This window comes from Caloenas nicobarica, chromosome 1 (genome assembly GCF_036013445.1).
Source record: "Caloenas nicobarica isolate bCalNic1 chromosome 1, bCalNic1.hap1, whole genome shotgun sequence".
In the NCBI taxonomy this organism is placed as follows: Eukaryota; Metazoa; Chordata; class Aves; order Columbiformes; family Columbidae; genus Caloenas; species Caloenas nicobarica.
This window is the reverse complement of record NC_088245.1, coordinates 78,640,357-78,928,714: the sequence shown is the minus strand read 5'-3', so window position 1 is coordinate 78,928,714 and position 288,358 is coordinate 78,640,357. Positions and strand designations below refer to the sequence as shown.

At 41.0% G+C, this 288,358-nt stretch overlaps 8 protein-coding genes across 15 annotated transcripts; 5 read left to right on the top strand and 3 right to left on the bottom strand.

Annotated features, from left to right (window-relative positions):
- Positions 1-55,312: 55,312 nt before the first annotated feature.
- LOC136000812 (L-lactate dehydrogenase B chain) lies at positions 55,313-66,022 on the top strand. 2 transcript variants are annotated; one of them, XM_065654811.1, is made up of 8 exons: positions 55,313-55,464; positions 56,727-56,858; positions 60,322-60,439; positions 60,884-61,057; positions 63,157-63,330; positions 63,927-64,044; positions 64,795-64,918; positions 65,673-66,022. In XM_065654811.1, the coding sequence occupies exons 2-8, from the start codon at positions 56,733-56,735 to the stop codon at positions 65,838-65,840; spliced, it is 1,002 nt and encodes a 333-aa protein (XP_065510883.1). In that variant the 5' UTR covers positions 55,313-55,464; positions 56,727-56,732; the 3' UTR covers positions 65,841-66,022. The 2 variants fall into 2 exon arrangements, with proteins under 2 accessions (XP_065510883.1, XP_065510875.1); XM_065654803.1 differs by lacking the exon at positions 55,313-55,464 and adding an exon at positions 55,649-55,759.
- Positions 66,023-67,653: 1,631 nt separating this feature from the next.
- LOC136003213 (L-lactate dehydrogenase B chain-like) lies at positions 67,654-106,048 on the top strand. Of its 2 annotated transcripts, XR_010608043.1 has the most exons (10): positions 67,654-68,315; positions 69,817-69,948; positions 71,275-71,392; positions 71,826-71,999; positions 73,747-73,920; positions 74,633-74,750; positions 75,604-75,727; positions 76,385-76,579; positions 78,863-79,010; positions 105,984-106,048. XR_010608043.1 is itself a non-coding variant. In XM_065658610.1 (8 exons), the coding sequence occupies exons 1-8, from the start codon at positions 68,187-68,189 to the stop codon at positions 76,550-76,552; spliced, it is 1,137 nt and encodes a 378-aa protein (XP_065514682.1). In that variant the 5' UTR covers positions 67,655-68,186; the 3' UTR covers positions 76,553-76,673. The 2 variants fall into 2 exon arrangements, 1 of the variants encoding a protein (XP_065514682.1); XM_065658610.1 differs by lacking the exons at positions 78,863-79,010; positions 105,984-106,048 and having other exon boundaries at positions 67,655-68,315; positions 76,385-76,673.
- GYS2 (glycogen synthase 2) lies at positions 96,494-140,871 on the top strand. Its single transcript, XM_065658597.1, has 16 exons — positions 96,494-96,614; positions 105,984-106,165; positions 108,967-109,158; positions 109,989-110,174; positions 120,647-120,791; positions 125,858-125,975; positions 126,387-126,507; positions 127,004-127,110; positions 130,159-130,218; positions 130,872-130,950; positions 131,633-131,746; positions 134,672-134,798; positions 136,588-136,683; positions 138,154-138,317; positions 139,498-139,578; positions 140,656-140,871. Exons 1-16 carry the CDS (start codon positions 96,494-96,496, stop codon positions 140,869-140,871), a joined length of 2,109 nt encoding a protein of 702 aa, XP_065514669.1.
- Positions 140,872-145,138: 4,267 nt separating this feature from the next.
- SPX (spexin hormone) lies at positions 145,139-150,032 on the bottom strand (the record flags this gene model as incomplete). Its single annotated transcript, XM_065634707.1, is given in 6 exon segments — positions 145,139-145,197; positions 147,471-147,557; positions 148,197-148,259; positions 149,321-149,378; positions 149,521-149,601; positions 149,973-150,032. Coding segments are annotated over 6 exon segments (408 nt in total), but the record flags the coding sequence as incomplete, so codon positions are not given.
- An 11,310-nt stretch (positions 150,033-161,342) lies between these two features.
- On the top strand, positions 161,343-200,186 carry IRAG2 (inositol 1,4,5-triphosphate receptor associated 2). The gene is made up of 39 exons (XM_065651954.1): positions 161,343-161,934; positions 162,914-163,024; positions 163,766-163,946; positions 164,167-164,243; positions 164,324-164,402; positions 165,433-165,591; positions 166,751-166,868; positions 168,501-168,551; positions 169,682-169,759; positions 170,354-170,410; positions 172,463-172,522; positions 172,632-172,696; positions 172,792-172,891; positions 174,463-174,586; positions 174,941-175,050; positions 178,378-178,541; positions 180,150-180,264; positions 180,701-180,860; positions 182,048-182,109; positions 182,973-183,038; positions 184,269-184,377; positions 185,536-185,683; positions 186,482-186,563; positions 190,069-190,115; positions 190,203-190,267; positions 190,396-190,485; positions 192,648-192,730; positions 192,871-192,943; positions 193,756-193,810; positions 193,897-193,924; positions 194,489-194,629; positions 195,062-195,196; positions 195,942-196,089; positions 196,806-196,849; positions 197,515-197,592; positions 197,699-197,763; positions 198,208-198,309; positions 198,476-198,580; positions 199,628-200,186. The coding sequence occupies exons 1-39, from the start codon at positions 161,343-161,345 to the stop codon at positions 199,869-199,871; spliced, it is 4,371 nt and encodes a 1,456-aa protein (XP_065508026.1). The 3' UTR covers positions 199,872-200,186.
- A 148-nt stretch (positions 200,187-200,334) lies between these two features.
- DNAI7 (dynein axonemal intermediate chain 7) lies at positions 200,335-224,106 on the bottom strand. Of its 4 annotated transcripts, XM_065632605.1 has the most exons (17): positions 223,609-223,682; positions 222,278-222,298; positions 220,861-220,942; positions 220,305-220,738; positions 219,522-219,613; positions 218,195-218,296; positions 214,908-215,045; positions 212,858-213,004; positions 210,795-210,898; positions 209,087-209,366; positions 207,424-207,529; positions 204,911-205,113; positions 203,821-203,965; positions 202,799-203,013; positions 201,926-202,093; positions 201,553-201,666; positions 200,335-200,616 (listed from the first exon to the last, which is right to left on the bottom strand). In XM_065632605.1, exons 4-17 carry the CDS (start codon positions 220,321-220,323, stop codon positions 200,341-200,343), a joined length of 2,109 nt encoding a protein of 702 aa, XP_065488677.1. In that variant the 5' UTR covers positions 220,324-220,738; positions 220,861-220,942; positions 222,278-222,298; positions 223,609-223,682; the 3' UTR covers positions 200,335-200,340. The 4 variants fall into 4 exon arrangements, with proteins under 4 accessions (XP_065488677.1, XP_065488669.1, XP_065488693.1 ...); XM_065632597.1 differs by lacking the exons at positions 220,305-220,738; positions 223,609-223,682 and adding an exon at positions 224,071-224,106; XM_065632621.1 differs by lacking the exons at positions 210,795-210,898; positions 220,305-220,738; positions 223,609-223,682 and adding an exon at positions 224,071-224,106 and having other exon boundaries at positions 209,087-209,239.
- A 70-nt stretch (positions 224,107-224,176) lies between these two features.
- Positions 224,177-227,600, top strand: ETFRF1 (electron transfer flavoprotein regulatory factor 1). 2 transcript variants are annotated; one of them, XM_065653152.1, is made up of 3 exons: positions 224,177-224,229; positions 225,391-225,486; positions 225,596-227,600. In XM_065653152.1, the coding sequence occupies exons 2-3, from the start codon at positions 225,442-225,444 to the stop codon at positions 225,809-225,811; spliced, it is 261 nt and encodes an 86-aa protein (XP_065509224.1). In that variant the 5' UTR covers positions 224,177-224,229; positions 225,391-225,441; the 3' UTR covers positions 225,812-227,600. The 2 variants fall into 2 exon arrangements, with proteins under 2 accessions (XP_065509224.1, XP_065509292.1); XM_065653220.1 differs by lacking the exon at positions 224,177-224,229 and adding an exon at positions 224,283-224,301.
- KRAS (KRAS proto-oncogene, GTPase) lies at positions 227,514-254,225 on the bottom strand. 2 transcript variants are annotated; one of them, XM_065652977.1, is made up of 5 exons: positions 254,113-254,222; positions 252,826-252,948; positions 246,467-246,645; positions 244,287-244,446; positions 227,514-231,064 (listed from the first exon to the last, which is right to left on the bottom strand). In XM_065652977.1, exons 2-5 carry the CDS (start codon positions 252,934-252,936, stop codon positions 230,948-230,950), a joined length of 567 nt encoding a protein of 188 aa, XP_065509049.1. In that variant the 5' UTR covers positions 252,937-252,948; positions 254,113-254,222; the 3' UTR covers positions 227,514-230,947. The 2 variants fall into 2 exon arrangements, with proteins under 2 accessions (XP_065509049.1, XP_065509127.1); XM_065653055.1 differs by lacking the exon at positions 227,514-231,064 and adding an exon at positions 242,347-242,592 and having other exon boundaries at positions 254,113-254,225.
- Positions 254,226-288,358: the final 34,133 nt, after the last annotated feature.

The following is a 288,358-nucleotide window of genomic DNA, read 5'->3' as shown; positions in this document are numbered from 1 at the left end:
TATTATATGAAATGAATTGGAAAACATGATAAGACTGTAACAAATCACAGGAGCTGATTTACTGCTGAATTCTCCTCTAGAACATGTCCCAGAGTGCAGGAGAGAGAAGCCCTGTCTAGTCTTTCACACATCAGCCAAAACTAAATTTGTCACAAAAATGGATAAACACCTAGATACCCAAAATAAATGCCTTGTTTTGATATAAACTTTCCTTACTGAGTGCTGGACCTCAAAATTCTAAGGAGAAAGATAATTCTTTCCCTTGTATAATAAAATGAAGGCCTGAGAAATGACTAATCTCCTAAGTAAGCCACTTTTATTTCCTCAGTCTAGTCCTGGGTTTTGGTTACCCCACATACATACACATGAACACCCTCTCTTTTACTCTGACTGTAGTCAGCCCTGTCCTTTCCTACTTCTTGTTCCTATAGGGGCAGCTCAGTGTCAGCACAGGGCTCCTGGTCTGGAGCCACAGCCAGGCTCAGGTCACCCTTTTCCTGGAGGCAACAGGACCATGGTGCCACATGGTGACCCAGCACGGACAGTCTTCTCTGGTGATCAGCCTGGTAAAAAAAACCAAAACAAAACACAAAAACAAACAAACAAAAAACCCCCAAACCAAAACAAACAAACAAAAACCAAAACAACAACAAAAAAACAAACAAAAAGACAAAAAAAACCCAAAACAAAGACGTAATCGAATTCCAAGAAACAATAAAAAAAAATTATATTGAAAAGTCACAGATTGTGACACAGGGGCCGCTTAAGGTTTAAATTCCATGTCTTAGCTCTTTCACTGTGCAGGTTTCCAGGATCAAGGCTTTTGGGGTTTATTTCTCTGGGGTAAGAATATCTGGTCACTCACAGAATACTATTTATTTTTAAATGTTTGTGGCCCGAAATTTGACTGAATATGGTAGACTTTTTTTTTTTTAATCTGAAGACTTAACCCAGATTTTAATGTTATGGTAAGAGACTACTATGACATTTTTCATAGTTTTGTTTTGATCTGAACTCAAGGGATCACAGAAGTTGAGGCAAAGATACTTTACATTTGGCTTTCTCTTAATGGCATCTTCCATTGGATTAATGACAAATCTTGCTGGAAATGTGTTTATCACACCAACTGAAACAGTGGAACTATTTCCGACAGACTATAGGACAGGATGAAATTACAGCCATAAGAATCAATTCTTACTAGTGATGAAGCCTGGTGGCTGTTTATCACGCTGGCTTTACAGGAAACCAAACCATAGAAATCCCCAGACAACCATTCCTTTCCACAAAATACAAAGCTGGGGGGGAGTGGAAAATTAGAATAAACAGTCTTTACACTGTGTGTATATATCTATATAAACACATGCATATATTTAGCTAAAGGAACAATTTAAGCATTGAAGATTAACAGATATGCTACATTAGTCCTGTATGTTGATCTTCTAAAAACTGCAAAGGATTTCTTCTGAAAGCCTTTAAAAATGGATCCTGATCTCTGCTGTAGCCTTGACTGGATGAAAGAGAGTGCAGAGCAGATTGAGACTTCTGTAAGAAACACAACATATTCTGTTTGATAGAACGGTATTAAGAAATAAGCCATTGAGACAGTATGTCATCCTTCCATGATAAGGAACTATTAGATCACGCTTCATTCAGGAGAAAAGGCATATTGCGGCATATTTCTTGTTGCACTCATCAGTAAGAAGGGCCAAATATTCACCAAGTATTTTCACAATCCATTTGCTGAATTTCCCAGCAGAATGTATTGTTCCATAACCTAGCAATGTCCTACACTAATGGTCATTTCTCTTACTGAAAGATATGGAAAAGCGTTCAATGAAAGTCACCTTCCTCATGCTTTTGTTCCTGTTTTGGCTGAGGCAGACAGAGCTACAGGGGCAAATAGAGCTATTCAATAAACACGCCCATCATTTTGTTTGTTGAAGGGAAAAATGGTGGATGGATGAACAACCTTCCCTGACTGTTAAGGGTGGCTGGGAGCATTGCATTTTTCAGTATCACTGGCTTGTCACCTTGGGGAGTTCGTTTCCACATAACTCAAATATTAACCAGACTAAAACTGTTCTCACTGTTACAAAGAAGGCAGCTGGCCAGCTCAAAAGGACTAAATCTCTGTTCTCCTGGGACATATGGAAATGGTCATTACAAGACAATATTTATTTATAAACACACTTGGCCCTGTCAATTGGGCTTGAATATATAGAGGAATGGAGCTTATTAGTAAGATAAAGCTTTCCCATGACCTATAGAGGACACGGCATAGAGACCACAGATGTTCTGTATTAGAAAAGCTGGAAAATTTTTGTCAATGGCCATGAAAAGCTCAGTTTGAAAATAAGTAAATAAATAAATAAGGAGGTCACCAGCAAAGACAAGGTTAAGGACACCGGAAAATGGATCTTCCAGGATATTTAACCTTTAGTTATTTAATTAAGCGGAACAGATCCTGGCTTCAGCTGCATGTGTCTCTCCTGAGCGATCTGCTGAAGTTACCAAAATTATTCTGGATTTTCACCCATGCAGAGCCAGGCAGAGAGCAGACACTGTGGCAGCTGGTCCGTCATACAGGTGAACACACACACACACACACACAGGTTTGCCTTGGCAGTGGGATTCACACAAGTCATGCCAGGAAAAGGCCAGGGAATAATTGCTCTGAAGTCAATCCATGCCACTTTCTGACACAGGTATGGAAAAACCTCTGTCCCCCTCAGATAGACTTGTAAGGCCTCAGCTTCAGCTGCATATAAATCACGGAGCTTCTTAACACAGAATTTGTAGCTTATTTTAAGATGGAAAGCCAGGAAAAGCTACACAAAAACATCAAAAGACCTGATTCGATTTTTATTTAGCAGGGTCTAGTTCTTCAGATCATGCAAGCTGGCCTAAGCCCATGGATCATTTCTGCATACACCAGCTCTGAATCTGACCCTGATCAAATGCAAACCATATCACATCCTGGCTGGCCTGAAGTCTTGCATCAAAGGTTTTGTGTATCTATGCAGGCTGTGCTCATGAAAGTCAGGGAACACAAGTTGATGTTGTTTGCACAGCTGTAGGCTCACTCTACACCAGTGGTCTGGCTCGCAGCCGCCTTCTGCATCTCAGCTGTTTCTTCCCCCGGCATGACATGGAGTAATCAGACCAGCATCTCCCCACCAATCTGTATGGCAAGGGACTTTTCTGTCACACGCTAGCTCCTTGAGCAGTTTTGGTGCCCCTGTCTTCCAGGGGGTACTGGCTAGTTACCTTCCAGTAGAGCCTTTTGGGGAGCTACCAGAATGGGCTACTGTTTTCCCCAACCTTTAAAATGGCCACTCGCCAGTACAGGAGAAACTAGAAAAAAAATCCCTGCTCTCTCTAGCTAGGACTGAGAGAAGCCACACTACCCTGCAGGGATGGGAGCAAGGCCACAGAATGGTTGGGTTAGTGAGACATCTTCCTTACCACAGTTTTGCCATGAAGATGCTACAGCTGTATCACAGCTGAGAGCACCACAGATCTGTGGATGACTGACCGACCGCCATCAGGCAACTGAAGTCTGAGTTTTTCTAAGTCCTTATGATGTTTTAAGAGCTTTCCAGCTTGCCGTGAGTTCAGAAGGCCAGGCAAGCACTCACCAAGTACAAAAGCTGCTCTCAGTTCGCCTCACTTTCTATTTTTCCCTAAGCACTGGGTCTCACAGATAGTCCACTTTCAGCTCACTGTAGTCCAGAGCTGCTCAGCTTTCTCCCAGGCACAGAGAAGGCAGTATGTCCTCAGCCAGGTGCCTACAGAGGCATGGGCCCAGGCCAATGTGCTCCCATTCCCCTGGGATCCACTGCTGTGGACCTTCCCGGCAGCATGGAACTACCCGGTTTGCACCGTGATGGATTTTCCAACAGGCAAGAGGCAGAAAGTGCCCAGAGCGGGGCAGTCATCCTGCCCCTCTGGGCACAGCAACTGGTGAGGCTATGGAGGAGCACAAGACTATGAGCACCCCAAAACTGGAGCAGGTGGACACCTAGGAAAGATCTCAAGTTTTTGTGCTGGAAAAACAAACACTGCAGTTCAACATATTTTAGCATTGTTTCCCATGGTAGTGCAGATTATCAGTGTGATTACTGCAGCCCAGGCTGGGTTTAGTGCAAAGGCAATTACTGTGGAATTTTTTTCTTTTCCTGTCAGCTTGGTATAGTTTACACTGAGAGAAAAAATCCCACAGTGCTGTTTTGCAGAGTAATTTTCCTTACGTTTGTTCTGTTTCAACTTTTCTACAAGTTTTTTAGAGTGGCTAAGAAGAAACAAAATGATTGGAGTACATATAATGCTCTGGCTGATGAGAATTCAAGCAATTCCCACTACTTTTCAATGACAATCGGATAATTTTCGTCTGGAGTGTAACAGTATCTGCAATATGGACTTTGTCGGATATGGTATGTGCAGTGCAGTCTTTGATCCATTGAATCTTCATGGGGACTTTCGCAACTGAAAGTAAAACAGAGTCCATGATCATTTATTATTTCCAATATAAATATAAGAAGGAAATAAAAATTATCAGCACTTTTATAACACATAATTCCTGAGGATTACCAAATGTATCACAAATGAGAACTGCGAACATTTCTGTAGAACAAGTGATACTTTTGTCAGTTCTTCAACTCTCCTTTGCCATCCTTCTTCCCCTCAAACTTATTTGGAATTTTCTCAATGGTCAATGAAAAACAAAACACTTGCATTATATCATGACCCTCTCAAAATCATACAATATACGAAAATATTCAGAATCACTGAAGGATTGATGTTGGAAGTCACCTCTGGAGATCACCTATTCTAAACTCTTTGTTTAAAGCAGGGTGAACTACAGTAGGTTGCCCAAGAGCATGTCCAGTTTGGTTTTAAATACCTCCAAGGATGCAGGATCCACAATGTCTGTAGGCAACCTGTTTCAGTATTTGGTCACTGTCACAGTAAAAAAAAAAAAAAAAAAAAAAAAAAAACCCACACAAAAACAAAACAAAAAAAAAAAAGCAAAAAAAAAGCTTTTTCTTAGGAAGAATTTCTTGCATTTCAGTTTGTGTCCATTGCCTCTTGTCCTGCCACACTGAAAAGAGTCTGGATCCCACTTCTTCATCCCCTTCCATCAGGTATTTATATTACCCATCTTATACATATGGATAAGATCCTCCAAGCCTTCTCTTTTCCAGGCTGACCAGTCCCAGCTTTCTCAACCTTTCCTCATCTGAAAGATGCTCCAATCTGATACCTATCTTCATGCCCCTTCGCTGGACTTGCTTGAGTATTCGCAGGTCTCCCTTGTACTGGGGAGCACAGATCTGGACCCAGCACTCAAGATGTGTCTCACCACATACTTTATCAGTGTGTCTATGCAGATGTTCTGGGAGACAGTGTCAAATGCTTTGGTGAAGTTAAGATAAACAATATCCACAGATCTTTCCTCATCTACCAAGCTGGTCATTTCATCACAAAAGGTTATGAGGTTGGTCAGGCATGACTTCCTCTTTGTAAATTTGTGCTGACAATTCCTAATCACCTTCTTGTCCTCAGTATGTTTGGAAACTATTTCCAGGATTAGTTGCTCCATCACCTCCCCAGGGATGCAGGTGGAGCTGCCTGGTCTGTACTTCGCCAGATAGTTCTTCTTGCCCTTCCTGAAGATAAAAGTGACTTTTGCTTTCTTCCAATTCTCAGGAACCTCTGCTGATTGCCACATTTTTTTCAAAGATAATTAAGAGTGGCCTCAAAATGACATTGGCCAGCTCTCATGGCAGCAACCCATCAGGCCCTGTGGACTTGTCTATGCCCAGTTTGTTTAAATACAAGTATTTCTCCTCGGGTAAGGAAAATACTGACATTTAGTCATTTGATTCCATTGTTTTTGACTCATTTCTTTGTTTTACTTCTAGAAACACTGGTGCTGAACTTGTCTTCTCACATTTTGCAAATTTTTAAGTCCACCCATCATCCCATTAATGGAGTCAGAAGTCAGAGACTTCACTTCTTCCACAGTGCAGTCTTCACTCTTTGCTTCATCCCTCAAGGTATTCTAGTTTATAAAACATGAAGAACAGGAGAATAAACCATTTTCATGTTGTTCTTTGTGCTTTTTCTTGTAATGACATCCCAGAGCCTGTTTGTGTGCATTATTTACCCTTACTCCTCTTGAAACGACCGGTAATGTTTCTAAAACCAGTGCTACCTGTTTTGATGCTCACCTCTCCAGTTCTCACAGAGACTATTCTATGTGGAATTAGAAACACTGATTCATCCCAATTAGTCCATGAACAGAGCTGTTCCTCATCTTCCCATGTGAGATTCTGAGTAACCCATAAAGGAAAAAACACTATCACGATGTAAACTTTCTTTCCAAATCCTCTGCTGTCCCTGAATGCCATGGGAGCCCATTTCAGTTACAGTAGGGAAAAAGATATTTATTTTGATTTATGCTTTCCTATCTGCTCCTCCTTAACCACAATAAGCTGATCTCTAAGCAAACACATCATCTCTGCGTATCTCTGCTTCCCAACCAGACAGCAACCTATTTCAGAAGTCAAACTGAGATCAAATGTTACTCTTTGGTTCATGGGTAAAAAAACTTTAAATCACAAGAGGAACTAGAGTAAAAAGAGGTCCATCCTGGACACTGCTGTGTTCACAGTGAGTACGGTTGGTTCCTTTCCCACACATCTTTGCTGTTTATTTGTTTTTTGATTAAGCTAACATGCATTTCAACAGCTGGATCCTTGAGAGTTTTAAAACATATCAAGGAGTAGACTAACCCATTAACAAGAAAATAGGACTGGGAGAAATAAAAATTGTAACCTGGCAGATACTTAAGCTTGTTTTTCTCCTAGTGGCTCCATGTACTCAAGGACGTGTTGAGGTAAATGCATGTGGGAAGATTTCACAAAGCACACAAATGACAACACAATGTGTGCTGACGTGGTTAAAAAATTGTTAAATAAGAGAAGGAGAAGGAGGAGGAAGAGGAGGAGGAGAAGGAGAACGAGAAGGAGGAGGAGGAGGAGGAGGAGAAGGAGAAGGAGAAGGAGAAGGAGGAGAAGGAGGAAAAGGAGGAGAAGGAGGAGAAGGAGGAAAGAAAAAAGATACAAAAGGCCCCAGCCAATAGTCCTTGTTTCAGCAAATTAAAGCTGGAGCCATTGGCTATAAACAAGCCAGTTATAAGGTTAGGTCTTAGTCCCAGAGTTCCTGCTCATGAACTGGTAGGTCATGGTCAGACACAGCAATAGATCCTCCCTATATTTAAGAGTATTTAGACCTGAATTCTATAACCTCAGCTTCTTGCCACATCTCCCTTGCTGCTTCTGTTGCACCACTGAAATTTCAAATTTTTCATGGGCTTTGCTGTGTACAACGTCTATGAACAAAAATGATTCTCTGAACTCCAAAGCCACTGGCTGAAGTGATTGAGCCATAAATTTGTCTTTGTTCATTATGTCATCAAAACATCTATTAGATAAACTTTGTTTCTTTATGCATTCCTTAAAGAAATAAAGCAGAAATATGCCTTAACAAGGATAGATTAAATGCAACATTTCTATATGGTTTTGTTCGGATCACTTGTCTTTCTAAACCAGTTCTGCCAGTTATCTGTCTTAAATGGAAACCAGTGAATCTTTAAAAAATGGATGAAAAAAGGATGGATCTGGCTGAGAATTAAGCGACTTCCTAGTACCTTCCCTAAGCTTGATAAACTCAAATCTGTGTTATTTTTTATAGCTACTCATATTCCTGGTACTGGAGGTATGAAGTCACTTAGTAATAGGGGCTCAATCTGATTCCAAAAGAAATAAAAGAAAAGGAGTGATTTCTCACGTGTTGCCCTAGAAATAGCCAACACCATGTAAAAGGCTCTGCTTTGTTATAAAACACTACACTAGCACAATAATTTGGCCACAGTTTGTTTAAAGAGCGGTGGAGACAGAGGGAACATAAAAGAAAACACAGTTTTACATCTGTTCAGGATGGAGGCACAGTTATTTCCAAATAACAGAAAGATAACGTTGCTAAGTGCAGTTTCAAAGTTGACTTGCCTGTTAAACACATGAGGAGAGGAGAGGAGAGGAGAGGAGAGGAGAGGAGAGGAGAGGAGAGGAGAGGAGAGGAGAGGGAGAGGAGAGGGAGAGGAGAGGGAGAGGAGAAGGAGAGGAGAGGGAGAGGAGAGGGAGAGGAGAGGAGAGGAGAGGAGAGGAGAGGAGAGGAGAGGAGAGGAGAGGAGAGGAGAGGCATCTTTAAAATTTTAAGAAGCAGTGGTAATCACAAGCAAATGTTCCAAAAGCAATTTATGTGCCAACTTTAACTAATTCACGATATATACACAAATATTTTCTTCCAGGATGTACCATGATACAGATACTTTTTGTGGTATGTTTTAACTGCTGTATTCAGATTCTATTAAAAAGGGTTAAGTCTGCACAGCCTTGTCAACTTCTTTGATCTTGTAAGTGCAGATTTCCATTATTAAGAAAAAGATCCCCAGTTTAGTCTAAGCTATGCAAGGGTTCAGTAGCTGACCTTCCCACAGGCACCAGGGCCTGAACTGGTACAACTGGCAAAATGTACATGCTGGTAAGAGTCTTGTCTCCTGCACCAAATAAAACCCAGTACAGGTGGTTCTGGGACTCTGAGGATACTTTTGCACTGCTTGAGTCCTTTGCCACAAGGAAAGGGGACTAGAAAGCTTGTTGTTCTAGTTGGGAAGCAGAAAACTTTGCAAAAGTTCTCATCAACAAATCTGCTTATAAAGGCATGGAGTTCAGAATAAAGTATGTAAAAACTCACACTTGATTAGAAAGCCATGCTCTCTAGCACTTCACGGAAGAGCGATTTTCCTATACGCATCAAATATAAATGAGTATGTAGAACAAGATTTCTTGACAAGATCAAATTTTATAACAATAATCTAGATTATTGCCATTTTTGAGAGACTTGATTTTGAAGAGTAACAAGCAGTTCCCTGAGCAGCCAGACTAACGACACCTCCTTTCATAAGGATTTTATGTTGTAGTTACTTGACTTTGGTGTCCAAGAATGTAAGATATCCAGGGGATATTGGGGATTGGGCCTTTATTTATAAAGGCACCCTCTTATACAGATTCTGTACTGACTAAAAAGATGTAGGCTTAAACTACCACTCTTTCCTCAGTAAAAATACTAATAAAGTATCTCTTTTCTGCTTGGATACTTATTTTCACAAAACTTGTAGTGTCTCAATTCTCCTTGAGACCTCTACCCTTTGTGGTTGATGGTAGCCAAAGGATTAAAAAATCACTAAGGAGAGAGGAGGGAGAAAGGGACATGTATGCACACAGGCAGAGTGGCTGCATTCACCTTATTTTCCTCTGTATAAACTCCATAACACAGTTTCAAGGCGTGAAAAGCTGTAAGATTTGCACTTTTTTTTTTAATTTATTTTTTGGTGGGGGGGAGCAAGGAGAAAAAGTGATAGAAAGTATAACAATTACCCTCATCTTTAGGAAGACCAAGTGATCTTGGACTAAAGTAACACAAACAAAAATATGAGTTACAAGTAACAGAAACAATATACCTGGGAAGAAGCAAATGTGTCAGGCCATACTAAGACTGAAGGTCTCCCTAGCCTGCTTTCCCAAACTTCCAAAGAGGGTCCCTTGCATAGACGAAGTGGAGGAATGCTGGGACCTCCAGTCTACAGGTGCAAGTACTTTGGCTGTTGAGAGAGTTTTCTTCTGTGGATAATCACTGTTATCATCAGGCATTCTGGTTCTATTTCTCACTTGAATGTGTGTTTCTTTAGTGCTGGCTACTGGCTCTTGATCTGACTTTGTCAGATTAAGGAGTATGTTAGTGTAATCTTTGACTACTTTTCTCTCAGAAACTACTTGTATATCTTTTAAAGTCACACCTCGATAAACTGAAGAGATTTAAGTTTTCCTTGGGCTCATAATTTTCTTTAGCACTGCATCAGTTTCTGTGACCCTGATTCAAGCACCCCAGTTTTTCAGCTTTCTTTCTAAAGGCCAAGCACTACAGATCTCAGACTTATTCCAATGTCAAGCTCACAACTGTCACGTAACAATACAACTGTAGGTCTCACTTCTTTTTCTTCTTTGGTCTTTTTGTCAGAGCTGGGGGAGTTCTGTTTGGAACTTTTGTTAGTTCGGCCTTTCGCCATCCTGCCATTTGCAGAGGCCTCTGGGCCTTTCTGCCTTTTTTCTCTCTCTGGGATCGGCTGTTCAGGACCAGGTGCTGCTGCCTGGGACTGGTTGCTCGGTGTGGATGCAGTTTGTGAGGAATTGCATTGAGTATCTTTATTTTATAGTCAATTTCTATTATATATATATTTACTAGTAGCGTATTCATATTTTGTTATTTTATTAAACTGTGTTTATCTCAATCCAAGTTTCTCCCTTCCCTTTCCATTCTCTCCTCTATTTGGGGGTGGGGAGAGGGTAAGTGAGCAGCTGTTGTGGTTGTATTGCTAGCTTGGGTTAAAACTCGACAGGCTCATGCCCTGCATCCATATTCCTACACCTGTGGATGATTGTTTGTCCTTTTACTGTGGTGCTAGATGGCATTCAGGTTTTGTCCTCACTGACCTCAGTGTTTGGTAAGGGCTTGCAGCGTCTCCTCAATCTGCTTTTCTGTTTATCCTTTCCTGCTGTGAGTTCAGGCATAACTTGGGCAGCCAGGAGCTTTAAGTAACGAAACATAAGGGCCCTATATAAGAACAAAAGGGCATATGTACTCAGATCAAATGTTCCTCTAACTTGGTATTTTAGAGGTGGTTTAGTTACAATCAAATGTGGTATCTCTTCTTAATGGCTTAACACAACAAATGCTCACTCTGAGGGCTTGCCATTAAAAGGTTTTGTTGAGCTGGGAGATGGATACACACTCTGCCTATTTATTACTCAGTGGTACACTGGCCCTTTTCCACAGAAAAATGTCCTGAAGTGGACAATAAAGGGTGTGTAGGGAATGGGTAACGGCCCACTCCCCCGGGAAACTCTAATAGCATCTACATTTTGCTTTCCATAGGCCTTCTGAGGCAGAGGTGTGGTCTCACAATCCCAGCCTTTGAGGGATTTTTGTTCTCTGAATTTGTCAAATCACATTTTGAATATGTGTACATTGACAGCATCCACCAGAAGCTACAGCGAGAAACAAGACCTTAAGTATATTTTTTGTGAAGGATCACATAATTACAGAATGGTTGAGGTTGGAAGTGACCTTTGGAAGTCATTTTGCACAACCCCACTGCTCAAGCAGAACCACTTAGAGCCAGATGCCCAGAGTCGTGTCCATACGGCTTTTGAATGTCTCCAAGGATGCCTTCTTGGGCAACCTGTTCTAGCACTTAGTGACCCGTTCATTCCTTATGTGCAAAGAAAACCTCCTGCATTTCAGTTTGGGTTCATTGCCCCTGGTCCTGTCACTGGGCACCACTGAAAAGAGCCTGGCTCCATCCTCTTTGTACCCTCCCTTCAGTTATTTATGTACCTTGATAAGATTCCCCCGCACTGAGCCTTCTCTGGACTGAAGAGTTCCAGCTCTCTCAGCCTTTTTCACACGTTTGTTCTGAACCTCCTCTAACAGTTTGAGGTGATGCCCATTAGTCTGCATTAGAGACAGTGAGAAGCAGTTTCTTATCCAGCCAACACACATATTTAAATCTCTGTCATATGCTCCCTTCAGACAATGCTTTTCCAGGCTCAGGGGTCCTACTTCATTTATTCCTTCCATTTTATTGGTCATCCTTATTGTGTTTCTGACCCTTTTGGTTCTACCATGCCTTTTGTGAACTGAGACAACCAGACCTGTACACAGTATTCAAGGTAACCATGGACCGATACAGGGACATCGTGATGCCCTCTGTTTTCTCCAGTTTTCCTTTCCTAATGTTTCCCAACATCTAGGTGCCATGGAGCATCTGAAGCAGAGGTCTCCAGGAAGGGTGCTGCAATCCATGCCCCTGAAATGTCAGATCAAGGGGTGAGAATTTTGCCTTTTCCATCAACAGTTTGAGTGGCAGCTGTGTGAACTCTCTTTTATCATTGAAAACCTGAGTTCAGGTTCAGATTCCCTCAAAAAGGAGTGAGACAGATTTGGGGTTTACAAACCCTCACTACTTGCCCACCAACATCATTAGGTGCTCAAAGAGTTAAAGCCTGGATCTGAGGGTTTTGAATAAAATCTACAGAGATAACGTAATTAAACCCACGCTTTCTATTTCCCATGTTAGTTGGAGTCAGGGCAAAGTGGCTCACGGTGGTTTGAGCTGAATGAATCGCTTTCTGCATCAGTTCATCCAACAGCACAGCAAGGACTTTCTCAAAATGAGCAGGAGAGGGGGAAATTCTGCCCAGCTTATCAGCCTGAGAAGCTCCAGGGTGGGCACAACAGAGCAGGATTGACATAAGCAAGCAGGCACCGGCCCAGCTGCGTGGCTCGACTTGATCCCGAAAGGGGTGCAGGGACCTCGCTAAGGGGTCCTATACTGCCAACCCATACTCAGGTGCTGTGACCCAACGAACTCTCATTTCCCATGGACTTGCTGCATGTGGATAGTCCTCCATGGCTGTTGAACCTGCAAACTCTCTGTCAGCTTGTAGAACGGCTGTTACTGAGCACAACTCAAATTTACCTGGCAAATGCAATGACAAATGATAAAGCTTCAGTGTACTCTGGCTTATTGGTTACTAGCTGTGGTGTAAATGTTCTAGGAAAACAATGTGTAATACCACCATCAGCTAATAAGATGGCTTTTTCGGCGGTATTTACAGGAAGGGCTTGTTTCCTTTGAGTAAGTTTGCTTTGACGTTATTGGGAGATGTTTTGTGGCAGATATTTACACTCAGCTGAATTCCTGTGGCATCCTCCAAGCACATTTGACAGAGGCTTGGAGCCCAGACTGCCAGAAGATGAAAGAGCACTTTGCACAGCACCTTATCAATTTGTTGTGCTGACTGAGTGACGTGATTACTTTTCCATGGCCAGGAAGGCTGGCTAACCCTCCCTGAACTATTAATCTTAGGACAGTTTGAACTAAGAGAGATTTCTGTAAAAATAGACCACAAAGAATGCATCAGAGAGGAGAAGCTTTGCAGCTTTTACAGCTTCTTGACCTCTTCTAGGTGGATTTTTTTACTAATGGGAAGGATTAAACGGAATATCCTGGTGCCTCAGCGCAACGCAGTGACCGATTTGCACAGCTGTTCTTAGTCATGTCTCCAAATGGCGTGGCTGCTTGGGCTTTACTGTTGAGCACACAAAATAAGGGCCTGACTTACTGCTGCTTCAACTCGCTTTCTGACCAGTAGCTTAGATTTTTCGGGTCTCAAACTCAGCCCTGACTTAGGCTCATATTTTTGAAGCTTGGGTTCACTGCAAACAGGCCGGAGAAAAATGGGGTAAAACAGCAAGAAGGAGCACCTAGGAAGACTGCTGTTTTCCAAGTGTATCACTTTTGTCTTGTTGATGACTAGTTGTGATGGCAGGCCACCTGGGTCCAATAAATCACAACAGCGAGTAATCATTGCATACACAGTAATATAAGATTCATTATAATAAAAGAACTGAACACTAATGCAATATATCCTATGATCACAAAAATATGAAGTTCATGGGGCATGGAACAATTTGCTTCAAACTGGAAAACAAACCCTCCTCCTTTTTAAACTTTGTTATATACTGTTATTTCTTTTGTCAGATATTTTGTCTGATATCATGAAATAGATGTCACTTTTATTTCATGGGAGAAGTGCACTCACTTTACCAACTGAAACTTGGAAGACTTGATAAATTTAAAAACTGGAGTGGCAAAGATTGCAGATATGGAAGTGGTTCTTTAACAGGGATTTATTTTGTAAGTGCAATAATCAAGTAAGTCTTCATCGCAGATTACAGTCAAGCATATATCAGTGAAATTCCCTTTATTTTCATGTATTTTTAGCTACAACATCAAATTTCACTTTTAAGTGTAAAGAAAATAATAAGTAGTCACACCAGCTGAAGTGCTTACACCAGCAGATATATATGCTAATTTAGGCACAAAAGGATTTAAAATTTTACATTCCACTATGATTTTTTGTTTATATAAACCTCGGCTGCTCCATGGTTGTTAGCGTGGTGCCTAAGCAAGGACTTGACTGCAAAGGTGAAGAAAATACTTGTGCAGTACAATGTTTGGACATCATTCTAATGAACACAGATTCATTTACTTGGTCTGGTGCATTTCTGTTGGAACAACCTTAGCTATTGGGGAGTGCAAGAACAAGGGATTGGTCAAGATCGATTTGAACATAAATTAGCTTAAATTCTGTTCCACTGGAACTGAACCAGTTCCTATCAGTAGTCTTACGGCCCAAAGCTGCAAAGAAATACTCAAGCAAACAGTAAGGGAGATCCTTATCTTATTCTCTATAATATTTTTATTTAATTTAATTTTTTTAATGGAATTTGGTTAGGCTTTCAGATTTAAAACCTTACACCAGCTGAAGCTGCTACACCATGAATCTTGCAACACAGCAGCCCAGTGCTATTGTGAAAATGGGTGCTAGTGCAGAAGTGGGAATTTAACCATGAATCAAAATCTTCCAGCCTTTCCATATGGAAGTCATGTAACAAGAAAACTGTGGAGAGCAAGGAAAACAACCCCTTCCCTTTACAGTCAACTGCTTTTTAGTTAGCACTATCTACTCATGTCTCCAGTTTCTGTAACCAAGCTGTTTGTAGCTGTTTCTGAGGGAGCCGCATTCTTTCCCACTGCGTGGTTTCCATTTCACATCTGAAGCCTGATGGATGTTTTGTCGTATTCTAACAAACTGTTCACGCACTGTAATGAACACACAAAATTGCGAATCTTTTTTTCAAAGAAAAAAAAAAAAACGAAACAAACCACACCACCAATCAACCAAGTAATTGCGTTGTTATCTCCACCTAGTGGTGATATTGGTAGACTTGCAGCAAACACTTCGCTGACATAAAAACTACTTTAGAAAATGGCTATGTGCACATGATTTATACGATCTTTCTTTAGGTTCATGGCTCTGTGGTGTGGATACAAAAGGTTCACTCATTTTCCACTTATGTGGCTTTGAATTTGTTCTTCGTGAATCAGGATGCTGACGAGTTCTTAGTAAATTATTTAAAAGTATCTTTTGAGTAATTTAAAGTTGAAGCTGTTAAGAAGTCGACTGATAATGCACGAACTTCCACAGCCATTAACACATACTTTAATGTCTATCCCCTCACAGTGATTTTCAGTAGCCAGCACACCCTTGATGAAAATGAATGGAGTCTCAAAGACTAAGAGCCAACTCATCTGTAAACCCCAGGAAAGAGAAATAATTTTCTCCATATGGAGGAAGCTGGACAGAGTTCTGGCTCTCCTAGAAACTCTTCTGACCTAATTTATTATCAGCATCCTTCCAGTACTCCCTGTAACTTCTAGGAGAGCAAGCACAGCATAGCCTGTCCACCAGGCTGGGATACAGCGGGACTCCAGAATAGGAGTCAGGAGTAAAAAGCATGCAGTATGCAGCCAAATAATAGGTTTGTAAGAAATGTTTAGTTTTCGGTCTTCCAGAAGACTCCTCAGATCCCTTCCAGGCAGGTGTTAAGCCCACATTTTGTTTAGAGCACAGTTTCAAACACAGGGCAACGAATATAGGCAGATAACTGGGAATTTTGAGAAAAAGGTATAAAAAAATAATGAAGTCCATTAAATAAGCACAGTCAGTGGTCCTAATACCATGGTCAGCTTTCAGCAGCACAGAAACTGCCAGCCTTCCTAGGGTCTAGGACCTCAAGATCTGGAGGAAGACCACTGACATCTCACCAACATGACTGAAGCCAACAGGAACAAGCTCTCAGAAGAAGAACGATACCAGTTGAGACTGACTTTAAGATGTACCCATGGACAAGATGAGCTAATATATCTGTGGACAAAATGAATAGAACATGGCTAAGGTACACTAGGCAATACCTGCATATTGCCTATATATACTATGCAATGATCCACAACATTAAATGTTATCCCAGATCATTCTGCATCTGGATTAGCCATATTATTGCAGTCAATTTTGCACAGATTTGTGCAGATCTGTGGTAGAGCAGGGTCTGGTCATTCACTGAAGGAGACCTACACCTAGCAGGAGTGCTTCTGCAGAAGCTCTCACACCTGCAGCTAAAAAGTGAGTGCCTATAGTGCCATGTGAAGTGTAGTGACCTGGTGCCAAGGACTCTAAAGGACGGCATTTGATATCATGTGTACCATCGTCACACACTGGTAAAACCTGGTCACACTCATTACCCAGATCAGAGCTGGGACAGACATCCCACCTAGTCTGTGGTTTATACAGTCCATTTACTCTGACTTCTCCCTACGGGCTCAGCTTCTGCAAAGACCTGGGAAAATGGGCAGAGGTTGCGGTGCTGCTCCCTGTGATGTCCTGTCATCAGCACTGACGTGCTTGGACCTTGTCTCCTGGCGGCCCTTGACCCCCACAGCAGCTCCTGGAGCAAAGGGCAGGCTGAGGTGTGAGCTGCCCCTGTACCATGTCCTCTCCCAGCACAGCCCGCAGCAGAAGAGCCCGCTCCTCTAACTGGAAACTTGGTACCAGGTAATCCCAGAGGAAGCGCTTCCATCTCTCCTGTTCCACGAACCTGCTCACGCCCCCGTTTCTTTATAATATTAAATATTAAATTAATAAAATTTTATAACAAATGGACTAATGTGATTATGTAATTTAAATACAACCTCCACATACCTACATATAAGTAAATAAAAATTCAGATATGGAGACCTGAAGTCAGGTTCACACCGAACAGGACAAGGACTCTTCGGCGAGCGGGATAGTGGATGCACACCAGGGGATGAGCACTAGTGCAGAGCACAAGATGGATGTGTTGTCAGGGTACACACACTTGCTTCCTTGTAGCCCAGTTCTTTCACATGCGGTTGTGCTGTGTCATAGCAGACATGCATAGAACCACAGCAGTCCCTCTGTGAAAGACACTGTCTCGCAGTCAAGCTTTTCAGCAGGGGATAATGAACCAGCACCCACTTCTGATGATGATGAGAGTATTGTTCAAGAGCTCTTGTAATTAAATATCTCCAATAATTACATCCACAGTTGTATTTTAATGTAGGTGACATCATTATAATGCATCACTCTCAGTGTAAGGACAAGCAAAATAAAAGTTTGGCAGGGTAATCAGTACATCTAGAACTGCTCATTGTACTTTTCTTCATAGTGGCTGGCCAGCCTTCCACAAACAAATTATCAGATCCACTTTTTAGGGACTGTTTGCAGCAGAAATTTCTGCCCAGCCCTCTGCTCCCTGTCTTGCTGATTTGCTGTCACCTCCATGTAAGAGAAAAGCTTAAGTTTCTAACCGGTAGTGAACTGTATGTAGGTTTCTGTGGAGATTTTTGCCACCAGAGGTCAGCGTACAACTCATTAAGTAGCAGCTATGCCTAGCTACTATAAATTAAAGGGGGAAGTCTTGGGCATCCCCGGACCCCAATGGCCACTCTTCAAGGACGCAAATTAGTCGTGGTGAGCACAGACGGCGTTGAAAACCTTTTAAATGGGGGGAGAAGATCTTCCGTTCAATTCAGACAGGTCAGCCAGGGACTGGGATCACTCACCACTGTGCAAGAACCTCTCCCTTTCTCACCGGTATAATGACACAGAGGATGCAAACCATACTTTTATTGTGCAAATTATATGAGAAACACAGGTCTGGAGTTTAAGATGGCCATATTGATCCGGACTTCACTGACAAGAGGGTTTCTCATCCCTGCCTGGAGCCATTCTCCCAGGCATGGTGGTTTCCTTATTACTTTCTGGAAGCCATGTTCAAAATGTTTAATCCTGTTTCCCTCTTCCGCAAGAAAACCCCAAACCCAGCCTCAACACACTGTGCAATGACAGTCGTAAAAGGAAAATGAGATTATACAGATTGTGTCTAGAAGCAGTTTTGAAAATATGATACTTCATAATGGACAAACCTTTTTCTAGTCTTTACAGATGTATTTGTTCTGATGATCTTACCTCTAAATATTAAAAGGAGTCAAAGAAAAAGTGTCATGGGAGTTGTGGAGGAGTTTTTTTGCTGGGGTAGTGTGCTGGTTTCACTGAAAGCGAGTTAATTTTCTTCATGCAGTTAGAAACCTTTCTTTTTTGTAGCTATCACGGTCATTGTTTGGATTTAGTTTGAGAACAAGAAAAAAACATCCCAGGACAGAATAAATGTCTTTCTTCAAATGACTTTCCAGTGTTTTTGAGTGGGAACAAAGAGAATATAAAAGCTTATTATCTTAGTTGTTGTCTGGGAACCAATGTCTCTGAACACTCTGCCCACAGGTGTGAGGCATCAAGGAAGGGGGGCATGGATGGGGCAGAGCTTGGCTGACACCCAGACTGATCAATGAGAGTATTCCATCCCATTGGCATCATGCTTCATATTTAAATCAGATTTTCTGTCTAGGAAGAAGAGAGGCAGATGGAGACAGAGACCTGTTCTGGCTTCTGCTCCATTTCAGAGGAGTTCCATTTGGGACTTCATTCCATTTGGCCTTTTGCCACCCTGCCATTCCACAGAGGCCTCTGGGCCTTTTTGCCTTTTTCTCATCATAGGATCAGCTGTTCAGGACCAGGGTGCTCCCTCTCTTCCCGGGACTGGCTGCTCGGACACGTCAGCACAAGCTGCAGAGCAGCTCTCTGCCTCTGCAGCAAGGACAACCCGCAGCAAACAGGACAGCTCTTCTGTGCTCTGTACCTAGGGATGGGTCTTTATTGCTTACAGTCTTTGTGCTTTGGAAAGTGCCTTGGCTGAGCCTGGCATAAGCATATCTGTCCATTGATTTTTAACAAGGACTATAATTTATTTATTTATTACTCCAGGACTTGCCTTGATGAAATAAAAATGATAAATGAATAGCAAGCAATAGCAATGAATAGAGCGAGGTGTGGCAGACTCCTGACAGAAAGAGGAATCAGACAATTCAAGTTACTCAAAATAACAGATGGTATAGAAAAGGTGAGTTTGATTCTTGTTTTTCTCATTTCTTATAGTGCAATGAAGTGACAGGCAGTAGACTTAAAATGATAAAAAGAAAAAGATGTTTCTAGAGGTGCCTAGCGCTTTGTTTAAATACCTACTCAGCAGATAAATAAAGAAGATATTAGACACTGGTAGGAACTTCCACAACTTCCAGTGAGGCTTCAAAAGAAAGAATTTAAGCATTTGTGCTTTGGAACAGGTAAGACCCATTCACAAATAGTCATGTTACATGCCCACTGGCTTACAACATGTTTTCTTAACTCTTCTTCTGAAAAATTTTGTACAATCTACAGTCAGAGAAGGGTTAATGGGTCTTCTGAAATGTTTTGTACAATCTACAGTAGTAGAAGGGTTAATGGGCTTTGATGACCAATGTTGTGTTTATTGTTGACTTTCACAGATCTTTAACCAGGGAGCCTGGGAGAGAGCTTTGTTACCTGCATATCCAACTTCCTCAACAGCCTATTTATTTACCAACACACAAGAATGAGTGATGTGTATCTGGCTAAAACTGCATCAGGTGCTTAGCCTGCAGGTATCAGCTCATACAATTTTGCTCAGGCAAGTTTTTCCAGCCTGGCCTTGGGGCTGAAGTTACTCCCAGGTCATGCCTGCTGCCACACAGCTCTCTGCAGGGGCACAGGGTGGCTTTCCCTGCTGTCCCTGCCACTAACTTGCACCCCCACAGTGTGCACAGCCCCTCTACAGGGACCTGTAGCCTCAAAGGTCTGGAGAATAAAGCACATATGTACTGGGATGAATGCGGTGAATGAGGCAGCAACACCTGGGCAACACTGGCGGTGGAGTTTCTGCCTGGCTTTCTTGGGAGAAATGCCCTAACACCACACTACGGGTCTGGATTCAGGATCCCTGAACAATAGGAAGCTCCAAATTCTGCAATCGACTGTTGCATTTGGTATTCAAACACCCAGCTGAACACAGTTGCCCTCTGAAAACAGTGTGGTTTTTAACTTGGTCGGTAGATGTCAGTGGTACACATGTACACTCACGTACAGTCACATTTTGAAACAAAGGCTTAAAGAAATAGAGAGAGAACGTTTTTTTTCTCCCTGGCATCAAGATGCAGTGGGTGGAAAAGGAGAGGAGTGAATATATTCCAGAGGAAAAATGTTCGCGAGAAACATTTGAGATTCCCGTGTCCCACTTGTGAACCTGATGAAACACCAAAACTGGGCAGTGACAGTTCCGGGACTGACAGATATAGTTTCAATCTAAATTCTAGAAAGCTTTCATTTGTTCTTTGTGAAAACACACATTATCACCTTCCTTTTTCAGGCTAGAGCCTCCCACATAGCTATACAGTTAAAAAGTATATTACGTTTAAATCATTTGGCTAATCCTAAACCTTTCTCTACTGAAAACTATTTTAAAAGACTGACTCATTATATTTCAGCCCAGTTTATAGTACAGTTTATTAATAGTATGATTTATTTTTCTATAATAGCACAGTAACCAGGCAGGCAAAACTGAGCATCTCATTTAGGAACAAATACAAAGTTGCTGTTTAAGCCTCTGCAGCCTTCATAGCTCCACAGCTTGCTGAACTGCTACACGGTACTGCAAAATTCTCCAAAAATCAGCAGGCCAGCCCAAGAAGTCCTACATGAATCGCTTGACATCCTATTTTGTGCAAAGTGAAGCGCTAGATATCAATGAATTGCCAAGTGCTAAAGTGTGACATCTTGACAAATCCCTGGGAGCCCTTACCTCCCTGATGACCACAGCTGCAAGCCCATCAGATCTGAATCTCTCCCCTGCACCCAAACACGCTCCCCTCTTGTGCTTCCAAGAAATGGAGGTAGAAGTGTTTAGAGCTAAATCTGGGAGAGACCCAGGCCCACGATTGGGAACTCTTGGGCAAAGGTTTCCAGCAAATGAAGATAACGAAGGGGAAATGATGCATTATGAATAAAAGTATAGATCAAAGAGGGAATTACTGAACTTTTTTTTCGTTGGTTGTTTGAGTTTTGGTTGGTTGGTTTGTTGGTTTTTTGTTTGTTTGTTGTTGTTTGGTTTTTGTTTATAATTTGGTCAATGCAAAGGAAGTTTGTGAGATAATCACTATTTAAACTATTCCAGGGACCTTTCCATAAATGAATTGTCTTTCCAATTTTTTTTCAAAAATCCTGGCCCATCTGGGAACACCAGTGGAAGCTCAGATTGGCTTAGAGCTCTTGCAATTTCCAAACTTTTTCAATTTGCAAACCAGTAAAAAGGGTCAGTGAAAGTATTGACTCTTTTCTGTGAATAAGCCAACAAAACAGCCTTCCTGAGCTTGCTTTTTTAATCGTTGACACACCCACATACATATGTGCACACCCAGACCTAAAGCCACAGATTCCAGACTGAAAACCCGTTTTCCTGAAGGCAGTCATTGCCAAGCATTTCAGAAGCATAAAAAAAGGTAATTTTGAAGACATATGTCAATTGAGGAAACTTCTTACTAATCCAAGGCAGTTAGAAAATTACTCATTCTTATGAATAAGAACATGTATTTCTCATAACCCTTTATCTGGTATAGTGTAAAGGTGGGTATCCATCAAGTATACCAAGTCTTTTTCAATCTCCTCTTGCATCCTGAGCTTGTTTAAACCTGGTAGTATCAAAAAGCAGCGTCTCACAGACCCAGCCTTAGTCGTTTCTGTGAGATTTCATTTGCTGCTGCTTCTTTAGAACACCTAAGGCAGAAAGACCTTGGGAATGCTTTCTTTAGAAGAAAGAAAATAAATCTGCTAAACTGTGAAAGGAATATACAGAGATGGGGAATAAGGGAGATGGCAGCGCACCTGCAACACTCATGCCACAAGCTCTCTGCAGAGCTGTGCAGTCAGACAAGGTGCAAACCCATTCTCCTGCCTATTTTTAAGAGCTAAAACCTATCTTCCTTTCTAACTAAACCACAGACCAAGAAGGTGAAGCACTTATGAGTCAAGCTTTTATACCCTTGCTTTTTTTTCTAACCACTTGTTTTATGGGATTTTTTTTCTTTTGAAAGGGATTTCTTCTCATGGCACCCAAATTTAAGCAGCAGCCTTGCAGAACTGCAGGTAGCTGAGTCACACCAGAGGATGCGGAGGCTTGGTATAGAAGTAGGTTTTGTTTTTAAGGAAAACAAGGGTTGGGAGTGTTTTTAGCAGGGTTATGGAACAACTGGTGTATGAGCAGGGAAGATGATGCAAGTTGGGGTGTAAAAACCCAGAGTGACTTTTTATTTTTAATCTTCTGGTAGTGTGATCAGCTCCTGGTGTTTGCAGTAATTAAGCAGTCTGCTGTTCTTGAAATAGTGCAATTTTGTTAAGGCTGTTTTCTGTTGTCTACCTTGGTTTGCCTCTTGATAAGATCTATCTGGGCATATGTTAGTTTTGTTTGCTTTCCCTTGCAGAGTGACGGAGTGACCCTGAAGCTAGAAACTGCCTCTTCAGACTGAAAGCTGGGTTTGTCCCTTATTTGGATAATTTAAAAGAAAGGTAAAAAAAGCGGGGTTCTACAAAAATCCTTATCCCATTGTGTGGATTGGCAATGGCTTGCTCTTAAGTAGATTCCCTTTTCCTCTTCCTTCTCTATCATTTTATAACTCCAGGACAGTAGCCTGAGTTTCATGTAAGTCATATATTTTTGCTTAGCTCATGCAGGTTGGGGGGGGGGGGGGGCGGGGCACAAGACAAGGTCATTGCTTAGTGTTGGGTGTTTAAAATATGTGACTGAATTACTGCTGCACTTCCCTTCTCAGTATATTTACATGATCACTTGAGGTGTTGAGAGAGCATTTTCTTCTTGTTTCTGAGTAACTCTTCTGCAACTGAGGGTACAGAAAGGAGGACGAAACAGAAAAGCAAACCAAAAAATAAAACTAGAAACCTTTTCTGAAAACTGCTTATTCTACTAATACATATTTTCTGCCTTTCTTGAGTATTTTTGCATATATTCCCTATCAACTGTATGCTGTTAAACGGAAGATCTGTAAGGGATCAGGATTGTTGCTGTTAGCAAAATAGACCCATCAAATTGAAAGGCACAGATTTTTTTCCCCCAATTTTTTTTTACTCCTGCAGTGCTTTATCTTTATGATTAATGTTGCATTTGCCTGATGTGGCTAACTGCAGCAGCAATTAATCCAAATCTTTTGTCCTTAACTCTGTTTGTAAGCTAACTTTGTAAGCATTTCTATGCTGATAGTACCATACCATTGGTACATTTCTTCAGCATATTTTTTACAACATTTGTCCTTTGGTATTTATGCTGTGCAATCAGCCATGTGGATAATTAATTTTGTTTTCTTTCTGCACGTGCGTGACTGAATTGTTGTAAAGAACATGTGTTCCTCAGGTTTGAGCAGCTACATTTGCTATGAATGCCCCAGTCCACTTGTGATTATGGTATTCAGACCAAGCAGAGCCATTCCCCATGTTCACAGGAGCCATTACCTGCTTGTGTGAAGGACTGAGAGACTGAATAGAGGACAACCCAAAGAAGTTTAGAAATATTGTGTTATCTTCTGGGATGTTTTGTCGGGAATCTTCCTCCTCCTCCCCCCCCCAAAAAAAAAAGGCAGAATGAGCAAACAGAGTAAAAAATCTGCAGCTTGTCACTTTTTTAATAGGTAAATATCTTGCCCTCTGGGAGATGAATAGATTGTGACAGTGAGAAGAACTATGCTTTGCCAAATCCTCATCTGAATATTGTATTGCAAAGCCTTACACCGTCTTCCAAAATTACCACCTTTGAAGTCAGAGTTAGTAGCAGTCAGTTTCAACTCATGACCGCTTCTGGGCTGGAGTTTTCTTGTGTTCGCTACAGAGGAGATAGGGCTGCAAACAGCTGTACTTGTGCTTATCCGATGTTCCTCTCCCCACTCCAGGGTATGGTGGGACATCTCCAGGCTTTGCAGTTGTAGGCTGTGAACCTCTAGGGTGCTGTGTGAGGCAAGACTGGTCCAAATTTTTCTTGGGAGAGAGTGTTATTTACGTTACATTTGCTGAACCCTTCTTGCAATATATGCCCAGGTGTAGGAGGAAGGGGATGACTTGCTGGGGCATGAAAAAGGGGATGGTGAAGGGACAGGAGCATCTGGCATGACCACGGGTGGGGCTGCCCTCCCTGGGGGAGCAAGTTGTCCTGCTCCATTCAGACCCACGAAACCTGCTCTAAACAGGACTGTCCCAGACACCAACCCAGGCACCAAGTGGCATCAAGGGAAAACAAAAATGGAAACATCAAATCCTGCTGTAAATATCATGAGATAAAGGTCGTCCAGCTTTGGCTTATATATAATTCTCCAAGTAACTATGAACGTTACCTTGTGTTCACTCCATTGTTTTCACTTTCCAGACAAGCTTTCAGCCCATCACCTTTCTCATCTGAGTCCTTCCTTATCTATTGCTGTCACCCAAAATCTTAATTGAAATTTTCCTGTAAATGAATGTAAGTTATATGTATCTTATTATCTTTTGACAGTTACCCTACAAGTTTAAAAGAGATTTTTTTTTTCCTTTTTCTTGTTTGCTGGAAATTTCCCTAACTTTGTTGCTACAGAAATAAATTGTACCCGATGTCTCAGTACCCACACAGAGCTATGAGAACATCATATCCAGGCACAGTCCAGAAGCTCAGTGGGGGCTTGCAGAAACAGCTGATTATTGGTAGTGCCTCTGTTTGGGGATACCGTAGATGTGTTGAACAGCCCCAATCCTAACAAATTCAGCACAGCATTGAAAACTAGACTTTTCCTAATGTGGGTTGGGCAGCTGATAGCACCAGCTTTTTTTTTTTTTTTTTTTTTTTGACTTTTTGTGTCATTGCTTATCTGGCAATAGGTAATATTATGTGTCTCAGGAGGTGCTGTGAGGCACATAATCTCTGTTTGCAAAGCACTCCAAGGCACTTGACTGAAAGCCGGTAGGTAAGTGTCACCCCTGACTACCAGCAGAGCTAGGATCTACACAACAGCTTGGCTCTGGAAGCAGTAATTTCTGTATAATAACATGCCAATAGTGACTTCTTATATGTCAAAGCTGCTAGCTTTATAAAGCACATTCTGTCTTTGGAGTAGCAATCTTGTATCTGTGCACAGAGGCTTTATCAGCCCTAATGGGCTGTACATAGCAGCAGGTGCCCAAATAAGAGAGGAACCTTCCACTCTGAAAATGTCACAAGTGGCCACTTTTGACAGCTCACCTGAACTAAAGTGGATCTTAAATACCGCACTGTTATTTCCATGTATGCCCAGAGCACCTATGAGCCCCCATGTGGATGAGGACCCAGTTGCCTCAGGAGCCGTCTGCAGGCAGAACAAAGGCGGCGGTGGCCCAGGCAGCTTGTTATCTCAGACAGAAGGCGACAGATGGATGCAGGTCAAATGGAAAACAAAAGGAAACAAGGAGACAGCATCAGACAGTATAAGTTTTGGAGAGGAAACCTTATGAGGAGCGGCTGAAGTCACTGGGTCTGTTCAGCCTGGAGAAGAGGAGACTGAGGGGAGACCTCATGGCGGCTACAGCTTCCTCACAAGGGGAGGAGGAGGGGCAGGCGCTGAGCTCTTCTCTCTGGTGACCAGTGACAGAACCCAAGGGAATGTCAGGAAGATGTGCCAGGGGAGGTTTAGGTTGGACGTGAGGAGAAGGTTCTTCCCCCAGAGGGTGGTGGAGCACTGGAACAGGCTCCCCAGGGAGGTGTCACGGCCCCAGGCCTGACAGTGTTCCAGAAGAGACTGGACAAGGCCCTCAGACACATGGTGTGAACTGTGGGGTTGTTCTGTGCAGGGACAGGAGCTGGACTCGATGATCCTTGTGGGTCCCTTCCAACTCAGGACATATGATTCTGCAAATTATGTTACCCTGTGGTCTTAACCATTTTCCAAGCTTTTGCTGGCATCTCTGCAAGAAAGTACTGCTGAGGTCAGATACAACAAGGGAATGGGAAGAGCGGAATGACGTGTTTCTCTGAATGCTTCTCAGTGAGTTGGGCATCTCACGTTGAAGCTGGGGGGCATAATGCATGGCTGCTGTTCAGGGTGAAAGAAACTACAAGCAGCTAGACAGTCGTTGACCAACAGAGAGGAAATAATAGAAAAGACACAGGACACAGCAAAAATACTAGGCGAACACTTGCTGGGTGACTCTGGGAGAATTTCAAACTAAGGTTCATAACAATAAGGGAAAAAAATGGTGCCTTCTCCCCAGTTTCTCCCATTCCCAGGCAAACAGCCCTTTGCTATATGATCTCTATAAATGAACTGAAGTGTATCAAAGAAATATTTGAGTCTGTCACCTGTTTTCCCTCAAAAGGAGACAAAGCACGATTGCTGAATACAGGCTGCCTGCTTGAGCTGCAGAATGGTGTATAGTCCGGTACAGGCAGGATGCACAGGGGCTTCTCTTCAACATGAGCCAGGTAGAGCTGATACTATTAACCTTTCCTTCGATGTTTGACACTTTCTGGGGGAAATTTAAAAAAATAATAATTCTGCTTTCTCGCTCTTGGTCTGAGCTTGGGCATTTTTGGAAGCAGATGCAAAATTAAGTTCACTTAACTTTTGAATGAAAGCATTTCTTTGTGTCCTGTTGAGCAGTCCCCTGAGAACAGCATCTTTTTAAGAAGTACCACATATTACATTAGAACGACTCATCAGAAAGAGTTCTTCAGTTTATCCCAACACACAGTGTCTCCTCCTTCTGTTTTTTTTCTCCTCCACAAATGAGATCTTAAAGTAGGCACAAAGGCCATCCGAATCCACATCAAGACTCTTCAAGCAAGCAAATTCACTGCCACTGGCCTTGTTATGAGTGTCTGGACGACTGGCTCCCCCCTTTCCCTATGTTGGACCAATGACAGAAATCAGGGATGTGTCTCAAAGATCTTGAGTGCAAGGCTGTGCTCAGCAAGCAGCACCTGGGTCAGGCAGAGCCTCCTTCACATATCGACATGTCGTTCTAATAACACCAAGAGACTGCAGAAGGTTAACTTGCTATTTAATTTAGCACACCTTTATTGTAAGTAGCTGGCATACAGAAGATCAGAATTAGCTTTTCTTTGTATGATAAAATGATGATAAAATTCGCTAGGACTCAAATGAGTTTCTGCATCAGACTAAAACATGACAGATAAGAGACAATGTGCCATATTCCTGTACATACACTTCTCTCTGTGCTCTTTAAATGTGTTGCATGTGTACAAACACTTGTTACTTCATAAAGAAAACATACTTTAAAAGAAAATACACTTTAAAAGAAAATACATACATATATATGGACCGGTGGGTGAGTGAAGTAAAACTTATCACATTTCACAAAATATTCTTTTTGAGTAACTATGCAAAGCCATTCACTGTTTAGTAGGTTGGTTTTGTAACAGGAGACTTCTACTCCAGTGGGTTAGAACATGCCAATTAAGAAGACAAAAAACATAATTCTGCTTCATAAATTGGCTAATTACCATGAAAACTTTGCAACTTGGAAAGTCTGGACTGTTCTGCAATGGACAGTATGTGAGAAATGCAATGTCTTGATTTAAACAGAAGCAAGCCTCCCACACCACTGGCAGGAAAGTGCCTATATTAACTGCAGCTCTGTTTTGAGTTTGTTACAAATACCAGCTATATATTTATCAAAATTTTTAAAGTAGGAGCACATGAGCTGTGGTCTGAGAGTCTGAATGAAATTTGAGTCATGCTGTATCTCTGGTATTTTAGAGAGAGAGAGAGAGAAAGGAGAGAGGGAGAAAGACTGGTGTTGTAGACTGCTGATAAAGGCACTGGCCTGATATAGGAAGGAGGAAGCAAGATTCAAAAAAAAGTGCAAGTTATTTTATCTTAAAAGTTAACTGAAATAATGTTTGGCATCTTCATCTTCCATAACTTACAGAGGGATTTAAACCCTTGCACAAAGACCAAAATTCGCATCAGGCTGAGAGCCCTGTTTGAAAGCAAGGGTCCATGAAAAAGTATAAGAAATCCCAAGGAGCTGGGGCGTTTGGCACACCACAGAAATTAGTTACTCCCATCGACTTCTCATCCTGATTGCTGGCACTCATGGATCCACTGAAGTCTTTCCTTGAAGTCCTACAGGCAGTCCCAGAGACAAGCTTAAGGCTGCAAATTCTTTAACCAGGCCAGGTTCAATATCCACAAGCACCATCACACTGAGCCTGCCAGCAGTCAAATGACACACTTCTGAAGATGTTGCTCTCATCTTTATCCACAGGCGGTTTTCTTTGCCTGTCTCTTGCTCTCTGGCTTGTCATACTGCCCCTGCAGCCTGCTCCTCAGATCCTGTGTGATTGCCTTCTGGCTTGGCTCCTTTAGAGTACAGCTGGATTATTCTCTTTCCTCAAACTTTAAGTTAGAAGATTATTTTCTCATAAAGTCACACAATCTCAGGTGTGGACTTTAAAAGAAATTATGTATATACCTATTTATATCCTGAAACTTGTGGTAAAATCACAAGTGTTGGCATCATTAGCTGTTGGAGTACTTGGACTCTTTTTCATGTGAGGACAAAGTTTTATGCACCTCGTCTTTGATTTCACTCCAAACACAATTACTCCCTTCCTTGTTGGTCATGTAAGTGAATAATAATAGCTCCATAGAGTTCAGCATGTCCTTATTTTCACTGAATGGAGCTGGGTCTGTTCACAAATGAGATCTTGGCTTTTAAAATCAGTTCACCAAAGGCTTAAATACAGTCTGTGCCATGGGAAAAATACTGGAAAAGACTGGAGACCTCTGCTCTACTTATGTCTGGATACCTGCTGCCAGATCTCATCATCTTTAGGACAGAAAGCATAATAGGAAGGCTAAGCATGTATTTTCCATCGCAAATGCTATTAGGAACATCAGAATAGAGCCTTTGATAACAAACACAACGGCAATACTCTGAGTCACAACAGCTAAAAGGAAAAGACTATTAGAGAAATTTATTCAGAAAAGCACTTAATTAAAAAGAGCTGAAAGTGGCTACTGCTCCCTAAGGAGAACCAAAAGTACTTTGTTGGAGGCAAATTGTTACAGAAGGCTCAAGGTACATCAAGAATAAGAAGACAGATAATTGTTTGGGGGAAAAAAGACCCAGATTTGTGTCCCCAGAATTGGGATGCCCAATTAAGAGCACAGGCAATGAAGAGAGAGAAGCTCCTCCAAGGAATAAATCATAACTCAGATGGGATGATCTGGGTCCAACAGACTCATAAGGGACATATTCCTAGTGTCTGCCTCTCTGGCTCAGTGAGGGAACTTCACATAAGGCCCTAGTTAATTCTTTCAGTTAGAGATACCACACAGTTAAAGCCATTGCAGTCACACCTGTAAAGAGGTACTTGCCATGGTATCACAGAATCATAGAATATTTCAAGTTTGAAGGGACCATAAGGTCTTCTTTGCATCTTACAGACCCAGCTAATATAACAGCTTTATATTACAACACCTGCTCTTCCTGTACCAATGGAATTATATGTTGCTATAGGTTCATCATGCCATAAAAATGTATGACATTCATATGATGATATAATGAGACAAACTCAGTGTAAGTTGGCTGGTTAGAATAAAAGTATTCCTCTCTTCAATCTTTTAAATTCTTACCACTTGACCTGTTGTACTTTTGCTGACATGAGTAACACTGCGCTGATGTTTTGATAACAACTCAGATCTTTCCTGGAGCTAATTTCAGAGCGCATGGTTGAAGCTAAAGGAGTTTGTGGAAGGAAAAATGCTTTGCTGATTGCTTTTAAAACTCCCACGGAACTGAGGATAGTCACATCCAAAACAGTTCTTACTGGGCCAGAAAGGCTGAGCTGGCACCTGCCCCGCTCCAGCGGCTCTTGGGAGGACATGGTGGTGTCCCCACAGTAGCCAGCAGCAGCAGGTCCGTGGTTGACACATCTCCTGAATCTGCTTGCAAAGTGCTGATAAGGGAACGCACAGTGCCCTGGCAGGAAGCCCAGGCTGGGCTGACTTTGGCAGGCCACTGGAGTTACTTCCTTGCGATTTTATACCGTCAAGACCAACATGCCATGGAGGAGGAAACACAAAGACAAGCTTCCAAGGACAAGGTCACTGTACTCGCCAGTAGCAAAGGCAGAACTAGGAACAACACTCCCTTCTGTCCCAATGGCTTTATTATTTTGAAAAGTTTTGTATTATGAGTGTCACTAGGACACTGGTGGGAAAAAAATGATGAAAATTAAAAGACAACAACTACTGGAATATAAAGTGGAGAAGTTATGGAACAAGGTTTTCAGAAAATGACAAGGAAATGACACGATTGTTTAATCGTGAGTGAAAGAGGGGCCTGGGCAGGAACTGGTCATACTTCTGAGAACAGCATCACTATGAAAGAAAAACTTGCAAGAGAGGAAATTTTAGATGAATGACTCATTTGGTACTCATTTCAAGCAAGGGAAATGACAGCCCGAAGAGCGAATCAGTCAGTCACTTCTCCAGCTGCACAGCAGCCTGAAACGTGAATGCCAAGACTGCAGCTCATCAGGAGAGCCCAGGCCTCCAGAGAGACATGGTTGTCCTGAAGATCCTGCATTTGAGGGCCTCTGAATGAAGGAGTTCCTCCTGCTAACTCATGCACGACAGAGGCCAAAATGCTTGGCATAACCTATGGTATCTGTCTTGAGTATCACCAAGTCAAAGTCAAGAGTGATTAGTATGTGCAGCCACGAATGCACAACTGAAATATGCCAGCCTACGGCAGTAAATCTGCAGTAAATAAAAAAAACAGAGCCAAGAGGCAGGGAAAGGGGTACTCCTGTCCTCCCCTTCCCTCAGGAGGAGGCTGAAGGCTAGTGACAAGTCTCTTGGAGGCAAAGGGGAACAGCTGCCTGTTGTTAGTGAGACCTTCTAACTCCTTTATCTCTAACTCAGCTCTTAATAACATAGTAGCAGTGCAATTTAAGGGACAATGGAAGGCACATAAAGAAACTAAAGGAGGACTTTTCAGGAGCTTGGGGTTTTGGGTGGTTTTTGTTTCGTTTTGGGTTTTTTGTGTGTTTGTTCATTTTGGTTTTGTTTTCTGCAGAAACTAGGAGAATGGCAACCACTCACAGAGAATGAAAACGCTAATGGCAGCAGCAAATACTATTTTAACGAATGCAAAATGTCCATGTAACTGGAAAGTCCTTAAGTGTAAAGAGTTAGTAATTACCAATAAGTAAGTAATAAGAGGTAAAACCTCTATGGTGAGTGTTCAGGTCTCTCCTCTCAACCATCCTTCATGTATTTAAAACTAAACTGAGTGATCGCTATTTTCTCTGTTAAGAAACTGGGAGTAAGGGAAAGGCAGGATAGGACATAAACCTTCAAGTCAGTAGAAAATTAGCCCAATCAGACAACAGACAACTGTTCTTCATCTCATGCCATGTTGCTAACCCTGGGATTTGAAGTCTTACAGCATATGCTGTCAGATATAATGTACATTCGCTCTGCTGGAAGAGTCTCCTGTATCGAGTCTCTTCTGTCCCAGCATACACCCTGCAGTCTCCTCACCCAGAAGTAGCTGCAGCTGACAACCTACAACCCTTCCCACGAGTTTCTTCCCTTGATGTCAGCCAAAGCGATAGTGGGGTGAAACAGTCGCCAGAATTTTCCTTGGCTGCCTGGGCAGAGAGGGAAGGTTCAAAGGGGACAAGAGTCTGGACCAAGGATTGCTGGTCTAGACAGTCACTCTTTCCTATCTGTAGTTTAGCTAATATTCAACTGTTGAATAAACAAAGCCATGCGACTGATACGGCCTTTTATTTGATGAGGGAATCATTAGCAAGTGTATGTCTTTCCAAGGCCTCTCTCACCTGCAAAACCACTTGCAGATTGTGAGAAGGATGCATTTGTGTGTCATCTTACTTAACAAAGTGCCTCCCACACCTCTTGGGTAGTCCAGGGTACTAAACAGCCGCCAGGTTAGCAGTGCTTTAATTATCAATTTCTGAAGAAGAAAACAATCTACCACTAGTAGATACAAGAGGTTTTGATAAACAGCCTGTTTCCCTGTCTTCTCACCTTTGCAGGAGGACATACAGAGAAATGGTAGGTTTCTCTTTGGTGCATTGACAGAAAAACGGTTTGGTTTTGTGAAGGCTTCATTCACTGATGCACTCCCTGTTGCTTTGCTAACACCTTTTTGTTTCAAAAGTACCCACCCCCCAGGAGCAGAGGAGAGTGAGAGGTTGGCAGAGGGACTGAGGAGCTGAGAGCTTTTCTGGGCAGGGCTATCCCACCCTGCCACTGAATTGAACTTGCAGCACGATGACCCTAGGCTTGAAAAGCCTCAAACCCCATCATTATGCCACAGGGTCCACATAAAAACAGTCTCCTCATTATGAAGTGACTTACCCCTTTCTTTACCTGCTGAAGCCTGGCCTACCTCCTGGTGCCCTCCAACAGCCTGGTTTCCTACTCCGTAATTTGAATTTTTTTACCAACTCCTTAAACTGAAATTTCCTTTCTTGTGGTTTTCTTGTCTTTGTACATGGAAGCCAAAAACCAAACACACTTCGTCTTAAGTAAGGTACAAAAATTCTCAGTAACAGTTAGGATATTCTGCAACATGCAATGGTCTTCCAGGAATAGTAAGTTAAACACAGGGACATGTTTATCACTCTCTAACAGCATATAAACTATTTAAAGTGACATAATACTTTACAGAAATTGGCAACTGTTGCTAATATACTGGGGAGGGGGCCTTTAAGAAGGAAGGTCCTATGGATTTTGTCCCAACTCGGAGAGTTGCTTCTAGTTCCACCCAACAAATGTCAACTATTAAAACCACCAGAGCAACAGCTTAGTTTACAGTTCATTGTCTGCACTTTGAGCAAAAGTTTTGTGTAGTCTATAATCGAAGTAAGCTTCATACTCTACGAAACACTTATGGTCACAAGCAGAATTTTCAGGAACATTTTCTAAGATATATTCTAAGGTGAGTAAAACATATGGCCATTTTATAGATAAACTATTCATTTATGTAGAAAGTTGCAGGAATAGGAATCAAAATGACACACTATGAACACAAATGATCTCTGAGAAACTTCAGCAAGGGGCTGTCTAGACATATCTGTGCTGTAGGCAAAGATTGCCTTTACTATCTACTTCCCGCCTTGGCTCTCAAACTATCACATTGCGTCTTCCCATTTGGAAAAAAAAGAGTAGCATGCTAATCTGTTCCTTTGATAAGAACCTAATTCTGCACTGTCTGCCTAGTATGCAAATATTCTAGGAATTTAGTCCAAAATCTGCTGAAACCAAGCTACACGACTTAAGTGGTAATTTATTAAGGTCTTGGTGTAAGGGGCAACATGGCATGAATACAGATGACAGAGTTAAGTCTTAAACGAAGGCTGTAGAAATGCAAGACTTCATGAAGGCTAAAGGAAAAAAAAAAAAAAAAGAAAAGATGAGACAAAATTGGATCTTCGCTTTTGGAACCTGAAAATTAAAAAATACTCCAAAAAGCTTAAAAACATATGGAAAAATATTAGCACTTTACACTATGCATTTTTTTCCTGAAATGACCAAGTAAATTGAGTGTTTTCAGTAAAGAGTAAGAACCATTCATGGTCTCCTACAATTCCTTTTTGTACCATCTGTGCTTGAGCCTTTATAATGCATGAATAGGAGACTGAAGTGCTAAACTAATTCTTCACTGAGAAAAAAAGAAGCATGTTAGCCTAAACAAGGCTTTTTTCCTATTTAAGGTGTGCATGCCAATTATCTGCAAAATAGGACTTTCGCTCTGTTAATTACCTGTGCAATAACAATTCAGGTTATTGACATGAAGAGTAAATTAAAATCGCACAGCAAACTCAAGAGAGTGCTTTCCAACCTTCTCCCAGAAACTTATAATACAGATTTCTAAATTGCTTACATCTCTATTGTTAAAGTTGTACACTTGCATTATAAAAATATGCCTGTTTTCTTGTTTTGCTGTAGGTTTTTTTGGTTTGGTTTTGGTGTGGTTGGTTGGTTTGATGGCTTTTTGGTGTTTTTTAGTTTGAGTTTGTTTGGTGGGGGGCGGGTTTTGTGGGGTTTTTTTTTGTTGTTGTTTGATTGGTTTTGGTTTTGGTTTTTTTTCCATTTTACTTGCCTGGTGTGCAACTTGGTATGGAAATACTACATTTCTTGTAGAAGTTTGCAAAACACAAGCACCACTTTTGCCTCTCAGAACAGTCTGCTTTTGTTCCCAGATAACAGTATAGCTCTTTTTTTAGCTCAGATACTAGATAACCAGAGGGTGAGAAAAGAAATCCTCAGACATCCTACCAAAGTCTCTGCTGTACTTTGATTCTGCACAGCATCAGAGCACAAAAACTTGTAGGAGAATGAGCATCTATAGCTGCTTCAGTACATGGAGTGAAACATTTTTTAAAAGCCAAGAATGTAACTTCTGGAGTTATTGTCATTTCAGCTTCTGACATACCCTTGCACACCATTACAAAGCAGAAATAAAATTTGAGGTTCGTGTCCGGAGGTTCAGCCTAGCATTAGCTCTGTGATTTGAAACAGCCACAACTCACACCACAACAAAGCTGAAGTGGAAGCTGCCAAAGGTAAATCGTTCCTACAGGACATCTACCCCAGCTTTCCTCAGCCCAGAATTGCCCTTTCACTGCATGTGAGCAGGACAATAAGACTATTAAGCAGTTCGGCTTTGTTTTGCACGCTGTGGAAACCCTAATTCCCTCCTGGGAGAGGATCTCTGTAGGACAAGAAGCTCCTATCAGCATCTGTAATCAAGCAGTACAGCCAGAGAAACAACCCGCCTGTTCAAAGAAAAGCCTTGTATCTTGTGTTTTACACCGCTCAGTCCAAGCAGCTCCTTGCTGGTGAGGCCCCCCAATTGCCCCTGGTAATGCTGGAGAAGCTGGAGTCCTTAAATTAAGTTTGGTTGAGTTTAAATGAGGAAAGCCTCCTCTATCTGTATGCACAGAAAATATTTTACTTACTAACAGAACCAGTCATACTGTCCATATTTTCTTTTTTCCTTCCTGCCCTCACTCTAAGAAAAATTGTCGTGAAATACATTTTAAGAAAAAAATGAATCAAAAAGGCTAGAACATGAAAAACATGCCCTGCTGTGAAATCAAAGGACACTACTTGCAGACTGTATAACAAATGTTTTGAAAAACACTGAGTCAGCCTTAGTGGCCAGTGCAAACAAGGCCCGGGCAATACCTCCAGTGTTGCTCCATCTGGCATTCAAACCCCATGCTGCTCGCAGCCCAGCTCTGGCTTCAGACAGAGCACTGATCCGCTGCCTGCCAGGGACTAACAAAAAGTATTCCTTCCCAAAATGCCTGGCTTCAATAATATTGGATATTAAGTGGTTTCTTTCTTTGTTTCTTGTTTGCTTGCTCGCTTGTTTGTTTTTATGCCAAAGCGTCAAACATTTAACTTCAAACATTGTCTACTAAGGAATGCTGAACAACAGCCTGGCTGGAATAATGCAATTTAGAGGGTTGAATCCTCTGCACGTCTCAGAGGAGAAGCATTCCTGCACAAATGCATTTGAAAGCTCACAGGGAAACAACAGATGTGCCACGAAGGGGGACAGCCCTGCCAGATAATATAGCCACCTGCTCAAGCCACAGCAAGAGGTGACCAGAAGCCACCACTTGATTACAGAACTTTTCATTCATCGCCAAGCATGGTTGCATCTCCAGGGCTCGTCTTGTATCATCCGGCCTACAGTCCCCTTATTTGGAAAAAAGGTGACTCCTAACCCCATATTCTTTCTCCTGTGTTAAAGATAGGTGTCACAGGGCTGATGGTGGGACAGTTCATACTAGGAGGTTTTCTGGTCCTGACTCCTAAACTGCTCTGCATGTAGGCCTGATCACAGGCGTACACTGTCCCCTGGGGCAGCTCGGGTGGCTTGTGGAGCCAAGTACATGCAAGAGCTTTGCCAAGTCCATCTTCTTTATCTCCAAGCTCTGTCAGGTGCACAGTCTGGCCTTACGCAACCCCTCCTCTCAGATCTAGCCCAAATTATAACTACAGAGCCAACTACCTTCAAATGCTGCAAAGAGGGAACTGAGGGAAGGCATCAGTACCAACTGGACTTCAAAAGTGTCATCAGTCCACAGACCAAAGCAAATCTACCTCACTGGTTGACCGCACGGGAATCCTAGATCTACACCTCCCGCAGCACTGCCCGCATCTGAACTTACAGCTTTGCCCCTCATCTTAGCCCACATCCGCCTCCAAAATAGATTCTCACTCATTCCTCCTGCTACTGGTATCAATCTAGTGTCTAAAATAATCTTCCCTAGTGGAAGGCAAGTCTTCTATTCCTAACAATGCTAAATGGTATCATCTGTTGCCGCTGTGATGCAAACCAGGCTGCTATGGTCTTGATCCTCCCAATTATATTTTTTGAACTTGTCAGGCTTAACCATCTACCTGGAATTGGCACAGTAGCACCAAAACCAAAGGCAGTAACGAAAAAAACATTAAAGGACAAATAAAAAGTATTAATAAGCTTTTTGCAATGCCAGCATGTAGCAGTCAGATATATTGAATAAAAAGCTCAAGTTGATTCAGCTTAAAACCAGTGGGGTTTTGGCTTGGGTTTTTTTGGCCAGTGTTATTACAAACATCATAGGATAAACAACGAAGCACTGGAAAATAAATTCTAAAATGCTAATCAGAATATCCAGCTTTAAATTCCACTGATGAGGTTTTTCAGTTTGCTTCTTTGGGGAAGGAAGGCTAAGGAGGATCATGCTGTCTGTCCCATCCTGTCTTAATCTTTTCCTTCTTCCTCCTTCCACAATGTTGAACCACTTGGCCAATTTCAACCAACTTGGCAGAAGACAGAGAGATGAGGTTCCCAGAAGTTTCATGAGAGAAGGACTGGGTAAAGGAGAGAACTTGTAATGGCCCAAGTAATGGAAAGGCTGATTAACCCACCCTGTGCTAGACCTCAGAGAATCTACAGATGACAGAGCCATTAGAAGAGAAATTTCTTACTTCTCCCATACGTGGAACAACTTGGATTTTTCTTGAAGCAGTCCCCATCATGTGGATCTTCATAAATGCTTTTATTAACATATTTTAACTGGAGCTGTCAACTGGCTACAGATTTCTAAGCTGTGCATCCCTGTGCAGTGGAGCCATCTCAGTATGCAGTAGTCCACCCCAATGGCTGATCCCACAGATCACTTAAAATTATTTTTCTAGGCCGTTAGGGCTACAAAAGTGAAACACACATGATGTGATGTTACCAAGTAATGGACTTAATTCTGTCTCTTGCTACTTAGATTTTATTCTGCTTTCCCACGCTGGCTTCTTTATCATCTTTGTGCACTGCACAAACCAGAACAAGCCCCTGACTGCTGAACACTGATCTCACGTTTGGTAACTTGGGCAGGGACCACCTATTCTTATGGAAAAGGACAGACATAGGTTTGGGATAGTAACTAACTGAATTTACTTGCAACTGAAGCAAGATTCCAGCTGATTTAAAGACAACAGTCTCTGCATCTCATTTACCAGACTCTCCAAGCCATCTGGCTTTCTGATCAGGAACTAGGTGACAGAAATAAACAGTCAGAAATTCAAATGCACTCTTACACTATTAGCGCTTTCATTTAATCCACATTAAGATGAAGAAGAATTCATTTTGAAAATCCATAATGCAAAACTTCACACAATTTCCTGGAGAGGTATAGATGTCTGAAAAAAAACTTTCTAATTAAAGTGCTCAAATAACACAGGGCATCTTTCACATTTGATTTGTACATCCATCATAGATGCACAATTACTGAGCATAAAGTTGATGAATGAAAAATTGTGTCTACCACTAATTACTTGGATTTGCAGATTAGCAGTATCAGAATTTTTCCAGTATCTCTGTCACAGCACACATATTCGCTGGAGTTCACATACTCCTAGGAAAGACACTGATTTTGTGAAATGTGTTACTACAACTAGAGGACCAAGTAGGCTTATCTTTGTTTGCTGGCTGCCTCTCTTGTTCTTTGGGTACCCAGCACCTTGTGTATGCCTCAATTATTAGAAGACCCTCTCCTTACACTGACCATTTTGTGGTTCCTTATTTGTCAGACTGGATCCTTTTGTTTTAAATGTGTTCTGTGGAAAACCTTGCACTAGATGGTTTGGTTTGGAGGCATACGTTTTCCTAAGTGCTTTTTGCAGGTGTATATTCTGTGCTTTGCAGCTGCTGGAGTACAAGCGAGCACCACTCATCCCAGTTTCTCCAAAATCCCATCTCCCAGCCCAAGTGCTACAAAGTCCTTATCCCCTTCCATGGGGGATCCTAGAAGAGAGTACTCAGCCAAGCTCCCATACTCATTCCCTGGGGCATGTTGCACCAGGCAGGGCAGATGGCAGGACAGAGGTCAGTACTACTCAGCCCTGGCAACTATTTTTTTCCAATTTACTTCTGGAAGCCAATTCATCTTAGAGCTGAATGAGGGGTAGCAAATCTCCTCACCCACTGCACGCAGATGGATCACATATCAGTGTGAAAACATGAAGCAAGGATGTTGGTGAGTATTCACCTTCGGGGGTGCTTACATCCTAAAAAGGGGTTAGGTGGTGTGAATGTTAAAAATCTCCAAGTGCTGCCTCCTCCATACAGCAAACCGCAGTGCACTGCAAGTGCTAGATCTCCATATGAGGTTATCTCTCACAGACCAGTGTTACAGCCTACATGCCACTATGTGACCACCTGCCTCCATCCATACATGCACATACACACCCTGCATGGAAAAAACTAGATGTTCTGGCACAGGGAGCCACAGAAAAGCTGAGATTGCTGCTGTCACTGGGGTCGTGCTGCAAGGGACTCCGTCCTGGCTCCCTTAGGCAGCTCCAGGAGCCAGATGTGCACCCCAGCACTTCCCCAGAACAGCCCTGTCTCACATGCTGAGAAAGAAGATGCTTGAGAGGGCTCAGTGAAATGCAAATTTAGCTGGTTCAAAAAGAAAACAAAAGTCAGAGGGTTTGCACAGGAAACAGTCTGGGGGTGGGGAAAGGAGACTGAATGCCTTTCATTGAAATGCAAAGTGGAAATTTTCCTTCTCAGGAAGAGGAAAAAAACTCCACAGGGGGATGATTTTTCTAAGTGAGCATAAGAGTAACTGGTAGCAAAACCTACGCTAGGTTGGTCCTGAGAAACAGTGTGAGTTAGATCATCCCTTGTGTGTTCTTGCAAATGGAGCCCTGCTGCACTATACTTTTTGGTTTTGTCATCACTGACACTGCTGTTTTTGAATACATGAGGGTAGAAAAAGCCTATCGAGATTTAATGAGAGTAGAAATGATGCAAACAGGAATCCATCCAGACTGATACCAGCATATCCCAAGCACATCTAGTAGTTACCATCTGCCCTGGTTCTCCATTAGCTTTAGTCATTCGTCTCTTCAGATGCCTGTGCTGTGCCGCTTCTTGGTGGCTGAACCTCTTGCATACAAAGTAGACAAATGCAGAGGCCCCTACTGCAGAATGCGTGGGTGGCTGCTTCACAAACAACCATTTCACCAGCCTTAGAAGCTTTTTAACTTCATCAGGCTGTGTTTGAGTGGATTCACCTTATCTAGCAGATGAGAAAAAAAGTGGGAATGGGTTTGACAGGCAGAAACAAAAGATGATTTAGCTTAGTCTGAAAAAGAGAGATGCGCTGGTTCAACCAGTGGAGAGTGTTAGCTGGCAGAGGGAGCAGCTGAGAGGAAAGAGGCTTGGAGGGGGCACTGAATTCAGCAGGAACTGAGCCCAGTGAGCAATTATCTGTATCAGCACTTGTGCCAGTGATGAAGGCACAACCCCTATTGCTGGCTCTTTCAGCCTCATTTTTTGGTAGAGCACTTGTATTTCTCTTTCAGACTCACTTGGTCTCCAGCCACCACTGCTGGTGGGCTAATTGGTGACACATATTCACAAATCAGCCTTGCCTCCTGGTTCTTGTCCTCAAGCTTTTGTTTTACCATTGCCCTGACCACCCCTCTGTGCAGCACTGACGTTACACAATTGCCTGTCCTGTCTCATCAGAGCCCTGCTTTGGCTAAATCACACAGAATGGTTTGTGTTGGAAGGGACCTCTGGAGCTCACCTAGTCCAACCCACCTGCTGAAGCAGCTTTACCTAGAGCAGATTGCACAGGAATGTGTCCAGGCGGATTTTGAGTGTCTCCAGAGAAGGAGACTCCACAACCTCTCTGGGCAGCCTGTTCCAGTGCTCTGGCACCCTCAGAGTAAAGAAGTTTCTCTTTGTATTCAGATGGAACCTCCTGTGCTTCAGTCTGTGCCTGTTACCTCTCATCCTATTGCTGGGCACCACTGAAAGGAGTCTGGTCCCATCCTCTTGACACCCACCCTTGAGATATTTATAAGCATAAATAAGGTCCCTTCTCAGCCTTCTCCAGGCTGAACAGACCCAGCTCTCTCTGTCTTTCTTCATAAGAAAGATGCTCCAGATACTTAATCATCTTCATACCCCTCTGCTGGACTCCCTCCAATAATTCCTTGTCCTTCTTTAACTGGGAACTGGACGCAGTACTCCAGATGTGGCCTCACCAGAGCAGAGTAGAAGGGGAGGACAACCTCCCTCAACCTGCTGGTCACACTCCTCCTAATGTACCCCAGAATACTACCCCAGCGTACCCACCTCATTAAGCAGCAGATTTACATTTTCCCTAATCTTCCTTTTGCTGATGATGGATTTGAAGAAGCCCTTCTTGTTGTCCTTGACATCCCTGGCCAGATTTAACTCCAAGTGGAGCTTGGTCTTCCTCACCGCATCCCTGCATACTCTAACAGTGACCTTATATTCCCGCCAGGTGGTCTGTCCCTTTTTCCACATTACATCCTTCTTCTACCTGAATTTTGACAGGAGCTCCTTATTCATCCATGCTGGCCTTCTACTCCCTCGACTTGATTTCTTGCTTATAGGGATGCATCAATCTTGAGCTTGGAGGAAGTGACGTTTGAATATTAGCCAGATCTCTGGGACCCCCCTACCTTCTAGAGTCCTATCCCATGGAACTCTTCCAAGTAGGACCTTGAAGGGACCAAAGTTAGCCCTGCTGAAATCCATGGTTGTGATACTATTTATTGCCCTGCTTCCTCCATGCAGGATCCTCTATCATCTCATGGTCGCTGCAGCCAAGGCTGCCCCCAGCCTTCACATCTCCAACCAGTCCTTCTTGGTTCATTAGGACAAGGTCCAGCAGCACACCTCTCCTCATTGGCACCTCCACCACCTCTGTCAAGAAGTTATCATCAATGATCTGGAGGAACCTCCTAGACTGTGTGTACTTAGCTGTGTTGTCTTCCCAGCAGATGTCAGGGTGATTAAAGTCTCACATGAGAATCAGGGCATGTGATTGTGAGGCTACTTCCAGCTGTCTGTAGAAGGCCTCATCAACTTCCTAATCAGGTGGCCTGTAGTAAACACCCATGACAGTGTCACCCTGGTTAGCCTGTCCCTTAATTTTTACCCATAAGGACTCAACTTGTTCTTCATCCCTCCACTAAGCAGAAGTTTGATACATTCAAGTTGCTCTCACATAAAGTGCAACTCCACCTCGCCTTGCTGGCCTGTCTTTCCTAAAAAGTGCATAGCCTTCCATGACAGCACTCCAGTCATGTGAGCTGTTCCACCATATCTCTGTAATTGCGGTGAGATCATGGCCATGCGATAAGGAACAAAGAAAACAACCTATGTGGACAATGCTTTTTTGACTATTTAACAAACTAGTATTTTTTTCCACAGTCCCCTTTGTATTTCCCAGCCACCCAGTTTCTGTTTCCACTGCATGCTTTTGCCTGTGTGTGTGTGTGCTGACCAACACCTATTCTGTGCCATTCCTGTGATGGCACCATTGCTGTCCTGAGGTGATAGAAGTGACAAAATCTGCCGATTCTTTCATTCCAGATTGTTCTGATGATGGTACATGTAAAACAATGCTACAGGCTGCAGAAGGAATAAATTCAGTTTTCCAAAACGTCTCTATTGTATGGATTCCTTAACATCTAAGAAAAAAGTAAGCTCATTACCTTTCAACTTAGCAAGAAAGCATGAAAAAATTCTCTCCTCTCCTGGTCTTTTTTTGCTGAGTGTATAGAAAGTTATATAGAAAGTTAGTGGTTTTGAGAACCCATCTCCTCTTTCATGTGATACTGAAGTTGCCCAGGAGTTGCTCAGGAGTTCTCAGGAGACAACAGAACAGAGCCTGAAAAAATGATGAGGTTTGTGCTGTGTTACGTTTTGGAAGGCAGTGTGGAAAATAAACCAAGCATCCTAAGAGAGGAGGAAGAAAGTACCGGAGCTTTGTGTCTCCCCAGCTCCAACCCAGAGGGCTGGTGGGAGAAGGCTGGTACCCTATTCTGTTTGCTGGAGGAGAGAGGGCTTTGGTCAAACAGCTTCAGTACTGTCTTTTTGTTCACTTCAATAAGTACAGCAGTCACAGCCATCCTCTTAAGCACTGGAGATAAAGATTATCTCCAGTATAACTGGTGTCAACAAGAATAAAGAGTGCTGATGTTTCTAGGTAGGAGCCCTTGTTCACAAAGCAGAGAGGAACAGCTAAACAAACTCACTTCAGACTTTGGGGAAATAAAAGCACTTCAGATTTTGTGTGCTCAGTTAAGGCTTCTGGTAAAATTTTAACCTAACCTTTCTCCAACTGTTTGCTTTCAGAGAAAAATCTGTGTGTTTCTATGTGAAGAAGGAAACAGAGATTTCAATAAGAAAAATTAAAATACACATAATTTTTTTACCCAGCTTTCTACAGGAGAAAAAACAAATCCAACTCCAGCAGGTCTAACTGGGAGACAGTTTATGTGTACAAGGAAAGTAAAAACTGATCAAATTCCATGCTTTATCTTTTTGCCTCTACTACTGTCTTTCATTTATATTTTAGGCCCTCATTCTGCCCTGAAAAAGATGCAGTTATAAAAGGCTGAGTCTATGTAAGGTTCCTGTATGGCTGTGTACATGGAACAACGAAGTAAAATGAAATGTCAATTGGAAGCTCTTAATAATAGGGTTACATATTTCTGGATTACTGATTCTTTGTAGACATTTAGTTTTACTAACACAATACATAGATAGTGGCCTCTTCTAAACACTGTTGATCATTTCTATTCCTTGGGTTGCTGCTTTGAAACCCTTTCACAGGATTCAGCTAATCCATACTCTGAAGAGGAAAAGCACTGCTTTGTGCAGTTACTTTTTCTTTTGAATTTACTTGCTTGGAGCTTACTTCTGCCTGACTGGCAGAATAACTACAGGAATGGCCCCCGGCAAAATTTAAACACCTGACAGTCTGCTCGAGGGACAAGGTATTTTAACAGTGAAAACAAGCAAATATCTGTCTAAACAATACTGTAACTGCTTTAAAGAAGAAAATACAAGCGTGTTAAAGTAATTTGTTTTCATTTTAAGGAAAAACTATAAGAAGCACTGCCAACATTAATATTTCCTCTCCACATTGTCAGCTTCCATGGAGAGTCAAAAGACTCTTGTGTTTCAGCCAGCTTACAGTGACCATATCAGCCCTGACTACTTTGCAAGCAATCCTGTTGAGGTAAACGGAACTAAATATAGAGCTGGATGCTGCTCCAAGTGGAGAAGTTTACAAGCTCTTGAGACAACAAGGTTGCAGAAATGGGATCTTTGTCCTTACAAGGGGTCACGTGAGCCGAGGAAGATGGATTTACCTTCCAGAAGTGCTCATTTCTTGCTGTTAGCGAGAACTTGAAAATGCCTGAAGAATACCTCCCTTCATTATAGTATCACAGTGGGGCTTTTGGCTTTGCCTAATGGTTACTTCCAAATGTGCATTACTGGAGATGCCTTGTTAAGGAAAGTTAAAACAAACTTGGTTTATACAACTCTTTTTACCTGTAATGTAAAATTATTACAAAGCAGATACAGACATGAGCTTAAAATTTTTCTACTGAGGAATAAGCTTGGATTGAATGTTCCAGATGCTTTTCATGCTAGGACTCCAGAACTGAAATGCTCTAAATGTGTCTGGTTTAGATCTGGGGTTTTGTACTGGAGCTCATTCTGAAACAGCTGTGGCCAGATGTGCCCAGGGTTTAACCACTGTTGTCTCCTACTGCTGGTGTTGCTCTGGAGACTCCTTGCCAGGGAGTTGTTAGGACATTACCATTGTGAATTCCGATAAATGACAGATCCAGCAGCAACCTCCATCCTTAAACCACTTATTGCTGGAAGTTAGGAGGACGTACCCAAACAACTTCTGACAGTATTATGACATGGTTCTTGTATTCCTTTTTCACTACAACAGGCATCAGGATACTGGATTAAATGACCCATTGCTCCGACCCAATACAGTAGTCCTCAAAAACCTGTTCAGTGCAGCAGCCTACTTGTTTTCTGTGAGCCTCAAAGTGCTTTACAAGGAGCGCAGATGCAGAAGTGTGTCTCAGAGAAGCAAAGGGATTTGCCAGCAATCTCTGAGCAGACAAGCTCCTAGCACTCAGGAAAAATGCACAGATCTCTTTAGCTCATTTGTGGTGTTTTTTTCTCTTTCTTTTCTGTGACTATTCCTAATTTGGCTCTCACGAAGCCCCTAGTTTATTGTTTTGTTTGTGGTGTTTATAAGCTGCTGTTTCAGTTGGTCTGGTAAATTTGACACCCCTATAATCTCTAGCATGCTCTCTCGGCTTTATTTGTGCTCTGATTCTATGATTACTGTCCTTCCCTTTTTTTTATTTGTCTGTCTTGCTATGACATGAAATGCAGTGGAAATAAATAATAACAGACACTGTCGCTCACAGTGCAAATAATGCATTAAGTTCTTTAGAGGTCCTGGAGTTTTGCTTCATGATAACAGTCTCACTGTCATCTTCCTCATTTGGCAGCAAATCCAATTACATATAAATTATAAACCCCTGGACCTTGACATAACTTTTACAGCCCCTTTGATTTTGTCTCTTGATACTGCTGTCTCCCAGATCATAGAATCATAGAATCACAGAATCACAGAATCATGGAATAGTTTGGGTTTGAAGGGACCTTCAAAGCTCATCTAGTCCAACCCCCCTGCAATGAGCAGGGACATCTTCAACTAGATCAGGTTGCTCAGAGCCCCGTCCAGCATGGCCTTCAATGTCTCCAGGGATGGGGCATCTACCACCTCTCTGGGCAACATGGGCCAGTGTTTCACCACCCTCACTGTAAAAAAAATCTTCACATTTAGCCTGAATACCCCTTCCTTCAGTTTAAAGCCATTACCCCTTGTCCTATCACAACATACCCTGCTAAAAAGTCTGTCCCCATCTTTCTTACAGGCCCCTTTTAAGTACTGAAAGGCCACAATAAAGTCTCACCAGAGCCTTCTCTTCTCCAGGCTGAACAACCCCAACTCTCTCAGACTGTCCTGATAGGAGAGGTGTTTGGTTCCTCTGATCACCTTGGTGGCCTCCTCTGGACCCTCTCCAACAGGTACATGGCATGCCAAGGAGCGTCCAGCAAAGCACCACAAAGATGTTCAAGGGCCTGGAGGAGAGGCTGAGATAACTGGGATTGTTAAGTCCAGAGAATACCAGACGGAGGAGGGATTTTAGCAATGTATATAGATAAATTCCTGGTGAGGGAAATAAAAAGACTGAGCTGGACTCTTCTCAGTGGTACCCAGTAACAGGAAAGGAGGCAACAGGCACAAGTGGAAATACATGAAATGCTGTTTAAATCCAAGAAATAACTTCTTTATCTGTGAGAGTGATCAGGCACTGGAACGGGTTGCCCAGTAAAGCCTCTATCCTTGGAGGTCCTCAAAAGTCACCGGGACAAAGCCCTGAGCAACCTGCTCCAGTGGACCCCGCTTTGAGGAGGAGGTTGGACTAGCTGATCTCCAGAGAAGACTTCCAACCTCAACTCTTCTGTGAGCTGGTGAAGTCCTAGATCCCAGAACAGCCCAGCGAACTGTATTTGCATACAGATGGCTAACCATATCTGGAGCTGTCTGTTTGCTGTTGGCTTACAAGTTTGCTGTAAAATGCTGTATTCCCTCTGTAAGAGATCTCAGGCTCCAACTGTAAGTTTGTGCTTTCAGACTACAGGGTCTGTAAGACGATTTTTTTCTGGGTTTATATTTTTCTGCACCTAGTGGATGGACATAATTTTAAAAAAATGCATTTTCAGAGAGTATCTATATATGTCAAGAGGAAAATGAAAGATAGTCAGTGCTTGGGTAACATTTCCTAAGGTTTCTCAGGCTAAGAAGCAATGATCTTGAAGGCAGGACCAAAGGGAACTTAAGTCTGGATTCCTACAAGTATCATTAAAGACAATGGAGCTTTCATATAGATTACTGACACCATGATTGAAAGAAAAAGCAGCTCCATGGTCAAAAGAGTAACTGGAAAATAGAAAAGAACATGAAAAGAAATTATCATCTGAGATGTGATCATTACAAATACTTTGGAGCTGGGTGTATGGAGCACACAAATATTACACTGATGCAGAATTCAGGACAGGTAGATTTCACTGAGAACAGGGCTGAAATATAACTCCAGACTAGGCAACAGTGCTGAAGCAAAGGGGTAGCCAAGACAGGCAGGGTAGAGATAGATGCAACACACTGTGAGACACTGTGAGTGCTCTGTGTTATGATTGTGCCTGGAACTCTGAATCAGATTGTGTGATCCTAGAGCATAAAATGCCACAACAACTACTCAAAGGCATCCCCTCCCTGCCCCCAACCTTTAAACCTTCATAAAAGCAGCAACACTTTTTGTTCCAGCTGGAGTTTCCACCAACTTTTAGGCTGAAGCTTCAAGTAGAGCATCAGGAGAATAAACATCACGCTGGCATTCCCCGAGCTGGCTAGCTAAGAAATTTATCCTTCCAGAGCACAAATCAGAAAGTTGTCATCAAAGACAGATGCAAAGAAAGCCACCAGTACGGCTCTGATCTTCATTTTCCACCTGAAGGAAACCATAGATCAGTACAATCTGGGCCATCTCCACTGTGGTTTTGAATCTTCAGGCCAGCTGGAAAGGGATCAGAGTAATCAGGAGACTATACGCACTCAGCGTGGGAGTGGCAGCAATAAAGGGCTTACATAAAACTCAGTAGGAAAGCACCCTTTATTTCCTGACCCAGATACCTGAAATAGGTGAGGGTTATACTAGTAGCAGTGAGGGCAGCACAATGTAAACATGAGAGATACAGGTGTGACTAGTTACATAATTAGACAACCTCAGTGACTCCTGACACATGTACTTCACAACTGCTTAGTTTAAGAGATGTTGCTATTACCTTGCTGCTTGAGATAGAAATACCCATAATTTTTTGCAATACCAAATGGTACCTTGTAAGACATTTTATCAGTGAAGAAGCACACCAACACCTCTGAGGTCCTTAACAGCCAGGACCTCTTTTGATTTTCTCTTTTTCTATTTCTGTGATGATAGCACTAGTGTCATTTTGCATCCTGAAGTGCCATCGGTTCCCTAAGGACTGGCCCACACTAGTTTTACAGAGCACTCTTTGCTGGAGTCCACTGTGTCTCATTCATACAGTAATCCCATCTGATTTCATTTTTTTACATCCATTAACAAGATCATGACAGAATTCATTACAGCTGTAAGCCAGGCTTCCAGCACACGAGCAGCAGAGGGAACCTGAGCTGGAGATGATGTTCCTAGACCTATTCGTTTTCCTTTGTTATTCTGGGCACTGAACACTGCTTAATGGACGCTGCCCTGCTCCTATAAATACACAGGCAGTCACTTGACCTTGGCAGTCACTTTGGCTAAAATAATTCTCCTTTGAAACTGGCAGGGGCACAATAGGAGCATGTGCCCTCCACCCACTGCAGTCTGGCACTCAGCTGGCACAGATGTCCTTCGCCTTGCTCTGAAGGTGCAGCTTCATGACGGGCTTATGCTGAGCTAAGAAGGGCTAGTACCAAAACGGTGACCCCCAACTCCTCCTTTTCCCCTGCTACACGTCCCTACTGCTTTTCTTCTGTCACTGATCAGACTGAAAATTAATCTTTTTCTTTTCCCTCTACTGATTCAGCTCGCTTTTAGAGTGAAGGCAAAATGCATTTCTAGGATTCAATGCATTTTCCCCCGTAACAGACGTCTGAATCAGAACAGGTGAATCAAAACACCTTCACTTTTTCCTTTCACTGTAAGGTGACTAAACAACTATAAAACTATGACCTGTTTATCTAAAGGTAGATGAGAAAAATCCCATCATTAAAGTTTGTAGTCATCTCTCTCATGTTTCACCATCGAGAAGTTTTCTAAGCTGGCTGACCAGAACCCTTTATAATCCTAGTGAGAGGTACACACCCCTACAGCCATTTCATCCTCTTAGCCTGCATTTTAGGATTAGTCAAATTGCCCTCATGATCAAGTGTCAGATGCTGATATTCTGCCATTAACGTCTGTAAGGATCTGTGTTTTGTCCAATCAAATTCCCTAGGTCAACATTTAACTACTGAGTAATCCCAGGATGGCCTCTGTCACGTCAGATTTCAGAATCACAGCGTCAGCCTCATGCCAGATGGATCCTTCAATGACCTGCTTTCCTTTGCCAATCAGCCAGCCATGGAAGCAAATATTGCCCAATCCCAGTGCCCACAGGAATTTTTCATAACAAAAACAAGTGGAAGAGAGATGGTATCTTTCTGCATATTTTTTCTGCATTCCTTTAATAGCTAACATCTCACAAATAGTACATTAAATGCAACTGGGAAGTTGCCCAGAAGTCACAACTATATTTTTTGTCATTTACTACACCAAAAATAAAGCAGACCCCTGGTCTATTCTTAGAAGTGTTACTGAAACAGTAACATCAATTCGAAGCTTGTCAGAGTACTACACCGTACCAGTAGCATACACTATATGGAATAATGTAAATATGCTATATTATAACTATTCTCTAACTACACATATCTACACACACACTAGATATCAAAGGTGGTTTGGTTGATACAGCATGTTTTATATGCAGAGGTGACATAAACTGTCCCAGAAACATGATCTTGCTCTACAGGATGACCCTCCGCCAAGAGAACTGGCTGGCATACTTTTGCAGTCTAATTGCACTGCCAAATCCTTTCTATTGTTGATAAAGTCAACTAGAAGAAAAGAGTTAGTGCAAAGAGTAACAGCAATAGCCAATGGATGAAGATAATCATCCATGCTCATGCCACTCACCTAGTTACTATTTAGAACTCGTGATGGCAAACAGTTACCTTGTACGAAGAGGGACAGATATTGAATTCCTTTATTACATGCAGCAATGATCAGGGACATAGGACTGCAAGTGTCCTTATATTATACATCCCATCACATGGCAAGACAATTTAATTATGTTTTCTATGATCATGAAACAACTAAAGTGAAAGTGGAATGTAATCACTTTTGTGTATGTGCTTGATTTGAAAGGTAAGCACCATGCTCTCAAGTACATAAAACAGATGCAATGCTAATGGTTATCATTTGTGAAATAATATAGGCAGATACAATACAATTTGAAATGCATTAAGCAGCATCATAGATTCAACAATTTCAAATGGGAATAGGTTTGCAGAAGTGACTACAAGGTGCATCAGCGGTACTGAGGAAAAGTAAACAATAAGTTTGGGACATCACATAGTTTTAATGGCTTTCAATCAACTCACTGATGTAGAAATAAATAAATATGACTAAAGACAGCAATGATTAGAGTGCCAATCTGTGACTAAAGGGATGATTTGGAAAAAATGGGAGGTTGATATCTAACACATAGTGTTAATTAATTCTTTTGTCTTCAGTTCTATGAACTTTTCAAAACAGTCAGGGTAAGGATGTCCATCTTTCAGGCATAGAACCAGCCCAAGCAGGAAGAACAGTCACAGTAAAGTTATAAAAGGATAAGACAATTCATAGTCACACAAAATACAGTTTTTATTGTCTTTCAGAATGGCCTTCATGCAAAATGCTTCCCTGTTTTTTTAAATTTTCAAAATAAACCACTTCTAGTTGCACCTTTACGAGTCAAAAGCCCCTGCCATCTAACATGCACCCTTTTAAATCTATTGTTTTCAATTACTATTGAAACTCCTGTTCAGTAAAACCAAAATCCAGGCAGGGTAAATTTCTACCTGCTGTACTTACTGTGCTAAAAAGCAAATCAACAAATCACAGGGAGCTTGGGACTTTCTGAACCTAGCAAAGCTCATGCTGCCCACACACGTCTCAGCATTAGCTAGTAAGTTTACAACAGAGATTTCAAGACTACAAGCTAAATGCGCATAGTACATCTCTGGCACATGCCAAGCAAAAAAATGAACTGCTTATCTAGCCAGTGTTAGCTGATATAGGTGCTGGGGCTGATTATGCTACTCAAGACAATTTACAACAGTTAATGTACATGAGTCATTATTAAGCAGTGTTAGAATTACAACACGGGATACAGGAAGAGGTATTCACATAGACTAAATTTAGCTGAGTGAAGCTAATTCCCATCCCTAGGCTCTTCTGTAGTCTGCGAAAGTGTAAGCTGCTCTAGAAGGCAGCTCAGAGGACCACTTTGATTTAGGCTGAAGCTGCAGAAGAGGCAGAGAGCTGATTTAATGTTTCTCAGCCACAACCAAAGGAAGGGACTCTCATTGCGCCTGCTCATCATGACCTTTCTTGAGCTGTATTTGGTATTTGCTGGGCACATCACTGGACCTAGTCAGTTGGCTAATGAACAGAAAACTACTTCAAGGAAAGAAAAGTGATAGTCTTCAGCTGATTTAATGAGCTGAACTGGCTCAGGAAGGGATTAGAGAAGCATCAAAGCTGGTGGGTACGACAGATGAGCAGGGATGGAAGGCAGTGCTTTGAGACTTGCCCATTCCTACAGTGCTGAGTTGATCCTTTGACTCAGCTCTGCTGGGTAACTTCACCCTTGGCTGCTCTGTAAATGGATAGCTTTAACAGAAGTGGCTTAAAGGAGTCCCTGTACCCACACCGTAATTTCTCACTCCCAGAAGAGTCAAGGGGCACTCTGGACTCACAACATAGTCTTTCTTTTCAGCATGCCACTGTGTGTGACTTTAAAGGCAATGAGATTTATTTTCAGATTTTGAAAACTCCTTAGTTTGAAATACAAAAAAATGTTCCAATGAGATTGACCTGGCTTAGATACTTGCACGCCTTCATGACCCAGTCCTCCCGGACTGACCGAGTGCTGAACTATTGTGCCTCCTCCGAGGAGCAGCCTCTGTGTTGTTGGCACTTGTGACCTCTCAGGACATACACTGGTCAGGTGAAATAGGCTGTGACTGAGGAGGCTCCAGGAGTCTCCCTGGCATTCTGATACGCACTGACTCATTTTATCTGCCAACAGCCCTCTTCCCCCTTCCCATGAAGCCAATACCATTAGGGGCAGGATGCTCCCCCACATCACCTGGTTGCTTTCTACTAATATCCGTCAACAAATCTCTACCACCACAAGTCCCCAGTGGGTTCAGGGCAGTGTCCTTCCCAGCCTTCACACAGGAATCTGCTGTAGCAATGGAGCCAAACATGCCTCAGTACTGGGAAATCTGTTAAATAATGCTCACTGGAAACTCATTGTGTTACCAGTATTTCCACAAAGCTTGCTCTGTGAACTGCGGTATGGGTCCAGAGTGCAGTATGGCAAAGGTGAGTTAAGATATCAGTGAACACTTCCCAAAAAGGAGGGTGGACGATCAGCCTTGACCCTTAACATCGGCAATCTGCTTCAGAGGCAGCAGCTGGAAGCCTGTGACTGTACTGGAGAGTATGGGCAGAAGTGTGTGTCTGTGAACAGGCAAAAATGCATTTAGTCTGTCTTTAGAATTATGACGTATATTTGTGGGGTTTTTTAATGTTTTTTTTTATTACCTACATTATAAAGCACTTAACTATTATGAATATGTTATCTGTATTATCTTTAAACAAAAAGTAAACAGAAACTAGGCCCAATGCCAAAAATAAGGAATCATTCCTTCCAAGTGAAACTGGAGTAAAAGAAGCTCCCAGAAGTGTCACTCCAAGATCATTTTTCTTTATTGTGTCATGTATTTTCCCTTTGAATGGCAATTCCAGATAAATAAGCACAGAATTAAAGTATAGGTGGGCCAGCATTTACCTCAGCATCTGCAATGACTGTGTGCGCATCAGCACTGCATGATTTCCAGCAGATTAATTCAGCTCTCTGTATTTTGCAAAACTGGACAACTATTTATTCTGTCTCCATTACAGCCATGTGAAATAATGAGCATATCCATCCTGCAGTTGATGACCTGATCTCTCAGGTCTGACCCAGTGACAGAAGATCATCACCTTTTGCCTTCTGTTCTCTTGCCACCAGGCCTCTGTCCCATGTTCTTGTGGCCTAGTGGGCTCCTTCCCTTCCTAGGTTATCTTTTTCATGATCTTTTTCATGATCTCTACTACTTCAGCACCAGGGCCATCATCGGACCATCAACATTTTGCTGTGGGAAGGAGCCCCATTCATAGAGGTTTTCAAGTGAGCTCTCTGTTTCTAAGCAGGTTTAATTGCTGCTCTGAAAAAAAAAAAAAAAAGCAGCAGCAGGGAAATCCTGTCTGCTTTCATGTGGTTTGGGAAGATGATGGGACAGACACAAGTAGTGGAGAATCTCAGACTTCTCAGAAACTTTCTAGACTCAGGGGCCACTGTGGTCATGCACTCGTCCCTTGGTCAACTGATAGGGCCTTTGACCAATGAGGCACCTCAAGTGAGGGAAGTTTCTGGACCACTACCATAACTGGCCAGAGCTCAAGTCACCGAGGCTATAAATGGAGCCCGTTGCCATTGGCGAGTCTCCTTATTAGTGCTCACTTTGAAACAGAGTGTGAAGATGCACATTTTGAATCATCGCTCTAGAGTTTTGGGATCTGATCCCCTTGAGCTTGAGTCAGTTGTGTAGTAATTGAACTCCTAACCAGTATCTGAACCTGTGTTTTATAATGTTGTCAGAGTGCTGAATAATTTTGGATAAACCCCTGTTGTAGTTGGTTTTTTGCTAAACAGTTCTGGCTAGAATAAAGTCTGGAGCTTTTTGCTCACCTAAACTGACTTTTGGGGTGCCTCCATGACATAACAAACCAAAAGTTAAATGTGATTAAAATGTACACACAAAAAATGTTGTAATTGTATGAAGGTTATCAGGCAAATTTATTTAGGCTGTGCCCCTTAACACTAGGGTTTGTTTTTCTGGAAAACTGCGCTTCATCAAAAATGCCAATGTTGCCAAACTGGAGGTGAACTTTGAAACTGTGACCTGTCACCAGGAGGCTTTCCGTGTGACCTTGGAGAGATCTTTTCACCTCTCTGGGCCTCCTTCCCCACGGGCTTGAACAATAACTAAGTAACTAAGAGCAGGAAGAAGTTATAATCTTGTTTCTTCTGCTGTCCTGCATCTGCCATGTCTATTCAGATCACCAGTGCTTCAGGGAGGGGATTAAATACCCTGTGCATCTAACACTGAGAGCAAAATGATGCCTGATCTAAAGGAGGGCCTAGCAGAGCTGTTGTAAGATATGGTACATGTTCCTGTCTGCCTTTAAAGCTTTAAGATCTTGCAAATAGGAAAGTGGCATTTCCCCCTCCATTTAATTACAAATGCTACTACGCTAATTGATTGTTGAATGCTTATAAGGAGAGAGAAGGATCCTGTCCAAAGAAGACACTGCACCGGTGAACATTCCTCACAACAGGTGCTGGTGGGACAAGCACAGCCCCTTGCTTCTGGTTCAGGAATCGAAATACCTTGCTCAGATCCTTCGCTAACCTCTCTCGTACCTTTTCTCTCCTTTCCCTCTTATTTTCTTAAAGTTCAACTGTGCCTGTTCCCATTTCGATTATGGAGGATAGACTTTCTTACCTTTCATTGGGTGATTACTATTTATCTCCAGCTCTCATTTCAGCTGTAGTGACCAAAATCTTGAAATTATTTTCTCACAGTGAGCCGCTACCTGAAGCATCATGTGGGTGGCTTAACTCCTTTCTCTCCAGGAGACCCTTTGCGATGTCAAACGGTGTAAAGAAGCAAAGCAGGTCATGGTTAGATAGCCATTCAAAGCCAGCACGAATCTGTAGTGCTGCCCAGAAATAAAAAAATGCAGGTGTCAGCCTTTCCTCGCCACCTGTGCTCACCACCTCTCTCGTGCTGGCACCAGCATTTGTTTGGCTGCTTGGTGAGCCAGAGGGAACTAATCCAGTTATTACTAACCTGGCAAAAAGATCAATAAAACCTTAAACTGGCCACAACAACAGGAAAAAAAAAAAAGAGGTAACCAAAGTCTTAGGCAGGGCCAGGCTCTCTGCCTAGTCACATTTAACCCAGTGACTTATTTGGGAGGACTCTGGAATCTACCATTCTGTTTTCCCTCTTGAGAGGGAGTCACATGTGACAAGGAACCTAAGGCTTTTTTTCCCCAGTGAAACTAAATGTGTACCATTCAGTATTTTGCCTGTACTTTCTCCTTTTATGGCTAGAAATAAGTAATGTTACAGCATTAGGAAAAACTATTCTTTGTTATTTCCTATTTCACATGCATTGTTCCTGCAGGAATTTCAACAAATCTCTTCTCTGCTGAGCAACACTGTCAAATCGTATACCCGAATTTTCAGTTAATCTGTTCCATAGGTTAGTGGAAAGACATGTCATATTATCTGCTTTTTACCGTTACTTACAGTGATGCATGTACTTATTACTTTAACAAGGCACAAAACTCCATTCATGCTCCAGGGGCTCAGTCTGCAGGTCCTACATATTAGAATTTTAAAGTGATGCTCTACTGGTATACGGCGAAATAGAGTGTGATATGGATAGGGCCGAAGCAGAGGGAGAGGAGGAGGAGCGGCTGTGGCACTGGGTCAGGTTACATTCCTTGTTCCTGCCAAGGCATTTGTGTCTGACTCCAGGCATGCCGTTGTCCCGTAGGGATTCGTTCAACCACAAACAATTCAACCGAAGTCATCTGCAGGGCAAAAATCAGCATAAAAATCAGATGCCACCAACTTGGGCGACTTTACCCCTGAAGATGATGTAAAATGCTTTATTTTCGCACAGCTTCTTGCTTGCAGTGATTCCTCTGCACGTTGCTTCTGGCCCTGTGACACGGAGACAACGTTTCCCCACCCCGTTAGCTAATCGAGAGGCAAACTCAGAGACGCTTCTCTGAGATCATCAGTCCCTGTGCCGGCCACCACAAGAGCAGTGCCAGGCTCAAGGCGCGGATGCCTCCAGCGCCCACCTACGGCCACTGAGCCGCGCCCTGGTCGGGGCTGCACGGCCGCTGCCGGCCCCGCCGGCTGATCGCGGACCGGCTCCCGACGGCTTCTCTTCGCCCGCCTGCCCGCCGTGAGCACGGCCACGCCAAGGGTCAGCGATGCCGGCGGGAGCAGCCGCGGGGACCGGGGGGGACGAGGAGGGCTGAGAGGGGGAAGGGGAGTGGCGGGCGCCTGTACTCGTGGGTCTCCGCCCTTGGCGGGGATCGAGCGCAGTGACCGCCGCCAGCTCCGTGGGGCCGGGGAACGCCCAGGAGGACGCGGCGGGGGGCAGCCAGGCCCGGCCCTGCCCGCGGGGCCCGCCCCTTCCGCTGCGCAGCCCTCATTGCTGGAGTCCCGGACGGTATCTGCTGTCCTTCACTCGCCTCTCTCCGCTTTCAACCTAACTGGTGGGTAGAGGGAGAGCGGGGCTGGCGGCGGCGGGGGGATTCGGGTCTCATCTGCGGCATGGCGGATGCTGCAGGGTCGCCCAACCCATCCTTCCCCGGGCGGCTCCGTCCTCCCGGGGCCAGACGCCATCCCCCGGGGCCGAGCATCCCTGCGTGGCGGTCGGATGGTGTCTGGGGTGGGAGGCGTTGGAGGTCGGTCCCAGCAGCGGTGGGATGCGCAGGCCGGAGCCGGGATGCGGTTCCCGCGGGTTGGGCTGGGATGGCGGCTCCTGGCTCTGCCCCCGGCCCTGCGCAAAAACCCGCTGCGGGACCTCGTGCTCCGTGTGGCGGCTCCGTCCCGTCTGCGGCTGGCGCGGTGGGGGCGGACCTCCTGGTTTGAGGGGGAGGGAGGGATGTGCGGGAAGGGGAAGGTCGGGGGCAGCGCGCAGGGTTCCGTGGGGTGAGCGAGGGGAGCTTCGAGGCACGAGCCAGGGAAGTCCCAGCAGGCTCACTGCTCCCAAACTGGTTGGTGTCTTGACTACCAGTTCCGCAGCCCGGAGGCCTGATGGGCGCTCGGAAAGACGGTGAATGCCAAAGAGCCATTAACACAGAAAGTGTTTCTGCCTTCTGCAGAGAGGCTCTGGAAGCTGTGAACGGAAGGGTGTTCAGTTATGTGCTCCCAAAATAATCTCTGCGCCCGTTCAGCCCCTCGCTGGGCACCAGCGAATGCCAGGAGGGGTGGGAGGCAGAGCCCTGTGGCCGAGGAGGGGTGTGTGGGTGGGCGGGCTAGTAACCGGTGGGGTGGAAGGAGCCCTGCGAGCAAGGGCAGCGTGCCCCTGTGCTGCAGTCCGTAAACTGCCCTCAGCAGCAACTGCAGCCCTTCCATCAGCAAGTTTCCATCTGTAGTAGGTGACCTCTGAGTTTCAGTTTGTGTGTTTTGATTCACACTAGCCTGATTTCAACCAAATCATTCTGTCTATCTTTGCAGAACACGATGGCTACTCTCAAGGAGAAGCTGATGACCCCCATTGCTGCAGGAATCACAGTCCCAAACAACAAGATAACTATTGTGGGGGTTGGACAGGTTGGGATGGCCTGTGCTATCAGCGTCCTTGGAAAGGTATGGCTCAAGGACATGGCATTAATATTCCCACTGCAGTTATTTACTGCACAGCCTGTTAGCCTCTTAGCAAATGGTGGGAACTTCAGTAGGTTAGTACAGGAATGCACAGATGAATCATTTGCATTCTGTGCAAGCAAGCAATGACCTACACTGTTCATGCAAGGCTGGCTTCCTCATTCAGTTTCTCCTTGTTCTCTCACCTTTCCATCCGTGCTTAGCGATAAATCTCTCTTTAATTAGAACTATTTTGCAGGCTGCTGCGAAAATGTCATAAGCAATGGCTCTGCTGCCACTGCCAGGCTCTTCTTGGTCTTGTTAATTTTTTTATTCTTCCACAACAAAGCTGGAGTCTGCTTGGTAGGAGAGGTCTGATGGGCAAAGAGTTCAAACAGCAGAAATCCATGTGAAATGTAGGGTAGGAATCAGAACTGTGCATGTTTGCATTTGACTCTTATAATGCATGTGTGCTGTAATAAGTGAAAATACTGCTATCCCCTTTAGCAGGCTTTTTTCTCTTAAGTCCTTATTGCTTGGTTATATGACTTCATTGTTTCCAGACAAGTTTTAGCTAGCTTTCTAAAAACTAAAAATACAGGGCTGGACTTAGAGGTTATTTTGACTTTTCCTGTTACTGGTTTCTGGGTTATTTTGGAAAATCTTGTGTTGCAGTCTTTGAGCAAAGCAAAGGCTTATTATGCAATCAGGAGCTCTTGTACTTTGCACTTTGCTTTGAGAGACTATTGTGAATGAGTTAAATTTGATTCCTCTCATGCTGTTTTTGAAAAGACAATTGGGAGTTGCAGATCTTCTTTAAAAAAGGCATAAACAGATAACACCTTATCCACTTGCAGGGGCAGATCTTAAGTAGGTCATAGTGAGATCAAAAAATCTTGCTTTTGGAGATGATCGTTCCTCTGCCTGTTGCCTTGAGGATGCATGTTTGAAAGTACTGGAGTTTTTAATATTTAAAAAAATTAAGAGTTTTCCCTTGATGATATTCATAAGCCTTGTGAGCAAGGAAAAACTTAGTTTCATTGGGGCCTTTTCTTACTATTAAGTACTGATGTGAAAGTAACAAATAGTTCTTAAAGCTATATAACTAAAGAAGAGATTTAATGGCAAAACAATGACAGTTCACTGTGGGGTTGTATATTTGTGTGGGTGTTTTTGGTTTTTTTTTTAAGCAAATGTTTGCTTCTCCTGGTCCCAACTGATGTGTTTTTTAAAGGAGTTCTGTAACCTGTAAGGTTGGCAGTAGGAAGCCAGGTGAAGTTAGCACGAGCCTCTCTACAGTCCAGCATTCATCAGTGTTTAATATGCTGCTCTGTGGAGGATCAAATTCTGATTTCAGAAATAATGAGTTGTATGCGCTAAACACAGAGTAAAAACTGGTTTTAAATTTTTAAAGTTTGGATTATGGCATGATTGAGTTTAATTCAAAAAAGCTTCTGCTTTCTTACTCTCCCACAAGTATAAGCTGCAGTATAAAAAACGTTTTTATAACAAAACATCTGATTCTTGTCACTGAATTAGATACAGCTTTGACTTGTGCAAGATGGTTGGCTCCCTAAGATGTCTTTTTGTTAAACTATGGCCTAAAATTTTTGTACTTAACTTACTATACTTTAATATGTAGATGCAGTTGAGTTTTAGGTAAGCCAATGGCGCTTTTTTTTTGCTTTAAATGTTTTACAAAATTAAACAGTGTGATAATACTAACCTTAGTTTACTGGTGTAGTATGCAATATATAAATTGGAATGACACTAAAACTTACATGTTGGTTAATCTTTGCTCCCTGTCAGTCAGAAACAAGTCACTGATGTTGCCCTGTTTTAAAATGGAAACATGTCCACAGTTAGAAGTCAGCTGGTATCAGTGACAATAAGTTCCATTTGGTGACCATGTAGACTTCGTTGCTGCGTAGGCAAATAATGAGATGAATTCTTATCTAGGCAACACAGATGCAGCTCAGGATCATTGAGTCCAACCATAACCTAACCTAACTCTAGCACTAAGCCATGTCCCTAAGAACGTTATCTAAATGCCTTTTAAATACCTCCAGGGATGGTGACTCAACCACTTCCCTGGGCAGCCTGTTCCAATGCTTGACAACCCTTTCCTTGAAGAATTTTTTCCTAATATCCAATGTAAACCTCCCCTGGTGCAACTTGAGGCCATTTCCTCTCACCCTATCTCTTGCTACTTGGGAGAAGAGATCAATGCCCTCCATGCTACAACCTCCTTTCAGGTAGTTGTAGACAGCGATAAGGTCTCCCCTCAGCCTCCTTTTCTCCAGGCTAAACAGCCCCAGTTCCCTCAGCTGCTCCTCATCAGACTTGTGCTCCAGACCTCTCACCAGCTTCCTCACCCTCCTCTGTACTCTAGTACTTCAATGTCATTCTTGTGATGAGGGGCCCAAAACTGAACACAGCGTTCAAGGTGGGGCCTCACCAGAGCAGAATACAGTGGCACAATCACTTCTCTAGTCCTGCTGGCCACACTATTCCTGATACAAGGCAGGATGCTGTTGGCCTTTTTGGCCACCTGGGCACACTGCTGGCTCATGTTCAGCTGGCTGTCAATCGACACCCCCAGATCCTTTTCCCCCAGGCAGCTTTCCAGCCCTTCTTCCCTGAGCCTGTAGCGCTGCCTGGGGTTGTTGTGACCCAAGTGCAGGACCTGGCACTTGGCCCTGTGGAACCTCATACAATTGGACTCAGCCCAATGATCCAGCTGGTCCAGATCCCTCTGTATAGCCTTCCTACCCTCCAGCAGATCAACACTCCCACCCAATTTGGTGTCATCTGCAAGCTTACTAAGGGTGCACTCAGTCCCCTCATATCATTGCTAAAGACTGGCCCCAATACTGAGGCCTGGGGAACACCACTCGTGACTGGCTACCAACTGGATTTGGCTCCATTCGCCACAATTTTTTGGGCCTGACCGTCCAGCCAGTTCTTTATCCACTGAAGAGTCCAGCCAGTTCTTTATCCACTGAAGAGTACACCCACCCAGGCCATGAGCTGCCAGCTTCTCCAGGAGAATACTGTGGGATACAGTGTCAAAGGCTTTACTGAAGTCTACATGGCTAAATCTGTTCTGCGAAGTAAACATGATGTAGTTGCCCCAGTAGTGAAGAGTTGAGTAAAGAATTTGTTTTCTCTTGCTACTATTTTAGTATTGAGGAAAAACAGTCTGTTCCCATTCTGAGGGTTTTTTTGTGAAGTGAACAAGTCTATGAACCTGTGCTGAAGTCACCTCTGACTTTATTACTCCAAGATACTTCAGAACACCAAGACAGCCATGTCCTACTGGTTAACCTTTGGAGAAGAGATACTTTCAGATGTGTAACATATTCCTTCAAAATGCAGTACAGCTCAACTCGGGTACCTCTAAAATTCAAGTTAACTGCTACTAATAGTGTACTCCATTGAAAACTCAAAATTTTATTTTCTTCAGGGTCTTTGTGATGAGCTTGCTCTGGTTGATGTTTTGGAAGACAAACTGAAAGGCGAAATGATGGATCTACAGCATGGGAGCTTGTTCCTTCATACTCACAAGATTGTGGCAGACAAAGGTGACCCTCTTTTTTCTTTATTTAGTCCTGGTATTCTGAATTTGCATAACAGGAGAGTTCTTAGTTGGGTAATCACAAAAACTCCAAGGATTTGGCATTGAAAAGCTAAATTCGATGAACTGGGGTGAGAGTTCAGATGAAGACCATAACAATGGGAGTGACTCTTAACTGATCTGAATGAAACTCTAGCATGTCTTTGTAGCCAGAATGTTATTTTATGGGTAGTAGAAATGAGATTCAGAGGGGTTGAATGCACTCTCAAGACCCACATCTTGATATATCAGGACAATGTGAGAGATGGTGCTGGCTTTAATCTTGATGTCTCCATGTATTTTGGTTTGAATGTATGCACAGTGGAGAAGCTACCCATAATAGCTGTATGAACACAATGCTATTGAAATGAGTGGCGTCTATTTTAAAAACATTCCCTATCTTGTGTTGCAGACTATGCTGTCACAGCCAACTCCAAGATTGTGGTAGTAACTGCAGGAGTTCGTCAGCAAGAGGGGGAGAGTCGTCTCAACCTGGTTCAGAGGAATGTGAATGTCTTCAAATTCATCATTCCTCAGATTGTGAAATACAGCCCCAACTGCACGATCCTGGTGGTTTCCAATCCAGGTAAGGCAGTCTTTGATTTACAACTCCTATTTGTTAGAGAACTAGTGTTTTGGTTTAGAAATCTCAAATACCAATGGAATATTGAAAGCGAATAGCTTTGTCTGTGTGGACATCTGCCATCTAGCTGCTAGCAAACATTCTGTATTTTCTGCTGCTGTCTTTATTCAGAACTTCTTATGGTGTCCATATTACAATAGCATGCCTCGTGGTAAATATTTCACTTCTTCACATATCTTGGCTTAAGCAGTGGTGGGTACCTCAAAACTTTTACCTCTAAAGGAGACATCTACTTTGCTCTGAAGTTGTTTGTAAATCCTGACTCTTGTGTTTAGATGTGATGTGGCCATTTTTTGGAATGCAGAACTTGCCCTATAGTCTTGGCTATATCTTCAGGAAAAAGTATTTGCATGCTGAAGCTTGTGGTGGCAGGGAAGGCTAACTGTGCTACACAGTTCACTTAGATCACAAAAAACTTTGTCATAACTGATGACACATTTGTGTGCTCCCCTGCAAGCATCTCATTGCATGGAACAGCTTGGATATGTGGACGCTTATGCTGATATGCTCTGTAGGATGTCTCTGTAGGGCTGTCTTTGCCTGATTCAGCATCTGAGCAAAGCCATTACTATAGAACACTGGCAACAAAGCGACAGTGCTATTTTTTTTTTTAAAGGTAACTTGACAGAGTCAAAATGGCGCAAATAAAGCTGTCAACTTGGCTGGTGGTTGAGTAGTTAGGTGTACAATTAGTACTACTGAATATTAGTATAGTGAGCAAGTGGCGACTGTGCAAGTACAATAACTTAGAGGAATTTTAAACGCTTACCAAAAAATGCAAGTCAAAGATGAAATTGTTCCTGTTCTAGCAGGGCTGAATTCAAACTGTAGACTTCTCTCTGGTAGAGCAGCTGCAGGAGGAGAATTGCATGTTGCTTTTTCGGAAGTACTTTTATAATGCTTTGTTTTCTCAATGTGTGCAATTTTGTCCAATAGTCTTAGATAGTGGAAGTTACTGTGAGCCCTTTAGAAGAGACCTCATGGTGTTTGCTGCATATGTGTTGGTTTGTGACCTTGATGTCCTTCCCTGTGACACTTCCCTGGATCTTTCTGGGCTCTATCTCAAATTGCACTGTCTGCAGCCTGTCCTGAGTGGAAGGCCCTGCTGTAGGAAGACAATGAGATGAGAAAGCACCACTCGGAAGACGTGGGTGTGTGTCTCAGGCTCTGACTAGAAAGCCAGATTATCCAGAGAAGACGTAGCTGTTTGATAGGGAGCTGCTCTGTAGTCTATACAGATCACACTGGTCCTGGCAGGAACTCCTCACCTGAAGCTGTAGGGTAACTGTGCCTGACGAACATGCCACTTGTAACAGCAGGATGTGACCTGTACTGGGGTGACATGTTTTTGGTGCCTGAGCAGAGCAAATGGTGTGTTTCAGATCTGCAGAGAGAAATATATTCCCTCCGGAGAGCTGACTGGCTTTTGAGAGTTTTGGAGCCATAATTAATTATTGCAGCCTTTTTATTATTGTTCCTTTGCATGGGAGTTGTTCTGTCTGTCACGTACTTCTCTCTCTGCCCCAACCTGGGTTTGATTTTTAATAAAACTGTATTTTTAGAGCCACATGCCGCCAAAGCATAGAGCTTATCTGACTTTTGATGCTGCAAAGTTAACTAGTACAGAAACTGCTTAATGCACAAATCTCTTTAGGAAATGAAGCTGAAGTAGTTAACAAGTAGAAACAGTATGTAAATCTCAAAACATGTTTTGTTTTCAATTGCTTTACCTCTTACAGTGAAGATGAAGTAGAAGGTAACATGACTTAAGGAAACTGCTTGAACACTTTAGCTATATGAAGCGTTTGGTCCCAATTCTGGATGCTCTAGGGATTTAGCTGGTAGGATCCCAATCTCCAGAGACCTTCCTCATTTTTTTTTTTAATAGTAGCTAGATATGTGCTAAATTTGAAGCAGTCAGACCGAAATTACTGTGACCAATGAGCCCATCTGTGTTGAGTCCTCTGACAGATGACAGCCTTGTTGGAGCATTCTTGGGTGATGTGAATGGTTTCATTTCCTCTGCACGTTCTTCTTTGCAGTGGATATATTAACCTATGTCACATGGAAGCTGAGTGGCCTGCCAAAACACCGTGTGATTGGAAGCGGCTGCAATCTCGACACAGCCAGATTTCGCTACCTGATGTCTGAGAGACTTGGTATCCACCCAGATAGCTGCCATGGCTGGATCCTGGGAGAACATGGTGATTCTAGTGGTAAGGAGCAGTTCTGACCTTCTTGGGAATAAGCAGTACAGTGTTGGAGGTTGAGGCCTAAGGGGTGTTACAAAATTCTGAAAAAACAGATGCAGCTGAGCTTGACTAACTAGCACCTTTCTGTATTTTTATGGAGATTGAAGTTGAGGCAAATCCAGGAAATCTAGCTATACATTTTTAATAGAAGTGATTATGGCTGTGTGATTAAATCCTGGACTGAAAAGGCCAATTTTTTTAGCTAGAGTTGTGTCCTGAAGGCTATGGTATGATACTTCTGTTTTTTCTCATTTTTTTGAAGTACCATAACATAGTCTCTAGCATAGTTCTCCTCTGAAAGCAGTGTTAGCTCTTGTTAGGTCAATGGTAGAGCTTGTTGCAAGTAGTAGGAAAAAGCTAGTGATAAGTTTTGGGCTAATAAAATCATACTGTACCTTTATTTTGTGACTTTCCTCATGATATTTAAGAGAAGATGGTCTTAAAAGCTTCCGACATCAATGATGATTATTTGTCTTAATTATGTTTAGGTATTTCCAGTTAGACATAAAGAGTTGTCGTCAGTAAGTGATAGTGAACCTGAAGTTCTCACTCTGTTACAGTGGCTGTCTGGAGTGGAGTTAATGTGGCAGGTGTTCCTCTCAAGGAGCTGAATCCTGCCATGGGAACTGACAAAGACAGCGAGAACTGGAAGGAGGTCCACAAGCAAGTGGTTGACAGGTACAGTGAATAAGGTGGATATATGTGATGCTGAAAATAGCCAGTCTGCACACTGCAGTTCCACCTTGAGTAAGTGCCGATAGTGGTTTAAACACAAAATGCAGGATTTTATGTCATAAGCAGTGAGCTGCAGCTCGTAAGCTGTCGTAATCCTGCAGTAAGACAACTTACTGTGTAACATACACACTTCAGTACTGCAGCGTTAGAGCTGTGTGCACTTGTTTTCTCACAGGTAGCTTCTTAAGTGGTTAACTTAGTTCAGAGGGCACAAGACTCTAGAAAAAGGTAGTAGGTTTCTGTGAGCAGAGTGGTGGAGCTGACTTGCGGAAAACTTTGTTCATGGATTGAGGAAAATTTGTGTAGAGGTAACCATACATGTCCCTAAATCACTTGTCTCCCTTATGAAATAAGGACTACAGTGGTACAAAGTGTATGCAGATTTGTGTGTAGGTAGTGCATGGTTTTCATTCTGTTTACCTATTCCAAATGTACTCAGAACTGTTCTTAGGAAGCTATTTTTCAAGTACTAGGGCTTCTTTATTATAGGTATGGGACAATGTAGATTTTAATCTTTATCCTTTAATGGTGAAATACATAACTCTTACTTTGTTTTAATTCCAAAACTTGTAGTGTAGCACAGGAGTTTCAGATTTTTTTTTCCATGGGGAAACATTCATTCATCTTAAGACTTGGCATTCACACAGTGTCTTGAAGATATCTTAATGCAAATGTATTTCACTATTTCCCTAGTGCCTACGAGGTAATCAAACTTAAGGGCTACACAAACTGGGCTATTGGCCTTAGTGTTGCTGACCTTTGTGAGACCATGCTGAAGAACTTATACCGGGTTCACTCCGTCTCAACACTCTTAAAGGTAGGAAGTGGTGGCTAATTGGATGCTCTGGTTCATTTTGCTGTTATTGAAAAACTAAGTAGTGTCAATTAGCAAGGTGCTGAACAAACAAAGCTTTGTAAAATACTACTTTGAATTTAAAATGGGGGGGGTTACTATTGCAATTTTTTCTAGTCTGACCTCTTGGCTTACCCTTCTCACAAGTATGGAGCTGAAAATTTTTCTCTGTACCCAATGTTGTAGTACCCTTGTGTGAAGTTTGCTATGTGTGGCATGCAGATACATTAAAAAGAAGCTTCAGTGCAAAAATGGCAAGTTTCATGAAGGCCCAGCTGCAATTCCATGAACTGCTGGCTAGCAAAGGTGCTGGGAAGTGAGTTGTGTCCTTTGTATAGCTAGTGTAAATGACTACATCCAGCCTGTGCCAGCTGTATCACCTCTGGTGCAGCAAGGACTATAAGCAGCCTGAACTTCCTGTTCCCTTTAGTAGGAAAAATTTGCCATAATCCTGTGTCTTTGAATTTTGTCAGCTACTTGCTGTATATAAATAAAAGTGATGGGTTTGGGGGTGGGGTTTTTGAAATCAGCTGTCTTAGTATTGCCAATCACTAGGTCTGAAACAGCTCTGTACTCCTTGTTTTCCAAATACATAGTGACTGAAAAGTTTCTGCAGGTTGCAAAATGCTTCTGCTCTCAGAAGGTTCCTGGTGCACAAACTAAAAGCAGATGTAGGGTGACGGGTTCATGTCTGAATGATCTCTCTTGTTTGTGGCAGGGCATGTATGGTGTTGAGAATGACGTCTTCTTGAGCCTTCCTTCCGTCTTAAGTGCTGCTGGATTGACCAGTGTCATCAACCCAAAGCTGAAGGATGATGAGGTGGCTCAGCTGAAGAAGAGTGCAGAGACACTGTGGAACATCCAGAAAGATCTCCAAGATCTGTAACTCACAAATGTTAGATTCCAGCAATAGGTAAAAAAGTGTTGTATGCAAATGTGGGGTTTATTCACTATACATCTCTATGGTTAACATTAATGCTCTTCCAGGCTGAGCTTTGTCCACACTAGCTAAACTTACGCTTACTGTAACGCATAGACCTAATGAACAAATAAAGCAACCTTCAGGCATGTTTTGTTGTTCTAGTGACTTATTTTCAGTATTTAAATGAGCTTACTCTAGCATTTTATTTTAATGTTTGCCACAGACTACATGGAAGTGTGGACACACCTGTGCTTTTAAATGTTTAGAAACAATGTAGTAATGGCCTGTGGTGGGATTTCACTAACACAGTCTTACTGAAAGCGTTTTCTGTAGGATAGATTAATTTTCAATCCAGAAGTTGACTAAGTGTAGTTCATTCCCAGACTTGTTTCTGATATAGTACTTTGTATTTTTATACTGATGTGTAGAGGAAATTGAATGGGGATTTACCTCTGGGTCACCTGTCAAATATGCCAGTGTTTAGATTCTGTAAACCTAGCCTAGAAGAATGGTCCTGTGGACCCTTCTCTCCCCTGGATTCAATTCTGACCGTTACCGGTGATAAGAGGAACAAATCTAGAAACCTCTAGGCCTAATGTAGCAAGACTAGGCGTAATGTAACAGAAACCTAATAGAGAAACAATAGCTCTATAGAGACTGGACATGAGGCAAAGCGGGATGTCTTTGGCTTGCAAACTGGGAAAGCGGAATGTTCCACTAAATGAAGAAAGAGCTACATGACTTTGGCTAAGTAGCAGCACAAAATGACAATATACATGCTTAAGAAATTAGGTCAAGGTGCTGATGCTGGGCAGGGCACCAGGCTACAAAGGTCACCAGGGACCACTAGAGACCCCTGATGAAGACTCTCAAATACCAAAGATGGACTTCTGGCAAAGGGTGGGGTTAAGTAAATAATTTATCTTTAATGCATCAACTAAGCAGTAGAAACAAAGGAATATGCAATAGGTATATGTAGTAATAAAGGTGAGTCATGCGCACGCTTGATTAGAGGAATGATCCTCTGAGCACCTGGTGTACTGCCATAAAAATGACTGCTTTTTGACATTTGCAAAACAGTGTTAAGGAGACTTTTTGATGACTTTTTGGTATCAGTGCAGGCAGTTGAAGATGTTGGGGGAACCTGCTCACACAAGAGCCCTAAAATAAAGGGTATATCAAGATTACTTCAAAAATGTGGGCTATTATGATGAGTTAATAATAAAGTTTCATTTGAAAAAGAATTGGTTTCCATCCTGTTACCTCTTCCACCAGCACTAGGAACTTCAACTGCAGGCGATCACTGTGCAAACTTGGGCACAGATGCCTGTGACGTATATTTGTGTGGTTTAATTTTTTTAAAATTATTTTTTATTACCTACATTATAAAGCACTTAACTATTATGAATGTGTTATCTGTATTATCTTTAAACAAAAAGTAAACAGAAACTAGGCCCAATGCCAAAAATAAGGAATCATTCCTTCCAAGTGAAACTGGGGTAAAAGAAGCTCCCAAAGTGTCACTCCAAGATAATTTTTCTTTATTGTGTCATGTATTTTCTCTTTGAGTGGCAATTCCAGATAAATAAGCACAGAATTAAAGTATAGGTGGGCCAGCATTTACCTCAGCATCTGCAAGCACTGTGTGCGCATCAGCACTGCATGATTTCCAGCAGATTAATTCAGCTCTCTGTATTTTGCAAAACTGGACAAATAATTATTCTGTCTCCATTACAGCCATGTGAAATAATGAGCATATCCACCCTGCAGCTGATGACCTGATCTCCAAGGTCTGACCCAGTGACAGAAGATCATCACCTTTTGCCTTCTGTTCTCTTGCCACCAGGCCTCTGTCCCATGTTTTTGCGGCCTAGTGGGCTCCTTCCCTTCCTAGGTTAAATTTTTTTATGATCTATACTGCCTTAGGTCTATGGCCATCATCAGACCATCAATGTTTTGCTGTGGGGAGGAGCCCCATTCATAGAGGTTTTCAAGTGAGCTTTCTTGTTTCTAAGCAGGTTTAATTGCTGTTCTGAAAAAAAAGCAGCAGCAGGGAAATCCTGTCTGCTTTCATGTGGCTTGGGAAGATGATGGGACAGACGCAAGTAGTGGAGTTATCTCAGACTTCTCTAATGACACACTGTGCACTGCGGCAGAAGCATTATTCCCACCTCACTCTCTTCCCCGCTTCCCCCACTCCCCCCGCCCAAAAGCAACAGAAACTTCCAGACTCAGGGGCTGCTATGGTCATGCACTCGCCCCTTGGTTGACTGACAGGGCCTTTGACCAATGAGATGCCTCAGTTGAGAGATGTTTCTGGACCACTACCATAAATGGCCAGAGCTCGGAGTCACCGAGGCTATAAATAGAGCACGCTGCTGCTCACAATCGTCCTTGTTGCTGAACATCCATGGGGGGCTGAGGTATCTGGCCAAGCAGGTAAGTGATCCTCTGGGTACTGCAGGGAGCCCTGCCTGTGAAACAGAGTGTGGTGATCCGTAAAATGTTAAACTGACCACAACAACAGAAAAGAAGAAGTAACTATAGTCTCAGGCAGGGCCAGACTCTCTGCCTTGTCACATTTGGCCCAGTGACTTACTTGGGAGGACTCTGGAATCCAACATCCTGTTCTCAAGAGGGAATCACGTGTGACAAGGAACTTAAGATTTTCTTTTTTATTTTTTTTTTCCCCAGTGAAATTAAATGTGTACCATTAATTATTTTGCCTCTGCTTTCTTTTGACTGCTTTAGGAAAAAATTACCCTTTATTTAATATTTCACATGCATTGCTCCTGCAGGAATTTCAACAAATCACTGCTGAGCAACACAGGCAAATCGTATACCCAAATTTTCAGTTAATCTGTTCCATAGGTTAGCCGAAAGAGGTGTGATATATTCTGATTCTGTTACTTACAGCGGTGGATGTACTTACTACTTTTGACAAGGCACAAAACTCCACTCACTCTCCAGGGGCTCAGTCTGAAGGTCCTACACAGTAGAATTTTAAAGTGGTGCTGGCGCGGTCTCATCTGCGGCATGGCGGATGCTGGAGGGTCGCCCAACCCATCCTTCCCCAGGCGGCTTCGTCTTCCTGGGGCTGGACACCATCTGCCAGGGCCGAGCATCCCTGTGTGGCGGTCGGATGGTGTCTGGGGTGGGAGGCGTTGGAGGTCGGTCCCGGCAGCGGTGGGATGCGCAGGCCGGAGCCGGGATGCGGTTCCCGCGGGTTGGGCTGGGATGGCGGCTCCTGGCTCTGCCCCCGGCCCTGCGCAAAAACCCGATGTGGGACCTCGTGCTCCATGTGGTGGCTCCTTCCCATCTGCGGCTGGCGCGGTGGGGGCGGACCTCCTGGTTTGAGGGGGAGGGAGGGATGTGCGGGAAGGGGAAGGTTGGGGCCAGCGTGCAGGGTTCAATGGGGTGAGCGAGGGGAGCTTCGAGGCACGAGCCAGGGAAGTCCCAGCAGGCTCACTGCTCCCAAACTGGTTGGTGTCTTGACTACCAGTTCCGCAGCCCGGAGGCCTGATGGGCGCTCGGAAAGACGGTGAATGCCAAAGAGCCATTAACACAGAAAGTGTTTCTGCCTTCTGCAGAGAGGCTCTGGAAGCTGTGAACGGAAGGGTGTTCAGTTATGTGCTCCCAAAATAATCTCTGCGCCCATTCAGCCCCTCGCTGGGCACCAGCGAATGCCAGGAGGGGTGGGAGGCAGAGCCCTGTGGCCGAGGAGGGGTGTGTGGGTGGGCGGGCTAGTAACCGGTGGGGTGGAAGGAGCCCTGCGAGCAAGGGCAGCATCCCCCTGTGCTGCAGTCCGTGAACTGTCCTCAGCAGCAACTGCAGCCCTTCCATCAGTAAGTTTCCATCCATGGTAGGTGACCTGAGTTTCAGAATGTGCGTCTTGATTCACAGTAGCACAGATTTCAAGTGAATCTATTTGTCTGTGCAGAACACGATGGCTACTGTCAAGGAGAAGCTGATGACCCCCCTTACTGCAGGAATCACAGTCCCAAACAACAAGATATCTATTGTGGGGAGTGGACAGGTTGGGATGGCCTCTGCTATCAGCATCCTTGGAAAGGTATGGCTCAAGGACATGGCATTAATATTCCCCCTGCTGTAATTTGCTGCATGGCCTGTTTGTCCTAGCAAATGGTGGGAAATTTGCTAAAAATACAGGGCTGGACTTAGTGGTTATTTTGACTTTTCCTGTTACTGGTTTCTGGGTTATTTTGGAAAATCTGATGTTGCAGTCTTCGAGCAAAGCAAAGGCTTATTATGCAATCAGGAACTCTTGTACTTTGTTCTCAGAGACTATCATGAATGAGTTAAATTTGATTCTTCTCATGCTGTTTTTGAAAAGACAATTGGGAGTTGCAGATTTTTTTTTTTTTGGTAAAGAGGCATGAACAGATTATACCCTACCTGCTTGCAGGGGCAGATGATAAGTAGCTCATAGGGAGATCGGAAGTCTTGCATGTTCTACTAAACCAACTACCTTTTATTTGGAGGTGATCCTTCCTCTACCTATTACCTCGAGGATGCATGCTTTAAAGTACTGGAGTTTTAATCATTAAAACAATAAGGCTTTTCCCTTGCTGATATTCATGAGCCTTATAAGCAAGGAAAAAATAGCAAGAAAAAACCCCAATGAAACTAAGTACTGATGTCAAAGTAACAAATAGTTTTTAAAGCTATATAACTAAAGGAGTTTTACCTTTTTTCATAAAAGCAAACAAAGCAGCTTGCGTGCAGTAGTATTTTCAATAGCATAAAAATGGCTGAACTGCTTTCAAATGGGGTGCAGATACCTGGGAAAATACAGAGAAGTAGTAATTTGATTAATTTACTAAATGATAGGCTGTTCAGTGGAGTAGAATTTACAAGGGTAGTAAACACTTCTGTCAAAAGGCAGTAAAGGTTTGTGTGATAGCAGAAGGCCTTTTTCTTCTACCCCATATTTCACTGTTTTCCTGTTCTGAGACTATATGACACATTATCTCCCAAATTAACCTTGCTGGAAAACAGGAATACATGGCTAAATCTGTTCTGCAAAGTAAATATACTGTAGTCCTTCCAGTACTGAAGAATTGGGTAAAGAATTTGTTTCTCTTGCTACTATTTTAGTATTGAGGAAAACCAGTCTGTTCCCATTCTGGGTTTTGTTGGTGAAGTGAATTGGTTGAAGTCATGTTAGAGGAGAATACTTCCTTGATAGTTATGTGTTGTATTAGGTATTTAAATATTTAAATGAGGCCTATTTTTTGCTGGATATATTTAGGGAGTTTGTTACAACTCTGAAGTAGTTCAAGACAGAGCTCAACTCAGTGGTAGCGCTAAAATGCAAATTAACTGCTACTAATTAATTGTGTACTCTATTGAAAACTCAAAATTTTATTTTCTTCAGGGTCTTTGTGATGAGCTTGCTCTGGTTGATGTTATGGAAGACAGACTGAAAGGAGAAATGATGGATCTACAGCATGGGAGCGTGTTCCTTCACACTCACAAGATTGTGGCAGGCAAAGGTGACCCTCAGTTTAGTCCTGGTATTCTGAATTTGCATAACAGTAGTGTTCTTTGTTGCTTAATAAAAAACTCTAGGGATTTGGCATTGAAAGGCTAAATTTGATGAACTGGGGTGAGAGTTCAGATGAAGACCATAAAAATTGGAGTGACTCTTAACTGGTTTGAATGAAACTCTAGCATCTCTTTGTAGACAGAATGTTATTTTACGGATAGTGGAAATGAGATTCAGAGAGATTGAATGTACACTTAAGACCCACATTTTGATATATCAGGACAATGTGAGAGATGGTGCTGGCTTTAATCTTGATGTCTCCATGTATTTTGGTTTGAATGTATGCACAGTGGAGAAGCTACCCATAATAGCTGTATGAACACAATGCTATTGAAATGAGTGGCGTCTATTTTAAAAACATTCCCTATCTTGTGTTGCAGACTATGCTGTCACAGCCAACTCCAAGATTGTGGTAGTAACTGCAGGAGTTCGTCAGCAAGAGGGGGAGAGTCGTCTCAACCTGGTTCAGAGGAATGTGGATGTCTTCAAATCGATCATTCCTCAGATTGTGAAACATAGCCCCAACTGCATCTTCCTGGTGGTTTCCAATCCAGGTAAGGCAGTCTTTGATTTACAACTCCTATTTGTTAGAGAACTAGTGTTTTGGTTTAGAAATCTCAAATACCAATGGAATATTGAAAGCGAATAGCTTTGTCTGTGTGGACATCTGCCATCTAGCTGCTAGCAAACGTTCTGTATTTTCTGCTGCTGTCTTTATTCAGAACTTCTTATGGTGTCCATATTACAAAAGCATGCCTCGTGGTAAATATTTCACTTCTTCACATATCTTGGCTTAAGCGGTGGTGGGTACCTTAAAACTTTTACCTCTAAAGGAGACATCTACTTTGCTCTGAAGTTGTTTGTAAATCCTGACTCTTGTGTTTAGATGTGATGTGGCCATTTTTTGGAATGCAGAAGTTGCCCTATAGTCTTGGCTATATCTTCAGGAAAAAGTATTTGCATGCTGAAGCTTGTGGTGGCAGGGAAGGCTAACTGTGCTACATAGTTCACTTAGATCACAAAAGACTTTGTCATAACTGGTGACACACATTTGTGTGCTCCCCTGCAAGCATCTCATTGCATGGAACAGCTTGGATATTTGGATGCTTATGCTGATGTGCTCTGTAGCATGTCTCTGTAGGGCTGTCTTTGCCTGATTCAGCATCTGAGCAAAGCCATACTATAGAACACTGGCAACAAAGCGACAGTGCTATTTTTTTTTTTTTAAAGGTAACTTGGCAGAGTCAAAATGGCGCAAATAAAGCTGTCAACTTGGCTGGTGGTTGAGTAGTTAGGTGTACAATTAGTACTACTGAATATTAGTATAGTGAGCAAGTGGCGACTGTGCAAGTACAATAATTTAGAGGAATTTTAAACGCTTACCAAAAAATGCAAGTCAAAGATGAAATTGTTCCTGTTCTAGCAGGGCTGAATTCAAACTGTAGACTTCTCTCTGGTAGAGCAGCTGCAGGAGGAGAATTGCATGTTGCTTTTTCGGAAGTACTTTTATAATGCTTTGTTTTCTCAATGTGTGCAATTTTGTCCACTAGTCTTAGATAGTGGAAGTTACTGTGAGCCCTTTGGAAGGTGGTGACGGGCTTTTGGTGCCTTAACAGAGCAAACGATGTGTTTCAGATCTGTAAAGAGAAATATATTCTCCCCTGAGAACTGGCTGGCTTTTTAGAGTTTTGGAGCCATAATTAATTATTGCAGCCTCTTTATTATTGTTCCTTTGCATGGGAGTTGTTCTGTCTGCTCACGTACTTCTCTCTCTGCCCCAGCCTGGGTTTGATTTTTAATAAAATTGTATTTTTAGAGCCACATGCAGCCAAAGCATAGAGCTTATCTGGCTTTTGATGCTGCAAAGTTAACTAGTACAGAAACTGCTTAATGCACAAATCTCTTTAGGAAATGAAGCTGAAGTAGTTAACAAGTAGAAACAGTATGTAAATCTCAAAACATGTGTTGTTTTCAATTGCTTTACCTCTTACAGTGAAGATGAAGTAGAAGGTAACATGACTTAAGGAAACTGCTTGAACACTTTAGCTATATGAAGCGTTTGGTCCCAATTCTGGATGCTCTAGGGATTTAGCTGGTAGGATCCCAATCTCCAAAGACCTTCCTCATTTTTTTTTTAATAGTAGCTAGATATGTGCTAAATTTGAAGCAGTCAGACCGAAATTACTGTGACCAATGAGCCCATCTGTGTTGAGTCCTCTGACAGATGACAGCCAAGTAATTGTTGGAGCATTCTTGGGTGATGTGAATGGTTTCATTTCCTCTGCACGTTCTTCTTTGCAGTGGATATATTAACCTATGTCACATGGAAGCTGAGTGGCCTGCCAAAACACCGTGTGATTGGAAGCGGCTGCAATCTCGACACAGCCAGATTTCGCTACCTGATGTCTGAGAGACTTGGTATCCACCCAGATAGCTGCCATGGCTGGATCCTGGGAGAACATGGTGATTCTAGTGGTAAGGAGCAGTTCTGACCTTCTTGGGAATAAGCAGTACAGTGTTGGAGGTTGAGGCCTAAGGGGTGTTACAAAATTCTGAAAAAACAGATGCAGCTGAGCTTGATATGAAAGCAGAGATTGGCTGAGCATACACAGAGCTTATTTTGCTTCAGTGTTACAGCTGCTTGTGCTTGGAAGCAACTAAGAAACTTCCTAGTTACTTCACAGGAGCAGGGAATGTGGCCACCTACAAGCTTCCAATACAAAGGGAGGTGTGCAAGTTCCTCTCTTGATATTCTTAGTTTACGTATTGCTACCCTGTTATTCACGGATATAATAGTAGAATTCTGGAAAGCTCATCCTAGTACTGATTACTGGGACAGCAAATATGTAGTTGCTGCAATTTTTGAGTAAAACTTATTAAAAGGCTGAACATCTAAGATGTGCCTTTTTGCTGGAGTTTGAAGTTTCTGACTTCAAAAGTAGCTGTCTACACCCTTCAAGGACTGAAAGTTCTGTTGTTCAGGTGTAGCGATTGACTTGTTAAAGTGTCAACGCTAAAATAGTCTCCTATTTGACCCCCCCAGTTCTCAGAATTAACCGTAATTAAATGAAGGCTTAAAACCGCCTCAAACATTATTGTGGTTCTGACTACTACTATGTTTCCAGTTAGATAGGAAAAGAGTCGTCATCACCAAGTGCCATTGAACCTGAAGTTGTCTCTGTTACAGTGGCTGTCTGGAGCGGAATGAATGTGGCAGGCGTTTCTCTCAAGGAGCTGAATCCTGCCGTGGGAACTGACAAAGACAGCGAGAACTGGAAGGAGGTCCACAAGAAAGTGGTTGACAGGTACAGTGAGTAAGGTGGATGTATGTGATGCTGAAAATAGCCAGTCTGCACACTGCAGTTTCACTCTGCTGCAGATTCATGCCCTTGAATTTAGAGCATTGCATGAGTAAGTGCCACTAGTGGTTTAAATAGAGAAATGCAGGATTTCAGGTCGTAAACTTTATCATCCTGAGTGAGACAACTTGCTGTGTAACATACACACTTCAGTACTGCAGCGACAGAGCTGTGTGCACTTGTTTTCTCACAGGTAGCTTCTTAAATGGTTAACTTAGTTCAGAGGGCACAAGACTTTAGAAAAAGGTAGTAGGTTTCCGTGAGCAGCGTTGATTTGGGGAAAAGGTTGTTCATGGATTTAGGAAAATTTGTGTAGAGGTAACTCTATATGTCACTAAATCACTTGTCTCCCTTATGAAGTAAGGACTATACTGGTACAAAGTGTACCTAGACGTTGGTTAAAAATTAGGATTTGTGTGTAGGTAGTATATGATTTTGACTCAATGTATAGCTATGCCACATGCCCTAGGAATAATTGTGCTGCTGACTTGAATAGAGAATTCTTTCCTTTGTAGGTGGTGGTTTTTCCACTTAACACTAAGAACTGTTCATAGATGAAAGCTATTTTTCAACAAATATGGCTTCTTTATTGTAGATATGGGATAATGCAGATTTTATGCTTTATCCTTTAATGGTGAAATACATAACTCTTACTTTGTTTTAATTCCAAAACTTGTAGTGTAGCACAGGAGTTTCAGATGTTTCTTTCAATGGGGAAGCATTCACTCATCTTAAGACTTGGCATTCACACAGTGTCTTGAAGATATCTTAATGCAAATGTATTTCACTATTTCCCTAGTGCCTACGAGGTAATCAAACTTAAGGGCTACACAAACTGGGCTATTGGCCTTAGTGTTGCTAACCTCTGTGAGACTATCCTGAAGGACTTGTACCGGGTTCACTCCGTCTCAACACTGTTCAAGGTAGGAAGTGGTGGCTAATTGAATGCTCTGGTTCATTTTGCTGTTACTGAAAAGCTAAGTAGTGTCAATTAGCAAGGTGCTGAACAATTGAAGCTTTGTAAAATACTACTTTGAATTTACCCAATGTTGTAGTACCCTTGTGTGAAGTTTGCTACATGTGGCATGCAGATTCATTAAAAGGAAATTTTAGTGCAAAAAATGGAAAATTTCATGAATGCCCAGCTGCAATCCATGAACCTCTCCCTAGCAAAGGTGCTGGGGAAGAGAGTTATGTCCTTTGTATAGACAGTGTAACTCGCTGCATCCAGCCTTGCAGAAAGGACTCTGAGCAGGCTGAACTTGCTGCTCCCTCTAGTAGTAAAATAGATCTGCCATAATCCTGTGTCTTTGAATTTTGTCAGCTACTTGCTGTATTCAAATAAAAGTGATGGGTTTGCGGGTGGGGTTTCTGAAATCAGCCGTCTTTAGTATTGCCAATCACTAGGTCTGAAACAGCTCTGTACTCCTTGTTTTCCAAATACATAGTGACTGAAAAGTTTCTGCAGGTTGCAAAATGATAGTCTGGAGCTCTGCTCTCAGAAGGTTCCTGGTGCACAAACTAAAAGCAGATGTAGGGTGACGGGTTCATGTCTGAATGATCTCTCTTGTTTGTGGCAGGGCATGTATGGTGTTGAGAATGACGTCTTCCTGAGCCTTCCTTCCGTCTTAAGTGCCGCTGGATTGACCAGTGTCATCAACCCAAAGCTGAAGGATGATGAGGTGGCTCAGCTGAAGAAGAGTGCAGAGACACTGTGGAACATCCAGAAAGATATCAAAGATCTGTAACTCACAAATGTTAGATTCCAGCAACAGGTAAAAAGTGTGTTGTATGCAAATGTGGGGTTTATTCACTTTACCTCTCTATGTTTAATGTTTAACGCTCTTCCAGTCTGAGCTTTGTCCACACTAGCTAAACTGTAACGCACAGACCTAATGAACAAATAAAGCAACTTTCAGGCATGTTTTGTTGTCCTAGTGACTTATTTTCAGTATTTAAATGAGCTTACTCTAGCATTTTATTTCAATGTTTGCCACAGACTACATGGAAGTGTGGACACACCTGTGCTTTTAAATGTTTAGAAACAATGTAGTAATGGCCTGTGGTGGGATTTCACTAACACAGTCTTACTGAAAGCGTTTTCTGTAGGATAGATTAACTTTCAATCCAGAAGTTGACTAAGTGTAGTTCATTCCCAGACTTGTTTCTGATATAGTACTTTGTATTTTTATACTGATGTGTAGAGGAAATTGAATGGGGATTTACCTCTGGGTCACCTGCCAAAAATGCCAGTGTTAATATTCCACTGGCCTAGAAAAGTGGTCTTGTAGACCCTTCTCCCTCATGGATTCAATTATTTGGCTGTTACTGGTTTCTAGTTTTTATAATGTTTAGAGCAAACAAGGTTCTTCTCTACTCGATTACAAAAATCCAAGGTGGTTTTTTTTTTCGTTTTTAAGACTGGTGTCCTGTGGTAATCTTGTTCATAGAACAAGTCAAATGGGGCATTTAATCTCTCAGCATTATTGATTCACAAATGCTTACACACTGGGGGCGGAGGGGGTAGCAGATTAAAAAAAACCCCGCAGTTTTATTTCTTAATCGCTTATGGTAATATTAAGTATAAAATAGCTAATACTTGCTTGGTGTGCCTAGAACTGCTCAACCTAAATGTCCAGGGGACAAACAATATCAGATCCATGTATCGTAATTCAGGGGCCTGTGAGTCTTGTTTCATTTGTTATGACAAGGAAAATTATAGCCTCTGCTTTCATAATGCAGCGTAGATGATTTCCACACCAGGATAGATGAGTTTAAGTTCTTGCTAAGAACTGTTTGTGATCAGCTGTCATGAGATAAATGGCATAAGCTGCTGCTGTTTGCAGGACATACTCATTATAAATTTTCACCTGAGCACATCTAGCTGTCTACCTCACACAGTTCCTTCCTTGCCTTGTTCTTACACTGTTCTCAGTTAATGAAATAATTCAAAGCTGTGTTATGGGACGTTATCTTGCAGGATTCTTGAGACTGGTGTGCATGAAGAGGCATCATTTGTCTTAGAGGACAAAGAATGGGCCCTTTTCCCTTCTGACAGTGAATCTTACTTTTTAAAAAATTTATTTTTTGAAGACCATTTAGCTACAATAAACCTGGGGTTTGTCCCTGATTGCATCAGTGTGAATTCCTTACCCATTAAAATGTAGGGTCATACCTTGTTCTATGCTCAGCAAGCTGAGACCCAAAGTAGGTTAAGACATCTTGAACATGGTAATCAGTGCTTGAGCTGGGAACATACCATCAGCTAGTGTCTGTCAACTACTCCTTCAGTTCCCTCTGAGCCCGCAGAGGTTTTTTTGGTGATCGTAAGACTCAGCAACGTTACAAGATTTGTTGTACCTAGACAATGAGCAACAAGCGAGCTAGTGAAAACTACCAAGTGTGGTCTGTTATAAAAAAGGGTGGATACAGATGAAGCAGGGAACTGGAGGAATGAGGCAAGAACACTGGTTTGTATGGTTGAGCACCTTCCTTAGCACATCAGCAGACTTGCTGTTCCAGCTTCTACTTTGAGGGAGATAACATAATGATGGAAAACTCGAAGAAATTTAAACAGCAACAAAGTGGCCTTGTGGGTGTTAGGGTCATTGGTTCAAAATTGTTAAATAGGAATGAGTATCTCAGGCCAGGAAATTTTGAGGTTTTGTAAGTAAGCTCTTCAGATTATTTTTTGCATTGACTGATGTTTGTAAACCCTATGCAAGTACATTAGTTATATTGTAATTATCTTTTGTTAGGAGTCTTATCACAGGATCTTGTATCTTAACTTCATTGCGGTCACATGGCTGTAGAATAGCTTCCCTGTCTATGCTTACACAACATCAGCCTATTGCTTTCTGTTACTTGGAGTCTATCCACCCTATAGTCTTACATCAACCATATAAATTCCTTAATAATTCTGTTGCCACAGTTCTTTATCTCTAAAAGAAGTCTGTGGGGTTTTTTTTCTGAAAATAATACTCAGGTTTATCTTGTATATGCTTTGTTGGCACAGCCCATTAATACATAAACTTTGCTCTTGTTTTATCCTGTGAAAGGCAACACAAGCTTTTAACCACATTCCTATGTGTCAAGAGGTACCTTTGTCACTCTTCGGTCTAACAAAAAACAGAGTAGTACAGCCGCTGAGAAGAACAGCAGAATGCTTCAGGAAGTGCTGAGGACACCTTGCTTGACTCACATGAGGTAAGACCAGTAAAGTTATTTTAATTGCTGTAAGGACCCAGCACCCCTTGCACTTGCAGGTATATAGATACAGGCTACAGAACAGAAAGTCAGTCTGACTACCCTGCAAATGTCAGATGAGATAAGCACATACTGACAACAGGGACAGGAGGGATACTCCTGGCATGGTTGTGCCAGAGCACTGGAACTCAGCATTGTCTGAATTACACTTAGCCTCAGATATATGCTCTTACCACTGTATTTGTAGCATGGCTTTCCAAATAAGGATAAAGGATAAAAATGTGGCAGGGAACTGAAAGCAGGTGTGAACTGTGAAGTAGTGTTGAACGTGTAGGTGTAGAGCGATGGAAATGTTTTAGATGTGCATTTTGCTAGTCCAGTAGTACTTATATGACTTTCAGACCAGCTTAGAACTGTTTTTTAAGTCGGTGGTTGTATAATAAGTTGTTCACAGAGTTTCTGTTACCATTGTGTTCACTCATTTCATGAGAGCCTTGTGCTGCAAAGAAATGCTGTTTTCCCCAGTTTACAGATATAAATCAGAACAATTAAACCATAAATTCTCAGTGGAATGTAGATGCTGAAGGCTCACTGATGTCAGTGTGACCAGGACCCCAAAATTATTTAAGAGTCAGAGCCTTATATTGTGGTCCAGAATGACACAGTGCCATAATGTAATGGCCTCCCAATGCAATGTCTTATTTTGGGAATTTCTTTCTTCCATGAAATGTTCTCCTCTAATGCACATCTGTGAATCTAGCCTTATGTCAGTCAAAACTTTCAGAGCTTTTCAGAGGCTACAGTAGCCAGGGTCTTCCTAAAATCCATTCCTATCACTGTGACATACTACATTTTTATAAACTGTTCATGATATAATATTGCTGTGTAAGTTATTCCATGCAAGCAAAGGAGTCATGCAAATAATTAACTTAGACTGGGCTATTGGAGAGGTCAGCCTCAGGAGCGCTGGATTTGCTCAGTGTCTGAAATGAATAATTTGCTTGCAAACATAAGCAACAAAGCACTGCCTGGTCCAGGCAGTAGCTATGCAAAGCAAGATTTCCAAGTAAATATTTTTTCTGTTATGCTCTCCTCTTTTAATAGCTCTTCAACATTATGTAGATGTGTTTACACATTCAATATCTGAGGTTAGAAATCCTGAAAAATTGTCAAAATAGCCTGAATGTGGATTTGTACTAGCATGGATTTCTGGAAGAGAATATTCATAATTCTTGCTCCACGAGATGTGCTAAATGAAAATACAGAGGGAAGAAAAAAGATTTTGCTTGAGATACAGTTTTCTCTGTGCTGCTAATTTCGTATTTCAGACAATAAGGCAGAAGTGCAATGATTTCCAAAATCTATGTTCATTCAGCAGTTTCCACCAGTAGTAGATACTGGAATACTCTCCCAGCATCAGTGGGAATCAGGAATGATTACCACGTCTAAGAATCACATAAAATTAATTTTCCTCCCCACATATGACAATAGAGTAGTCCCTGATATTCAGACTGAAGATCAGTCTAGTAGAGAATCTGTTGACCTTCTGTTCATTTTGCCAAGTTTGTTTTTCCCGTAGCAAATTGTCGTGCAGTAGAACGAAATAATTTTTTTAAATGACTTCTGTACTGGGCTGATTCTGAATGTTGCAGTTTTAGTTGTTTTTTGGGTTTTTTTTTAAGATAAAAGTCTGAAGAAGAATAAACAGAGACCTCCCTTTTGACATGCTTCAAGGGCATTCAAAGTCAGTAGAGTGGTCCTCAAACAGACAGAAAAGAAGTTAAAACCACAGTCACCTGAGATCAAGTGCCTATATTCCACTGAATAGGATTTATGCTTAAGTGGTTTGTTGAATGGTTTGTTGATGAATGAATTTTCAACATGATAAATTTCAGTCTTAATGCTGATCATGAGACAATCTGTTTTTTATTAAGTCCTTATTATACTTACATAGGTGAATGAATGGAAATGCCTCGTTCAGCACTACACCCCTGAGTTTGTAGAATAGTCTTTCAAAGCAGAGAAACCTTTCTTTGCAGCCACAGAAGTAAAATGATGCAGTCCTGGCTACTTGAGGAGATGCAGATAAGCTCTGTGAAGCTGAGCTGCCAGCTCAGATAACAATTCCTCCAAGGTCACACAAGAGAGGTACCATGAATTCATACCTAGCCTGAGCCTTTTGACATTTCTAACAAAAATACAACAACAAAACCAATCAAAAAACCACAAAACCACCCAATCTAAAAAAGAGCCCCCTTTCATTTAGCAGAAAGGGAGAACAATTATTATGAGAAAAGGAATAATGAGAGAAAGGGAAAGTCTCAGAATATTAGGCAAGTGAGGCTTCAGTCTCTCAACGATTACCATTTGTGCCTGTGCATGTGTTTCTTGAAAGAACTAGTGAGTTTTTTTCAGTCTCTAATACCTACTTCCTGGCTAGAGATACAGAAGGGGAGACTACTCTCTTAGAGAATCTTCGCTGTGCATCCATCCTTTGTAAAGAGATCACTTCAGGTGTCTGGGGTGAGGTGGCTTAAAAATGGGAACATTCCCAAATCTCTACTCACATAGGAAAATGGCGTACTTAAATTGTAGCGTAGCTTTTATGCATTTAACAGTCTTTTTCCTCAGAGGGCTACTTGGTCATTGGAGCATTTAGTTTGAACTTTAAATAGGACAGTAGCATTTTGATGCTTATCCATGTTGCAGGACCCATCTTAGTGGCCAAGCTACCCTGGCATCCTTTTCCAAATCCAACTCCAAAAGGATTAACATTAAACTTGCTCCTGGTGAGCTGATATCTGCAGGATGGCTAACTCTCACTCTCCTGGGTGAAGCAGCAGAGTCTGTGATGCTCTGCAGAACTGGGAATGTCAGCTTCTCAGACCACCTGATATGAATTTCTTTTTTTTGGTGTGTCATGGAGTTCGCAGACTCCATGCCTATTTGGGACAAAACATATAACAGAGGTCACTGTGAAAAGTCCGTTGTGTCACATCACTGCCTGAAATTTAAAATGTTGCATATCCTCTTCTCCGTACTGGCCATTTCACAGGGTCACTGTACAGCCGTCTTCTAACTGGAAGGAAGAGTTCTCCACTCGTGTGAGATTTTGAGCATTTTTTGGACTTCAACAAAGCAAGGGTGAAGGCCATTTCTTCACAGAGGGAATGATCCGAACTTGCTGAGTTCAGGCAGGCAATTAGGGCTGGCCCTAGAGCATTTCTGAAAAACTCCCTGATCTCCCCGAAACTCTGCAATGGCCCTAAATGACCAATGTGCTAGAAGATGAGCTATTCTTTCAAGCCATTCTCTCTGCAAACAGCTTTGTCCTCCAACAGCTTCCTGGTATGCTGCTCACAGTACTGGGGAGCCCTCAGCTGACTGCGCAGGCAGTTGCACTTCTCATGATATTTGCACAGCAAAGCTAGCAGCTCAGGAGAGTCCACACAGTAAAAAAGGTAAATAGCAGCAAAAAGGAGAAACAACATAGACCAAGTTCTTCTGTGATGCAAATAGATTCACCATTTATTGCTACAAGTGCACTTTATATAGCCTTTACCAGTTCACATGTCTTTTTACTATTGGTTACAAGCTACATCAGTAACATCTCACTGGCTAATTTTGCTATCATCAATGTTACTCTTCAACTCCCTTCTTTCTCATGAATACACCTTAATATCTTCAGATACTCCTTTACTCCCATCCTTCTCATGGGTACATCCCTTCTTTCTCACAGGTACACCTTAATATCTTCAAGGGTGATCTCTGTTCCCATACCCTCTGTCAGGGAATCCACGGGCTCACCATAGTTTCCCACAATTCCCCCTTTTTGTATTTGTGCTAAAAAAATTGCCTTCATTGTCCGCTGCAGGGCCCTTTGCAGCAGGGAAATCATGCATGGCAACATTAGTAGCACAATCACAACAATCATCAAAACAGTCCCGTTTTCACTACTGATAACAACCACCCTGGATGCCCCCAACCACTAAACAATTTATTTAACCAATCCCATCCATCATCAACTTGAACTTTTGTGCTCCCTCTTTCAGTAATTGTATACTTTTATGAATTGATTCAGAATGATCAAACAAGTTCATACAGTACATACCATCAAAATCTTCACACCCGTGTCTTGAGCTAACAACAAAAAGTCTATTGCGGTGCCTTAGAAGTTCTGTTAGTCTGCTTAGCTAGCCAGCATTCCAATTTTTCTAAAGTGTTTAAAGCTTTAGCCATGCCAACACCAGGTACAAAAGATCCTACAACTCTTAACCCCGATCCCCAAAAATCTACATTATCATTGCATTTTGACTCATATACATGCAAAAAGCATTTTTCCCGTCTTGCTCTTCTGTAATCTATTATCATAGATATATTGGATGTTAAGAGAGTTAATCGTCCCAAACTACACAGTCCTCCAACAGCATTAGAAGGAATTCCTGGCCAGGCTCTATCTCCGCAGATCAAGAATACACCATACGGGAGTTTTTGGGGTCGCTGTCCCACATTGTTAACAGCACCCCTTGGGTTCTTCTGTGAGGCATTACACCACTGAGTTTCATTTCTGTAGTCACCAAGGGTAGCATTAACGTTTTACAGTTTTATCTATTCGTACTCTTGCATATTGTTCTGACACTTTTCACAAACCAGTTGGATACAAGCATCCATGGGCACAGATCCCTGCAATTCCAGTTCCTGTGGTTCAATATCTGCTTCTGAGAGGCAATTAATCCAAAGTGCCATGTTGGTATTATTACAGTTTGTTGCAATGCCTTTGCACTGACCACTATTTTGCGACAATCGTGTGATGCTGCTGTAGTCATCGAGGGGGATGCCAACCAAGCATGTGTGGAATGGGTTTTCCAGAGATGGAGGCATATGGAGTCCCGGCCAGTCATGTTGGCTAAAGTAATCCACATGTTACTCTTTGTTTGTGCAGGCATCCAAAATGCAGCAGCTGCAGCAATCATCATTAAGAAGGCAACACAGGTTTCACATTTCGTGCAGGCAACCATTGTGGCCCTTGATCTGTACAGACACAAGCATAGCCTCTCCCCCAGGTTAATAATTCACGTGGACCCATCCATTGTCCTGTGCACAAATCCTGTATCAGCGCTTTTACCCCTGGACCCACCCTCTCCTGAGCCACTAAAGAGGAAAAATGACGTAGAATGGGTGGCATCTGGGCATCATCAGAAACCTGCAAAAAATTTAAAACATACGTGGCTTTAGCCAAGCGTGCATCAGGTGGCTCACCCAACATTCCCCCTTTTTGTTTTTGGAGAAAACGCTTGAGTGTTCCATGGGCACGCTCCACAATGCCTTTCCCTGTAGGAGAATGGGGAATACCTGTAACATGAGATAATCCCTAAAGCTGTAGAAATGAAGCAACTTTCTGGGACACATATGCTGAACCATTATCTGTTTTTACCTGCTGTGGAACACCCAAAAAAGAGAACGCACACGGCCAATGGCGTATTACATCTTGTGCAGTTTCTACAGTATGAGCAGTGGCAACAGTAGCAGAAGAGAAGGTGTCTATAGAGACATGAACATACTTTAACCGCCCAAATTCAGGTATATGTGTAACATCAGTCTGCCAAATTTGCAGAGCTCGAAGGCCACGAGGATTGGTGCCATAATAAGTAGGAATATGCTGACCTTGACAATCAGGGCATGCAGCAACAATGGTACATGCCTCAGAATTTGAAATGCCAAATTGTCATCTCAAAGCAAGGTAGCCTTGATGATAGAAATGTGAGGCTATCGCCTGTTGCTTAACATTAGGAACAGGTCCCAAAGCCACTGCTGAAACTAGAGAATCTGCTTTTGCATTCTGCTCTACTATGAAACCTGGCAATGTAGTATGACTTTTAACATGCATGACATAATATTCATAATGACGCTTCTGAATTTCTAGCCATAACAGTTTTAAAATACCAAATAGTTTTTCATTAGACAGTGTCCCAATACAGCTTTATCGAACCGTTGTACAAGCCCGGCCACTTAAGCAGAGTCTGTTACAATATTCACAGGGCCAGGAAAGGCCTGAAGCACCATGGTCATTGCTCCAAGTTCAACCACTTGCGGTGACCCTTCCTGATATTCTATCCGATGCTGCCATTGTGACCCATCCTTCCAAACAATGGCTGCCTTGCCTGTTCTTCCTGATCCATCTGTAAACACCGTAGGTCCATTTACTGGGCTCGACTGATTCAATTGCTTCTGACCAAATTTCACCTGACTCCCTAATTTAATCACTGGATGTGAGGGCAAATGGTAACTGATTTGACCCATATAATTTCATCATAGCTGCTTGTAGTGCAGAACTATTAGCCATGCACCATCCGAAATAATGACTCTGTACAGGAAGCACGATCATTTCTGGGTCTCTTGCCATTAATTCCATGCAACGTGATCTGATTTTAATAATCACTTGAGTGACCAGTTCAAAAAGGCCTAGGGCTGCCTTTTTTAATTTGGTTGGCAAAAAGACCCACTCTAAAATATGTGAAGGATCTCCCCACTTCTCATGCCATTGTGTGATCATGGCAAACGGTACGCATTGATCAATTAAAACGATTGCTTGTATAGGCACTGTCAAATCAATTCTCCATACATGTTTGTTACTAATTGCTTGCTCAATTTCCGCAATTACCTTCTGTGCTTCTGCCGTCAAAGTACGTGGGGCAGAAATGTCAGTGTCTCCTTGCAATAGGTTGAACAATGGTTGCAACTGAGAAGAGGGGATTCCTACATATGGTCTCACCCAATTAATCAGTCCTGCCAATTTTTGTACGTCATTCAGTGTCTTTACTTTCACTTGCAACTTCATGGGTTGTCGTGTCACCGTCTGATCTAAAACGTTCATGCCCAAATAAAGCCATGGCTGTTGTCGTTGTACCTTCTCAGGTGCAACAACCAGCCCATACTGATTCAATGACCCACGTGCCTTATTTTGCATCTCATCTAATTCTTGTGGTGTTGCTGCAGCCAACAAGATGTCATCCATATAATGATAGCAATACCCTGATGGAGACAAAGCACGTACCGGACTCAGAGCTTCTGCCACATACCACTGACATACGGTAGGTGAATTTTTCATCCGTTGTGGCAGCACTTTCCAATGATACCTTTTTGCTGGCTCTCCATTATTCACAGATGGAACAGTAATGGCAAGTTTTTCCATATCTTGTTCTGCTAAAGGAATAGTAAAGAAACAATCTTTCAAATCTATTACAATAATTTCCCATTGCATTGGGATCATTGTCGGAGAACGTAAACCTGGTTGCAGAGCTCCCGTAGTTGCCATAACCTCATTAACTTTTCTTAAGTCATGTAATAATCTCCATTTTCCAGATTTCTTTTTGACAGCAAACACAGGAGTATTCCAAGGGCTATGTGAGACCTCTATGTGTCCCGCAGCTAGCTGTTCCATCACGAGACTGCAGGGCTGCAAGTTTTTCCTGAGCAAGGGGCCACTGATTGACCCATACTGGTCTTTCAGTTAACCATCTCAGTGCTAAAGTGGGCCAACAAACACCCTGCATCACAGTGACCCCTGCTAAAAATCCGTAGTTACCCGTACTCCCCACTGCCCTGAGCAATGCCTTCCCCACAAGTTCAATGGGGCTGGGGTCACATAAGGTCTCACCGTAGCCCTTTGATTCTCAGGATTAGCAATCACTATCAGCTTGGCTGACATCAAACTGTTTGCAACGCCACCTAGTCCCATCACCCCTAAAGTATTTGAAACCAAGCGCCAAAAAGGAGGCCATTCTTGCTGTGAAATTATGGTAACATCTGCTCCTGTATCAAGCAGTCGAGCAAGCTTCACCTGGCTGGGAAATGAAGCATCCATTATGAATGTACAAACCATTTGTGGCCATTTTTCCGACACTGAGACCAAAAAACAAGTGGCTTTCCAGTTGAACAGAATCCACTGTCCCCACGAACAACTTCCTCAGCCCTAGGAACAGAACTCAAAAAAGGCACAAGTTGAGCTAAACATGTTCCTTTTTCTATTGTCACAGGTGGGGTTGCTGTTGAAACCAGAGCACAGATTTGTCCTATATAGTCCGCATCAATAACTCCTATGTGTACCATTAATCCTTGCAGAGTACTACTTGATCGTCCTATTAACAAAGCACTCAGTCCCCTGCCAATTGGTCCCCAAGCATCCAGGGGCACTTCATGCACCTCTTGAGTTGTTATAGTCACTGTTTGGGCGGTGGATACATCCATCCTGGCTGATCTGCTGGTTTTACCTGATAGTCTGTCACAGAGGGCTGCCTGTGTATTGACCCTAGAAATGGGCTGCCAGGGTTGCAAGGCATTGTTGATTGAGGCATTTGTGTCTGCACGTGCCCCTTTCTGCTCTTCTTGGCGTTTCCCTGCTGAAGTGGCTGTCCATTAGAGTGAAACTTAGAACAACACTGCTTAGCAAAATGTCCATGTTTTTTACATTTGAAGCAAATTAGTGAGTCTGTACCCCAAACATTGCCAGTTTTGCTTGCACCTTTTAAAACCTGTCTGCCTTTATGTGGACAGGCGAACCTTACATGTCCATTCTGACCACATCCATAGCACGTATATTCCTGCACTCTTGCTACTGCCATAGCTGTAGCGAGTGCAGTCATTTTGTGCTCCACCGAACCCACCTTGGCACAAGCAGTAATCATTGCTTCTACAGTTGGATCCCCTGGCAAAGTTTCAGTCACTATCTGACAGTCTGCATTAGCATTATCACGAGCTAGCTGCTTTACCAACATTTCCCGAAGGTGCGCATCAAACACTTGACGTTCGACAGCAGCTTGTAATTTCTCAACAAAGGAAAGGAACGGCTTTTTAGGACCCTGCTTGATGGTGGTGTATCTTTGTTTCGGTTCCGCTAACTCCGCTGTTCTAATTATAGCCTCCAGCCCTATGGCTTTCAGTTGTTCAAGCACTAGAGGGGGCCATTGCGCTTGATGTTGCGGATTACTAAACTGTCCCAAGCCCAGGAACACATCCACACCATTACCAGAACGGGGATCAGTCTCTGGATACTGCAGATTCACCACTGCCTGTGCCTCAGCTCTTTGTTGCCAAATATTTTGAAACACCGCATGTTGTACAGGTTGAAAAATAATCTGAGCCAAATGAGCAATATCATAGGGTGTCATAGCTTCCACGGATAATAAACGTATCAACTGCATAACTGCAGGGGAATTAGGGCCATATTGGGCAGTGGCTTTATGCAAATCTTGAATCACCTTCCAGGAATAGGGAACGTGCTCATGAGGCTCGCCCGCTGCAGAATTATGATATACTACAGGAAATGCCACAGGCCCAGCAGATTCAACAATTAACGGCTCGGCAATGGTGGAAGGAACCGATATATTTTCTGATAGATCCCAGTCCCCTATTTCCATAGCTTTAGCTTTCACATGTTTCCAAAAATGCACAGGGTCCCGTGGTCTAACTGTAACTGAAGCCGAAGGTATATCCCAAGTTTTAGGAAAGTTCGGTTTACGCCCTGGATCTCCACCCCCACCCTCAGGAACTTTCTCTGTCACAGCGGGGGGAGGGAGCGGATCTTGGACTCGCTCTGGCTCACCATAGGATAATCCTCATCATCTGAATCTTTAGGCAAGGGGGGATATGAAGATAAATGCTCACTTTTTTCTTCTGTGATTGATAGCGGCGGGGCAGAAGGTTGAATGCACTGCCCTGACTGATACTTAGGGAGCCCCTCCCGAGCCCATATATAACTCAACGCTGCTTTTTCATGTGAGTCCTTCTTAGTTTTTACCTGGTCTCGGGGCAACACATATGAATGCTCCTAGTCTATTCCTTTTAACTTTTCAGGAGAGTGCTGCGGACCCCCATCCTTGTCCAAATCATCAAATAACACAGACTTAAGCGGTGTTGACGAATCATTATCAACAGGGGGGCTTGGAATAGTATGCAATCTTGCCTTTTCCTCCCTCCGAATCTCGCCCAGGAGAACCAGGAAGACCATCCCCCTCCGCTGCCTCTGCCTGATCCTGTTGCTCTTTTAACCCTTTCAAAGTCTCTAGCAACAAGCGCCACGTTGTTAACAGCTCTGTTGCTTCTTTGGAGCCTTGGGTAGTGCTATCAAACAGTTTATTTCCCAAGTCCATCCATTGTGACACACCAAATGCTGTCACCATATTAACCTCCAAACCTTGCGTCTTGCCCCATAGTAACATCTTTCAATTCCGGAAGGCTAACACCCCGCTTCTTCAGAAGCAACTTCCATGTAAATAATATAACACCCTCTTCTTTAGAGAGGTTCCCTCCCATGTTCCCAGTGGCTCACCTAACACTCCAGGTGACGGTGTCTCTTCAGTGATCCGTATCTGTGGCAGCACTCCCCACTGCTCTTTCAGCTACACCAGGCTCTGTCTCCACGGGTCAGCACCAGCTGTCACAGCTCTGCCGCTGTCCCCTTCTTCATGCAGGATCCTTCTTCATGCAGGATCACATCGGCGTGTTTGAATCATGTCAGGGTCACCAGATGTTGCGGTTGAGACAGACAAACGACATAGACCAAGTTCTTCTGTGATGCAAATAGATTCACCATTTATTGCTACAAGTGCACTTTATATAGCCTTTACCAGTTCACGTCTTTTTACTATTGGTTACAAGTTACATCAGTAACATCTCACTGGCTAATTTTGCTATCATCAATGTTACTCTTCAACTCCCTTCTTTCTCACGAATACATCTTAATATCTTCAGATACTCCTTTACTCCCATACTTCTCACGGGTACTTCCCTTCTTTCTCACAGGTGCACTTTAATATCTTCAAGGCTGATCTCTGTTCCCATACCCTCTGTCAGGGAATCCACGGACCCACCGTAGTTTCACAAACTAAGACCCCTATGTTGGGGCCTAAAGATAGCAACCGTTGCAAAAAATCAGTCAGCAACACTCCTATGAGTTCATACGCTGTTCTGAAGCATGAATTCCTTTTACTTGCACAGGTATTCTCCTGTGGTAGGAAAATAAAATTGTTTAGCTCTTTGTTATGCCTTGCGACTGCTATTATCCTTTCATCAGTAAGTAACAGTTTTGAACAGGTAGTTTTCTCTAGAAGTAAGTTATTCCTTTCATGACAACCTAAATGCTATGAAGACCTGGATATTTTTGATTAGTATTTTAACAGGTCTATTCAAAATAGTTTGCAGTGCTGATACAAACTCATGCCTATCAGCCTGTGGCTTTAAGGGCCTTATATCTGTATACAATTGTCCTTAGTATGTTTGGGATTCAGGATTGAGGAAGTCTCTACCAATTTGAGAGTATCCTCAGACAGGAATTTCTCAACGACCATTTACTCTAGAATGCAGGGGTCTAAGCTTGAGTTTGAGGCTCACATCTTCTACCAAGGTTAGAGTGCTTAATAATACATGATTGTCTAGCCTACAGTATTAGGAAAGTAAGATCAGGCTGATAAACAGTTATAATCTATCAAAAGTAATTGATGGCGGGGCGGGGGGGGAGGCGCTGTACATCCCCACCAGCAGATTTTTCCAGAGCTTCCTTGGGTAAGCAATTTACCATGGGTATTGAATGGAGTGAAATCAGCTATGTTTCAACTAGAGAGGGTAGCTGAGCTAATAGACGTGTCCCCCACCTCCTCAAAGCAGGTCCTGATTTTATCAGTTATTAAGACCTGGATATAAAGTTCCCATAAATTTTTTCCAGACACTTTTCACAGAATCACAGAATGGTTGGGGTTGGAAGGGACCTCTGGAGATCATCCAGTCCAACCCACCTGCTGAAGCAGGTTCACCCAGAGCAGATTGCACAGGAATGTGTCCAGGTGGGTTTGAATGTCTCCAGAGAAGGAGACTCCACAACCTCTCTGGGCAGCCTGTTCCAGTGCTCTGGCACCCTCAGAGTAAAGAAGTTTCTCCTCATATTCAGACAGAGCTTTCTATGTTTAAGTCTGTGACCGTTGCCCCTCATCCTATCCTTGGGCACCACTTTTACAACAAATTGGACTAGAGTTTGGTCATACACTGAATGCCAAGTGCTTTAAGAGTAACTAAAGACTCTCAACATCTCAAGCAGTCTTATACATACCTGTACAGTCCTTCTGCATTTCTTAAGTCTTGTCCATCATAATCCAGCTCTCCCATCAGGTTTCAGAGCACACAACGGCTTGGCAGGTGGCCAGCAGAGCTAAAATGCCTCATCAAGAAGCCTGTTTGACAAAGGAGGATGCTGGCAAAAAGTTCAGACATATCACTTACCCAGGTTTGCTTTATTATTCTGATTTTCACTACCACTTTGGGATTTTTAATAAGGTTTACTAGATTCTGAAGCAGAATGTAGTAAGACTTCACCCTTATCTCTTCAGAAGGGTTAAAAACAAGTGCAGCTGACATCTTACTGTGGTTGTATAACATTAAACTAAACCACAGAAAATAGACATTTCTACCTTACAATTCTGGATTATTTTTTAATTAAGTAAAAATCTGAGGTTTTTTCCTGCAATATTTCTAGAGAGATTCATCTGTACACCTAAATAAAAAAGGTAATAAACAGTGAGGCCTTCCAGTGGGATCAAGAAGAAACCTGCATCCCATAGAGATCAAAGGAACACCTTTAAAAGTTAGGTAGCTGAAGACAGGAAATATGACAATGAAGTTTGAAAAGGCAAAAAAAAAGAAAGGAAAAGTAACCTGGGGTGAAGAGAAAAAAAAATTCAAAAGTTATCATACTGCTTTTTTAAAGTCAATAGCATCCTCAGCAAACAAATGTCTGTAATGTGTCCCTTTAGAAGAGTGGATATTACTTGTAGGGTTACAAAATAAAGCTCACCCTCTAACTCTGACGTTCCTAAAGTTTCTTCATGAGGGTTGCTCTAGCCTTGGCAGCCCCCACTGCTGGTTACTTAGAGCTCATTTTATTATGGATCCCGCCTATGCTCTTCTTTTCCTCTCTGTGCCTCTCAGCCTTAGGCAAAAGCTTTTATTCCAGATCAACACTGCCCATTTTGCTGATTGGGTTGTGATTCTGTTTCCACGAGCTTCATAAAACGAAGGTTTGTTATGAACCAGCATTTAGTGGGAGGAATAAAACAGCCTTTTGGTTAAAGACAATACAGACACTGGAGAACTCAATACCATCAGTGCCACCTACTGCTCTGTTTCTAAAGTACAGCGTGTGTGCATCACTGCTACAAACCATTGTAGCTTCCTCCTGTAAAATATAACTCAATGTGTGTGAGCATTTCTAACATCTGCATCTTATTTTTTCCCTACAGCTAATGTAGGAAAACTGCAGTCATTTTTAGAACAAGCCACACCTAGACCATTACCTCATTATGAACTCCCACACATTGAGAGTGTTTCTTCCCCTAACACACACTTTCTCACTTGCAGCCAGGGAGGCTGAAGTTGATTTTCCAACTAAAAACATAGTCTGAAGTGGTTCTCCTGGAGGGACTGTGGTCTGATGACAACATCCATGACAGCCTGGGGTGATGTGCCAAGTTAGTTTTTGCAGAAAACTTTGCCCACATAGAAGGAGTTGGATCAAAGCGTACAGAGAAGACAACATCCTGGGAAGGTAACAGTTTCAAAAAGGAGTTTTAAGTAGAGCAGAGTGCACAGCATTTGCCCTGGATTGCCATCTCCAGAGGACCGTAGGAAATCTGGGGAAAACAATAGACACTTTGTACAATTTCTCTTCCAAGACCTTGCAGACTCAGCCTTCTTATTGTCCAGCATCCTTGCAAGCAAAATTGTTTCAGTTCTGTGGGATGAAAAAGAATCTGGTGGGATAACAAATGATTTCTGGCAGAACTGAGATACACTGAATAATGCATTATCAGAGGGCATTTGTATACTTTGGGGTTAGGAACAATATGGGAACCTAGATAGGCCAGATTCAAAAGCAGTTTCGCTAGTTTCCAAATTTCCAGAAAATATTTTAATAAATGTTATATTTTAAAAACTACTCTTTTGGGTAGGTTTCCATCTTGCCACTTCAGCAGTTGTCCTCTGTTTTGCTGAAAAGGAACAAACTGCACATCAGAACCTTTCCCTGTCTCTATGACAAAACCAACACATTGTTCTAGTATGAGTAGAGCATCCTTTTCACCGCCTGCACCTCACTGCGCTCCACATAGGGGATAGGCAGTGACCACCCTTCTGCCCATCCACTGCTGTGCTAAGTCTGCCCATTCTTAATGTGAGAATACAGCTTTTCTCATGGAGAGCTCATTTTGCTGTAGGAGCACAGCTACAGGCACTATCTCCTTTATGACAGTAAACAGAGATAACTCCATGTGCATCGCAGAGATCCCACGCTTAATCCTGGCAGGCCACAAATATAATGAATAAGGCCCTTTGCTTTCTAGCAATCGAGAGCACTTGCAGGGATGAGTTTTTGAACTTCCTGTTGGATCTAACCTTTCCTAGGTGCTTCATATGCTTTTCTCTCACTAATAACAAAAAAGCAGAAATCTGGGATGGCACTGTGGGAAAGAAAAAGCTTTAAGGTGCCCAGGTGGGATAAAGTCAAATGTACTCATAATATGAATGAATACTAATGTTCATAGTGCTAATGAGCACTTTTCGTCAGAAGATCAGAAACACTTAAAAAAACCCCCATAGATGAGGCTCTTAGGGATGTGGTTTAGTGCCAGAGCTAGGTTAATGGTTGGACTCGATGATCTTAAGGGTCTCTTCCAACCAAAATTATTCTATGAGGGGGACGAGGGGCCCTGCAGCCTGCTGTGGAGGCCATGACGTGGCGCCGGGTGCCCCTGGCAGCCTGCGGGCAGGATGGCAGCAGAGGGCCCTGGCGGTGTGTGAGGCTGGTTGTGGGCCGGGTTCGTTCGGACTGGAGGAGACCGAGTGGAGACCTCATCACCAGTCTACAGCTTCCTCACAAGGGGAGGAGGAGGAGGAGCAGGCACTGAACTCTTCTCTCTGGTGACCGATGACAGAACCCGAGGGAATGGCAGGAAGATGTGCCAGGGGAGGTTTAGGTTGGACATGAGGAAAAGGTTCTTCCCCCAGAGGGTGGTGGAGCACTGGAACAGGCTCCCCAGGGAGGTGTCACGGCCCCAAGCTTGACAGTGTTCAAGAAGAAACTGGACAAGGCCTTCAGACACATGGTGTGAACTGCGGGGTTGTCCTGTGCAGGAACAGGAGCTGGACTCGATGATCCTTGTGGATCCCTTCCAACTCAGGACATCCTATGATTCTGAGTTTACTAACCGCCTCTGCTGTCTCCTTTAAAATGTCTGGTTTTGCAGTATATTTGTTGACACAGGGCTGATGGAAGCCTCTGGGATTAGGACAGGCTTGTGGGCAGCTCATTCTTACCTTCTCGGCTCCTCACCTGAGATGTGAGGCTGCGAGACTGAGACTGGCAGCTTTCAGACTCACCCTTGGGGTTTCTAGAGAAAAGTGTGAAAATGTGACTTGGGCAGATTTGATGGATCAGAAATGAAGTGAGCCTTAAAATATTAGTTTTTTTCTTTTAAGTAACATGATTTTTAACCTATAGAAGGTTAAATATAACTACTCCTACATTTATACAGTCCTGAAATTACATTCGGCCCTTTGAAGGCAAGCGTGAGGCTGATGTGGCCCCCAGTGAAAATGAATTTGACACCCCCGACCTATAGGACAGTGTAGTTTCCTACCTCCTCCAGGTAGTAAAAGCCACAGCTACTCCAAAAATAATGATTCTCAGCCAGGCCTTTTTTTCATAAACTGGTAAACAGAACAACTCAAACCATTGAGACGAAGACACCCAGCCAATAAAACCCTGAATCCTTACCTGGGCAGGCTGTAATGCCTTCCCGAGGAGGGAAACCTGTTTCCCCTGATGCTCAGCCCAGCCTGTGGGTGAAGTGGCAAAGCTGAGGCAACATTTGCTCTCACCTTCCCCATCTCTCCCTGTTCCTGGCTGTTCTGCTCCATCCCATCTTGCCAGGCTCTTTGCTAGAGGTGGCTCTATTTCCTAACTTGGCAAAAAAGTTTTCTGCATTCATAGGTTAGTTTGGTGAGCTGCATCTATCCTCTCAGGGATGGATCTGACTGCTGCAAGTACAGAGAGGGCATGGGAAGTGTAAGAGCAAGTCTTTTGGGGGATAGTTAGCTATTAGAGTAGGCTCAGCTCTCTTATATTATGTCTAAGAGACTTTTATGCAGATAGGTTGCCTGTCTTTAAACCAGTTGCCTTGGAATTGTATCTTAAGTGAGCTCAGAGCCTTTCCCTCTATGCTGCTACAGTCCATGCCTCCTGGTGCAATGTTATTCATCACAGCACCAGAGAAGCCCTGGATCTCGCCTGGAGATTTGCGCACTGCCGAACTGTGGATTTTGGGCAGCTTGTGCTCTAAGCTCAGAATCGGATTCAATTGACACAGCTGTCCCAGAAGCACTGGCTTCTCAACCAGACGGGTAAGCGCATAAGCATCTTCCAAGCAGGCAGTTGCTCTGTGGAGCTTTAAGGATCTCAGGTTGTGACTTAGGGACTGACATCTCTGCAGATGTGTGTGCACCGCTTGCAGCATCCCAGCCCAGTGCTGGAGCAAGACAGGATCATAATATTCCCTGACTTGCTACTCACTAGTTTACCTGGGCAGAACACATGGACCCAGAGAAGAACTGTGGCATAGAAAAAGAGAAACCCAGTGGAAAATCAAGGACCAGGACTGCAAGGAGGGACAAAGTAGGGGTAGAGCTTTTGTAACTGTGTTTGTAAAAGCTCTCAGGGTTGTGGGGCTGCTCGAGAGCAGAATGAAGCCAACAGGCCATGCAGAGCCCTGGGAACACAGCTGGAGTTAACTGTGGAGGACAGGCATGAAGTAAACTAGTGCTTACAGACTGGTGAACTGAACAAGAACAGGTAACAGTGTTTAACCTGACAAGTAATCTAAGAGATATCATGGTAGAATGAATCTACTAACCCAGCTGGTAAGTGGGCAGCAGATAGAGAAAGTCCATAGGTGTTAATGGGAGAGTGTTCTCGAGGGGAGGACTCAGGGGCTGGACTCAGGTCAGGTGGTGAACTCTAAGTGTCCTCCCCGCTGGAGTTTGCTCAGGGCAGTGCTGAATTTACAGCCATTGAGCTTCAGTTGTCCCTGAGGTGATAGATACTGAATGCTGTGGCTGAGGAGCTTGAAACCATTTTTTTACTTCTCTCTAAGAGAAGAAAAAGACCCATAGCCTCAAAACAGTCAAGACTTTTCTCAGGTCAGTCTTAAATTCTTACCTCTACCAGCAGCTGCTTCTCAAGCCCTGAGGATTTCACTGAGCCAATTTAATGCTGGTGGTCAGACAGTTTAAACCCATTAGCTCCCAGCTATCTGAATAATTTTCACCTTGGAGCCCAGCACACTTGCAGACTGCTCTAACCAGAACTGCAGAGAACTGCTGCATTAACTGGACATTTGCTAACTGTTCCGTCCTGCGGGGTGAGCATTTGAGAGCTGAAGAAGATGCCACTGGCTAGATCACTGTCCATGACTTCTCTTAATGGGCTTCCTCAGTGGGAGGATGAAGACCTACCACTGGAGGATTTGTTGCTCTTTGAAGTTTCTTGGGAAGTTACCAACAAAGGTTTGTACAGCAGTCTTAGGAGTTAGTATTGCTGTTTTCAGTGGAGCAGAGGGAGGCATGAAAGGCTCAGACAAGAAAGGCATTAAGGGGTGATTGGGGAAAAGTGGGCTGCGGAGCTGTTGTATTGGAAGGAGAGCATGCGGCATCCATCTGGAACCGTGCATGCTGTGTGTGGGCTACATCTGCTTGTGCTTGTGTGGGATGAGCATAGAGTCAGGACGTCTGTGTGTTTTTACATGTTTCACCACCAGGGACAGGTTGTTTAAACAAACATCTACGTGTTATGGCTGGGTGTGCAGATGTACAGATACATAGATGTTGCTTTGTACATATTTATATTTTACCTTCCATGCAAATTCACTTGGGAATGCAATGCATGAAAATGAGCTGTAAAACAGACGTCAAATTCAGAGTAGTTTAGCAGTCTCCCTCAGCCTTCTAGGGCAGTGTAGAGAAGAGGCCAAATTTGAAACAGGTACAAATAAACACAGCTGCAATGAAGCCACTAAACAAAAACCAGATGTCAATGACCAGCAGTCTTTATGCCAGCTGAACCCCTTTTGGACTGGTCTTTGCAAACACAGGCGGTGCCAGACAGGGACTTCATTCTTTGTGCATGTGTACAGATTGAAAATCTGTTTATTGCACACAGCTTGTCATGCAAAGTGCATGCTGCTTATTGTGCAAAGATCTTTCTGCCTCCATTTCTAATTCACTCATCAAATCACCCCCTTTCAGCTAGGGGTAGCTCACCAAGGGGCAACAGGCTCCATTTTTGCCACAAAAGTGAGTTAATATGAGTAAATGATTGACCTCGTCTGTCTTATTGTCCTAGTAGATAAATAGATTAGTCAAGAGATGAGATCTGTAATCTGTTAAGATTTTAACTCTAAAGGGGAAATGTGTTTGAGAGGAACAGACAATGCTAGGGTTTATCTTTATGGCGAAACTAGAATTACTATTCTGTGATAGCTTCTGGTATTTAATCTGCACTGTAGTGCAATTTTATATTGCTCTTATTAGGGTGGTGAGGAGTATCAATACCCAGAGGTAGTACAGAGTAGCTTTTGCACTCCAAATCTCTGTGGGCTTATTTTTCAGTAGCTTCAGTCAAGCTTTTTGAGTGAACTTGCTGTTGTCAGAACTTGGAGCACGCAGCACTTAGTTTTGCAGTGTGCGTGATAAGTAAGGCATTGGCAAGCAGATGGCAGCAGAAAACTAGCAAATACAGATGTTCTTGCTAACATCCCTGAACTCCATACTATGGAGTCATCTGGTTATAGATATCACACAATATGTTTAAGAAAAAGTAAAACGCAATAAGATGTATCTGTCTTTCCTCACAAAATGCAGTGAATCATTTAATCACCCGTATAGCTCTTTTTGACTTCACTGAAGCCAAATTGACTGACACCGCTAAAATTTATTATTCTCGCATTTTATGAGACAATTAATATTTATGAGAGTGAATATTTATTCAATTAGTTTAAAAAATAAGGTGCTGTTAATTATACCACTTACCAAACCCATATATTCAAACAGGGCTGACTGAACTAGTCATGGCAAACAATTTCTTCATTAGAACCACATCTTTGTGCAAAGTTGCTATTGAACAATCTTGACTGGAAACATTTGTGCAAAAACACTTTAATAAGCCTATTTCAGCTGGTTTTTTTTCTGGTAAATTCTTGATACTGGTTTTTTTTTCCTATATGTCCCAGGAAATTGAATGTCTAAGTCACGTGGTGATTTACTGTTCCCTGGTGACCTAACTTTTATAAAGAGCTCTTGGAAAAGGTTAAGGCAGTGTGTTTCTTAGAAGAGAGAGTGGCCACAAAATACAGGGAGGGTCATCACAGAAGATACATAGTCTTAGGAAATAATAGCTTACGCTGTACTTTTCCTGCCTTCTTTTGCAGAAGGGAGAACTGTTTATTTGCCTAAGTAGGCTGACGTCACGTAGATTTAGCACCGCTACGTGTTTTAGTGCTTTAGTTTTAATGTTGCTGTATACATTCCTAATATAGAAGGAAAGTTAAACATGAGCTAAGTGTGTTACCTCACAAGCTAATTTTGAACATTTAACATGAAAGTTTCTTTCTTCCTTTCTGGCAGTGCAAAAGTGTGTCCTAGTACTTCAGTGTGAAGCTGGTTTGCACTGTTAAAGTGGTGCAAAGCTGCTGCTGCCTACAGGAGAGGGTTCAAGTCTTCGTGTTAACTTCGTGAGCATCACTAGGTGGTTGGCTATGAGTACATTTGCTTGTTGACCAGTACTGTTTCTTAGTGGTTCCTCCATTTCTCTGTGACAGTAAGGCTGAAAGTCTTTTTCACTGTGAGGAATGTACCACCAGAGCTCACAGATGCCTGTCTATTCCCACACCTGTAAACAGTGCACTTTACAGGTGCTGAGCTGTTTTTTGAACCTCTCAAATATATTCTCCTTCAGAGCTTGAGGATGATGAAGGGGTCCTGCAGATTGGAGCACATCTGATTATGTATTTTGAGAGGATCTTCATGTGCCAGGCTGCCCATGGGGAGCGAGCATTTACTGGAATTTCCCTGAGCAGGATATGGTGCTAGTTGGTACTGAGGCATGAGATGCATCTGGAGGGAAGGACAAGTCAGTTCTGTGAATTCAGTGCCCAGACATCTACAAATATCCATTATTTCCAGAGTCTCATCACTACTTTCTCAGCAGCTAGCACAGTGGAGGTGTCTCTATTTTTTTCTTTTTCTTTTTTACATCTAGATCATTTAAACATATGCTCTACCTAGGCAGAGCTTTCTACTTCTCTACATCTTTTTATATTCTTTGTCCTAGCTGCTCCCTGTGCTGAGTGATAATCACTGACATATATGTTGAAAAGCACTGGCAACTTTTCTTTCTCTTTTTTGCTGTCTGGAGCAAGCAAACACAAGGTAGCTAAAAGAGAGAATGAGAAATAAAAAAGGTTAGTTTGCCAGTATCACTCTCCCTGTGAAAAGGAACTTGCCATCTAAACAGAGCACGACATTGAAATCATCTTGCATTGAAAGACCCCTGCCAGAGAAATGAGAAAAAAGTAGTTGGTTTTGCACGATTTCCCTCACTTTATTTGACTCCTCACTGATAGGCAAGACCTATACTGTGAAGCGGATCTAGTGTGTTTCTGTGGCAGAAGGGGGAAACAGCAGGCAGGCAAGGGCCCAGCGCATTGCAGTGCCACATGATCTGGTGGTAATCTTAGGGAAGCTCAGTTTTTTTCACCCTTCCCCTTCTCTCCTAGTCACCACGCTCCAGTAAAGCCAGGTCTGATCATACGTCTGTGCATGTTGGAAAGGAAGACAGGTTTTCTTTCCTTCATAACGTGAAGACCAATAAAAACTTTAAGGGCAGGAGCACAAACCAAGTGGCTACAAGCTGTCCAGGTCTTGTGTCTGGAGACCCACAGATGGAAATTGTCAACAGGGAGCAGCCAAAGGCCGTTGCAGGAATAGTGGCAGCAGTCCTAGACATTCTTCCCACTGAAACGTAAAGTATTTAATCTGGATACAGGGGAGAAGCTGCATTCTGTAAGTTATAACAGCTGTAGTTTAGTGGTTTTTCTGATACATTAATGAGAAGGGCTGACAATTTTCAGGATCTGGTCTGTGCTCTGTAAAGATGTCTTTGAAATCATTCCAGTAATATTTAGATTAGTATCTCCTGCTGTAATACTAACAGCTTTTAGATAGAAAATAGAAGAATGCCTAAAAGTGCTGGGCAAACAGCCAGTTTATATCATCACTCAGCTGCGAGCAGATTAGCTTGAGTGCCACTGGTAGATGAATCCTAAATATTTTTTTTTCATCCCTATTGGAATGAAGACGCTGCTAAAAACAAACCTTGGTTGAGCGCTCCCTGGAGCAGAGCTCTATGTGCTGTTTCTCTGGTCAAAGTCTGGACTCTTGGAAATGGAATCCTGAATCCACTGAAGTCAGTAGGACCAGCATTTTACCTCCTCTGTGTTAAACAACTTTCCATGATGAAAGTCCCCTGGGATAAGGTGAATGATGTAATCTGTGACACACCTGAACTAACACACTTTGGGGAGTGAGGGTGTTCTGGCATAAACTTGGCATGAGCACAGCATCAAAGCTCTGTGCATTTCTAGAGTAGGGTGGTATATCAACGTCAGATCAATCTCAAATTAAATCTTGTGCATTGGGGATGATGCACACAGAAATAGCTTCTGTATTGTGGACATCTGTCATAAATTTCAGTATTATTTCAGAATATGTTTGGAATGTCAGAATTTCACAGAATTTAGAGAACTTCTATCTTATGATGAGTCCTGGCCACAAACATAGCCAAAAAATACATGAAAAAAATCTGATATGTGAAGATGCTTTTTTTTCACCTGATGCATTTTACGACCTTATTCTAGAAACAGTTCCCAGATATCTCAACAGGCCATCAACCAATAAATAAATACATTTCCAACAAAACATTAGAAAAAAATAAGCTCAAGCCTAATTTTATCCCTTCTCTGTAGATCAGAGACACATTCTGAGGGGAAGGGGTGAAAGGATAGTTGATGTAATTACAAATTGTTGTAGTGAAGTCAATTTGAATCCTGAATCTGGGGTCCCACTGCTCTCTTGGATTCCATGGTCCTCATGAAAGCTTTAGTGCCTACAGAGTGACCAGGTCAGGCCGTAGTAAAGAAGCTGAAGAGCCCCAGGAACTCCTTGATCCTCAGTGTAGCAAAAGTGTGTGGGGAAGGACTCAGCCATCAGTCACAATCTCCACTTATCTCTGTCTCTCTTGCGTAGCTTCCCTTCCTCTCTCTCTCTCCTTCCTTCTTGGTTTCTGCTGCTCCTTCCCTCTGTTCTTCTGTAACGTGGGGCAGGTAGGAGAGCAAGTAAAATGAATGGCAGGTCTCTCTGGCAGTTTTCAGAAGTTTTGGCAATTCTGTGCTCAGAGGATCGCAGCTCCAGAAGACCTTTTTTCTCAGTATAGTTCCTGAGTAGTCCTGGAAGTTGTGGACCCTCCTCATCGGGTGACAAAAAGCATTGGCAATGCATCTTTCCATATCACAGCTTGCAGCAGAAAGAGCACATCTACATATTAGATCTTCCACAAAGATCTCCAGTTGCATAGTTGGATCTCTACTTCTGCCTGATGTCCTCAGTAATGACATGAAATCAGGAGACTGTTCTTGACTTGCAGGCTATTTATTTAGATAGTTCTGATGTCTACTCTGGAAGGCTCTAACTGCTGCTTGGATTTTAAATATATAAAAGAAATAATGCATCAGGACTTGAAATGAGGAAAGAAGAAAATGACTGGAGCAATGCAGATGACTCCTTTAGAGAAATTCATAGTAGTGGTAGTGGCTATGAAAATATTCAAACTTTTAAAAATAATTCTATGAAATATTTGCTGATAAAATATTTTGTTTTCATCTTCTAGTTTTTAAAGAGATCACTAAAAAAGATCAGACTTCTCTTAACTGAACAAAATCCTTCTTTCCCAAACTTTTTAGTTCCCCGTTCCATGCCAGTTTATTTTTCCCTGGAAAAAGAGGAAGAATGGAAAGGAAATAAAAGGGTAAAAAGATCTGGTTTTGATTTACTTTTTAACCTGATTTCCTTTATTCTGGTGGAAAAGTTAAAAACATATTTTAAAAAGAAATATTAGAAATATTTTTCTCTCAAGGGCATTTTAAAAATAATTAAAATGTAACATATTTAAAGAAAGAATTTTGGTGGAGATTAGAACACTAAACTAGCCATGTGTCCGTGTTTTACTGCTAATGGCCCATGCTTGTGTCACACTGAACCGATTCTCTGGGTCTGATCTCTCCCGATTCTGCATCTATTTCTCTTTCTGTCTTTTATTGTTTGTTTTAAAACCTATTTAAAAGTACAATACTTTGGAGGCTGCATACAGAAACTTGCAACTTCATGGGATTTCGGTACATCCCTTTTATTTGGAAAGATTTTCTGTTTGTAATATGACCTTAAAACATCATACTAGAAAATAATGAGGAGGCTTACCATCTTGTTGGAAGTAATTTGAGAGTTCTGTTAGGTTCCAAATGAATATGTAGACCCTTACTCTATTACTCAGTAGGATCTGTAGTGCATTGTTTACTGGCACTGTTATTTCCAGAGAATTCAAAGTAACTGAGCAGATATAAGCTACCCCTTAATGATATATAATGTGTTCCTTGAATTTGCTGTGGAAAAGTGTAATTTCAGAACTCAATACATTATTCTAGACATCACTCTGTTCTTCTCAAAGTGTCTTTTTTTAAGCTATGCCCAACACTTTCCACATACATAGTTTCACTTGCACACTTTCCCTCCCTGTCAATTAAAGCTTTTGCAAAGACGTGCCTTGTGATTCATGTTTCCACAGTAACGGAGAAGACAAAAGCAAGTTTTGGGACCGGGTAACCTCGAGATTTTGTCACAGCTGTCTTCTGAAGAGTTTTCACATCATGAAAAAGACTCTTTTGTTTTTAAGTATTTTTCATGGCATTTCAGGCAAATCAGCGCCCTTTCCCTCAGAACAGACCTTCCATACGTCTTTGGCAGGGCATGTTTTAAGACACACAGTGATCCTGAGCGAAACCTTGTGAAAAGAAACATTCAGCTGTTGGCTGCACAAAACAAAGTTCTAGGACCTACTCAGCTCCTGAACTGCAGCTTTCTTATTAATTTTAAAATTAGTAACTGCGGAATCTCAGCTACCTTGCTGATTGCAATGTCAAATGCCTCGCAGTGTGAAAGAGGCTGCTCTCCACTCTCATGATAGCAGGAAAAGAGTTTTGCAGCACTCTACTCATATACAGCTTTATCATTTTACTTGGTATCTTTCATCTTGCAAGTAGATATTTGCTTTTTTTCCCAGGGTCACCAGGCTGCTTTGCACAATTATCTTCGCTTATTGCAAGCTCAGTATTTCTGCCAATTAAAACCAACTAGTTTAATGACTAAAATTTCTATCAAGCCCCTTATTTATCTGTGTTGGATTGCAGTGCTTTACACTCATATAACATATTTATCACCCATAAGAACAGACATGTCATCATAACTGCATGACTTTACAGGTTGAGCTTTGTCTAGTGTAATTTAATTTATATTTTTATCTGAATCCAAGCTATTCAAGTAGTCTCAGCTTGTGAGCAGAGGACCGTGGAGGGAATATATAGTATATATAGAAAGAATAGTATATATAGAATATATAGTGTCAGCGTACTTAAGATTTCTTTAAATTCGTGTCCAGAGTAACCATGTCGTATGATGACTATAAGTTAGTTCCTTAGCTTTCTGGTCCTAATGAAGTGGAGAAGAATAGTCTTGTGCATAGATGTCCTTCTGTATTTCCATATCTATATTACCTGAAACTCTTGGACTGTGAGCTTGATTTATGAACATATACCTGTAAGATTCTTGTCTGCTTAGGTCTTGAATTACTATGTGTGGTAATAATTTATTGTAAAAATTTATTATAATAATTCTACTTAGCAAGCTGGTAGATTGGAACTGTGTTTGTTTTTTTTGTAAAATACCTAGAATCCTGAGATGACATAAAAATAGTAGGGCTAGGCATCCTTCCACAGTCCAAAACAAATGGGATATTTGTAAAGAAAAGGATTTTAAGTGCAGATTTTCTTTTCTAGGAGCACAATTAAAAACATAGTTCTGTCATTCAGTTCCTAAGAGCTGCAAGATACCAGGCTTGGCAGAAGGCTTTCTATAGTTGTCAGGTGACACATTTTAATTAATCTGGAAAGTAATTTCCCAAAGTGCTGAGCAACTTCAGCTGCTGTATTGTAAATAGAGGTCATTTGTAGCAGATTTTTAAGGAGAATCAGGCAGCTTCAGAAGATTCTTGCCATTTGCAGTTGGATGCAGTGCATTGGCACCTCTGAATACCCTGGTGCCTTTAAAAAAAATGAAGTCTGGAGTACCTGCTGTCAATCACTGGCAGCATGCAGTGCTGATTCCTTATGTAATCTTGATGTCACTGATAAAAGGCATAGCACAGTCATCTTGCCTGGTGTATTATCAAACATTTCCAAATTCAGTGGAGGATGAAAATTTTAAGTAGGAACACTAATTCCCTTCCTGTTTTTTCCTTTGTTGTTTGCTTGTACCTGATGAGCTTCCTTTATCTTACCATACTTTAGAATCGCTGGAGCTGTGCTAAACTTGTCTCTGATGTACAGCAGCGACCCGGCCTCTGATTCTCTCTTCTCTTGCCTTGCCTTCCACTTGCTGGATTCGAGCATGTGCTGGGGTTCTTCTGAGCTTGTGGTGGTGGAATGCCCACTGCCGGGCACCGTTGATCCCGTTGCAAAGGGGGCTTTGCAAGACCGTCTTGCCAATGCAGGAATTACAGTGCTGGCTATGGGAAAAGTATGAGGCAGAGCAGCTAGGTGAATCTTGCATCTCATGTGCAACACTGGATAGATTTCTATTGACTCGTCGGGGGATGTTGCTGTCGCATTCTCTTATACATTTTAAATCGTGTTTCTTTTTAAAATGGAAAACATTTTGGAGGAAGGTGCTGCAGACACTTATATTGGTTTTGCAGGCTACCTTCATTCTGACTTCAGCAGATCTTTAGAGTGGTGGTGGAACATGACAACTTTTGGGGTGAGGACATTGGTTTAAGTTGTCTTTTATAGTCTGTTGCCAATGAAATCCGTCAGTCCCTCAGCTTCTCTCTGTGGTTTGTGTAAAACAAGCTGGAAGTGCCAGATCACTTCTCACCACATGTATTTCCACATCGTGAAAAATATGTTTGAAAATTAGAAATGCTGCAATAAAAAAGCAGAAGGCTGAACTTCAGATGCAGCAGAATCAAGATCAGGCATGGGAGATTGGATGCATAAGCCCCAGGATTTGAATTCCATAATCTGAATGTGAAGATTTCAAAATCCACAAAGAGGGGAATAACATAAGAATAAAATAATATATTAGTGAAACATTTGTGGTGTGACTTTGAACACCTAAAAGACATCTAAGAAAAAAATCACAGACTAGATAAAAATAGCAGCCAAGGATAGAAAGCATCCATTTGAGATTAGAGGAGAAATTCAGGGAAGCCATATGCAGTCACCCAGGAGTAAGCAAAGCATTAAATTGTCATTTAAGAATCATGCTCAGTCTGCTATCAGTGCATACTCCTAAATTAAACCTTGAAGCTCGGATTCCGTTTCGAATTCCATTTAAGAGACTGAACTTCTATTTATTTGATAGAGTCTGGGTTTCAGTTAAAATCTGAATGTATGAAGCAATTTAACTAGAGGTGTATCTGATGGATTGTATTTTATGCCAGAGCTTCGTGTCCCGTGCCCCTTCCTACTTTTTGTTCTTTGTGATCTTTTGCAGTGGGCGGCATTTACACTGTGATCCAGACAAAAGCCAAAATTACGGCAGATGAATGGGGTGAAAACTATGTTCTGGTCGGTCCCTATTTTGAGCACAATGTGAAGACTCAGGTGGAAGCATGTGAGCCTCCAAACCCCGCAGTTAAGAAGGCAATGGACACCATGAAAAGCCAAGGGTGTCAGGTAAGTCACATGCACTACTGCTTCCCAGGGCAACAAAGCTGACTCTGAGGAGATTACAGTTCTGGTTAATGCTCTTGCTGTTCCACTTGACACAGCAGTCCTGGTCAATGTCACAATGCAAAAGGCTCAGAATCCTCTGTTAGAACGGCAGAGACAATTCATTAAAGGTTATTTTTGAGGAAGAACCAGTTTATCCAATTACAGGTTTTAACAGTCATTTATCTGCAAGTCTACTTAATTGGATTAATGACTTATTTATCCAGTCGCTAAATACAGTGAGATTTTTAGTAGATATAATACGACCTTACTTTGACTGAATCCTTACGTTACATTTGGCTTTCTTTTGCTGAAGAGAGAAGAGCATTCCACTAGATCACAATTTTTCTTACGTAGCATTGTATTGACTTGAAAGCCAAAAAGGGACGAACCACAGGTAGACTTTAGAAAAACATACAACTGACAAAGAATCTGCTTCCTCAGATCAATGCATCTAGCTGTCTGTTCCCTTGGAAGAGAGGTTAAACCACAGCACAAAGAATGAATTTATCTGTGTTTCCTACACAGTTTTTAACCGATGTTTTCTGTGTCACCTCAGTCAAACCCCATAGCCTCCCTGTGGCTCAGTTTCTCCAGCAGTAAACTAGGAATAAACTTCTTCCTATAAAGGTGATCTGCCGCAAAGAATAGAATCTACTGTGTTAATGGGCAAGCTACTAAGCTGCAAGCAGCTGCAGCCTTGAGGACAATTGGTTACCTGAAAATAGGTAGAAGATAATGCATGCTAAATCTGACCTCCTTTCTTGAAAGTCCTCATTGGAGATCTAGAGCTCGCCTTCACTCTGTTTTAGCATTGAGTCCCTCAGAGATGCTAGCTGGCAGGAGGAAAAACTGTCTGCTTATGTGTGCGGAACAGATGTGAAAAGCATTGAGAGGCAGCAGCAAGGAAGCATTCTTACAAAGTTCTGTTGCTGAGGTGCATGACACGCTTTATTGTAGAAATTCATAGATTTCTTGAACTGCCACCAGCTGTGGCACTGGCGATGTATTATCTCCCTTTGTAACAGCAGTTTTGCTGTTCTTAGGATCTAATGCCCTATTGCGTGTTACGTAGAAGCATATTGTTGGACATATGTGTGCCATAATTTTGGAAAGTGTCTGGGGACACCAACATTGTGTGATGCTTGCATTGTTCAAGCTGAGGTTCAAACTAAAAGGCCTAATTCAACTGCTATTTCTTATTTCTAATCAAATTTTCTTAAGTGATTGATCAAATTTTCCATGTTGCTGGTTACAAAGAGATACCTCTGCAAGCTGTGTAACACTGCTTTGTTTGGAAAACAGCTGAAGGCTTGTGGGGCAGATTAATTGCAATGTTATATATACACTTCATGCTGTTCCAGCAATACATTCAATTTGATCAGCCAACTCTGCCAGCCTAGCATGTGAATTGTGCCGCTGGAGTATTCATATATAGCAGCAAACCTGTCCCAGGTACGTCAAGTATAGCTTTGATCTCTAATAATGACGATCTATTTTCCAGGAGATGCGCTTATCCTATTAACACTTATGTCTGGATTTTGTTTATGCATCACAATGGATCCCTTTAAACCAGGGGACCTAGGAACACTTCCAAACTTCTCAGGTCAGGTGTGTTCCTTGCCACAGCCTGACTCCGTATTTAGGTGAAGTCTGGGTTCACACAGACTCCATGCTCTCTAACTTCATTTTCCTGAATAAGAAACCTGGTAGCCTGAAATACATACATAAGGAGCTGACCCTCCTTCACACAGCTGTCTTTGTTGCAACCTGTATTTTTTGTGCAAGCGGATCTAAGAGCTTCCAACTCATTGTTTTGAAACTTGACCTCTATTCAGCCTATTTTGGCGTCAGGGCTGGGTTCAACTGCTGAGGTCCCAGGGGCTGGTGAATGAATGGCAGTTGAACAGTGGCATAAAAGATTCTTCTGCATGAGCTATAAACTACTCTAGCCTCCCTATAGTACCTCATTCTTCCCGGTCATTATGTCTCTGCTGCTACAGCCATTTTGATGGTTCAATTAAAGTGAAATAATTTGACTGTGCAGACTTGTACAATCCATAGTGTGGGCCCAGCTCTGTTGCATTGCCTTATGACAGTTAAGCCTACTCTCCTGGTTAGGCAGGTAGGTTATATCAGTGGAATTCTAAATACTCTTGGAGATATTTAACTATACTGATGCAGATAAAGCAGGAAAGCTGTATTTTAGGCTGACGTTGTTTAAGGTTTTATTATACCTTCTGATTGATCCTTCCACTATGCCAAAGGGCATCAACTGTGCTTCTTGGGCAGAATGAGGAAATGTTGTGGTAGATACAGGTCCCAACCACCTGTTTGACAAAATCTATCACCATTAATCTAGCATAAATGGGAAAAGATTGGTGACAAATCTGACTGAAATAAAATAATAATTTTGAAATAAGAACAAAAATGGCATAGACACTTTAATAAGGACAAAGACCTCATTATTCAAGCAAGTATAATCTTCCTAAGCTTTTTTTTTTAGTGAAAGAAAGTTACCATTGCAATGAAAATCTTAAAAAAAAAATGTTCCTAGAGATTGTAGTTTCCTTTTACTCCTGCCTTTGGTCCAGTATTACTCCATGTATTTTGCAAGGAAAACCACAAATTCTGGGTATGTAGGACTATGATCACGTATTCCTTATGTAAAACATTCAAGGTCTGATGGATTAAAGTAGTTCTGCTAACTGGCCTTTTCATTCACTTTAGCATTTTCTGCTTATAATCTTGCTTCTTTCCCATAGGCCTTTTTCGGAAGATGGCTGATAGAAGGCAGCCCGTATGTCTTACTGTTCGATATAGGATCAGCAGCCTGGAATCTGGACAGGTGGAAAGGAGAATTCTGGGATGTCAGCAACATAGGGATCCCTTTTCATGATCGAGAAGCCAATGATGCTGTGATTTTTGGATCATTAACAGCCTGGTTTTTAAAAGAGGTACAGCTTTTAAATCTAGAGGTTTTCAAACCTCAGCCTTGTCATCAGGGCAAAAAGCTTTGGAATGTGGTTCCTGTTGTCCAGATTAAAAATTTTGAGGAAGTTGATACATGATGTATATCAAATTTATATTTAAAACTTAAATCTTAAGTGGTCATTTCAATATTTTCCCGGAGTGGGGTGGAAGGCAGCAGGAGCCCTAAGTGAAATCTGCTGTGTCTTTACTGCCACATCCTCTTCTGTTTCTTCTCAACTCCCTTATTTGTCACTGGATGCTCTTACAAGTAGGCTCTCAAGCTCCCTTTTCCTCTGCTGTGGTAGCCAAGTAGTCACACAAAATGTCCATAAAGCCAGTCAAGCCATTATCTCAACTGCTAGATTCTACCTTGCATGGGAAATAGAGGCAAATGGCAAGAATTAATGACAGCACTGTGGCTTCACATGTCACTCTACCACAGCCTACCTGAAGAGGGAAAACTGTTAGTTTGCAGAATTATCTGTCTGTCACAGGTGCTCATGATTTTCTTATCCAAACAAGAGTCTCAACCGCAGAAGAGCAAGTTAAAAGAAAGAAGAGTGACTGTGCTTGCCGGAGCTCCCCAACACTCCAGGAAGGATGCTGTTCTGCAGCACTAGTGAGGCACATGCAGTTCTTGGGCGAAGGATTAGGGCTGATGGGAATTCTGACATATGACCACTGAAAATGTTGTACTGCTGTGTCATATGAGACAAAGCAAACACATAGAAGGCAGCATGAAAAAAGAGGTTTCTGAGGCTGGGAAGATGAGCAAGGTATGTGTTTCATGTGTGTTATTTCTAATTATTTTCAGCTTTCCTCTCAGTTTGATGACAAGCCCAATATAATTGCCCACTTCCATGAGTGGCAGGCAGGAGTGGGTTTAATACTGTCTCGATCTCAGAAACTTCCTGTTGCCACAATTTTTACCACCCATGCGACTCTGCTTGGGAGATACCTGTGTGCAGCCAGTATAGATTTTTACAACAATCTTGACCAGGTAAGAGAGATTTTTCTAATTCCTTTTTTTTTTTCCCCAGCTAATTGACTACTGGCTCCTTTTTGTTTACTGTGCTACAGCATATATTGTATATTCTGTCTTGTGTGATCACTTATGATTGACCCACAGCTGAGTGATAGGTTATCAGTTCCAGAGCACAACAAATGGTATTTGTAAGACCACAGGGTATCTAGGCATGAGTGCCTTTATCTTTGTGTCATCTCACAGGTCCTACAGCTCAGTTAGAGTCTAGAATACTTGCAGTACCTTCAGCGAACTTTGATTTACCAGATTTGCACTGCAGAGTACTTAAACTCATTCAGCCTCCAGTCAAGTCAGTGCCTTAGTCCAGTCCACTGATATATGCAGCAATATTGCAGCGGTACAGGACTGTTAACAGAGATTCTTAACCTTCTTTTCAATGGTCTGAGACGTTTTCTAAAGCTAAGAGAGAGTTACAGGTGCAGACACCACTGCAAGTCAAGTGTCCTTGAGAATCTTCCTCTTTGTGTTCAGGAAAGGGAATCAACTCAAGTACTGGATGCTACAGTTTCAGGGTTACTGTTAGCAATGTGACCAGTGAATGTAAAACCTATTCATCATCTGACACTTCAGGTGCAGCTTCACAGCACTCTTTCTTAACAAAAGGCAGTAGAAAAAATAGACAATAGCCCTCTTCTTGCTGAAATTACTCTGGAATTGTATAATTCTTTTTTTTCTCCAGCCAACTTCTTAGTTCTTGCAAGTCATAATAAGTCCTTCTACTTTCCAGTTTTTCAGCCTAGGCTTAATGTGTAACTGGGAAATATAAGAAGTATTTTCTGAGTTAAAAAACCCCACATGTGTTTCGTGGAACTTTTGTAAACTGGTTAGTGGTTTTGGTTTTCACTGTTCTCTCTCCAGTTAAAACATAACATGAACCACATTTCAAGCACCCAGATGTCTTCAGCACTGCCTTCAGCAGAGGTACATTACATGGTCTGGGATTTCTAGTATGGTTACAGAGAAACTGAATTCAAGAGATTTTGGCATCCCAGCTTTTATTGAGGATAGAGGTAGTTAAAAGGCTAAAACAACTTGCCTTATTCACTGCCTGTGCATTTCCTTGGCTAAAATCAGTGAAGAAAATTATTCAGTTGGCAATTTTCAGTTGGATGTTTATTCCACAGTGTCAAGCTTCAGTGTCTTCCAAAGACAAGACCCAAGCATTAGTGTGCTACTGACATTATTCAGAAGCACAGAATAGATTGTCATTCCCTTGTACTGCAAGGAAACAGTCACTCACCTTACTCATCTTTTTTTTTTTTTTTTTTTGTTTTCCACCAAAGGCAACTACTGAACCTACTGAACACACTAAAAAACCATCTCCTTTCATTTACTCATATGCACGCAGGCTCTCTATAGCGTCAGTGGAGTTACACTGGCCTCCTCACAATCAGTGTAAGGCAAACATCCCCAAATTACTATCTGAAAGACCTATCTCCATCTATCACCTAGGAAAACTAGTCTCCTAAATTAGATATGTTTGTTAGGTGCACTAATGAGGCAGCATGAATAACCCAGTCATGCTGTCAGACCCAAGTTTCAGGACTTTAGACATTACTACTCCTTATATTCTCCTTACATGTACGAATGCAAAATATATGTGTTATGTGAAATCTAGTTTTAAAGTCACATTATTTTTCTCTGGAGAGAGCCAGATTGAAAGAACTAAAACCATGCAGTTTCAGGTTTAACACTTGAGAAAGTGGAGGCTTTTCAGCAGTAACTTTATTCATTCACTGTTGCGTTCTTACACATAATTTCTTAGTAAAGAAGCTATATTAAAAAAAAAGGAGGGAGGCATTTAAAATGAGAAATTAGAGGTTAAAAAAAGAGTATGCTGATCGTTTTAAAAACTGATGCTAAAAATAGCATGTCAGAGCCTTGCCTTGCTTTTGTAAAGGAGATTCTAAAAAAAAATTGGTTTGTTTTGTATTCTGGTTAATTTGGTGAGCTACCAGTAGTCTGGCAAAATAGTCTACTTTTCTCAAAAGCAACTTTTTTTTTCCCCTCATGGTAACTTTGGGGCCCTCACCCTTGTCTGTGTACTCAAAAGAAAAAGTAATGATCTTACATTTGAGAAGACTTAGGGATTTTAATGGATTTATAATCTAATCACAGTATTAATATAATTTTTACTGTTCGCACATGACATGTCCACCTTTATGTGTTAAGGTACTGTTCATCCTTCTGCAAAGCTTCACAAGTTCTGTTGGTAACTATCAGCTATGTGATAAATACAGAAATTTCTATTCAGCTTTTATTTGAAGAATATATGGAATGAAACATGTATCAGTTTAAAGTATTATTATAAACTCCTGTAAATAATATTTAAGGGAGGAAACTTGTGGATATCTAGACCTTAATGCTTTATGCCCTCTATGGTGAGACTGACATTTAAAGGTGCTTATAAAGAAAGTGATGCCAAGCTGTTATACTACTGTTTAATATGCTTATAGTGTGCTAAAGCTCTTCCTGACAAAGGTAAATTTTAGTAAGAGATCAAATAACTTAATGAGGATTCCTTTGCCTGTAAAAAGGTCAGCATAACCCAAAAGTTAATTGAGAAATGTGAGAGGTTGATCTACAGTACTGTAATTAAATGATACGGAAAGCTAAGTCTTCTAAGGCTCTTCTTGTTGCTATCTTCTAGTGGTAAACTATTAAGGTCATACAAGCAATTTGTCCAGTGAAGAAGATTCTCCAGGGCTTCTTAATATTTAATCTTTGGATGAGACAATATATTTTTAGGACACCATCCCCTCCCACTCCAAAGCAGAATAGCTGGTTTTCCTGTGTCAGTGCTATTGTATAATTTTCATCCTTTAAAGCCTAACAGTAATTGAGTTCTCAGTTTTGATCAGCGTTTCATGGTTAGAACACGATTCCCACCAGCTTTAAGCACAGCAGCTGAGATGGGTGGGAAAGATGCAACTGTATCCTGTGCTGTGCCAGATATCACAGAAAAATTGGTTGCAGCGCAAAAGGAATCGGTACGGCCTGACTGTGCCTAGAGACAATCAGGCACACACAGGTTTAAGAGAGAAAAGAGGGAACCTTGTGTTGCCTTTTCTAGTTCCCAACGCAGTCAGCAAAAAGCTGGCTTAGAACACCTGCCAGAGAGACCTCTACTCAGCCCTCTGAGGCCAAGGGCTTTTCTGCAACGTGGAAGGATGTAACAGTGGGATCAACAGGCAAAACCATGATTGTTTGATGGCCGATAGGAGATATTTACCTGGCATCTTCATAGTCCTTTCTCTCTCTCCTGTCACAGTGCCCTGGGGGTGTGTGACCAGTGTGTTGTTCCTCACCATAGTATTTCCTGTTAGCCTGGTCACTGTAACACATTTTCAGTTTGTCCTGCACTGTCCATCAGCCCTTCCTGCTCTATGCACACACACATGTGCACATGCCCACACGGTGTAGCACTCTTCCACTTCAGTGTTAAACCACCACTGTAGATAAGCAGGACTAGAAGATATGAGTTGGAAGATCTCTTTTTAAAATATAAAGGGCTACTGAGATTTTCCTTCTTTCTCTGGATTCCACAGTGGAAAATACCACTTTAATTCACCTTCCTAGCAAAGTTCAATATGTGCCAGTTGGCACAAGCATAGAAGGTACAAATGTATTCTCTGAAGTAAGCCAGTGAGGTCAGTAGCTTTAGATCAGGGAAGACTTTGGCCCAAGTCCCAGCCTGTTTGGAGTTAACATCAATATCAGTGATCGGGCAAAAGTCTGCATAGTGCCAGGTGGCTGACATTTTCTTTAGCACTTCTATGAACAAAGAGCTCAGGTCATCAGTCCCTGTCAGGTGAAAAAACTGGAAGGGAACTTCTGATAGCCTTAACAAACACTGGACCCATGAAAACTTGACCTTCCGCCTTGCTAGTCTTTTGGGACAAAGTTAAGAATGACTCAGTGAAGGGCTGGCACACTGTGATGTGTAATTCTCTGACTCCCTAAATCACCGAGAGGCCTGAACTGTAGGCTACCAAAACTCTTCATTTTGTGAGCTGGGGGCACATATCAGCCTGTGAGCTGAAAATAGACATTTTCTGGGGGACTGAAAACCTGGTCAACCAAGTGGATTAGAGCTGTAGATTGCTGGAAGATAGGAGCATGCCCTTTGGACTGTAGTGTTGTCTGACTCCTGACCTCTTCCTGAGCCATCTGCTCTTTGCCTCACTCAGAGATGGAATCCTGATACATATACAGCATTACTGTATGAGATTATATAGTTCTTATATTCTTACAGTCCTAACGCAGTTCATCTGGACTGGGAGAAATTTAGATGGGTGTTAAACCATTAACAGTGTGCACAGGAGCACAATGAACACAGTCAGTAACACTGTTGTGTCCTCAGCAGCCTGTAACAAACAGATGGGCTATGTCTGAGCGAAGGAACCTTTAGGCAATAACCGTATAACAGCTATTCAGTGTACCATTTAGTTCCCAGATTCGCACTTAAAATCACTCTGATTCTGGAGGAAGTGAGGGAGGGAAAACTAAAAGAACAAAACAGGTGAGGACTTACCTAGTAACTTGTAGTGTGTGATGGTTTTATTTCCTTTTAAGCATCTGAAGAATGGGTCAGGGACTGCTAACCCTACCTACAGGCTTGAACTCTTTCAAAGTCAACACTTTCTAATTTCAGTAACAAGCAGGGTATGTTCTAAGCTTAATTCCCAACAGAGATATTATCATAGATTGAACTACACTTAGGAAGTTTTGCAGATCTAAATAGTTCAACCAGCAGTGCTTTTTTTTTCCCCACTGTCCCCATGTTCAGTGTAGGTTTTGCATTAGTAAAAGTGAGGTTATGTTTGTTGCTAAGATAAACAGAACTGAAATAGCTAATTCAGAAGTTAGGAAGTTCTGTGAAAAAGGTTCTGAGCCTGTGGAGCCTTTTTCTCTTCCAGAGGAGCTGAATTCTCAGCTGAAGATCAAGAATGTTAATCCTTTATTGCTTTGCCATTGCTTAGAGCAACTGGCTTATTTAGGGCTTTTTTTGTTGTTTAGTTCATGTTTTTTTCGGTCTCATTTGATCTCTCTGGGGTTTTAAATAGACTAACATCTTTCATAAATTGACTGAGAGACACTGATGATCCAGGCTAGTTCATAGGTGAATAGAAAGCTGTGTCTGGGAGTCTTTTTGGCACATGACCTAAGCTTCATCTAAGAGGTGAACATCGGATGGTTTTGTGGACCACTGGCCTGGCATAATGGAGAAGTTTGTAGTCTTCAGCCTCTGATACTTCTTATTAAAAGACCACCTTGAGTTATAATGGAAAAAGTTCTCTAAGAATAAGGAAAAAAAAAAATCATCTCATTTTTCATTGTCTTTTTCCTTATATAATGTTGCCCTGCCAATGTGTAACACTTTTATTTAGGTCCAGCAATATTTTACCTTCGGGTCATATAAGTCCGTCTGAATATAGTTTGCAAAGTGGTGGAGAACTGTATCCCAAGAGGTCTAACAGGAAAAGAACAGGGTGTTTCAAAAAGATGGACCCAATTTGAAATCACTACTGCTTTGAAATTGGGTCCATCTTTTTGAAACACCTTGTACTAAAAATCCCAATTCAGTCAATGAAATTGAATAGCTTTTATGCTGACAATAAAGGAGCACAAGCTCTCATTCCACTTAGTACAATACTGTCACAACTGTCACTGAGCTCACTTATACAAATCTGATCCGCTTTGTCAGTAGAGCAGCTAATGGAAATCTGACTTAAGCCAGGAAGCGTAAATTTCATTCTTATTTGGCATGGCAGAGCTATACCAGAATGGAAGTTCTATTCGCACAATATAACAATCAATGGGAGTTAAATTTGATGTAGACTGTTTTTTTAAAAAAGTAATGCTTACATAATTGAGATGATGGCAGCCAGTGAGATTATGCTAGAAATGAAGACCTTTACATCCCACCTACTGGTAGATAAGGAATTTGAACTTCAGGCCCATCTTTGACTGTTCCTGATCCCATGCAGAATCACCTTGTGAACTTGAGTGTGCCACCAATTTTAAAGACTAGAAGAGATCATTTCATTCTCTTCCTAAAATCCTCAGCTAAAAACTAATGCATCAAATCTATACCTTTTATTTGAGATACAAACTACTTATGAAAACGTTATCCACTCTTGAGGTAAGGTTCAAGTGGTGAGTGGAATCTATATTATTTGTGCAAAGGTGTCACAAAGTTATTCATTATCAAAACTATGCATTTTGATTCCGGTTTGAATTTGTCGTGTTTTAACTTCCATTGGCTTCCATGATACTTTTTTTTCTTTATGAAAGCATAGTCTAGTATCACTATTTAGAGATTGTATGCAGACAAATAATTCATCTGTCTGTCAGAAAAGTCTTTACCTAGCTAGCATAGTCTTTCCTCCTTTTCTATTCTCAAAACATCTTTCTTGTGATTTTTTAAATCCTTTGCAGTTTGCCCTTATCATTTTCAAGTAGGAATTCCTGATTTGGAATTATTTTTTTATTACTTCAATGACTGTTCACTGTTTCCAAGAGAAATTTAATGCCAGTATCCCATAACTGCTTGATGTTCTCTCCTTTCTGCATTCAAAGATCATCTTAGCTGTCTGAACCAGAATGTCACGCTGAGAAGTTCAGTGATTACCTACTGTGTCCTCTAACATGCTAAATTTTAAGACGTGAATGAAATGCTACATTTATCACATGGATCCACAGAAAGGACAGAAATGAGCTGCAATTTTTCCTCAATTGAATTGCAGCAAATGCAAGTTTTACTCCAAAGCATTAAGCCTGTGGAAGATCTTCCTGTTTTGCTTTGAAATTAGAGTGGCCTTATGAGGGAGGAATTTTCCCCTCTAATCCTTGCCATCATGTAAATTCCAATAATCTGCTCGGTTTCTCACAGTCAGAGTAGGAGAAGATCCTCACTGGGAGCAGTGGGAGGTTTACGGGGAAGTGGATTTTGAAGTCGTTAGTCTTAAAAGGCACTGAGGGAAGAAATGGTTGGAGTCGATCATCTTAAGGGTATTTTCCAATTTCAATGACTCTATAAAAAGTTAATCTGCCTTAGATTTGTTTTTCTCATGATGCAGCTTTTATTTGTGTCTTTGCTAGTGTTCCCAATTGCTGATAACAGCAAACACAATTAAGCATGATGCACTTCATAGGTATATCGCTTTGTCCTTGCTGAACCCGAGTGCCATGGAACATAGCTCACAGGTGCCTGAACTAGGGCAGACAAGCGTTCAGACAGCAGAGCTGATTGCTGAACAGAAACATTGGTTTGGGGGCGAAGAACAAACTAGCTACACTGGTGTTCTGCTTCATTTCAGTGCATTGGCTCAACACAGTGCCATGCCCCATATTGCCTCTAATTCTGGAGCTAATACTGTCACAGCAAGCTCAGCTGTCTTTGCACAGTACTGTGTGAACTAAATCTATCTCCTGCAGTGTCTCATCAATTAAGTTTCATTTAGCCTGCCCTTCAACTTGTCTAATGCTTATTTTCTGCAGTCACTTGTCTAGCCTGCCCAGTGGTACACAATGAGGCTTCTTACTCCACACTCCAAGTGAAGTCAAAGGTCAAGATCTCACTTGACCAGTCAGTGGAGGAAACTTCTGGAGAGTGAGAGCATATGAAATGTGAGAACTCTGAGACCTCAGTTTAATACTTGCTAATAGACATGGAATTGTGTACCTTGGAAAAAGCCTGCCAAAAGTCATGCAAGCATGTGCAAAATATTATATTTCTCATTTCCAGAAGCTGAAGAAATTAATAGCAATGAAGAAATAAACATCGATATGTGTATGTGTTAAATGTGTCAAGTGCTTTCATGCAAAAAAAAGAAAAGCTACCAAGAAGTATGCCAAAGGGCTTAGAACAATCCTTTTATGAACCTTTGTCTCAGTTGCATTGGAGGGAGCATTTACCTACAGTTAATATGTCCCAAATTTAGTTTTTAATTATATTTTGTAAAGAACCCATTCTTGGTGAGAAAGGGAAAAGAGAACAAAAACCTTGTAAAGTTTGGCCAGCTATTTGTTTGGTAGCAATTTTAAAATTATTTTTAATAGAAAGTCAGACATATTTGAAAAAACTTGCATAGTTTTGACTGTGCAGTGGTATCCCATCCCATTTGTGTGTTTGCCCAGCATGCTAAAGAACTATCCCATTTTGTATCTTTGGTACACAGAATGGTTAAACAATCATAATGATTTTTGTTTTGTTATTGTGCAACATGCAGCTTCCTCCCTCATTTACAACATGTAATTAAGATTTCTGCTCTGAATAACATATCTGTGATTTTCTTAAGAGCTGTTTTGCAGCATTAATCAGTGGTATCTGAATGCTCTAGAAACGGTAATTGATTAGTTTACTACACCCATATGAGGGGAGGTAGCTACGTCATCCCCATTTTCTTGGGGAAGTTTTTATTGGAGCTAGTAGTACCAAGTACTTTATAACTTCAGAGCATGGGTCCAGTGAATTTCAGATGTGAATGATCAACACCTCAACAGAACAAAGTCAAAGATATCAAGGTAGTCTCCCAGAAAAGGAGGAACACACAGTTAAGAACTGCATGTGAGAGATTTGGTTTAGGGTAAGCGAATCATCACACTAGAGATCTGTGGCACTCCAAGGAGTCAAATTAATTCACCTTTATTTTTCTCTTCCTCTACCCTGCTGCCTTGTGCTTTTTCTACCATTCAACTTCTGTAACAAATGAGATGTCTGTTCTAGAGAAAATATCTTCTTTTGTGACATGGTTGTTTTTCATGCACCAAAATTGTCATGGTGAATGCAGAAAAGACAACGTATGATGACACAACTGAAAAATTGTATCATAATATATAGTATATTATGTGGCAAAGCCTATTTCCTAGCTTTTCTAAAAATCTGTCTGGCAGTCTTAGAAACTCTTGACATACAGGATCATCAGTACCAAAAGAAAGCATCTAGTTTCTCTAGGACTTTTCAGGTGAAATTTTTCAAGACTCCTTTTTTGGTCACATTAAGATGGCATTTTCAACTAATTTAGCGGAAGTCACTTTCTCACCAGCAGTTTTGAACTGCTGAGAAATGAGAGTGCTCAGTGGATAATAGCACTTAAGTTTCCTAGCAAAACGATTGTAAGTTATCTATGTCTACATCTATATCTATAGCTAAGTAAAAATTAAAAATTATTTGCTTATACCTTGTTCCCTGAAATGGTTCACATTTGCTGAAATTTCTTAAAATATGTTCTATACCAACCTTAAGTACGTACTCAGCATGAAAAGTCACGGTCTAAATAGCTTTACTTCTAGCTACATTCTAAAGCACTAAAAGCAACCAGCCATGGCAAAGGTAAGGTAGTCCTAACTATAGAAAGTGCTGTCTGCCCAGCCTATGATAATGGTTAAATCTATTATGGTCAGCGAAGCTACAGAGTCAAATGCAATCAAAATCAGACTGTGCACCTGGCATTAGACAGTGATAATGACAGATCTCGTAGAGAGTCATTGTCACTCTCCAGGTAACTCACATAGTCTATTTGGTGCCTGCGCCGTTGACCTTAGGAGGACAACACTTCTGTTCTCAGAAGTGAAACATCATGTAGGACTAAGAGGATTGTAATTTAATTGTAATCATTGACACCCCATTAGCATTATTCTTTTTCAGACTATGCTCTAGCAATTTTGCAGTGGGCATCACTAGTGAACATTCAAACCCTTAAGCATAGGCTCAATAGGTATTGTGTGTTTTCTTCTCATCAGGAAAATACAAGCTCAGTAAAAAATGGGGTAGCTGCAAGGTTTAAAGGTGATTTAGAAATACTTTGGTATTTGGGATGGCCTTATCTAGCAGTTTGACTTACAGCTGCTTCTAGAAATTAATGAAGTTCAAATTGAAGTTAAAGGAGCAGCAAATAATAGCAGTGGAGTTGGAGGAAGAACATCAGAAAATATCTCATTTCCTACTTTCTTTGTTCCCTTGGGATTTGCGACTGAGCTCTTGCCTACACGTGATTCCCAGCATTCTACCCAGTCCCCAGGTTCTCTCCTCATCCCCATTCCTTTTTTCTTCTCTCCCCTGTACCTTTAGTTACCAACAACTTCCCTGTTCTCCCAAGCCTTCCAACAAGGACAGGCAAGATACACCATGATGTGTCACCAAGTAGCACAGATCCTTACCTTTCATGGATCATCAATCTCCCTCAATTGCAGAGCTGCCATTTTTCTTCACAAACATGTAGGAACTGAGACCTCTCTTGCTCCTTCAAACTCCTTGAAGTTGATAAAATTGTTCAAAAAACAAAACCACAAATGAACAGCATAATCACATGATTCTTATTCCCTGGGGAAATCAAGCTTAAGATCAGAGACCTTCTTTGTGGTAATAAGTCTGATGAGCATATCACACAGGTGTCTTTTTCTTTATTTTTATTATTTAACAGTTTGACATTGACAAGGAAGCAGGAGAGAGACAGATTTACCATCGGTACTGTATGGAACGGGCATCTGTACATTGTGCCCATGTGTTCACTACAGTCTCACAGATAACAGCTATAGAAGCAGAACATATGCTTAAAAGAAATCCTGGTAAGACCTGAATTGTGTTCTTATTATATTTCCTCTGAGTACCTACATTTCCTCAATATAATAGAGACATGTATGCAATCATGAAAATCATAGAGACAGATATATAATAATGAAGAACAAGTACACATGCATAGATATGTCTGGCTACACTACAGACAATAACCAATTTTCAAAAGAAAACTGCAGATAATATCATTTGAAGCACATTCTAGTAGCATATGTAAATCCAGAAGAAAACAAGCAGCATTTAATAACTGCTTTCAGTACCATTTCAGGAGAGCATTAGTTTAACTACGTGGATGTTAGGCTTTCTTTGCAGGGACATCTCAGCTTCAGGAGTTTTGTCTATAGCAGTTTCCAGTGATGGCAATATATTCAGGTCAACCGATGAAAGCAGAAGCTGGAACCTCTGTAACACATTTCACCAGCTTTTACGGTGTGAGGTTTGTTGCTAAAGATGAGTGATATATTCTTTTAGAAAAATTATTTTAGCAAAAAGTATCATATGCAAACCAGAATGTTAGATGGGTTTTGTTTTCCAGTGCTAATGCTCTTTTTTTTTTTTTACTTAATGTTGAAAGAATTTAGAAGACTAAAACCAAACCATAAATCAATACAGTCCATTTCCCTGTGTCTATTACACCTAGGAGTAGCAGTGTGGTTGTGATCATCATGATCTTAGGACCTAACCATTGTAAGTTTCATAGATAGATATAATATTTTCTAATAGACCAACCAGTACAGTTTGAAAAAATAGTCATGTGCCCAACAGTTTGTCTGATTTTCCCGTTTGTATTAGTCTAATAAAATATGGAACTTACCAACAAACCTTGTCATGTTCCATGCATGGAGTTTGAATAAAGTCATGATCCTGGTTTGATGTATCATTAAAGTTGTCTTTACATCAGCACAGTGCTATATAAGGACAAGCCAAAATACTCCGTCTGCAGGTAAGTATCATGGGGGAAAGACTGCAAAACAATTTTTAGACTGTTTAGCAGGTATGTTCACTTCTTAGTTGGTTAAGTATAACAATGCTTCAATGACTCGGGTGTTTTTTGGTTTGCTTATTCTCTTTAGATTTGTCTTTAGATGAATTGCAGAACTAATTATACTTTGGGACCGTTACCCCCTGTTAACTTCAATGCTTCAAGCCACATCATGGTTCATGCATCAGGACAAAAGAGAAGTTGTCCATTGGATCCTTTGCCTCCTAACTAACTGTCAGTAGGATGATGAACTTAGAAGATCTCTCCTTTTCATTTTAAACATAACAGCCATGTCTTAAAAGTAGTTTAAGTGTTCAGTCATCTAATCTGGGATATCTCTGAAAGATCTTGGTTTTTTAGCAAGTGTGGAGTACTTGACCTCTGAAAATCAGACTTTTGAAGCTGTTTTATATTGGCATGAGGCTTCTCCCCACAACAGCTGCTCTTGAAAATCAGAGTTTATGTTTTGAGATTTCAGGAGACTGAAGTGAGTCTGAATCAATTTTAATTTGGGAGAGAAAATCTGCAGACTGCTCACAGATAGAATATCAGTTGAAATTGAAGAGAATTCCATGCACAGAGATTCACAGGCCTGAGCTGGTTTTGATTATTCTTGCAACTTTGAAGAAACCAAGTAAATATACTTAATGTTTGCATAAAAAAATGTTCACATATATCATGCTTCCTGTTGACAGAGCTAGATAGAATAGGAATTGGTACCCCAAATCCTCAGAGACTATTATAAGTGGAAAATATGTTCTGATGGGAATAAGTACTTTAATAGTTTACTCGAATCTTAGACCACAAATAAACTGTGTAGGAGTCTATTCTTGTAGTATTTATTCTCTCTGAAGTTGTGAAATCAGCGTAGATATTGGATGTTCAGAAAGGTCAACAGTCCTTCTGTAGATCATTTAGCTTGAATTCTGCAAAAGAACATGAATACTGAAATAATTTGTACACTTCTTGATCCATTTCAAAAATAAACTTTTAGAAGGGGGATGCAGAATCAACACAATTAACTTTCTTTTGCATTTGAATTTATTGAGAGGTAAGCTTTGTAACAAAGTTGTTAACTAAAAATAACTGAGGAAGTGCAGTAAGTAGAGCAGTCTCTGCTACTGTTCATTAATGTTGAACTCGGACTATAACTCAAATTACAAATCTCATCACTTGGAAAAACCCCTTTAAAATTCAGTAGACATGATTACATAGAGAGCTTTTGCACCAGGACAAAGGCCAATTTGTCTGTCTAAACCTGGCAGAATGACTGCTTGCATTGCCCTAAGTTCACTTGCTGCTGTTTTTATTTGATAAATAATTTATCAAACCATTTTTGTCAAAAACCTAAGTATCTAATGTTGAACTCGTTCTCTTTGACATATCAAGCAAGATTCTGCCAGTGATCATAAGTTATATTCCTGTGATTTGAAAGCCGATATGAGATTTCTAATGTTTTCATTCAGATACGAAACATATGAAACATATTTCTCATTAGCAGTAGAGAAGACTTTTAATCAAAATTCCAAGAGACTTAGGTATCAGTTAAGTTGTAGATCTAGACTTCCTGTCTGTATATATTTAATCAAAATCATAGAAGTAAACTCTGAAAAAGTATGAGTCAACCCTGAATCTTAGTGACGTAGCAACCAAAGACAGAGCACTGTGCTGCTATTACTTAAATAAATGTCAGTTTCTTTTGTAGAAAAACAGAAATAAAATCATTTTGATTTGACCTACTTGGGATAGTTTTAAAACAAAAAACGGCATTATTTCATTAAACAACAAAAACCCCAAAACACTTAAAATAGGGACAAAGCTCTCTTTTCTCACTTCTTCCCTATGGTAAGGCATATTGCCTTCCATGCATTCAAGATATTATTGTATGTTGAGCAGAAATGGTGAACTGGATGCTTTGGGCCACCACACCTGTTCTGTATCTCAAAGGCTTAAATAAGATACAGATTGAGCCCCAGACCTGATGAAAGGGTAAGTGAAGCTGCAGTTGAATCAAAGAACGTAAGAGTAGTTAATGTAAAGGCTGCTGATGATGGGTGAGAGTGTCCAAAACTCCAAAATGTGAGAGAGCGGATAGAAACTGGCCAGATACACTCAGTCGAGGATTCTTACTTTATTGGGAAGAACTTGAAGTGGTTGCAGTCTCAAAGCTGTGTCCTGCATGAGCCTGTTCTTCCATGCTGAACAAGAAGCAGGTCAGAGGAAGGAGACCATGTGTTGTTTTCTTGTTGGGCCCACCGAGCCTCTCCTTTCTTGTCACTGAGAACCAAATCTCAAGTACCTAACAGGTAAAGATTTCTTGGTAAAGGTTGCTCTTCAGTTTGAAATGTGGTATTTCAAGACAGATCCATCAAAACTTTTGGTATTGCATGGTTACTAATAAAAGTTATATTTTAATCTGCTGTTTAACCTAAAGACTCCCAAAACACCTTACAAGATAAAGACTAATCAGAGATCACTCACCTGGCAGGGGATTACATATACTGCTAAAGCAGACTGTAAATTTCAAGGAAGTCATTAAAAATGGCCATTGCATTTGCATGAAAAATGTCAAGCTAGTATACTGGACAGCATATGGAGAACTGATTGTACTTACTTTAAGATCATCTCGTATGTAATCAAACCAAAAGAGCCATAGAAGTTTTAAAGAAGTCTCCCTAAGTCTCTCCGGAAGTAAAAGACAGTTTTATATTAGTTTAGATGCTTAATGCTAGACATAAAACCTCTGCTTTTAGCGGAAGGGATGGAAAACCCTGGATGCCAGGCATCCTTGACTGAAAGACCACAACAGAAGGAATATTCAAATCCTGTACTGGTGGCAAGCAAGAGACTGTCCTCCCATCAGTAACCCTGATGCCTGGGGTTAAAGTTAACCATGTGCACTGACATCAAAGGAGATGCCATTTTGTTTGCATGAACAGTGTGTGGTAGGCAATGATTTCTTACTGAAGGTCCTTTGGATGTTGCATAGAATTTTAAAAATTACTGTAGTTAATGGTTGTGGTTGCTAGATACCCGATGACACTTGCCAGGAGAACAAGTATGAAATCTGCACCTGCACATCCTCTAATAATTAGCGCTCCTTGCTTCTTTGAAGATTCAGTGTATTTGAAGAATGTCTGGTGTCATAAATTAGTGTAAGTCTACTGAAGTCAGTTGTGTTAATATGAAATACGTCTGCAGAGGAACTGGCCTCCCCTTTCTTTTCCATACATGGCTTTCATAAGCCAACTCAAAGAAAAGAAAATGGCATTCTTTCTATTTACTTCAACTAGATTTAGGGCAAGCCTTTAAATAGCTGCTGTGCTCTATGGTGAAGAGGTGAAGAGTGACTGAATTTCAGTGTTGGTTGTATCTCCTTATAACTCTATATATATGTCCTATAACTCTGTCTTAGAAGATACTGGAAATGAACAAATTTTAATTGTAAGGTGCTTTGGAATCTTTGAGGAGAGTAGCCATAACAGAGTAAAGCATACTATTTCGTTGGTATTTTTAGGATAAATCCAACGGATTACTGAAATGTGGTCTTCTTGACAAGGTTTTTTATTTTCTCTCTTTTCTGGTAAATCCTTAGAAGTCTTGACAGAACAGAGCTCTCTTGTGCCATGCAGTAAACAAGTGTATAGTACAGCACAGTTTCTGCTTTCAAGAGCTTTCAATCTATACTGATAAGCAGTCAATGGTGATATTAGGCATAAAGAGGTAAAGGGTTTATTGCACAAAAAAACATATGGCTAAATGGAGACATTAGTTAAGTCCTGACAGGACAAAAGGGCATGGGGAGACCTCACTGTTCAGAGGGTCTATGCTAACATTGACTACAGGTCAAAATGGTACAAAACCACCTCAATGCTATAGACAGTTGAGTGTCACATGCAGTAGCATAGCGGATTAAGCTGGTGGAGACCGTTGTGTTAGACAGTGCTGTTCCCTTTCCAGGAGTAACAAGTACATAACCTGTTCACATACTGACAACTGAAGGACACATTGATTCTTTCCTGAAAGGTTTCTCTGAATCTGAAGATGTCTACCTCTGCCTTTTCTCTGCTTTTCCAGATGTTGTCACCCCAAATGGCTTGAACGTTAAGAAATTTTCAGCAATGCATGAGTTTCAGAATTTGCATTCCATGTACAAGGCTAGGATCCAAGAGTTCATTCGAGGTCATTTCTATGGGTATGCTTTTACTTTTCAAAAACTAGCAGTTGTTTTCCAACACTATTTAAAGCAAGAACTGAAGCAGGAAGACTAACAAGTACTTCATAGAGGAGATGAAATGTTATCAACTTATTCAAACATCTGTCTGGGATTTCTCAGTCAGAGGCTAAAGGAATCTTAGACACCAGTTCTAAGTCTGCTTAACAGATTGTGGGATCAGGCAGAAGGTCTTGATTTTTTAATTATTTATCCAAGATGCAGTTCATCAGATTGAGATAGTAATCTTAATTGAAAGTGAGGCTTTTCTGTTATTCTTTAATTATTTTCTTGGAATAATAAATTGCTCCAGAATAGAAAGCTGTTTTGTGTTCTGTTTGATTATATCTTGAGAAATACTTCGTACTTGTCTGTTTGTTTGGTTGGTTTCAGCCACCTTGACTTCAGTCTTGAAAAGACCTTATTTTTCTTCATCGCTGGGAGATATGAGTTTTCCAACAAAGGAGCTGATATGTTTCTAGAAGCCTTATCAAGATTAAACTTTTTGCTGAGGGTAAGAAAACTTCTGCAAATGTAGATAACATAAAGTTTATGCTGAAACTTACAATACTATGGAAGTCACCCACAAGAATTTCCATGCCATACTCTGGTTTATAGGAAAATAATTATGGGATATTCAGAGTTTTCATAAAGCTCTGTCCCTGAATTGTCAGAGTATGTAACAATCACAGGCTGCTTAAAAGTTTGTGCCAGATGAGAAAATACGTGCAGGAGTTTTATTTTTCGCAGTTTATGTTCACATCCTAAGCCATGGCCTCTAAACCAAACTATTGCCCAAATCAGAATTGGGTGACATCTGTTTACCTGTATCTATTATCCTCAGCTATGTCTCTGACTTGACAAAAACTTCACAGCTAAAGGGGGAGATAAAAGGTCAGAGTCTTCCTGGACAGCCAAAGTGCATTGGCTTTTCCTGTGAATAATTCTGACTAAGGCTCTGATACCTTGTGGTGAGATTTTTTTTTTCTCTTCATCTTGTGTCCATGTAGGTTCATAAGACTGATGTTACAGTTGTTGTGTTCTTCATCATGCCAGCAAAGACAAACAATTTCAATGTGGAAACCCTGAAAGGACAAGCAGTTCGGAAGCAGCTCTGGTAATTGCCATTCTCACTGAGGGCCTTGTATAGTGTATTGAGGAGACATGCAAAAGTTTCTAATGAAGAATAATGCTCTTTCTTTTTACTCTTCTAAAATCAAGGCTTGTGGGTAACTAGAATGTATTTGTGGGGATGAAAGAGATGGGAATGATAAATAAGAACAAATACATATATATATTTTGTCCTACCTTATTTTTAGTAAAATTGTTTTGTCATTCTTTGTAACAACTTAGCAAATAGTGCTTGTTTTGCAGTAACAAAGTCAAAGGTTCTAGAAAATCTGGTGTTCTGGATGTCTTCTGACTGTTTCTAATACTCCATTTAGACATGCAATTGAGCTTCCACAAAATAAGGACCACCTGCTAATTTTTCAGAGTGAGCTTCTCTGCCACTAGTGGGAAAAATAAATTGAATACACATCCTCTTCTATTTAGAAATATGGAAATTGTATTGTCTAATCCAGCAGAATAATAGTTGATAACAATTGTATACAATTTTCTATATAGCCTCCAATAAACAATGGCCGTACTCAAGCAGTGCAACTTGAAGTTATAAAGAGAAAATTGTCGCAGCCCTCCCCAGTTTAACTGTTTTCATTTTATAACTTCCCAAACAAAAAAGAAAAGCAGGAGCAGACTTAACCTTCACCTCACTTTAACTGCTATGTGATTCTACATAGGAAAAGACACGTGTTGTGAGGTGCTTCTACACTGAGAGACATGGCAAAACAAGGTTCAAACACAGAAAGAAAATCAGTGATGAGTTAGCAGGGATGAATTTTCTTTAAAGGAGTGAAAAATGTCATTTCATGCAGTGTATTTACAGATTAATTATCTAAGCAGCGAAATGGAAATGTGCACTTTATCAGGTAGCTAAAATGGTTAAACTCTACCGCAGATGTAAGGAAGCTGGTCTTAAAGCTAAGGGACTAAAACCCACAAGACCTAGCTTCTGCTTTTATGCCTGTGTCTCACTATGTTTAACCTCCTTCTGATGCCAGTTCTATATTTATAAAATGATAGAAATCTAAACAACTTGGATATCTGTAGATGAAAGGCTCTGTGTTAAGAGAAGGATACTGTTTTTCTTGTTATCTCATTAACTGCCTCCAGCAGATGATCTCTGGCTCAGTTTCTGGATAACAGTAATCAAGTCGAAGTCTTTGATTAATGGATACTAAACCTGCACAAAACCAGTGACAGAAATAGTTTAACAATGGTCATTGAAATCGTTTAGCTTTTGCCATGATGTTTCATTCTATGTGACTTCAGGATGCGTCTAAGATGAGGGAAGCGAATCATCCTCTGAAATGGACTGTCACCCTCTGCAGATGCATGAAGGATCTGCACAACTAGCTTAAAAATGTAGATAGTAAAGCAGGGTAACATAGCCAGAGTTTTTAGTGAGAACTCTGTACGCAAGAACTGTAGGAAAATAATGTGTGTGCTGTGAGAAACAGCTGTGCCTGCAACAAGTGCTTTTGGCCTCTGCTTTGTCCTTGATGTAAAGTATGTAATGTTTGAATGTAATACAGCAGCTACATATTAAATAAATAATATATGAATATTAGGAAAGTTTGAAGTAAATGAAATATGCAAAGGTTTTTCCCTGTTGTGTCTCTACTACGTGGTTACTTCTCTGATATTCAGTAGCACAGGCACGATAGTAACTGTAAAAGTAAACTTAAAAGATGTGAAATCATGCAAAAAATACTGTTTCTAGCTATTTTTCCCACTATGCTCTGTGAAAATCAAAAGACCCTCTGCATCATCATGTGTAGCATTATCATGGTCATAATCTGGAGCTCCTGGATAAAACCACCTGATATCAGGATGACATAATAGTACTAGATGAATTTAAGAATGTCACAGAAATGAAATACAAGAAGAGGTTGGCACTTGTAAAGGAATAGATGATTGCTGATCTGAGATATAAAATCCCTTATTTCCTCTGCTTCTGAAAAAGCAATCTATCCTATCTGGGTTAAGTTTTGGATATTGTACATGTCATGAGTCTATGAAAATACAGTCATGAGAAATTTGGATCTTATATAGTCTTGCTGGAATTTGTATCGATTTGGTTTGACATTTAGCTTCTTTACAACTCATCCAAAATTAACTGATGCGCTATTGTGTCTGTGTGAGTTGGGAGATAGCGACTAACAGGTTTGTGGATTCTTAGCTTGGTAAAGTTTAGGATTTCACTTAACGAGTTTTGTCTTTGCCCAAAATATAATTTTTAGAAATCAGAAAGACAGGAAGAGTTTCACAAAGCGGGTGTTTTACTCAAATTGAGAGTGGGTTTGTTATTTTGACAACAGCACTTCCAGCTATACTTTCAAATTATTTCAACTAGGGGCAGGCTAATATTATGGCTCTTTTCATTTAGAAGAGCTGTTCACTGGAGTTCTGTCTTAGCTAAAATAAAATATTTGTCTGGCACAGGCTTTATTATTAGCTTAAAACATGGCCTGAGCTTTCCAGGGTGTTTTTTGGTTTGCAAACTAATTTATGACAAACTATCTTTTATTCTAACAGTTGTTTTCAAAAGTCTTTGAGTTAGGAAATAAGGAGGAAAGTGAAAGGAGAAGGTTGCTTTAAAATCCCCATTTGTTTAACTCTTTTATCTTACAACTTTCTACTAGGTCAAGTTAAATTGGAGACCTCTCAGTCTTGATTAGTGTCCAACGATCGTGTTTCTCGACATAAAGTCATATATATACTTTCTTTTTCATAACTGAGATGAAAGGGCGGTCTACTGCTCAGAGCAAAATATTGCAAGTAGTCACTAGTGAGGTCTGCTTTTGGCTTTCACAGTGCATTCATCTTTGGACACAGGTCAAATCCTCAGCTGTGTTGAAATCCATCTGTATGGATGCTGGCTGGATAAAAGAGCTTTGAGAACCAGACTTCTGTCTGCTGCTGCATTCTTGATTCCATCAGTATACATGAAAGCACAGTTTAATTTCCAACAGCAGGAATCTCTTTTATTCTGTCTGTGTCCTGGATTCTGCTGTTTTATACATATATTTATTTATTTTCCTAGGGACACTGCACAATCTGTGAAAGAAAAGTTTGGAAAGAAACTCTACAATGCCCTGCTAAAGTGAGTGTATCGGTTACTTTGCTCTGCGTTGCAGAGCCACATATTCAGCTGGTTTACCTGTGGTGTTTCTGTGCTTCTGCTCTTTTTGTAAGAAATTTTGACAGCCATAGGAAGGGCAGAGGGGAAGGACAGGGGACCCTCTGTTCCATGTGCAGGTTACTTGTTCAATAGGCGGAATCACAGAGAAAAAATTTAAAGGTATTAGCACTGCATTGTGTAAAGAGTCTTAAGAGACATGGGGGATGTCTAAGTAACACAAACACTTACTCGCTATCAAGAATGAGCTACATCAGCTTAAAAGAGCTCCAGAGACAAAGTGATATGTATTAGTGGCTTATTCAGACCCTTTCAAACGACAATTGGAAGTGAATGACCCAAAGCACAGATGAGATGACTGGAACTTCAGCAAAAACGAGGTCTGTCTGAAAAACAGAAAAAAAAGAATTCTTAAGCTTCTTTGGAAACTAATGGAAAGGTCGGTAAGTGTATGGGAGAACAAAATGTAGGTAATATAGAAGGGCCATGAAAACAAAGGAAAGATTCGCATTGACATCAACAGACTTCAGATCAGACCTTGTTTGCCGTTTCTTCATCTTCTTCATACAACTGATAAAAAGTCATTTGGTAAAATAGGCTCTGTGTTGTCTCTGCAGAGGAGAAATTCCAGACTTAAACAAGATTCTTGACCGAGATGATATAACCATTATGAAAAGAGCCATCTTTTCAACTCAGGTCAGAAAATTTATTATTTACACAAACATGTAGTATAAGTGATAAATATTGCTATGTACAAGGATTGTGGATGACATATAGTGATACGCATGCATTGAAAAAGAAGTTTTAATCAAATATACTTCTTGTTGGTAACATTTAAAGATCAGCTGTGATTGTTTTTAATGACGTGACAGATGTACTCAACCCCCATTCCTGACAAATGAGAGGATTACCCAAACTAATTCTTTTGGGAAATCCATGGATATTCCCCCAGTCACATGCAGGACACCAAAACTCCTAACTCTTTTCATCTGCACCAAGTGTGAGATTTCCATTGTTCCTGAAGCCTGGATTAATCAATTTTTATTAAATATATAAAATCAGTCTCTTAAGGAGATATGTTGTACTGACTAAGAACCTTTAAATGGTAGGCCTTTCTAAAAGTTAGTACAAATACATGTATTTTGAGGTAAATTAAACAAGCGCTATGAGAGATTTTATGGTCTCTTTTGTGGCCTTAGTTATATAGAAGACAATATTATATGATCATAACTTTCCCTTCTTCCCTTGAAATGAAAGGGTAAAAACCCATCCATATTGATAACAAAACCTCCCACTATCTTCCGCTACCCTTAGAAAATGGTAACAGGACTATGCCAACACTTTTGTCTGGCTTACGGATTGCCTTTTCTCTCTTCAGCGACACTGTCTGCCTCCAGTGACCACCCACAACATGATTGATGATAGCAATGATCCAATCCTCAATACCATCCGACGCATTGGCCTTTTCAACAACCGGACAGACAGAGTAAAGGTACATTCTGTCATTTTCATTTTAGGTACAGAATGGAATTTCTTTAAACAGTCTCAGTCTGGATCATTAGAATGGGGAGTGCAGTCAAATTCTTGATAGGCAATATTATACTAATAGAGTAAACACTTCTTCCCTCTTCCTCCCTTTCCAGGAACAACTACTAGTCACTTCACAGATATCCTCAGTTACCATTTAACCAAGTTAATTTCAAGTTAGAAATCTGATGTTAGGGAACTGTTTTCATTGCTGCCTCTTGTACTGAATGAGGAGCTACTACTCCTGAAATCCAGAAAGTGCCACAGGTCGTTTGCACCCAGATGTAAAACTCTGTAATAGATTTGTTTAGTTAAAATTGGAGACCAAGAGCTTGAGCACAGCCCTTTCTGCAGTATTGGTTCATCTCTTAAGAACAGCACCCTGGCACTCAGCATTTGAATGTAGAAGGTAACCAGGGCTTTGATCCTGAGCTGAAATGCTTCCTGTTTGTGCTGTGCTCATGTTTACATCAACTGTTGAAGCTAAGTGTATGTAAATAAATCCTTTCCTTACTTACTGAGACACAGCAACCCTGGCTGTACATACAGACTGGGTAAATGAGAGGCTGGTGAGCAGCTCTGTGGAGAGAGACCTGGAGATTCTGGTTGATGGCAAGTTGAACATGAGCCAACAGTGTCCCTGGCAGCCAAGAGGGCCAACCGTGTCCTGGGTGCACCCAGCACAGCGTTGCCAGCCGGACAGGGAGGTGACTGTCCCGCTCTGCTCTGCACTGGTGCGGCCTCACCTGGAGCGCTGTGGGCAGTTCTGGGCGCCACAGGATAAAAAGGATATAAAGCAACTGGAGAGTGTCCAGAAGAGGGCTACAAAGTTGGTGAAGGGTTTGGAGAGAAAGCCATATGAGAAGCAGCTAAAGTCACTTGGTTTGTTCAGCCTGGAGAAGAGGAGACTGAGGGGAGACCTCATGGCGGCTACAGCTTCCTCACAAGGGGAGGAGAAGGGGCTGGTGCTGATCTCTTCTCTCTGGTGACTGATGACAGAACCCGAGGGAATGGCAGGAAGATGTGCCAGGGGAGGTTTAGGTTGGACATGAGGAAAAGGTTCTTCCCCCAGAGGGTGGTGGAGCACTGGAACAGGCTCCCCAGGGAGGTGTCACAGCCCCAGGCCTGACAGTGTTCAAGAAGAGACTGGACAAGGCCCTCAGACACATGGTATGAACTGTGGGGTTGTCCTGTGCAGGGACAGGAGCTGGACTCGATGATCCTTGTGGATCCCTTCCAACTCAGGATATTCTATGACTCTATGATTCCATGTCTGTCTTGCCAGATCACAGAAACGATCAGCTCTCGTCACGAGTTTGCCAAAGCTTTTTTTAAATCTACCAATCTCTATCATTCTATCTGTTAACTGTGACTATCTATTCAAAGTAAAACCTAAAATTGCAAATTCTTCCTCTTCCAAAGCTTCTTTTTAAAGTCAGGTCCATAGTATCTCTGACAAGGACATATCACTTATTCTCAGTGTTTTGGCTTCAAAAGCCATGACAATAACCAAGTAAACATTTTCCTCAACTTCCTGTTTGCTTCTTCCTGGCTTCACATATTTTCTGCTAAGCCTGTGTCTCCACAGAACACAATATGGTAATAATATAGTAGATGTAACAAAAGTAGGGTGGAAGGATGCACTGTATACAAATGTAATTAAAAAATCCTCAGAACTAACTGCTTGAAGTCATTAGAAAGCAGGATAGCATATAACACTGCAGACACCTCTTCCTGCTTCTCAGCAGACTTGATTGGCTAGATTTAATATATGGCAAGTTTGTATAAAACTCTCATTACCACTGGAAAATTACCTACTTCATGAACAGGCTTAATACTTAATGAGCTGAATGTCATGGACAAAAATTCTGTAAACTTCAAATGGAAATTAATTTTTATACGTATGATATATCCACACATAGAGTTGGATGTGAAAAGTAGCCTCAGCAATGCCAATGGAAAATCTTATTTGATTCACTGGGGTCAAATAACCTTGTGTAATGAGTTTACAGCCCATTTACTGGTTGAATACATTCATGTGCTGATTTACTCAAATGAGTGTCATGACTATATTATTAAGAAAGGATAAAAGCATATCATTGACATGGAATAATGTCTGCAGTATGTTTCTGTGGGGAAAAAAGCCCAGAGAAGATTAAACCCTTCCGTCACACTTCTTCCTCCCAAAGCAGGCTGGACAACACACACAGGGCGCTTCTTAACTTAGCAATGGAATAGGGAGCAGTGACCCCAAGCCCTGCAGAGTCATGCAGATAAATTATTAATAGCTCGGGTCCTGAAAGCGGGACATTAGCCTAAGTTAATAAGCTTTGTCTTTCGGAAAGATTGGTTACCCTAGGCACAGGATTGTGATGATGAGGCTGTAATATGTCTGGTTTCAAAATCTTCTCATTTCTTGAGAGATCCATTGAGTACCATAAGTGTTCCTATATTTCAGTTGGATGCTGTGAATCTCAGAAGTGCTGTATTCTCCTACGGCCCCCTCTGGAACAAGACATCCCAATACTCTATCTTGGTACAACAGGCCAAGAGAACCAATTTAGTATTGCTGAATGCCACAGCCATCAGCATAATTCTAAATGTGCTTGGTCTTCCTTGATGAACAAGGATAAAGCTGAAGATCTGTCCAGAAAAAGGGTTCATTACCAGTACTGTTTCCAGGACAAGACTGCACACTGGCAAGATACAAGATTGCACACAGACAGGATACATTTTAGTGTAGGAATTTGATTAGAGAGCAAGTGGGCAAAGAACGTCGTCCAGATACTTAGGAAAATACCAGAGTGAAAAAATTGCTTAAGCCTGTTGATAATTAAAAGGTATTGATGATGATTTTCTTTCACCTCTAATGTAAGTTTTGAATATCCAGGTGATCCTGCATCCAGAGTTTCTTTCTTCGACAAGCCCGTTGTTGCCCTTGGACTATGAGGAGTTTGTCAGAGGCTGCCATCTTGGTGTATTTCCATCATACTATGAACCCTGGGGTTACACTCCAGGTAAGCAATCTGTACACTTAACTAGTATTGAAAAATGAATATCCATTCTGTCGAGGCAGAATAGCTTTGCAGCCAGTTTGTTCTGGAATGCTGAAAAAACTCTTTTGGCTGTTTCCTCTACAGTGCAAAGGTCTCTACTGCTGGCAAAATCTGGGGGCAAGGTGGTATAAAATGACATCTACGGAATGACAATTACTCACATTTGTCCCCGTGCTGGACCCTTTCTGATACTAACATGGAATATTTTGATTTTCTGTGGCTTTAGAACAAAAAAATATTTTTATACTTAATTCTTAACTTGATTCAAGGGTTTTAAAAGATTTAGAGAAATGTACATATTGAAAAAGTAGGCAAGAAATCTGATACTACTGGTCAATATAACTTCAGTGGATTTAATTCAAGACAACAATTATGTTTGATAGAATTATGTAGCACCATGTCTAGGATATTTACCACAAATACATGCAATGGTAGAGAATCTCACAGAATTAAATGGAAATTTCTAAAGATATAGAAAGCCCCAATTTACGAAAGCCACTTAGTACCTGATGAAATCTGTGCAAACTATGAACTCGAATACATATGAAGATCATAGACTAGGTGCCTGGGTTTTTTATGTCCCCCAAAATACTTTCTGTAGTCTTGATATACATCTGAAAGGTGGAGTGCACCTCTGAAGGCCATTTGTTGTAAACCAATGAATCAGAATAGAAATTTTGCTAATTTTGTTGTTCTCCAGAGATATTTCTTTCCAAGTAAGAGAGCTATTCAATTCCAAGTAAGATAACTGTCTTGCATTCCAGCAATTCCTCTTCCTGTTCTAATCTCAGCTAAAGTATAAAGAAAGCGTGACAGCCAGGGATGATTTTGAAGTGAACATTAAAGTAAACCAGGACAGAAAAATCAGGCATGTACTTAGCAGTTTCAAGGAAATCTGTGATTTACACTAGTTAGAACTGTAGTTTCTCTCTCCATTACTAATGCAAAAGTGATTCTCTTTGTTGATACTCGTTTAATTCTCCCAGAAACAAAAAGTGACTTTTTAAATGTAGATTTATAGGTCTATTTTATAGACAACAGTTTTATTCTCATATTAATGAAGGCCATGCAGATGACTTTCAGCATTTTGAAGACTAGAATATTTATTTTACCTGCATGCTGTCTTAGGTTAGGCTGAAGTTCATGGGCAAAGACACTCTAAGCCTGAGCAAACATTTATCCTTAGTCACAGCTATGATAGAAATAACTACAAAAGATGCATACATTTTCTAATTTTATAAAACTAGTTCCACATCTACTTTGTCCTAAGTTAATGATGGGGTTTGTTTTGTTTTGTTTTTCTTGCTACGGGGACCAGTTTACAATGAATATCAAAATATAAAGTTTAACACATTCTTGCACTCAAGAGATTCAGTTTTGTAAATAGTTGTGAACAACTAATGAATATATGTGTACAACAGGCTTCAATCTAAAATCCAAGCAAACAGTCCAGACCAGATATTGAGGTTCTCTGTTTCAACACTGGTCTCCCACAAATTGTTCAGTTTAGCTGCTGAAAAACACAAAGAGATGTTTGCAAAAACAGTGTGAAATTTTCTCCTTAAAATTTCTTTTTCTTTCTTTTTCTTTTTCTCCAAATCCACAACAAAGCATGATAGTTTTCATTTGACATTTTCAGAGCATCACTAGTGTTATGGGACCTTCGGTCTGCCTATTTGTTTTTTCTCTCAAGATGAAACCATTCAAAGCATATTGCCCTGAAATGCTTTTTGTCCATTTCTTTTGGCAGCTGAATGTACCGTGATGGGCATTCCCAGCGTAACCACAAACCTTTCTGGATTCGGCTGTTTCATGCAGGAGCATGTTGCTGACCCAGCAGCTTATGGTAAAGTTTTTAACGCCATATCAAAATACTGCCTCTGATTTCGGAAAGCAAAAAGCACAGCAACGATGCTGTTACTCCTCAATTTCATGTTTTCACTGGAGTTCATTGAGGGAATATATTCGGAGCTCTGTAAATCTTGTTCTGTTGAATAGGCTATTCAAGCTTTCATATTTATCCAAACCTTTTCCAGGTTCTCTCTCTTTTGTCTCCCTTTAACTTTTTGTCTGCTTTATGCTTCCAAACTCAGCACTCCTCATACCTACCTTGAGGTCTCCCAGCATTTCCCTTTAATGCCTCTGGTTACAGAGTAACCCTTTAAGCCCTCTAAAAGAAGCAGTGAAAATCTGCTTTTCTTTGAATAGTCCCAGAAGGATGTCCTCAGACTTCAAGGCCAGTGAAACTTGCTAAACAAAGAGTAAATGATCATGTAGACAATAAAAAAATAAATCTGTGAAAATAAAAGGAACCTACTGACAGAATCTGCTCCTAAAGGTTTAGAAATGGTTCATGATTGCAGTGTGGGAAGGAGGAGGGCAGCCAAGACAATACTGAAAATGTGCCCAAACTAAGGCCTCTTTCTAAGTACCTTGGCTTGTCTGTACAATCAGATAATGACAGCTCCACACTAGTACCAGCTGTGCCCTGACCTAGGGGCTGGGGAAGAACCAGTTGCAAAATACAGCTACGCCTCCCTGGGTAGGCATGTCTGTGAGAGCCTTCAGAAAGGTCACAGACCGAAAGCACAGGTCACTTGCTCATCTCTGCCAAAACAGAGATGTGACCGTTGACATAAATTATTGTACAGTCTGAGGGGACACCGAGCACTTCAGTTAAGGTAGTTGCGTGTCTGTCTTGTCCATCAAGATAGCTGAAGTCTAGTACTCTCTTCTTCCCCAAACCCCAGTGTAATGAAGGTGGCAAGAATAAAGTATTGATCTCGGCAAACTACGTAGATGCAAAATTTACCTTGGCCCTCTCTCTGCCAGAATTGTATATCGACTAATGTATGTGAGTTAGCTATCTCTATGGAAACACTTGTGTTTCTACACAAAACATAGCTTCGCTCCTACAGGCTGATTCTGACCAGCCACACTTGTAAATTCTACTGCAAACTAGGAAAGCACTGGATTATTTTTTTAAGCAGTGAGTATTTTTTATATTATGGGAGGTAAAAACGAACTCTTGAATCCTTTTGGACATACTAAGACAACAACAACAAAGCCTTTGAGTTTTGAATAACTTGCTGAATTCCACCCTGAAAGGTAAAGAAAATTTAAACAAACAAACAAACAAACAAAAAACCCCCCCACTTATTTTTCTGCGGCTCTCCATTCCATCAGAATAGTAACAACTGTTTCAGTTATAGCTGCCTTCTAACATTAAAAAGAACATAAAATACTTGTAATGTTTGTAAGAGTATGTGACAGAAGATTCGGTTCTACTCATCTTCACCTTTTTTGTGTCCTTCAGGCATCTACATAGTCGACAGGAGGTTCCGCTCACCTGATGAATCATGCAACCAGCTGACTCAGTTCCTGTATGGATTTTGTCAGCAGTCCCGTCGCCAGAGGATCATCCAAAGAAACCGAACTGAGAGGCTCTCAGATCTGTTGGACTGGAGATACCTAGGCAGGGTGTGTGAAAATATGTAATAGAGGTATTAAAAATTCCAAACACATAGGTCTAACTAACAGTCTTCAGCATCATCCTACAACATGAGGAGACATCTCTGTTCTGAAAAGCACCACTCAAAGGCACAAAAGGCAAAGCCTTCATTGTAACGCTTCCATTCTCCAGTGGTAAGGAGGCACATGACTTAACGGAATAGTTTGGAGCAGAAGCCAGTCACACTGAGGTCTCTGTACTCCTTGCACTAAAGACAATGTAAAAAGCTTGTGCTTCTGACAACATTGGCAACCCTACACTGAGTAGGATTTGTGCCCCAAAGTCATCTGGACTCTTTCAAAAATCCTACCTGTTCTACCTAAAATGCTTTTAGGCCTTGTATATCCTCAACACTCCCAATCTACCTCTGTCCCTTAAAGGCAAAATAGTGGTTTTAATTTGACATAGAAAACAGTGCAGTGCCACCTTCTAAGAAGACAAGTAGCAGAGCAGTATTCTCAAGTCCACAGAAGCAAAGAAGTGGAGGCGCCTGTATTAGTTTTGTAACTATTTTGGACATTGTCCTGCTCTGATATCTGTGTGAGAACCTTTCTGTTTATATGGTTCCCAACACAACATAAGACCCTGACACAACCACGTGTTTTTCTCTGTGCATGTGATGGAGAATCATGAATGTAGTGAATCCATAAATATTTTTTCCAAATTTTTAAATACTAGGCCTCAGTAAACTCATAAACGTTATTTTTCTGCAACTCTTACACATGCTTCCTGTGCAAGGGTGAGTCCAAAGTTTATGTGTATACACGTGCACACTTAAAGATGAGAATTTGCCTGGTTAAAATAGCTGGTTTTATCTTGAGGTTTAAATAACACCTGTCACTCGATAAGAACTACACTGACTGAGACAAGTGCTTACTCTTACAGAAACTCTTGCTCTTACAGAAACCTTATTCAGCTTCTGTTCCAGACTCTGCTCCAGTGTGAGTCTAACATGGGTGGCTCACTACTTCACAGCAATGTGTTCATTACAAGCAGCAATATCAGTTGGATTCTCCTTAGCTGAAAACATGTTTAGCCTTTGTTCATCACCATCTTTTAGAAGATGCTCATTTTATGTTCCTTTTTTCCTGCTTAAATCTACACAGGGCTTCCTTGACTTGTAAAGGCTTCTTCTCTTTTATGTTGCAGTATTACATGCATGCCAGGCACTTAGCCCTCAGCAGAACATTTCCAGATAAATTTGAGATGGAACCAAGTGCTCCACCAAAGGTAAAGTCTGCTTTTGGAGATGAGCTCATCTGCATTTTAGCTACTTTACAAAGAGAGGGAGAAAGTGTATGTGGGCGTCCGTGCGTGTGTGTATGACAGAAAGAGAGTTAGCAAGTTTTAACTGAAGGTAAGTAGGAATTCATAGTTAAAAGCTCAACAAGTTATAGACCAAGGCTCCAGTCCAGAGTTGTGCAAACACTGGGGGTACCAGGTGCAATACATGAACAGTTCTTCAGGTGATTTATTAATAGAGTGACCTGGATGGGATTTTGCCACTTTAGACCAGCTAAGGAACTGGCCCTTGAAATCCCTATTAGAGGAGTGGCAGCTACTAATTTTTCTTCTGATAAATGTCATGGTCCTGCACAAACCGAGTAGAAGGGGAGCTGAGAAAGGATGTTCTAGGGAAAACGAGGCAAAGCATTGCCTTCATCTAAACATGGTATGTGAGGAGGAGGCTGTGGCTGGAACTGCAAAGGATCGGTTTAAAGGCACGCCTTCAAACACTTCTTTCATAGTGCATATTAGCTCTAATTAGAGAAGGGAAGCTGTTAGGATCCAATATAATAACCAGATTATTTGAAACCAAACCTCCAGACACCAACTAATTTTTCTTTTTTAAATAAGGAGGAGAAAGAAGGCTCAGACCAAAACCACTTGCTTGGTTCTGCTTTTGCAGATATTGGCATTATAACTAGAAAAGTGTTTTAAAACTTCAGACTGAATTCTGAATTTCAATAAGCAGATTCTGACTACAGAGTACAGAAGGATTTCATGTTTTGTTGATGGTCTTAAGGCTCAATAAAGATAGCCATATTTTGCAAAAAGCAGTGCTGGAAGGGCAGCGTATTGTTTATGGCATGGGCTAAAGCTCACTGTCATACAAGCATGTACTTATTGGCAGAGAAGGACTGAGGGGTTCTGGGTTCAAGGGAGTTGAATTTTTGAGTGCATAGCAGGTCTAGCTTACATCTCAGCATTGGTTTCCTTTGAAATGTTTGATAGGCTTAAATTGCTGCATACAACTAGTTGAGGAACACTGCGATAATATATACGCCTTGCTTCTCTCTCTGCCAGACGGAAGGTTTCAGGTACCCCAGGCCTTCATCAGTGCCACCATCACCTTCTGTCTCCCAGCATTCCAGCCCTCACCATAGTGAAGATGAAGATGAGGATGAAAGATATGATGAGGATGAGGAAGCCGAAAGGGACAGGCAAAACATCAAGTCTCCCTTTTCCCTCGGAGTATTGCCGCAAGGAAAGAAGAAGCAGCATGGAGAATACAGGAACTGAATTTGTTGCCCTCACCCTGGCAGGGTCTCTCCATCCATTCAACAGTTTCTCCTGTAGGCTTGGCAAACTTTGTGTTAAAGACAGGGTGATATAATTAGGGGAATCTTAAATGTTACTTGAGCTACACTGTTGGAAAGCCTAATATTTCACCTTGAAAGTAGTTTAAATGAGAATTCTTCTGTGCCCCTTTGAGGTAGAAGAGATTTCTCAAGCTTAAACCTAGAGAATGTGACAGTCCCCTCAGAAGCTTATACAAGCTGCAGATCATACCTTTGTCTACATAATCATCTATATTAATCATAGTCTATGCCAATAGCTTCATTATGGGTGTCCCAAATGTATTCACACTTCATTTATGTTTCCTTTTTCCCCCTCCTAACCTAACAGGAACTTTAAGACAGAGCTCAAAAAATTTAGAGAAAAAAACGTTACACTGGGGCAACCTTGGCAGGGTTAAAAAAAGAAACACTGAAAAGAAAATGGTCTTTCTTTTTCCTTATGCTGTTTATTGTAAGCTTACATCATTTGAAACATTTTTTTACAGCACACAAGTGTCTTGATCCAATGGTGAAACATGTTTCCTGTGGAATAATATAAAGTCTTATGCAGTGGGCATTGGAATTTTAGAGGCAAATGAAGTCATCTTTCTGAAGTCGTTTAGACCCACAATAAACAGCAGACCGTTTATTTTCTGATTCCTCTGGTATGTCTCTTTTATTGTTTTCATCTTTTCTCAGATTCTAAGTTTGTTAATAAACTAGTTTGGGAGGAAATTAAGGTGATTTGGCTACAGATAATTACAAAATTTCCTTATGTAACACCTTCCCCTGCAGGTAAACCTACATGCCGTAGAGCAAAGTGACAACATTAAAAGATGAGTAAATCTAGTTTTTCCCATTGCCCCATTAGTCACTTCTTCTGGAAGAGACCGAATCATAACAAATGATGCTAAAAGAATTCCAGGAACACATCTGCTCCACAGCCATAATTTCTAAAAGCACCTGGAATTTTGAAGTGCTTGGGGAATAATTGAACCTCACAATGAGAACTAGACATTTGCCTTACAGAAAGCTTTTGAAAGTATTTCAGTTCCTAGAGATGCAGAGAGGGCCTGAACCTGCTCTTCAGAAGTAGATTGTGACATGAAGACATTAAGAAAGAGACTCATCTTTTGCTTCGGAAGTTTGTGCATCAAGAATTTCTCATGCTGCTCAAGAAAAGATATTTCCAGGAATTGATTCAGCCTGTTCTTCAGCAGGTAGGATGATACAGCCTTTGGAGCTATTTATCTTCACTGTCAATCCTCCAGGGAGCCTTGATGTCCAGCTTTGATTAGACATTTACCTTTCAAACACTTAACCAACATTTGATGACATGGTTCTTACTATAGGCCATGTAGAATAAAAGTGATTAGGTGCCTATTTGTATTTTCAGCTACCTAAAATTAGTTTTAAAATTGGGCTTTCATTCTTAAGCTGATTTGGATACCTGATAGAAAAACTATTCTCAGAAGACAGGTTCAGGTTTTTGTGACAAAAAAATGAATTGGATTTAAAAGCAGTCAGTATTTTTTAGCTGCTTTAAAAGTAATTAAAACAATGAATAGTTATTTTTCATATGGAAGTGGTAAAAGCAAAGATAGTGCAAATAATTTTCCTTTGTACAGTTTACTAAGTAGAGAACAACTGCATTTTGTGAGTTCAGAAATGTACATTCTTCCCCAAAGTGCTTTTAATCAGAGTCAAATAATGTAATGGCTGAGAGTCCCAAGAAAATAACATTTAAAGGGCATATTGATTGAAAGTTATTGCTTGTATTTCAATGCAGTCTTGTACCGAAGAAAAGCATTTCACCCCAAATTCCAGCACTTCCTTCCTTTGCCTAAAAATGTCCAGGTGGCCACGGACTGGTAAACATCTGTTTATCATCATTCCAGACCTAGCTTCATTACAGTGCTGAAAAATGTGATCACTATACCCATTTTGTAAATATTGCTAAATGATGGAGGTATGGCACAGACAATATGAAAAGTGGAAAGGTTCTTCTAGGGTTGCATTAAGGCAGCTACACTTCTTCTTTCTGGACAAGTCCCAGAGGGGAAAAATAAGCAACATGTATGATCCAGGTTGCTGGTTCTCTTAGATGGGCTTATGGTGTTTGAGTTCCCTGGGAAGAGCAGAGAGCTGGCGTGACATCTGGCATAAATCCAGCTGTGTTTGTTTCAGCATGCTCACAGGCTTTGAGCACCTGCCCGGTGATAGAAAGTGAGAAACTTCTGAGATCTGACTAACATGAATACTTGTGCCCATTCTTCTCAGGAATGGCCCTGCAGTGGCCAGTGACCTCTGCCTCATGCCTCTGGGCTTATTTTAGCTCTGCCTTGAATGCCAGGACCAGCCGTCAGTAGCAGGGCGATTTAACCACAGCAAAACACTTCTGCCTGTTGAACTTGGAGTGAGAGGGACTGGCTTTTCATCAGTCAAGGCGACGGATTGCCTGACTCAAATACCACACATTTCTGTCAGTGACTGACATCTGATGAGCTTGGTAGCAGCTAATCTGCTACACAAGCAGTTATCTGCCAGATTGAAAACATTAGGGTTTCAAGAACAGCTCATCAACTAGGCAGAATGCTTATTCTACGTTGTGATATTTGTAAAGAATTGTTTAAGATAGTGATCTTAGATTAGGAGTACGTACAAAAATCAGTTGACTGGGCATGTGATTAGTACCCTTTTTGTATCTCTGAGACATTTAGAGTACTATGAATTTCTTGAAACTAGTAAACCGAAGGATGTGTAAGCCTTCTACTTTTTCTCTGAGCACTGACTGATCATACTGTAAAATATGCTGAAAAACAACTTAAGTGCACCTCAGCTTTTCAGAGTATGCTTGAAACAAAAAGCAATTAAATTAATGAAAAGATTCTAGTGGATACCATTGGTCTGTAGATGAAGTTCATAATGAATGTACTCTGTCATACAACATATACTGCTATTGAAAGATATATCAGTGCTTAAAAATTAACAAACAAGGGCAATTTTGATTTCTCCAGTTATGTTCCTCCATGAAATGATACAGATTATAAACAATTACTGGAAGGGCCTATAGTCCCACGATAGAAATTAATTCTGTTCCTTGAGCTGCGTTTCTTTGTGTCGAGGAGAAGCAACATCGTAGTTAGTGTGAGTTAACAAAATTAATTACCAATGTCATGAGAAAGATCAGAGGAAAGCAGCATAAAAAGATGAAGAGCACGACTAGGGTTAAGGGTTAAAAAAAAACCAACATAGTTGCTTGCACACAAGAATCATGTGGCTACTTTTTAATTACATGAGAACTGCAGAGGGCTTTCCAGTAAGACCACGAAACTGCATAAATAATGTTAAATATTTCCTTATCATCATGGAATGATAATTAACCGATTTATGGTTCATTCCAGTTTTGCAACTCAAAAACCAGGCCAACAAAAAAGTACAATAGCGATGAAATTAATATTCTGTATGCCTGCGGTCATGCACGACACTAGATTTGTACCTAGAACACCACCACTAGCTCCGGCAGTGCCACAGCTCCTGACAGCAGCAGGGACTGTGTGCCACTGTCATTAATGAGGGCCTGACCCTGTAAGGCCTGTCCCCATACCATCTTTACGTGGTGGGACTTGCTCAGTGGGATTGTTCAGAGTATACATTTCTGCATGTGTATAACTGGGGCAGCACTGAGGTCTGGGTAAGTGCTGTTGCCTATTCTCTGTGGTCACAGATACCTGCACAAAAAAAAAAAAAAATCATCTGCTTTGCAGTCAGAGAGAGCTGGATTGTTTTAATATCTCACTGACTTTATTGACCATCAGTAACTTGCAGGGCCAGCAGTGGCGAAGGAATCTACTTTTATTGGAGATGAAAAGGCTTCCATATACAGCTGGATAGAAGGTGGTAAAAGGTTTCCCAAAGACTACTGAAAAATTGTTTTTAATGAAGTAGTTGTCCAGAAAGACAGTTTTATTCATCTTTACAGGTAAGATGGTACAGTGTATTTTAAATTTTGTGTGGCACACACAAAGTGGTCTAAACAAGGCAGAAAATTTACAAATAATTCCCTTATCTCAACTAGTAATGTTTATTCAGTTTGCATTCAAAATGTCACAATGAGTATATATGTCACCCTTTGGGAACTTAAGTGAGGATGGATGAAATACTCTGTTTTACACAAATCATGATTTCAGGGTATAAGCAATACAAATGTTAAAGAAATCTGAAATATTTCACCAATTTGATAGAGTATCTGTCAAGTAGACAGGGTGATCTCTGTTTTCTTCTTCAGCTGTAAGACAAGACACAATGGGGAAAAATAAGCTGTAGATAAAGACAAGTTCAGTCAGCCAAAGTTTTCACAAGATAGGTGTGTCTCATGTACAGGCCTAGTGTGATGTGACTGCTTAGGTGAGAGATGCATGCATCTGTAGAAATAATCATACCTTCTTTCATTTTAAATGTAAGAATTTTTCTCTTTGCTGAGGAACAAAGACAAAACCACGTCCAAAGGAATATTTTAGTGCAAGGCACAAATTTTTCATGCAGAAGAAAATAATGTATTTGTTCTTTATTTGCACGTTTCAGTCAAGTGGATTCTAAAATCACATGAAAGTGATCTTCTGAAAGTGCAGGGCTTACCCAGGTTTGACTGTGTTGTTTTTCCCTGCTGCAATGATGGCAATGTTTTTCTACAGACTATTTTTCAAATAAGCTGCCAGTTCTGCTTAGCTCTCTCAGATGTGTCACCTGTTTTCTTAGAGGGCTGTTGCTGTCCACGGTGTCTTATGCAATAGCAACAGTAGGCAGGAAAATGCCACTAAAATTCATGAATTGTGAACTTCAGAGGATTTTCTGTTATCGTTAGCACACAAATGACACTTTCACTGATTTATCTTTAGAACTTTGCATAGATTTTGTCCAAAGCACTATACTTATTTTTAATTCTGCCTTTCTCAGTCAAAATGCCACTGAATTTTTGGGATTAGCAGAGTTCTGCCAGGACAGGGAAGAGAGAGCTGAGCACGCTACGTGACATACAGTGGGAGATTTTAGGAAGTGAAGAAGACTTCTGTGGTTCCAGTATATCTATACATACACCAGGTAAGTTCTGTCAGGTGTTTCTCACACCCTCTTTTCATTTCAGGAAAGCTGCAAACTTTAGATAACTAAGGAGAGGTGATATCACAGCAATGGCAAGGCAGTTATTTACTACACACTGTTGATGATGTCAAAAGTGATTAGGCAGTAATAGCGCTGCCTTAGCAGTAAACTACGTCAAAGGTACAAAACTACTGCGTATTTTACTAGGGTTTTACTTCACATTTCTTAATTCAAGTAAAGCACTTTTTCTTCCTGTCAGGATGACAGAAATTAAGAGTCTGAATAAGGAACTCACAACCAGGACAAGAAGAGACAAAGGTAGCTTCTGGCCACCTTCTGTTCCTCCCTGCCCTGAACCAAAGAGGGGAAGGGTGTAACTTAGACAAACTCCTGGGCTCTTACGTGCTACAACAGCCTTCCCGGCACCTAGGGTCCTGAGCACAGTGCAGACTCTCCATAGCACCGCAGGGTGTACCCTCCTTTTACAAGCTCACTGTCCCCAGCTCCATTTCCAAAAAGTATTCTATCTACCTGAAGAGGAGAAAGGTAGAAAGACAGAGGACATGGACAGCATAGATGGGGGTCTCAGCCTGCTGAGCTGTATGTGTGCACCAGATGATGGGGGCTTCAGGGTAATGGCTTTGCAGAAGAGCTGGTCTAGGGAGGAAAGGTGAGCTAAATCAGGGTGAGGGAGCTGGGGAATGCAGGGTAGGGGTCCTCATCTAAGGGGGTGCAATATGCGTGACTGAGATGAGGAAACATGAGTTATTTAGCTGGGTTTTGCTGTGGGGTGTTGTGAAAGGGAGATGTGGGTTCTGAGGTTCTGAAGTGAGAAGTGGAAGCATGTAGCAGGTGGTGAGGGGACAGAGATGGGAGGGTTAGACAGTATCTCTGGGAGGCTGGGAACACATGAATGAATTTTGGGATTTTTCAGGATATTTCAAGGATCTGCCTCTAAATGGCATTGGGACCCCTTGTCAGCTGTGCCAGCAACAGAGCTCTCAGGAGCCCAATGTGAATCTCACAGCTCCCCTGCTGGGGCTTTTCAGGATTCTTTTAAGCCTTTCCACCAGGATATAAGAGCCAGTGGAGGAATGAACATTTCATAAGCAAACAATATTCTGCAGAAAAAGGAGCCCCGATAGAGTTTTGTTTTGGTAAATTCAATTCAAAATAATCATTTGCTTGAGTCTATACTAATAAAAATCTGAAAAGCAAATTAGAAGCAGAATACACGCAAGTTTACCTACTATCATTTATCTGATTCATGTTCTAATCTGTGTAAATGCACATCCTAATACAATACACTCTGTGTAAATGTACACTCCAACACAATGCACTCTGTGGAATCGTACATCATTTCAAACCAGGATTTTTAGATCAATTTACTAAATTGTTACTAAATTAAATATGGAGAAACTCTGTTTAAAAAAGTCAGGGTAAGACAAAACATGCATTTACCTTCTTCTCGTGCTTTCCATAAGGAACTGAGGAACAGTGCTGTAGCTTCAGAAAGAGATAAAGGATTTGTGTTTTGGCTGCGCGTTTCTAGAATTATAAAATCAGAGAAGCATGGTTTGTTAGTGTTTACTAGCATCTATTTATTTTGTTCTTTGCTTTTTTTCTCTATTGCTAGAGACCCAAAGGGAAAAAAATAGTTGTATCTTTCTCTATATAATATTCTCTGCTCAAATTCAGCCTGATAAATATCTAACACAGAAAAGCCTAACAATCTTTTTTAAAAGGAGGCTGTTTTAAAGTCTCTTTGAAAGGAAAAAGAACACTTTCTTTTTTTTATATGTTCCTTACTTTGCTACAACATTCCGTTTCCTCCAGAAACATTGTCTAGCATGGATTAATGTTGTCTACTTTTGTCATTTGTCAGTTCAGCACAACTGATAAATTGATTTGAATTTTTTCCAGAGGAAAAAGAAAGTCAAAGGCACTGATAATAATCCCACTTAACAGCCAGGTCGGTCTGGAACACCACTTATGTAAATGAAGTCACAGAGGTGCACAAAAAAGTCAGACAGTGTTTATCATGTGCTTCTCAGAATGAAGGAGCCAACAAAAGGGAGTTCAATTGCTACAGTGAATGCAATACCAAGAGAAAAAATACCCTCCAGTTTCCACATATTTCTCCCATAAAGACTGATATGTTACACACACTTGCACACATGTACTTACCAAGCTGCATTCTGTCATACAGATCCTTTCGCTGGCTCTCATCTGAGATGAATCGACGTCCCTCTACAAAAGCCGTGCGAAAAGGGTGAAAACAACCTCCCATATCTGTTGTAATTCTGACTTTACAATCCCTAAAGTAGTCTTTTCAAAATACAACATTACAGCGATGCTTCCACAAATGTAAAATGGGAGGCATGAGTCCATCCTGGGGTCTTTCCAAATCAGCAATAGCCCATCCTGAACTGGAACACTCAAGACATACTTCATTCCATAGAACTGGTGTTACAGCACTTTTCATTCTTGTATTAACCTGCTGTAGTAACTGTATGCAGGAAGGAATTTACTGTCTTTTCCTCACACTTCCCTCAACTGCTGTGCAGTCAAGAGCTTTCAGTCTCTTTGCTGGAGTATAAAGTATTGCCGTTTAAAGGGATATTTCTATGAAGAAAACCCTAAATAATAAAATCTCATTACTTCCTATGCAATTAAAAAAAAAAAATATTCAGATAAATTTTGTGAGTTTGCATCAAAGGGCAAAATCTCTCTTTGGCACTAAATTTTGTCTTTATATTTAATGCTTCTTTAACTCCGGTCTAACAATAGAAACTCAAAAGGTCATTTGCAGAACCTTAACACCACAATACTGATAACACTGACATCCAAGTTCTCCTCAGAAGAGGTTGCTTGTTGTCTTAATACCAATTCCAATGCAAGATGGTGTAATAGGAATATGTGTTCTCCTATGGCTTGAGGAGATGTTTTAACAAAGCCTGAGTGAGAATCAGGAATGATAACTATACCCCATGTGTCTTAAACTCCCTTCAAGGTTATTTCAGATAAGGATACTGCTTTCCCTATAGGTTCTACAATCAAGCTTCAAACTCTATACATTTTCAGTACTTTGTTTTCCTTTTCTTCTTCCAACACTTGCTTTCTTCAATTTGATTTCCTTAAAAAACAATAATAGTACTGGCAATGCCACTGTTTCAGAGACAAAAATACAATTATCACATCCCTGCAGGCCTCAGAACTTCTGCCTCCATGAATGTGGAGCCAAGCAGATTAGGAATAATCCACTGGCAGAGAAAGTTATCTCTCCCAAATGGAAAGAACTTATGACTTACGTGCACCCTTCAAATAGAGCATAGCCTGAGGAGTCCAGTTTCTCCTTTGGAAATGAGCCTTTTTGTCAAAAAAAAAAAAAAAAAAGGCGAAAAGAGAGATGTCAGTGTTGCATGCCATTACTAACTAGTACAAATACTTAAATGGCACCAACCTGTGAGGTTCATGGATGCTGCACACTCAGCCTGAGTGAGCTGTTTACCTGAGGTGTGCTCCAGGAGAAGGACAGGAAGGACGCTGCCAAGAACAGTGCCATTGCGGGGGCTGTCAGTTTGCGCAGTCCCTGTGCACAACAAAGAACTGTGATCTGCAGGAAAAGCCTTCCAGACCTGTAGATCCTCTCAACTTAAAATCTAAATGTGAGGGTACTTCCAGTCCCTCCTTTTTCCCTGTCTTGCTGCCAAACCTCCTCTTGCTCAGTGGCTATTTCAGCTTCAATACACAGTCATCTGATGGGAGGATGAGTGTCAAATCAAACATACTTCGTTCTCTTTGCTCATATTCATTATAAAGGTTCCGTACTGGTGAGAACTGCCATCGAGGCAAGCACCTTTTGTGCTCCTATTTACAAGGGCATTAGATCCTCCAGAAATGAAAATAATTTACAAACTGAGGGGGAAAGACATTATAAAGTATATCTTGATTTAACCAAACCTTGAATGCTAGAGTTCAGCCAACAAGCAAATGTAGCGGACTTGCCACCCCAACCAGGAGAGTGGATCACTACTTCCTCAGGAAAATAAAGTTTTTAAACTTAACATCCTATTTACATCAACTGTGATTACACACATGTCATGAGAGGGGCTTGATTCTTGGAGTTTGTTCGCTGATGCAGCACATGCAAATGAAAGCATTGAGCATGAATCCTCTGCGAACGAGTTGTATCTCTCTTTGTTCGCACAGACCATGTCGTTATTCATGCACTGATAACAGTGATGGGCAACAGACAGCATTTAATGTTATGATTCGCAGTGGTTTGTTTCATCCTCTTTTTGAGAGCACATTGTGCTATAATTTTTTTTTTTAAATGCAGTTGTTTCGAGCCCACTGAATATAACTGTGTGTATATTCCTCTCAGATTATTTTAAAGTTAGAATTATTAACTCCCCCTCCAGTTCCTGAATATTATACTCACATGAAAAAGCATAAATTGCAAGCTAAATGTTTCCCACAGACCAAAAGAATGTCACTCACCTTCATATTTAGCTCAGTGGCAAATCTTCAGTCTTCTTTTCTTGGGATAATGTGTCACAAGGTCTCCCACAGGTTTGGGGGCCCCTTTTTAAATCTTCAGAGTGAAGGTACCCTCCCCTTCTGTGGCAGGACGGAGGAGTCTAAAGGGATCTCTTGTCAACCCTGTAGATGGAGAAGTAGAAGGTCTGATGACTCCTGAGGGAAACCTGTAAACTTGCAGGAAGTCAGAGAAATGATTGAAAGATGGATACACTTGGAGATGCACCCCATTAGCCAGGTGAATAACTTCTGAATGCATGAGCATCAGCCCTGTGCATTTGCAGTACGTCATCCTTCTTGCTAGATGATTGATAACCGCAGCCAGAAGCAGGTATTAATATGGATGATGAGGGTTTACCTAGAATAATCTAACATATATTAGATTGCTATCCATTGTGTGAGCTGGAAAAGTTAGCAAACTACTCTCCAGTCAATACATGCCAACATCAAGAAAAAGGTGACTTATCCAGTGTCGCTAGCTAGAGGTTATTCCTAGCACACCTTTAGAAGATGCAGCTTCTTGTTTGATTCTCTAATGATCTCTTGTATCTAGTTTTCTTGTACAAAAGTAAAAATACAAAGCCGAATAACAAAATACTAAAAAAATCCCCAACCCCTCATAGTCAGAAACACTTTTCTGTCTCACGGATTGGTTGGAGTAAAAGCCCAGATCATGGGCTTGAATAGGTCAAACGGTGGAGCAGTAAACAGAAAAAAAACCAGAAAGCGGGAATCAGAGAAGCCATTTCCATAACCTACTTCTAAGTGATTGTTGGACTCATCGCAGTCATAGATAGTGGGTTTGGTCCTCAGGCAAAGAGCTAATCATCCTTGATGCCTAGGCTTGCTGGTTCTGTAGCAAAGGTTTTTATCTCTCCTCCTTCATGTTTTCTTTTGTGAGATGGGAGAGGGAAGTAGAAAGGGAAGCAAAGAAGATAGGGAGCTAGAAATTCTCTGATCAGAAGGCTGGCCAATAGAAAATTTACTGCAGAAGCCTCACTAACAGGAGCAGCCTGTGGTGTGACAAAAATACAGGTATGTGTGACAAATACATGTTCCTGTATGTGGCATCTGAGAGAGGATTGTGCAGATAGGCACTGCTAGGGCTTATTATGAGCTTTTCCCTGACATAATGTGTCTGTGGAGACTGCTCTGAAGCACACTGTTAGTGAAGGTGCAATTGCCCTCCTGTTTCTGCCAGGATTTCGCTCTGTTTTCTGCCCATGCCAGTTCAATTATTCATTGAACATACACGAGTGGCATTAGCTGCAGCTCACTCTGATACAGATGCAAGAAATGAGAGGAAAGCTCAGGTTTTGGCCTCATGCAGCTCATGTTATGTCTGGGAGCTGCTATTATACCTCTATCCTTTTAAAATGCCATGCCATGATGCACCCTAGCCAGCAGAAGAGATTCTACTTGCATCTGCTTCAATGTGAAGTTTACATTTTCCCTGCTTTTTTTTTCTTGCTCTGACAGATCAGAGACATTTCTTGATGATGTTTAACCCTTAGCCTTAGAAAGGGGCTATGCATTGCATCCAGGAGACATTTCACAAGCAGAGGCTTGGAAAAGATAAAGCTGCTCACCTATTCTTTTCTGGAGTGACTTTAGAGCCTCTCTTTATGCACAGATCACGGGGCCAGAATCAAAACATACGACTGAGCCTGTGAAAATTAACCCCCTACTTTTGCTATCAGTTCTCAAGTCTTGTCCTTGTGGTTGAAAAAACAGAATGTGTTTGGCACTGAAAATGAGCCCTGGTTCTCTTGCCACTGGAATGAGACAAGTTAACGCAAAATAAACTGTGAAGAAAACTGGCTCAGCACCTTCCATTGGAACTGAGGGGAAAGGGAAGGGAATAGGAGGCATGAAGAAAGATTTATGCTGTTACCACATCACAGAAAGACAACTTCAGCTTTTCTTATCTTTTGATCACTTTGCAAAGCTGCTCTGAATTGGCATTGCTGGAGTCTCGCTCCCTCTTCCAAACCTGGCTGTATTACCAGAGTTCCAGTCACTTCCTTGTAGAGACTGGGGCTTGTTTGAGGCTGCCTGGAGGGCAGCAGGGAGCTGAATCAGACAGGTCAAAACCTAAACTGGATTATCGCAGCATCGGGTCACCATCAGCTCAAGAGCAAATGAAGGACCTTGACAGCATCCTCTTAAATTAAATGGGTTTCATGTTGTAACATCAGATGTCTCAATAGCACTAAGGTGTCTAAAAGTGACGTGTTTAGTTTCATCCTGTAGAGACAGGCTACGTTGCCCAAAGACCATCCAGGGCACCTGAGACATGCACATGGGACTTCTATCTGGGACACAGGGCCAGCAACAGACCCAAGACTTGTGGAAAAGCAGATAATCCCTAGGGCACCTAAAATGTCACTAATTGCTTTTGACTAGGAACTCTTACAGAATGGGGGGAAACAGGACTTCAAAGAGCACTCTCTGGTCACACAGTATAGAGCATTGAGACACAAGGACTGAATTCCCCTCTGGAGATGTCTGTGTCTCTTCACTGGCTTCAGACAGAATTTTACACAGACAAGGTCTGGTGGAATGAACCCAGTCCCAAATTGAATTTCCATATTTTTTTTCTTTTCCCAATTTTTTTCCCTTAAATTCTCTGTGCCTTTCTGACTTAGGGCCTTAAATCCATTTATTTTTACTATTACCAGTGAGTTTAAGTTGCTTTGGTGTTTCAAAAAATATATATTTCAAATCCACCTCCCTGGAAACCTGAAAGAAGTCTGTACTCGGAACAAAGAACTCCAGGTTTGTCAATTCCGCTTTACTAATTTAAATTTAAAGCTGCTTCTTCTCCCCTCATAGCTCTTTCTTGTAACAATCCTATGAGAAGGTGGTCATCTCACTCTTCCCAGAAATCTAATCACTTCCAAGATGGCATATGGGACATGATTTATTTACAAACAGCAACAGGAAGCAATACTTGGGGAAGGAAATGCACTTACTAAAAGTGTTTGCATTCACAACCCCCCCACCTCATGTGGATGTGTATGGCCACATGTAAGCTTGTACTCTTGAAAAATGAAGTAGCCTATAATTGGGTTATGGATCATAACACACTAAAAAACTACAGCACTTCAGGATGATGAGTTGTACATGAAACGCTCATTGTCAATCCTGCCATTTCTCAGCTGATTCACATAAATGAGGAAGTGGCTTTGGCATCTAATCAATACCCCGAATGAGGGAAGTAGAGTGAAGCCTGCTGTAGCAGCAGGACCCCTTATTAGAAAGAACATAACCTATTCTTATCCTTAACGATGATCTAAAGGGCAGAGGCTGCTTATCCTGACACTGTAAATGATAACAAGCCAATTTCTGGGATGGAAGTTCAGTGCTGAGGTGGGTGAAAAAGTTTCTTGTGTGGTAGAGTTTTATTAATAACTAGTAGGGCCAAACATAGATCACTGACTTGCGTCATGACTGTGTACTTTCCCAAATATTGCCCTAAAAATATAGGCTATGGTATTGTGCTTGTCTATTTTTAAAGTTATGGTAAGGACACCAGTGATCCATTGCTTGCTCCAGAGAAAAAGGTGTAGCTGTTGTGTGTAGGTGGCCACTAGGTACGTCAGCAAATCTGGTATTCTGATAGTGTCAGGTTATAAATCTGCTGAGATTTATGACCTTTGTCTCTTGTGCTTATTCTCATGTCCTTTTTGCTTTCCTGCTTGTTTGTTAACTATTTGGGAAGTACATCTCACTTCTGTCTGGCATTTGAACAGCCCCTAGCACAGTCTAGTTCTGACTCATACCATGCTAACCACAGCATCTTAAAAGGCTGTGAAGTATCATGGCAGACTCTCCAAAGTAGGAAATTTCAAACAAAGAATTTTGTGTTTTATTTGCAGTAAGGGGATTTGAGTTAGATAGTAAGGTAAGCTTTTTAACAGTAGCACAGTAAAATACAAATAGATTGCTTGAAAGGCTGTGGATCTATTAGCACTCAGAAACTTAGAAGGTAATAGATTAGCCAACCCCTTCTTAGCACTCATTGGTAAACTGATCCTGCCCAGAAACATAGTGATGAACTGTATGACTTCTTAACATCTTCTTTTGGGCCTGTTTTTTGTGTTTCTGTGATCTTTCAAACATGACTGGACTTTAACCCCATACATGCCACTTGAACTGGGGGGAATTATGTGTCCAAGTTCTGTATTCACCTTGTAAAACCTATTGACTGAGCAAACCTTATCTGCAATCCATCAATACATTTTACGTCATACAAACATGGCTTTCAGTATTATTCAGGCCCTAATTTACAGAATCATAGAATAGTTTGGGTTATAAAGTCATCTAGTTAAAAGTCACCTAGTCCAACCCAATCTGCAATGAGCAGGGACATCTTCAGCTTCTCTGGGAAGCTGTGTTTTCATGATGCAGCTCTGAAGGGAAGAGGTATTCTCTGACATAAACCAGGTGCATGATTACAGAGGCCATTAGTTGCTGGTCCCAAATTTGTCTAACTGTTGCACATTCAGCACCCTCATGTCTGGTGACCTGATTCCAGTTGTACTGAATAGTTCCTAGAGTTGCTTTTCTTCTTTTCTCTAGACTGTATGAGAAGAACTGTACTAAAAACTACTGGAGGTACAGAACAAGCTTTAGAAAATCGTGTAAATGCCTCATAAAACAGAGGTAGCAGAGCCTTTGCTGAGCAAAATGTGATCAATACTGCATTTGGGTCCAGGAACTACTGTTCTCAGAAGTGTATTGATGAAAGAGAAGAAACTTCAAGAGATAATTATGACTAAAAGTAAAACATGTTACATGGATCAAGGCATGTTTAATTGTATCAGGAAAGAGTAGACCTCCACAAATATTTGAAAGGTGTAAACATCACAGAAAGAGGTATTACTTTTGAAGTTCGGTGAGCCATAGGATGGTACAACATGTTTTTCAGTAATGGACAAATCTGTGGCAAACACCAGAGAAAAACAAAAACAAAACGAAAAAAAACCCCACAAAATGAAAAACAAAACCAAAACCAAACCAAAACAAAAACAAAATGAAAAACAAAAACAAAACAAAAACCCAACCAAACAAACAAAACCCAAACAAACAAAACTGCAAAGCAGTTTTCTCCAGTTTGCAAACTGGAAAAGAGACCTGACCGTCTAAGTCTAGGCATTTACAAAGTACATTAGCAGAACCTGTACAGGTCTTCAGACAGGCAGATACTACTAAAGGCATCTCGCAGAACATACCTTTCTGTAACGACAGGAGCACCAAAGGCCAAGGAGTCATCTGACCTTTTCTTCCACCCCCATGAACCTGGCAAAGAGGATTTTTGTCTTTGTCAAGAAGCTACCTAGCAAGATAAAAACTGTGCTCAGTCTTACGCATGCAGTCCTCTCCTCTTGGCTGCTGAGCCAATATTTTGTTGTCAACAGTGGACAGAATGGAGGAAACAGGGGACAAAGAGAGGAAAAAAGGCAAGTTACACTGAGAGACTGCATGATAACCAGACAGTCAGGTGTCAGAGACGGGAACAGCCTGCTCCAAGTTCCTGACAAAGCACACAACTTCTGCAAGGATGGTCCATAAAATGTGCAGCCTTTGGGGTTGATTTTCCTTACTCATGCATACCGCAAGCGATAGGGAGAGGTTGATACATTTATCTAGAACTACACATATTTATATGCAAAATACATAAATTACATGAAGGAAAATTTCATTAAAGGCTGAAGAGGAAACCCTGGGCAGTATTCTCAACACAAACGAAGTAACTTAGGAACTCTGCTGCATTAATATTTGTTAAACTTTGAAAACACTTGTAATCAATATTTGCCCTTGCATGCTGAATATAAGGTACACTTCACCCTTGAATAGCATGTATTTTAATCCCACCATGCAGAGAACGGGAATCCTACTAAAATAAGAGTATTTTTTTGTGTTGCACTGTTGTAACAACAAACATTGTTGTTTGGAACGAAGCTTGGTTCTAGAGGTAGAAGTCCAGTTTAGGGGAGAATAAATAGCTGCATTTGATGCACCAGGTCATCAAAACTGACAGATGGGAAACCACTTCAACCACGTCTGTCGGTGTTCACCCACCTCAGCCCACAGTGAAGCTCTAAAAAATACACAGAGTAGCACGGCACAGATGGGCCGTGAGCCACATGTACCTGAACTGCGCACCAGGAAAATGAGGGATGGTGGGAATTTCCTGCTGCTGGATCCCCCACATCACTGAATCATCGTCTCACAGCAAGTTGCAAGTTTTTTCTTTTTTTGAAGACCTGAATGAAATAGCACAAAACACACAAGCTGGTTCAGTTGTTACATTACTCTGTGATTCTATCTGTCCTGAAGGAATACAAAGGAAAAGACCTCTTTTTTTTTTTTTTTTAATTAGGAACCTCACTGTGACTTTTGTATTACCAGAGTTTGTACTCCAGCAGAGTAATTAACAGCCTAGCTGTTACGCAGTTACACTTAACTCTTTGCAAAGCCCCCTGGCATTCGTCAACTGGAGCAATGTGAGGAGGAGGCAGACTACGTCATCAAGACTTTTAGGAGTATATCAGGCATTTAGTTTATAACTCAGACCCTGTGAATGTAGCAGTGCTTCCTGTGCCCCTACTTTTCTCTCCATCTCTCTCAGTTTAGATTGCAAGGTCTATAGGCATGTTCGCTCCTGCATCTTCTCACTACCTACTGTGATAGCTGTACAGCAGCACAAATAACATTGGCACCTGGAGGAGCCTCCCTGAACAGAGCTCACTTGTTGCTGCCAAGATATGAAAAAACAGGGGTGCTGCTTTAATGTGGGAGGTTTTCTTTTCAAATCAATAAGCTAAAAATCTTCCCAGACACATACATCTCTCAGATAAGAGAAAAGAGGAAGAGACCCTCACCTGGATTGGTGTGATCTCAGAAACGTTACCTCTATACTACTGTCAGCTTTACTCCTTGAAGAACGAGTGCCTAGTCAAAACCACCCAGAACTGGTTGCATCAACTCCATGGGTTTTGGTAATACTGCTGGATGACAGTGCCAAGTTTTCACTTTTATTTAACAGTTTTCCAACAAAACAGGGAACAGCGGTGTCAGCTCACTTCCACATTTTTGGGTTTTAATCACAAAATACCTGTGAGAGCACTTCTGTTTTGTTTGGTTGGGGTTTTTTGTTGTTTGTTCCCCACCCTCCCCCCGCTGTGAGTGCTGAAATAGCCTGTGGTAGATTAGGAGGTGTCATTTCTCCAAGTGTTTGGAGAAGTCTAATGGGCTGTGCAGCTAGTAGGTACTGGGCAGGCAGTAGTATTCCCTCAACAACCTTATTCTGTTTTCAGTTATTTGTACAGCATATACCTAAAAATCCACAGTGTTAAAATGCAAATCTTGTTTAAGAATTTAACAATAAAAAGAGGATTTTGTTAACAGTCCTAAAGGCAAAACTTTTTTTGGCTCACAGAGCAGACAGTAACACGGGCACTCTTCAGTATACCATTAGACCAAGACATTTCACCTTTTGCTTTCCTTTAGAAAGTGGTAACAGCTATGAAATGAATACAGTTTCTGGATTCTCTGCTCAAACTGTCAGAGCAGAAACTAGGTGAGATCTGCTCCTGCCTGAAAGTTTGCAGTAGGTGGGAAAAATGGAAGTTCTTCTGCTACTGGAAACATCCCAGGCACCTGAGTTCAAACACAGCAGTGAGCTATACCATTATTTTCCTCACTGTTTTAAAAATAAGGATAGGATAGCAGGGAGACTTCAGGATCCCTTGAAATTCCAGGTAATTCATTCAACAGCTGCAAGAGCAACATGGGAAAAACTAATAGAAGGGCTAGAAAGCTGGAGACTGATGGCTGATTTGCACTTCATCGCAGCTTGTTGCCCCTTGAGTGATGGGCAGAAACAGGTGTGCCTTGTAAAACTGATTTTACAGCAAATGAGTCCTCTGCTAGTTTGAGTGTTAAAGTTCAGTCAACCAGTCCTCCTCAGAGGAACAGCTAGAACAGCTTTGGTCAACCTGTGCTCTCTCTACTAGAGAGGAATAGAAGTTATTTTTCTACATGCTCTTGTATGTATAAGGTCTTGGCCTGTTGTTTTTTGGTTTTGTTTGTTTGTGGGTTTTGGTTGGTTTTTTTGTTTGTGTGTTGCTGTTCTTGTGCGCTTAGAGAATGTACTTAAATCTAATTGCAATGCTTTTAAGTTTTTCTTTTAAAAGACATAATGTATCTCTAGTATAGGAGACTGCTTCAACTTCCTAGCATATAGTTTTGAGGAGTAAATCTTTTAAATCAATTATGATAATAAGAAGCAGTGTCTTCTCTAAAATGATTCTGAGATTCTTATTGTTGCTATTTAAGTACTCTTGTGGCTAAGGACATGTTCATTAAGGTAAACATTACTACTTACAGAAACAATGGTAGAAAAATGAACTTGGAGATCTTGACTATGAATATATATAAAACCAAGCTGCTGGCATGCAGAGACTTTGTAAAAAACCAATTTAAGTAAAACGTTGACTATTTATGTTTGATGCAATCTAGATTAATAATACTTTACAAGATTATACAGGTGGCAACTCTTGTGTTAAATGCTAGTGAAGCAAGTTGCTGGTTTTTGAGGAAAGAACTATTTTTTTTCTTCCTAAAAGAAAAGCTGGGAGCTAACTTCTTGGGGAGGGGAAGGTTGCTTCATTTTCTTTCTTGATGCACAGTTTGAGGAAAAAGACACAGTTCAGTGAAGTCTACATCCTTCTGAGGGCAAGTTGGTATTTGTACTATGCAGGGGAAATCCCTTCAGGGTTAAGGAGTCTGGTGTTCTGTCCCTGTGGGCAACCGTGTCAGTCTCTCTCATATGCACACACCACCTTGTGGGCTCTAGTTATAAAGCTGGTTGATTTGGGAAGGTTTGTGTTTGTTTGTTTGGGGTTTTTTGTTTGGTTTGGTTTTGTTTGTTTGTTGTTTGTGTTTGTTGGGTTTTTTTTTCCTTTACCCCTAACACAAGTCGGGTCTGTGATGATACTATCTTGATGGATTTTACTCACAGCCAGCCCAATCTTGGAGGATCTGAGGACTGTTGTTCCTGGTCATGCATGTTATGTAGCTAACCTACACTGGACTCTTGACTACTTCCCTGCTTCTTAATTTAAAGCAAGTATTGGGGTTTTGGTGTGTTTTGTTTGGTGGGGTTTTTTTTTGTTTTGGTTTGTTGTGGTGTGTGGGTTGGTTTGGTTTTCTTTGTGTTGTTTTTTAACACTGCATACAATCTTCTGGAGAGATGAAATACCACGTAGTTTTAGAGCTGAGGAGTTGAAAGTGACGGAGTGGTGGAAGGCAGGCATATAGCTGCAATATTGGGTGCAAAATTTAGCTTAAAAATCTGGTTCTTGGGAGGTTCAGCTAGCTTTATCTGGTGCATTTGTTTATTTAAAGAATATATCTCTTACAGTGATCTAAATGCCACAGCTAACTTCCAATAGTATTGCTTGTTACCCTCTTTCTTCCCAATGACAAAGATTCAGTCCAGCTGCTGATGGCTGTCACAGCTCTGTTCAATTCAGATCCCGTTCGCTGGGTTATGCTAGCTGGTGAATCCTGTTTCTCAGTGCTGATGTTCCAGCAGATGCTCTTTTTCGGGGTGAGAAACTGTGAGCAAAGTCCACAGTGGGGCAGAGTCAGATGAAAGCTCCCAGCTACTCAGTTCAGAGGAGAAGGCTGCAAGTTGTAAGGTAGAGACAGATATCCCATTTGAAATATGGCTTTGTACCTCCAAAATGCGTCTTCCATGCCCTGGCCACGCGCATGCTTGTCTTATTGGAAATATATTTTAAAATATTGTCTGGGAGAATAGATAATAAAAATACAAATAGAACTTGAAGTGCCTCTGACGATGTTTCTTGGGTAATTCCGTGTGTGGAGGTGTGACAGCTGCAGTTGTGGCTAATTAGCACAATAAACAACTGCGTGGTGTGTGGTGGTTTTTTTTGTTCTTGTAGGCTCCCTGAAATGCTGAAACTCTTGTTGCACTCACTTTTCTCACCTCCTCACAAAGAAAGACAGTCTAACAATTTCCTGGAAGTAAACTTCATTTAAATCTTGGCTTCTGAAACCTGTCATGAGATGATATCAAGAAAGATGCAGGCTCAACTTGTGTAGCTGTGGCTGCAGGGTTTGCCTGGGAGGTCACAGAAAAGGATCAGAAACTGATAATGTCTGTAGCTGTAGGAGATACTTCTAGTCAATAGCTGGACAGTTGTTGCTGTTAGACCTGAGCAAAAAGCCATGGAACCAGAGAAGGAAGTACATGCCACAAATATGATCAGAAATAGTAATTACAAAAGTTATGTGAGGTTTGTTTCTTTTTAATGAACACTTCTAGAAAAAAGAAATATCCAATTTGGAATAAACTGGTCTGAGTAATATTGTTTAGTGCTTCCTTTAATCTAAAAAGAACTGGGAGTTCTTCAGTTCTTATTTTTGTCCCTTCTCCACCTGCTCCACCCCCTGACATGGTTATTGCATTGAAGAATAAGCAGTGAGATTTCAGAAAGTACTTCTTTCTTTCTTTCTTCCCTACCTTTTCCAAATCCACACCACTTCTAGTTCCCTGGAGAACTAAACATCGTGACTGAAGTTTTCCGTCGCAGCCGGTATATGGACCAAGGATTTTCAAAACGCTTGATACCAAAGCTCCAAGTTCTCAACTGAGTGGAAAAACTGGCGCAAAGATTGTGTATGTTGATCATCCTGACTCTTCTATCTTGTCTCTATTCTTTCCAGATACTTTGAAAGAGAGGGGAATTCATAATGTCTTCAGAACATGGAGCTAACAAACGACATCATAACCCAGTAGACAGTATATGCAGAAAGATCAAATCTATCCAAATGATGGACCAGGTCTCTAACCCCACTTTGCAGATACCAAAATTTCAGTCCCAGAACTTCGACAGCCCACAGTGCAACACCAAAAAAAATCTAGAAGAAATACTGAAGAAAAGAACTGCTAGAAGTCATAGTACTGGTCCACACCTGATCAGTCCCAGCAGTGACAGTGGTTCTTCTGCAGACTTGCAGTTGTTGTCACCTTGTCTTGGGCGTATCTCTGACTCCTGTTCGGCAAATGCTTCCTATACAATCATTAAAAGTGAAGAGAGATCCAGCAACTCATGGATGCCAGTATGCCCCATGGAGACCTGTTCTTCATCCTACTTCAGAACCAGAGAGGCTACTACCCAGAACAGACTGTGTGCTTTATCAAATATTGAATCTAAAGATGTGCCTCGTGAACAGAATTATCTTACATCAAGTCCAAATTTGTATTTCTTCACATCGGATAAAAAGTCAGAAAGTGCTGTGATCCAGTCTCCTGTGCTAAAGAGATTACCTTTGAGTGAAAAAGGTAAAAGTCCTGGGGAAAAAACCTCCCAACCTAAAATCCTAGACATCTGAACATTCAGCCTACACAGATGATGCTTATCCACTATTTAAACTGGAAACAATACATTTTAGAATCACTCAAATCTAATAAGACTGTAAGAAGAGCTGAGTAAAATGTAAAATCTTAATTTTTTTTTCTAAAAAATATTAATGTGAATGTAAAAAGTAAGGAAGTAATGAGTCAAGTCAAACTTTCAAATTTGCTTGTTCCTTTTTGTGGATAAGAGATTTGGCTATTCATTTAGTCTGCCTTTAATATGAAAAGATATTTAAGTTTGGGTGTGTGGGGGTTTTTTTGTTTTTCCCGGGGTGTGTTTGGGTTTTGTGTGTGTGGTTTTTTGTTTGGTTTTGGGTGGAGGTTTTGTTTTGGTGGGTTTTCATGTGTGTGTTGTGGGGTTTGGTTTTATCTGTTTGGTTGGTTTTTGTTTGTGGGTTTTTTGTGGGTTTTGTTTGTGTTTGGTTTTTGTTTGGGTTTTTTTGTTTGGGTGGTGGGTTTTTTTGTTTGTTTGGGGTTTTTTTGAGGGGGAATTGTTTTCTTAATAACTGCCATGATGATTTCTCTACAATATATATGGAGGGGAAGAAAAGAAACAGCTGGCCTCTTAAAATGTTCTGGTTTATATACTTACTTCATGCAAAAGAATAGCCAGAGTTGCCAAACATACATGGGTAGAAATGGATGCATAAACCAGTTCCCAACTCAAAGGCTCCAGCTATAGTAGTTCCTGCTGTTATGTGGCAGTAAAAGCTCTGCTTTTATTTGGGTGGGGGGAGGGGAGGTTTGGTTAGGTTTAAGTTTTTTAATCACCTTTAAAAAAAAAAAAAGTTAACCTGTAGTATGCTATGTGTGCTTGTGCTATTACAAACATAATACTGCAGTTAGCTGTGGTGCATAAAAGTTACTATGAGCAAATAAAGACCGACAAAAACATTCTTCCTAGGATGGAAGCAGTCACTGGGGTACAAAGTTGGCAACACGTATGATGGGAGCTTGATCCATGAAGAAGACTTACTGACCTCTATCTTCTTTGCATGTGACTTGGAGCACACAGGTTTGCCAGTGGCTTTTCATTGCTCTGCTTTATTCTCCTCTCAATGCATTTTCTAGGCTGAGATTGTGTTACGGTTCCCGAGACACAGCAATCTGTGATGATGCATGGACTGAATTACTACCTTAGCTAGGTGGCCGTGTGTGGCAGATGCAGAATAAATGTCTGTGCCTCTTGCATGGTGCCTGTTTCTTACCTTCCCCCTCTGCCCATCAGCTGTATTTTAGTACAGAGAAAGTAGAGGAGAAACATGCTTCTAGCAGTCAACCTTATTGGAAATGCCTTTTTATTTCTTTTAGGCTTTTTCCCTTTTTAAAAAAAGAGAACTTTGGGAAACTTCAGAGGAAGAGAATTCCTCTGAGTTCCAACTCAAATATGACTAAAAGTGGTAGAGAAAGGAGTTGTGTAGCAGAGTAAGATAATCAGTCACAGGGTTTGCCTGACTTGGTAAGAGACATGAAAGTAGTAGCATAACAAATGTGTCAAGCTTGTTCTTCCTTAAACTGAAGTCTACAAAACTAGTAAACCAGACTTTCACACTTCTCTATTAGAAAAGCCAAGAAAAAGCTCTAAACCTTTCCTTTCCAGGTCAGACTAGAACTCCAGGGATCAGTTACTTGTCTACAGCTCTCGGGTCAATTGAATCCAAACTAGTGCAGATCAGTAGCACATCCCTCTACAGCTTTTTACGACAGCCTACTGGACTCAGGAGTCTGCTGCATGAAAATCTTCTATCTCTTTTAGGAAAAGTTGCAGTTTCCCAGATAGTTGATTATTTGAGACATACAACTAGTCGGGGATCGGAAGACAGTGGTCTTGAAGAGCTGTGCAACATGCTTGACCCAGATCACAAAGACATCTCCATTGACCTGGAAACATATCATGCCATCATGAGAGAGTGGATTGAAGACTGCAAGAGAAAATGGTAATAGATTTTTATCAACTGATCTTGTAAAAGCTTCTATGAAAATAGGAGAGTAGAAAGTTCTTCTGTGGCTCTTGCCTCCCGTACTCTAGAACAGAGATAGCATCAGGACACTGTGAACACAGTGTGAGTTTTGGCTGAAAGATTTTAAACGTAACCAAGTTGGTAAGCAAAACAATGTCAAACTGATTTTGTGACTCTTGATGCTTCCTTGCTTCAGGGAAGATGGTGCCACCGAGGAACCAACAGCAAGCATGGAAGACCTGGAATTTAAAGTGCATAAAAACACCTCAGAAGGTGCATACAATTTTATTCAACTTTGATTTAAGAAAACTCCACTTCCTTACTCTATAACCAAAATTTCCCACCTCTTTCAGCAAAAAAGACGCATTTCCGGATGAATGTTACATCAGGAAGCTTGGAGGCCTTTGGGGGTGATGTGTCTAAAGGAGATATGTAAGTCCATTTAAGCAATTCTTTCTTGAAACTTAGTACTACTGCTTTGAGTTACTTGAGGGCAGTTCTCAGAATCATTGTTTCGGAAAACTATTTTGGCAGAGTTTCTAATGCTGACCTCAGTCTGCACCAGCTCTTGATGCTATCGTGTTCTTCCTCACAGCTGCTGCTCAGACTTAAGAACACACTAATAATTTTTTCCTACTGATATCTTGGTCCTTCTGTGTCAATTTGCCTCTTCAGTTCCCTGTGTTCAGTTTTACCATGTGTTTCTCTTCCTATTTAAACTGGTTCCTTACTTTCCCTAAAGTTTTTAGGTGTATGACAATAGAATGTGAATGTTATCTCCTGAAAAATCTGGTCCTTCTGTTTTTTGAGTGGTGTGTTTGTGGTTTTGTGGTGTGGTGGGGTTTTTTTGTTGTTGGTTGGTTTGGCTTTTTGTAGTCATGAGTCTGGCTTGGATTCTGTTAATAACAAAGCACTTAACAATGCCGGAAATTTTAAAGATAATGTTTGCGTTTTATGTACAGTCAATCTTAAGATCTTCTTTCTGATGCTGCCCTATTGTTTCTCAAAATCTCAAAAGGATGATTCTTGTTCCAAGTTGCAGTTGAAGGCATAAGTGGGGCATGGCTCAGGGGAAAAGAAAGCATCTAGAAATTGTGGAGTTAATGCAAAAGTATTACTGGTGGCCTAAGAGGTTGATTAACATAGGCTTAAGATACTTTCATGGAGACATCCAGAGGCAGTACTTGTGTGGTGATGTACTTTAATTGCAGGGAGCATTAAAAATTAAGAAAAAAAAAAAAAGGGTGCTTAAAGACAAAGCAGTTCATGGTGTCCACAGAACTAGAGAACTGATCTGATATATCTGTGCAGAGGAAATGACTGTACACTTCAGTGCTTCAAGTCCTCTGTGGGCTCTTCTCTCGCCTCTCTCATCAGTGCAACACAGCACTCGGATTTTCAAAAAGTCTAAATTAGATCAAATCGTCTTTCTCAATCTTTCTCGATTTTCTCACTGAAACAGGGAGACTTCTGACTTGATAACCTGTGTTGCGGATCTGCAGTACAACAACCAGAAGCTTCAGGAAGAGAACAACAAGCTGAAGCTCACACTGGAAGCTGTGGATGAGACCAACAATAAGCTATTGGCAGATAATGAGGATCTGCAGCAACAAATAAAAAGGTCAGAGACCATGATGGTACAAGGTCTACAGTGTAATGGCCGTGGGCAGATGTGTCTTCCAAGTGGTCCAGATTTCTTTATGCTTTTAGCCTCACTGGTGCTTCATGATCACAACTTTCTTGACTTAATGTAGTATCTGTAACATTTAACCCTCTTGCCCGATTGCTCTGCTTTGTACCTTCTGGTTCGTATAAAAATCAGTCATCTCATAACCTGGCTTTTGCAGTGTGAGGTGCTGAAGGTGCACATGGGCAAAATCTTGGAGTAAAGCACAAACAAAACAAATTTTAAAAAAATAATAATTTTAAGAAAGCTTAATGATAACAGCAGAACAGCTAGGCCCTGGAAGTCTTCCAGTCCTAGACCACGCACTCGCTCCCAAGCAGGACAGAGATGAGCAGGTTAAGAGTTATTTTGCTAGTTCCTTGAGGAGCTAAAGTGGGTTGTCTCGCCAGCTTAGTGGTGTGGCAGCTGGGAGACCCATCAAGGCCAAGAGTATAAACCTAGTGAGTTCATGATGCTCATCTGACCCAATTGATTCCAATGTGATATAGTTATGCCAACTGCTAAACCATTCCTAGTATCTTCTGGGGAGGTTAAGGCAAGAGTTCCAGAGCATAGCTGGCATGGGATGTGTGTCCTCAGCTTGGACCATGTACTCTGGGGTGCTCTATAGCCTAGAGCTAGCCAGGAAAAGGGCCGTGGCCTGTTGGTCAAATATATGTTGTTTGTGGTACCAGATCAGGATAAGAAAATGATACAGAGCTTACCCTTGACATTGTTTCTGTAACTTCCAACAATGAAGTATTGTAAAGATGAGTTTATCTGCTCAGGTAACCTGATATATTTGACTGTAACAAGCTAGATTGTCATGTGGATGGAAACAAAAGCATGCTGTCTTAGATGCTATGTCTGCCTGGGGTTTCATCCTTTACTGTGAGAGCAGAAGGGGGTGATAAATAAAGCATAGGTCCATGAGGCTTTACTTACTGGACAAAAATGATGGGCTTAAACTTGATTGTGGCTCTTCTGTTAAGTATCTGTGCTAAAGAATAAGTCCCTGGTGGCTTCTAAAAATCCTGTTCCTGGTATTTCAAGCCTATCTAATGACCAGCAGTAACTCATTAGAGTTTCTCTGGGTTTATGTCCTCCCACGCAGCATCCAGCATTCTGTACTGAAAGCCAAATCACTGGAAGAAGAACTAGAAGAAGCAAAAAACAACCTGAACCTGTTAGAAGAGAAGAGACAGCAGATTCTCTGCCAGAATAAACAACTAGTAGGTGTCTTATTTCTTTGTTACAGCAAGGTATAAGATACTGTACAATATAAACTAAGATGGGATAGCTCAGCCTGTAAAATAAAAAAAAAAAAAAAAAAAATCCAGCAGTATGATCTTCTCTGTTCAAAATGTGATTTGTTAGTGCTACAAAAACACTGAAGTTTTTTGCATGGAAGTTTCTTTTAAGCTATTGTCAGTTACAATCAAGAAAACTATTTAAAGGGTCAGTCTTGCATGTAATTACACTTAAAGACAACAGCTCTCATGCTGACATCATTGGGCCTTGCATGTTTTGAAGTTAGTGACGTTTTGCTAGAAATTCACACAGCTTTTCTAGAAGCAGCGGGGACAGGAGACTGTTCAGATGTTGACATGAGTTGGTTTCCAAAGCACGCCTAGGTCATTGTCAATGTCCACGTGGGCTGGCAGATATGACAAGCACCTCTCAGAAACCTGTCTATTCTGAACTTCATAAGATGAGAGGAAATGGCCTCAAGTTGCACCAGGGAAGGTTCAGATTGGATATTAGGAAACATTTATTCACAGAAAGGGTTGTGAAACACTGGAACAGGCTGCCCAGGGAAGTGGTGGAGTCACCATCCCTGGAGGTGTTTAAAACACATATAGATGAGGTTCTTAGGGACATGGTTTATTGCTAGAGTTAGGTTCTGGTTCAACTTGATGATCTAAATGGTGTCTTTCAACCAAAATAACTCTATGACTGACAGCTGGAAGCCAGTCTGTACACCTTGGTGTGACTTGGAGGGCATGAGGTGCCTACATGACAGCATCTGAATGGCACCCCAGATGTGAGAGTAGCAAAGCCTGTGTGCCTGTTGTAAGAGGTGTTAAGCAGTCTGGTAGCGATGCTGATGTGGCTGCAGCTTTAGCAGGTGTTGCGAGACACCAGAGCGTAGGCTCTCTAGAGAACATATGTCTGCATTGCTGTCATGCATGTTGTTCACGCTACAGTGGCACCTCTGTGTCTTGCTGTGTGGGCATAGCTGTGAATTGGTGCTCCATGGCTCTGTGTGCTGCTGATGGTGGGTATTTAGAAATCAAAAAAAGTCTTCCATGCACTTTTTTTTTTTTGTGCTGTCCTGCTGCTGTGTGCGTATGTTTTTGTTTTGCTTTAAGTTGAGATTGCATGCATAATTCACCTTGCGAGAAGGAAGTGGGGTGGGAGAGAGAAATATTATTAAAAGTTTTGTAGCTGTGGTTGTTCCTCAGTTGCTGTTCTCTATGCAGTGGATGCATTAAGTGGGGTCCTACAATCTTTCTTCATGTCTGAAAATAGTGTAGTATGGCACCTAGGCTTCCCAGATTTATCTTAAGTATGAGAACAACTAGATTTGCTCGCTCTGGCCTTGAATACCTCCTTCCTGTCATCTAGTGGTCTGAGTTTTACGCTGATTTGAAATGCCTGTGTCAAACCCTTCAGTGAGGCCTCATGAGGCACTGCTTTCTGAAACAATGGAATGGACCACAGCTTCATATTGGGCTCTGGATGTGTTTGTGGTCTGTTGCTTTTTGGCTTAGTTTGGCTTTGGATGTTGAACTTGACGTGCTAAAAACAACTCTTTTGGCTTTTTTCTCTCCTCGCATTTTTTTTTTTTTAAATCTGCTCAGGAAAAAGAAAACCAGTCTCTCATCGTCAAAATTACTTCTCTTCAGGAAGAGGTAAAATAAATCATGACTCTGCAAGTGCATGTTCTTGTCTAGCTAAAAGCTCACCATTAAGAAATAAAATGCTTGTCAGACTCTGAAGCCTGACTTGCTAATCAGGTTATCAAAATATCTTGTATTTTACAAGGATAACTTATCATAAAACTTTATCTTGAAGCTGTACTGTGCTTCAGACTTTGTTTGCTGGGGAAGTATGAGGGACAGGGGCAAACAGCTTTTCCTCCTCTTTTTCAGAGCTTTATAGACAAATTCCAAATATTTCTAGTTAATACAGCTATAAATATACTAGCTCTATGTTGAAACAATCTCCATCTAACACCTTTTATTTCCTATTCATTTCTGTTTCCCTCCTTCAAGATCCAGAGGAGGAGCCTTGTATAGATCTGTAACTAAAAAAAAAAAAAAATGCAGTGGCAGGGGGTTCTACTCTCAGAGGAATCCGTTGACACTGGCCAAGGACCTACAGGAGGCTTCTAGGGAATATACTGCTAATCGAGCCATATATCTAGGCTCACTTTTCTTTCTGTTTTGTTGAGAGGAGAGCTATCCACTCTTATTTTATTTCATTAAAGTAAACATTTTATAAACCAGTTTTTATTGGATGATAAAATATTTTAATACTTGCTTACAGCCTGTATTTTAGACTATTTAGAATTAAATGGAGAAACAGGTTAAATCATAAATAGTAATGAAAAGGAACTTTTCATGATTCAGGAATATATTCTCTATTGTAACAACATGGTAGTTATTGTTCTTTGCACATCAATCTTTGCTCAAGATTAGTCTTTCCAAAGAGGTTGTAAGTCCAAATAGCTATTAAACTGCATCTTTCAAAAAATACTTCTCATGCTGCAGGTATGAAAGCTTTTCTCTAGCTTTCTGTGTCTGGTAGTCCTTATAAATAATGTTTTGAGGTTTTCCTCTTTTGAGAGTGCTCTGGAAAAATGGAGGAAATTTAGTGGAAGTAGTCTCAGTGGGGCAAGCAAATACAATGTATGTGCACAAATACTGGTAGTGCTTCAGAGTAGGCAGCAGCTTGGGGGTGGAAATGTCATTTTGCCTAGTTTCTTTAAGGAGAAGCTGTCAATCCATTCAGCTCTGCCTAAACACTCTGTCTTGTTCAGAATATTAGGAATAGCGTGGACACTGATGAACTTCAAAAGAAGATTTTGGAGCTGTCTAAAAATGCAGCAGAGCTTCAAGTAAGGATTTAAACTCTAGGAGGAACAAAACAACAGCCTGTAGTTTGCTGAGGTCTAGTGGGGGGAATTTCTGCCTCTGAACCTGTCTCTGTTAAAGAGCTGCATTGGAATCATAGCTTGGACAGTACAACAGCTTTGACTAAGAAAGCTACTGTCTGGAGGCCAAAAATGGGACTAATAGAAACAATCCACAGTTTTATTCTTTCCTCTCAGTTAAACTTTTAGGAAACCTTTCCCCTCTTTGATAAAATAGATTAGAAAGGCATACTTTACTTAATGTTGCTGAAACTATTAGCCTGAACAGGCAAGAGGAAACAAAGGTGGCTACAAAAACTGAGAATGCTTTAGCGTTTAACTGGGTGCAAGGTTTGAGCTTTGAAATACATCATACAAGGTATTCAAAGAAGAATTTGGTTGTGGTGTTGTTGTTGTTTGGGTGGGTTTTTTTGGGGTTCGTTTGTTTTGTGTTTGTGGTTTTTTTTCTAAGCAAGGAATCTTGATACCATTTTCCCCTTACAAGTAGAAGACAGGAACAGAGTCATATTACAGTGCATACTGATGACTGGAATTATTTTTGATCTTTTCATTGTTTAGATCCAAGCACATATTTATGAGAGCACTGTGGTGAATAAAGAGGCAAGCTTGATCCAGGTTAGTTGCTTTTATTTCATTATGGTTTTGACTGAAAACACTGACTCTGGGATGATTTGTAAAAAGGCAAGGCAATAGTCTTCACTGTGGCACTTTCATTTCTACTGTTCCCACACTACAGAACCTGATCCTATAAATGGCTTCAAAGTAGGCGAGATCTGCTGTAGGACCTGATTATGAGTCAGCATAATTAAAGGTTTCAGGATTTTGCTTTTATTAAAAAGAAAAAAAATCACAACCTATTAAAACAAAACAAACTTCAGAAAAACGTACAGAAACTTCTAAAGGCTACTTCCTTCAACAGCTGGTAAAAGAACATACCTGCAGAAGATCCTTCCCTTCATGTCATTTACATAATTTTTGTATCAAACTAGAAATGGTGATTCAGAGCCCAATGGAAAAGCAAATTTGTCGTTTCTTATAATGGAGGTGTAATTATCTAGGTTTGACTGAAGAGTGAAAATTTCTGATGTTGTCTTTAAACTTCTATTTTGTGTTAGAAAACAAAGGCATAAGACTACATAAGGGCATTGGCATTCTCTGGATTCATGAGTTATGCAAATAGCCTTCTAGACTAATGGGGTTTTGTTTAGCAGAACATGTTCTAAATCAGCTGATGAAATATTTGACTATTAGGCAACCTGCAAAAGTGAGTGTAGCTGAAGTCAAATAGTGACTAGAGAGAACCTAGCTTCAATGTGATCCAGCTGATAATTTTGTAGCTGAATGGTTTTTTAATAGCTTTTTGTTTTCTTTTTCAAGAAGCAGCTTAAGAATGCAAGTGAATTAACTTTTTAAAAAATAGTTTTCACTTTCTCCTCCTTGAATGACTTTAAAATTTTTGTGACCTCTGTAGTATCTTTTCATTTTAAAAAGGCTTTTTCAGTCCAGTGACTAAATGGGAATTTTGAAAGCAGACTGCAGGATTGCATGTTCTTGTAGATAAAGGTGACTGGTTTGTATGAGCTTGAAGAAGCTGATGTGGAGAATGGACTCTGCTTGTTGGCATTAGGATCTGTGGGATAAGGTTTTAGCTGTAAACTAAAAAAAGCCCCTATCACAGCTCTTTGTCCAAAGGTAGATTGGATAGGATTGACAGTCACTGAAAAGTACTATGGCAACCTTTCTTTTCCAGACCTGCGGAAGGCCTGTAAAGGTTGAAACCACATTATTTTTTCTCTTTTTTTTTTTTTTAACCTTCAGCACCACACATTAGTTGTCTCTGCTAAGAGACCTTGCTCTATAACCTAACTTTTCCTGTTTAGCTTTCTGTGTATTTTATGTCTGTCAAAAACCTCAACTATTTTTAAGAACGAAGATTAGGAAGAAATCGTAAAAGGGGTGAGAGGACCAGGCCTCCTACTTGAGGTTCCTTTATTCTCTAAGAAATGCTCCGCTTGCCTGTGTGGTGTCTTCTGTTGTAATACCAGAACATGACTGAGGCCCATTGCTCGTTTGTGACACTAAGAAAGCTAGTACTTCTGCTAACTCCTCAGTCGTACTGTGAGGGTTGATACGTTCTCTATCAGCCCTTCGATTAGGTGGTGTTTAATCTACAGAGCCCTACGCTTGATGCATTTAATAATGAAAACTGATGAGAGTAAACATTACAACTTGTTTTAAGGGTCGGTTGGGATTAAAACTTGTGCCAGGCATAATATAGGCCAGGTTTTCAGCCAGAACTAGAGCACTTCTGTCTAGTTTAACCTTCTACTGCTGGTAAAGAAACCAGGTAAGTAATAAATTAGAACACAGCATCTGGAAAGAAGTTTTTCTGTCTCCTTAATTTCAGGAGTTACATAGAAAAGGTCTTCTGACTGCTTTCTGTTAGCCAATATGCAAGGTATTCTTTTAAATTTGCACCTATTTTTATGTTATATAATTAGGCTGCTGCTCAAACCTAAATTGTACAGCTTACTGCTGTGATGTAGAATTGAGTATAGTGTTATTTTGGTTACAAGGCATCATAGCTATAAGTATTACAAATGCAGTTCAATGCCCTAGTTGTCAGATTGTGTGCTTTAAAAGGTCTTTTCTCCACAATCTCTGCAGAAGGAGCAGAACATCAAAGAACTGAAGTTAACCATTGTGGAGTATTCCTCAATAATAGAGGTATGGGACTGACTTTAGTTTTTGACTATGTGAGGGGAAAACATGCAGATCCTATGCTTATTCTGCATGAAAAACTAACATTCTAACCAGGTCTCGTGTATGTTTTTAGACTTTGCGGGCAGAAAAAAATAAGCTATTGGAGGACATGCAACACATGCAGCAAGACCTGATCTCGTGAGTATTGTGAACAACTCCCAGGAAACACAGTCCATCAGAAATTAAAAAGGGCTGAGACCTACTCTTTTTTTTTTTTTTTTGTCTGCTTCTAGAAATGGGTTGAGTTTCCCATTGCTGTGTAAATTTAACAGCGATATTCCTGAAGGCATGAATTCACTGCACTGTGAACTGGAACTTGCTCAGTCTTCTGAGGTATGAATCAAATCTTTATTGTATCTCATCCCAGTTGTCTTGCATCAGTAAAGGAAGAACAAAGCTCGTTCCCTGTAGATTGTTAGATAACCCTGGAATTTGAAGCCATTAATCCTAGCACACAAGCACAGAATGTGAAGTTTACAGTATCGTCCCAAGTACATTGGAGGAAGTCCAAAGAAAATGCTTGACGTTCTAAAAAAGAGACCTACAAAGTAAATCTGGAAGAGCTAGGGTCACTCAGTTGGCAGAAGAACAGACTGTTAAGAGAAGATAGGAGTTTTCAAATAAATAAAAGCTATTATGCTGAAGAAATTGGGTCTGTTTCTTCTTGTACTGCCTACACTAGACACAATGGTTTTCAGTTGCGGAAGGGAGGACTTCTTTTTCCTTGAAGTCTAACGTAGTGAAAAATAAAAGCATTAGAGTAAGCATCTTGACAAGGTTGTAGAGTCTTCATGTAATTTATTCCATAGAAACTCTGATAAGTATGTGTCGGTAGGTAGCATTTCCTTGGAGACTGACCTTTAGAAGTCCTGTCTGGCTCTTTTTTCTGAGGTATTTGGGCAGTGATTTGGGGGAGGACAGGCCAGGCATCCTTCTTATGAGTTTGGTACAGGCTGACAAAATCTTAGTACTGCAGTTGAGTCTGTTTGTTTGGAGTTGTCTGTTTTGTTTGGAGACCCAGCAGGTGGCTTGGTGATTTTTTGGGAACTACTGTTTTGATCAGATACACTTCACATAACGCTGGGAGCTTGGTCTCTAATTTACTGTTATAAGAGCTTTCCAGCACTCCAGTGAAGAACTATGTAGGGGGTGGGGAGAAATATGGTTTTAGTTTAGATTTTTATCTAAGCTATTCTGTGCCTGTTTCCCTAAAGACATTCCATGGAGTCCCATCCTTCCTTACAGTGCTGTCTTCCCTTCAGGTGCAAGCTGTGTGGCAGATCTGATAAATCACTGCAATAGTGTATGCCTGTTTTCTTGTAAGATTTTGCTGTGCTGCTACTCACTTTTGTACGTGGTGCGTTTGCAAAGAGTTAGCACTTGCAACAGAAAGTCTACTAGTGGACTTAAACCTGTAGGCCCAGAAATGGGAGGGATACCTGGCTGGGCATCCCAGTTTCAAAAGTAATGTATTGTCCCCAGCTGCAGCTCCCCATGGCCACAGTGAATCACTATGTTTACCTCTCAAATGCTGTAACAAGACATGATTCCACCAAATCACCTGTAAAGCAAGTAAGGATTCTGCTTATTCATCACTTGGCGAAGCCTCTTTTGAATAAAAATAACTAATTATTGACTTCCTCTTGTGCCTACTCCTGATGTGAAAATTTACATTGGATCACTCAGCAGCTTGACTGGCCTGTGTGTGTGTGTGTTGGTTTTTTTTTTTAAATCCCCATGACATGATGGTTTTGAAAAGCTTTTACGGGCTTCAAGTTTCAGTAGCTCTGACCTTCTGATAAGTACAATGCAGGGATACTTCAGAAAACTCTAAATGTCACTGATGCTGGTTTGTAATAAGGAGATGTCAAAACAAGCTAGCTGGCTCTTCCATCTCTTCAAAGATTACCAAGACTGAATGGACATGCCTGGATGAAACGCTGGACCGTGAAGTGCTGTTTTTACTTCAGGGACCTGAATATGTGGGAGAAAAATTTAAGACTGTCATGCAAAACCTGGTCAGTGGCAGAGCTTAATGTGAATAAAGATATGGTCTTCTATCAGCCTTTTAATTAGGATTTCTCCAAGCATTGACAATCAGACAGTGTTTACTCCTGTTGAAAAAATAAGAACAGCTTCTTTAGGGGTGAAGGTGGGGACATAGTTACTCTAACAATATCATTTGGCACCTATTATAACTTATAACCTGGGTAATTCTGTGCAGTATTGAGTTGGAGTAGTACTAAAAAGGCCAAGGTGGGGTTTTTGTGGTGGTGGTTGGTGGTGGTTTGTTTTGTCTTGGTTTTTTAGTTGGTGGTTGTTTGGGGTGTTTTTAATGGTTGGTTGGTTTGTTGCGTTTTTTGTTTGGGATTGCTGTTGCTTTTTCCCAGCAAGAGGAAGCCTCTGAAGCAGAGGAGCTTGTCATGAATTCTTTACAATGGGTAAATGATCCTGAAGAGAACATGCAACAGTCTTGGGAAAGAAAACTTGTGGTAAGTAACTTTCTCAGAAGATATTTTATGAAATAGTGGGGCTGTGTGGAAACTAAAGGTAGGTATCTTATTCCTGCATACTGTGTGTATTAATGACTTGAGATTATAGCAGCCCATTTGGGAGTCAGAGATGGCTGTATAGAGAGAAATAATCTTTTGTAACTTTTTTTTTTGAGGATGAGGGGATCATTGTTTTTCACTTAAATGCTGTGCTTTTCCTTATGTCTTGTGCAAGGTCTCATTTGTTAAAGGAAAGGGTAGATGAAGCAACTCAACCTGAAGATGAAAATGAGGTCAGATGACAACTCTGTCTGAGCTATGAAGCTTTTCTGCCCACTGTATGTTTGTGTGCATTGAGCACCCATTTTCTCCTGTGCTCTGAATTTGACTATGGTAGTGGATTGTTTCACTGTCCAGAGGAGGAGGGAGAGGTGGCTTTATAACCAGATTTCCGAATCAAAACTTTCAGAGTTTGCTTTCTTTTGAAAGGCAAAGTGTTGTTCTTTTGCTGGATACAGTCCACAGAAAAAGTTTTTAGAAAAACATATTTTACAACTTAATCTTGCATAATGTGTTTTTACTACTCTTTGTACCTCTTGTGAGGCTTGAAAGTAAAGACTTTTGTGCAAGGTAACTGGCAAAAATAACTTCGCCATGTGGTAGCAGCAGTCTGTGGACACAGCTCAACTCTCTTGCTCTTGTTCCCTCTTCCTTTCCTATGTAACAGTATGGTTTCTAAAATTTTCATCTTGCTGGATATAGCTTTTTCACTAACCTGCTCCTTCCCACTAATCTGTTGTTAGGAGTATTGCTGCAGAAAACTCCACCAAACTGTATACTAATGCTGTCTTTCTGCTCCTTAATAGATGCAAAAACCTCAATTTGTCCCACTTGAATAGTAGCAGGTGACATCACAGTGCATGGTGCTTTAAGCTGTTTGGTTTTAGGCAGAAAGCTATTATTTTCCTCTAGTGCTGCAAAATGTTGTATCTGGTCCTCTTCACCTTTCCTGGGAAGATGGGAGCAATCATTAGAGCCAACCAGTCTTGCAGCCAGCTTTCCAAAGTTTTTTCTTTTTTGTGTAAATCCTGAAAACTTCCCCTTGGAGAAGGTGCAAGTGTCTGTCTCTTGACCCCAGTGTGACTTTGGGTAGACTCTAGGAAACTGCTGGCTCATGCAGGGCTGTAACTTCTTGATCTTGACCAAAACCCTCCTCCTTCAAAGCTGTCACAGCTGAGAACTGCTTGTTAACTTACCATTCTTGTTGGGATCGTATTCCTGTTAAGCATGTGAAGCTAAAAACTTTTGGTTTGGGTGTTGGAGTTGATTGTGGCAAATAAATCCAATGCTGGCTCCTAGAGAGCAAGGCATTTTGGAAACTAAGCTAACAGAGGCAAGAATGAGATATTTAAAAAATGAAAGGTTTTGTTGTTCTGGGACCCAGGGGGTCAGGAAGTGACTTCATGTCAAAAATTTTGTCTTCACCTAGCTAGAATAAGCCAGGTGTGTAGGGAAAAAAGATTCCAAATAGCTTCCTCCACCCTTAGAGAAAGCTTTTGTGGGAAAACAAATTAAATCTTGGACCATACACAAACACTTGAAGCCTGAACACTTCCCCACCATTTCCTGTGAAATATATTATGAACGTGTTTTGCCGGGTTTTAATATTTTAAAGTATGTTTTATAAGTATATTATACATACAGTAAATTATAGGTGTGCCTATGTTTTTGTGTGTAATACATGTTTTTACTGTCACCATCTATATATGTTTAAATACTTCTTTTTTTTCACCCCTCTGCTTCAAGATAACTGGCATATGTGCTGTGATAAGCCTGTATCACTCGTGTGTCAAAGCCATGTTGTTTCCAAGAGGAAATGCTGCCTATTTCTTGGCTAAAAAACTGATCTTCAGGATGTGGGCATTTGCATGTGGTCACATCCCATGTCATCCCAGTAAGCCTATCTAGCAAAACTGCTCAGGCTTTTTTTTTTTTTTTTTTTTTTTAGCATGATACTTGATGTGCTACACTTTTTTGTTTGAAGCTCATGAACATTAGACTCTAACTTACAGTGGGTAATGTGGCCAATATTTGTGGGATTGATGTTTTCCCCTTGGAACTACTGTAAAACCCCAGAAATATGAATCTCATTCTCACTTGACCTCTGTTTGACTCTCATTAAGCTTTCTTTAAAAGTTGAGGACTTTTTTGGTATGTTCAGTTGAAAAAGGCCAGAGAAAAAGGACTGGATTTTTCTTTCTCAGTGCTTTATACTGCAAGTCACTATGCAGAAAAATACAGAGGATACAATGTTAGCATGTCATTCTTACCATCTTCCCCTTATTCTTCCTACAAATCTGAGGTAAAACAGAAAGCCTTCGTACAGGAGTCATCCCTTGGACAGACTTCATCTGCTAGGCATGTATGACAAACTGAAATATGGACTTATTGGTCCGGGTTTTTTTACATTTCTGTAATAACAAACTCAAACTGGTGCCAATGAAATTAGTTGTACTTTGGGGAAAGGGTCACAGAAGTCTAAGTTATCAACTTTAGGGCTTCCTACAAGATGGTCATTATTAAAACTTCCCCCTATAAAATACGTGGGATTTTGTTGCTGTGTCTGGGCATTTTGTGATGAAGGCTTTCTGGGGTAAATTGTAAAGACTCCCTCATGCACCATGTAATCTCTTGGCAGACCATAAATGCTTGCTAACCATATATTTGTTTTACAAGGAATAAAGAGGAAGAGGACTACCTGTGTACCCTAGATCTGCCCACAAATAAGGGTTGAGAGTGGCTTTTGACTTAAAAGTAACCTTTTGAAAAAGCTGGAGCCATCTGTCAAATTGTATTAGCATACAAAAGGCTTATGTTTTCTTGTGCAAACTGTTACGTGTTGCTCCGTTTTAAAGTACTAACACGTGGCAGGAGTGCAGCCTGTCTGTCTCCACATCTTATCAGATTCAGGAGTTAGAAGGCACAGGTCTGAAGTTTAGGTAGCTTTGTTAACCTATTAGACTGCACAAAACACTGTTTTGTAGAAAACAAACACTCATTTATCTTTTATAATCTCTTCCTTATTAAATTATTTTTTCTTTTCTCTCTCCCCCTTCTTCCCCAACTAGATGTTGTATAAATACATTACAGAATATTGTCAATCATCCATCTTCTTTATTACTGATAGTGTTGCATGTAGGTGATGATTTCCCTGCTCTATCATTTAGTATCGATTCTCATCATGTATAATAAATCTGGGGCTCTGGTTTACTTTCTGGCTCTGCTCTTCATCCAACCACATGGCAACTCAGTTTCAAACTGCCACAGGTTCTCAAGCAAGAACTAGAAGAAAAAAGACACCTTTGGATCCAGAAACTTCATCTCTTAGAAAAATACAAGGAATCCCTCGATAAGGATTTTATTCAAATGGCGAGCAACCTGAGAAGAACCAAGACAGAGCAACTTCACCTAAGGAGAGAGCTCTCTGCCAGGTACCCCTTCAAACCATGTGTGACTTTTTCTTGCTTTTGTGGGGTTTGTTGTTGTTTGTGGTGGTTTTGTTTTGATGTTGTGTTTTTGTTGTGGTGGGGTATTTTGTTTGTTTGGGGGTTTTTTTGATTGCTTAGCTGTTTGGGGGGGTGGGTTGTTTTAGGTTGTGGTTTTTGTCTTGTGGAACAAAGTTTACTGAATTCTGAAGGCTTTTTTTCACAGAGGAATTTGTCTGCTGTTTTGGAGAGTGGAACTAGTTTTAGCGTAACATCACGCTATGTGGGAGTTAAGGTTCATGTATGAACTAGTATATGATCCTGGAGATGTCTTTGAAAACACCAGGGAGACCACAGACTGAGCAGTTAAAGCAAGAGGGCACTGCCTATCTAGCAGGTGCAGCCATTAAATAAACTGCTAGTTTCGAGTGAAGCAGATGATCTGTAAAACATGCTTGTGGATATTATTGCTTTGGAAGACAATTTCTAGCCCCAGACAATACAATGTCTCAGTGTCTAAAGCTTCAATAAGTTATCTCATTAAATATGAAAATGTAACTTCAAATTTTAGTTTATTGGCACAGTTTTTTTCTCCTCTGCTAGAACAATTAATCCGAATTTGTTGTCTTTGTGGAACCCAGGCTTACTCACAGTGTCAGCCTTCTGCTATTATACACTAAACATAAATTTTGCATGCACGCATTTACTTGCATTTGGGGTGCAAGCAGCTTTACATCCCTGAGAGCTAATGTGGAGCAGTCATATTGCACTTTTGCCTGACTTATCTTCCACTTAACATTGTTAATTTAGACCTCCCACATGCTCTCCCTTCACTTGGAAAAGAGCTGATTAAAATACTGGTGCCTTGGTTTGTTAAAGCTGCCTCTCTGTATCAAAATTTTTTGTGATGGCAGCAACAAGAAAAAAAACTACGAAGATGAGTTGGAGAAGAAATAGGAAAAGGGTTTCTGCAGTGGGAAATAAGGCATTCCTTGAAAGCCATCATCTTTAGCACTGGTTCTGATGGCATCTGCTTGCTGCCAAGTGAAATACCCTCTAAAACACTGGGAAATTAACCTGATGAAGCTGTGTATCTGCAGTAGCAGCTCCAGGGTATCTTTTCTAGAATGATTGAGTCTCTATCTGGTTACCATTTCTCCCAAACCAATGAAACAATGTGGGGTTTTTTTGTTTGGTTTGTTTGTTTGTGTGTGTGGTGGTTTGTTTGTTTGTTTTAACCGAATTGCAGAAGTTTGCCCTGCTGAGCTCTTGATCTTTGAGTTCTCTGGATATTCTGCAAGCTTCCACCATGGTACCCAGCTGGCTAGTGCTGGCACAGCCATTGCTCTGTTCAGCTGGGGAGAAACCAGGGAAAAACCTCCTCCATGTCTTCTCTGGTTCTGGGGCTGCTATAGAAAATCCTTGTCTGCCTACAGGGCTGAATTGTGCTTAGCCAGAATGAAGTCCCTGGTGCTGGATCCTGGTGAGATGCAGAATGTAACAGCTGAACGTGGTTCTTGATGCACGTCTCAACAACCGGAGTGTGTCATCTCCCAGGCATGCCCACTCTGAAATGTCATAACGGATTGTGGTTTGTGCTCTCTCGCCCCGCAGGCAACGTGAGATAGAAACTGTCAAACAGTCACAAGAAGAAATGGCTGGCCAGGCAGAAGCCCTTGGTTTAGAGCTGCAAAAAGCCACAAAGCAGCTTGAGGATGCCAGCAAACAGGTAAGGGACAGTCGTAGCTCCTTCTGTGCAGAAAGCAAGCAAGCAGATGCAAAAGGCTGCATACGATGCATCACTGCTCTTGGGAAAGGAAATCGCATGTTCGGCGTGGAGCGCCTCATTGCAAAAGTGGAACCAGCAGAGGAAGTAAAAGTTGAGGGGGTGGTGACAACAGTTTGCTGATGAAAGAGGCAGCATTGCATATTTGTGGTGGCTTAAAAAAAAGAAAAGAGGAAAAAAAACCAAAAATAGCTTCCAAACACAGTCCACCCCAATGTAAAAATGCAGAAGTTCAGAGGGAGCTTTATCACTTCCTGAGAAAGAACAGATGCGGTTTGGTTTCACTTACATGAACTGTAGAGGCTCCTTGTGCTAGCCTGGCTGCTTTATATTTTTTTTTCTTTCCCTTCTTTTTTCTTAAATACTGATTCGTGCTTAGGCAGAGGATAAAGTTGAAGCCTTTCACTCTGCTTGTGAGGAAGCATCCTTGAAATGCAAGCTGGAGGAAGCCATTTCTGAGCAGCAAAAACTCAAGTATGTGAATGCAGCTTTAACAAGCACTTGCCAGTTGCTTCAGGAGAAGGTGGAAGACCAGAAAAGTGAGTAACTATTGGTAGTGTGCCAGCATTCACTCTTGCATGGGCAAATCCTTTATGGTAAGGGGGAATAGGACTGACGTGCAGGTGGTCCAGTAAAATGGTCTGTGGAGGCTTTTTCTTTCTATTTTTTCCTCCTCCTTTAAGAGATCTGCAAACCTGACATCTGGGCTGAGGATCAGGTGGGATCCTGATGAGTGGGTGTTGAGTTGGACCAAACCTGCAGAATCTCCTAGGACTGGAGATTTTGTTAGAAGGAAGGGCTAGTAACTCCGTAGTTGGCATGGGCACTCCTTTACCAAAGGTGATGTTCCCGCATCTGGATAGCCCACCTTATTCCTAAGAAAGTCATCCCTCTTTTTTTCCTGTACCAAAGAGACCTATTCTTTATATTCTGCGTTCTACTTGCTGCTTGTATTTGCTTTGTGGGTCTTTGTTTGTTTGTTTGTTTTGTTTTGTTTAATAACTGTGTGGTACTAGGCTGTTCTCTTTAGTAGAAAGTGATTGTGTCATTGCATTGTACACATGCAACTTTTGCTACATAGCCATGGAAACTTTGTGCTAGGTCTTTCTCACTTGCTAACATCAACACCTTAAAAGCTTGGGCAATTAAAGAGTGAATTGGTTTGATTCCAGCACATGTGGCTTTTTCTTTCCAAATTCTGGAGTGTGAATCACTCTTACAGGGAAAAAAAAAAAAAGTAAATGACCTAAGCCCACTGAATGTTTGGCCTTAGCATGCGCTTCCTGGGGCAGTGTGACTGACGCTCAACATATATGTGTGTTGTAAACAACTTTATGTGAAATTACAATTTTTTTTATTGTAGGAAAAATTACATGGGACCCTATGTCTTAATTATAAGGCACAACTGTTATGCACTGATGTGTCAGAAACAGCTCCAGACTGTGTTTGCTGACTTCTGATCACTATTTTGGCATTGCTCATGCATGTGCACTCATGTTGCTTTCATGCTTACTACTTCCTTCAGACTTTACGTCTCTTGCTAAAAATTCGACATCAACAATGGAAATAGTTTGTCATTTTCCAGCTCTGAATAGACAAATCTCTTCTGCAAAGTGAACTAGAGTAAATGAAAAGAGAGAGAACCACAGACATGTATGATTCCAGGTAGTTTGCAGAAATCTTTCTCTCTCTCTGTGGATAAATAGCAGTAAATGTCTCTTTGTAGCAACTGTTAATACACTAAGATGGGAACTGCTTCAAAGGCGATTCTGTGAATTGCTGTGTCAGGTATGATGCTTGTGTGGTGGGAGAAGGAACGGTAGGCTTGCACAGGAGGTGCTCTGGTGGAAGGACATCTACAGCTGAGATGAACTTGCAAGTAACCTGGCAGCATCTATTTTTCTATTTTTTTTTTTCTCTAATATGTACATAACTGTAGAGGCACTCAACTCTGTATACTGATCTGTACATTATTATTTTCCTTCTTCAGCCTGCTGGAAAAAATGGGCTAGAACTTACAGGTGTGGTGGTGGTCTTCACTGTAAACAACTATTGGTGATCAGCCCTCTCTTCTGCAGACACTCTTGAAAACAAATGTTTAAAATCTTGTAATAAAACATTTCTCAGCATGCAGGTACTGGAATAGGCAGTGAAATATGTGGAAATATGTTAGAAATTATGTAATTCTGGAGTACTCTGCCTTGAATAAAAATACTTTCTTCAAGTTTGGAAGGGGGTGGAGGGGGCGACAATTGTGGGAGGACATTTTTTCCTCAAGCAGCTCTAGGAAAGAATGCTATAGCTCAGGGACTGAACGGCCTGGATTTAACATAGAATAACACAGTATTTATGAAGTCATACAGAAGATCCTAAAACGTATCCCAGGCTGTACAAGGGGTATCAGAGGTGCAGAATCAAAACTGCAGACTAGCTGCATGTGAATAAAACTTGTGTTTGTGAAGAAAGGTCTGCAGAATGAAGGGCTGAAAGTAACGAGGGGAAACAACTGCATAGTTTTCCTGATAGCTGAAAATAGTTCATTTAGAGTTCCATTTTGTTCGTAATCAGCAGTAGTGTTCCTTCTCTTTTTTTACACTTTTTAAAATTTCTTCTATGTCTGTTTACGTTAAACTATTTCTCTATTGCAACAGTGCTGTGCAGAGTTAGAATCTGACTACAGCCTGCTGCCCGCATCAGCTGAGCTGGTAAAAGGGAAGGTAAGTGTGTTTGCTATGACCATTGCTGAGCCTGTTAAAATGTGACACTATCTTTGTCTTTTTTTCGTGAACTGAAGAAAATAAATCACTTTCCTTGTGAGAAACTTTGGGAATATAAACATTCAATAAAAATAATTTGATGTACATATTTATGTGTATTTGTACACATACAAAAGTATATTCAGAACCTGATTGCAAAACCAGTCACCTATTGCTTCTGAACAGTCACTGTGACAAAATACAGGTTCTTGATAAATTGCATTTTGAGGATAAGAGGCTGAACATGAGGCTACATCTTCCTATTTCTTTTACGTTTTTCATCACTTAAGCAACGTTAAGTCAAATGCAGCTGTGTAAGTGTTGCTTCAGATGTTTCCTCTACCCATCTTCAGATGCCACCTCTTCAGCAGTAATAGCAAGAAGGGGTGGGTTTTTTTGTCATTTTGTGTGGGTGTTTGTGGGGGTTTTTGTTCTGTTTTGTGGGGTTTTTTTTCCTCCCAGTTCTCCTGTCCAGCTCATCTTGCCTGGTTTGGTAGTATCTAGTTCCAGGCCTAGCTTGAATCAACATGTCTGTTGCAAATGTATAGTTGAATTACCTCTTCATATATCTGTTCTGCCCGTTAAGGATGAGAGCTTTTCTAGGCAAAAAAAGCAACAGATACAACATATTCGTATAACTGTTAGTATTACATTATGCAGATGCAACTGTATATACGTGGGAGGAGCTGGTAGCATTCATAGGGCTACGAAGTTGGTGAAGGGTTTGGAGAGGAAGCCGTATGAGGAGCAGCTAAAGTCACTTGGTTTGTTCAGCCTGGAGAAGAGGAGACTGAGGGGAGACCTCATGGGGCTACAGCTTCCTCACAAGGGGAGGAGGAAGGGCAGGCGCTGAGCTCTTCTCTCTGGTGACCAGTGACAGAACCCAAGGGAATGTCAGGAAGATGTGCCAGGGGAGGTTCAGGTTGGACATTAGGAAAAGGTTCTTCCCCATAGGGTGCTGGAGCACTGGAACAGGCTCCCCAGAGAGGTGTCACGGCCCCAAGCCTGACAGTGTTCAAGAAGAGACTGGACAACACCCTCAGACACGTGGTGTGAACTGTGGGGTTGTCCTGTGCAGGGACAGGAGTTGGACTCGATGATCCTTGTGGGTCCCTTCCAACTCAGGACATTCTATGATTCTATGTATTCAGCATGACTGAACAACAGCAGCACTTTCTGTCTTTCAATTAGCAGTTCCATTGCTCTAAACGACCGTGGAGTGAAGGACTGACCTCGTGCACTGAACTTCCCAGGACTCTGCCCTTGGATGTTTTGTACTGGCATAGTACGCCTCTGCTGGGTAAGAGCTGGTTTGTTGCCTGGTTTTCTGCCTCTCTCCTGAAATATGGGAAGAGTTGATTGAACCGTATTAATGGTGTTAAACGTGGTGGTAGAGTGTGGAATATCTATTGTTGGTTTTAGCCTATTTCTGTGTGTAATCCAGGAGGCTGAACCACAGTTATAATATTTGCAATGAAAGTCCTGAAAAGGGGGCTGTCAGCCTAACAAGACTCTCCAAAACTATTGCTATGCATCATACATCCAAGTATATTCCTGACAAGATGCTTGCCAGTCTAGATCAAGAGGGGCTTGAGTTACGTTCTTCCCATTTGTCCTATTAACTGGCACACACTGAGACAGCACAGCAATGTCCTGCTACTTTGCTACTTGAGCTGAGGTTAGTCCTGGTTTGAAAACTCGAATGGGTAAGATAAAATTATCTGATTCTCAGTAGCTATTTGTTGATTTCCCCTGCATCCATAAGATATATGTACTTCCCTGCGACTCTTAAGCCTCACAAGCATTAAAAGCAACTACTGACAGATATACATTGCAGGGCCACAGAATTGCAGGGTGCATTGGGATTTTATAGACAAAGTGTTTCTTCCAGCAGTAAGCTGGTACAAGGCAAAGTCTCTTCTCGTACAAACTACCAAGTGCTTGAATCTAATTCTACACCATACTGGGGGAAACGCAAGAAGATATTGCTCGACTGCATGAAGCTCCTTATAAGAGCACTCTGCTGCTCTGGAAGGGCTGTTTCAGCAGGCTAACTTGGAGTGTTCTTGCAACTTGCTGTAATATCAAGATCCAGCCACAAATAAGGCAGGTATTCTCAGCTTGCACCAGTCAAGTATTAATACAAAAAAGGCGTTCTATTTCCAGCCCTCACTGCCACACAAAACAATTCACTACAATAAAACTGACCTACATGGAAGTTCCTATAACCTGACCGATGAAAAATACCCATACCCAGGTGCCACAAACTCTCCATCTACAAAGTATGTTAAGGCTGCATAACCAAATTCTTTCATACCAAGATGGAAGCTGCATTATTATAAATCTGTATTTGGTTGGTCTGCTGCTTCGTTATTTTAGACTTAAGTCAAAAATTGATGTGTGACTAAATTCAACTTTGCTAAGGACCACTGTGTTTCATACATGTCTCTCTTAACAGATGCTCTGACCTTGGAAACTTCGTGCCTAAATAACTTTCCTGTGCACGGCTGGGACTGGCATAGTAGACAGAGCTCCAACAGCTGCACACTTGAAAGCTGTGATCTGGGACATGCATCCACGTCAGATGTGACATCAGTGGGGTACAAGTAAGATGGCAGAATAACCTCTTGGGAGTGAAGGGTGGAAAAGTCTATGGCATCCAGCAGGTTCCAAGGGAAAGCTGTATCCCCAGCACATGTAGAGTTCAATAGCAGGGCATCTCTCATAGGAAATACTGGACACTCAGTAGACAGCTAATGTTGTTATGGGGTAACACTTCGTTCACAAAAGTAGTATTAAAGGTTTTTACTGAAACTGTTGATTGACCACCAACCAAATACAGTGGTGGTGTTTCCATTTTGTGCTGGAGAACTGAGGCATGATGTAGGTGTTCTTGTGTGTATTTTCAGTATTTAACTCACAATTAACACCATTTTGCCTCTGAGGAGTCACTTTTTATTTTGCAGAGTTTAGTGCAGGAGTTCTGAGGTCTTTGCTTATCAAGCTGCCTCCCTAGATCTTTAAAATAGAGATTGAACTACTTAAGATTATGAAAGCTAGCTAACTGTTGTTAGTGAATATTTTACAAGATAAGGATGTTCCTGAAGATGCAGAGGCAGGCAGTCTGCAGAAAAAGACTCTGCCACTCTTGAAGCTTTTGCCACTGGTTCTTCTGCAGAGCTGTGCAGTGTGGGGGAGGTTGGGAGAAGGACTGGTGGTAGTTCTTGCTGTTCGGGGGAGGAGGGAGGGAGGGATTTATGTTGGTGATGAATTTGTCTTTCTCTGAGAGACCAGCTGTCTGACTATACAGATAGTGGTGACTTCAGTTGTCATGTGCTTAAGGAAAATGGGCAATGTATCTCACTGTTGTTTGGGCAACATGCAAATAAAATGTGTATTGCCAGGTGGAAAATATGCTCTGCTGGTAGCTATACTGATGCAGACCTTCCTGTTTCCATTACAATGATGGACTCTTCATTTACTGAGGTGAGTGCTGTTTCTGATGCCTGAGATGTAGTTTTGAATGGGCTCAAGCATTTAGTGCCTTACTCAGACCCAGATCCAGACTGAGCAGCTATAAATCAGTGCTGCTGCAAGGTGAACGGAGCTGGTGGCAGCCAGCAGGGTGCTGTGACATCTTGTTCTGTATGGGGTAGTCCCTTCAATTTGGCTACACTTCTGGAATGCTATAGTTATAGACCCTTATAGACCCAAATGTCTTGATGTTCACGTGCATCTGAGTCATGCTTTTAGCTAGGGAGCATTTTTAAATGTGGTTTTGGGGCTTGAGACAGTGCTGTTTCTGCAGTAATACTCAGTTCTGCCAGTGAGGTCAGAGTGATTTGGCTGTTTTTATCCACCTGCAAGAAGCCACATGATGCTTTAGTAGTGAATGCTGCCTTTCTGTGTGCTTTTTCCTGTGGCTACCATCTAACAGCTGCAAAACGACATCTTTGTATGGAAACTTCTCTTCAGCTGATGTGCTCAGATGTGCCTCACTGCTGTATTGAATCCTGCTTATACAGCTTGAGCTGTCAGTCAGCTTTCTCACAGTAACAGCAAGATGAGCTGCAGCTCGGCACACCTGCCTGTGCTCCATGCTCCAATACTCACTATGAAATCTAGACCTCAGCCCTGCCACGCAGGGCTTCTTATTACCTTTACGAATTGGTGTTGGTGGCGATGATGGGCAAATATTGGTCGGTGGTTTCCGTGAACCTGGATATAACCTTTGCAAGACTAATGAGCAGGCAACCTCAGACGTGCCCTGGCTGGTGTGTGGTACCTGCAAGTGCAGCAGGGGTCTGCTCGTAGCAGCAAATCAAGGCAAAAAGTGCAGTGAGGGTAAAAAAAGTAAGACTGATGGGGACTGCCTGTGGTTTCAGCATACTGCTCGGGGTAGCGCAGGTGAGGAGCTCCCTGCTTGTGCTGCTACTACTTAAGCTACCTTAAAGAGGATAATCTTAAGGGGTCTTGCATTATTCAGTCCTTCTGAAAAGACACAGCAGTCCTGCAAAGTCTTTTGAAACACCCATGCTTCGTTGCTCTGGAGCTCTCTGTAAGCACAGCTGGGCTCAGAAATGCCATTTTCCACTTTTGCCTTTATAGATAAACATTCTGTGTGACTATTCTAGAGGGGTGAAATTAAAATGTCAAAGCTTGCCCCAGACAAAAAGCAAACGGGCCGTGTCCACTCTCTGTTCTGAAAACTGTGACGTGCAGCAAAATTTGAATATCCTTGTTTAACAGAAAAAGTCTCTCTAGGTGTGTGGGGGTTGTTTTTATTATTACACTGTGGTTGCAGATGTGTTTGAGCAGATTGAGCCCTTCAGCATGTAACTCAAATTATTTTGTCAAATCATTGTCACCGTAGGAATTTAGGGGCTATTTAATAAAGAAGCTATTGTGAGAGCTGGATGAAACTTGGGCTTTTTATACTTGTTTTGATTTATAAATGCAAAAGTCTTATCATAATCTAAAAACCAGATGATAGGCCCTCCACATATTAATGCTCGTTTGGGAAGAGTTATACAAGGTATACAAGACTGTGGCCAGAACTTGTCTGCTGTGATAGATCCTTAGATTATTAAGCTAATCAAAGGGATGGAGGGGAGAAAATGTACAATTAGGGTTGTACTACATGATCTTCTTTGACACAATCCTTTTATTAGGAAGAAGAACGATTGTCTAATGCCCTGTGCAAATGTGTTTTATTAAGAAATCTAGAATGTGGGTTTTTCTTGTTGCTTTTTTTTTATTTTCTAAGTGTATCCTGTGCAATCCATTTGAACTCATAATCCTAATAGTCAGTATGGGGTTTAAAAAAACTGAATTGAGGGTTTTCCTTAATTGCACACAGAAACCATTGACCTTGTGATTACCTGGGGAGAGAGAGCACATGTGGAATAATGAATTGCTTTATTCAGTTCCATGTGATGCAAGGGTTGGTTTGTTTGGGTGGGGTGTGTGTGTATGTTTGGTTTTTGAAAGCCCTTTCAATTTCCTTTGTTTTCACTTAAACATGCTGCTCATTTTCACCTTCTCCATCCCCAATACTCCTGTAGACCTGCGCAGTACTGTACTTCCTTCAGCTTAATAGAGAATTCAAATAAGAATAAAAATAGCCTGGATTTGCATTAGGGGAAACATCCAGCTGGCTGGGGCCACGCTCTGTGAATGCAGTAATGCAGCTGAGCTGTGATGGGTGGAGGATGGAGAGGACAGAGAGACACTTACTGATGGTGGGAGAAGTTGGTTGCTGTTGGAAGTGACCGGGGCTGCCTTGGTCACCTCTTTTTCAACTTTGCTGGGTTTCCTGGGTCCTCTGAGGATGTTTGAGTGGGAAGGGGAGGTACCAGAACATAGACAAGCACTTGCTGATATGGTTTTCTGTTGAATGTCACCAACACCAGCCCCACCTTGCCCCCAGCCCTGACCCCAATAGTGTTCTTGGACACTTGATATATAAGGAGCTACCCAAAGCTGGCTGGCCCTCACACCTTTTCTGCTTGGGGAGAGTTTCGGGGTTGTGTTTGTTTGATTGTTTGTTTTTTCTCCCTGTTCAGCACTTCTCTTCAGGGGTGGTGGAGTTCATCAGAAGTCATTACTGACCTAACTCAAACCTTTGTTTCACCCTGGATTTTCACCCATAAAGAGAGACCTATCTATACATTGAATAAACTAGCTGGAGTTATCCAGGGTGAAAGGAGGAAGAGAGTCATTTCCCATCCAGTATCTCCCTTGCCATACTAGAAGGGTTAAGCGGATGTTGTTTTTGTGTGTGATGTTGATAAGACTTGGGTCCAGAACCGCACTATAGTGGTTAAAGGAACATGAGCAAAACTATGTACTAGCTCTTAACTGCTCAATTCCTCTCTGCTCTTTGCATACAAAGGAGGAGGCCTGAAGCTTTCTGAGGTGGCTAGGCAACTGTCACATGTAATATTGAAAACTGATGTCATTCAAAGCCAGACACTACAATATACAACACAAGTTTTCTGCATTATGAATCATCTGCTTGGTCGAGCTGTTAATAGTAATGTTTTTATTTACCTAAATGACTCTACCATCTATAGCTGGGTGAAGCTCTGTGCACCTCACTTGTGGGGTTTGAGGTCAAGACCTTGAAAATGGGTGTATTTTGATGCACGGCACTAAGATAGAACAGTGGTGTGGTAACACGTATGTTGGTCATTTGAAAACATGCGTTAGAAGCAAAACATGAAGTTTGGAACAGGAATAAATATCTAAGTATGATATTCCTGAGAATGTTGCTGCAGAAACATAGTTATTGCTCCTTATGATGATAATGTACTGTATGTATGGGTGGCTTTAGACTAGCAGATGAACCTGCATGTACTTACCATCTAGTTCTTCACTGCTGAAATAATTTAGATACAGGTGGGCGAATTATTAAAACTTTTGACATACACATTTTCTACTTGCATGGAAACCCCTTCCCTGATACTAACGCTTCTCTCTTTCCATTAAGATTGGCTGTGCAGAGACAACGCTACCAGCCAGTCTGATCCCATCCAGGTCAGGTTTTGTGCAAGCTTTTAAAAGCCTTTATCAAAATAGTATACTAAGGATGAATGAGTATCTGAAAGAATTTTGTTTTGGCAGTGATCACTTAACTTCACCCCAAGAAGGCCTTCCATCCTCTTTGGAAAGCACTGCACCACTAACGGGTAAGCCTTTAATTTGGGGCACAGATGGGTGAACTTTTTTTGCGCTGAAAGCCCTGGAAATAGGTATGTTCAAATCAGTGCATTTACTGAAAAGTAAGAGCTCTGTCTTCTGTTGTCTGACATTATAGGCTGCCTTGTTATGGAGGAAAAATCACTCAGGTGCCCATGTGAAAAAGAGGAAGATGTGGCAACTTCTGTAACAACGGAGAAAAACAACGGTAAGGATCCGGCTGGTCCTGTGTCAGGTACAGTAACTGCTGCAGCACACTGGCACTCATGCAGTGAGGAAACGGCTTGTTTCCAGCACGGCTTTGAAGTGAGGAAGCTGAGTAAGAAAAATAACTTGTGAATTTATGTTTTTGCAAATGTTTTCACCTGCAAGTGCCCTCAGCCCTCTCTGAAACTAGGAGCAGGAATAAGGCTTTACCTACTTACAGGTGGCCGGTGACTTACAGCACTTCAAGAAGTAAACATGAAGTGACTTAGTGAAATCTTGACACTTGCTCAGCTGGCAGAACATTGTGTGGGTACTAAATCCCAGGCAATTGTGGGAGGAGAGAGAATGTTTTCATGGTTTTTAAGAAGTTTGGTGGCACGTGGTTACACTAAATGCTTGCTTCTCTTTCAAAACTGATGGCTAGGTACACAAAGAGAGATGGGTCAAAAAGAGAGATGAGGATAGAGGCCTTTGTGCATGGTTTTGTCTTTTGCTATGGTCATAAACATCCAGAAGAATTATTCTTACCAGATCTGATGGTGTTCTTTCGCTTAAAAACTAAAAAGAAAACAAAACTGGAGTACCTGTACACAGCGTATTTAAGCTATTAAAAAAAGAAAATGATCCGAATAAGCAGCACAGGATGTGGTGCTTGTTTGTAACTGTTTTTAACCTTTACCTAAACATAAGACCTTGTCGTCACTTCTTGATTGGTTTTGTTTCTTTCTTTAGCACTGTCTTCCTGACACCTAATTCAGTCCCCTTGCTTAAATATATTTTCTTTCTACCAATTTGCCTCTGCAGTTAATTTTCATATGTGGTCTAGGTGCCTTTGGCAAGGAGGAAACAGATATGCAAAACAGATGAAGTCCAAACAGCTTTAAAATCTGAGATCCTACTGCCTGTTGTACGTCTCTGAATAGAAAGTGTTCCTAGTATTAGAATGGAGACATTAATAAGTGTCCCCTTCTGGTTTTCGCTAGTACCACACGATGGCCTCCAAGGGTGCTTGGGAGCCAGGTTAGATATGCAGCGCCCCTGCAAAAATCAGCAGGGACAAAAGGGAGAGCTAAGCAGAAGTTACTGGTAATGTGAAGGATGAAAAGAGAAAGCACTTCAGTTCCGAAGCTCATTTTTTCTGTTTCTTTGGTTTGCATCTTTGTGGGGGTGTGTGACTATATAAACAGCCAAAAAAAAAAAAAAAAAGGTACTAGTTCTGAAAAGGTATAAATAGCTACCAGAGTCGTTGCTACACAAGAAACTAGTATGACTGACTTTCTTCAGTTTCTTAGACATTTTCTTTTCTAAATGTTTTTAATAGCTGTCTTTGTGGAGGTTATTTTTGTCAGCTTTAAAGCATTTCTAAACTGCAGCATTTGAAAGTTTGCATGGCATTTGAACTGGCATCATCAGCTCCTGAACTTACCAGTTCATTATCACTGATCTTCTGGCAAGGAGTTCTTTTGTTGGTTCTAGCACACCCAGGTAGTTTACTTCTTGGGTGCAAAGGACAGTCCAAGTGTCAGACTATGTTTGAAGCTTATGGCTACCTGAAATACCACAACTGTGTGCATTTCGACAACCTGGTTATGATCAGGCTCCTCTGTAACAGCAGCTGGAGTAGCATCTATTCCTTCATCTTGTATTCTGTAACATGAAAGAAGATAATTATCAATGCCCACATCATTTCACCTGTTTATGCATGTTTGGTTTTGGTTTGGATGGTTTTGTTGTTGTTTTTGGTTTTGTTTGTATTTAACACATTCCTATGCTTATAGAATTCCAAATAAAAAATGATTATAAACTGTCTCTTTAAATAGCAAACAACCCCATGTTGGTAGTACAATAATGAAATTCATTTACTTAAGGGAATATTGCTGCAACTCTTGCAGCCTTCACTAGAGCAACTACAAACACGAGTAATAATCTTGCTTGTTGACATGTAACGCTTACTGGTTTGGTTTTTTTCAAGCCAAATGTAATTATCATATCACTACTTTTACATCTTTGTAGTGTTCTTTGCTGCTGCCTCTCCTCCTTAGTGCCCTCTCCTGGGATTCTCTGTAGTTTTTTAGCCCTCTTGGTCCACGGCTTATACACTGGGTGTTAGAGGCTTGCTCTGTTTTTGTACTTACGTTTGGTTTCTGGAACGTTTCTCCCCAGAGGCAGATCCAGCTGAGAAGAAAGTCTGCCCCATGATGGAAGAACACAAAACTGCATTTGAAAATGTTTCAAAGCAAGATCCGGTAAGAGTCTTAGTGATGGGGAAATAAGAACTGGTTTGGCTGAGCAGTGACAAAGAAAAACTGCAGGAGGGAGGGGACAGGCCCTTCCAGTGGTGTTGTGGCTGCTCCCTTGCTGTAACTACTCTCTGATCTGCCTTTAGCAGGTGGACCAGGAAAAGAAAAATAATAAAGAGCAGAGTGAGGAAGCACCAGCCGTTGTTCCCAGCAGGAAAGGTAAGGGGTTTTTGCTGAACACATTCGTGTAACTCCCTGGAGAGCGTGCCTTGGTCACCCGTCTAAGAGCTGTGTAAAGAGGTGCAGAGCTGCCTGCCCCACATCAAATTCTATGAGGGTTTTTTGGTTTTAAGGAATAGTAGCTCCATTTACAAATCAAAATGGATTAGTAGTGGAGAGAGGAAAGATGTTACCGTGCAAAACCTGCTTCTCTGTTTTCTATAGATACTGAACTAACCAGCTCCACCTTCCTCTAGACAGGAGGGAAAATTTCTTAGGAGTTGTAAAGGAGCTGGTATATTTGAAACAAGTTCTGGCATGCCTGCCCACTCCAAAGATTTGTGAAGCAGCATCCTTTATGCTTGGGGGTTTGGGTAACATGATATAGGTAAAAGCAGGGTGATGTTTCTACTGAACTGTGCTGAGCCATCTCTACTCTCCTGATCACCTCACCTTTTGCCTTTGGAGTTCACTAAGAGTTAATGATGGGTAGTAAATCACGTAACATCGTGAACCTACAGGCTAGGGACTTAAACCAAAAGCTATAATTAACTATTCTTATACTAATTAAATGCCAGTTGAAGTCAACTAAACAACTAGATTTTGGGGCTTTGTACAAGTGACAGTGCTGTGTTGTCTCACCGACACTAATTGTAATGTACTCTGGGGTACACAAATTGTTCTTATTGGCAAGAGCTTAACACTGGAAAGCTTTAATTGTGGCTTCTGTTGGAGCTTCAAAGGCTTCCACAAGCTGGTTTTGGGAGGCTGTTTTTCACTTTTGTTTGAGAACATTTTTTCTCGCTTCACAGGGAGTTCACCCACTGCAGGTGGCATTAAAGGAGATAAATCAAAGCAAAATGAGCCGTAAGTGTGGTGACTTTCAGTGATCACCTGCAGGTATGAATTTAAAGCCGCAGTCTGTTACATGGTTGTTTCTTCTTATCCTACAGTGACTCTCCGAATGAGAAAGAAGTGGAGGTAAGCATTGACTGCTTGTTGTATCCTTAAGTATCTCAGACAACAGAAAGATCTTGTAGATAAGCCCTGATTGATATCCAGTCCTATATAAAAGAATTATGCTGGATAGCTTAAACTGGGTGTATTTCTATAAGCTGGCTTCTGACATCTGTCTTTCCTATCCCAGTGGAAATTGTTGAATGGATGGGATGGGGAAAGGTGGCGGTCGGTAAAACTGAACAGAAGATTTATCATTACTAAAACATTTGTTTGCAAGCATGAAAGAGCATAGCTGTGACCTCCTCCCAGGCAGAATGTGCTGCTTTAAGACAGTCTTGTCAAAAGGCACAGATGGCACGCTGCGTGCTTCCAAGATAACACCTATTCTGGTTACAGATTATTTTCCCCATCGCTACAGATGGGAAAATTGCCTTTGAGGAAGTGGGCTGTGTTTGCTTTCTCTTCTGTATCTCTCCTGTAACTGTGTTCATGGAGTATAGTCCCAAATGTCATGTTAGTATCCAAATCTTTAAAAACTTCTGCATCACTTGGATTATTCTGAAATCTTTTCCTCTTCCACAACAGGCTGAATTTCTGAGGTTGTCTTTAGGTTTTAAATGTGACTTGTTTACCTTGGACAAGAGAGTGAGGCTTGAAGAAAGGTCTCGAGATTTGGCTGAAGAAAATTTGAAAAAGGAGATCACAAATGCTCTAAAGATGTTAGAGGTTAGTGTTGGCCAAGGCTGGTAGGGTGGATGGGACAAACTGTTGTGAAAGCGTGTCTCTTAATATGGATTTTTTTAGGTTGTGTGTGTATGAGAGAGACATTGTAACTAAATCCAAACAAAATTCTTACTTGAGGGACTTAGTATTTGAGGGATAGCCTTCATCTGGGTGTGTTGTGTGCTCAGACAGTGGGTAGTTTTTCTGTTGCACAGGTGTTGGGCAGGAAGCCTTGTCTCCAGCTGACTTTATGCTCAGTAAGCTGCAGACTCTGCCCACTTGGAGGTCTGCACCAAGTTACGCTGATCTAGGATGTTGGATGCTGATCTTGTGACTGTGTGGGCCTGGACACAACCCCTCAGGGTCATCAGATGGGTTTACTCCTCTTTGTCCACTAACAGCTCACGCTGTTTTTCTTACCAATATGCCTCTTAGGCTTTAGTTCCTTTGTGTGAAGAAGATAACCAAGCGCAGGAGATCATTAAGAAGCTGCAGAAAAGCTTGCAGTTCCTTAGCCAGTATGCAGCCCGAGTCGCCAGTAGAGCAGAGATGTTGGGAGCTATTAATCAGGTAATGGTTTCCATATAAATGTGTTTTGTACAAAGTTAAAAGCTTCTAAATGTAAAGGGGATGTCCGTGTCTCTTTGCTAGGCTTCTGATTCCAGAATTAGATTTGGGAATCTTATGTAATGCAGACTGACCGGTACAGCCTAGTCCTGGCTTTCTCTTCTCAGATCACTGGCACTGTGAGAGTAGCTACATTGCACTAACACTGCACAAAAACACAGAACATACTAAAAAAAGAGCCAAAATTGCATCAGAGGGATGTATACACTAGAGACCACAAGGATGCAATGTAGTAACAATAGTCTTGACGCTTTAACAGTAATTCTGTGCCTTATGGAAAAGTGCTGCTAATAAGCTAAATCTATGGAAATATACAAATACCTGCTCAAATGTTATGTGTAATTGTGTATAATGCCAAAGAACAGCATGAAAATATGACCTGGCAATACTAGCAAATGCTTGATGGCAGCTGAGACTGTAGACCAGAGGAGATAAGGAGGACTCATACTGTTTTAAGATAAGAATAATCATTGGAGAAATGAGACCTGTGTAACTTGGGCATGTGTTGGGAAATGGGTTGCACTGAAACTCCAAAAGGGTGGAGAAAAAGGGAGTATGTTGCATCACAGTGACACAAGATGAGAGCAGATGGTTAAGATGAAGAAAAGTCTTAAACTCTAAATAAACATGATGCAGGTCCTCAAAGAGCTGCTGCTTTTTTCTTCTGCTGTTGCACTTGCCCTGTTAGGAGAGTCGTGTCAGCAAGGCTGTGGAAGTAATGATTCAGCATGTGGAAAACCTGAAGCGCATGTATGCAAAAGAACATGCAGAACTTGAGGAGTTGAAACAGGTCCTGCTCCAGAATGAGAGATCCTTTAGTTCTCTTGGAGATCGAGGTAAAACTGCTTTGTCTTTCCACTTTCTAGCCACTGCCAGATAAACTCTTATCTAATTGAAGCTTAACATATTAGGTGGAGGGTTATATGACTGTCATGTCTCCTTTCCTAAAAAAGAGGGGAAAATACCAATTTACTAACAATATTAGAAAGAACTCTCTGAAACTAAATTTGTATGTAAATTGTAATGAACCAATAGAGGCTTCCTGCTCTTTTCTAAATATGAATTATAGACTCCTGAAGCGCAGGTGCTCTGAATTTCCCCCTCTAAGCAGATGGCACAGAGGTCAAGTTTTCAGATGATGCTGTGCACTTGTGGCTTTGTCAAAGAAGGATTAAATTCTGCTGAAAAAATAGTGTATTTTAAAAACAGAAAGGGTAGTCTTGCACACTAGTAAAACCCTCACAGGAGCCTTCTGAATCACAGGCCATTCCTTCCTGGCTGTAAAAGATTGTCCTGTAAGAGGACACTGCCTCGATAATAGAAGAGCACATGGAATGGTAGCAACAGGAATTGATACTTGTAGAGGGTGTATAATGCATGAATATTATGAACTTATCTAATGAAATGGAAAGCTTTTTCCCGAAATCTCTTCTGCTGAGAATACTCTGATACACTCTTTGCTTAAACGAGTAATGCAAAAAGTCAGACCTTTAGTTGCAAATGAAGCTCACTGCATTCCTGTAAGCATTTCTGATGTTTGATCTCTTCACAGATGAATCTACAAATAAAAAGCTACCAAATTCTTTTAGCTTCAAGGTAATGGCCTTCACAGCTTAACATGAAATTTCAAGTGTGTGTGTTTTCTTTGTCTTGTCATGCACTGATGGTCTGCTACATGCTTGGCTTGACTTGGTAGTTTTCTGTCTCAAAGATGGCCCGATGTCATCAAACACGAGGATATATTTTTCCAGTCACCCCCACCAACCCAAGGGAACTGCATGTGGTTTCACTTAAAAGATGAAGTGTTCACAGAAGCTGAAATATCTGTGCTGTCATGCAGTGGTTAAGAAATATTGTTCACGTATGGTTCTCTCGTTGAGGCTACAGAAGAAGGGTTTAGCACGGACGTGAAAAAAATAGACAGGAACAATTCAAATTGACTGTAGGAATTCCGGTGAACACCACTAGAATTTCAATGTCTTCAATTTTGGTTTGTTTTTTTTTTCTGGAAGCTGTGTAGCCAGCCTCACTTTAGATACTTAGGCGGGGGGGGGAAGCAGTTAATGTGGAAAAAGCTGTTGCTTTTAAGAACGTAGTTTGGACTGTGCTTATGGCTTGACTCTTCTTTGTGTGTCACTTCAGGTGAAGTATCATTTATTTTTTCCTTATACCGTTTGTATAAAAACAGATGGTATTTTATGGGATCAGTGAGTAGTCCAGTCATTCCTTGGTAGAGTCAGTAATGCCTTTTATTTGCATAGCCATCATCATCCCTTCGAAGAGTTAGCATTGCAACGCTGCCCAGGAGCGCTGGAAATGCAGGCACTGGGTTGCCACTGGTAAGTAGGGGTTCCCAGGTGATGAGGTGCTTCACCTTCTCAAAACTGGCCTGGGATGAAGTGGCGAAAATGCCAGTGCAGTAAGTGTGTCAAACTTTTTCTCTAGGCCCAGCTCCATGAACCTGATGGTGATGAACGGGGTGATAAATTCAACAGGAGATCAAGCAGCTGGTAAAGTTACTTGGGCTTGTCTTTGAATTGGGTCAAATATTTTGCAGCTCTAACTGTGCCTGTATTAAGCAGGTCATGGAGCATCTTGAGGTCTAATCATACTTAGGCAAAACCTTTCACATTAGTTTTACATGCTCCAATAGGTAAATGAGGCTTCATGACTATTACTGCTCTTTTTTGTAATTAAAGATTGAATGTTTTTAAGAAATTACCTCAATTTTCTTGCTTTAGAACTAAAAGATGAAATTTAGGCAACTGGCATAGATGGATCTGGTTTGTGTGTGGGCGTTTTTTTGTTGTTTTTAATAATCCTAATTTCAGGCAGCTGATTTTGAAACTTATTTGTCTGAGGCCTACCCAAATGAGTAGCCTGCTGCTGAATTTCTAATTTCCTGTTATAAATCTGATGGGGAAGTTAAGGCAAATGTCTTTAAAATATGACAGGGGGCGACTGGGAGCAAAGCAAAATGAGAAGCGTCCTTCACTGCAGCGGTTTGTTAGCACGTATGCCTGGGCAGACTATGAAGATAAACATACTGAAGCAAAGTAAGTTCAACAGCAATCTCTTCTGAGGTGTGTGTGCAGGGTTGGCTGGTTTGTTTTTTAATGAACTTTTAACTGTGCACCACCTGATCAGGGCTATTAAGTCAAGCTATTGTGAGCTCTGTCAAATTGATGGAAAAGCTTTGGAACTCTTGATGCTTGCTTACAGAAATGAGCAGTCAGAATCACCTGCTGAAGTACAAGAAGGACCATCGAGGAAGGAAAGTATCTCTGAAAAAGGAAAATACTCATCAAAATGGAACCTAGAGTCAGCGTAAGTTTTCTCACATTGTTGTGGGGTAAAGCAATGTTTAGGGGAGGTGAACATGGGAAGAGAAAACAAAGCTGTAGCATTGGTTTGGTAGTTAATGCCGACTTCTTACACAAAGCAACTGGGAATGGGTAATCTTGGGTGCTGGAGGCTCATCCCACCAGGAATTCATTACTAATCCTAAAGAAGTTATGTAAAGAGGAGCCTTATACTATGACCCCACCTCTACTGGTTATTCTGTGACAGCTGTTACAGCTGGGCTACTAGGTCATGCCAACCTGTGCCCCTGTAAACATGATCAAGGATTTGAGGCCTGTGCAAAACTTACCAGCAGCTTTGGCACACGCTGAGATGCATAGTTGTCAAGAGTAACTCCTGAGTGTTTGAGCTAATTTCTCTGGATAACTCAAGCCAAGGCAGAGCGAGTGCTGTCACTTCCAAACACGTATCCCTTGGAAAGCCCCTGCCTTGCAAGAAAGCTCTGCTGTGTCTCTGTAAAGAAACTGCTTATTCCAAATGGGTGTCCTACACTAAGCCTTCACTGTGAGCATTCCCAATCAAGGGAGAGACAAGACAGTTATGCTAGTGTGTAAAACTGAAACACGGCAAGGAAAAAAAATGTTTCTTTCTATTGCTTGATAAAGGATGGAGGTACCCAATGACATGAGAGGTCTAGGATTTGGATAGCGAGTGACAATAAGACTTTTCCCTAACCTCAAGGAAGGCACCAAAGCCCTAGAAAACAAGAAAACATAAGGTCAGCACTTCTCAGTGCTTTCAGAAACAAGGTGGGCTCATGGGGTCAAGTCAGTCACCTAAACAGCTTACATGAAAACTTGCTTACTGAAGCCTGCATTTTAAATCCAGAATATAACTTACCACTCTACAGAGCTCCCAGTGCAGTAACAACCTTGTCAATTTTGATAGCTGAGGATCTAAGTTTGTGGGGTCTAGTTTGCTTTAGGGGTTTTTGGGGTTGGGGAGTGGGGTGAGAGGAGGGCTTCCGAGTTTTGAAGAAAAACTGAACTGATCTATAACTCCTCTGCGCAGGTGCAACTTGATGTCATCGTGGGCATCCCATTTCAAGGCTTCCTTTTCCAACGCTAACAAAACTCTCTGGGTTTCTGTTTCCATCCTGGTCCTGCTTGCTGCTCTGACAAGCTTCCTCACTGGGCTGTCTCTTCAGAGACCAGCAGACGCTGCACCTGTAGGAACTGGAGACTCCTGGACTTCACTACAGCAGCTGTTGTGGCCATATACAGGACTTCAACACAATGGGCCACCCCCAGTATAACAAAGGTTCTGACTCCTGTAGTTGTATGTCTGAGTTCTGGATGACAGTATGAGAAGCTGAGATAGTATATTTAAGGTTACATGTTTGGGTTTGTTTTGTCGGGTTGTGGGTGTTTTTTGGGGAGATGACTTTTTTTTTAAGCATGACTTGAAATTTAAAAATATTTTGTGTGGTGGTTTGTTTTTGGTTGGTTGGTTGTTGGTTTTTTTCCCATTCTGAGAAAAGTAGTCTTTAAGTACCTAAAAGAGTCCCAGTTCCATTCAGGTATAAACAAAAGAGTAACTTTGAACATTGCTGATAATAAATGTAATTAAATGGTTTAGTCATGAGAGAATAAAGAACTTACTTTTGCTTTAACAAAAATCAAATGTTTGCATTTTAGTCATTGAAGCTGTTCCAATTCAAGACTTGAAATGTAACTTTATTGAATGCTTTTGATAATAAAGTTTTAAAGGAAAGCATGCAGTGTCTAAGAGTATGTTAAAACTCTTGTAGCAAGTAGTAGCTGATAGACAACATCAATAAACAAGAAGTTAGCTGTTTCCACTTTATCAATTGCTTCTTGGCTGGCAAAGTCCTTAAGCATATGGAGGAGCGTGGAATGAAATTCAGAATCTTCTTCTAGCTCTTCTGAAAAAGCTTCACTAGTCTCAGTGATCTTGAGCTTTTGTGCCTTTTGACCATTGAACAGGTAAAGAGACCAGTCTTTGTCACTGACAGAATCTGCTTTAAGGTGCTCACTTACCTATTGCAGAAAAAAATGGTGCTGTAAGGTGAAGCTTGTGACACTGACAGAGGATAAATTCCATTATGAAATTCTATGATACTCATGAGTGTAATGCAGAAACAAAACTAAGGTCATGCTTTGAACTCCCAACACAGCACTGGCTCTCTGTGCCAAAGAGACTGTGTACCAGGTACTGTATCAATATTAAAATGTTCCTTCTCGTTTGCCTCTGTAAAATGCAAGGTTTGACCACTCCAACTTTCTTGCTGCTCCTGATTCACGTGGAGAGAGTAGCTAAGTGCAACAGGCATAATTTGTCCTGGGATTAAGTATTAGACTAAGTGTTTGTATGTCATGTGCAATTAACTCAAAAGGGTGGGAGAGCATCTCAAGATTTAAACGTTCTGTATCTACAACCCCAACTTGGGAGTATTTTCTTCTCTACCTGTGAGAAGCTTTAGCCATATGTGTGTTGGTTCACAGACAGAAATAAATCAATGCTGAAGTGGCTTGTTTCCCTCCTTCATAGCCATATGGACAAGAAGAAATTCCCAGATGTTAATTATGAAACTTGCAGATCAGATTGCTATTCAGAGGACCCCTACAGTAGGATACTCAAAGAAAATTGGCATCCAGCTCTATCACCTCAGCTTTGGCTAAAGGCTCAATAGCTGACCTGTCACTTACCCATCCTTGCACATTAGCAAATGTGGGTCCCGTTACAGACCTCGCAAATGCATGAGCAGAGAAGCTGGCTCTGAACTCTCACTGACACACACTGAACAATAAGTAGTCAACTCTAAATCTTAAAACTGCTGCACTAAAAGCATAGGCAAGGGTTGAAGAAAATGTTTGAGACGACCACAACTTGTAGAAGTTGATTGTTCGTGCATTTTTAACTGTGCTGGAGTTCTGTGCTGGGTTTCTGTAGAAGTTTAGTCTAAATCCACAAACCTTGAACACTACTTGCTCTTGACCTGCTTCTAGATTCCATTTGCTCCAGGCAAAAGCAAAAGCAGATGCAACCAGTGCCATCTGTTGATAGGCCCTAACTTCTGCCAGGGGAGCCTGTAATGCAAAAGTGCATGTTAAAAAAAAAAGTTAGACTGATTTTTATATATATATATATATAAAAAATTCCTTGTGATATACAAATGTAAGACAAAGTTTGCTTTAACCAGTATCCTCTGGTTAAGTTGTATGCATGTCACCTGATTCTGCACAACAGGTCTTCATACAAGAAAATGATACTCAAGTAAAAAATAGGTGGAGGAAGAAAAAAAAAAAAATAAACCCCACACACACAACAGGAAAAACATCCACTCACCTTCTGGCTCACAGAGACATACTTGTGAGAATACTCTCCTGGGAAAATATTCACACCAGCTTTTTTCAAAACTGCTCTTAGGTCAACTGGACTTATCCATTTTCCTGTGATGTGGGAAAGCACATTCTTCTTTTCCACCACTACTGAAGACAACATACACTGATTACCCTGTTGTACAAACCAGTGACAACAACTTACTAGTCACGAAAGCTATTTTCTGCTTTAGGCATCAAATATTAATATCTTTGCTCCTCTGGATATTGCATACATTATCCACAATGCTGGGCTGTAAACTTTCATTCACAAATCCTGAAGCAAGACCCTTTTCTGTAGGTTTTCAGAAATGACACTGCTCTACTGGCCCATGCTTATGCTCATACCAACTCTTTTAAAATCATGTCTGTTACTGATTCATCCAGCAATGAGCATATGGATAATCAGGCATAATTTGAACCTTTAGAAGGAACAAGTAGCAATAGTTGTAGGCTACTTGAAATGTTTTTATTTCTCTTGGTATAACTGGAGGGAGAGAGGAACAATTTGTGTGTCTCTCGCTGGTACAAGTCTTGAAGTCAGGAAGGTAGTCTCAATATCAAAGCACTTACTGGAACTTTGCAGAACAATCATACAGATGCTTTATTCTGACCAGATCACAGAAAATAACTCTAATTAAATCACCAGTACTGCTCCCTACAATGCTTGGAAAGGAAGAGATCCTCCCTCATTTTCACTGGTGCAGTATGAGACTCAAATTCCTCTCGTGGAGGCATCACAAGCTCTTAATAAAGGATACTGTAAAATTTTCCCTATGTAATTATTTTCTTAAATCTGTAAATGTTTTATTTAAAAAAACAAAAAAAATATTTACAGTACCTTAATGTGTATCTGAATTGTCGCAAAGACTGCAGCAACTACAAGTATTGCTTCATCCACACCAGTAGGTCGCAATTCCCATGCCTGATAGGGCATGTTGAGATGAGCATCCTGGAGAAGTGCTACTGTATAAAAGGCACTCATCGCAAAGGTGACACTCCCTTCTTGGGTTTCATACGTTATATTGCTGATGCCATCAGTTCTCCACTGTTGGCCTTTACAAAAGGGATGCAAAAATACTACGATGTATATGTAAAGCTTCTGCTTGTGATATGTGCTGGGGAAGAATTAGTTAGTAAAGACATCCTAGGTTAACCAATATTCACAGTTAAGATAAAATATTAGGCACAAAATAAAGATAACTCATTAAAAGCAAAAATTTCCCTCATTTTAATTGTCTTTAAGTACAAGATTGGGCTAATTTTGACAGAAAAGCTTCTCCATCTCAAAAGAAATATAAATACTAATGTAACTCGTGTCTTATTTACTACATAGCAGTCCACAAGCTCATTTTCAAGAAAAACTTCAAATATCAAACTGTTTTAATAGGTTCTATGCTCTTTGACAAAAGTAAAGTCAGAGGTATGTTGTAGTTGTCTAATTATAATATCACATTTGGTTTCTAATATTTAATTTTCATATTTTAATACTAATACATGTAGGTAGGAGCTAATTTGGTTCAAAGTGGACCTCACATGGCCTCACCCTAGCAAAATCTGATTTGCGCGATACAGGTGTACCCATTCAATGGCATGTATTGTTTTTCCATTCATGATAAAAAGCTACAGTAAAAACCCTAAACAAGCAATCTACTATTAGATATGATGCAGAAGCAAAATAGGACAAAAAAAAAAAAAATCCCACAAACCCCCAAATCCTAAATCAATTAACGCTGAAGTCTCGAAATTATTTCTGGGCTCTGAATTGTGTCTTATCTTTACAGCTGGCTTCTGGAAACAGTCAAACTCAGGTATAAATTCCGTTATTCAAACTTAAAATAAATTTATGTCCTAAGTTCATACCTGCAGGATCCCACCGGGCTATCACAGGATCTTCGAAATACATCACACTGTCAGAAAGTCTAAGGGTTATCTTTATCAGCGGCTGTGCGGCATCTTCAGCCTCTTCTGGGGGATACGGGTATGCCTCCAATCCAACATCAAGTAACTTTGGCAAGATGGCACAAGAACAGATAACATTTTTTATTAGAAAATGTAGTAGCCTACTTTTTTTAAATTGTTTTCAAGTCCAGTTTTCAATCGCCTGCGGAGTTTGCTAATACTCTGTTTAAAATTTATTAGTGTTAATGGTTTGCTAGTACTGGCCATTTCCAGCTACAGCCTTGAAGACAGCAGAAGGGTGGCTACCAACAGGCCTTTGAACCTTGCACGTGCTGTTGATGGCACCTTGAAGGCAGCGCCACACAGCAGGCAGAGGCATTTTTTAATAGATCCACTGTCTCCAAAACAACCAAGAGCACCTGAGAGACAAAAAGCACTTTGTTCACACAGTGTCAAAGGGAGCGAAAGAGGTCACACACAACTGGTAACGCAGGTCTGTATTTTCAGCTGGGAATGGAGATCCCATGCCTCTTGATCTGCCCACAGTCCCACTTCCTTTGTATGGGAATTTCACTTATTAAAGGTTTTCAGCTTCACAGCAAAAACTGTGATGTAGGTTAGTGCTGCATCAGGCTCCACTAGTGGGAAAACTAGAACACGTTGGCTATAGTCCTCAAATACCTTGCAGAGCCTGGAACTGAATTGGCAGTAATTCCGCTACCATCCTTTCACACATGAAAAACTAAGAACTTCTCTCTTTGCTTTTCCTTTGGCCAAGAGCATTTTCCAGCACAACACTCTGTGTCAGCCATGCCGATGAGCACTGACTGAGCACACACCTCTCTACCTGCAGGCTGATCTCTTCCCTCCAGCTGCTCCAAAAATTGGCCAAGCATAACTGAAGAATGATTAGAAAACTTGGTTTTCTAGTTTGCTGCTCAAGAAATCATGTCCACGGCTTCTGTACAGTGGTGACACGCACCTCAGGAACAGCTCTTTAAGGATGAGAGGGAAGAGGACGGCATGGGGTGGAAGCTGTCGCCTCACTTACCTCCACCATGCTCCAGTCATTGATTTGTTTGACCTGAGGTGGAAGCCGCAGCACATCAATGTGGTACACACCACCCACTGGTACAAACTGTTGCAAATCAACAATGTTTTCATCAGTTATCGTCTCTTCTTTTCCATTCGCCTCTTCTTTTTCATTTGTCTCTTCTTTTTCATTCGTCTCTTCCTGTAGCAGTGGATCCTGAACTAAAAAAATAAGCAAACAACCTGAGTTAACTTGGTGCTTAAATTAAGACACTGAGATTTCCCACTCCTGTTATTTTTCACTTTTGCACAAAAAGCCCATGTGCTTGAAGTGCTTCACACTCTGCAGCATTTCAGCACCATCTACTGGTGTTCTCCAAAACTTTTAACAATTAATTGAAATGTGGGGAAAGACAGCTGCACAACAAAAAGCACTTCTTGTTTTGGTAATGAGCTTTTTAACAGACTAATCTCTGCTCTAACTTTGTAGTCAATTCAAAATGCTTTATAAAGGAAAAAGGTTTTACTGACAATGAGTCACTTCATCAATCACAGAAAAATTTCACAAGTACAAAATACAGTAGATTCTGGACAGTTTTAGTAAGATTGTATAGGTATGAAAAGAAATGAAGCAAATAAAAAGATATGAGGTACTATAGGTCAAGTGCTGAAGGTGAAAGACAGAAGATACTTACGAAGAGCAAGAGGGATTTAACATGAAATGATTTTCAGATAATAAAGATAATTCCTATTTTTCCACACGTAGTTACGTATATATTGCATGTATGCACGCATTTAAGTTTTAATTAATTGGAAAATGTTATTAGAAGGCATCAATACCACGGACAAAAATGCCTAGAGATATTTTCTTAAAAAAACCACAAAAAAACAACAACAAAAAACCCACAAGACCACATAAAACATTGCACTGGATATTACAGAAGGAGAACAGAAGTTACCACTGGTGGGGATCAAGAAAAAGTGTTCAATACTGTAAAAATAGCCACCACGTTATGATATTTGCTCTTAGAGAGTGAGATAATCTCAAAAAATGACAAATATCTATATAAACTGTCTTCAAGTTTTTTAAAAAACAAGTGGAAACAGTGTTAATTTTATAACGTCAGATTTAGTTGCATTGTGCAGAAGTTTTATTCTATTGTATTCACACAACAACAACATAATGTCCTTTTGCAGTTATTCTAATCAATACATTTACAGGAAGTAAAAACCATTTTACTACCAGCCACAGTGGTAGGTTGCACTTTAACTTGCTTTTTAAATATAATACAAATATACTTCAGTATCTTCTAAGCAAAACTGTTTGTTCTCCCAAGCTAAATTAACTTCTTAATGCTGGTACAATGAAGTTAAATTTAGAGAACTGCAGTAGTTCTCGCTCTTTTCCCTGTTGTTGCATTCCTGATTTTTTCCTCTCATTCACCTGGCTGCCTGTTTTCACTGCATTTGTGGTAACTGAGTGTCCTTTCAAATTCTACTCTGAAGAGTGGTTGAATGGTTTTGCGAACCATTAGCATGCCAGCAAAAGTGTAGTTCCATAAGCCTTCTCTCCTTATTAAAGCAGACAAGCTTGAAGACATTCAGGTATAATTAGTACACTTCTGTGCACATACATTTCACCTAATACTATGGCAGGGATTTTCAAAGTCTTACGGAAATAAAATAGCAAATTCCTCCAAATGACGCCCAAGTTCTTTATATTCTCTTGAAAATCACCTTGTCTGGGCAGTCTTCAGGGTCTAGTCTGACAGCTGGTTGCTTGGACTGTGCTCAGCAGATAGTGTCATGGGGTGGAGTTTTTTGGGGTTTGTGGGTTGGGGTTTTTTTTGTTTGTTTTTACTACAAGGAAAAGGCTGTCCAGTTCAGCTAAACTACGTTGAATAGGGTGCAGTTGTTCTGTTTAAGACAGTGCTACAAGAAAACTCACTCATTAAACCAAAGGACACCAAAACAGAGAAGAAATTTGTAACTTACGTGGGACAGATGAACAGTTTTAGTTCCTAGAATTAGGCCCTCTCTTAGCAAAGTGTATCTGCATGTATCTCATTTAAAGCACACATTTAAGTAATACTCAGCAATGCCTACACAACCCAAGTGCCTACCGTTACATGCATTTGAATCATTTTTTCCTGAGGAAGTCAAGTCTCACCAGACAGCCTGGCAAATTCATAAAGATTGTGTGTCTCACCCATAAACATACATAAACATATGCATAAAAATACACAAGTGTACATAAACATAATAAACACGTACATTAATATAAACATAAATAATAAATAAATTGAAATAAGTGTGGGGGCAAAATCCATTTTCCTATCTGTCCTTTTTTTCTACCTGCATTTAACAATCATTAACAGAAATGTCAACAAAACTCAAGTGTTATCAAAACATTAATATTTTTATAAACTTTGTTCCATTGACAGAGATCTATATCACAATGTTTCCATATTTAAAATAAAATATTTAGAATAAGTACTTTTGTAATGCTGCACATAAAAACTAACCAAATACCTCGTGATGGTATGTCCAAGGTTTCTGATTTCTTCCTAATGTCCTCCTCTGTTGTCTCATTTATACCAGCTGGGCTATCGCTGTTTTCTTTGAATGAGATAGCAGACTATATAAAAAGCAAAAGACATTTTTTCATTAGTCAGAGACAGACACAATAAAGAAGAGGGTAGCACCTCCTTGAAGGAGGTCCAAGGAGAAGGAGTACAGTCCCATTCCTCCAGCAACATCTGCACCGACCTTGCTACAGGGTCAAGGTTTTAGGAAAAATCATTTCTACCTAGCTAGCAAAAATAGTTATGGTTAAAGACGCATAAACATAAAATAATTACTTCTTCTCCACAGCAAATTCCATCTCAAGCTCTGCAAATACCATACAAGCACTTAGCCTTCTTAGCAGTGTGTGCACTCAAAAATTACGTTTATGCTGACTTTACAGCTGGAAGTGTGACACAAAGAAAATTCAAGCCGATGCTGAATCCAAAGCCGTACTGAAACTCTTCCAGAATCCCCACTTGCAGTGATAGCCTGTGCCTTGCCCATGATATTTGTTCCCTTTCTCATAATCTTCTCTATTTCCAAAACATTACCCTTGATTTCCAGCCAAATTTCCAACCCAGACACTAATTCCGCCCTGTCCCAGCAGACTGCACAGCACAGACAAACTGCAGCTCAGTGTATGAGTCATCCATGTGGAGACATCTCCTGTGCCCTGTGCTGTGCCTGCCAGCGCACGGGAAGAACATTCATCTCCTGAAACAGGACAGAAGGTGAAGGGAACAAAATGTTTATGCACATAAACATGGGAGAACTCAAGGCAGAGCCACACAGGAGGAGAGAATGCAGCAGCTGAAAGACGTGGACTCTTCAGAGGGAACAGGAAAATTCACATAACTGGATAAGGAGAGTAAGACCTGGGAAAGAAAAAGAGAAGGAATGAAGTGAGGAGCTTGAGGAAAGTCCGAAAAATGGAGGTGAAAACTGCCAAAAAACGAGATTTGTCCTAAACAAAAGGAAAAAGGAACAAAAAAAAAGTGCGGGATTTCAGCCACTGATTCACTACAAAAGTGTCGGGGACTGAAAAGGAAAAAGGCAAAGATTGTTGCTTCAAATGTATTAAGAAGGCATAAAAAGATGATGTTTTACAGTTATTTGTGCAGAAATTTCAGACGGAGAACCCAAGCCCTTTATCTGCAGGTTGCAGATGCTGCCAAACTCTGAATCCGATTCTGCACACTGCTCATCTTCCTCATATTGGATTCCTGCAGTGATTCTACAGGCTGCCAATTTCTCAGAAGCAGGATCCATTCATCTGGACATCTGTCACAGATTTATGGGAATATCTTACAACAGCATCTGACATTCGTCACGGCTTGTTCCTCCTCTTAAATTGCCAATCAAATGCCAACTCATGCATGCCAGCTGCATGGCAACTATCACACTCTGTCCAAACTTCCCTTTCTACCTTCTGTACCACAATCTGTGGTCACCATCTTTCCATTCCCTTGAGAAGATCTATGACACGCTATTAACACAAGTTGCCGCCTTCTATAAAATGTTTAAGAACTTGGCTCGCTCAGGACACGTTTAGAAGCTGCTACACTGCGACTGGGCCCTGAGTAACAACAACAATGTGGAACATTCTTTGGCGAAGCTTCTTACCTACCTTTCTCCCATCAGAACACATTTCTCCTTCAGCAGGCATGCTGGGCTCTTCTCTGGCTTTCTTTTCCTCTTCTTCTGGTTCTTCAACATTGTCTTTTGAATGCTGAGTTAACTCTTGGCTATCTAAGACTTCCAATTTTGGCACATTCTGACACTGCAGCCAAAGTGGAGATACATGATCATAGTGAGTATGCAATATGCGAACAGCAACACTGTTCACAGCCAGTGACTTTGAAAGATCAAATCCATGCTTTGCATCATAAAACACGTGATTTTTGAACCTGTAAACAACAGTTGAAAAAATAACATTCCTTAGTAAGACTTGCAGCACTTATTTTATATTTCTTCATAAGCATTCAAATCAAAAAGTCACCTAAATTCTCTTTTGTTGCATGGCACACACTAGGAAACAGAGTGGGATGTCAAAACATGCACCCTGTCCTGTACTGACAGCTGTCTGTAAGCTCCTCCAGAAAAGCTGTAACTGCATTAAGGGATCAGGAGCTACAAAAATAACAGTCCTGATAGGACGACAATGAGGCAGAACCAGACAGCAGCTCTTCTACACAGTACATTCCTGGTAAAACAGACTAATTTCATGGGCAAATCCTACATATGTGAAGTCACCAGCTGCCTATGTCTCAGCATCTTCCACATGAAACCCAAAGCGATACACAGATGTAAAGGTAATTTTGATAATCAACAGTATTACACAGCCACTGATCCTTGTGACAGTGTAGGAAACAGGCTAAGGGCAGCACATCAACTTGCATCAAGTCAGGTATCTAACTTGTGAATTTGCGTTCTTTTATCAGATACAGAAGTTTCTTGATCATTGCAATTCCTGCTCAGCCCAAACCAGAATGATTCATATAATACTTATTTCTGGATAAGATCAGCTGGTCACAAGTTCTAAAAATCTTCTAGGAAAGCATCATTTATTTTTTTAATCTTGGTTGAAAATTTTAAGTGCATGTCTAAGCTGATCAAAAGGCTTTAACACTAACCCAAATGGGCTCCTCCTGCAGGTCAGTCTGACACTGCTCAGGACCCAGCCTTCTACTGACCTTCGCAAAGCCCACAGCAACAGGTCCTTAGCCAAGGCAAAGTCCTTTTACCTATTTATTCCTCATATTCGTAGAGTAGGAGAAGGAAGTCTGCTCATAAATCTTGTTTTGAAAAATACATCTGTTAAATGGTAACCTAATTTAAAAAATCTTAGATTCAGAACCAACACTGGAGGATATTTCCACCTTGGGCTCTAGAACCTTTTATCTAACAGAGAACTGAGCACAAACATAATTCACCACTTTGCAAGCAACTGTAACAGCTTAGAAACTATTTAATGTAACAGCAAGAAACATTACTTCCAGAGGAATTTCAATTCTCTGCATGAGTTTTATTGTTTTCCTTTAAAAATTGCTCTGGCAGTAACAGAGCTCTGTAGTAGCATTTTAAGAAACAAATTATATATATATATATTTATATGTATATACATATGTAAACCACTCTCATTTCTTTAACAAAACTCTGATGTAACCAGTACCTTCCTTAGAAACAGAGTGGTATGAAATCCATCACTTGGCAGTCTGTAGAATAAATGCTACTCAACATGAAAGAGATTACAAGAAACTGGTCCTTGGTGTTTACGTGACTTGGGTAGACAAGGCCAGGCCTCACGCCAAATTAAGAATTTCAGTATGCTGTACCTTACTTTCTTCTTCAGATTGGCCCAAATACATAAAGTAACATTTTTATCCTTTATGACTGCCTGCATATTTCCGGAGTCAGCATCTTCATGCATATTACCTGACTACAAAGGAAAAAGCAGATTCAATCATGCTTTCTTCTTATTGATATAACTTTGATTTACTTACATTTACACTTGAATAAATAAAAAAAAATAGACATATGGGAATAAAAATGCAAGCTCAGGTATGTAGTATTTATATACTAAAACATTACAGTCATAAACTCAAATCTCTTTGTTAAAATTTGAACTACGTTCTTTTTCTTCCTCTGATTTCATCAATTCTGTCAGTCAAATACTGCCAAATACGGGACCTTACATTATCCCCTTCAATGGTACTGCCTGTATCTCCCTTCATCATTGCCTTCAAAAACACTTCTCAGGACAAGTGAAAAAAAAAAAGATTTACTGAGCAACAATGCACTCCTATCCCACGGTCACTGCACAAATTGTTTTATATTTTTGTCAATATAAAACTTGTGAACTTATAATTACATTAGGAGAGTTTAATCCTAAACTCAGTAAAGACAATAAAGAATTTAACTTTTCTTAATTTGCAGAGGGTTTTCATTATGAACATACAACCAGTTCACAACCTGGACAGGCTGGAGGACTGGGCAGAGAAGAACCTGATGATGTTCAACAAGGGCAAGTGTAGGGTCCTGCACCTGGGGAGGAATAACCCCAGGCACCAGTACAGGTTAGGGGTGGACCTGCTGGAAAGCAGCACTGCAGAGAAGAACCTGGGAGTCCTGGTGGACAACAGGGTGACCATGAGCCAGCAATGTGCCCTTGTGGCCAAGAAGACCAACGGTGTCCTGTGGTGCATTAGGAAGAGTGTGACCAGCAGGTCGAGGGAGATTATCCTCCCCCTCTACTCTGCCCTGGTGAGGCCGCATGTGGAGTACTGGGTCCAGTTCTGGGCTCCTCAGTTTACGAAGGACAAGGAACTACTGGAAGGAGCCAGCGGTGGGCTACGAAGATGATTAGGGGTCTGGAGCATTTTTCTTATGAGGAGAGACTGAGAGAGCTGGGTCTGTTCAGCCTGGAGAAGAGAAGGCTGAGAGGGGACCTTATAAATATCTCAAGGGTGGGTGTCAAGAGGATGGAACCAGACTCCTTTCAGTGGTGCCCAGGACTAGGATGAGGGGCAACAGGCACAGACAGAAGCATAGGAGGTTCCACCTGAATATGAAGAGAAACTTCTTTACTCTGAGGGTGCCAGAGCACTGGAACAGGCTGCCCAGAGAGGTTGTGGAGTCTCGTCTCTGGAGACATTCAAAACCCACCTGGACACATTCCTGTGTGATCTGCTCTGGGTGAACCTGCTTTAGCAGGTGGGTTGGACTGGATGACCTCCAGAGGTCCCTTCCAATCCCAACCATTCTGTGATTTCCTTTACTCTTTTTCTTTTTTTTTTTCTTCTAGCAATATTATTTTGGTACACATACTTACTATATGATTAATATACCTAAAATAGCAAACAAGATCACTACCTGTACATGCATCCCAGAAAATGGATTCCCAAGCACATTTTCATTTTCGTGTTTAAACACTCTTTACTCTCCCAAGATATTAGTTTGAAAAATATTTTAGTCATATGAACTTGTATTAAAAAATGTGTACAAGCTAGCCTTATGACCCGCTTTTCACATTTGCAACTTTTTGTACAGTCAACTAGTTTTAATTTTAATCACTGAGACAAAACAGGAAAGATATTTCATCCAGCACTCCTTGTTTTCTGCATCTCCAAATCTCACAAAATTTCACAATAATTTAATCTTAAATGTCTTAATGATGGAAATTTCCACTGTAAAGATAAGATTTTCAGGAGTTTTGAAGAATTATGAGTCTGGTATCTGTTATATACATGCTGTGGAAACCCAAATGCTAAATCTGGAAGTTCAAATACTAATCTCTGTGACAATTTAAGAACAAACAAAACCAACCACCACGACAAGAAACTTGTAGTTAAGCTTCTGTGCATTGTGCATATTACAATTTCAAAGCAGAAAATCTTACTTTAAGCAGGTGGTCTGTAGCTCCATCGTACTTCTGATGCAGCAGATTCTGCAATTCCAGAATAGATTCCTGGTACTGGACTGTTTCTTTTTCTGTTATCTCATTCGGTGATGTGTCCAATAAAAGAAACTGCAACTTCTCGATTAACTAGAAGACATTGTATGTGGGAAAAGTATCACTGTTTTAACACCACTCTTAATATGCTTGTGTGTTCAGTTATAAAAAATGAGCCCAACTTGCTTCCTTTGTACCTAAACATATCTTAGTCAGCAAAACAATATTTTTCATTTTATCTCTAGAAATTGTGCTAAGCTGGCAGTATCAGACAGCCAACCATGCAAAGTGCTGGAAATTCCAGAGTCAAGTCTGCCTTCCTTCATTCCTGTAGTCCAACTCCTCCATTCCTTAACTTGTGGATTGTGAAATCTTAGCTTATAAAATAGATGATTTATTGAACCAGATTGGTCGTACGAGGAAACCTTTTGGTCAAAAATTAGTTTTAGTGAAAAGCTTACAGTTTTATTTTGGAACCGTATTTTCTATAGCAATAATCTCAACTATAAAATCTTAAAAAAAAAGACACACAGCAATTACATTTTAATTCTCAGAACAATCCTCACCATGAAGTTTAGAACTCTGTCATAACGTTGTCTTCCACTACCTGCTAATATCTTAACATCTAAATGCTTGTATACAACTAAAAAAATTCCTAGCTGGCCAAAGTGACCTGTAGCACTGAGACGAAGGGAGGACATATTATATTTATGCCTCCCTTCCAGACTTGCCAGACCCTTCTTCCTCTTAACCTTTTGGAATTGCAGTGCTACTGCTCATTAAAGATGCAGTAAAGCCGCAGCAGAACAGTCACTCTGACTGTCTCTTTGATGTTGCACCTTGAACACGGCCTGCCTTGACAGTCAACTCTGAACTGCTGAGCTACATGATCTCATCACTCATTGTGTTTCACGGTTTCCTCTAAAAACACGTAGAACAGGAAAGAAACGCTCAAGTGTTTTAGACCCAGAAAAGACAGACAATCTGTTTGGCATCACCTTGCATTTCCAGTAGGGGGGAAACAAAAATGCTTCTCTTCCAGTATCACGTAATACCCTTCTGAGAGTACAGTGCAAGGCAGTAGAAGTTTCCAGGACCTGCAGGAGCTGTAACTGCATTCAGTGTTGGATGGGAAATACACAGCGGGGCAGAGGAAAAGACCTGACAGCGGGAAGAAGAGTGGCGAGAAGGAGCAGAAGTGGGCAACTGCCACGCTTTTTGCTTGGGTGGTGGCACAGAAGATCAAGGGAGGAGTTATCTGTTGAAACTCTTGGAAAGGACTAGCATGTTCCCTGCTGGCTCAGAAAAAGGCAGCATGCGGAAGGTGAAAATTGCAGCACCCAGCAAGCATTGCAAGACAGGAAATGTAACACTCAGAACCAAAGCAGCCCAATGACATCTGTATTACATGTGTGACTTTCACCTCCAATTTCTGAAAGACCCCACTTAACTTTCTGAAAACCACTATAAAGTTAGCACAAGTGAAAATAAAATGCTAAATTTACAGAGCAGCCACAAATTGCTTAAAATTGCTTAACAAGCCATCAGTGGTTGGTAGATTGCATTTTGGGAACTCCTGCTCTTATGTGACCCTTTACTGGCTGCAAGTGTTCCACCATAAGGCTGTTGTCCACTGGAGCATCTATATGTGACATGACCTCATATGTTCCGGCTCAAGACTCTTTAAAATGTACATAGCAGGGACGATGGATGTTGGAATACTATTAATAGAGCTCACTGTAGAAACATTACACACAAATCTCTTAAATGCACTGTGTATTTAAAGTCAATAGTCATCTTCTTTAGAGCTAACAATAAATTCGTAATTTAAAAAAAATGTAAAAACCGAAGGAAAAAAAAAAAACCTTCTGTGTTTTCAAGGTTATGGCCAATTTCAATCACTTGGCCACAAAAAAAAAAAAGGAGGGGGGCAGAGGGGACCATAAAGGATACATTCTGGTAAGCTTAAATTGAAAAATACCATTTTAACACTTACATTTAGTACCTGTTCCCCCTTCTTCATCACAAGTTGAATGTCCTCATTTTGATCGTCACGCCATAAGCTCATGAAAGTATTTATTTCCTGCAGTACAGTTGGGTCAGGATTTCCATCACAACTGAGGTAATGCTCCCACTACAGAAAATGTTCAAAGAAAAGTAGATACAGGTATGTGGCACAAATGACCATCACTATTACAAGAAAAAGGAGGATTCGGAAAGACAAATACATTGATACATTCACACCTGCATCTAAACAGGACTGTAACACCACCTGGCTTACCATAATGTCTGAAAAATAATGCTTTACTTCAATATTAATGTGTTAAGATACTTCTGCTCACCTAACACTTGCTGTTTATATGTGTTCATTTATCAGAGGTTTCTGTTCTGCAAGGTAGAGCTTACATGTGTACAAAAGCAATGAATTCAGTACCTGCCACAAATGTGGAGCTGAAGGTGCAAATGACTGAGACGATAAATGAGGAACCAGTGCAGGTGGAAGAGGCAGATGGTTTTCAAACCAGATACTGCCAACAAAACTGAAAATTCCTACACTGGCAATAAAGCTGCCTAAGAGCTTTCCACTCCAACGTGTTTGTTCCTCCTTTCTCTGCCTCTGAAGGAGATTTCCTTGTCCTCCCTGGCACAAATTCAACTGTTACAGAAACCTCTGGTGGGAATGTGAAATCTTATATATCCTTTTATTTAATAATTTCATCTTCAAACAGGTTATTGGCCATTCCTATAGGTGGGGAAAGAAAAAAAAAAATCAGCGACAGGCTAAACACACTTAACTCTGCACCTGAATCTAGCATTGGCTCATGGAATCAATTTATCACGTATAATGTTATGTTTTTCATCCCTCTAGTAAGATATCAAGGAAACACTCCCTCCTTGTTTACTGTGAAGATTAATAACACAATGTTATTGAACATTGCATTACAATGTAAAATGGATCTTTTAAAGCAAAAAAGCAAAAATGCTTGTATAATTGCATTCCCAACCACTTCCATAAGCATCTCCACTGATTTCAAAAAAAGGCAATAATAGGTGACCCCTCAAGACACTGGAAACTCCTGTATAAAAAATTGATCAGTCTTAAATAGTTAACACATCTGATTTCTTCTTTTAACATCTTTGCACTTAAAAGAGAGCTTCAGTTTCACCATCAGGAAAATACATTCTTAAAAACAACAGCACCTGTTCTTTGAGAAAAAGGATCAATTTCAGTATAATTTGTAAATGTATCTGTTAATCTGAACTGAATTTGTTCAGAAATGAACATGGAAACCCAGCATTTGGTAACATATATTTCGTTTGCCCTAAATCTTCCTAACAACAGACTAATACAAACTCTGGTATTTCCCATAATCTACCAGTATTTTATTTGAAGATTTATTTTTAAAATCATAGTTCTATTTTGCCATTAGTCTTGAAAACAAAAAAATCTTCTGTTTCTCCTTCCAAGAAATACTCTTCAGAAACATCCATAAACAACAACTGTCCCCTTTTGAAACGACCAAGAGATTCTCTTGTTCACAAAGATAATATAATAAAATCAGAGCTTGTCATCAACTGAAAAGGTAATAAAAATCACCCAAGGGTGTCAAGACGCAACTGTGAAGTAACCGTGCTGCACCCTTGTGACAAGGGAGGCTAAGGGCACACCGGGCTGCATCAGGGAGAGGGTGATCTGCCAGCCCAGGGCTGCTCCCTCCGTGGGGCTCCTGAGGCCACATCTGCATTGCGACACCCGGTTTTGTGCCCCTCAGCACAAGAGTGGGGCATCGGAGCGTCCAGAGGAGGGATGTTAAGATGGTTAGAATCACAGAATAATAGAACCATTTTGGTTGGAAGAGTCCGACCATAACCTAACCTAACTCTAGCACTAAACCATGTCTCTAAGAGCCTCGTCTAAACACCTTTTAAACACCTCTAGGGATGGTGACTCCATCACTTCCCTGGGCAGCCTGTTCCAATGCTTCACAACCCCTTCTGTGAAGAAATGTTTCCTAATATCCAATCTGAACCTTCCCTGGCACAACTTGAGGCCATTTCCTCTCATCCTATCACTTGCCACTTGGGAGAAGAGACCAACCCCCTCCATGCTACAACCTCCTTTCAGGTAGTTGTAGACAGTGACAAGGTCTCCCCTCAGCCTCCTTTTCTCCAGGGCGCTGGGGAAAATGACACATGAGAAAAGGCTGAACTTTGTTAGTCTGGAGAGGACTAACAAATGCCATCTACCAGTACTTAGAGAGGGGTTATAGAGAAGAAAGAGGCAAACGTTCCTCAGAGGTGTACAAGGATAGTGTGTCATGACAGGCAATGATCACAAGCTGTAACAAGGGAAATGCCACCTGCTTTTAAAGAAAGAATGTTAAAATGAGAGCAGCAAAGCACTCAAAAAGGTTGCTTGGAGATACTGTGGTATCCTCACCCTTAGAAATTTTCAAAACCCAACTGAGCACCTTGATCTAACTTCAGAGCTTGCCCTGCTTTGTGCATGAGGTTGAAGTACATGAATTTCAGAAGTCCCTTCTAATGTGATTTATCCTATGATTCTGAATTTGCTCTGCAGAGGCTTTATAAATGATTAAGCAATATACAAGATAAAGAGAAAATCCTTGTGTCTGCAAGTCTCTTTCACCTTACCTGGAACCAAACTGGCCCAATCTCATATCAGAGTGTTGCTGAATGTTTCTGCAACATGGATTCACAAGAGCGAAATGTTCTACTAGTCGATTTCCATACCTTACTATTCAAAATTTCACAGGTATATAGTACTATGGGTGATGATTCAACCACCACGTACATCACTTTGAACTGCAGATTTTAACTCTTGGCTGCATCTTCATACATCTCCAATCCTGATATCTGACCTAGGTTTGTGCCATGTCCTTCAAAGTTTTGGCCAGCCTCTCTACAAATGATGACCTGTGATACCCAGGAACCACTGGAACAAATGTTGTCAATTGTCTCCAATCTACAAAAATATTTTTTAAGCCCTGGCAGAGCCTTTTTGTGGAATGTTTAAAAGTAGAACGAACAAAACTGGCTCTTCTTTGCCCACGTTTCTTTTCTGAATACACCAAAGTATAGAAGATAGTAGAGAATGAGCATGGCCAGTCACTACCTTGAGATGGAACTTGAAATGCAGTCATACCACACACCTAAATTTAACAAATGGAAACTTCTGGATCCTGTAATGGAGACATAGCCTAAAGTCTGTCCATTGTCAAACCTCTATGACAGTGGACAGATTTTGGAAAGAAAGCTTACCTTTGCGTATGCTCTGTAATCTCTTTTCCACTGCTGTGCAGACAAAAACTTTTGTTCCAGTGAATAAAGTTCTGCTAGTTCAGACTCTCTTCGTTCTTGATCCTATTAAAATGTATATATCAAACAGATGAGTTAAATATTTGGTTTACTTCTTACGATTATATTACATCAAAGTGGAAAAAAAGAATTGGGATATTTGAATGAGTTGTTGTTTAAACAAATCCAAATACTGATAATGTGGAGTTTTTACGAAACATTTAATTGAGAAGACTGCAGTAGTTTGCAGTATGCTATTGTCATCACATTAGCTGCTGAGCCATATGATAAACTTAACATGTCATATGATTGTTAACCTCTCACTTGAACGGTTTCCATATCATAATCCTGGAACTAGCTCTAATGAGAGCTGCTAAAAAATGTAAGCATATGTTGGGAAAACGAATGCAAGATTGTTTTATCTTTTTCCTTATAATTTCTATATTTTAAATTCCTCTCCTCCTTAGTGGGGGGGGTGGGAAATACTCTGGGAAGGACAAGAGGCACAGGCAAGAGTGACTTTTTCTGAAAACAAACAACCAGACTTTTATTTTTGGTAGTAAATCTCCTTTTGTTTTTGAAAACACACAAAAAATAGATATTACCAATCAGTTTTAATTCTGAATTCCAGTCTTCTCAGAAAAATAAATATATATATATTCTAATACATACACATATACATGCACACACACAAATCAATGTATCTGCCCTAACATGTAATCACTTACAGAATCCATACCAAAATTTTCTTGCCACAGCTGTACCAAATGGAGTTATGTGGGACACAAAAAATACATCCAATCAAAAGTGTAGTAGAAATGGAAGAGGCATTTATTCAAACCAGAGTATGACATATTGCAAAAGTTATTGTATTTAGCCGCAGCATCTTTATGTATCAAAGCTAGGCAAGACTATCTCATCTCGGGGAATTTTTCTGAATCAAAGCAACACTACACCAAACATTTGCTTAGTGAAAGAATACTATAGAAAAAAAAAAATCTGTACCATTTCCCTCAGTTTTACATGCATTATGTTTTATATCCAGCTCATGACCTTCTCAATTTGTGGGATCTTATATAAGAGTATCTTTCAGTGGCTTGGCTAGATTTTTCATTATTAATTTCATTATTAATTTTAACCTACTGATGACAGAAAATTTCCTCTACATTGTTGTCAACACTAAGGACATAAGGGAATTCATTTTTATTCTCACACTAAATCATTAATGTTTTGCAGACCTTGTCACAAGTTTAGAAATATGGTTAGATTTTTTCAGTGAGTACAAACTAACTTTTGCCTCAAGCTTTTTCATCAGCTCTTGTTCAATTCTCTCCTTTTCAAGTCTTGCTGCTTCTTCTTGTTGTGCTTGAATTTGGGCTTCCTCTGAAGATTGGGAAATATATCAAGAGCACAGTTATATTTTGCTTAATAAAACCAGACAAACCTTTTTTTTATTAGGTGTAATGACAAAACAACCACAATAATGAACAACATGAGTGTGTATATTATATTGTGCACAAATCTTCCAAATGAGCCGAATTAATTTGAATCATAATACTAAAACACACTATCTGTGGTGCTACCCCGTCAGCCTGTGACAACTCATGTGGAGACAAGGAGTAGAAAGCCCTCTTTTTCCTCTCAGAAATGGCAGCAGGAGTGCACTCTCCTTTCATCTACAGCTTCAACTGGCACAGGTTCTTAATCCAAACTCGATGGTAAAACTGTCTGAATGGTTCAGCCCAAAGTGTCACTCTTCTCCTTTCCTACAGCCTTTGGTTTCCTACAACTTCAATCTTACAGCTATTTGTTTGTTGAAATCCTCTTCAGGATCAGTGACTTCTGATCCCAGTTTTAGCTTTTCTTTGCTGCCATAGAGACTAGAAAATTAGAGAGGATGTGAAAACTAAAATTGATTCCAACCTCTAAGCCTAAACTAGCACAGCCTATGCATCAATCCTGATGTTCCCAAACAGTGGCGTGAATGTCACTGCCTACGTGCAAATCACTTCAAATTTATCTGTGCTGCACAGAGGCAGGAGCAATGGCAGCTCTCAAATCTGCCTGTACTCACCTGAGCTGTGACTCCCCATCACCGAGATTACTAGTGACTAGCAGTTGCTTACTATAACTAGCAGTCATAGCAGGCTCAAGCCCCCACCAGGCTGGATTAAGGGCAGAAAGGGAAGCAGGAGAGATGGATCTGATGTTCAGACAGGTGTATGGGGTTGTGACACTAAAACTCCAAAGCAGACACATTCAGATGGGGCGGACAGGTAAAATCACACAACTGGGATTTCACTTTAAGGGCTACAGGGATATACAACAGAAAGATCTTGAAGAAGTGAGTGGAGAATCAGTCAGTCAGCAGAGACAGAAGACACCATCTCCTTCCCAAGTTCCTAATCACAGTAGAAATAACTGGAGAAAAGAGTATGGCTCCAATAGGAAAGTGACTTCCAGTAACAAGTAACATAGAATTTGGCCCACACAAGAAGGCGGAATCACCTGTGTTTGTGAGATAGAGATAGATATTGATCCACATACAGTTTAGGAAATCACTTTCTGTCCATTTATTTAAAATAAGTGATTTGTGCCATCATAATCTCTATAAATGAAGTGCACAGTACCTTCCTCTTTCAGCCTCCTTTCTTCTTCTTCTTTCTGTAATCTCAGTTGTTCAGCTTTACTAACTTTATTTTTGCCACCGGACTTAATGTTTGCAATAAAAAGAAAATGAGTGTCAATAAATTTTTGTTGTAAAATCCTAACTGCAACTCAAGACAGTTAACTGTTCAAACTCTAGGCTAATTCTAGAATAACTGTATTTTAAATTTGGGTTTATCAGAAATTATCTTCTTTTTCAATTCTCTGCCATTTGGATATATATTTAAAAAAAAAATGAGGCCATTAAAATGCAAAATCTACTGTCATATAACAGATTAACCAAAACAGAACACTTGTTTTTGTCCTGTAATTCATAGCATTCATAGATTCCTCACTGATGATACACATAGATATTTTATAATTGGATCTGTGCATGAGGCCATACTGTTTTCAAGAGACTTGAACAGCATAATTCTTGTTGGATTTGACGATGTTTGCTAATGACCCCCTCAATTCTTTCCTTACCAGCAAAAAGAAAGACTCTTGAATGGGTTTTTAGTTTTTATTACCATTTTGTTTGATTTTGTGTTTGTTTGCTTTCTGCATTGATAGGGGATGGTTTAATCAAATGCGTAGGACCTACACTGTCACTACAAAATGGCACTTAAAATAAAGATGGAAAACGGAAGATCTGCTTGTTTCAATTACTTACAGTCACTTTTTAGTCAACTTGTTTTCACATGCTTATGACTTAACACAGTACTGACAAAGGTGAGATGCACAGTTCTCCAAGGAATACATTTGAGCCTGTTCTTTCCTAGGGGAGGGGTGGATAATTTCATTCTCCCTGCATTAATAATAATCCATGGGCATGAATTTATGCAACCCAGTTTCCCATGGGCTTCTGTCTGTTGTGCTCCCTGCCCATCGTGTTCTGTGCGCAGCCTGCAGCCCAAAGCCAAGGCACTGGCTCTGCGCCCGGACACCCCCTGCCAAGCAAAACCCGCAGCAGCTGCGCTTGCCACCTTCTCTCTGGCTGCTCCGCAGAAACACGACTCAGCCTCCTCACAAAAGGGACATGAGCTCAGCGTCCTGGAGATGCCTATTCCTCTTTCAAATTTGATTCAGCCTGACCAGCTGGCTCACAAGAAATACAGATTAAAAACCAAAAAAACCCCAACTTTTTCCTTTTAAAAAACATATTTGCATACAATTATGGTGTCACAGCACCTTTGTTATGGCATAACCTCTTAAAAATAATGTTTTGTAGACATTAAGTCCAGAAGTAACTGATGCTTACTTTAATTTCAGTATGAAGTGCTTTGTAATTTTACTCATTTAATTTCCAGAATAACAGAATTGTGTTGGCACACTATATAAATGAACACTGCAAGGGCCAAAACGCTGTATGTGAACTTGAGCGTATTTCTGCCTACCTACCTTTTTTTTCTTTTTTGGACCCTAGAAGATCAGGGGGAGGAAAAAAAGAAGAAAGTGAGCATCAGAGAACAAGGTATCAAGCATTAAGGAATAATTAGAAAATATAACTACTCGGTAAAATTAGATGAGATTAACTGTTGAAAAAATTATAATGACAATCACTTAAATACTGCAGAAAATTAGCCACTAACACATGACTCCAGACCTTCATAATCTAACAGGCTAGACTACATTTATGGTTATAGAAGTGTATCTACTTATTCCCACTGATAAAAAGTTAATGTACAATAAATATATAATTTAGTCCAATATACAATTTACTCAAAAAATGTTTTCTGATCAACTGATGCTATGTGCTGCTCCTGTTAACACTAAATTGCATCACGCAATGACCTAGGAGAGCACAGAAACACCACCACAGTCTTGTCTTATTCAAGGGGAGGCTGCACGCAAAGTGAAAAAGTGTAATTAGGGGAATTCCCCAAACAACTACAGGAAATAAGAACAGGTTCTAGGAAGCCAAACACCTAACAGTGAATCGGTTATTTGATTTACCAAACAATTACATTTTCTGTGCAATGTCTGAATATCGCCGTGTGAGTTTACAGAGCTCCGGTGTGATTGATGAGAACATCCCTGCAAGTGGGGAGGGGTGGAAGAACAGGCGGGCTGTGCCAGGGAACGCGGAGCCCTTTGTTGCCGTGGGGCAATTCTGAGAGCAGTTTTAGTTCCCTCCGAGCAGCTACAGCAACAAACTGCAGCGCAAGAAACGAGACAGGGGGATTTCAGAAAAGCCAACGTGCCCTTCAGCCACGGAGATGATGAAGGGAGTGGAGCATCCCCCTTATGAGGAAAGGCTGAGGGAGCTGGGTCTCTTTAGCTTGGAGAAGAGGAGACTGAGGGGTGACCTCATCAATGTTTATAAATATATAAAGGGTGGGTGTCACGAGGATGGAGCCAGGCTCTTCTCGGTGACAACCAGTGATAGGACAAGGGGCAATGGGTACAAACTGGAACACAGGAGGTTCCACTTAAATTTGAGAAGAAACTTCTTCTCAGTGAGGGTGACGGAACACTGGAACAGGCTGCCCAGGGGGGTTGTGGAGTCTCCTTCTCTGGAGACATTCAAAACCCGCCTGGACGCCTTCCTGTGTAACCTCATCTGGGTGTTCCTGCTCCAGCCGGGGGGATTGGACTAGATGATCTTTTGAGGTCCTTTCCAATCCCTGACATTGATTCTGTGGTTCTGTGATTTTTCAAAGCCTTAAATCCTTTTATCCATACACCAGTCCTCCAGCAGCCCACGGGGAACGCTTCAGCGCAGCCCTTACCCACTGCCGCACCGAACCAGCGGCTCAAGGATCCCGTTAGCGCCGCTCTTGCCTTCCCTCCTTCCCCACAGGAGCTCAAAGCCCCGCGGCTACAGCGGCGCCAGCAAACCGCCCGGGCACAGGCCGCTGCTGCCCGCCCGCAGCAGCTGAGGGCGCAGGGGCAGCCCCGCGGTCTGGCCCCAGCAGGCCGCAGCCGGAGCCCCGGCCCGCCGTGGTGCGGGCCCCGGGAACGAAGCGCCGTACCGGGGAGAGCCCCCGCCACCGCCCCCGGCCTCCCGCCACCGCCCCCGGCCTCCCGCCACCGCCCCCGGCCTCCCGCCACCGCCCCCGGCCTCCCGCCACCGCCCCCGGCCTCCCGCCACCGCCCCCGGCCTCCCGCCACCGCCCCCGGCCTCCCGCCACCGCCCCCGGCCTCCCGCCACCGCCCCCGGCCTCCCGCCACCGCCCCCGGCCCGCTCTCACCATGGCGCCGCCGCGTTGCCTAGGCGACCAGCCCCTCCTCCCACGTGCACGCCGCTGACCAATGGCGTGCGCCCGTCCTTCCTCCGCCCCCAGCCGGGCGAGAGAAGGGCGGTGTCTCCCGTTACGGCTTTGCCGTAAAGCGGCGCCGGCGCGGAGCTGGTGAGACACTGACCTTCTCCTTCTACCCCCGCCGGGGAGGGCCGGGCCGGGGGGTTTGGGGGTCGTGTGCGGGTGAGCCCCGGGGTACAGGGCAGGGCGGCAGGCACTGGCCCCCGCAGGCAGAGCAAAGGGAGGCGGCAGCCCGGGGGGACGGGCCGCGGCCCCGCCGGGCCTGCAGGAGGGCGGCCCGGCCCCCGCTGGTGCCGCCTGGGGAGGCCGGGCTGGAGCCCGGGGGCTTTTGTTTACAAAAATAAAAATGGGTTTAAGTCGGTACTAACGCGTAATATTGGTTTTACGTTACGTTTTGCCAGTGCTGGCCTCAATTCGTAATGCACTTAAACGATTTAAAAAAAACCCAAACAAACCAAACAAAATTTATGAACGCAAAAATTGCAGGAATACCTACAGTCTTGTTTTTTTTGTTTTGTGGGGTGTTTTTTGGTTGGTTAGTTTTTTTTGTTTTGTTTTTTTGGGGGGAGGCTGTTTTGTTTTGTGGGGTTTTATATATATGTATACACACACACACACCTTGTTTCCCCAAAAATAAGACCCTGAAAATAAGCCCTAGCATGATTTTTCAGGATTTTTGAGGATGCTCGAAATATAATCCCTACTCCAAAAAGAAGCCCTAGTTACAGTTCATTAAGAAAGTAAACTTCAATAGAGTCCAGGCAGCTATACATGTAAAAAAGCAAGCATCTTTTGGAGCAAAAATTGTATAAGGTCCTGTCTTATTTTCAGGGAAACAGGGTATGTTACCACTGTAGATATAGATGTACACACAAACACATATGTATATAAACGTTTGTGTAGCAGAGCACAGTGAGAAGCTGTGGGGCCAGAAGTCGGGCAGAAAACTGTCAGCCAGGACGAAAGCAGCTGATAAACAGCACAGGGATAAACGGGTGTTACGGTAGTTCAGAGCTTTTGCAGGTTTCTTGTTTTGTGTTGACAGATGGGAGATGAGAAACTAGACAATCAAAAATTAAAAGAAGCCAAAAGCAGACGAGACACTGGGTAGAATGATAAAGTAACAGTTAGAGCAAACAGGGCTCAGTAGGATAAAGGAGTCTGGTTAGAAGCTGTGCGGTTCCTGTGGAGGATGAGGCTGGGGTTTACTGACTCCCACGGAAGGCTAACGTCAAACTGATTATTCTTCAGGTAAAAAAAATAAAATCAGACAAGAATAAAAGAGTTCACTGAAATGTGAGAATGGCCAGTTCTTTAAGACATGAAGTGTTGAATCTATACAAAAATGTAAGTGTCTTAAATGCTACGAGCACTTTCCTTAACCAGACAAAACTCTTTTACTGTACACTGGATCTATTAAAAAAAAAAAAAAACAACTCTTTTTTTTTTCTTCAAGCTGCTGTACCTTGGAAGGGAATATCCCAAAGGAGCAGACTACTTTAGAAGCCGTTTGAAAGCAGCTTTTCTAAAAAACAAAGATGTGAAAGATCCTGAAAAAATTAAGCAACTGATTGCACGAGGAGAATTTGTTATAAAAGAGTTGGAAGCTTTGTACTTTCTCAGAAAATACAGAGCTATGAAACAGCGCTACTACAGCGATGACAATCAATAACTGGTATTAATGACCTGGCATGTAACGATATAAATCCATAAAAACAAACAATAAAAGAGCTGCAACCTGAGAAGAAGTGAAATGTATATCCTTCCAACCCATCTAAAGTATAAATTAAGACTTTGTGTCCCCTTATGTAGTCACTTGAAAGATTTGGGTTTTCTATTACATAGGTAATAGGTTTTTCCTCAACTACTTTTGACCTCCTTGAACTAAAACTCCATGTATGAAAACGATTTTGCAGGAAGTAGTGGCAACATGACTCCATTCTGTTTCACTTTGATATCCATGTTGAACAGCTGTGCTTTTGTTACCCGATAGCTGCGTGTTTGAGTGCCGATTCAAGGTGCTGCACTTCTCCTGTAACTTAAAAGATTCCTCTGATTTTGAAAGTCTTCCACATTTAATGATTCATTTCCCCTGTAAATGAGCACCTTCCAAAAAGTAAAGTAAATTATTAAAGATTTTAACTACATCTGCTTACTGTGCAAGAGCCAAGTTGGCAGGCTAGCGGGAGCACTGTCTTACTCTGTTAGAAAGAAGACTATGGCGTCAGGAAAAGGGTGAATTTGAACAACATTGGTTTAAGCACTGAAGACAATTCCTGCTGCTGCTGCTTTCTGATGTTGTGTAATCGCCATAGCAGGAAAATAGAACTTGATCCTTTTCCCCTGGAAGAAAAGTTTTACTGTGGCTGTTTGCTCCATGGCAAACTCCATAAACAGGACAAACTTGTGCCAGAACTGATACTCTGCACATACTATGGTTTGGGATTTTTTTTTCCCCCACATAACTGATACTGGAGACAGGAATAATCTTTGAAATATATATAAGTACTCACTGCAGAAGAACTGTTGGCAATAGCAACAGTCTTTACACATGTAAATTCCAGAATAGAATAGAAAAAAGTGATGGCAAATTAGACAGTGCGCTACGTTGTGATGAAGTGTATGTGCTTCAGTTTCTAGCACCAAATTTATGTGAAAAACGGTCTTTCCACATCAACTCCTCTACAATATGTTGCCATGAAACCTATTCTGAACTAATACTTCTATATACAAAATTTAACCTACCCTTCTCAGTAACTGATAAAAGATTATCCAGACATGGTAACAAAGGGCCAAAGCATAAGTTTATAGAACAGTAGCAGTTTCATGTTTCCCCCCAGGTTGGACACAATTATTACTAAAAAATGCCTTTCGTATTTTCTGTAAGTCGATGGAAGGCATTTGGTAGAAGAAAACAAATGTGCACCTGGGAATGATGACAGAATTGGAATTCGGAGTCTTTTAAACCTGTGGACTAATTCACATCAAGTCTGCTGTGAGACTAACGAGAACAAGGTTTCTTAGGCGCGACTGGTGATGGTGCAGCCAAGCAGCGAGCACCAGTGAGTGAGGCTCTGCCTGGTGCAGAACACTAAAGCAGCACGGACCAGAGGGGATGGATCAGGACAATAAAGTGTTTTGTCAAAGCGCGACAGTACCCCTCTCACAGGAAGGGAACACCAGTGGGCAAAGACAACTGCTTTGTGACAGGCAACGGGAAGTGCAAGAAATAAATGGAGAATAACTGCCAAACTCGTGCAATTCACAGGATATTCCATTACAGAGATGAGACGCTGAAATTCTTGGAGAAAAAGCAAACTGGGACAGAAACTCACAATAACTATTTTTTATTACATTACAATAAATAGGAGCAGTACAGTTTGACAAAAAAAAAAAAAAAATCAAATTCCAGATCACCTCACAGCACATACTCCTAAAAACATTAAAAACTTTAAAACAAACAGTGGTCTTTTTTTTTTTTTTTTTTAACTTAATGTCTGGTATGACCAACATTCCTAGGTCACGCAACCAAATGATGGAAAAAAACTGGATCACACTGCATATGTTCCACATCAAATAAAGCACAATGTACAAAATGTGCATGTTTCAGTTTACACTATACAAAAATAGTTAAAATACATTCCAAGTAAACATATTACATTAAGAAGTCATTCTAGTAAGAAGTTGGCACTCAAGAGGAAAAAGCAGAAGTATTTTCAACATGAAAACACAAGACAGTGGAATAAAGAAATGTTAGGAAAGATTTACCATCTATGTAGCTTTATGTAAACTTCAGACAAAATGATTTCTTTACAGTTTGACGGTCTTTGAATGTAATAATTGTATTGCTTCATAGTACAGACAAGAGCAGAAGACTGTGTGTCAGTATTTACCCATTACAGAGATCCTGCTACTGTAACAAAAATCTATACAGTGAAACTTTACGTTAGCAAAAATTTCAGGGCAGTGAGACTGGTCAAAATAATTAAATTTCAGTTTTGCAAAAACCAATTATAAAGTTGTTTACTAGAGTTACATAAAGCTACTGTAAGAAGGTGTTACTCCCTGACACATGGCAATTTAATGTATTAATGTGGTAAGTGATTCACATGTTCATTTAGTAGTTGCTATCAGGACAGCATCCAGGGATGTTCTTTGAAAGCATTTCAAATAGGGAAAGACAGAATAATTACAAGATCAACTTGTGCAAGCTGCAATCCAACATGCTTCACCAAATCTCAACAAATATTAAGACAAAATGGCACAACAGTGGCAAAGATGTGTATTTAAAAAAAAAAAAGTAAATAAGGGCTAATCTAAATAAACATTGTACTCAATTAGATTGGTAGCTACAGATCACATTGACCAAAAAAACAACCCAAATTTATATATAGCTTTATATTGGAACTATATAAATCCACATTTGATGATTAAGACATTTCAGCTAAAATTTCTCCTAATACTTTTTAGTTAAATTAACATCAGAATTTTAGACCAGCCCTAATTTTACATGCAGTGTGACTCAGTTACCAAAAATCTTCAGGTAATCTTAAGATTACTTCCATTTGCTCAAGGTATACTATCCACTTTTGCTACATTCTTCATATATAATCAAGACTGCCTACAATGTGCAAATAACTGTCTCCAAAATGTTTTAACCTTGGAAGCTATAAAATGCTTTGTGACATTAAGAAATCTGTTCTTATTCCTTATTGGTCCGTATGAGATAATGTTAGGTTCTCCTATTACTGTTTTTCAGAATATTTCATAATCTAAAGTATATTTCACATCGAAGCTGAAAGGAGGGCAAGGGGACTGGGTTTTGGTGGAGAGTGGGGAATGAGGGGCACAGGCAGGGAAAGGCATTATTTCTCTCAGCCACATTGAAATTAAAGACTACCCAGCAATGCAGACAGTATCCGGTCCTTGCCAGCTTCACAGCCCTCCACCTATGAGAGTCACTGTGGGTTTTTTTTGTAAAAGCAAAAGAACACTTCTCTCATGCAGTTGCACCTTTGACATCATATAAATGGTCCAAGTTGAGTATGGAAAATTTCTACATTCTTGTTTAGGTATACCTTAGGTTAGAGCAATGCTGCTAATCCCTGTTCCAAACCTTCCAGTGTCCTGAACTATCCTACTTCAATGTCAAGTGTTTTATTTTTTCGGGTACACCAGAGTCACATCTTCAAATTTTACTCTGCAGCTAAGTTCAGTACTATGAAGAAGTGTACCCTCAGGGACCCAGGCCCTAATGAAAAATCAAACAATGCAACATCTACAGTAAGACAACAGGAACTGGCAACACTGGAATTACTGGCTCTTACTTTAGTGCAGAATAACTAGACTACTGCAGTACCAAAAATGAAAGCTTCTGCAAAAATTCTGCATTAATGCCAATCAGAAAAGGAGAGGGGGAGGAGAAAAAAAAAAAAAAATCACAAGAGAAGTTAATAACAAAGAAAGACAACATTAAAATCTTGGTCTAGTTTCATGACAGTCTAGACACTAGATTGCCACTCACCAACCATTTAGTTTGTGCAACAAAACTATCACTTCACTAACATCACACAAAACACACTGACTCTGGAAACCATGTTCTATGCTGAGGGTTTGTGCAAATTCCACGCTACTTTTGTGGCACAGTCGATTTCCAAATTATTTGCATGAAGCAGCTAAATTCAACTCATTCATTCACTCATTTGATGTCACTAGAATTTAAAATTCCTCCCCTATTTTGCACAAAACGGGCACCTAGAAATATTTAATGCCACTCTTGGGGAAAAGAGAATGGTTTTACTTCACTACGTAGTTTAGGATTCATTCCAATTTAATTCTTATAGTAAATTCTGGATCCATGTATGAATTAACCTAAGAACTTGAATCAACTTATCTGTTAAGGCTTTCTAGCATTTCCTAGAGACACTGAGGGCAAAATCCTGTACCTACCAAACAAAGCTACTGAAAGATTCGCCACTGGGAGTCAGGAGAGCTAGGATTTCACCTTGGTCTTCAGATACAAAAAGTTAGTGAAAGTCTTAAAGCAACCATTAACAACAGCAAATTAACCTAATTAGAACTCTTACTTTTTCCGTTGCCAGATGTGCAGTTGTCTTTTTTTAATTTTTCTTTTTTTATAGAAAAAATAGAGTATTTAAAGAGTGACCATGACAAATTGCGGCGAAAAATTTTTGTGTGAAAGTTTAATCTTTACATTCATTAAAGTTGATCTGAAATGCTACAAGACTAGATGCCTAGAAGCAAAATCTACAGGAAGACTATAAAGGCTTCTGGTCTCTCTGTATTGCAGTCAGTCTAAAAATAAAAGAAAGGCTGAAATGAAAGTCTCTTTTGCTAACTAGTCCTTTTTCCCAACCAGATTTAAAAACTGAAAAACTGAAAAACTGAAGGGGATGTTAGAATCTGTAGAGCATCATTTCATTGTTTGCTTTGCACACAGAACAGAAGTTCACAATCAGTAAAAAAACCAGGAAGTTAGCAACTGTGCATGCACCAAAGAGTCCTAAGACAGTTCTTAGGTTTTTGTGTGTGTGTTGTTTTTTGTTTTTTTTTTTTTTATTTTATTTTTTTTTTCTCTCACAGGCATTGCTAGTTCAAGAACCAACAGTCAAAGAATACTGGCACTTTAAGAGGAATGAAGTTTCCACTGTCATTTAAAACAAGCATTCAGGTAAAGCTAACAGGATCATGAAGCAGAAAGTAAAGTAATGCTAAAACAAATGCTAATAATTTAGTGTAATGTACAAAAATTACTTAAGTACTTCTTAAGAATAAGGATAGATTGTATTTACATAATTATACACTTTGTCTTTGTCTTCTTTTTCTTCTTTTTACCATCTTTGCTCATCTTCTCTTTGTGTTTTCTGATTTCTCGAACTAATGTATAGAAGGCATCATCAACACCCTGAAAAGAGACATACATGCACACATTTAGATCACACTAAAAGACTTATACACTAGCTTAGGTACAGCCGGTTTTCATCTGACCTGCTCAGGTGAAGTATGTTCAACCAGCAGCCTGGTTTGCTGCCTGCCAGGAGAGGTTACGCTGTCTTCTCCTTGCCAGGGCAACATATTCAGATGGAAGGGGAGCTGCAGTTCTCTCCCATGGTGTGAGAGGAATGTGTCTGACTGCACCACTGTACGTGGGCAGAGAGAGGGGCCTGCAAGGGAGCAGCTTTGGGCAGTGGGCTGCCATCATTTGGACAGTCAATCCTGGCTACAGGCTGCTCCCCTCCCAAGTTCTGAGGAGGGCTGAGAACCACCTGAAGGAACAGTTTGGACACCAGCAACAGCTGGCACCTGCCTGAATCACAGAGCCTGCCCTCGTTCTCAGCTGCTCCCCAACCTGGGCTTCCAGCAGCCTGCAAGTGACAACTCAGGGGTTCACCACAGACACCATACAGATCCAGTTCCATCATTAATGTGCTAAGGAAAGTAATTTAGTGTGCTGCCCTCTTCTCCAACAGGGTACGTTGTCCCACCTCGAGCTAGAAAAGTACAGGTACCACAAACTTAGATGTATAAAGTTCTGAAGCATTAGTTTTTTTCATGCCTTAATCTATATGCAGCTTTAAAAAGTAAATACAAATATTTGTAGCAAGAATTCTATACCAAAGAGATAGTTATGGTTATTCTACATCTTCAGGTCATTTCTCAGGCACACTGATGCAGTAATCACACCACAGTTTTATAAATATTTACATATGCAAATCAATCAAATCAATCCCATATTCCAATCATAAATTATTATTTGATAAATCATGCTATTTGAATTACATAGTTAAAGATGCATGGAACACATTATCTATGATGCTGTTTCATGACCAGTAACTTACAATCCCCACAGCTCCAACAGGAACAGACACAAAAGCTAATGTTTCTTCACATGGAGTAGTTTTTCATTTTGGGAGGGTAATTATAGCTGACAAAAATTAACTCTGGTATAGAGACCGGCATATCAAAAAGCCTGATAGGAAGCACTATCAAGTACAAAGTTATACTTTATACTTTGTAACAACCTGTTTATGTGAAACAGTTTATTCTATTGCCTAGCTTTCAGGTGGCTCCAAATTCTAATCAAGTACCCATGTTCTCAGTCAGCCTTTACATTTAATAGTTTGAGTACCGGCAGTTATAAAATCATTAAGATCTTGATTCTTCACTGCCTTACTCTGTATATTATCTTTTAGATAGATCAGAAATACTTGTATAATATTAATGTATCACAGCAGCCAACTGCACCACTATAGAACTGGGTCTAGAAATTTAGCCCTGCGACTGGCAGGCAGCTTCCTACCTCTTGGCAGCTCCTGAGCTTGCCTTCGAGTTGCCAATAAAAATTAACCGTCTGTTTACTCCTGAATGCCTACTTCAAGTAAAAGAACTGAACCTGAACTCTGAAAAATGCACGAGAACAAAAAGCCAAAAGTCACCTAACTCATTACTGTTTCAGTCAAACACCGAATGGTGATGAAACTTAATATGGGAAGTCCAAGCAATACTGAGGTGTTAAATAGCTTCACTTCTACGCTTCCAGTATAACCTAAATTTATTTAAAACCTTCACCTTCAAGTTCATAAAACATTTACAAATAACTGATTTTCGATCAAAGCCTGCCTCCCAATACTAATAGCACACTTTTGCAAGGTCTTGTAATACACACATACACTTGCAAATAACTTATTAACATTCTAAAATATTATTGATCAACAAAATTGATGTAGCATGCCTAAGGGAAAAGTAGCCTTGGTTCTGGAAAAGGTCATGTCCCCCATGAATCTTCGAGAATTAGAAATGCTTGGTATTATTTTATAGCGAGTTAATGTATTTTCCTTGTAACTTCAGTATTAATGTACAAAGTGAACATTTAGCAACATTCATGTAGGGAAACAACCTAGAAGCAGCGATGTTTCAAAGTCTATCTACTGCAGTTCTCACCTCAGCCAGCCAGCTGGGAGGAAGGGATGAAGAATCAATCACAGCAGAGAGAAGAACGGTTTCATTCTTAGAACACAGGAATGGTACAAGAAAAACCTCTGCACAATATTCTTCTACAAGCAACCCTCCCTCATTAAACTGCTTTTAAAGTAAATACAGAGAAAATATCTTGTATAAAGTAATATCCAAAGACTATTACGGGCCTTTAAACACATGACTTCACAATAAAGGTTGAAATCTTTATTCTACCTAGGAAGTTGATTATCTTTTAAATATAGCGCATGTTGCAAAATACTAGGGAATTGACTTAGCTTTTGTCCTTGAATTTATACCTTTGTAGACCAAGCCTTTAAAATTATTATTTATGTAGTAGTTTGGTCCTGCCGCAATTCCTCTTGACTTCAGGTAATGAACGTAATATAACATACAAAACTACAATTTGAAAATTTGTGAATTAGAACTGGAGAACTTAAGATAAATTGAAGGTCTTCTACTTTTCAGTGGATTAAATTTTAAATGCAAGTTGTGGATACTCTGTTTACAGAAAAGTCCCTAAAGGCATCAGTGCTGTAAGATCAAAGGCAATCAACCTTTCTTGTTACTTCTTTCAGTGAGAAGGGCCTGCCCGCAGCTGACCTTCCTCCAACAACGGAGTTATTGTATGCAGGCTTTTTGGAAAGCGTAAGATGTACTGAATGAGTGCTTCAAACCCAGTCTCAGGATTCAAAACTCCAAATCCACTGTGCATGCTCAGAACTACACCACACCGCCTCAAGAAAGGTGCGCTCACAGAGCTCGCTTCTGGCACCTGATTTTCTAAAGGGCAACTATGAAAGGCAAAGGGAACAGAAAAACCAGAATTGTTCCCCCAGAGAGAGCCTGCTCCTCCCTCTAACTTTTCTTTGGAGCACCACTCACAACCATACAGAAGTCTGGCGACATGGTTACAAGCATGCACAAGACTGGGCAACTAACCTGCCTATCAACAAGAAACCCTAAATTAATCAGGAACTGGGAATTCCTTAATTCCCCAGCCCCAAAAATAGACCCTTAAACAAGTTTTAAATTGTAGAAAACAGTCTTTTTATATTTTTAAAAATACATAATACATATATACATACATATCAGTTATGAGTAAGAGAAACTATTTGTACACCTCTGTACTACTATGGAAAAATCATTAAATTACAGTTTTAATCAGGAATCTAGAATTTCTAAAATTCAAATCTAGACCTTTTGTAATTCAAACATTTTACTATTAACCCCACTCAATCTGAATTGCATTATCTAGATGTCTAATTTATGCCCCAGAGAAATTTTTTGTTATAGGATGCTTTTTATGGAAAAACTTTAATGCTTTCCAGAAAGAGATCTTTTGAAGATTTTACACTGAGTTTTGCAAATTCCTTCTTGCTAGTTGGAAACTACAGACAAAAGCATAAGATGTTATGTACTTTCTGCCTTACTGCGCAACAGCCAAAGGAATGAACCTCTTGGAAAGCATCAGCAATTAATGGTGATCTGGGTAGTCAAAGTTGCCAGTTACCTTGTAGATGATTAATATAACTAAGAAGACATTCCACAAGCAGCAAGAAGATAAACTAAATGTTCCAAGAGGTAGCAAAACATACTGAACTATCACATTTGATTATCCACAGACAAAAACCAGAAAATAAATACTGCCTATCACTGTAAACTGTGTTATCATTAATATTCTTGAAGTCTCAAATCCCAGCTGGAAGACTCACATCATTCGGTGCTGCTCTCTTTAGCTGTCTACTATGCATCAGACTGGAATAATACATATCTTCTTACTGAATGGAAAGCAATACAAGCCAGACTGTTTTAAATGCCCGATTTCTTATTCTACTAGAATCACAATAATTTTGGAATACTCTTTCTCCAGCTTAGCCTCCTAAATAAAAGGTTTTGAAATGACTATCAATACCATGTAGAATTCACTGAAGTATAAAGACAAATGTTTCCTTCCCTGAGCAGATATTCTTGAAGTTCTGGACTCTTCTATCCAAGACTATTTTCTGAGTAGGGAATAAAAAAAAAATAAAAACCAAAACACACAAGAAACAGAAAGAAAGTAGGAAGCTGACAGAAAGGAAGCATATGTTTGCTGAGCTACCTTAAAAGAACCTTAAAATCTGAAAAGATGCTTCCACTGAAAAAATAATGAAAACCACAATTCCCATCACTGTGTTCTCCTTCTCCCAAGGAAGTCCATGGAAAGGAAAAGCAGACAGAATTCAGCATCTTTGAAGTCCCAGTATACAAAAAGAACTTCTACTTTGAGCTATGGCAGCAAGAAACATCAATGTTGGTTTTCAGAAGGCTACAGGAAGGAGGCTTAAGCAATTTCACTCTCATCAAGAGTAATCTTGCCAAGCTGCTCTTAGTCAGTCTTGATAAATAGGAAAGAAGAAAACAGTGTGTCTTGATGGCATCAATTTTATTAAGATATTTGGATGCAAGACTGGGGAGCTTCATAACTGATGTTTCCAATTTCCTGCAAAGGAAACCTTTGATACCAATTGTACCACAAAAGTATACTTTTTTTTAAGCAAATATCAAAAGAATTATCTCAAAGCAGTGATTCATCATTCAAAAGCTGAGAATATAACAAGCCTAAGCAGATCTAGTTAAAACTGATATGAACTAAATTTCCTCCTCCCTCCCCCTGGAAAAAGGAATAAAATTCCCTTATTGAAGGGAATATCCCTACAGTTGTGACAGTCTCTGTAGGATACAAGTCAAATTCCACTACCTCTCTGCAAGATGTTCTCAAGCGTGAAAAAAGCACTTTGAAAAGCAAACAGTTTTTCTTTTACACAAGTGGGAAATTCCAGGTTATCTTCCTGTTAAACAAACATCTAAGGAGTAACAGCCCACTCTCTGCAATGGTGCAGTAAGAGGTAAAGAATTAATGGGATATTAATATATGCAAGTACCTATTCTGATAGTTTGTTCAAAAAGCACTGGAAGCTGTTTAGACTAGCACTGCCTCCATATCACGATTGCTTCTTCCCTTTCATCCTGCCTTTTCTTCCTTGAAGTGGAATATGTGGATAAAGAATTACTTTATGAGAATTTGGGTATTGGGTTTTTGGTGGGTTTTTTTGTTGGTGGTTTTTGGTTTTTATCCACCATCCTCCTCCAGTTTTACTTCACTGTTGCTTCCCCACCCCTGACCCTTGTCAAGGCTCTGAAAAAAGTGACACACTTCTATTTTGTCCAAATCTGGATCGCTGACTAGTGTGTTTCTAGAAATTGTAATTTTTTAAGCTGAGGGAGAACAAGGAAAAAAAATGACACAGCATAAGGAAGGGCCTGTGAATTAAGAAATTCTGTGCATCAGCCACTAGCCAGATACTGTTTTGCTCTATTAGGAACCTCTCGTTTCTACATCTGAGAAGGACTCTAAGTATTATGATCCTCTCCCCTCAGTTCATCAGCTTGAAGATCCAACCAATATTCACTTCAACAGTATCTGCAATATATCTGTAATAAAACATTTTCCTTTTGACTTCTTTGCACACAAAACCAGGTCTCCATTTCACAGATGGAGAACTTGATATGCAGTGAAGCCTTATTGTTAATCTATTTATCAAAAACCCTGAAACAAAGCAAATCCATAGTACTTGATTGTTTGCTAGGAATATTATTCAGAACTACTATACTGAAATCTGATTGGTTTTACATATTAAATTATGTCATCAATTAACCATAAAATGTCTGATTTGCAAGACACTGTCAATCATTTTCATTTGACAAGTGATTTGTAAAACTTACCCTGTTATATTACAAAACTTACCCTGTTACATTACAAGGCATTTTTTTATTTTCACGCACCCTGGAGTCTTTTCTTCTTTGCTGATTTTTTTCTCTCTGTACTGTCGAATCTCTCGCACCAATGTATAAAAAGCATCCTCCACTCTCTGCATTGTAAAACACAACTCCTTAAGAAACTGCTTTATTAATAATTGTGACATATTGGGACACCCATGGCAGGGGGGAAAAAAAACAACAAAAAACCAACCAAACCAACAAAAAAACCACTGAAATTATGAGCTTTACTTGAGAGAAGTATATGGATCTCCATTTATATATTTAAAATGCTGGGCTTGCGCATTTGCTGCTTGATAAATACTTTTTAATGCAAACAAGAGATGCTCAATTTATTGATTACCAATTATTGTGGATATCTATACTTCAAGCTGTCCTTTTTTACTATACAAGATAACACTTGGACAAAAAAGAATAAGAATTGTTTTCTTCCATTGCGTACTGCGTTGAAAATAATACCAGTTGTGTTATTGAATCTTTTCACACATTCTTGTGGGCATGGATGTATTTAGCAGGCACAAAACCTTATTAGATTCTTAACTGGGGAGTACTTATAGACACACACAGTTAACCCCCTATTTTCACTTCTTAACCAAAGTTAGAAACTGTAACCGTTTGGGCAGAAAAAGAAAAGTAAGCTCGTTTATGTTCTTTATGTGGAACAAACTAACAAAGTATAGATGAAGTCTAAACTGGTAATTTCCTAAAGGGTTAGAAAGCAAAAAAACTTCCTAAAAATACCAAATTTGGGGCAATATTTTAAAGCTACTTACTTTACAGAGCAAGCTATTAGATTTAGGAAAAGGGATATTTCAGTCACAGCAAAGTGCTTCTATGAAGCACCTTCACTGTATTATATTTCAGAGTAACTTTCAAAAGTGATTACTTATTGCAATTACAAAAGTTATTATTCCAAGCAGAAAAAGCAACAAGTTGATTATGATCACGTTTCAGAGCTTGGTTAACATCCACATAGAAGGCCAACCCAAGCTGCTCTCTCTGCGTCAGACTCTGGCACCCAGCAGGGTCCCCTAATAACAATGAAGGGCAAACAGCGCCTGAAGTTTCGCTGCTCAGATTCTTCTCTGGTTAAGAGATCTCCAGGGATGACACAGAGCTTCACGTTTCACTTCTCTGGTCTCGCACCCTACCTTTCTGCAGCTTTGTGTTTAGGCCATTTGGAGATGAGGATACCATAAACATTTAAAAAAAAAAAGTATGAGGACTGAGATATCTTTACACAAATACAAGATAAGGAGGTGCAGCACCAACTTTCAGTTGTATCTGTTATTTATAACTGATTATATTTGTGCATAAACTTAAACATTTAGATAAATCTATAAGGATGTTCTTCTTATAACAAGATGCAAAATGTTTTGCTGCAGCTTTTAAAGGGGAGAGCGCATATCTCCTTTGCCTTACTGTCAATCTCATTAGTTGTCTCCTTGGTCAGATCAACAGGGTTGTTAATTCAATTAAAATTCATTATTTGAAAATAGAACAAACTGACAATCATGGAAAAGAGAACAACCATTTAAGCCCCAAAATTTTATTACTACCTAAACACACAATCTGGACTTTCGCTTGGCAGATTTTCCACAAATTGTCTCTCCAATCCATCTTAATATTATGCACCTAATAACAAAATACCTAACATTTACTGCCACGGTTACTAGGTCATTTTGCAAGAACTGTGCCATGGGTTATTACATTTAAGACCCATTCTTAAAACACTGCTGCTTATCTGAGGGTTCCTCTGAACTACAGTCACTTGCATTTAAAGATTAAATGAACTTTATTTCTTTCTTGGATTGTATTTCTCTGGTACATACAATATGCCCTGTTAGGATATAGTGAAGTATTGACAAGGTGTCAAGTCTTACACTCCAGGTCAGAGTTTGCAAAATGTAAAGGAAGCCATTAGAACCCAGCAAAAAACAAGTAAAGCTCATATTTTCATGTTTTCCTGGAAGGAATAGAAGTTTATTCCTGAAGAGGAAGCAGTAAACATTGATCAGCTGCGATGTGCCAAAGCACAGGCTGTACAAGAATCAACATTTTTGCAAATCTACTGTTTTGCAGTAGAAATACATAATTTGATTATGGAGCTTTCACATGAATAATTAGATAACAAATTCTTCAGTCAACATTTATTGCCAACTTTCCCATCACCAACAGGAGCTGTAATTTGCTTTAGCAATGCAGAGAGAGGGAGAGACACAGACAGAGTGAAAAAAGAAATTACTACTACTGCCATCACCAAGAACAGTCTAATGAATCCTGTTGAAAGAAATTATTCTGAAAGAAAATATGTACAGAGACATTTGCTAATTTAATTAGCACAAGGTGACATTTTAAAGAGCCAGGTGCCAGTCTTATCAGCTTACGAAGTCTTTTTAATACCCATTTCTTTTAAGATTCTTCAGTATTTTTCCTTAAATGAACACGGACCATATATCTAAAATATGATTAATCAGGTTTTTTAGCTGTCAGAACAGAAAGCAAAAATATCCTTCAGCAGATATTAAAAACTTCCAAGTCTAAACTGCTATTTAGTCCAAAGAATCCATGACTCTGAGGCAATGTTTTCAAGATGCTTTTGACTCCTAGGAGACAGCCAAACATTCAATTTAAAATACGACTATGTGCAAAGAAAAACTATTTCAAACACAGACCAAGGTACAAATTGGAATTTTCGCATGTTCTGCACCAACAGCACTTGAAGGAAACTAATGAAAATTAGCCTTGACCTCTCAGAAGTGTTCCGTGTCCACCTTTATACACTTTATCAGAGTTGATCTCCTAAAACCAACTGTTAGACAAATAAAAGTCAAAACTATTCATGAGGACACCAGCAAAAAGAATGCTACTGACTTGCATAAAAGCACTCTCAACATAAAACTTTGTAGCGGTAAGGTCAGTTGAGTCAATACTGGAAAATACACAAACCTGCAAAATACCTACTAGTTCGTGTAACATTTAACATAGAGGTTAAGGCTCATTTTTTTTCTGTCTCTCAGACATAATACTTCAAAAGACTGCTTGGAAACAGTTACTACAACTCAGCCACATGCAGAACTTCCACTAGTTTAGGGACAGAAGGGGTGTTAAGCTCATCACGTTATATTATGATGGTTAAATACCAGACGCACATCAGTAAATACTGCACAAAATCACAACTAAAGTCACAAAGTTAATCACTCCAAAGTTATGAAGTGCCAGAATTACAGCTGTCTGTCCCACCTGAATTTCGCCCATTATGCACATCCTTTTTTTTTTTTCCTGCACCTATTCATGTTTTTATTAGGTAGATAACAAACCTGTTCCTCAGCATCCTGGCATCATTCAGCACACAAGCTGGATGCTAGAATTAGTTTCAAAATTATCAAACTTTTTTTTTTTTCCCCCTCTTGGGACCATATTCTTGGGGAAGGGCTAAACTTTTTTGGCGAAGTTTTACCTTACAACAAACAAGTGACATGAAAAAACTCAACCCACATTGTGAAGTCTGACAAAGTTATAAGTGACTGAAAAACAAGTTTTAAAATGGAACCTGTACACATGAACTACATTAAAAATGGTGTGGAGTGAAACATATACAATAATGTTAAACAGATATGACAAAGCTCTAAAAAAAATGGCAAGTTGGTTAAAACAAATTGTCTAAATTATCAGTTATTCATTAATCTTAATTGAGATGAAGGAAGGAAGTTCTGTAAATACTGCATCAACTACTTCATTGGACCAGGCACAGGTTCTCAACTTATTTTCGTCACAATTTCAGGGCCTAAACCTGTTGTACATCAGACAGCTGAAATAACTATAACACCATTTTAACAGCATCCTTGTGATTTAGGTCCGCTTCTTCATTAAACACTTTGGAAGTGTGTTTAAGGACATATTCTCAAAGACAAGACCCGATGCTTTGGTGTATCCTTTACTATTCTTACAATAACACTCATACAGCAGCTTTTCCTTTGAATTCAACACTAGCAGGACAGTTGAAATGCTCCAAGGAAAACAAAATCCTACGGTCAAACCACATCTGGGGTACAGCCTGACAACTTTTCCTTGTTTAACTCACAGGCAAGTGGAAGCTCACTAAAGAACACACGATTCAGCCTTGGTGGGGATAAGTCAAGTTTGCTTCTCATCAATACTGTTGATAATATTGGGTGCTACACACTCATGTGGATAGGAAAAAAATTGAATTTAAAGCTTATGTCAAACAGAGAAAAGCAAAAACGGCTACCAAAATAAAGCTAAGAAATTCACACCCTTCTGCATAAGGATTGTGAAAGGATGAGTATAAGTGATGCAACCTGCCTTACGAAACTGCCAGTATTGACACGTTTACATTTAAAAATAGGATTATTTTCATAAATTATATTATATTCATTTCAGTCAGCGGTCTAATTAAAAAAAAAACCCAAAACTGTAGCCTGATACCCAAGTTGTAGGGCCCACTAACCTAATGTTTTATGATGAACTCAATGATTTGTTTGAAAATTCACACCCGGATTTGGCTTAAAACACAACCTTTTTCAAAGTTAAAGTTTACATCTTTATTGCCAGTCAGAACCAAATAAACCCAAATGTACTAACTTTTAGAACCACTTATTTCTGCACTTCATTTCAGCATTTCTCTCCTTCCTCTTTTCAACCTTGTCTACGAATTTTAGAAAAATCTCAAAAACTGAATTATTTGGACCTGAGGTATCATTTTGCATGAGCACGCAATGCCATCATTTAAAAAGAGTGTCTTGGCAATCAAAACAGACTACGTGGCCAAGCCATTTCTACTGCCATCTCCCCTGCTGCCTTTCCCAGGAACCTTTCTGACTCTCTGAGCTCCAGCAGAAGTGGGACATGGGGAAGGAAGCAGGACCATGGGGAGGGCCCCTTCCACAGGGCCTTAGTGCTGACGTTTCCGTGCGGTGGTGGGGCGCGTACAGGAAAGGAAAGGAAGGTTCTTGCTTCTAAATATTCATGTCAGACTTTCTACAGACTCCAGAAGTTACCAAAGCACCAGCTACATCTGTTGATACTTGGGCATGTAACCATGGAGGACCAGATTTTTTTATTTCTCTCTTTTTAGCCGAGGAATGAATTCTGCCCAATAAAAGTACAGTCAATGGGCCACATGCAGCTTGCAAAATGGTTTGGGTCCCCCAATTCAAAAAGTTACTTTGAAAGAAGGTGTGTGTGTATATATATATGCATATATTTTTTTATATATGAAAGTGACTGAAAAAATCATAATATGTTAATGCATAAGTATACATATATATACACACAAAAACACATACACAAATATTTAGATGATCTTGCTGTAATCAAAGATCAGGTTCTTCCTCCAATTCCCTTTTGTCTTCTCAAAAATATTTTATTAATACAGCATCTTATGAAGCAGTTTCATAACACATCACATTATGAACAACACTGTGAAAGAACCAACAACAACCCCTAGTGGTTCCAACTTTTAGAAGCCAATATTCTCAGAAGAGTCTATTGGTATCTTTATTTTAAAATCCACGAGACACCTTTAGGGACTCCTTATCTGTAGAGGGTGTAAAGCTCAGCTTTGAAAAACAACAGCCAACAGTCAGATCCCTTCTGTAACATTTCAGTTGGCACCTTCAGAAATAAAAGTCACAGATAAAAAGCAGTCAAATTATAGAATGACAGTTCATATATGACTGATCTATTGTTCTCTGAAACAAGTACAAACCTCTGGCAGACTTCTTAGAAGTCTGAAAGATAAAAAAGCAGATACTACTTTGTGTAAACAAGGCTTATAAAACTGAACAGGAGTGGTGATTTTTGAGCATGTATTGGCTAGGCATGGTTGGGCTGCTTGTAGGAGTAATCTGCAGGTGGGAATGGAGAAGAAATCTTTGAAAATACATCATTGTATGTACATACTTTTAATAAAAGTGGCTATGCAAAAGAAATATTTCCTCAAAGCCTGATGCTCTGTAAAACAGACTAAACAAAGTAAAATGTAGATGTTATTGCAGAACTTCTATTATTCTAAACCTCAAATGTAATTTCAGAGTTCTTCCTTTTTTATCCTAACATCTCAATGACAGCCACTGATACAGGACCTTCTAAACAAGAACACTTAATTATCCAGTTCATTTGTGAGCCACATTCTTCAGAACACTCTTGTTGCCTAATTTATTCTCAGCCATTAAAGTTGTGTAGTTCTGGTCTTTTAATCCTACCTAATAGAGACTTTGTCTGTTGCCAAAAGTTAACAGTCCTTTGATTCCTCTGTAAAGTTTCACTAATTAGTCCAGGTTTCAACTTGTCAGAAGCTTAGGTGGGCGTAGCAAATTTGCACTAATAAAATATTTATTTCTTCTATCCAAAAATAACTTATGTACTGTCTATGAGGAAATCCTGCCAAGTGATGCAGCTGAATCTATTTAGCAGTTACATTGAGCAGTTACTCGAATTGCAGTACTCTGCTCTTATCTGCCTCCTTTTGCTACACCTCACTCCCAATTCATAAGTTGCATGTGGTTATGCAGAGAGTATGAGTTACTTGGCCACTCAGGCCTGATCTAATTTGTACTGATAGTAAGTATTTACTCTTAAAAGAAAGACCGCAAATCAGCATTTTTCAAAAGGAATGTTTTCTTCAAGTACAGATGCAGTTTCATCTGTATCTGCATAGCTTATCTTCTGAATAGGCATATGTAGGACTACGTGCACCTTTGTCCTTGGAAACCCTGAGAGAAGCACTAAAAGGACACCAATGGCTGCCTCTTTCACCTGTACCAGTGGAGTACAATAAACGAACAGTGAGCTCTAAAGTCTTAGAAGAGTATCAGTTTACACAAGGAATTAATCCATTAATTTCAAAAAAGAGTTATGGTCAATTGCTTAGCTATAAAAAGGTCTACCAAGCATGTCCCACTAACACTGAATCAATGCCTCAAAGGAAATTGTTATTAATGAAAATACAGAATAAGCTAATTAGCTGTTTGTCTGCTTAATCCTATTGCTAAGGATAAAATCATTTTCTAAGTAAAAGTGCTTTTTATTTTATTAAAACCTATCGCAACCTTCAGAAGGCTGCAATTGTCTGCAGTGGAGAGTACTAACAGGCCAGGTCTCATTCTTTTGAGTTTGTGCAACTGAAGCAAATCGCTCATTAATAAACAATTACCAGTTGTCGGTGAGTTGAGAGAGACACCGCAAGACTTTCTACTCTGGAGAAATGTATCTATTGATATGACCAAGCAACTGTCAATGCCTTGACTAACAATATGAGAATTCGCATAAGAGTTCTGCAACTTTATCTGGTAAGTTTTGAGCTTTACCTGTCTTGTCTTTGCTGATGTTTCTATGAATGGAATTCCATAACTTCTTGCTAAATCCTGAGCTTGTTTTGTATCTACTGTTCTGGAAGGCAAATCACATTTGTTTCCTACTAGCACCATTGGGACATCTTCAGAGTCTTTAACTCTCTTTATTTGTTCCCTAAAAAGACAAAAAAAAAAAAAAAAAGGCATTTTATTTAACAGGTATTCATAGTTTATATAGTACATTTTAAAACAATGAAACAAAATTAAATTAACAGGTTCCAACATCATTCTTTATGTTACTTTACTTCACATACACTACTAAAAGCCATGAAAAATAAATGGACTAATCCTGTCACCATGAGATTTCTTACCTTATTTTTAAAAAAAAGAAAAAAGTTCTGCTATAAAAAAGCTCTGATATAAATCTTCCTACTTATCTCTCATACTCAGCACTCATAATACTCAATTTGCTAAGATAAAATACTGTCTCGATTTTGGTTTGGTGGGGTTGGGATTTTTTTTTTTTTTTTTTTAAATTAAAACCAGCATTATAAACCCTGCATTTAGACGGGTTTTTAAACTTTGTAGAGAACCAGACCAGTGGTCTTCAAAGAGAAATTTGTTAAAGGAGTCCTTTCAAACACTAATTAGAAAGCATCTTAAAATACTAGTTAGATGTACTAGTCAAGAATCCCAAGTAACAATCATTAATTTCACTACTTTTGCCTTCCCCAATAATCCAGCAGTACCTTCCTTAGTTAATACAGTCACTGTTTTCAGTTATTTCTTTATGAGCCTTCAGTTTCAGTCTGCAAGGCCACCCACAGGTGTGTGAATGCGCAGTAGAAACTCCAGCACTCAACTCACAACATTCTTTGCCAAACTGAGAAGGCCTTCCTTTGCAACTCTCTCTTTAAAAACACAGAATCCACATAAAAACCTCCATGCTCCTTCTTCCCCTTACACTGACATTTATCTTACCTTTGTCCCCTTTTCCTCTACAACCAGAGGAAACCCATTTGTAATGATCTGGTTAGATAATGAAGTTCAAGTTTTTCTTGGCTCCCAATTTGCAGCAGTACTCCTCTGACCCCGTAGCTGCTCCAGGGAGATATATCATCAACAGTAAACTATTTCTGTGGGGAGGCACCTACCTGTTTAGCTACTCACACAAGCACACAACACAATTAAATAAGCTGATTTGCTGGCATACAGGAAAAAAAAACTCTGTGATCAGGGCAGTTGCACCTCCTGACTTCAACTACTTTGAACTGCCACAGTTTCCCACCTTAAATGAAGAACTGTAACTGGCTGTTCATAACAAAAATGATGCAACTTCAGCTTATAAGTACATGTTGGGTTTGTGGGTAATACTGATACCAAAACACTCCTCCACCCTACAGCCACAAAGATCTGACAGCATAAGTATGAAGAGCTTAACATTATGTGTTTGGGACTAATCTTTAACTGATGTTGCTACATTCAGTGATCTTTGGTGGGATTTGCATTGCTTTCTAACAGAATACCCCCAGAGAATTCAGTATAAAAGTAAGCTACTAAGTTAGAAATGATCTGGTATGGTAATCACCAGAGACCGCTTCTATTTCTGTATTAGCATAGCTGACAAAGAAAGCATAAGTTGAAACTTTTAACTAATTATTTTAAAAAAGATAATATGAAGAAACTAATAAGACGTTGGTTTTTAGCAGTCATCCTGGAGCTCCGATTTTGTGTCTCTGCCCTTCTTAGGTGTCAGGGCTCACACATGCTACTCTTCTAGTAACACTTCACAGGTATTTCCACCCCCAGAACAAAAACTAATAACTGACATTATTGTCTATACAATTTCAAGTGTAAAAGTTTTTCCATCTTGGCACAAAATGTTATCTATGGCATGGGAAGAGTTTACCTTTAGATAAGTTTTCACTATGAATATGCAGAAATACTAAGTCACATTACTTTATACCAGAAGAGCTTTCAGATATTTTGTCTGCCTAACCTGTGAACAAGGCAGCAGATTTTCAGATTACCCAAACTTCAAGACCTACGGGTGCACAAATAAGTTGCAGTATTGCTAATTTGCAAATTTCCCTTTAGATGCTATTTCAGAAGAAAACATTCTATTATTTAATGGAAGAGCAAGCAATCTATCCACCTAATAAAAGAGTTAGTCAATTTTCTTTCAAGGTACAAACCTATAATGGTGAATATCTTCAAAAGACTTTGTATTGTTTATGGCAAATACACATAGGAAGCCTTCCCCTGTTCTCATATATTGGTCCCTCATTGCACTGTATTCTTCTTGACCTGCTGTATCAAGAATATCCAAGAGACAGGTTTCTCCATCAATTACTACTTGCTTCCTGTAGGAGTCCTAAGAAAAGAAAAAAAGACACCAAATCTTGGTTAAACACAAACAAGTAAGATTTCAAGTACCTATAACTCAGGAGATAGTTTTTTACTAACAATCTAGCATGACTGAAAAAACTTCAGTTAAAATCCAGCTTTACAGATTGGCAAATGACAGTAGGGAAAGTGTCCTGTATTACGTGTATACAGCAATCCAGAAGTGGAAAGAGCACTGAAAGGACAGGTTATTATCCGTATTCTGAATCTTCAGTGAGTAACAGTACCTGTGCATGCACACACACAGAAAAAGACTGTTCTTATTTTGCACAAGAGGACAAAAAGTACAAATTTGATCCAGATCAAAACCATCTCCCCTTTGTCTCTGTTAACAGAAGAATTAAACCAACTTGTAATCCTGGTTTTAAAAGGTTTGACCTCGTTTAAGATCACTAAAAAAAAAAAAAAAAAAAAAAGTAAATTGAGTAAAATTTTTTAAATTCTATGGATGTCTACAAAAGTGTTGTGCCACAACAATGTACAAAATAATGACACAGAAGGAGTTCATGAGTACGACAACTCCAAAAAAAAATATCTAAGCCACTGAAAAGGAAATGAAATATGAAAAGCCTTCAGTGTCTGGGACAGAAAAATCTGTTTTGTATGCCTAAGCAGGTGCGTATGATGATATTTGTTATCAGAATTGGGTTATCTGAAGTTCAAGCTTTTTAGCCACAACAGACTAACACAAAGTCACATAAAAGCCCTGACTAGTCGGTTCATAGAGATGTTGGAACAAATTATTTCAACACTATCAATTCAAAGTTTGCAGGTCACTGATTCGAGTGGCTAAAATCCGTACAAAGTCCCAAGCAACTAGACATTAATGTCTATTTACAGCTCTTTTTGGTGCTAGGCCTTTATGAGTATACAGTTTTAGTGGTAAGAACATATGCATTACTTTCCCAATAACTATTTTTCTATAAACATCTGTATATTCAAAATAAAACCATATCAATAAGCTTAAAAATAGGTCATTGAGCAGTGCCGTGGAGTTATCCTCAGTAAACAGTACTTGTAACAAATAAAAGGTATAAACACAAACCCTTGGTATTACCTTTCAAATCCTTTAGCTAGAGATTAACACAATATTGCTATTGTTCTTTTTAACACTATACAGAAGTGAACCTAAGGTCCTAGGAAGGGAATTAAAGAATTAAAGGTGCAATTTTATCCAACTTCAAGATTAATTCAAAATGACCTTCATTCCTTTGTACTCATTTTAAGGCACAGTACACCTACTCCTGTGCACTCTCTCTCTCTTCCTATTTTTACAAAAGGCTCACTTCTTTCCTGTTGCTTGTGCTAAAAAACAAGAAGTAGATAACTGTATGGAATCAGTATCTTAAACTACCCAAACTCTGCAATCTCACATTTATCTTGAGCGTGGATGACATTTAACAGTATCAGGTAAAACAATATTGGCTGTTTATGTTAAAGATAAAAGTTTACTTCCAACATGATTTTGGAAATATTCATTTCACAGAAGTACCAATTCAGTGTTCAAGTAAGAAGTGGGTGACTTCATAAATATATAAGCCATGTTTAAATATTGATACAGCTGAGACAAATACACAAGCTCCAGTGTGTTTTAAAATAATGTTAGTATTCTATTTAATTGCTTAAAAACAAACAAAAAACCCCCACACAAACCCCCCCAAAAGCCCCCAAATCTTCATTCCAATTCACTTCAATTCAACAGCAGGTCCCCCATGTCCCATGATACCTTTATCACAGTTCACAGTGAAGTACTAGTAGAACTTCTAGCATTATACTAGGCATATTTACAAGCTTTCATTTTTTTTCTTCTTGCAATTTGACTGCTAGTATAAAAATATAAAAAACAGTGTTAGAAAAGCCTGTATTATTCCTTTACATCTTAGCACTTCAAAGGAAAAGAAATTCCCCTCTACTGAGCTCTGAACAAAAGCTTTAAGTAATTTTCATTAAAGAAAATTATTTTTAAGAGGCAAAAAAACCATCACTTTTAAGAACTGCTGGCTTTAGCATGCCTACCATATTAGCAGTAGTAGTAAAGATGCACCAGTGTAAAGAACAGCACAGATACAAGAAGGAATGCTTTGAGATGATATTTTGTTTTGCCCACTTCTGGAAAGAAAATTTTGTCAGTAACCAGAAGGTAGATTTGCAGCAGAAGGAAAAGAAAGAGGTGGAAGAGAAAATTCAAGCTTATGATTTCCTTTCAAGCTACTGAAATAATAAACACTTTGCTTTTATGCCTCCCCCCACCCCAAAAATATCAAACCTGCAATCACATTTGTCACTGTAGAAAACTGAAGAACCACATTAAAAGCTCAGGCTCCTGGGACCCCCACCCCATGATGGTTAATACCAGTGTAAACATACCCAAGATAATACTTGCTTATTTAAGTGTTACCATACTGTAAAAATTATCAAGTCCTGCAAAACAGAACGTAGGATCTACCAAAAATGAAAGTTATGCCACTATAGTACTTGGGGCACTTCTGCTTCAAAATACAGTTGCAGAACCCAAATGGCCAGGCTCCCCTTCAACAAGGAAAAAAAAACCAACAAAACAAACCAACCACCTTCTAATCTATAAATGTAATAATTTATAAAAATCCACTAGCTTTACTGCACATTGGAAGATTTGCAGTAATTAACACAATGAAGAAACAATGAAGAAATATCCAGTTTAACACCATTAAGTACAAACCAAACTCAAACTAGAATTCAATTTGGAAGTAGTACACAACTCCAAATATGAATTTGCAACTTTTCCCCAGTATACAGACTCACCATATCCATATAAAAAAAAATTTCATTTCATTAATCACTTAACCTGCTTTTATTGGCCTTTCACAAGCCATAAAAATCAACATTATGCTAAAGCAGTAATAATTCCATCTGTTCACAAGCACTGATAAGAAAATGTGATAGGAAATTTGAGCTATACACTATATATGGAATTTATCTTAAAAACCCAAACAAAACCACTGCTTAATAAATCCCATCTAAGCAAGTAACTGTTATTTTGTAATAATCCAGTATACCAGTGATTTAATAATAAAATCTCACAGCTACTAGGACTATGCTATCACTAAACTGTGGTGCAAGTCTCACAGGTGCGTAGGTCATTTTAGAACACAGACTTAAATATCAGTATTCCTACATCAGTAAAGGGATTTTGCTAATCCAATTAAAAAACCTCTGAAGGGCAACTAAGGCGGCTGCTCTTTCTCTAGGACATTTAAAAGATGACATATATTTAGCACTAGGGCATGCTGAAGCTTAAAATATAAAATAAAATTTTAAAATTACGTTCTCACACAAGGTATTGTAAATAAAGACTTAACAAACCTCGACCAGTAGAGGGCACTAGTCCAACTGTTCTATGTATTAGGCCAGATTTACAAGGGTTACTGTACATACAGTTAAAAAAAAACACACTTAAAAATGCTTGGCTATAAATCTATGCTTGGACATCTACTTCAAATAAGATAAGAAATTATGAGACACATAGGAAGTACGCATATTTGAATAACAGCAGCCACCCAAACATGCACTCATTTTAATTCCTCTGATCGCCCCCCGTCATCTGCTATGTTCAGATATAAGTAAATAAAATACTCAAGCAGGCCATGAAATCTGACATTTTCCAAACAAGTTATTTTTTGAACCATTAAGTCTATTCCACTGAAAAGTGCAATAACATTAACATTGTAAATGTATCTGTGATTAAGTAATGTATTTTTTTCCTCTCTTTAACTGCATCATGTCCTCGCAACAGGAGAATTTTAGAAGTGTTGAGTTTCATTTTGTTAATCACAGGAAAGATCTAAAACTATTCAATAACGGTGTAGTTATGGAATCCACTACGGAAAACAAACACTGAACTCTTTTCTCTGTCTACCACAAAATATTTAGCCTGATTATTTATCTGCAAGGGAAAATTAGTATTTTGGCAACAGCCGTATGGCAACCAAAGAAACAGTAGTAAGTGAGAAACAATAGTAGTGACACTACTGAACTGCCATTATTTACCAGTCAAAGCAACTTTATCCTTATTTGCTCATACTACACGAAAACCACTCTGCAGCTATTGTTCTTTGATCAGCCCCCACCACCACAACTGCATCTCTCAGGAAGCACAATCTAGCAACCCCTCTCACCCCAACGGGATTCTGCCCAGGCAAGGACTGAAGCATTTAAATCCAATTTCAAGCCCATTCTCTGGAATGTTTGCCACGCCAAATCACAGACTGCCCTTACTATAACTGAATTATTTCTTCCCTACAGGCTTACCTACACAATTCTTCCACAGCACGGTGCACACACAAGGTGACTTAACACACAACAGGAAGGTACAGTCTCCATCCTCAAGGTCTCAGAATTTACAAGACAAAAATGGTAACTAGTGCTCAGACAAGAACTTGTAGGAGTTGCAGAAGATTAAGTTTGTTGTATGCGACAAGTTGTTGATGCTGGTAAAGCCCATTAGGTTAAAGGCTTCTTTCAGGAAAACATTGATTCTGGACCACACCACAATGCTACAGTCATTCTGCACACTACCAAATAAAAGCCAGAGTTCTGGGATTTTAGGTTCTTCTATAAGGAACTGTATTTTCAATTTATTATTTTACATTAAAATGTATTTGGTATTCCGCAAAATACACAGGTTGTTGATCAGCAAAATGCCTCAAGTGATTTAGGAATACAGGCATTCATGGTTTTATGTTCCTAAATTGCTTTGTATGACAACTTTCAACACATAAACATACCTCTAACCTAAGAGAAACACAAATGATTATGAACAAGCATTACAAAGGCCAACATCCCCCAAAGTTCCTTTTGCAGGAAAAATTAAGATCCCATGTTGCTTGTCCCTCTCAACCAGTTCTGTGCATTTCCTGTTTTTTAAGCATGTTTTGGGTAGCTGCTGTTTTAATATTTCACATCGTAGTAATCTAAAGACCTGCTCTCCTAGTGCAAGTCAAAACACTCTTCCTTTCTCCATAGGTCCGTTCACAAAATCTCCTAGAAGTGTACATGAGGGTACTTAGCCAAGCAACAGAGAGACAGGAGGACACAGAGGCACAGGAAGGTGAACTCAAGCCAACCCATCTCTCTCTGGGGCACATTAACTCAGGCCTGAGCTCCAATGAAGTGAGGCAGCTTCCTACCACCTCAGGGCACTGGCTCCTGCCCCTTAGGTCTACCCAAAAATGACTACACAGCCCTTTTCCAAGTCAACGTTTTAAGCCTAAACACTTGTGCTTCCTTCAAGTAAGCTTAGAATATAAACATATAAATGAAGTCAGAAGATACAGAGGTTCAGTGCTGGGAACAAAAATCTTGGGTAAACTATAGTGTCAGTTCTCCTTTTACACAGTCTGAGGTTATTAAATCCAAAGATCCACATGAGATTTCAGACAACACTGGTACTTTTCTTATATTTAAAAAGTAGAGCTTGCTTGCTCATTAAAAACCTTTAAAATATCACAACTTTTATAGCTTAAATACAATTTCAAAATTTGAGGAACTGCGCCTTGTGTTTCAAAGAATCCACTACAGCAGCTATATCTCATAACTTTATTTTTTCTAGATACAGAAACAGGCACCGGTCTGTTTAAAAAGAAATAAAAATAAATCAGGCTCCAAATGTTTGCCTCCTGTACCATAACATTCCAGAACACATTTCTCACCATGTGAAACACATCCTAAAGATAGGAGTTGAGAAAGCTTGACATGCACATTTCAGAACTACAAATTTCCCTTCTTGATATCAAAAAGGAAAGTCGCATTTAAGAGGTTGCATGCAAAGCCATGAACAGCTTTGCCAAAGATTTTGAAGTGAGTTTGGCAAACACTTTGTCACCAAGATCCTAAAAACATGCATCCAAGATGTCCAATGAAACATGGCAATTAACACTACACTTAACTGATCAAAGTTGTTAATTTTTTTACAGTAACTGTTGTTCCACAGCCAGATGAAGAAGCACAGCGATTTCCTCTCCAATGCTGGTCCAATGCTGACCATTACCTTCGAGTCCTTTTTAATATAAAGCCTTGTTCTATGTTTTTTGTGGTAACTGTCCAGAAGTAAACAACTACCATTTTTACTAATAATCTCTCATCACAAGAAGTACAAGATAAAATTGTTTACCTCTATTGTAGGGTCATATTCATCCACAAAGTGATTCTGAATTAGCTGTATTGTCAAGGCGCTCTTGCCCACACCACCAGCTCCAACGACAACAAGTTTATATTCTGTCATTTTTTAGCAGACCTGATGACAAAGAAACCAACATTAAGCAGAAAGACTCAGGTTCCGACTAACGAGGATGCTGCTGGTGCGTTTTCATTCAGTATCACGTTCCTTTACTATTACCGGAAAGGAGCTCCCTCCCTGAAAGACAAGACAAAAAAGCTATGAGGGAATGCTATTCCTCTAATAAAATTATACATAGGGAATGTAGCTTGGGCACTAAGCTGAAAGGTGCCCATTACAAAGAGATTTAAAAAAAAAAAAAGGCAACTATACGTTAAATTCTGGAAAAGGTCAAAGAGTATTTCTTGCAGAGCGAAGATCGTCTTCTCCGCTGCTTTCTGGCTCCGGGAGACAGCCCGAATTACTCTCTGGGAAAGCGGGGCCGAACCGAGCGCCCCCCCCCCGGCTTCGAACACACACCCGTCTGCCGCAAACGCCCGTGACGGGACAGGCGCGGCTGCGCCCGCCGCTTCACCCCACGGCTTCACCGACACAATTTTTTTTTTTTTTTTTTTTTTTTTTTTGCCAGGGCGAGCTCAACGCGACGGCCCCCCCAGCCCCAGCCCCTCCGCCTCCCCTGGGGCGCCGCTGCCCCCCCCACCCCGGCTCCCCTCAGCGTGGAGGCAGCGGGACGCGGCCGGGCCGCCCAAACTTTGCGGCCCGGCGCCGCGGCCCCGCGCACGGCGGTTGTAACCGTTTAGGGAAAAAAAAAAAAAAAAAAAAAAAATTTAAAAAGATATTTATAAAAAAAAAAGGGGGGAGGGTGGAGTGTGATTCGGCAGCCGCTGCCGGGTTCATGGAGGGCGTTGGCCACCTGTCCCACAGCACCCCCTCCCCCGGCCGCCCAGCCACCGCCCGCGCCGCGGGGAAGGACGGCGGCGGGGCCGGCGGAGGCTGCTCCGGGGGGATGCCGGCGGAGGGGAAGCGGGGCAGGGCGCAGCCCCGCGGGCGGCAGCGGGACGCGGCCTCCCTCCCCCTCCTCCTCCTGACTGAGGGTGTTTCTTCCCCCCAACACGGTGGAGGAGGAACGGGGGTGCCCGTCTCCGCGAAGCCGCACCGCCTCCCCCCTGCCCCACCTCGAAGGGAAAGGTGGGGAGGGAGGGAGGGAGGGAAGGAAGGAAGAAAGAAAGCGAGCGCGGCGGCTCGTCCCGGCCGAGCGGGGGTTAAGGAGAGAGCGGGTACCTGCCAGGCGCTGCAGCGGGCCGCGGGAGCACGACCGGCGCCTCCCTTGCCCGCCCCGCCGCGGCGGCCGCTCCGCGTCGCTTTCCGTCCCGGTCTGAAATGGCGGGGGACGGGCAGGGCTGGAGCTGCCGAGGGAGCCGAGCGCCGAGAGGGCGGATGGATGGATGGATGGACGGACGGGGGTGATCGATGCGCTCCGCGCTCCCCTTGCGGCAGCGCCGGCCCCTCCCTCCTCCGCCTCCTCCCCCTCCTCCCGCCGCGACGCCTCAACCGCCCGCGGCCGCGGGCGGTTGAGGCGTCGCGGCGGGAGGAGGGGGAGGACCGAGGGCCGCGGCCGCGCATCGCGGGCACCGGGGGCTCGGTGGCGGCCTGAGGGGAAGCCTGGCCCGGGAGGGGTGCGCCCGAGGGTGGCGGAGGGGAAAATAAGCGCTTCCTCGCCGTTCCCCGCTTGCCGTCCGGCAGGGAGCCGCGGAGCGGGGTGTGAGGGGAACGGGCTGAGCGGCCGCCGTGGGGCTTTTCGGCCGGTTCGTCCCGAGGGGAACGCGTTAGGCGGTAAACGTAAAAAAATTCTTAAAAAATTTTTTAAAAAATTTTAAAAAAAACCCCCACAAAACAAAAAAACACAAGACAAACAAAACCCAAAAAAAACCCCCCAAACCAAACAACCAACCAACCAAAAAAAAACCCAAGATTTTTATCCGTAGCCGGTCACAAAGGTGTCGGCAGAGGCCTCGCGGAATTGCTGAGAAACTCGGGGCGCGCCTTAAAAGTTGGTGGGCTCGCGCTCGTTTCGAAATGAAGCGCCAGGTTTTTGTTGTTGTTATTATAACCACTGGGATGCTCTGTCTAAAAGTTAATAAACAAGAGTTGTTTTGTTTGGGTTTTTTTTTTAGGAAGCAAGTTAACAATTGCATAGCGAAGCCTTTTTCCTTACTAAAAGGTCGAAAACGTAATTCCCTGTAATCAAAAGACTCCAGTGTGTCAATGAGTGTATTATAACATCACGTGCCCGCGTTACATCCCGAGCAGTGAGGCGGCTTCGAAACACGTCGCCAGGTCTCAGCCAAAGGGACCAAACCTTTTTCCTAATGAAGATTATCCCAAGGGTAACTCCAGTGAGGTCGAGCGGCCCACACGAGGGATTAATTTGGCCAGTTTTGCTTTCTCTCTTTAAATTGGAAGGTCAGAAATAAACATGTCGTGTCTACACATCTGGTGTGCAAGAATTTTAATTTAAAGAGGCTGGAGCTTTGTTCTCTGCAACTGCCTGTGACAACTTCCAGCTCCTTGCCTTCTCAGTGTGCGTTTAAGGGGCTCTGGTTTTGGGCAGTACCCAGCGGATCATCGAAAGCATTAACCCTCCGGGACTACGCTGTCTCATTTAGGAAGTGTGTTCCCATGGTTAATTCACGTAAATAAGCCCAAGCCGCTGTGGTGTTGTTCAGCACTACACCCTCATGCTAGCGTCTTAAGACTTGGGTGGGCAACGAACACATCTTAGAGCTGTTGTGTGAAAAGTGGTGTCTGTTCAGGCAGAGGCTGCAAAAGATCAGAATTCTTGTATTCTTGAAACGAGTAGTTTCTGTCACTGAAATCAGTGACAAAAGTCCCGTGGACTCCTGTGGGTGCTTCTGTAAGGATACTTATATGCAGTGGGAGGGTATACACCGTCATAAACTACAGAGAAAATTAAATTAGGAAACTCTTTGTGATCCCCACTTCTCCCAGGGATTTACATGTTACTAACCTGGTCATTTTTGTGAAAAATGTTACTAGATTCTTTCCCAACAGCCTCAATAAAAAAGACTCGCAAAAATATGTGTGATGGTGTAACGTTAAATCATCTCGCAAATTAGAGTTAAAACTGAGCGATTCTGTTTGCTTATCAAGTAAGCTGCCTCACATGAGCAGATGTAAAAACCAAAAGAAAGACCTGCTTTCAAAGAACAAGTAGCCTGGTGGTAAAACCACAAGCCTGGGATGTGGGAAACCCACATTCCCATCTGTGGTGTGAAAGAGGCAAAGAAAGGATTTGAATGCAGATGTTCGGTAACTGAGGTAAACGCCCTGATCAGCAATTTTAGGATAGCTGGATCTCACTTTTGTGTTTTGCTCCCCCTAGGAAAACTATTTGAGTGTTGTGGTTCTTCCTAATGCAGTGGGAAAATGCCTGCGTAACAGGAAAACTTGCCCAGTTCTGCACATAATGCTGGTGTTCCACAAACAGCTTGGATGGTTTGTTCTCATCTGCAGGGCTTTGTATGGGGAGAAGCTGTTCATCTTTAAACCCACACAGTCACAGCTGGGATCAGAAGAGTATCCGGAGAGCTGCTGCCTTTGGTAGAACCTTCTCTGTGAAAACTTCAGGTCCTGATGACAGCTTGAATCGTCCCATCTCCATATGGTCCAATGAAATGTGCAAACAATCATTTTGCATATCGCTGGGAGGGAAAATGAATTGTTAGGATTCTGGAAAAAGCAGAATGGAAAACTTGGGGTTTTGTTTCTGGTTTTTGTGTGCACAGATTTGTTTATAAATGTCTATTTTGAAATTGTTGTTTCCTTTAATTAGATTTTGTTTAGAAATGTCTTTTCAGGTTCATGTGTGAAGTGATTTGAAAACAAGCTGAAATAAATGAGTTGATCAAAAATATGAAGTGCCAATCCATACACTGCATTGATATGAAAGCTGGTGAAAAGTTGGGACAAGCAATGCAAAACCTCCTAGATTTTGCGGAAGTGCTGTTCTATGAGTTATCGACTTCATTTCAGTAATTTTTTCTTCAGTGCAATTTGCAAAGGGAATTCTGAATGCAGGCGAAGCAGATGCACATTCTCAAATCCCAAAACACCTCAGTGTGCTACAGCTAAATACTTTTCTTAAGTTAAAGGACATTCATCAATTCAAAGGTTTCTTCACATTTGCATTACAATATTCCAGTCCTGGATCCTCTGTGGATATGGATCTTTGAGGGCAAATCACCAGTCACAGCTCCTAACCCTGACAAGATGCTTCCCTTATGATACCAAGTACTAGCGCAAGTATAATCCCATCAGCCACATATTTACACTACTCGAATTTGCCCAATCCTAAATATTATACAATAAATGCAGTGACATTTTAACTTTGAAAATACACGAGCTTTCACCACCCGTCAGCAGTTGTGAGGTGGGGATGGGGAGGAAATGTAAAATACAGCTTCAGCCCCAAGATAAATAGTAAGTTTTCCCTGTAACAGAGAGTGTCAGACAAGCTGAGACAAGAGTTAATTTTCCCGTGGCTTTTCCTGGCATTGAACTCTATGCAAAGCAGATGCAAAGCCAATGCAGAGTTACTACAGGAAGATAAGTGGGTTTGTGCAGCTTCCAAGTTTGCCTGATGTGTATTAGGAATATTAGTAAAGAGAATTTTTCTATCACACATAGATAGGCCAAAAGTCCCTGGCCAGTATGGCCAGCAGTGATTAATATGTTGTGAGATAACCCACAATATACATTTAGCCCAGGCCGTGCATAAGCACATGGTTATACTTCAGCTGGCTTAGCCAGGGGCCACAATACTGGCGTTAATGGTTGTTTCATGTTTTTAGGCCACCATTATGGCACTTCGCGCAGAAACAGACGCTACCTGATCCACCTGCACGTGTGAAGGGTTTACATGACAAAGTTTCTGAAGACATTTGACCTGGCTGCATGGTCATGGTTATATGAGCTGTGTGTTCTGTTCTGTTTTATGCAGGTACGGTATTTTGCTCCGGTGTGAGATTCCACGCGCCACCCACGAGCAGCATTTGAGACATTTCTGTCATTCGGGATGTACTAGCCTTCAGTTTTTACCTTCTCCCCTTCTCCTCCCAGGAAAAGTAAGACCTTTAAGGAAGTCCTGCCAACTTTGTTATGCTGCCCTGCAGTTGTTAAGACCACCTACAGAAGACTTTTCTTTTTAACTTTTATCTAGAGCAGTATGAATGTCCTTACAAATTTTTGTCTGCTGACACAGCAGGAGGCAATTATATTCCCCAAGACTTTTAACTCACTAACTCAAGACAGGATCTACAAGACATATGGGATAGCATACAGCAAACTTAAATATATAAATATTTACATCCATAGATAATTATCTCTATATATGCAATTTTAAATATGTGAGTTTATATTAAAATAAAGGCTATAGTTCTCATGGGCTGTTCATTTTTGTGCCTTATCAAATTTCCCATAGTGGTATGGAACTCCTAGTAATTTTATGTGTATAGATTGAAGTTTAACGTAGATGAACTCACACAGTATATGAACACAGCATATATGGACTCCCGCTGAATATGAACATGTTTTGCCTTGTCACTGCAAATCAGTTTCAAATTATCTGAGGGACCCCAAGAAATCCACAAGCCCTAAACAAACAATTATCTTTCAGATGCTCAGCTTTATAAAGCACAATTTTAGGTTCTGCTACTTGGGCTTCAGTGGCAGCTAGCTTGTCCAGAACAACAGCACAAGGTTGTGCAAACCTTTCTTCTTTTTTATAGGTAGGCACTAAGGAAACATGGTTAATGTATTTTTCTGCAATAACAGTAGATTCGGCTTGAAAGTAATGTGCTATGATATACCACATTACTGGTATTTGTAAATGGTTTGACTTTTGGTTTAATTCAGCTGTCTCTGACTTTTTGAACATAGTTCTCTGCTAAAAATGGATGGGGAGAGAGAAACTGTTCGACTGTGAACAATTCTTCAGAAAACTGGATGCTTTTGCCATCCCACTAATGTGATCTGGCATTAATTAACATAGCACCTCTCTAATTATATTGTCAGCATACAGCTGCTAAATTAAAATACAAAGAGAATAGTTAAAGTTTCCTAATTTAACTTTGGTATTTCTTTTAAAGCATAATTTTTCAGGTTTTGTGTATATAGGAAATCATCCAAAGCCCACTGAAGTTAATAGGCTTCATTCCGATTAGGCCCAGAAATGTTTGGAGAAATCAGTGGGGTGTCCAAATCGCCTCTCTAAAGCAAGCGATTCAATGCGTCCTTTCTATTATTGACACCCACAGCTCAGCATCCAAAACTAACTGAGTGTGCAACACTGCAGATCTAATGGGTGTTTCAAGGGACTGAAGCCTAGCTCACGGGGAGAAAAAGAGAGCGTTAGGTATGGTGGAGGTTCACCATCCTGCTGCACCCATGCCTTTAGGGTGCCAAAAAGAATCACTAGGAAGAAGGACTTAAGTAAGTAGATCCCTCCTACAAGACAGCATGGCAGAGCAATGGAGGGGGCTCCACACCACACACTTGCAGTTTGGCTGGGTTGGTTGCAGCAAAATGTAGTCCTGAGACACACCAGGCCATCTGCTCCTCCAGTGGAACCTGCAGGAGGTGAACAGAGGGTGCCAGCCCTGGCATGATCCACTCCTTGCAAGCAGCTCCCACTTGTCTCTGGCATGTTTTTCTCTTCTTGTCCTCCTGAGTTGGCACGGCAGGCACAGGACAGTGAGCAGCTCTTCAAATTGCACCTCGGCTCTAAGCTAGTGGTAGAAAGCAGGCAGCTGAGGAAACATGGCAGAGCTTCATGGCAGCATACCTTGCTACATCCCGTGCTTTTAGCGTTGAGCTAGGTTCAGCTGCTCCCTGATGCTCTCCTAATGAATTTTGTGTCTTTGTTTCTTCAACTGGGAAGAACTGTGGGGAATAACTAGTGCCTTTGCAGAGCTTGTGCTCTCAGTGCAGAACTGAGAGGCCTTGAGCAAAACCTTTCATTCCAGCTAAGTCCATCCTGCTTAAAAAACACCCTGTCCATGGGCGAGAGGAACCTGCATGTGTGGCTGAGCCAGTTTGGGAGTGATGCCAAAATGAAACACTGGGTTAACTTTGCCTTTTGGCATGACCTAGAGTTCAATCCTGCTCTCAGTGAATGGCAGTGCTGCCACTTGAGTTTACGTTAGCCTTGTCTGCCCTTCAGCATCACTAGCCTTCGCTCATATCCCTTGGTATTATTAAAATCTTTGGTATCTAGCTGATTTCTAGCTCACCGAGAGTTTTATTTCTCTGGAGTCTGGTAAAACTATACATCTCTCTGGAATGATCAAAAACACATGGAAAAATATTAAAATGGTGCATAAAGAGAAAAAGAATAAAATATTTTCTTTCCCAGACAGCTACTCTTTTGCTGCAGACTTTTTACTTCAGAAAAAAAAAATCGAAGTGTTGTCAGCACTTTGGAAACTACATCCCTTTTTCCACCCAACAGTCTTTTGCCTATTTTGCCTAGACTTGTAAGCCAAGCATGTTGCTACAGCTCAGGATAATGCATGAAGACCTAACATTTTTCAAAGAAGTAAAAAAGCATTCCAGCAGCAGTAGCAGTTTGCATTTTTCTTGGACAGGATGTGTTTCCCTGGCTCCCCTGGGAAACTGGAAGCAGAATCCCAGGGCAGCCCTCCTCACAAACCACTGTGGTTGGGAGTCAGCTATTTCAGGGATATGAGCCAGCCCAGGAAACCCAGCCACTGGAGACATTGGACAACTTGCAGATTTAGGGAAGGCTGGAAGCCCCTGTCAATGACTTTTATTCACTGCTGTCACAAAGGCTAAAGTATGGTCCATTGAATGGTATTTTTGGTCTACCCAAATGATGCAGGACTGGTCTCCCTGTGCCCTGTGACTTCTGCATTCGTGCACACCAGTGCCAAAATCTGTGCGGGCAAGGTGCATTTACAAGTGCCTCAGTCATGAGGCACTTAAACACATCTGCTCTCTGTTACTTTATAAACCAAAACCCAAGCTTGAACATACCAAATTTTGTGCTCGCATCTTTTGGTTACAGAATACATTAAGTTAGATGGTAAATGGTCTAGGACAACCCCTGTGGCCAGACCCTACACCAGCAGAAAGGAATACTGTGTGTGCAGAGTGACATACCCCATTGCAGCCAGTTCTGGGCTGTCCAAGGCTATAGGTGTGTCAAACCATGACAAGGTGAAAATGAGTTTTGCAACTCGATACAGTGGCCAGAGGCAGAGAGGGCCTTGACACTTCTGCGGTAGGAGACAAGGATATGTAACTAGGACAAAACCTCTGGCGAGCCGAACTGTCCGTCCCCGTTGCTGCCAAGGCACAAGGATGCACATGGCAGTGGTTGCTGCTGCTGGGTATGGCGAACCCCAACCATATTAGTCATCTTCATCCCATAAAACCAAACTCTTCCTCGGTGTCACAGCTGTGGGCAAAAAAGACAGCGGGGCCACACTGATCCTCCCTCTCCCCTTACTGTCCTGGTCTGCTGTCCTTGCTCTACATCTACAGCCAGGTCAAATAAATTATGTATGTTACTATATGTATTTTATAGCAGCCTACAAAATGATTCTTTGATCTCAGTTTAGGCCTTTGGTTGTTACTACCATATGAGCAATAACAAAGAAATAAACACAGGAAGAAGTAATATGTATCTGCAGCAGCAGCAGTTTGGTTACCTGCTTCTTTGCACATACACACACTCCAATGCTAGCATTTCATTTTAAGAAAAGGTCTCTGTGCTTGAGATCACAGGTCCTACTTTTGTGTGCTGTAATTCAGTTTTCATTCCATTTCATTTCAGCAGAGTCCACTGTACGTTTATCCGCTTAAACACTCGGAACTATTTGGGAATGGCTGAATTTACTCCAGACTTGAATTAGAACAAGTTATAGCAAAATTTGTCTAATAGTGATTAGTAAGTCCAATAGCAGTGTGCGGCCCTAGAAAATGGACCTAGAAGCACTGGGAGAATGTGAATATGGTGGGCAGTATTGATGCAATGTAACCCGTACACTCAGATACGGTTCTAAAATAAAAGAAACTTCTGTTTAAGCACAACAGTGGGATTTTTAGGATCGCTTGCTCTTGCAGAGGCAGTTAAATAGATCCTGACATAGAGTACCAAGGAAGGAAATGTACATGTTTATTTTGGAGTGTTTGTATCATTGGATAGAAAGCTTATAGGAAAATGGAAAACATGTAGCAGTAATTTATTTCTAAAGGGAAGGGGGAGAAAAGTCAAGGAAATTCCCTCACAGTGCGCTTGGAGCCAGGTTTTCAGCTGGTGTAAATCTGCAGGCTAGGTTAAAATTATTGGAACCAGCTCACGTCCTGTATCAATAGAGAGCAATAGAGCAATGTTGATTTACGTTAGCTGGTGATTTGAGGCCCTAAGGAGCGTCAGCATTACCAGACCAGGGCTTTGTCCTAGGATCAGATCCAGCTCTCCTCTGCAGTGGAGCTGTGCAGCCAGGTAGCAGCCCCTGTTCCTTGTTACATGTCCATAAACATCAGCCTCTTCTTCTTGTTCCCCCACCCTAGTAAGTCCTTTCCTGACCACATCAAAATGAAATTCTAAGCTTTGCAATGATTCCCATTTGCTTGTCCTCAGGTCCCAACTCTCAATAGCTTTCCAGACCACAAGTGTATTCTTCGCGACCTCCTCAATATGTTTGCATTATCAGCTGTTACATTTTTTATTACACAACATTGAATTTGAGGCATCAAGACTTTATGCAGCTTGCCTCTGCTCTCTAGGAATTTCACAAATAAATCATTGACATGCCCTGCAAACTGTCAAAGAGCTGTTGATATACTCTACAGTAGAAAGGCGTTGGATAACCTTCTGCACTCAAATGCTTTAATAAAGAGAACTATTGGTTTTGAAAATACATGTCTATGGTGAGAGGAGTTAATGGTTTGCACATGATGTTTCACACCCATGATAAAATTCCTTACAGTAAAGTTAAAAGTCTCAAGCAGTACCCACGCACACAAAATTGTTAAGGATACACAGTGGGTTGAAGTTCACACAAAATTGTTAAGGATACACAGTGGGTTGAAGCTCTCATCTTTGTCTGAACATTTAGACCTTTCTGAGTGTCCTTTGTACAGCAGAGCACAGATACAAAAGCCAGGCTTAGTGATCCAGCCGCTTTTCCACACCATGAGGTCAGAGTCTTGGGCAAAGGTTTCCTCCATTCAAAGGTAGGAACAGAGGAGAGAAAGGGGTGCTGGATCTGTCTAAACAGCTGCCTCTAGTTTTTGTGAGCACCCTGAAAAGAAAGGATACCACAGCCTCTGTTTCTTGGGACAAAGCCTGGTGTTTCTGCAAGTGGGAATTTACTGTCTGCTGTTTATAACCACCCTTGTGGTAATCAGCAAGTGTCCATACATTCTTTAAATAGACACATTACCCTAAGGAAATACCCAAGTCAGCACCTCTGTATCCTGCTCTTAAAAAGGAAACCTGACCTACAAGGCAAAAAAAATTGCTGCGACTTGGTGAAGGGGCAAAAATATTTTAGCTAAGGCCTGACTGCTGCTTTCTTTTCTTGGAGAGGTAGCTCCATGATGCTTGTTTCAGCTCTCACATATGTCAGTTTTACTCTGCGGTGACTCCAGTTACTTAGTGGAGTTGCTCCATAATTACACAAGTGGTAATGAGAAAAGAACTGAGCCTCAAGGAACTGCTTCCTAAGTAAAGCAAGAAGGATATGATCAAGTAATCGATTAGTTTATAGAGTCCTCATTTATTCTCACTAATTGCTGTTAAATATGGAAGTGTATATTTCCAAATATTTTTCCCAGGAAATAACTGCTCTTTTATCTGATACTCAAGTCTTATGGTATGAATAATTTAAAACTAGACAAGACAAAGCACCAGAGAGTGTGTTAAGAAAAATGATAATAGAGTTGCAGTTGATCAGAAGAACAGACAAGACAGTCTTCCTTCTTTCTCAATACCTACAGAAGAAAGGTCTGTACTATAGTTTCTTAAACTGACATGGTGCTTGGGACAGTAATTCTAAAAAGAGCTTCACTGAAATACTTATCTCTAAAGAGGTCTTCATAACCAGGTGGTGTCTGGGAAAATGTGACTTCCAAAATATTATATAAGTACACATTTAGTATAGAGAAGGAAAGAAAAAGCCACTGAAAAGGCATCACAAACTGTAGCATTACACACATCCGTTAAACTGTATTTTGCTATCTCAGTGCAGTCAGGAACTTTGCAATTATAAACAAGAAACAGAAGACAGAGATTACATGCTAGATTTTTTTACACAGTATTTTGCATCAGAATCTGGTTATATAACCTAAAGTGAGGATATTTAAGTCAATGAAGCCACTTGGTAAATGTTCCTACTGTAAGTGAGATCAGAACTAACTGTAATATATATATTAAAACTTCATCAACACCAGAATGAGGGGGGGAAATGAATTTTTTCTAGTATGTTTCCTTCATTACTTGTAAGATTTTGATCAGACTTTCCTGAAAAACCTTCCATTTATAGAAATATATACAGGGTGTTTCGAAAAGATGGACCAAATTTGAAATCAGTGTAACTCTGCAACCATAAACCACCTGAATGAAACTCTTACCACTTGAAAGGGTGGGGCATAGACTTTCAAATGATTACCACTTGATAAATCATTAAACCATTTGTAAATTTTTGTGTAATTGTGACATGCTGCCATTGTGAAATATACTGCTTTGAAACCAGGTCCATCTTTTTGCAGCACCCTGTATTTTGTAGGAAATGCAATAAATAAGCCAATTTAGTTTTGCAGGAAATATACCGAGGATGCACATACACTTAAAGTTTTCGTAAGACTTAACCACTAACAATTCTTTACATGGTTCTCCTGCCATAATTCAAATTTGCCCTTTGAATGGTTGATTCACATTTCCACTTTTCAAAGACATCTAAATAACTCCATGTGAACAGCTGACATCTCAATTTGTGTCAGAGAGAACTTCTGTATCCAGAACAGCTACTTGTCAGTGGGCGTCCCCTGAAGAGGTAGAAAGATGAGAAGTATTGTGGTTAAGGAAGAAACACTAGTCAATGGGTTTGTCACCCTGTCAACTCTTAAATTGCGGCGTTCACAATCACATTCGGCTTGAGATTAAGCATGACCGAGAAGCGGCCAAGCCATATTTCTGGACATGTCTGAAGTCTGTCCAGATGCCAGGCATCCCTGCTCCTCACAGAACTTCAGTGACAGGCCAGGGCTTCTGACTCACGCAGCTCCCGCCGAGCACAGCAGCCGTGGGGAGGTACAGCCAGTCATGGAGACACCAGCATGTTCCAGGCACAGGAGCAGTGGCAGTCAGGGCAAAATACCTGATGAAGTAAGCTCCTTCGGTCTGTACCCTGCCCCTCCAGGAAGGCTGAACTGAGACCTTGCAGGGAGTGGGGAGCAGCAGGGCACTGTCCTGCAGGAGCTTAGCGCCAGCACTGGTGCAGATGGGCGACTTGAGTCCTGGCTGTGACCAAAGGGGCGGATACAGGCTGGCTGTGTCTCAGATGTGGAGAGATAAGACAGGCTCGCAGGTGTGCTTAGGGAATGCCACTTACATGCAGTTTGGAGCTTTTTCCATTTGGATGCAAACAATGTTAAAACAACCTGGAGAACTTAAAGTCAGGCTAAACTGTCTGTGTAGACACAGAATATGTGCTTCTGATGGGGACTTCACTGTGTGAGCTTCTTTTTCGCTTGGTGGTTACTGATGTTAACTGCTGTTTAAGGGGCAGAGACTACACAGTTCTATAGAGGACATAGCCTAAGAGTTAATTAAGGCCTCAGATGTTTTTCTTATTGGAACCACCTCACTCTTGATTGGGATAAGCTACATATCATAGGCACTGTGTGTTTGGAAGCCTTGTTCACGACAGCCAAGAAGGCAGATGAAGATGAGTGCTCCTGCGCACACTGGCAGCACAGGACTCTGAGGCTCTATACAGCCTCCTTTAAGTTTCCACATCTGTTTAGCAGGGCAAGACCATTTCTGTGGCACTCTGCACATGTGAGTCTTGGTGGACAGGGAGCAGCTACACACATTCACAGATCAGCCTGAAGGGATAACCACGATTCATTTACGTTCTCTGTTCCCAGTAGGTCCTGTATGGGGGTTAGCGGCCCTCTGTAATCAGTAATCCTGTAAGCCATTGACAGACATGAGCATTATGACCACCATGGTTTGAACGCCCTGCATTCGCAGATGGTGGCCAGTCTGACCCCTCGCACAGCACAGAACAAAGCTCACCCAGGCATTTCTGCAACAAGTTCTGAGCTTGTCCATGAGCTTTTACATGACTCTAAAGGAGGCACCTACTAGTGCTAGTAAATCTTTCTTCATGCCATGGACTGATTTAAGCCTTGTGGTACAAATGGATAAAGCTACTGAGGCAAATACATCTCTGTAAGAGCCATATTTCTTACGTTCTTTCCCCCAGCGAGGGAGGGTTCGTTCACCTGGCACCACTGCTGCCAATGAGGAGAGCAGTCTGCTTCACCAGGGAGCGTGGATGGGGCGAGGGGAAGAGTGAAAGCCTGTTGATGTGAAAGGCAAGGACAGCAATATATCAGTGGAAGCTATCAGCTGACAGGTATATTTTCTATCAAAAAACCCCCAAAGAAACACAGAAGCATAGCTCATCTTTCTGTGAAGAACAATTCTTCATATACTTCAGTCACTTACTGACTTTTGAAGAATTCCTCTAAAGTTCCTATCGAACATCACAGCTGGTAAAGCTTATAAATCTGTTTGATACCCAAGAAAGGAAGATGATACAGGACTGCAGTATGTCATTGCACGAATAGTGTAGTTCACCAAAAATAAGAACCTGAAGCTTTGCCCCTGTCCTCACCCTACAATTATCGGGAAGGAGTGACCGTGGAGCATGGCGCTTAGGACACCATGGAACATATTTGACCTCCAGGCAGTTCTCGGAGCACCTTGACATACATAATTAGTAAGGATGCTGGTGTTTATTTAGGGCTTGTGGTTGTGAAAAATAGAACAAAGGGATTTTTTGGGAGGTGGGCAATAATCAAGGCAGTAAAATAATTTCTCTCCTCTCTTTGCTTTTTCTCTCAGATTTTCTATCATAGAAACAAAGTGAACCTCACCCCTATCCAGTTGGTTCACTTAACTCTTCCTTTCTTGACAGCTAACACATGCTATGCGAGATTACTTTCCTCCATTCGCTCTTGCCTTCTACCCTTCCATTTCATGCTTGCTGTATCATCTTATAGCTAGAAGATCGTACTATTTCAAATAGTTTTTGAGAGCCTATAGTCAGACTGACAGAAGGCAGCAGGGAATGAGCTTAGCTTGCTATTTTTCTCAATAGTTCTCTTTGAGATGAAAATTCTCCTTGCCACATAGAGTCCTAAATGAAAGAGTAATTTCTGACTTCCTTTCACAAACCTTTTGATTTTCTTCTTCTTTAGTCTGCACATGTCTCACAGATATTTCTCTAGCCCCTGCTCCTTAGGGACCAGTATCATACTACATCACTCTTACAATCTTATCAAAGCTTTCCTTTTAACAGAGAGATGCTCCTTAGAAAAAGTTCAAATCTCAGTTTCCCTGAGCTTTGTGAGAGCAATCAGCTCAAGTCAATGTTTTTCTGGGATATTTTTTCTTTGAAAATTTGGAATAAAACTTTGTTGGTTAAAAGTAACATTACTTTTTGAAAAATATAAACTCATATTAGCACCTGAACTTTGTAGCTTATGCCCATCCATTCCTTTAAATGTTCATTAGTAAAACACTTGTTTCCTGAAGGCAGAAAAATAGTCACTATCATCTGACATTACAATCAGAAATAAAGGTTGTTTATACATACGTGATCAAACAGTACAATTAGAGTGCATTACAGAACTCTAATTCAATGGACTTTATTTTAGCCTATTCTGCTCTGCAGTTCCTTTGTTTCAAGGAGAAACAAGATAAAGGCTGGCTAGGTGAGTAATAAACTTATATCACATATGTTAATATAGAGTAATCAGATGTTAAATTTTATTCAAAAGGCCTATTGTGCAAGACACTGTTCAAACAAAGACAAACATATTTCCTGCCTGGCAAGTCAGTAAAGGCAAAAGGGATAATGAATCCATTTTAACAGAAGTAGATCCTGACTTGAAGCATAGTAAAGTCAGTGCTGGTCTTTCCATTGACTTCCCTTAATTTCAGATCATGTGTCCATATGCACACGTGTGCACACAAATGCACAGAAACTTGTTCCACCTATGTTTATAGATACACACATTTTACTTAGATTTAAGTCTTGGAGTGGACACTACATATGCACAGCAGTGTACATGATCATACCGAAAAAGAATCCAGGCTTCACTTGGCAATGAAATCAATAGCTAATTCGTTTAATTGCTGCCACTCTCCTGAAATGTATTGTGTCTTAACAGTTGTACTATGACAGAAGCAGGTGGTGAGGGAAGATCTATATTGAACAGAAGTAGAGGATTAGATTGTAGAAATAAGATATTTTTGTTGAGAATAACAAGCAGGTATTTTCATTCGAACAAGCTTTCCTATGAAAAGGAGAAGGAACTTCACTATTTGAATTTTCTGGGTTTTAGTGTGAGCTGAGGTACTCAAATACTTCACTGAATGCATGAGCTACAAAGCAGAGTTTTAGCAATGTGGGGGCAGGGTAAGAATGTATCTTTTCTTTAGCAGCATTTCAAGAACTAGTTCTCACAAATTTTTGAAATACTTTGTGTGGCATTTAATGAAGTCACATCAAGACTCCCTCTTCAGCCCTTAAGAGATGCTATTGTCTTTTTCAAATGTGCTTTTTCAAAGCATACTCCTTCACTGGTAAACTGGTTGTGATAAAAACAAGCATGAAAGAGAGAAAACTTAAGATAAATTAAACTTAAGATAAATTAAACATTCAATTTTTGTGGCAAACAAGTAGCTCAGAAACTTCAGGAAAGAAGCCAGTGTTACAAAGTCTAATGCATACAGGACAATTTTCAAACTGAGGCTCAACAAAGTTGGGTGTCCTACCCTATGCACATAGATTGACCAAAACCAATGTGAAGTGCTTGTGTCAATGTGACCTTCCAGATACAGACTTCTATGCTTGGATTTAGCTTTTGTTTGTGAATGCTTACTCCCCATTTGCCCTTTAGCCCATCATGTAGGAAGCTGGCTCCTACATAAAAATCACTGTACCTTTTATCTAAATCCTGCTTCCTAGCCTATCCCTAGCCTTTCCTAGCCTAGCAGGAGTAATGTTAGTCTCAAAATCATGTCCAAACTTCAGCAAATAAATGCACTCTGCCTGGCTAGCTTTCCTACTTAGTTTCAGTCAGAAAAAACTATGCTGCAGGTTCTATGTTGTAGTGTTTTACAAAGTTTGTACAACATAAATGTACCAAGTCTTTGTCAAAATGTGCTCTACACTGCCACAAACCTGGGTGAAAAATTGCTCAGCGTATAGTGTATATGTATGGCTCTGAAATATCTTTGTGTGAAGGAACTTCTATAAATGATGTATAAATCTATTTTTGTTCATTTAAAGGCATTTCTTTTTGTGGTATATTATCTCAGGCTAAAGTAAACAGTTATGCCACTTGTGCATTTGCAAATTGGGGTATGAATAAATAACAGTTAAACTGCTTATACTTTCATTTTCAAATTTTACATTCTGCTGGCACGGAGAATTTATAACTTGAAGGCTGAATCCACAACTGAGGAGTTACTACAAAGGAAGGATGCACATGGCTAAGTACTAGTTTTATAACATCTTGCTTGCAGAGATTTCCTTTTGCAAACTCTAATGGGAGATGAGGGAAGATCCATGCTTCAGTTTATCTGAACCATCAAAGTTTACAGAGAAGGAAAAGAGTGGGTGGGAGAAGAGGAAAAGGGAGAGGATGCAGGGGAAAAAAAAAAACCAAACCCAAAACGTTTCAGCTGTTGTCTATGTTCTAAATACAGGATCCTCTGATCTACTGATATGTAATTCATACCAGCAATTTGACATCTTGAAAATATTTTGCATGGACCTGATGATGTTATGTATACTTTTCCTCCACCTCCTTTAATAAACAGTGCCATCGGATGATTTTCCTCTCTTAGCCTGAGTCATTTCCTCTTCCGTCGCTCCAAGCTCTTTTAGCCTACAACTGACACTAACCACCTCTCCATCATGGGAGTCCTTTATGTCCATCCTCTCAGCTGCAGTTATTAGCTTGCAAGTTAATAGCTTGCAAGAATTAGGCATTACTGTTTGGGGAAGCTATTGTGGCACTTGCCAGGGTGTGAATTTAGTGAATTTAGGTGTGGTTTAAGTGCCCACGTGGACACTCTTATTCTGTACTAAAAGTGCCTTTTTTGTGGTTTAATCTGACACATTTCCAAAGTAGCCTATTCTAAAGCCATGTGGACACATCTACATGGAAAAATAGCTTATAATAAAACTTGTATTCCTCACCGCCTCCTATGTGGAGATGGTTATTTCCATCCTAATTGCACTCTGGAATTGGTTACTTAAATCTTGCATAGTTTTACATAAAAAATCTATTTTGTCTCTATTATCTCTTTTATGTTACCAACTGACAGCAACTTTACCCAGCTGTATAAAATGCAACCTTTCCTGATTTTCCTTTTGCACAAGCATTTCAAAATACCTTCAATGAGTGATATTTTATAGACTTTACTGTAATGCCACAGGTAAAACACAGCTTTTTAGCAAAATTCATGCTGATGAGATGTTGCTATAGAAATACTTAAAATGTAAACAGCCATTGTGATGAGGGGAAAAATGACAAATACTTACAGCTTTTACAACTCTGAAAAGCTGCTCCAAACCACCAAACGAGGCTCTTGAAGGGAGCCACCACAGATCTCATTTTTCCTCTGATGTGCCCTTTTATTCTCCCAGCATCCTATCTGGGCATACTTGTAGGAAGTGCAAACTGAGCCAAGGCTTCTGCAGTTCCCACAAGAGCAGGTCCGTGGTTTTGGCATTTATGGCTTAGCTTGGCAAGCTGTAGTGTGACACCAGCAGGTATGAGGCAAGGAGAGCCAACACATGAGGCGACAGTGTTTCAGCAGAGCCAAGAGAGAGGTGATGCATTATTAGTGAGAGGTTGGAGCTTCTGGGGCATGTTCAGAGGAAGGGGTTTGCACTGAGGAAGAAGTGAGCGTACTGGTGGGAAAAGGGTTTTGGAGGAAGGACAATCCTGGCAGGAGAGAGGGGAAGTGGGGAGCTGGAAGGACTGAAGGGCTCTGCGGTGGAAGGGGAGGAACAGACCTCTTTGTGCCAGGCGGTGTTGGGCAACTGAAGAAAAGTACTAGTGGATGGGAGCTCTGGCTGGGAAGTGCAGGAGGGCTCCTGAGACAAGATGGGTGGATAGCTGGGTTCCCCAGGGCACAGACAAAGCTGGATTTGCCTGGGACATACTCCTTCACAGGCATTCCCAGTTACACCTGGGGTCTAACGCAGGGTGACTAAGGTTACTTAATGCTACTACCCTATCAATTACCTTTACCTTCCTCATCCTCATTTTTACTGTTAGAAAAACAGTAGCTCAGTTCAGAACTCTGTGCTTACTGCTGGTGAAGCCTTTTTGAACTTTGGGGACCTCAGCAACAGACTTGAAAGGACTTGCAGGCTCTAGGGCGTGGTTGCAGGGGTGCTGCGCCTCCCCAAGAGCTGTGTGAGCTGCATATCCATGCACAAAGCTACTTGTTAATGACTTTGTTCACTTTTGAATTCAGAGTTGAACAGGAGCTAGACTGGGACACAGAACATATGAGGTACAGTAAAGATAGCTTAAAGTGCTGGAAAACAAGGGGTTTCAGACTGCGACACACAGCCAGGACCCCGCTCTCCCCACTTTCCCCAAGCAGAACATCAGAAGAGTGATGTAGGTATTCTCACGAGAAGTCCCACAGAACTACAGAGTGAAATCTTTGTCCCACAGGGCTGGAATTTCATTTACAGAAATGCAACTAAATGGACTCCCGAGCAACAAGTTAAATACTGCTGCTGCTGTGATCGCTCAGGAGTTCACTTACCATCGTGTTTGGCAACATCATGAGTTAGTTTTCATTATTTCATTTAGAGCATGGAAGACTTTTGGAGAAAGAAGGGAATGTTAAGTTGCTTTGAGTGGTTTTTATGTTAGAGAGCTTTATCTTTTAACAACCTGAGTTACGACAGATTTTTAGAAAGCATTTCTTTCTTCATCTCTTCTACAACCAGCTTTGATAGACAGCCTTTACAAGAGTTGGGAGGGAAAAGGGAGAACAGATACTTCTTCCTGAAACATGAAGGAATCATGCAGATCTTGGCTTAGAGATGTCCAAGTTAATTTCTACTTAGGTGATAAATCTATTTTTCATGGATTTCTAACTTGGCTATAAAAGCATGGTGGAATACTTGAATCTTGGCAGTCAAAGCTTTCAGGTCAGGAGAATATTTTTAGCAATATTTTATTAAAAAAAAATAAAAAAGGAAAACATAGAAGGTTGTTTTTAAGTTTAGAAAGTTAAAGGGAGATTTTTAAAAAACATGGTTTGAGTCACATTTTGACACTCAAGTTTGGGGTTTGTTTTGTTTTTGTTTTTGTTTGTGGGTTTTGTTTGTTTGTTCATTTTGGTTTTGGTTTTGGGTTTTTGTTTTTTGTTGTTTGTTTGGGTTTTTTTCCCTTAAAGAAGAGCAACAAAATCCCCAGCCAACTTGCTTCCAGCTTGACAGATAATAAAAGATACTTTGGATTTATCCTTTTAAAATTGCCCACAGCCCTGTTTCACATTCAAGAGTAAATAATGCATCTCAGCTAATAATCCTTAAGAACTGAAATCAAGGCACTGTTATTAATTTTAATGGTTACGTTTAATGAGCAGATCTTCAGCTCACACAAGTCATTGTAATTCCAGGAATGGCAACAGAACTACATCAGCTAGCACTTGCTGAAGATGTGGATAATACACATACACTACATTACCTCCCTCAAACCACATGACTAATTCAGTAATACTGAGGCAGTAAAGTAATTAAAGTAATTAATACATTAGAAGAAATTAAGAACCAATGAGAGGACACCAGTCAGCTCAGCATGCCACGTACAAAAAAAGCATTAGGACAATTTTGGTCGAGCATACTGGGGCAGACACTTTGCCACAAAATCTTTGGTTTTACAATTTTGTTCAACCTCAAAATTACAGAGGGGCTGAGTGAATCCTGCCAGAATTTGAGTTAGTGGTTCCAGGGAGACTCAGAACTCAGCCAGTGGTATAGCTAAGCAGGGAGACAGAAAAGGTGTGGAGCAGGCAGAGCAAACAGGAAGGTCCATTTCTGCTCTTTACCTTACACCCATTTGTTTGCTTCTGCTGCACAATCTCCCTTCTGTGATTTAGACTTCTTTTAACATCATGGGCCAAATTCAGCTCTGGCTACTAGTGCTAACCTCTTTGTGTTGTATCAGCAAGGCAAAGGGCTGTCCTAAAAGAGTAGCTGGTGTTTTCTTGATACTAAGAGAAATCCAGATTTGGTATAAAGGTGGTTTATGCCACCTGCTCCAAACTCAGACCCAAGAGACTCTTTAGGACGCTGACTGGGCCAGACCTAAGGCACCCCCTGAAATGGAATGTCCCATATGAAACAATTTTAAAGAAGCTATGGGGTTAAATACCCTGGAGCCAAATTGGTCCCAGCCCTGCAAAGTTTTAAGGGAACAGAAAGATGACTTTGACAGATTTAACTCTCACCACAGGTTCTGCATTCAGTTCAGTTCATTTGGGCCTGAAGATCTAGCTCTTCTAAGATGATCAAATCATCATTTAAGAGCAATGATCGCCCCCTTAGGCACTCCAAAGAAGGCCTTTGAGTTTATCTTCAGGTGTTTTACATCCAGCAGTGACTTTTGTGGGCCAAATTACTGTCTTGGTCTCTGTCCCTCCACCCTCATCCTCCCTTCCTCTTCCCTCCCAGGCTCCTTGCTCCTGTGGCTGGGTTCCCCACGCCGTGCTGTACACGCCCTACTCATGATTTCTGCGCATCAGCCCTTCCAAGCACACATCCTTCGTACAGCGTGTCACATAATGCACCTCCCATTCAGAACAACAGGCCTTTTCTTCCAGCTTCTGTCCAACCAAACAGCTTGGTCTGTACACCTATCCACAGCCCAAAATAGAATAGAGTAAGGAGGGGGACGACTGGGCAAGGTTTGGGCTGTGTTTTAATAGGCTGGGTTTCATGCACAACGAAGATGAGGGACAGCAGTTAGGGTATTTGCAGTCTGTTTGCAATTAGCAAGGTAGCTACACTCAAGGAGGCTGATGTGTGCGTTCACTTAAAGCAGAAGGTACGGTTCTGCTAACATCATTTAGATGAAGAATCTCACCACTCAGCTATTCCAGCGAGCCTTTGAGCTGCTGTTGGAGTTCTTTCAGCTTGAGCCTAGGTATTATTATACAGTCCCCATAGCCATAGTGTTGGAGCACCTCCCAAGTGTTTAAAAATAGAAGTCACAGTAACAATCTCCCTTTCTTACTTGGCAGCTAGAAGGAGAAATACTTGGCGTAACTTAAACATTTGTTTGCATATTCGTGGGTGGGATCATGTTATTTGTTGATGGGTGTATGGGAAGAATTAAATTTCTCTCAGTAAGTTGAAAATATTTTAGCACAAAAAACGATGACCTCAGTGGCAGTTTTCCACGTATGCATCCTGCAGCTCAATGAGCTGCCTTGTGTCCTTTTGGATTCCCTGGGTTTTGCCCAGAGGGTGAAGGTGTGGTCAAGGCCCCATCTGGAGTGCGTCGTTCTTGTTAATTAGCTACTGGGTTCTCCACAACATGAAGAACTTTCCGTCCTCTCGTTTCTGCATCTGGGCAAAGCACACCACTGCTTCTGAAACACTTCTAAGTTCTGGAAAGCCTTTAAAAATACCCGAGCAGCCCACCCATGTGGCACAAACACCAATTGTTTATTTGTAGATGTCTCTCTCTAATAGGATGTCCTTCACTCCACACCCTTTATCAACCAGAGTGGCTGACTGTTGTGGGATGTGGTTTCTATCAAGAGTTCAATGCATGGATCCCACCAGATGTGTCTGTGCATGAGGTACGGTCATCACTTCACACATCTATACATTTAGGGAGGACACACCTCAGACCGAGGTCAGCACATTGCTGAGAAGGGCAGAGAGCAGTTTAAATCTTCAGGGGTTACCAGTTTATCAGCGATGAAGCCCAGAAGCTGACTGAGCCTGGCTAATCAATAGGAAATTATGAAATTGCTATCTGGTCAACATTTGGAGAGGAGGGAAAGGGTAGAAATGGAAAAATTCAGTTCAGTTGCCTGCCTTAGATATAAATTGGTGGCATATATAGGGTACACAAATAAATATGGGGAGAAATAAGAAAGCTAGAATATCTTCCCAGACTGAGATTTTCCTATCTGAATACAATCTAAAGACACAGGATGTACCCTAGGACTGAATGTCTGAATGTATTTATTATGAAGTTTCTACAGCTTGTAGGGAAGGCAGAGAGAGCAAGAGGCTTTTGCTTTCATGATGTGTTCTTGAAGAGAGCAGATAACCTTAGATTTCTTTCATTTTTGTCCCATTTAAGCAAAAAGCATTGTTTCTTACTGCTCTCTTGTTATTAACTAATTTCTTAGCATAGGTATGAAATTTAACGTATACTCCCATGATACTTGCATCCTTTTCCTTCTTGAAGCTTCAGATTTTCTGGCCAGGTGTCCCTGGAACAAAGCAAAACTTTGGCAAAAGGATCTTCTGTAAGTAATACTCATTATGGACTTAGAGGCTTGAAAACAGCCAACCCTCCTCCTTCTCACTGTGAGAATTAATGCAGGTAACATGGAGCCATCACCCAGCCTTTTGAAAGATGCAAGATATCACCATGACAGGAGTCTTCCTTGTAACACAGTCCCCTACAGACAGATGATGAAACTGATGAGCTGCTCCTGAGATGCTGAATGCTAATTTGCTTCTGTTGCAACGTGTACTACTTGGCCTGTCTGGCTCCTTGTCCCTGTTCCCACAGTTCCACTCACCTCCCCAAACCTTACTTCTGAGGCTTCCTGGTGGGTGTCTGCTTTTCCCACACCTGACTTAGAACAGCTTAAGCGTCCCATGTTGCTTGCTTTGATTTCAATCCCTTTTGTCATACAACCAGACAGGTAAGCTAAAGATGCTTTTGTCTATCCCAAATCATGGCTGACCAACCAGGCATAAACCTGACCCAACAGCCTCTATTTGGCCACATGCAATTAGCAACACTCTGAGTCCATTATGGCTTTTCCTCACACCATCAATGTCTCTCTGAAGAGCTTTCAAAATTTGTCAGAGTCTGGTTTATCGACTCTACATGTATTCCAACATGGTACACCATGATTTGTCTAGCTGGTCTTACGGGAAGCTAATCACTTCTCCAGGTACCCCTGGAGATCATCTAGCAGAGTCACCTAGAGCAGATTGCTCAGGACCATGCCCAGTTGCATTTTGAATATCTCCACGGACAGAGACTCAACAACCTTTCTGGGCAAACTCTTCCAGTGTTTAATTACCCTTACAGTAAAAATGCTTTTTCTTATGTTTAAGGTGGATTTTCTTGTATTTCAGCTTGCCCCGTTGCCTCTTGTCCTGTTACTGGCCACCACTGGGAGAAGCCTGGCTCCATTTTCTTTACATCCTCTTGTCTATACACATTAATAAAATGCACCAAGCCTCCTAAGCCCCATATCCTCAGCCTCTCCTTGCATGACAGATACTCCAATCCTTTAATCATCTTAATGGCCCTTTGCTGGACTCACTCTAGTACTTCCATGTCTTGCCTATGCTGGGGATCCCAGAACTGGATCCAGCACTCCAAATGTCTCTCATCAGTGCTGAACAGAGAGGAAGGATCACCTCCTCCAACCTCCTGGTAATGCTCTTCTTAATGTATCCAGGGAGGCTCTTGCATTCTTTGTCCCTAGGACACATTGCTGGCTAATAGTCAACATGTCCACCAGCCCCAAGTCCTTTTTTGCAAAACTGCTTTCCAGCTGGTTGTCCCCCAACCTGTACCTGCATGGGGTTACTTCTCCTCAGTTACAACACTCTTTCTGACACATGGGAGGTGCAAGATGGTATCTCCTGTTCCCTGAGAAACCCAAACAAGCACCTCTTACGGTAAGCAGAAGCATACCTTTCTCTCCCAAAGGTTTCCTCTGTGATTCTGCTCCACCTTCCTGGAAGAATGGTTCTTCTTGAAACTGTCTTTTCTGCAAGTAAAGGAAACAGGAAAAACAAAACCACTGTAATTTTCCCTTTCTGTCTACTGGAACACTATGGCTGTCACTGGACTTATCAGGAATAGACTGTGATTCATGCTAACTGGCAAACAAACACAGGTCCTACGCAATTCTACCACAATCATGAAATCCCTTCCATAGCTCTGGGCTTCTGGCATTGTTCTGACTGTCATAATTAATGTCAGCCACTAGAAAACATTTGTAGGTGGATTCCTCAATTATGAGACATAAACAGGCCCATGTGGATCACTGGAGATATACCAGAGAGCTTTCGGATATCCTGCAGAAATGTTTTAAGCTGTTGGGCACAATGACAGTATTCTAGTATCCTGATTTTAAGACTGTCACTCATACAGGCAGGGTATATCTTGATGGTAGACCCTTACCTTGCAATTGCCTTTAACATAAGCCACAGTAAGGTAAAAGCAAATAAGAGCATTTATGTACAAAATCCAAAATCCATAACAAGTTGTAAAGATTTATAAAGGTAGAGATGACAAATACAGAAAGAAAACCATTTAGCCCATTATTAAATCCTTAAATCATTATCCTCTCCCCCTCCCCCTATAAGATGATAAGCTGTAGATCCAGTCTTAACCCACATGGTCAGGTCTAGATCCTTGTGCCTCAGGCAGCATCTGCAGGCAGTAGAACCAAACCAGCTCTGTAGTTTGACCTTTGTTTGGAGTTTGTCTGGGGACTTGCTCGCATTCACATGTCACGCTTCTCCCATCTTGGCCCTGTTTCCAATCATTATAGGCCTCTTCTTAAAGAACTGGTTTCAAACCCTACCTCCTGAAACTGTGCCTTTTGTGGAAATACTAATCCTTTTGCCAGGCCTGATATGTCACAATTGTCCCTGAGGAGGTGTAAAATGCCTTTTCTCACCTAACAGGACCAAGTGAAATACTTAGTGAGGAGCATTTCCCTACACTTATTTTGCACATGATTATGTACATCAGCAATCACATTTAAGACAGATACCTATGCAGGCCTATTTCATGCAGTGCTGGTTCCTGACCAAGATTTCACACAGCAGTAATTAATTACTTTAGGCAATAATGTACATGGGAAAGCTGAGCAACCAATTCTGGGTCTGGGGCTGCTATTTGCAGGTGTACATCATAAATTCACCAGGGTAGACTAAAACCAGCATTATATACCTAAATTTAACACTTGGTACCTCCTTGTGTACAAGCATAAATTAAGTGGTGCCTTGATCTCCTCCCCCTTCACATGTCTGCAGTTGTGTGACTGCAAGACGCAGAACAGTCTCTTCTCTTGAGTAAATTTTTCCCTTGATAACATTCATATTGAACACTTAAATAGCACTTTTCATCCACAAGGTGCCTCACTAGTGTTAATACAATTAGCTAACTTAATTCTCCCTTCTCCTTCCCCCTGAATGTGCACAGAACAGGCAAAACGAGACATTAAAGGAAGTGTTAGAGGCACTGGCATCCAGTCCTAGGGCCGCTCCCTCTATGAAGCAAATGATATAAGACATCCCCTACAAAGCCCCACTATTACAGCTGCAATTTTGTAAGCACCTTTTTATAGCAGGTTTTGTTCTTTATCATCCAATGCATTGAGCAAATAGCTTCTGGGAAGGAACATACTCATGTTTACCTTTGCTCTGTGTGCCACCATCAGTGCTATCCAAAACCCAGACAGACATGAAACAGATGCCAGCGTTGCATATTTGAGTCACCATCAGTAAAGGCTGACTCATAATTACAGTGAACATATAGTCTGTTTTCAGGTCTTTGGATAGAGATGTAAAAACTGAATGTCACATTAAAGAGAGGCTGTCAGCCCTCTAGGTCTCTAAGGAAACAAAGTTTGACAGCAAAAATGGGTAATGATATTATTTCTGAAACATTTTTAGCGTTTATAACTCCTAGACTTTACACAAATCAATTAAGCTTCTCTCTGCACTCCCTCTAGAAATATATCTGAAAAAATACAGATTTATGGAAGAAGTCTCTTAGTCATCCCCAGGAAAAAATCTTCCATTTAAGCGAATGGAAGTTAAATTGGGACAAAGACCACCCATTTTACCTTAGGCTGAAGTCAGAGCTGATCCAAGGCTATGTCAGGCATAGGTGAGTCTTCAGGATGGGAAAGTTCATATTCAGGCACCACTTTTGCACATTCTGTGCTTTGTTTGCTCCCATCACACACGATGGTCTCAATCTTTGCCAGGATACCTTCAAGTTCAGAAAGGGCTCTTCTTTCCCAAAAGAGCAAGGGGGAAAATAAAATACAATGGGCTTCTCAAGAGGCAAGCAAGCATAGAGGCTTTTAATTTCTGCAAAGCAGAGCCTTTCCTACTTCTGGACTAGCAGCACTTCTCTCCACCACCTCCCCTTCTTTGCAGCTGGCAGTGAGACCAGCAGCTGGCCTCCAGCTGCAAAGGTCATCACTACGGTAAGCCTCTGTTGAACTGGTTTCCTACTCTTCAGACTAAGAGGAATCTGGACCAGAGATGTGTGACTGTACCTCGGTGAAGGAGTACCAGATGACTTGGCCTATCCAAAATACAGTGAAGAGTATATGCCATATCACAAGTGAGCTATACAGGTTAATGTGCTCGCAAAGTACTTTTAACTGCCACAGCACATTGTCCAAGAATTACAGATCACTATTTTTAAATAAAGGAAATACTATTATCCCTATTGTATAGAAATATAAGGCACAGGATGTTGTATGTAAACTTCTTAAATGGACATAAAAATCATTATATGAGCTGCAAACTGAACCCAAGTCACTTGCTTTAACCTCCCACCACCTCCTGTGCTCCCTGGTTATCTCTGCTAGGTCTATTACTTCAGATATTTCAGATGCAAAACATTTCAGAGGTTAGATTTTCTAAAAGTTCCAGGAGAATGCCCTGATTACTCAAAAGACAAGAGTAAAAACAGACTCACATTTCATCTTCATTTCTTCATTCCCTTATCAAATATGTACTTGAGAGTGTAAAAGCTACTCAACACCTAGTTACACACCAGCTAACTTCCATTAGCGTAACCCTTGAACACTGATCAGAGAGTCCCGCCAATGAGCAGACCTGCAGCAGAACAATTCTGTTTCAGTGAAGCAAGAGCCACTTCCATTCACTATGATTATTACACCGAAGCAGTTCCCTGGGAGACAATCTAATCAAGTGATCAGTTTGATCAATGAAGTTTCTATTAAAGTTTTATATGCTCCTGTCCAGCAAGCATAGTATATTGCCAGCCAAGTTCTGGCATGTTTGAAAGATTGAGAAATAACAGATTCCAGGACCAGCAATCCAGAAGAATTTTTGCCAGCTAAGACCCAGATCCTGCAATCAAAACTATGCGAGCAAGCTCCTACACCTACAAGCCATCAGTGACTAAACTAGAATTTTGTACTGACTACAGTTCTTGCCCATGTGTTCCCAGTTATTATGCTGGAGCCAAAGACTGCACCACCTGGCCAGGGGCAGATTCACAAGCAAACAGAAAGCCTACAATGACAGCATTTGCCCCATTCACATGTATTACAGCTGTCGTGGAGCCCCACCTAAACTAAGTTTGCTCTTGGCAGAACAGAAGGCAGCCTTCTGGTATCTCCTAATGAGGTATTCTTCAAGAATGACTCTTCCCTTTTCCTGCATTTACTTCTGTTTCCACAGTAAAGCTAAATATTTGGAGACTACCACATTAGTCTCCCACTCTACAGCATCATCCTCAGCTTCATTAGTGCCATTTTTCATACCAAACAAGAGTATTTCTCCCATCCTGGAATATCACACAAAGAATCCGCTATTTCATCCCCTATGTTTAAACATATTGTCCCATTTTGTTCTCTACTCTTCCACCAGGAAGTTGAAATCTAGAACTGCAGCTGAGCCTATCTCTATAAAGCAACAATAACAACAGCATCCAGCAAGAACTAAAAAACAATTAGACTTAACAGACACATCCAACATTGCCGTCATCCAAAGAACTGGCAAGAGTTTGCCTCGAAGTCAAGGTTCTGGAGCTCACCTACATGAGTGTGATGGCATAACCTTTGCCGTTTTAGCAACTCCTCTCTAGGACAAGAGAGTAAACACAGACCAGGGAGAGCATCCCTGAGCTTTATAACCATCCACTCCAACTGCACCAGGCTACCTCGGAAACATTAGCAGCTGCAGTGCTAACTTCTGAGGGTTTAGGCACAGCCTGTTGAAGTCCCAGTGAAGAGGCTCAGACTCTCATTCCAAAGGAAGAGGAAGAAGAAAATTTACCCTATTGAATGGGTTTTAAGAAGCATATGCTCATTTACATTCTCAGTCTGTACATGCAATTACACAGACAATTACAGACGTAAATTAGGCATAAAATAGAACTTTGCATGAGTAAAAGTTAGTCCTTATATCATGTCTATTTACAATTGCTGATTGCGAAAGTGCTAATTCTTTGTTCTGCTCTGCAATTAAAAAAGAAGGGAGTATAGTTACAGGAGAGCAGAAGTTTCTGTGTGGATATATGGGAACAAACCACTTTCTAGCACAGCTCTCCCTGGAAAAGCCACTTTCTGCCCCGTCACCAAAGTTGAGCCCACCACCTGGTCTACCTTAGTGCTTCCAAGTTACATAATACAAGCTGTCAAAAATATGTGTGTGACTACAAATTGGTTCTGCATTAACTGGGAAATTTAGCTCTATAATACATCTATCTTGACAGTTACCTTTGGGTAAAGACTCTTTACGTCCTATGCGGCACTGAAAACATGCACACTCAATACTCAGTTCTAATGGTTCTATGATGATTTCAACAAAGTAATGCAAGGTCAGTGCTCCCTGAATCAAATTTGCATGGTCTATAATCTTTGCTGTAAACAGCCTGCTCTGCAACCAAGAAAGCAGAAAGGAGTTTCATGCCATCAGTTTCACCCTTAATACCTTCATGGTAGGCTCAAAGGATTTCATGAGATTTGTTCCAGGCTTGTATCAGACTCTGCATCAAGGCACCTCCCTTACTCTAGACCACCATGGTGGCTTCTAATGTTTGGCTCTTCGCAGGACCAGCCCTGCGTTCAGCATAAATTAAAACAGCTGGAGGATTATATCTAAAGGAGTAGGCAAACACCCTCAGTCTAACCTCTGCCCCATTCACCCTGTCTCCACGCTTGGCATGTACCCATGTTGGGAGCAAGACAGAAGGACGACATGCAGCTGATGATTGCTTTACTTTCTCTTGCAGCATGGAACTCCAAAGAAAGGCAGTTCTGCCGTGTGATGTCCCCTTTGAACCGCTTCACAGGCATTAAAGGGTCACAGTGTTGGGGAGGGGTGAACTTGTCTCTTTGTTTCTCATTTCCACCCTGGAGTCAAACATCCATTCACTTTTTAGTGATCAAAACTATAACAAAATCTCCAAAGGCATTTTCCCAATGTTCACCCCCAAATAAACCACAAGAGAGAATGCCACAGGGTGCTAGAAAGGCTTTGAAGCCCCCGTGAGAGAACATTTCTGTGATGTTCTGTTCCTTATCATGCCTAAATTATGCTTTTAAAAAGACAACAACAAAAGAAAGATAGGCCGTACCCTCCATTTGCTACTGTCTCCATTTAAAACTGAAACACATGAAAAGCTGTAGATAAGGTCTGGCATAAATAAAAGTAGAGACTAGGCTATCTATAAAATCACAAGATAATATGATAAGCAAAAGAGTATTTAATAGAAGGGAAATCACCCCTGCAATTCTCCAAAACCTCAGCAGCTTTTTCACAACTTGGTCAAAGCGGTGATTTTTTTCAGTATTCTAGTAGATACTCTGAAATAATGACTGCACAAATAAAAGCAACTGATCAAAATCACCTTCCGCTGATATTTCTCAAAGCCAGGGTGGTAATATATCCTGGTGCAGGCCACATCAAAGCCTGTTGTATTGCCTTCTGATACACCCACACCAAGCTGACTGAACGCCTGCATCGTAACAGAAGACAGTATCGCTGAGAGAAGTAGCACTGTCACCATGTGATAGAGATTCAGGGGAAATTTTCTATTGACAGGATGGGCCCCCCATTTTTTTTACCTCTATCGCATCTCTTTGGAAGGAAGAGACTGCCTAAGTGGCCTCTATAGCTACTGAAAAAGAATTAGACAACAAAGGACAAAAGATGGACGAATGTTAAAAATCATTCTCAATTTCTGACATTTCACATGGTTCTGCCTTATTTTATAGAAGTTTGCAGTATGGATGTTTGGATTTCAGAAGTCCTCAAAAGCATTCAGTGTTTGGATCTCAGGTTCTGGTTTGAATTAGCTCTTATTCTCAGACTCTGTTTTCCCTTACCATAAGCACAAGTACATTTTTATTTTATAATGCCTCACAATGATTAGCATGCCTTTTGTTTTTTCCATTTGTCTTCTGTATGGATATGGAAAAAAACCCCAACACTTTCAATTTAGTTCAAAGAAACTTAAAAAAAAAAAAAATCGCAAAAAGGACAGGTTTTTCCTTCCAGAATCCTAAATCTTGCTGCTGTGTTATTTTGGTAATTCCCAAAACAAAAACAAAACAAAAAGTTTCAAAATCAACTGAAACATTTAACTTTTCCAACACTTTTTACGTGTTGAATGAAAGTGTCCAATGAACTCAGAAACAGGTCCCAAGCAAGGAAGGAAGGAAGGAAGGAAGGAAAGAAGGAAGAAGGGTCAGCTCCATTTATTCTGTGATACAAAGTGAACCAAGTAGAAGACACACTAGAAGCACGCTGTGTCCTCTACTGCAGATTTGAGAGTCTTTGTGCTAATGAGCTAGCTGTTAATGGACATAACAGTACAGACAGCGTGGCAGCAGACATGTTTTCAGCAGTACCTCACATACCACATTCTACATTTTACAGAGACAATGGGTATTGACCAGGACCTTGGGCTCATGTCTAGACTCAAAGAAATTAAGCTGATTTTTCATTATGATCTTTTTAGAAACAATTTGTGGAACAACATTTCGCAATCTTACAGGTGGGCTGTTTCAACAAAGACTCCCAGGTTGCTTTTGCAAGCTGCCTCCCAAGGCCAATTCACCCCTGTGCCATTGACACTGCCTCCATTTTGCAGCAGGGGAAACTGAGGCACTACAGACTCAAACCACTTGCCCAAGATGACACAGTAAACCTGCAGCAGCCCAGCAATAAAGCCTAAGAGTTATGAGATAATGATAGGAACTGTCAGCATATCATTTTTGCACGATTTCACAGTTTGATGAGGGATAACACATTACAGAATAGCAGCTGTCCATGTGAAACTGTTAGCCTTAACTTTTTGTATGTGTGAACTCTTTACTGAAGCCGCCAGTAACTCCTGTAGTTTTGCTTCTGTATTCCTTACCTGTGCATTTTTAATGCAAATGCCAGCTACAACATACAGTTATAGTTGGGGGTGAGGGGAAAATACAAATATTGTAATATATTTGGTTTATTCAGTCAATCTTTTTGTCAGTCTTCACAGCTCTTTTGTGGTAGGTTTCTGCAAGCACTTGAGTTGCCTGGTCAAAAAAGTTCAGACAGTGCACTTCCTCAGTGGTACATGTAAGCATTTGCAGAAAATTAATTCCGGGTTTGACTGTGCAAGAATTCATGCTCCAAATGCATGCACACAACCCAGCCAAGGCAAGTGAAGAGTGCTCAAGGTATGCAAGTCAATCTCACAAGTTAGCCACTGTTATAGATGTAACAATTCCCTACTCTCTAAAACATGCTCTTTCTCGGTGTGCCATAGCATGCAGGTAACTTAATGCAGCTTTTGTCTTCCTTGCAGAAGTACCTTTCCCTTGAATATTAAAACCAGCTCTCCAGACTAAACTGGGGTTTGTACTGGTGGTGTTTTGCTGTCAGTTTTGAGGTTTAGTAGGAACACTTAGCCAAATTAATTCCTGGCAAAATTCTAACTTGCTTTATGAAGAAATAATCATCCCCCTCCAAAACCTATTACTGCTAGCATTTGTGACATCTGTTTAAAAATCCCCATTTTTACCACTTACCGCCAAAAATCAATCTTGTGGTTCCCCTCTGGGCCTCTCCAGGAACCATGGGCCAGTAGTATATTCGGGGCTGTACCAAGGGTGTGGGAGAAAGCAATCCAGCTCTGGATGTTCCTCCAACAGAGGCACAAAATGTAAAAAAGAACAAAAGACAGCAACTCCTTGTGAATTTGGAGATCCTGCAGGGAGCCTCCGTGGAGCAGGGGGCAAGCAGGGGAGTGCTGAATTATTATCCTGCCCCAGACAGTAGCACACATTGCTGCAGTCCTGAATATCCTGTGCCCTGAACACAGGCTACTGAAAGTTCTTGCTTAGCTGATCAATAGGGAAATAAGGTTCGCCTTATCTGATGAACTGGGAACCTGACTGCGTAACCCCACAAGCAAGCTATCAGGTTCAGGCTTCAGAGCAGCAGGTTTCCACAGATCAACAGTGATTCAGCTTCAAGGTATCAAATGAGAACGCACAGAGCTGGGTTCAATGAAAGTCTCACATGGCTCATCTTCAGGGGCCTGCTCCCTGGAATGGGATAAGAAATGCCAAGCCCGACAGCTAAGCTGCTTACCTGTCTGCAATACAATCATTAGGAAACTTGGAGTAAAAAAATCAAACTCACAGAGCCTTCAGAAGAGGAAAAAAAGAGAGCCCTTACTCAGAATATCTGATATTACAGTGGTAAGATCACATTCCTGGGAGGGGTAGATATGGTTTTGAACCTCCTTTAGCACAGAGAGCATCATACCTCATTATGTCCCATCTCTGCACAGGTGCTCTAACCACTGGGTATTACATCCCCTCTGCAGAGTTGATGGAGGTGAATAAAACACCCTGACCCTCTAAACAAGGTGGGCTGAGACCACCTGCTGAGCAGCCCCAGTGCCAGCCAGGAGAAGGGCCACCTGGTGTGGACACCCTGCTCACCCATGCCCCACCGGGACAGGCGCAGGACAGCTGGGACTGGGACAGCCCTGCCAGTGCCTGAGGCAGAACCCCAGCGCCCAAAACCACACAGTCCGACAGGGCAATGCAACATGAGCACAGACACCTATGGAGTTCGGTGGCAGCCGAGCAACGGCCTTTTAGGTGACAGTCTTAGATTGGTGCCCTTTCATTTCCACTTAAACACTAATTTGCCCCCTAAACCATCTATCAGCTGTAACCCTCAGTCTCGCATGGAAAATGAACTCTCCGTTTTTCTTCCTGTGCTTAGCATAGCTCCCAGTCACCAGCATAACAGGGTAATGCAGCACCACTCCCTTCATGCAATGGGTACAACCAGGGTGCCACTTGATGCTGCAGAAAATATGTTTGACAAAGAAATCTGAAAATGCATTTTTGTACTAACCAAGGTGGTTCCTCATCCTGGAGAAATTAAAAACTTCTGCTCTATTACAGGTAACGCGTGTGAAGGTAAATGCTGAGACCACTGGCAAAGGAGTGTAAATTACTGTAGTTTGAAGTGTGGGAACCTACACCCTAACCTGCCCAACAGGTTTTATTTAACTGTAAAATAAAGGAGCCCTAGCTTTAAAAATGCATTAACAAAAAACTTATTAAAACTTCCTATTCTTACCTGAGTAAATGTCACAACACCATCACAGCAAAAAGTGATCTCTAAATGCCATCACTAATGCTTATTGCCCAAGATCCAGATCCTGCTGCAGTGGTGTATGCTGAGAGATCCTTTAGCCCTTGAACAGAATTAGTGAGATTTCCAAGGGGTCAGGTTTATGACCTCTGTTACCAAATAAGATACCGAGTCTCAGAAGAAACAAGAAAGAAGGACAATACGAAGACGTTTGTAAATAGCACATGTCAAGGGGCCTGAGCATATCTGCAAATTTCATACTAGATTTCATGGAAATTTCATACCAAACATTATTATCAACTTTGTCAATGTGGGATCTATATACTTGGCCTTTGAACTATACACTCTGGTCTGCTGCAGATTAATCAGATAACTTTGGGTCAGCTTTATAAAGCTATCTGTAACTCTGAGGGTTGCAATTTTGGGGAAACCCAAGTGTTAAAACAGCTGCTTTCCTTGCTAAGTAATGAAAAATGTGAACCGCCAGCTTGAGGCCACTTTCAGCCAAACTTCTCCTCAGTTTTCCCATCTATAAAACAGGCAGAGAATTACCCTGCATTGGGTTTTATCCCACAGTCCCTTATTCAGGGGTAAAAATACAAAATTATGCCAGGAGGACTATTTTAAGTCTATTCACAAGAGAAACAGTCTGCAGGACAGAGCTTAGTGATTACTGCATGGCACATCCTATAGATAGAGACGTAATGTTGGAGAAAAATAAATATGAGGTCTTTAGTCCCAAGACATGTTTATACAAATGCGTTCTATTTCAAAACCTCCTCTAAATTATTTCAAGCAAGCAGAGAACACTCACTCCCCAAAGTGTTAAATTATGCACAGAAATTGCAATTCAGTTCCAGTAAAATACTCATTCTGATGCTGGATTTATTTTTCCCTCCTGATTAATTGCATGTGCTGAAAAGACCGCAAAGTCCTCAACAACCTGAGGCCATTTTAATGAATGCTGCAGAGGTCATTTAAGAAAGCAGCATAATGGATAAGCAGGCAGTTCTCATAACACACCACAAGGCCTGCATGACACACCTTCTGTACACTCTGCTGCCTGGGTTTCTTTTCAGCGTACAGTATTTTATGAAGGAGCAATTTTAGTCCACAGACTACTAATGCAAGACAAGTTGCCCAGGTTGGAAACATGGGAGGAGTCGCTCAGAAGAATGTAGCTCTCAACACACCAGATTAATAATTAACAAGACAGACAGAAGGACAGAAAAAAGAAGAAAGATCACATTGAGAACCACACTTTGGGCTATCTCTAGAAGTCCAAAATCTATTCTCACAATGTTCCTTCGGAGTATATTTCATTCAGCTAAAACCCAACTCTGTTTGCGTTTCTAGTGTAAGCGAAAAACACAACTACCTTTCTCAGCAACTCCACTGGGTTTGTTTCCTTTGGGATCCCACTTGGCATGCCCTTACTCCTGCTTTTCTTGACACTCTCAGGCAGATGGCAAGACGAACTCCACAACTCAAAGTCCAATTTTTGTACTCTGACTCCTTTTCACATGTTCAAATGCTCTCAGAAC

Bases quoted from the DNA above. Each gene is read 5' to 3' on its own strand.
- LOC136000812 (XM_065654811.1), top strand. From the start codon at position 56,733: ATGGCTACTCTCAAGGAGAAGCTGATGACCCCCATTGCTGCAGGAATC. The intron at 63,331-63,926 runs GTAAGGAGCAGT...ACTCTGTTACAG, and splicing joins AGAACATGGTGATTCTAGTG to TGGCTGTCTGGAGTGGAGTT. The intron at 64,919-65,672 runs GTAGGAAGTGGT...TGTTTGTGGCAG, and splicing joins CCGTCTCAACACTCTTAAAG to GGCATGTATGGTGTTGAGAA.
- LOC136003213 (XM_065658610.1), top strand. From the start codon at position 68,187: ATGTTTCTGGACCACTACCATAAATGGCCAGAGCTCGGAGTCACCGAG. The intron at 69,949-71,274 runs GTATGGCTCAAG...TATTTTCTTCAG, and splicing joins CTATCAGCATCCTTGGAAAG to GGTCTTTGTGATGAGCTTGC. The intron at 75,728-76,384 runs GTAGGAAGTGGT...TGTTTGTGGCAG, and splicing joins CCGTCTCAACACTGTTCAAG to GGCATGTATGGTGTTGAGAA.
- GYS2 (XM_065658597.1), top strand. From the start codon at position 96,494: ATGCCACTGGCTAGATCACTGTCCATGACTTCTCTTAATGGGCTTCCT. The intron at 130,219-130,871 runs GTGAGTGTATCG...TTGTCTCTGCAG, and splicing joins CTCTACAATGCCCTGCTAAA to AGGAGAAATTCCAGACTTAA. The intron at 136,684-138,153 runs GTAAAGTTTTTA...TGTGTCCTTCAG, and splicing joins TGCTGACCCAGCAGCTTATG to GCATCTACATAGTCGACAGG.
- IRAG2 (XM_065651954.1), top strand. From the start codon at position 161,343: ATGTCTTCAGAACATGGAGCTAACAAACGACATCATAACCCAGTAGAC. The intron at 175,051-178,377 runs GTAAGTAACTTT...AAACTGCCACAG, and splicing joins CTTGGGAAAGAAAACTTGTG to GTTCTCAAGCAAGAACTAGA. The intron at 195,197-195,941 runs GTAATGGTTTCC...TTGCCCTGTTAG, and splicing joins TGTTGGGAGCTATTAATCAG to GAGAGTCGTGTCAGCAAGGC.
- DNAI7 (XM_065632597.1), bottom strand. The intron at 215,046-218,194 runs GTAAGCTTTCTT...CATTTTCTGTAG, and splicing joins ATTACAGAGCATACGCAAAG to TGGGAGCATTACCTCAGTTG. The intron at 202,094-202,798 runs GTACTGTAAATA...TTTGTACAACAG, and splicing joins CAATTCAGATACACATTAAG to GGTAATCAGTGTATGTTGTC.
- ETFRF1 (XM_065653152.1), top strand. From the start codon at position 225,442: ATGGCCAGTTCTTTAAGACATGAAGTGTTGAATCTATACAAAAAT. The intron at 225,487-225,595 runs GTAAGTGTCTTA...TTTTTCTTCAAG, and splicing joins TGTTGAATCTATACAAAAAT to CTGCTGTACCTTGGAAGGGA.
- KRAS (XM_065652977.1), bottom strand. From the start codon at position 252,936: ATGACAGAATATAAACTTGTTGTCGTTGGAGCTGGTGGTGTGGGCAAG. The intron at 244,447-246,466 runs GTTTGTACCTTG...TTGTCTTTTTAG, and splicing joins GAAGATATTCACCATTATAG to GGAACAAATAAAGAGAGTTA. The intron at 231,065-244,286 runs GTAAAGCTCAAA...GTCTCTTTTCAG, and splicing joins CATCAGCAAAGACAAGACAG to GGTGTTGATGATGCCTTCTA.